Genomic DNA, 260,222 nt, shown 5'->3' on the forward strand with positions numbered 1-260,222 from the left:
TCCTGGGTGTCCGTGCATGTACGTAGTGAGCATTATCACAAAGTTATAACGATGGCACGAAAGGCGTTACATTGCACAAAGTAACCACAGAACGGATGTTTGCACCTGGAAGGATGGGGTGGCAGTAGTCTATCATAGACTTTCCAGCTCCCTTCAGCAGGGTGCATGTTACTATAGATTCCCGGGGATCTGCTGGATGCCGGGGATCCCAGGATGCTCGGAGTAAAAGCCGACCCTGGGGAAGAAGGTGGTGCGCTCCTAAGTGAGGGCGGTCTGCTCATAAGAGCTCCTCCCAGATGTGGGCGTGTTTCCACGCCCTTTCATTCTCTTTTCGCCCTGGCTGAATCTTCCCCGACGCCCCAACCCACACGTGTCTCCTTTGCCACAGAAGGTGACAGCCTGGGGGAGCAGCAGCGGAGTGGGCCAAGCAGACCCAAAAGGCGCCGAGGAGAGGCCCTGAGACTGCGGAAAAGGGGCTGGGTTTCCTGGTTCCGTCAGCCCAACCGGTGAGGGCACGACCCTGGATGGAGGGAGGGGTGCAACAGTGGGTGGGTATAGAGAGCTCAAGGTGGAAAATGGGGCCCAGAGGCGAGTGAGAACCTAACTTCTTCCTGCAGGCCAAGGGAAGTAACTTAATCCCACCACCCGCCTCTGGTTACCTGTTATGACCACTGTTCTACTAATTATCCTGCCATTTATGGAGCACTCATTGGCACTTGCTGTACCAGGCATTATTCTAAGGCCGTCATGATGGGATTCTAAGGCTGTGATGATGAAAATGTTTTGGGACTCCATAGGCTGGTTGCACAGCATTGTGAATGCACTAAATGCCACCAAATTGCACACATCGAAATGGTTAATTTTACGTTATATGACTATCACCTAATTTTAAAAAAAAACAACTTTTTCAGGTCACAACTATTTTAATCTTCATTTTAAAGAAAAGGAAACTAAGCACAGAGAGGTTGAGTAACTTCCTCAAAGTCACACAGCTAGTAAGGAACCCAAACCCAGGACTCTGGTTCTCCAAAGCCTTCCCTCAGGGCTGGAGCTGAAGTACCTAAGATCTGATTTCCCAGCCTGAGCTGAAAAGATAGCCAGGCATCCTGGGCCCTGGACTGAGGAGGTGCCAGAAGGATGGGGTGAGTGGAAGTCAGTCCCAGGGACAGGCCCTCCAAACTCTTCCTACTTTCTGTTTACTACTTGTCCTGTGGGAATGACCAAGCCAAAGCTGCCTCATAGTGAGTTGTGTTTTGAAAACTCCAGAAACACCCCATGTCTTTGAATACCTCCCCTGCAGGAAATTTAACCATTGGTGATGCATTTATTTGACTAAAACACTGGGCCCAATCCTAACACAGAAGCTCCTGGAAGGTGTCCTGAAGGGAAATGTTCTCAGTTGATATCAAGAGCAGGTGGCATGAAGAGGCGGGTGGAGTGAGAGGGTCCAGACCCCTGTGGGACACAAGTGGTCCTAGATCTGGTTCCTGTAATACGGACGGGCCCTGGGATAGTGCTGAAGCTAAAGAAAGTTGGGTATTTTTTATTGTGTTAAAATGCACATAACATAAAATTTACCATTTTTAAGTATACAATTAAGTGGCTTTTAATACAATCACAAGGTTGTGCAACCAGCACCACTATCTACTTCCAGAACATTTTCATCACCCCAAAAGGAAACTCGGTCCCTTTATGCAGTCACATCTTCCTTCCACCAGCCCCTGGGACACCCCCCTCCGCCCTGCCCCCCAATCTGCTTTCTGCATCAATCTCATTTGTCCCAGGCTGCCTCTGCGTTCCTTCGCCAGAACCGCCCCCCCCCCCCGACACACACACCCCTCCCCACCTCAGAGCAGAGCTCAGAGACCTCTTGGATTTGGGAACCTGGGGGGTCTTAAGAGTCAATGGCAGGACAGGCAGCTGTGTACAGGTGTGCAGGCTGTAGCTTGTACAACTCAATGCAGAGGTCCTCGTCATTAGGTGGCTTAGCTTGAGCAAGAGGCAGAGTCTGGGGGAGCCTGACCAAGGGAGCTGCACAGCCAGGCCCCACCCACTTTGACCCCCAACCCACCTCCAAGTCAAGTCACTTCCACAAATGCTGCTTCGCTGCTCTGGACTCCACCTGGAGCTGCATGTGCGGTCAGCGTCCAAAGGTGAGCAAAAGTCTCTCTAAGCCCCTAGGACAGTGGTTCTCAACCTTCTGGCCCTTGAAAAACAGTTCCTCATATTGTGACTCAGCCATAAAATTATTTTCGTTGCTACTTCATAACTGTAATGTTGCTACTGTTATGAATCGTAATGTAAATATCTGATATGCAGGATGGTCTTAGGCGACCCCTGTGAAAGGGTCGTTCGACCGCCAAAGGGGTCGCGACCCACAGGTTGAGAACCGCTGCCCTAGGCTCTCCCAATGAGGAGGGAGGGGGGCAGGAAGAAGAGTAAGGTGGTGCAGGGGAGTCCCGTGTGCTTGGGAAGGGGCTGGGTTGCAGAGTGGTGCGTGGTGGGTGCTGGAGTCAGGTGACCTGGGTGTGCATTCTGGCCCTGCCACGTCCAGTGTCTCTGCAGTGAAGGTGGCCATAGTGGCTTCTCCTTTAAAATTTGGGGAACATGGAAATTGTTCAGCCTTTAAAAGGAAGGACATCTGACAGATGCTACAACACAGATGAAGCGTGAAGACATGCTATGTGAAAGAAGCCAGGCACAAAAGGGCAATTATCATATGGCAATTTTGTCATTTACATGAGGCCCCTAGAGCTGTCGAATTCATAGAGACAGAAAGTAGAATGGTGGTTGCCAGGAGCAGGAAGAAGGGGGAGTGGGGAGTTAATATTTAACGGGTGTGGAGTTTCAGTTTTGCAAGATAAGAAAGTTGTGGAGATGGATGATGGTGATGGTTGCACAACAATGTGAAATACTAAATGCACTGAACTGTGCACTTGAAATGGTAAGTTTTATGTTATGTGTACTTTTCCACGATAATATAAAAAAAAAATAGGGGTAAATAGTTCCAGCTTGGAAGGGGGGACCATCTCCCATGGGACTTTGTTGAGGGGCTGGCATTTGAGATGGTGCAGTGTAGGAAAGTGATAACTCTGTTTTATTGAAACATAATTCTCACACCATACAATCCATTCATTTATGGGCTACAAGTCCATGGTTTCTATATAATCACAGGATGCTGCAATCATTCCCTGGCAATGGCCTCCTGCATCCTGAATTCGCATCACTTCGATCTCTGCCTCAGTCAGTGCTCAGTGATTGCACAGCCTTGTTCGCTTCTCCATGTGTCTGTGTATCTCAGATCTCGCTCTGCCCCCGCCCCCTCGTCATGCCAACAGCTGGTTTTTATTTTTAAGAAAATGTTATTAATTTAAAAAGAGTTCTAAGAAATTCAAGAAGATTCCCAGCAGCGATTATTCCTGAGAACTATGAGATTTGAAACATAATTATAAAAACCAAAAGGATTCATTTCTACTTTTTCCTTTAAAAAAAAAAAATCCAGATGATCTGTCACATCAAGAAAGCTCAGCACGTTACCTGGGCACAGCCTAGGAATCGCTGCCCCTGCTCATGGGCACGGAGCTGCACCCCAAGGACAGTCAGGCGTCTCTAACTGGCTTCTTTGGGTTTTCCTCCAGGTCTGTCTTGATTGGTCCAGACTCAGACAATTTCCACTCCAATTCATCTATTGTCAGGTTCATGTTGCCAAACACTAGAGGTCCCATAAACTGAGCCTTGATAGCACCTTCAACGTGACAAATACCGTGGACAGATTCCTGTCAGGATAATTGGTTTTGCAGGTTGTTGAAATGGCCTTGATAAACTTGACATCAGGGAACTTCCTGGCAAGTCTACTGAAGAGCCGGTGTCTCAGGGAAGAGAGGGGAGTCCCTTGCTTGTAAAGGTGCAGGATCACCCACAAGCCCTCTCCAGCTTTGGCAACTTCCTGAACATAATCCTTTCCTGGGGTCTCCAAAACTTCTCCACATTTATTCCTCAGTTGGGTGGCTCTCCCCTCAGCCAGTCTCTGCTGCCTCTACATGTCAATAGCTTGTCCATCTTCCTCGTTCAGTTCGTCATCATTATCCTCCAATTATTCCAGAGTCATATCTTCATACGTTTTCACAACTGATGGCTGAAGTACTCGCTGCTTCTCCTCTTCTGCCTCCTTTTCCAGTTCGTTCAAACCTTCCTTCGAGGGTAAGATGCCCTTTTCTCATGAGATGTCATTCCTCTCGGTGTCTGCATTGGGTCCTACATCTTGTCTCAGATATCTCAAGCCAGGCCGGGTCCCTCCGTTCTCTTCTGCTCTGTCTTTCTCTTATAAGGACACTTGTCATTAGATGCAGGGCCCATCCTAGATCCAGGACGATCTCATCTTGAGATCCTTAACTTAAGGATCCTTAAAGACCCTTTTTCCAAATAAGGGTACATTCCCAGCTTGCAGGGGGTTAGGACTTGCACTTACCTTTTGGGGGCCACCATCAGCCCACTGCAGGGCCCAGCTTGCCACTGAACCCTGGGTTGATTAGCCTCCTAACCTCTCACCGCCCCCCCTATTTATGCCCCCCTCTCCCCCAGCTCTTCCTCATGCCCTGATCCTGTGCCCTGGGGTTACTTCAAAAGCAAAGTCTTTGTACCCAAGCTCATTAGGGGGAACTGGGCCAGGGCAGCTGTAGACTCTGAGTCCCCATGGTTGGAAGGGGGATGTGTCACTGTTGCCTTTTAGCAGATTAGATGTGACAACAACCCGACATCCTGGGTCAAGCCCTCTGGAAGCTGCTTGGAGTGGGAACAGAGATGGGAACCAGCAGAGGAGGGGCAGGGCTGTGATGTAATAGTCAAAGGTCTGGGAGAGTGAAGGAGGTTGGACACGGTGCTGGAGCTGGGTTCTAACAGGAAGAGGTCAGCTCACATCATGACGCTGCCCATCCAGCTGGAGTCAGACCAAGGGTTAGGCAGGTGGAGGGGTGGCTGTTATGCCCAGAATTCAAGATCCCCAAGAAACCACGCCAGGGAGCCAGTCCGATGCAAAAGCAGAAGGTCCTTTATTGAGTTAGCTAACCCGACCCGGGCCTCCAGTCGACGCAGCGACCGGAAACCGAGTGCCATCCATGAGAAAATCAGGGCTTTAATAGTGAGGGGAGGGGAGCTGACTGTGGGCCCTGCCGATTGGCCAGGCGCAAGTCGGGTCTTGTTACACAGGATGTGGTCATCTCTATGGCGCGCACATCCCTTGCTTGTCATTGGTTAGTTCAAAGAAATCCCGGGCGTGGCCAGCAGGGGCCTGGGCTTCCGGGAAGAAGGCACTCTTCTGAGCACATGGCCTCTGCCCCAACATGGAGGATCCAGGGTAAGATGGAGGGCATAGCCCTCGCCCTTTCAGTGGCCACAGGCACCCAAAGCTATATTCAGCTCCATCAATAGAGCAGACCCCAAGGGACACCCCCAGTCAGTCCCTGAGGCCCCAGCTGTCCAACCAGCCCCCCAGGCTGACTCTACCTGGGGCAGAGGCCAGGGTCCTAGGATGTCCACTTCTTCATGCCTGGACCCAGGCCAACTCTCTGGATCCTCCCAGTGAAATAGCAACCAGTCACATGTGGCCATTTAAATTAATTAAATGAATATGAATGCATCATATATTTATATAAATAATAGCAAATACAACATAAACAGTAACATTAAAAATTTAGTTGCACCAGCCACACTTCAAGGGCTCAGTAGCCACAGGCAGCTAATGCCTCCCAGGTATGGGTGGAATATTCCGGTCACGGCAGGAAGTCCCAGGGGACAGGGCTGCTCAGGAGTCGCCCAGACCAGCAGGGGATGGGTGCTTCCTGGGGAACAGGATGGACTGGGCCGGGCGGGGGTGGAAGAGGGACCCCGGGCCAGGAAGAGGGGGTGTTTGTTCAGAGCTGGCTTGTGTTGACTCATCAGTCCTGGAGGTCTGGGCCCGGGCGAGGGATTAAGCCTTGAGCCGGTGACCTGCGAGTGGCCTGGGAAGGCAGCGCATGGAGGCTTGGCTCCCTGGGTCCTGGGCAGGAATGTTTCATCTCAGCAGATAGAGTGGACAAAGGGCCAGGCAGACCCAGACCGAGGCAGGCAGACGGGAGGGCAAAGTCATCGAGATATGGAGGCAGCTCTATTTTAATCACAGTTGGCAACAATACAACACCCAGTGGTGGCGACTTCCTTTTTTCACTTATATACCCAGGCTTCCTTCCTTGAGACGCCTATATACCTGTCACATTCCTGACCCCTGTCTACCCTTCCAGACTATGACAGGTGCATTATGTATCAGCCACTCCCCCATTGATGGACACGTAGGTTATGTCATTTCTGAAAAATGTGGTTGTCTGCTTGCATTTTTCTCCCTTTCCCTTCCCAGACTGGGCTGTATCTTGTTAGCGGCTGTATCCCCAGGGCTGGGCATACAGTAGGTGTTCCATAAATGGATAAGTAAATGTATAGAAGGCACTGTGAGGACAAGAGGTGGAGATCCTGCCCTAATTCCCATGGAAATGTCAGTGATGTGCAGGAGGGAGGATGGTGAGGGAAGTGGGGGTCCCTCCTTCCTAACCAGGGCTCCAAACGCCCTCAGCCTGTAGTCTGGGGGCTTTCCTCACAGGGTCCCGGGGACCCTGCTCCATGACTTTGTCTGCCTGGGGTGCTCTGTAACTGGGGACCTGGCGACAGGTGTCATCTTCCACCCACAAGTGGCCTCAAACTTATACTGTCTCCCCATCCCTCCCCCAGGCCTCGTCCCCTGCGTCCAGCTCTCCGAGGGCAGGAACCTGTGTCTGCTGTTCTTGACCTGTATCCTGAGTGCCTAGCACAGGACTTGTCACATAACAGGTGCTCAATAAATTTTTAATGAATGAACCCTTTCTCTTCTACCTTAGTTCTGACTCAGGATCTACTAACCCTTGGTTTGTTCTCCTCTGGGGACCTTCCCTGTAACCGCCCCTGTACACCGACCCTCTCGTTCATTTATTTAGCAATGACATTGAGTACCTACTCTGTGCCAAGCACCCTGCTGAATGGCGGTGAAGGTGGGGACAGGGTGCTGGCTCAGACTGTAGGGTTTAAATTCCGAGTCTCCTCGTGGCCACCTTGGGCAGGCAGGGAATGTCTTGGAGCGTCAGTTTCCATGTCTGAAAAATGGGAGAGGAAGAGGGCCAGTTCATCATCTCCGTGGTGGTGATGGCTTCACTGCTGGGTGTTTACGTCAAAACTCATCAGTTGGCACACTTTAAATACTGCACTTTGTTGTATGTCCTTCATACCTCAATACAGCTGGAAAACAATACCAACCCCCAAGACCAGCACTTAGCACAGGGCCTGGCACATAGTAAATGTTCAACAAAAGTGGTTGAAGTCACTGAATCCTTTTAAGATCCCACGGAGCAGGCTCCACTGCCCCCATCTTACAGATGGAGAAACCGAGGTTCAGGGAGGTAAAGACATTTCCCCAGGGGGACACAGCTAGGAAATAGAGGAGCTGGGGCTTGACCTCTAAGCTCCTTGTTTCTTCTTCATGTGACAGAAGGAGAAACTGAATTTTAGAGCAGTTAAGCCACCTGCCTAAGGTCACACAGTTGGATGCATGGCAGAGCCAGGATTCAAACCCAGGTTGGCTTAAAGGTAAAACCCGATTTTATTCTGTTTTGCCCCTTGGCACCTGGTCTGTCCATCACTCAGGCCCCCAGCCTCACAGAGGAATGGAATCCTAACCTCCTGACCTGGGATCCCCAGGGGCTGTCACGTCCAGGACACTGGCCCCAGAAATGCAGCCCTACCGGTCTGGCAGACGTGAGCCCTGGCAGGGCCCTGTGAGGCAAGCGGGTGGGAGGAAGTAGGCTTGGGAGGAAGTAGGCTTAGGCGTTGAGGGGAGGACGGGAGTTTTGGGGTTGGGCAGCCTGTCCTGCGGGGATCCCAGGCCTGGCAGAGCCAGTCTGGCCCCACCCAGCTCCATCCACTCTCTGCCCTGACTGCGTGACCTCTTTGCTGGGCGGCACTCCCAGCCTGGTCCGAGAGGCCCAGGGATGGGCTGGAAACGAGGTGTCCGGAGATGTGGGACAGATTGTGCCGGAAAGCGGCCCAGGGTGCACACTGAGGCCTAGACCTGCGAGATGGCCGGGTAGGGTAGTATGGCTGGGTCTGAGTGGGTGCTGCCCTGTGGGTGAGGCCGGGCTGGAGAGGCCCCCTGCTGAGATGAGAGCTAATCGGGGGGCTGGGTCCTGCGGGAAGGGCCAGGGTGGCCCGGAGCATCCGAGGCTCAAAGCAGTTGCTATTTAACCACCGGTGGGGAGCTGTTTCAATATTCTGATAACAGACGCAGCTGACAGGTGCACGTCTGCACCCAGGGAGGGCTGGCAGGAGGTCATTGAGCAGCGGCTCCCTGTGGGGGCAGCAGGGTGTGGCTGCCTGGCTGGGCCCCACGCCGAGGGGGGCCATTCTTGGGGAATGACTCAGGGGCAGGCAGAGGGTGACTCATCGTGGACCCTCTCCTGCCCCGGTTGCCAGGGCCCAGCCTCCCTCTGGCCCAGCCTGGGCTGTGGGGAGCTCAATAGGCCCTCAGGACCGAGTGTGACTCAGCCCATCTTGCTGACGGGCCAGCATGATTTTCCATCCCTTGCATTGTTCTGCTGGAAAAGTAAATATGTGTTACAAAACAGGAGTGAAGCTAGGCCAGCCCCCTTCTGTCCCTTTGGTAGGTGGGGGAAGAGAGAGGAAGAGAGGGGCCTCAGTGCCAGGCGCACTGGCTCTTCCCCATTTTAGAGATAGGGACACCACGGCTCAGAGAGGTTCAGCCACCTACCCGAGGCCACACAGTTTGATGAGTGGAAGCCAGGATTCAAACCCAGGTTGGCTTCAAGCTGTAGCCTGTGAGCTCTTCTCAGGGGGTGTGCACCAGGCCTGAGCTTGTGCTGCCTCTCTTCCTGTTCACAGCTGTGCCTCTCAGGGCGGCCCAGAAACCGCCTGCGTTAGTGTGGGGGTGGGCGTAGGTGCTTGTTAATATGCAGATCCCTGGGACCTACCTAAACCCACCATGATCTCAGAGGGGGCCCTAGAATCTGCATCTGTAAATGCTCCTCAGTTGGGGGGGGAATGGGGGGGGGGGCGGCCTGAACAGTTGGAGATGGGAGAATGACTACCCGCTGGAGGCTGGGCTGGGCCTCGCCCTGGGAGGAGAAGGCTCACAGGGTAAGGAACAGGCTGCTGGGTCCTACACACTCCCCTCTCTCTGGGGCTGGGGGAATGCTGCCCTTCTTGTTTCAAACTGGTTCATAGAAACACCCCAAGCCAGCAAGTGAACAAGCAGCTCTCCAGCTGCTGGGGAAACAGCGACAGCAAACAATGAGAGTGTTTCCTGACCTTTCAGGAAAGTGTGGCCTCCTGGGAGCCACAGCCTGGCCCAGCTACAGAGAGGGGACGGGGTTAAGGGGCCGAGGGTGGCCTGGTTACCAGGGAAACCAATGGCCCTGCAGGTGCCACCTCTGTGGGGTTAACCATCAAGCAAATGCCAGGAAAGCAAACACCCTCCCTGAACCCCCATCCCACATGGCAGAGGGATGAGTCACTTGGCATAAGAGGAGAACCAAACAAATCCCATCTGCCCAGAGGAGGATGCACAGGGCCAGAACGCAACTCCCACCCCATCCTCCTGCCCGAGACCAGTGGTGTGCACACGTGTATACACATGTGCATGCACATGTAGCCACACCAGCTCTCGGAGCCCAGCTTGTAGAGGATGAGGGAGGAGGGACCGTGAGGCACAACACAAATTCCTCCCTAAACCTGCTAACTCTCCTGAAGCTCCTGGGTGGGGACCCAGCTGAGTCAGCTGGGGCCTGGGAGGGTAGAGGGGGTGGGGGTCCAGGACTCCAGCAGGCTGACCTGGGAACCAGCCCATCGGGCACAGACCTCCTAGGACCTCAGTGCCTTTCCCTGGAACATAAGAGCTTCCTCCCAGCTGGCTGGTCTGCTTCACCACAGGGTATGGGGGTGGTCCTTGGGGACAATCACTCAGCTGAGGCATGTCAGGCACACACCCTATTGCTTGGCACAGAATCACCCTCAATCAATGAGAAATGGCATTAACATCGTCAAGGCCGTGGCTGTTACTCAGCAGCTGAGCTGCAAGCCTGCTCACCTGGAGGCTCCTAGCCTGGTTCCCTCGCCTAAGTGGACCTAGGGGGTGTGGGGAAGGAGATTTGGAAGTTGGGAGAAGCCCAGGGTTTGGAGACAGTTTAGAGTTCTTGCTTATACCCCTCAGTCCCATTAGCATTGAGCCTCCAGCTACAGATGTGCGCACGCCGCCCCCCTCCATTTGTTGAGCCCTCACTAACTGCCAGGGGGCAAGCGCTTAATACACGGGAGCTCACCCTCTGAGAGGGATGCTACAGTTGCGCCCATTTCCCAGATGAGGGAAACGGAGGCTCGAGAGGGAAAAGGATTTTCCCACGTTCACACAGCTGAAAGGGACTGAACGAGGACTCCAACCCAGGTCTCCCCAGGCTGCTCCCCTCCTCCCCATCTCCGGACCCTGGCGCAGCTCTTTTTTCCAGACTCATCACGGTGGGCTTTGTACTTGTTTGTATCTTTATGGCTGTTACACTCTCAGCAACTGAACGGTAGACTGGCTACCTTCGTCAGCATGGTTCTCTTCCCCCCAAATTTCACATCTTCAGTGATCCTTATCCGCCAGAATCCCCCAGTCCTCTTCCAACGAGGAAGGAGGTTAGAACCATAGAGTGTGGTGGGGCAAGAAGTTGGGGGTCAGGGAAGGGGGTAGAAGGAAGGTTCTGGAAGGGAATGACAGACTTTGGTCATTCTTACACGAGTTTTTAATAGTAGCTGGAAAAAGACATTGAAAAAGCAATTCAAGGACATACAAAAAAAATTTTTTTTAAGTCCAAATGCTAGATTTCTCCCTTGTCCCTCCTGAGGGGACTCATGGCTAAGTTTCTCGTGGATCCTTCCAGAAGTTTTCTGTGCACGTACACATGAATGTTCATTCTCTCCCTCACCCTTGCACTCGGCACCTGACCCTATGTGTGTCTCAGCAGCACTCCGCATCCCTTCCCATTCTTCTCGGGGCGAGGCCTTTCCCGGTGTGGATTAACCCTGGGTTATTTAAACACCCCTTCCAGTGGCCATCTGATGACTTCCTTCCCCACAACAGTGCCGCCCAGAACACCCCTGAGTCTGGCTCAGCCCCCACATAAGGGCCCCCTGCAGGGAAAGGTAATGGGGCGGGGGAGGGGGGTGAGTAAGGAAAGGATTTCCAGGAGGAGTTGTGAAGTGGGCAAAAGCAGGGGGACTAACAAGATCCCTCATGAGCCCCTGTCTATGGCCCACTTGGGGTGTGGGGAGGGGGTCTTAGGTGACAGCTCTGTGCTGAGCTGAGGCTTCTGCAGGTCCCATGTGGGCCCCCACCTATATTCTTTTTTTTATATATATATAATGTGTTCATTCTTTTCCTTTAAAAAATATATATACATTTTATTTCAGAGAGGAAGGGTGAGATAGAAACATCAATGATCAGAGAGAATCATTGATGGGCTGCCTTCTGCACGCTCCATACCGTGGACTGAGCCCACAACCCAGGCATGTGCCCAGACCAGGAATCAAACCGTGACCTCCTGGTTCATAGGTTGACGTTCAACCACTGAGCCATGCCAGCAGGTCCCACTTATGTTCTGTAGCTTTGACTCCTCCCTGACACCTGCTCCACACCATCACACCATCAGCTTGCTGGAGGCAAGTTCCTTGGTGCCCTCCAGGCCCTGTCCTATCCTCAGACCCTGGAAGGAATTCACTGCAGGACCAAGGGAATTGCTCAAGCCCTTAGCTGCCCAGTGAGGAACTCCTTGACTAAGGAGGGTTGGGGGGGCGGGGTTTGAGAGAGGAGCCAGGCAGAGCCAAGTTCACAGGGGCAATGACAGGGTTAGATTTGGCAAGATCTGTTAAAGGCTCCCCAACTGAGAAGATTGGGACGGGGGAGGAGCTTCAGGCAAGATCCCTGGCTCCTGGCTTCTCACAGAAGGACTTGCCAAAAGTTCAGATTCCTGGGCCCCTCCCCACACTCCCCTGTCAGGAGCTCAAAGCCCTGGAATCTGCATTTTTACAAACTGCCCTGAGGATCCTGATGCACACCTTCAGAGCCATTGCATCTTGCAGGGCCTTTATCCCTTTTAGGTTCTCAGACCTTTCTGAAAAGTTAACTTAAGGGTCGTCAATTAAAAAAAAAAAAATTATTAGTATGTATCTTCTCCCCGCCCCCAAGAGAAAGGCCCTTTGCTGTTTTTTGGTTTTTCCCTTTTCTCATCAATGCAGCAGAACCAGGCAGCCAAGGCTGGAGAGTGTTAGTCTGTTGAATGAGTGAATTAATGAACCTATTGAGAGTGATAGACTCTCCCCCAGGAAAATGCACATATGGACACACATTTTAAAATCAAGTGTAGGGGGACTCAGAGACCCCCTTAAGCCCACCCAGAGATGCCCCCTTAAGAATAAGGTTTTTGCCCCTGGCTGGGTAATTCAGTTGGTTAGAGTGTCATCTCCAACACCAAGGTTTCAGGTTTAATCCCAAGTCAGGGCACATACAACAATCAATCAATGAATGCGTAAATAAGTGGAACAATAAAAATTGATGTTTCTCTCCTCCGTCCTCTCTCTCTCTATATAAAAGCCTAAGTGACTGAATGACCAAATGACCAGTTGCTATGACATGCACTGACCACCAGGGGGGCAGACAACCGACATAGGAGCTGCCCCCTGGTGGTGAGTGCACTCCCACACCAGGAGCGCCGCTCAGGGAGCTTATGAGCAGCACAGGCTCCTCCCCAGCCGCCTGCTGCTTCTCTCACTACTACATCCCTCCTGTTGGACTGCCGGTTTCGTGGGGATCGGGCTGAAACCAGCAATTTGACATCCCCCAAAGGGTCCTGGATTATGAGAGGGCACAGGCCAGCCTGAGGGACCCCACATGCATCAGGCCTCTAGTCAAGAAATAACATAAAATAAAAAGAATAAGATTTCATAGGGTCTCTGTAACACTGAAAGCTCAGTTCTTTGGTGGCAGAAACAAGAGAAGGCCCAAAGGACACTAAGTTTTCAAAAGCTGCTGGGTCTGGGCCAGGGTAAGCCCTTGGAATCCACTTTCCCACCAACCTCCTTATCTATATATATAAAAGCCTAAGCAACCAATCAACAGATCGCTATGATGTGCACTGACCACCAGGGGGAAGACGCTCAATGCAGGAGCTGCCCCCTGACGGTCAGTGTGCTCCCACAGCCAACCTCCCACAGCCCCTCCCCCCACCCAACTGGCTGGCCCAATGACCTCAATAAGGATGGCCAACTTCCTGTGGCCCCTCCTCCTGCTGGCCAACCTCCTGTGGCCCCAATCGCCCTGATCACTGTCCAGGCCGAGGGCCCCCCACTGGTGCACAAATCTGTGCACTGGGCTTCTAGTTTTATCAATAAAAACACGTGGGGAGCCTGGCTGGTGCCTCAGTGCTTGAGCGTTGACCTATGATCCAGGAGGTCATGGTTCAATTCTGGTCTGGGCATATGCCTGGGTTGCGAGCTTGATCCCCAGTGTGGGGCATACAGTAGGCAGTCCATCAATGATTCTCTCTCATCATGGATGTTTCTGTGTGTCTCTCTCCCTTCCTCTCTGAAATATATATATATATATATATATATATATATATATATATATATATGAACAGGTGAGGAAGGGACTGGTCTGAGGACTCTGGATACCCAGTGTGGGTTCCTGCCTTTCTCCCCTGCAGACCTCTTTGCTCCATCTAAGCCCTAATGGCCCTTTGGCCAAAATTTATTTTGCTGCCTTTTGGAATCTCCCCTGGAGACTGTGCGCTCCTCCTTCCCAGCTGGGGTCAGAGCCCCCCAGTGCCCTCCAGAGAGGCCCTGAACCCTCCCAGCTGTCCGGCTCCTTCGGGTTCATGGCTGAAATGGGTTTACTATCTGTCCAGCTGCAGCCTGCAGTGCACAGTGTAACCGGGCACTTGCTGGCAGCATTGTGCAATGTGGCTATTCTGAACCAGAATCCAGCAGCTTTTATGACCAGCTATGAAGTAGTCTGTCCTGCCAGGGCCTGGAGTTATCAAGTTTCAAAGGATTTTTTGTCCGCCGGAGATGGCACGGTGATAATGATGGCAGCGCTTCCTGCCCGCTGGGGCCAGGCACTGTGCTAAGTGCTTTGTGTGAATTATCTACAAGAATCTCTTCAAAACCCGTTGGGAGGGGGTGGTTATCACTGTTCGACAAATGAGGAAACTGAGGCTGGGAGCGCTAAGAAGCCTCCCCGAGGAGTCAGCTGACCATCTGTGGCTGCAGGATCTGAACGCCGGCGGCGCACTTCAGAGCCCCCTTTTCTCAATTTCCACCGACACTGCTACCACCTGCGTGTAATTCACTAGCTATCGAGGGCACAGGGCCCAGACTGGTCTTCACCACACCTGCCTGGAGGACCCACCTAGGTGTTAGCCAACGAGAGGCAGCCGAGAGCCAGGTGAAGGCCCTCAGCCAGGGGCACTCCAGGCCCGGGAGTGAGGGTGGGGCTGAGAATGTTTAGGAAAGCGGTCCGAGCGCCCCCGCCCGCCTGCTTAGCGTGGGGGGGGGGGGCGGTGTCCGGAAAAGACCCCGTGTCCCCACCCCCAGCCCAGGCCGGGAGCCCCACTCCCTCCTGCCCGGCCCAGAGCGCGCGCCCGACGCGTCGGGAAGTCCCGCCCGTCCGATGGCCCCTCCTTCGGGAAGGTAAGCACCACCTTCCCGGGAGCGGCCGGGAGAGCCCTGGGTCTGCGGGCGCCCCGCCCCTCGCGAGTAGTGACCCGGCGCCCCAGCAGCGCCTCACTCGGGCTCCCGCGCAGTCGCCGGTTCACCTGCGCCCGCTGCCGCCCCTCGGTGCGCGCAGGGTCCCCCCGCCGCCCAGTACCCAGGCCCGCGCCGCCGCCCGCTGCCCGCCCGCCCGCGCACCCCAGCGCCACCATGCATTCGCTCTTCAAGAAGAGAAACAAAGGCAAATACAGCCCCAAGGTGCAGACCCGGAGGTGAGGAGGCGCCCGCACACCGCCCCCACACGCCCTCGCGGAGCCGCGCGCTGCGGGGCGCGGGGCTGAGGCTGCAGGGAGCCCAGGAAGCACGGTCCTGGGAGGCCGGAGGGCGGGGACTGAGCCCGGAGTGCGCGACTCTCTGGAACGTGCGGCCCGCGGGCCACCCTAGAGCTGTGAATTCCGGCGGCGGTGAGGGATGGGCTGCGCGTCCTGGGGAAAACACTGGATCTGGCACCGGAGAGTTCCAGGAGCCCAGAGAACACTGACTTAGCGCCTGGAGGGCGGGAGCTGAGCTGGAGGTGTAGGCGACCTCCGTCTCCCAGGGTCGCCCTGGCGCCGGAAGCACCGCCCGGGTGGGGAGTGGTGTGTCCAGAGACGCTACACCCCAGGCCGGGTGGAGGGGACCTAGGAAACGCTGTCTAGGGGCGCACGGGGGCGGGTAAACTGTGCTAGGGTGTGGGAGGGGGCGTTCCCCTCCCTTGGACAGAGCGCAGGTGCTCCTGGCGTGGGGAAGCCTAGAGGTGGGGGTGCCACCCTGTGCTCGGTGTGTGTGGGGTCTATGGGGGGTGGGCACAGGCTGAAACACCTCCTGTTCCCGCTCCCCGGCGGCAGCCGAGCTGGGGTCTGCGCTGCGGCTGGGCGGTGTCCGGACCTCCTTCTGGCCGCACCCTCCCCCCCACAGCCCCGAAACTGGCGGCGTCTCTGAGCCCCGGGTTCCCAGGGCGGGTTGGGAAGGGAATGACATGTCTTGATGTGTTTGCGTTGAGACGGCAGCCCACGTCCGTTTTGATAAGCCTAATGTATTCACTTAATAACCGGTTTAAGGGAGCCTCGTGGAGATGCTGAGATTGAGGGAGGGGGGGCGGGACTTCGGTCTGTCTAGTCCCCGCTGAAGGGAAAATGGGGGTGGGGTTCCCATTTAGGAGAAATTACTAAATTTCTCCCACAAGGGGCTCCAGGCAGGTGGGGCACTCAGGATTGCACAGCCCACCTGCCTGGGTATCCTCCCCAAGGTGCACTCACCGTGAGCCCGGCACCCCTCCTTGACCCTGAGCTGCTCCTAACTCCCTCCCAGGCCCCAGATGAAGGCGAGAAAACGCTGGCCAGGGCCCCCACCCTGCCCCTGTGGTCCAGCCCAGGCAGACCTGTTTGACAAGTGCTGTGGGGCCTGGGTGCTGGCGCAGGGCGTGTGGGCACAGCCCTTTCAGAAACTGCACTGCCCAGTGATCCCACCCACCCCCACCTCTCCGTTGGTCTGTTTCAAGCTCAGACGCATTTCTTTCCCTCCCCTCGGAGGCTCCCCCCAACCCGGCCCCCTTGGTCTTTCACAATCCCAGAGATGGGGCAGGGCCCTGCACACTGTTCCTCTGTGCCTGGGTCCAGCTGGCTCTCCAACTCAGCTGGGGTCCTGTCCAGTCCCTGAGCTGTTCTCTCGAACATTGCACAATTGCATGCTCTGTGCCAGCCACAGAGGACTGTGCTGTTCTCCCTCCATTAAGACTCAGGCCCCTCCAGCCCTTCACACCAGGAGATGGGCCAGGCCTCGCCCGGCATCCAGTCCCCCGAGGCCTGGGCTTGGACCTAACAAACGGTTATAATAAATCCAGACAAACTGAGAGGGACATGACCTTTCCGGCAGACATAGGAAGAAAGCATTCCCATCCTTTATAGCTGTGGGGACTCTGAGGGCCTGGGGTGGCAAGGACACTGGGTGCTGCCCCTCTCCAGACTCCTAGCCCAAGGCAGCCACCCTCTGCCCATGGCTGACTGACCTGACTGATCTGAGATCTCAGCTTAGAGGTGTCTTTCTCCAGAAAGCCTTCTTGGTTCTCTCCCCAGGAGGGAGTGAAAGACTTCCTTTGAGCTCCCATGGCCTTGCAGCACAGTCGCAGCCCTGAGGAGGTGCCAGGTGCTTCTCCAAGTGGTCTCACCAGCCCAGTGCGCCCCTCTGCCCTTTCCTCTCCATGGGGTCAAGTTCATGGGCTGGATTATGGGGTGGGGGACAGCCTCTTGTCCCATTCTCTCAACAAGAATCTTTTGAGCATTAACCAGTGCTTAAGCCTGTACTTGTAGCTCTAAGATGTGGTCATAAGTCATGGGGCACAGGTCCCCAAGTTATTCTTTCACCCTGAGTTTTTGGGGGTCTTCTCCATTGCCAGTGAGATTCAGCATGGCATGGTGGGTAGGAGCTTTGGCCCTGGGCAGGATGCCTCGCTTCTGATTATGGCTTTGCCACTTCTCCTGTGGGCAAGTGAGAGGACCTCTCTGAGCCTCAAATGTCTCGTCTGCAAAGCAGGAATGGTGCTAATATCTCCTACATGGGGTTCCTGTGAGGAGCAAACGTGACAACAAAGAGAATGCCGCTAGCACAGTGGTCGGCAAACTCATTAGTCAACAGAGCCAAATATCAACAGAACAACGATTGAAATTTCTTTTGAGAGCCAAATTTTTTAAACTTAAACTATATAAGTAGGTACATTGTTATTAACTTAATTGGGGTACTCTTAAGGCTTAGGAAGAGCCACACTCAAGGGGCCAAAGAGCCGCATGTGGCTTGCGAGCCGCAGTTTGCCGACCACGGCTCTAGCACATCAGAGATGCCCAGACAGTGGGTAGCATCACTGCCCCAGCTGAGGGGACCCAGGAGCCGGGAGTTGTGACCTTCACACCCAGGCAGTCACAGCTTTGAGCTGCACAAGTGCGAACTAGCGAACAGAGTGCCTCCACGGAGAAAACTGCACCTCCCTGTTTGTCAGCCTTTCAGCAGCTGAAACTGGGGAGGGCTGGGACAGGGTGTGAACAGCTCTGCTGCTCCTGTCACCCTGGTTCCTAATGACAGGTGTGGGACCTGATGTTCACATCTGAGCTAATGACAGGGTCAGAGCTGACGGTGCAGGTCACCAAGGATTAGGAGGGTCAGGAGGGGATCTGCTCTCATCTTCCTGCTCTGTGGCTGAGTTCAGCCCTAAGCAGCCCTTACTTCCTGGCTGTACAATCTGGGGCGAGCTGCTTGGCCTCTCTATGCCGCTGTGTTCTCACCTACAGAATGGGTACAAGCAGAGTGCCTTCCTGGTGATACGGCTAGCACGAGGATCAAATGAAATAGTTTAGGAAAGAGTTAAGAATTATAGGAGGCCTCGATCCATGGCGGCTATAATGAGCATAATTATTGAACAAATGCACTTACTGTGTGCCTGAACTGGTCAGGATACGCAATGCACAGCTCCAGGGATGCCGTTCCTGGGGTGGGGCGTGGGGGGATGTGAAGGAAACATTCACAATCTCCCTGCACTTGATTGATGGAGCTATGCTAATTACAAGTATGGTTACAGGACTGGGTTTCAGTGGGAGGGGAAGGGGCAAGCAAGGGCTTTTGTCCCCAGCAGGACATGGAACTGAGCAGATGTTTTAGCCTCGTGGCTGTAGTGCTCACTAACTGGTCTGAAGTGAGCACTGTTAGAGACCTCAGAGATCATGGAGGGCTTTCTGGGGAAGGTGTCTAACCTTTTGTGGGGGAAGAGTGGAGGGGTGAAGATCCAGCTCCAGAGTTAGACTGAATTCTGCCTGTTTGATTTTGGCAAAGACATTTGACCTTGCTGAGCCTCCATTTTCCCATCTGTAAAATGGGACTAATCTTGCTCTTCCACCAAGACCTGGGTCCCAGCAAGCACCCTGCAGCCTGGCCTGGTCTCCTGACATCACAGGTTGCTGCGAGAATGGCTCAGTCCTAATGGTGGGAAGGGGGGCGGGGGGGGGGGCGGGGTGGCACCTGTGTGGGAGGCAGGGCCCAACGCTTTGTAGGCTGGTGAAAAGGACATGTAACCTCCCAGAAGCCGGCTGGGGTATCCTGAGCCTCTTGGTGGTTAAGAGCAGATAATTTGATGGCCGGCTGTGAGTTCAAGCCCCTCCTGAGCTATGTGAGCTTGGGCAGGACATTTAACATCTCTGAGTCTCAGTTTTCTCATCTGTGAAATGGGAGTGATGATAGCAGCCCTTTAAGCTGGTGAAGTCAAATGTGCGTGATAGGCCCAGCCCCAGGCCTGGCTCAGTGAATGCTCAGTAAACCATAGCAGCCAATGTTAGTAATCACACACGGCTGTTAAGAGTAAGGATCGGGCCTAACCGGTTTGGCTCAGTGGATAGAGCGTCGGCCTGCGGACTGAACGGTCCCGGGTTCGATTCCGGTCAAGGGCATGTACCTTGGTTACGGGCACGTCCCCAGTGGGAAGTGTGCAGGAGGCAACCGATCGCTGTTTCTCTCTCATCGATGTTTCTGACTCTCTATTTATCTCCCTTCCTCTCTGTAAAAAATCAATAAAATAAAAACTAAAAAAAAGAGGGTTGGCCTTTGTGCCCAAATGAAACCTGCTAGTTTAAAAAAAAAAAAAAAAAAGGAGTAAGGATTGGGCTAAGCCCACAGTTGACCAGGCGGCTGGTATCCTTCCAACTGTGGAGGCTGCAGCCTGGGTGGGGCATGGGGTCAGCTGACTCTCATCCCTCCACCCAAACATTCACATGGACCCTCACACCCCCCTTAAGCAGACACATGGAGAGACACACATGCACACACTTATTAGGAACAGCTGGAAAGCCTGAACGATTTGACAGGGAGGCTTTCCCTGTCAGTAAAGCCTGCCTCCAGCCATTTGGGTGATTGGACTGCAGTGATCCGACCAGCCATCTCTTAAGCACCTACTGTGTGCCTGGCATGGCCGTGGATGTTATTGCATCCCATCCTAACACTGTGCCTGCCATTAGTGCTGGTGTCCCATTTCACAGAGGGTGACACTGAGGCCAAGAGTAAAGGCATTCACCTTGGGTTCACAGCTCACAATCGCTGATGCTGGGGACTCAGGGGCCCCTGAGTAAGGAAACTAGGTCTCCCCACCAGGACCTGGGGCTGGTGGCAGCTGACCAGGCAGTGCCCTGGGCCTGTCATTTGGCTTTTGTATTCGCTGACTCCTCCCAGCAATCTTTTCCTTCTCTGGTCTTTCTCTGGCTTTGCCCTCACTTGCCCAGTCCTTCTCTTGGCAGAGGGAATGAGACCTGATAAATTAGATTAAACCTATAAGGATGGCTGCTACTGATGGCATTTCAGGCATTGTCGGGGGCAATTATCTGGGGACTGGGAGTTTTGGGGGAGGGAGAGGCTTAGCTCAAGTCCTATCACTGAGGCCACTCCCTGAGGAGGGGGAGGGGCATCAGGAGGGCCCTGAGGGGTTTGGGGAGAAGCTGCCTTAGAGCATTTCCAAGGTTCCTTGTCAAGAGAGGAGGATCCAGGATTCCCATCTTGCCACTGGCACCTGCATCCTCCCAACCTGCCTGCCCCGGCCTGTCCCAGAGATGGAGCTGGAAGAGGGAAATCGCCTCTGGGCTTTGCTCTCTGCTTTTGGTTGGTCTTCTGTGTGACAGCCTCTGGGCCTGGGCAGGGAGGCCCCTGGAGCTGCTCTCTGTCTCTGTGCAGGCTGGAGCGGCCTGCAGCCTGAGCCCTGACCTTTCCCCCACTTCTCCCTGCCTCCAGAGGTAGCAGCCCAGGCTGGGCCACCAGCCCCTCTTGCCTGGGCACTGTAGTAGCCTTTTCATAATTCCTGCTTCCATCCCAGCACCCTGTCCCTTCTCCCCCTGGCACCCAGGGAGCTCTTTGTGAGACGCAAGTCTGTCCCCCTGTAGCTCTAACCCCTGCCCCAGGCTTCCCTTTGCTCTCAGGCCCTGGGAGCTGCCCTGCACAACATGAATGCGGACCATTTCACCCTCACCTTTCCACACTGTGTCCAGCCACTGGGCCTTTGCCTTCGCTGTTCCCCTGCCTGGAATGCTCCTCCCACCCATCTTCACTTCCTTGCTTGTCTTCCTCTTCCATGGTTCTTCGCTGTTCCTCGGGAAAGCCCTGCCTAACCTCTCTGCGGGAGCAGACTCGCCTTCTCTATTGCCTCACCATCTCCTGTGTGACTCTCATCTCAGCAGCCATTGGACTCTGTGGTAGCCAAATGGGGATGAATGTGTGTCTCCCCAGAGACTGGCTGGTGCAGTCCATGTGTTGAGTGAATGAATGAGGGTGAGCTAAGATTCTCTCCCGCCTAAAACATCTCACAGGAACAAACACACTGGTTCATGTACACACACACACACACACACACACACACACACACACACGAAGAAGATGGGGCTGGGTTTTATCTGTAGACAGAAATTTGAGGGCCAGAGCAGAGTGCCCACTGCCCCCTGCCCCCATCCAGTCACCTCTGTGAGTTTAGCAAACCGATGGCAGCAACAATACAGGGTGAGAAGTTAAGACAGGGGAGGCAAAGGGTCCCTGAGCCAGCCTGGTGAGCTTCTGGAGGAGGGGGCATCTTGGAAGAGAAAGCACTGAAGACGAGACTGCTGGGTGCATCCACCTGCCGTTTTAAACCTACAATGGCAGTGTGTTGCAAAACTAAAGCAAGGTGGTGGAGGGTGCAAAGAGTATGTTGTGTACATTTACTATATATATATATATATATATATATATATATATATATATATATATATAATTTCAGAGAGGAAGCGAGAGATAGAAACATCAATGATGAGAGAGAATCATTGATTGGCTGCCTCCTGCACGCCCCCCACTGGGGATCAAGCCCACAACCCAGGCATGTGTCCTTGACCAGAATTGTCCCAGGACCCTTAAGTCCACAGGCCGACGCTCTATCCACTTAGCCAAACCAGCCAGGGCTGTTGTGTACATTTTAAAAAACATACATGCAACACAATTCCATACAATGTTTCAAGATGCAGACATAGATATGTATTGAAAATGTGAAACAGGCTTAGGAAGAAAGCAGCAGCTCCAAAATTACCGCCACCCTCAAGGAGGGGCCTAAGGGAGCATGAACAATAACATATTCTTTCTTTTTAAACAAAATCTGAAGCACATCTGGAACATCAGCTACATTGTGGTAGGATTCTTTTCAGGACTTTCTGCATGTTCGAGTTAGGTCATGGGTTTTCAAGTTTTTTCAAGTAAGGGGTGGGACGGTCAGGGAGAGCTGGCAGAGGACACAGCGTGGGCGAGAGCCAGGAGGGGAGCCCAGCGTCCTGCATCTCAGTGTCCAGTCAATAGGAAGAGGAAGGATCTGGGGCAGGAGGAGGAAGTGGCCTCAGGATGGTAAGGTGCCCAGGCATGGGGAGGAAGAGTGGAGGTCTAGCAGGGAGGTTCTGGATGCGGCGTCCGGGGATGGGGGGGTGAATTTGGAAAGGTGTGAACATACAAGAGTCTCTGAGGTTGAGTCCTAGCTTGGGACAACTTTCCTAACTTATAATTGTTGTCTTTTCTAGACAATGCTACCCTCATCTCTTTTCCAGGCGAGGCTCAGCGTTCTAGTATTCTGCCCAAGGACTCTCAGCTGCGCTGACCTGGGCATTCTGAGCTGGCAGCAGGCAAGCCAGCTGGCAGGGGCCACAGCTGGCCGCTGGTCCTGCCTTTCCTGGACGGAGGGATTTTGTCAGGTCTTGTGAGATAAACGCACACAGTGCAGTGGCTGACCCTGGACGGCTGCAGAGCTGCAGGAAACAGTCGTGTGCAGAATTCTTTGTTGTCCCAGATGCCTGGGCTCAGATTTCAGACTCGTACCTTTTAAGGTTTTCTCCATCCAGGGTAGGGGGTCTTTGGTTCCAATTGAAGGTTGAGGAAGGATTCTGAGTCTGTGCCACCAAGAGCAGAGAGGACTCCAGTCCTGTTCCAGAAGAAGAGCTTGACTCTTCCCACCTATGAAATGGGCAACTAACTCCCCATGTTACTGAGGGGGAAGCTGAGGCTGATGGGCAGGGATGGGGGGCAAGGTGGGTAGAGTAGGAAAAACCTGGGTTTGGGAGCCAAGAACCCACCTTCCAGGTCCAGCTGTGTCACTTGTCAGCTGTGCCACGACCATATTCCCACCCCTCTCTGGGCTTTGTTTCTTTCTTTTTTTTTAAATCCTCATCTGAAGATATGTGTGTGTTTTTAAAAAAATATATATTTATTGATTTCAGAGAGGAAGAGACAGATACAAACATCAGTGATGAGAGAGAATCATTGATTGGCTGCCTTCTGCATGTGCCTACTGGGGATCGAGCCTGTAACCTGGGCATGTGCCCTTGACAGGGAATCGATACTGGGACCCTTCAGTCCAAAGGCCAACGCTCTATCCACTAAGCCAAACTGGCCAGGGCTGAAGATATGTTTTTATTGATTTTAGAGAGAGGAAAGGAGAGAGAGAAACATCAATAAGTTGCCTCCTATACACACCCCAACAGGGGCTCAAACCCATGGGCTAGGTATGTGCCCTGATTGGGAATCAAACCCGCAACCTTTTGGTGTACAGGATGATGCCCCAACCTGCTGAGCCACTGGCCAGGGATGGGTTTTGTTCTTCATCACTGGAGTACATGCTTCATGAAGGCAGGGACTTTGCATGCTGTGTGGTTGCTCTCAAGCTCCCAGAATAGTATGAAGCACATGGTAGGTGCTCAGTAAACAGTGGTGGGAGGTCTGTTTTCAATTGGGGAATTGGTGGTATGTGGGATTGTGGGGAGGACTGGAGATGATGTGTGTAAAGCATCAAACACATAGTAGCTGCTTAATAAATGGAGACCCGTACTCCTTGTCCAGTGGTCCTAAATCAGGAATGCTATCCTGACACATCCGGGGGTGCCGAGATCAGCTTGAGCTCTGTTTAAACCTTGCAAAAATCTTCAAGACATGCCCTGGTATTACAAAAAACAGCTTGAATTTCTGTGTGTGTCTGTAACAAGAGTCCAAAGCATATGCCTGTCACAGCCAGAGGTGGTGAGGCCTTCCCTACGCAGAAACAGACTAGGCCATGAAGCAGCCATAGTTACTACACCAACAACCCTCTCAACCTTACTTCCCCAGGACTAATAGCTGGGTGTGGAGAAATGACTGCCTAATTACCATAGAAGTTTCTGGTAAGGAGAGTATCAGTCAGTTGACCAATCAATCTGGTACAAGACTTTCTTCCTGTAGAGATCGAGGACTCTTCCTCAGTCTGCTCCCTCTAGTCCTGTAAGACATTGCTGTGGGTTGTTTTCTCATTCCCACCCTGGTTGCACATTAGAATCATCTGAGGAGCTTTAAAAAGCAATGGCCAGGCCCTGTTGAAGACCAATTGAGTCAGAATCTCTATGGTCACACCCAGACTTCAGTCTTTAAAAAAATAAATCGATTACAGGGAGGAAGGAAGAGGTAGAGGGAGGTAGAAGCATCAATAATGAGAGAAAATGACTGAGCTGCTGCCTCCTGCACACTCCACACTGGGATGGAGCCCCAAACCCAGGCATATGCCCTGGGAATTGAACTGTGACCTGTTGGTTCACAGGTCGATGCTCAGCCACTGAGCCACACCAGCCAGGCAAGATTTCAGTCTTTTGATGTGCAGCCAGAGGTGTGAACCACATATTTACATTCATTGCTTTGCTCCATCTTGTATTAGAGTTATGCACACTTTGCTTTCTCCTTTCAGTAGCAGTTTCCAAGTCTGTCTCACACTGTTCTTGTATTCTCAATCATCCCGTATCATTTTGTTTCAGGTATATGTCATAAAATGGCCTAGAGCTGGCTTTTGTTTTATTTCGATATTCTCACGTGAGAGTCTTTATCTTTTAACTGACAAGTTTAACTCATTTACGTTTATTGTAATGACTGATGTGTTTGGAACTACTCCTGCCATATTGATTTGTATTCCTTCTTACTGTTTTCTCTGTGTTTTTCCCCTGTATTTTAGTGGATTGAGTTATATTTTCACAATTAAAATTAGGATATAAGGCCTGAATGGACAGAACAAATGAAAATACCCGACCCAGGGGATCTGAATCTTTGTAATTATAGTTATTGAGGTGCTTTTCTTAATCCTACCTATGAGCTATAAACCTTTGGACAATAAGGACTTACTCATTTTTTAGGGAGCCCTTCTGTAGCCCTTAATTCCAGGCCTTGCCTATGCATGGGACTTGATAAAAAGGTGTTAAATTGAGCATTTTATAGCATGTCTTCAATAACTCCCGTCTGCAGGGGCTTGGTAATGCAGATTGGCCTGTCCCAGGGCCTGTAAGAAGGGCAGAGGTATGAGAGAGAGTTGGCGGGTGAGGGTGAAAATTTATTCAGCAAAAATTGAGTATTTAAAAATATTGTCTATGTAGAAAACCAGCTGGGGTGGCAGCAGTTACCAGCATAGAAACGAACTCTGTGGCCCCAGGCAAGCCGCCCCTCCTCCCTGAGCTCAGATTCTTCATCTGCAGTGAGAGCAATAATAGTACCGTTGGGTTGTTATGAGGATCAAAGTGTGAACCTGTGTCAGGCACCAGGTAGGGTGTGGCCCGGGGAGGTGTTCCTTTCGTGCTGTCTGCCCCCCTCCCCAGCCAAAAGGCCTGCTTGGAGGGACAGGCTGAGAGCCCCTCATGGTGTCTTCTTAGGAAAGTGACTCATCCCCTAAAGTCATCCAACTACTGGTGTTAATTGTACTGATGAAGATGTCAACAAGGTGGGAATCACCGTGTCTCCCCTGGGTGGTGAACACCTTGCTGCATCGCCCTATCGCCTGTCTCCCCGATGTCTCCCTCTTTGTTTGTGGATCTGTATTGATGTTTCTGTGTTCTGAGGAGGTGAATCTGGGGCTTGTAAAAATTCTGGCACCATTACTTCCCAGCTCTGTGACCTTGGGCAAGTTTCTTAACCCCTCCGAGCCTCAGTTATCTTCATCTGGGAAATGGGGAGACAGGAATTGTTGACTGCTATAAAATGTCTGCTCAATTCAACACCTATTTATTTATTATTTTTTAAAAAATATATTTTATTGATTTTTTACAGAGAGGAAGGGAGAGAGATAGAGAGTTAGAAACATCGATGAGAGAGAAACATCGATCAGCTGCCTCCTGCACATCTCCTACTGGGGATATGCCCGCAACCTAGGTACATGCCCTTGACCGGAATCAAACCTGGGACTTTTCAGTCCGCAGGCTGACGCTCTACCCACTGAGCCAAACCGGTTTCGGCCAACACCTATTTATTGAGCCCCAAGCCTATTCAGGCTTTGAATTAAGGGCTACAGAAGCCCCCCCAAAGATGAATAAGTCCTATTGTCCAGAAGTTATAGTCTAACTAGAGCCCAGGTGCACAAAATTTGTGCAGTGTGTGTGCGTGTGTGTGTGGGGGGGTCCCTTACACAGCCTGCACCCTCTCACAGTCCAGGACCCCTGGTGGGGGATGCCCACGTGCCAGCTTAGGCCCGCTTGGACATTCCCCTCCCTCCCAACCTCCAGGGGTCTGAGCCTCTCCCGCCACTGCTGCTGCACTTGCCAGCTGTGAGTCGGCTTCTGGCTGAGCTGTGCTCCCACTGTGGGAGTGCACTGACCACCAGGGGGCAGCTCCTGCATCGAGCGTCTGCCCCCTGGTGGTCAGTGCACATCATAGCGACTGGTCATTCCACTGTTCAGTTGATTTGCATATTACCCTTTTATTATATAGGATAGGCAGGATTAAGAGGATTAAGAAAGCGCCTCAGTGACTATGAGGATGCCTACCTCCTCGGGCTGTAATTTCAATGGGCAATGCATGAAAGGGCTGAGCAGGCGATAGGCACCTAGTAGGTGCTCTTATTGTTTAGTTATTCATACTCACCAGTCGTTTCCTGAGTGCCTGCTGTGTGGGCCTTTGTGTCAGGGACAGGACAATGTCCAGGAGTGACAAGCCTTCGCTCTCTCAGCCAGGTAGTGTTTAAAGAAGATGGAGACTGGGGCTACCCAGCACCCTAGGTGAGCTCCCACCAGTTCTGGAGGTTTCTAGGGAGGCACTCAGGCCTTGACTGGCCCTGGGGGCAAGCAGGACCCACCCAGAAGAGGGTGACAGCAGCAGGAGGCCAGGACCCTTCTATGGCTCTGGGAGGAGCAAGATTGGTTCCCGGGAGAGGTGTGCACCCCTTTACATTCCAGACATTCCATGGCGGGTGCCTCCTGCTCCTGCCTGCTCCTGCGCACACCCACTGAGGCACAATTAACCTGGACAGGGAGGAGCTGGAGACGTGTTCACGGGCTGGAACATGGGGACTGACTCAGGCCTGGAAGTCAAGGCGGCTTTGGCCAGGGAGGGAGAGCTGTCCCCCTGAGACATGCCCTTTCCCCTCCAGTGTCACCCCTACACACGGAAAGCTGAGTTGTGACCCGATGGGGTACAGAACATTCTGGGCAGGAAGGAACAGCTGGAGTGGTCACGGGGTGTGACCTGTTCCCTGGAGTGGCGGTTCAGGAAAGGGGCCTTTCTCCCAGCTGCAGGAGGGATGGCTGGGCAGCCAGCCAGGTGCCTCCGTTCTGCCCATGGCCTGTGGGTAAGGATATGACAGCTCTGGGGGCCTGGAAAAGGGTGTTGGGCTGCGTTCTGCATGCCCAGGCACACCACACCCAGGCACCATGCTCTGTTGGGCAAAGTGGGAGCCTTGCAGCTTGTTTTGAAGCCAGGCAGCCAGGGATACATGTCTGGCCCTGGGCAGGTGTCTGGCCAGCCTGTGTGGGTCTGGTGGGAGAGTGGCAGGGAGCAAAGGGAATGGCTATTTATTATGCATCTCTAGGTACCAGGCACCGAGCGAGGCAAATAGATGCTCTGAGCACCTATCAGCCTCTTTAGGGCAAGACAGACAGTCGCTATGGGCTTAGAGAAAAGTGGTCCAGAGGCCTCAGAATTACCGGAGCCGTGCCATCCTCTACAGTAACCACCAGCTGCGTGAGATGTGTTTAGAACACAGTAGATGGGCTGCACATGGGAACTACATGCCAGGCTTTAAGGACTTAGTGTGAAAAGAGGAGTCTAAACTCTCTCAATAATAGTGTCCTATTGGCTACCTGTCAATATAATATTTAGATATGTTAGGTTGAATGAAATATCTTTACAAAAGGTAAGTGTCCCTGTTTCTTTTGACTTTTTTCATGTGGCTACTGGAAAGCTATGCTACAAATGTGGCACATTCAGTTCCTTTGGACAGTGGTGGCCTTGAACTCAAAGTGACATAGTAACCCCCCCCCCCCAATATGTTTCCCACCTATTGAATGTGTCTTCCTGTTTGCTACTTGGCCAGCTGATGCCATAATCCCATTGTATGGATGAGGAAACGAAGGCCAATGAAACCATACACATTGTTACTCCAAACGCCGGCAGAAGTTCATTTGACTGTTGCTGGGACAAGCTCTGTACTGGACCCTGTGGACATGGCAGTGAACAAAATAGACAAAAGCCCCAGCAACTAGCCTTTGTGATGTAACAGCCATGTCCTCAGTGTTTTACAAGGACCATCTTATCTCAACCCCCTGCAGTGGGATCGATTCTTTTTTTAATTTTTTTTTTTAAAACATATCTTATTGATTTTAGAGAGGAAAGGAGTGAGGGAGAGAGAAACATCAGTGATGAGAGAGAATCGTTGATTGGCTGCCTCCTGCACGCCTCCCACTGGGGATCGAGCCCGCAACCCAGGCATGTGTCCTTGGTCGGAATCGAACCCGGGACCCCTCAGTCCACAGGCCGACACTCTATCCATTGAGCCAAATCAGCTAGGGCATGGGATCGATTCTTATTCCCAGTTCACAGATGAGAAAACTGAGGCACAGAGAGGCTAAGGAACCTGCTCAAGCCCACAACCCGGTTGGAGTGGCACCACAGTCTGCATTCTTCCCCCATGCCAGCTGACTCAGCCCTCCTCCCTGCAGGCAGGATAGAGAGAACGGGCCAGTTGGTTCAGCAAGAGCTGAAGGCAGCCAGCAAGGGGGGCTCTGCTGTGGATTGGAGGGTTGGCCATTCATGGTGTCCTTGGAGGGCCGGGGTCTCTCCTGGGGGCAGGCAACTGGAAAGCAGGTCCTTCTGGGAGCTGTAGGGTCCAGGGCGGAGGTGGAAAGACCAAGTGGGGCAGTTGGACTTGCGGTCAGGAGACTCTCGGCCGGGGTGGTCCTGGAGGTAACCCATGAACAGAGACCCACAGAGGGCATGGCAAGTGAGGCCAGGCACAGGGACGAGGGCCGGGGCAAGAGCGGCTGGTTCTGGGGCCTTGGGGGCCTGGGCAGGGGTGTAAGCTCTATTCTGAGAGCACTGGGGAGCACTGGCCAGTCTGAAGCTGGACAGGGGTGCGTGCCTGGTTGCATTGTTGAAAGATCTCTCTGGCAAATGTGCTGAAGTTGGCTCCGGGAGGCAAGAGTCGGGGTGCAGGGAGGTGGTTGGGGTGGCCGTTGGGTCCAGCTGAGAGGCGGCGACCTTGATCAGGCGGAAGCCATGGGGCAGAGGGAGGACAGAAGCACTGAGGGCTGTTACCAGGTGGAGCCAGCGGAGGAAGAAATGGGGATCAGGGCGGTTCTTGGGTTTCTGCCTGAACAACTGGGTAAACGGGCCTTCCCCACCCTCCCTTCTGTGGTTCCCTCCTGCAGACAGGGGAGTGTTCTCAGAGCAGCAGAAACCCCGTCATGGAAACACCCTGCACCCCTCTAGTCTCCGAACCTGTAGAGGTGATCCTTAGCCCAAACTCAAGACGGGTCAGCCAGGCCAGGCCTGGGATCTGCGTCCTCCCAGCAGCCTCATCACCCACATTCGTGCACCAGCCTCTCCCTGCGAGCTTGGAGGAGGAGACGTTTCCAAATGTTGAGGTTCCTTGTGAATTCTCCACGCCCGGGTGAGGTAGCATTGATGAGCCAGAACCAGAGCGTGTCTGGGCTTGCATGCACACCAGTGTGAATGGCGTGGGTAGCCTGGGGTCTTTCGCTCCTCGCTGCCAGTGGGTTCTGGCATTGGCCTCGACTGCTGGCTTTTATCAGCTCCTTAAAAGGAGCCCAAATCCCTGGTGGAAGCAGAGAGCCTGGGCTCCCTCCACGGTAGCACTTTATATCTATTCTCTCAATTAACCCCCACCCCAGCTCTGTGGTGTGCGCACTGCCATGAGCCCCATCGGCAAATAGGGAAACTGAGGTTCAGAGAGGCCAGGTAATTTACAGCTTAAAAGGACTGAGCCAGTATGTAAATCCAGGATATCTGCCTTCACCCCCAGGTTGTAACTATCTATAGCTGTACTGCAGGAAAGGGTGAGGGCATCGCACGGAACCAAGGCAAGGGGCGACTAGCGGGTCCCTCGAGACACCTCGGTTCTTTCTTTGCCCGTGTGAAGCATCCACAGCGACCTCGGGTGCCACCTCTTTCCCCGTATTCTTTTTTTAAAATATATTTTTATTGATTTCAGAGAGAAAGAGAGTGGGAGAGAGAGATAGAAACGTCAATGATGAGGGAGAATCATTGATTGGCTGCCTCCTGCACGCCCCCAACTGGGGATTGAGCCTGCAACCTGGGCATGTGCCCCTGACCGGAATCGAATCCGGGACTCTTCAGTCCGCAGGCCCGCACTCTATCCACTGAGCACACCAGCCAGGGCCCCGTGTACTCGATGGCTCAATGACTGGACCATGGGCCATCCTGGGCCACAGCGGGTGACACATGGCCCTGGGTTCTAATCCCAGCTCCCCACTTTGCAACTGACCTCTTCGGCTGTGAGTGGCCACCTGCAAAGCAGGTCGGACTGTGGTTATTGAATTTCTAACTCGCAGGAGCGGAGCCGGTGTACCTGATGCCTGTGAGGCTCCGGGCCCTCTCCCCACAGCCCCGGTACATCCTGGGACACAAAGAGGTGCCTGTTCTGGGCTGATGCCTGAGGGCTCAGGCCCAAAAACCTTGTTTGTGCCTGAGTGTGTCCTCAAACCCATCCCTGACCGGCCTGCACCCCGTTTCTCCCTTCTTGTGCCTGGAGTCTCATATGCAGACCAGGCCTAAGAAACAGGGCTGCTTGCCACACCTCGGACAAGACCTGGGCCTCGGCTCACACCAGACTCCGGCTTCCTCAGCCTGGGAGAGGAGAACCAGGGCTGACTCCCTGGAGAAACGGCCCCAGTCTGCCCTGTGAGGACCTCACCTGGCTTGTGAACCCACCTGCAGCCCTTGACCGCAGCCTGGGCCGGGCTGAGGGGGCCATTTCTGGCGACAACTGAGTTCTGGGTCCCATCAGATTTTATCAGGTGGCATCTCAGGCCACAGCACCCCACTTCTTCCTGCCTGTCCACAGGTGGGCATCCCAGGTGCCTCATCACCCAGAAGCATCTGCTCCTATGGGGTTTGCTGGGAAAGCCAGAAATCTAGAAGGAGCCTTTTTAAAAACACAGAAAACAACTAAAATATAAACTTTTTTCTAACCCCCCAGGCCCCCCCAGTGTCCATTTTCTGTCCCAGGATCCCATGTCCCATTTAGTTGTCATGTCTCTCTGGCTGCCTCCTGTCTGACAGTTCCCCAGTCTTGTCTTTTGTGACCTGGACATTTCAGAGATGTGTTTTGGAGATCTGTCCTCAGTTTGGGTTTGTCTGCTGGCTACTGGCAATGAGATGGAGGCTGTGCCTGACTGTGGCAACGAGATGGAGGCTGTGTGTGACTGTGGCAATGAGATGGAGGCTGTGTGTGACTGTGGCAACAAGATGGAGGCTGTGTGTGACTGTGGCAACGAGATGGAGGCTGTGTGTGACTGTGGCAACGAGATGGAGGCTGTGTGTGACTGTGGCAACGAGATGGAGGCTGTGTGTGACTGTGGCAACGAGATGGAGGCTGTGTGTGACTGTGGCAATGAGATGGAGGCTGTGTGTGACTGTGGCAATGAGATGGAGGCTGTGTGTGACTGGCAATGAGATGGAGGCTGTGTGTGACTGTGGCAATGAGATGGAGGCTGTGTGTGACTGTGGCAATGACATGGAGGCTGTGTGTGACTGTGCAATGAGATGGAGGCTGTGTGTGACTGTGGCAATGAGGTGGAGGCTGTGTGTGACTGTGCAATGAGATGGAGGCTGTGTGTGACTGTGCAATGAGGTGGAGGCTGTGTGTGACTGTGCAATGAGATGGAGGCTGTGTGTGACTGTGCAATGAGGTGGAGGCTGTGTGTGACTGTGCAATGAGATGGAGGCTGTGCCTGACTATGGCAATGAGATGGAGGCTGTGTGTGACTGTGCAATGAGATGGAGGCTGTGCCTGACTATGGCAATGAGATGGAGGCTGTGTGTGACTGTGCAATGAGATGGAGGCTGTGTGTGACTGTGCAATGAGGTGGAGGCTGTGTGTGACTGTGCAATGAGGTGGAGGCTGTGTGTGACTGTGGCAACGAGAGGAAGCTGTGTGTTATTGGGAAGGATTCCGTGGATGTGATCCTGTGTCCCCCTCAGTGCCTGGTGTCAGGAGTCCCACCCTGGTGATGCACCCTCTCCCTGGTGATCTTAACCTTGCTGTCTTCACTGTGAAGTTACTGTTTTCCAGAAACAAGCAAGTGGGGATCCCCAGGAGAGAAACAGGCTCCCTGGGGAAGAACTCCATGCAGTTCAGGGAGCAATGGAAGGGCTTCCGTCTGTTGCGGATGCAACCCTGAGGGGAACGGAAGTGCAACCAATGTGTTGCATGCACAAATGTCATTGTCACCATTGTGGAGCCCCTACAATGTGCCAGGCGATTTGCATGCCTTCATTTGGCACCTTCTGTGTACCGGCCACTGCTTAGGTGCTGATGAAACAGCAGTGACACCTCACTTGTGAGTCTGAATCCCAAATCTGCTTTGGGACCCCTAGAGGTTGCTCTGAACCTCCAGCTCGACCCTCGAACCCCAAAGTGATCTTTGAAACCCAATTCTCATGTTTCCAGAAGTGACCCTGACCCTCCCCACCCACCTCACTTAACTAGGTGGGACGTACCACCCCCATTTCACAGATGAAAATGAAACCGAAGCTCAGAAATATCAACAGCCCCTCCAAGGCCACACCCATGGTTGGTGCGGTCCGGATTTGCACCTGTCTGGTTCCAGATACCAACTGCCCTCTGTGTGACCTTGGGCAGGTGCCTTCGCTTGTGAGGGCCTCAGTTAGCTCATCTGTGTAATGAGCAGGTGGGGCTGGATGACTTCCGAGGCAGCTTCCAGTGCCCGGGGCACTGCCCACAGCTCTGGCGTCCATGTAAAACTTTTAAAGTGGAGGGAGGGCTAGGCATGCCGTCTCCCAGCATGTCACTCAGATCCGATTCCCTTCCCTTGCCAGGTGGGTGGAGGTGCCAGGTGAGTGTGTGGGTGGGACAGGACTGGGACAAGGATCACGGGAAGGGCTGTATCTTGGCCTCCATCAGCCCAGCTGATGGCCTCCAGGGTGCCACGTCTGGCTGCCCCTTGTGGCTTATTAAGGAGATGAAAAGCTGGACCTGCCCAGCCAGTTCCTAGCCCTCCTGGGATCTGCGCCGCATTCCTGCGCTCCTGGCACGGGGCTGGAGCTGTCATGGGGACACGCTGGCTCCTGTGGCCACTGGGTGGCAGGAGGAATGAGGACCCTTGGGTCAGGACCCTAACCCCAAAGGGTGAAGGAGTTGGAGCCATGCTCGGCTCTGCCCTGCTTTCTGGCCGTGGGACTGTGGCCAAGTGACCTGATCGCTCTTCTGCCTCAGTTTTCCTAAATGGGAGAACAGTGCTACTCCGGGGGGCGGGGCGGCGGGGATTAAATGAGCTCATCTGTATGTGACTTGCTTAGTGCCAGCCGGGGACGTGGTCAAGCCCCTGTTGAGTGTTCACTAGCATCCTCCAGGCAGCCGGGCGTAACCTGGGGCAGGCCCAGCCTCCATGCAGAGCAGGAGGAAGGACTGACTCGAGAGGCCGAGGGAAGAAGAAAATAAAACCCTACCACTTACAAGTGACAGCCTTACTGAAGTATAACTCATGTACCATACCGTTCGCGCATTTAAAATATGCAATTCCATGGTTTTTAGTGTATTCAGCAAATTATACAATCATCACCCTAATCAATTTTAGAACGTTTTCATCACCTCAGAAAGAAACCCTCCCCCTTAGCAGTCACTCCCCTCTCCTCAGCCCCTGCCAACCGCTCACCCATTTGTTTGCTTCTATGGATTTGCCTGGTCTGGATATTTCAGATAAATGGAATCATACAGTGTGTGACGCCCGGCAGGATGGTTTCAGGTTTCTCCGTGTTGTAGCGTGTATCTCCGTGTTGTAGCGTGTATCGGCACTTCACTCCTCTTCTGGCTGAATTGTGTTCCCTGTGTGGTTAGACCACACTTAGTCACTCATCGGTTGCTGACCACTTGGGTTGTTGCCACTTTTTTGGCTGTTGTGATAGTGCTCTGTGATCTCTGAACATTTGTGTACACGCTTTCCTCTGGACTATGTCTTCATTTGTCTTGGGCAGATGGAATTGCTGGGTCATACGGCAAATTTATATTTCACTTTTTGAGGAACTTCCATACTGTTTTCTAAAGTAGCTGCACCACTTTTATCCCCACCGGCAGCGTGTGAGGGTTCTGATTTCTGCGCATCCTTGTCAACAATTGTTAGTGTCTGTCTTTTTTATTGTTTCCATCCTCGTGAGTGAGTAGTGGTATCCCATTGTGGTCTGGGGCACTTGGCATTTTGTTGTTGTTAATCCTTACCCGAGAATTTTTTCCCCATTCATTTTTAGAGAGCGTGGAAAGGAGGGAGATGGGGGGAGAGAGGGAGAGAGAAACATTGATGTGAGAGAGACACATCGATGGGTTGCCTCCTGCACATGCCCCAACCAGGGCTGGGGATCGAACCTACAACCCAGATACATGCCCTTGACCAGGAATCAAACCCACAGTGCCTGGCCAAAGCTCTTGACCACTGAGCAACACCAGCCAGGGCTGGGGCACTTGGCATTTTAAGTTAGTATGTTAAGTGCCTATTGTGTGCGGGAGCCCTTACAAGATAGTCACATGGGTTTGCTAATGGCCTGCACAAGGGACTTGCCTGGGTTGGGATTCTAGCTCTGACATTTAATTATTGTGTGACTTTGGGAAAGTTACTGAACCTCTCTGGTCCTCAGTTTCCTCATCTGTAAAGTGGGGATGATAAATAGTGATTACCCACTGGCCCAACACCTACCTCACCGGGTTGTAATGAAGATTAAAGAAGGGGGTGGGAGCCTGGTGTGTAGAAAGTAAATATGAGCCCCTATCAGAATGGTGGTGTTGCTATATATGTTGGCTCATGTGATTTTTCCCATGAGTAGCTGTTGCCTAGTTTTGATCGCGTGGCCTCTAGAGCAGCGGTCGCCAACCTTTCGGACCTCACGGACCACCAGTGGTCCACCGGTTGGCCACTGCTGCTCTAGAGCAAGACTTCCCTAGGAGAGAATCCCGGCTCCACACTCACAAGCTGTGTGACCCTGGGCAAGTGCCTTGACATCTCTGAACCTTGGTTTCCTCATCTGTAAAGGGGCATACAAACCTCCCCAGGGAATTAGGGTGTGGGTGCTGTTGGGTGTAGGGGGTGGTGCCTTCTAACCTGTCTGATGTCTATAAGTGTCAAATTACCATGATGCCTGTGTGGTTACCCCCGTCCACGGATAGAGAAACGGGCATGTTAGGGTAAGATGGTCCAAACAATAAACAGCCCAACAGGACTTGGAGCCCACGCCTCTGTGGCCCAAAGCTCCTGCTGAACCCTCCTTTGTTCTCCAGTAGGAGCCCAGGTCCCTGGGCCCGGCTGTCTCCATCCCCCTCTCTGCCCCATGTCCTCTTCCGGTTGGGCCTTAACTAGAATAATGGGCAGCCAGGGTGGGTCCTTTAACTAGAATAATGGGCAGCCAGGGTGGGTCCTTTCCTCACACCTGCCCCAACCAGTGGAGGGGCTGGATTGGGAACTGGCCCCACACCCAGAGGTGCAGCTGGGCTGGGCCCGAGAGAGATGAAGGCCCCACCTAACCCACACTGCAGGTTCCTGATGGTGGCCAGCACCGTCATGGGTTAAATATTTGGGTTGAAACTCCCCACGGTCTCACAGGCCAGGCTAAGGACCAGCGGCTAAGGTGGGGCTGAGGGACCCGGAAGTGCTCACATTCCCCAGGTGGTCTGCCCATCAGGGGGTGGGAGCATTAGGGGTTGGCCCATGACCCAGCAGCCCCGCCCTTACCCCTCCTTACCCAGATCCTCCACCCACAGTCCCCTCTACTGAGCCTTCCTGGCCACTCCACTGAATACCAGCTTTCTCTCTTGCAGGACTTCTCAGAGCCTTTACTGAGCCATAAACTTATGGAGGGGTTGGTTTTTCCTAACTGCCTTGACTGGCAAAGACTTCATTCTGAGAGTGACTTAGAAGCCTGGGATTCCTGGGACCCCACTTTGGGAAAGGTTGCCTCCTTGGTTGACTTTGCAGAGGGTATGGCCTGGATCTTGTCATTCTCTCTGTCCCCCCTCCCACCCCACCCCAACCCCATCCCCCAGAGCAGGCCTTCAGGCAAGGTTTGGGATGTGGATAGATAGGCTTCTGTTTGTTGCACCCACATCTGCTTCCCGACTTCTCCCCATACCAGCAGTTCCTGCAGTGTTGGACCTCAAACTCAAGAGGGTATTAGGGTCCCCTGGGGAATCTGTAGAAACAACAGCAACAATAATACAGCTTTTTGGACCCAGCTCTGGAGATCCGGGTTCAGAAAGTCTGGGTTGTGCCTAAGAATCTGAGGGTTTCATGCCACTGCAGATGGGTCCCAGGCCTTGATGTGAGGAATTCCACTCTGAAAGGGGGCAGCCCCCTTGGCTTGAGGGTCAAGAGCTCTGCCCTGGTCCAACCAAGGAGACACTCCCAGGACCTGTCTCTTTCATGGCCTTTCCTCATGGGAGCCTTCTGCCCATGAACCCACGTCTTCCTCGTCCTTTAGAACCCAGCTACCACCACCTCCTCCAGGAAGCCCTCCCTGATCACCCCTCTCCACCCAGCCTGTTAGGAGGCTCCTCTGGGCATCCCCAGCTGCCATGCCTGCCTCATTCTCGTGACTCTTTCTGTAAATGCTGATTTTCTTCCTGTCTAAGGGGTGAATTCTCAGAGGGCGAGGCTGTGTCTGCGTGTGGTGCTGGGCCTGGCACACAGTAGGTGCTAATGAGTGCAGGTGGAATGAAACTGCTGGCTGCTTGGCTGCTCAGGCCCCACCGTGGCATTGGTACAGAGGGCTTTTTTTATGGAGATTGGGGTACGTGGAGTCAGTATAAAAGGGTTTTTTTATGGAGATTGGGAGACTGAGCACTAATCTTGACCATCTGGCTGGCTGGGCGACATTGGCCCAGTTGCTTTTCCTTTCTAGTCTGTTTCTTCCTTTGTTTAAAGAAAACAACAGCAAAAGTGGCACTGAACAACGATCAGTAAAGCTCTTTAACAACAATCACAAACCTTTGTGAGACTTGCTGGAGGTCCAGCTCTTTGCCTGTATAACTCACTCCCACTCCTAACACCCCACCGTGAAAGGCGCCGTTATTCCATCTGATGCGGAAGCAGAGGCACAGAGGGGTACAGCAGCTTGGTCAAGCCACACAGCCAGAGCCCACGTTCGATGCCAGGGCTGAGGGCTTCCCTACCACAGCAGTGTTTGCCAGAGGGGTATGTGATGAGCTTTCGGGGTTCCCTAACGGGAGAGAGCACCGAAGTGCGGCTTAGGAAAGCCGTTCTGATTTCAGAACAGCTCTGAGAACCCCCAAGAGAAAGTCTCCGCTCGGTGTAACACAGCTCTGGCTGGGCCGTGATACATGCCGACCTCTGCTGTGAAGCCAGACGGGGCAGGGCTGGGTCTTGAGCAGGCCACCACGCAGCCAGCCAGAACCTCATGCTGCCATTGTATCTCCATGGAATTCGTTCTGGCAGTTACTTCCATTATGGCAAGGGCTTCTGGTTTTCTGTGTACAGTGGGGAGCTCAAGTTCACCTTTTAAGTAAATTTATTTAAATATAAAGACTATGTAGATTAAAAGAAGAGTATCAGGTACTTACTAGTAACAATAAGGGTGCTTGCACGAAAACTAGCACCTGAATGGTTACAGTAGCAGGGTTTATAATGCCCAAATGCCCATCGACAGATGAATGGATAAACATGTGGGCTGTCCATGCAGTGGAATATTATTCAGCCATAAAAAGGATACGGGATTTCTTTTCTGGGTGATGAAAATGTTGTGGAATTAGATAGTGATGATGTTGTGTAGCCTTGTGAGTATATGAGAAAGCACTGAGTTATACTTTAAAAGGGTGAATTTTATAGTGTGTGAATTACATCTCAATAAAAAATATGGAAAAACGAATAAGAGTGTTCTGCCAACATGGCAAATAGAAGCCCCCAGCGTGGGGGCTGATTTCCCCGCCAGGTGCTGTCTTGTTTCCGTGGCTTTAGTGACTTCACCCTGGGGACGGCCCGGGTGGCAGGGCCCTGTGGGGACGTGGCCCCTGCCCCTTTCCCCTGCTCACCTCCTCCTCTCCTGCCCGCAGCATCTCCAACAAGGAGCTGTCAGAGCTGATCGATCAGCTGCAGAAGAATGCCGACCAGGTGGAGAAGAACATTGTGGACACGGAGGCCAAGATGCAGAGCGTGAGTGCCCGCACCTCCTCCCCGGTACCCCCTCAGCCTGTGCCCCCCTGAGCCTCAGCCCCACTCCGGACCAGGGTCTTGTCTTACGCAGAGGTTCCCACCTAGGGTCATTCTGCCCCCTGGGGGACATGTGGCCACATTGGAGACATTTTAAGCTGTCACAACCTAGGGGGTGCAGTGGATGGGTAGCTAGTCGGATGCTATTAAACACCCTTTAGGGCACAGGACCACCGCCCCCCAAGGATTCAGCATTAGATGTCAGCAGTACCGAAGTGGAAAAACCAAGGAGGAACCTTGTTATGGCTGTTAACACCAGTCCCCCACCCCGGGAACTAAGTTCCTGCCGCTTATGGGCCCCTGGAAGAGAACCACAGGTTCAGGAGGATCCCATGGTTAGGACCCTCTTTGCCGCTTACTGTGTGACCTTGGGTAAGTCACCTTACCTCTCTGTGCCTGTGATTCCCTCTGAAGGGGTAAGAGTGATGGTCCCTATTGCCCAGCTGCTGTAAAGAGTCGATGAGATTATTGAGTCAGTGAGATTATTATGCAGGTGCTCATACTAGTGTGTAAATTCCATCTCAATAAAAAATATGGAAAAACGAATAAGAGTGTTCTGCCAACATAGATCTATTAACTAGCAGGGCTCAATATTATCATCAATATCATCACTCTTACTTCTCACGCAACCACTGCCATTACTCAGACTCATATGATCCTCCTCCTTTTTGAGAGAAGAGAGAGACAGTAGCTGGGGAAATCACTTCCCCTCTCCGTGCCTCAGTTTCCTTCTCCTCTCTGTCCACGGGGATAACTACAGTCCTGAGCTGTAGTTTCTCCTAAGGATGCTGTACCACGCAGGACACTGGAGCTGCCCTTGGACTATGAACTGCTAAGATGAAAACTCCACTGGCCCAGTGCAGTTGAGTTTATACCCATTTTGTAGCTGGAGAAACTGAGGTTCAGAGAAGGCCAGGGTAATTAGTCAGTGACAGAGCTGGCCCCAGAATCATCCCAGAGGTGGGGGAGTCAGATGTAGCAAATAGATTACAGGACACCAGTTAAATTTGCATTTCAGAACACAAATAACAATGTTTTCTATTATAAGTATGTCCCTTGTGCTATTTGGGAAGTACTTACAGTACGAAAGTATCCATTGTTTATCTGAAATTATAACGTAACTGGATGATCTGTATTTCATCTGCCTTCCCACCCAGGGGGTGACTAAGAGGAGTGGGGGACTGCAGGGAGACAGGTCACGGGGAAGTAGGTCTGGCTGGTCCCAGTGCATCCCCAGGGCCAGCCGAGGGCCAGTCCCAGGCAGCCCAGAGACCTGAGCGACGAGGTGGGCTGGGGGTGGCACAGCTGTCAGTGAGAAATGGGGACAGGAAAGGCAAGTGGGGACTCAGTTCCCTGCCAGCTACCCTTCCCTGCACTCCTTCCTTGCCCTCACCTGCCAGGGCACCTCCCACCTCCTTGCCTCAGTGCCCACCCTCCAGCCCCCTTGCCTTCCGCCGCACGCTCCTACCCGGCTCCCCCTGTGACTCTTCACTCTGTCACACTCTGTCCTTTCTTAAGTGAAAACAGCTTTTGGGGTGTGGCCTTTCTTTCTCCTAATAAAAGTAATGTGTTCATCATGGCCATTTCAGGACTGGTAAACACGTATACGGAAGCAAGTTAAAATCATGCGTAATTCCACCCCCAGAGAGATCTTTCAGCTATTAACATTTTGATGTATCTGACCTTCCCTTGCGTGTTGTGTGTGTGAATAGGGTCTCTGTTTATTTGCTTAGAGTAATGACTCAAAACTAACAAGGATGTATTTGGAGATCATTTTGAACTTTTTTTATAATATATTTTTATTGATTTCAGAGAGGAAGGTAGGGGGAAGAGAGAGATAGAAACATCAATGATGAGAGAGAATCATCGATCGCCTGCCTCCTGCACGCCCCACACCGGGAATCGAGCCCGCAAGCTAGGCATGTGCCCTGACTGAGAATCGAACCGTGACCTCCTGGTTCGTAGGTCAATGCTCAACCACCGAGATACGCTGGCCAGGCTGAACTGTTCTTTAACTTTGAATGAGCGAACTCAAAAAAAGAGACCACACTTTGAAGATTGCATGAACACTAATCTTCTTTTTCTTTCTTTTCTCTTCCTGTTTTTTTTTTTTCCAGAAGAAAACATCATTATTGATTTAATTACCCCAAAGTTCTGTAGAATTTTCCTAATTTTAAAAAAGATTTTTTAAAAATTGCTTTTTAGAGAGAGAGGGGGGAGAGGGAGAGAGAGAGAAACATTGATGTGAGAGAAACATCAATTGGCTGCCTCCTGCACGTCCCCTAACAGGATCGAGCCCACAGTCTGGACAGGCGCCCTGACCGGGAATCGAACGGGGGACCTTTCAGTGGGTGGGATGGCACCCAACCAACTGAGCAACACTGGCCAGGGCAAAGTTCCCTATTTTTTTAAATTGAAGCAAGATTAGCATTACATAAAATAATCCCTTAAAGTGAATAACTCAGTGGTGTTTTGTACATTTGCAGTGTTGTGCAGCCACCACCTCTATCTAGTTCCAAGGCATTTTGTCACCCAAAGGGAAACCCCATATGCACTAGCAGTCACTCCTCCTCCCAGCCCCACCATCACTAATCTGCTGTACTCATTGTGGGTATTTCATCTAAACAGACTCATACAATATGTGAACTTTTGTGTTTGCCAAAATTTTAAACATGCAAAGTTGGAAGATGGCATAGGGTACAGCCAGATCCCTGCCGCCCAGATCCCCCCAGTGACGCCTGCTGGCTACTGTCCGTCACCATACGTGTGATGCATTAGATATGTCGCTCCTGTGATATTTTCAGTTTTAAAAACCCTTCTTATTGAGGTGTAACTTACATAGGAATGTAGAAAGCATCCAAATGTCAAGAGTTCAGCCGCATGAGTGTTTCCATCAGCAGGCGCCCGCGTCACCGCCGCTAAGTCCAGATAGAGAACGTTTCCCAGAAGCTCCCGTGACATTCCCAGTCCATCTCCCCCGGGGGACCCCCCGTGCTGACTCTCCCCGTGGTTGGGCCTGCCTGACTTGGGACTCGAACACCTCACCTCCAGGGCATTGAGCTAGATGTTGCTTTCCCGGCTTGGCTAGCACGCTTGGAAAGGCTTGCATGAATTAGGTAATGACTAATTTACTTCCTCCTTTTGCAGAATAAGTCTTTGACACTCTACCTGCCCAGGAGAGCTTCAGATCAGCTGATGATGAGGGAGATAAAATTCCACCCAAGCCAAGAACCATGATGTTTTGTTGTAGTTTTTTTTTTTTTAATATATTTTATTGATTTTTTACAGTGAGGAAGGGAGAGGGATAGAGAGTTAGAAACATCGATGAGAGAGGAACATCGATCAGCTGCCTCCTGCACACCCCCCACTGGGGATATGCCCGCAACCAAGGCACATGCCCTTGAGTCCACAGGCCGACGCTCTATCCACTGAGCCAAACCGGTTAGGGCTAACATGCCCTTGACTGGAATCGAACCCGGGACCCTTTGGTCCGCAGGCTGACGCTCTATCCACTGAGCCAAACAGGTCAGGGCTGTTGTAGTTTTTTCACTGGCCAGACTCACCCCGGGTAGAGAGGCCAGCCCCTTGGCCTTCTGACACCTCCAAGCCCCGCCTGCCCTGGCCCGCTGGGGGTGGCCGGGAGAGGAAGTGATGTCTTGACTCTACTTCCACTCACTCCTTTTTTTCTTTAGTCATTTCTTCCTTCCTTTCTTGGCCTTTCTTGATAGCTTTATCGAGGCTTATTTTAGACACCAGAAAAGCTCCCACTCGGTGTATGATGCAACGACTGTGAGTAACTTCACTGAGGGGCACAGCCGTTCCCATCAATTGGTCCCTGACCGTTCTCGTCCCCCAGTAAGGTCTCCTGTGCCCGTTTGTTTACCACTGATTCCCATTTTCATGCAGCCCTGCAGCCGCTCACCGTGTTTCTGTCGCCACGGGTTTCACGTACACGGACTCCTACGTGACGTGGCCTTTTGTGTCTGGCTGTTCTCACTCCCTTCGTTTCTGAGGCCCTTCCACGTGCGATAGTGGCTCCCTCTGTCCACTGCGGTGGGCACCTCCGTGCCCCTTCTGAAACAGCTGTTTCTTATTCCCATGGCAGAGGGAGACACCAAGACCCAGGCCGGGGAGGGCACTGGCCCCTCCAGGACCCCCTGTGACACCTGGTCTGTCCTCAGCCCAGTCACTGACTTATCACCACGTCCCCTGTAGGCCTGGTGTCCCCAGGGCCTGGCACAGTGCCCGGCCAGTCTTCACAAGTCTTAAGGGCTTAGAAACCTGCCACCCTGACCGTCTGTTCATTGTTCTTCCCTAAACAAGCAAGACCCCGGACTCAGTGACTTATTGCTGGTTCCCCCGAGATGTCCACCCACTGTGCTCATTCTCGCCACATCCCAGCTCAGGCCACCTCAGCGCTCACCTGGTCTGTCGCAGTGGCTGCCTGCCCTCTCAGCCTGTACCTCCTCCCTGCAGAGCCAGGAGGCATGGCTTTTAAAGATACGTGGGGCCATGTCACTTCCCTCCACAGAGCCACTCCGTGCTCTGGCCCCCGCCCCACCGCCCACAGGTCCCTTGTGCTCTGGCCTGGCCTGCCCTGCCCTCCTCTCAGCTTCAGCCATGGTGGCTTCATTCACAGCTTGCCTTTTCCTGCCTCAGGGCCTTTGCACAGGCAGTTCCCTCTGCCTTGACCCCTCTTCCCTTCCGGCCTTTATTCTTACCTGTGTCCCCCCCTCAGAGGGGCCCCACTGACCACCGGAGCTCACGCAGGTCCCCCTCACTCCACCTCTGTGCGCTTCCTGGGTTAACACTGCATGAGCACTGCATGAGCATGACCTGCATGAGCTTGCCGCCACCTTGGTGAGGTTTACCTGTTGACATGCCTTCCTGGTGGGCTGGGCTGGGCTGGGCTGCCTCCCAGAGCCCCACACAAGCCGGCATTTGGGCTCTGTTTGCTGAGGGGCTGGAGGAGAGGACAGGCCTGGCTGGGGAGCCCTCCCGTCCCTGCAGACTCACGACGTCCCTGTCTAATGTCCCCCTCTCTTGTGCCTCTCACAGGACCTGGCCCGGCTGCAGGAGGGCCGGCAGCCTGAGCACCGGGACGGGGCCCTGCAGAAGGTGTCGGACTCGGAGAAGCTGCTGTACATGCTGGAGGCGGATGCGGCCATCGCCAAGCACATGAAGCACCCCCAGGGCGACATGATCGCCGAGGAGTAGGTCCCTCCGCTTCGGCTCTGAGGGAGCCGCCTGGCCGGGCAGGAGGGCCGCAGCCCACCCGCACTCAGGAGCCGCGTCAGGGCCTCTCGAGGGCTAGCTAGATGCCAGGCACATGCCACTCACCCTGTTATTCTCATGGCAACCCACTTGCTGTCGGGGAGACGGCTCGGAGCACTGGTGTTCCCTGCTCTGCTCATAGTGTGACCCCAGCTTCCTGACCATGCAGTCCGACCTCCCGGCTTTTGAGCACGCTGTCCCACCCGGACGCCCACCCGGCCCCATGCTCATGGCTCTTGCCTTAGCTCCATGTGGCTAAATCGGCACCTACGACAGCAGGGGCCAGGGTCTCCCAGTGCCTCGCAACCCCCTGTGCTCGCCCCTGTCATGACCCATGCCCACTGTGGCCCTTGCTAGATGGTGGGCTCCAGCCTGTTTCTTCCAGAACCTTCTATGGCCCAGGGCACACAGTGGGTCCTGGGGAAGTATTAATGGAAGAAGGAAAGTAGATAGGAGGAGAGCACGAGTGTTTATCTGGAGCCCAAGGCCCTGGTACCCTGCCCTCCCAGGACGCTGGGCACGAAGTTGGGGGGCGGGGGGTTAAGGCAGTGCCCTGCCCACTAGCCCGCTAACCAGGGCGGCCGCTCTCCCACTCAGCATCCGTCAGCTGAAGGAGCGTGTGACCAACCTCCGTGGGAAACACAAGCAGATCTACAGCCTGGTGGTGAAGGAGGTGGACCCACAGGTCAACTGGGCGGCGCTGGTGGAAGAGAAGCTGGTACGGCCCTGGCTGCAGCTGGGGAGGGGCCGTGTGTCGGGGGAGAACCCCACCATTTAATGTCACCACAGTCATGCGGAGGTAGTCGTGTTGGTGATGTTTTCTGATGTTTGTGTCAATGAGGAGAGCGAGGCTCAGAGAGGTGCAGTGCCTGACCCAGAGTCACACAGCAGAGGTGATGAAGATTAAGATCCTCCTGGGATCACCCTCCAATCCTGGCTCGGTGGGGTCCTGGCAGGGTGGCAGATGTCTGGCCAGCCACTGCTCTTCCCATGCCCTGGCTAGCGCATCTCCACGGTGGAGGGGCGCGCCCACGGGAGCCCAGAACCCTCGTTTAGTGGTATGACGCTGGCTCAGCCGTCTGTGAAAACGGGCAGGGTAACCGTGCGAGATTCAATGAGATGACGTACAGATAAAGGTGACAGCCTCTCCCTGCGTCCCTCATGGGGCCACTTGGCTCTCTCCCTGCCTGGTCCTGTGAGGAGGAGTCCCCGGCCCCACCCCTGTGTGCATTGTCTCCATCCTCCCCTCCCAGGACAAGCTGAGCAGCCAGAACTTCGGAACAGACCTGCCGCTGGTGGACTACCAGGTGGAGCAGCACAACATCTTCCACAACGAGGTCAAGGCCATCGGGCCCCACCTGGCCAAGGACGGGGGCAAGGTGGGCGCCCGGGGTCGGCGGGACCCGGGAAAGGAGGGCTCACACCTGCACCCCGCCCTAACCCCTGTCCTCGGCTCTGTCCTCAGGAGCAGAACAGCGAACTCCAGGCCAAGTACCAGAAACTGCTGGTGAGAACGGAGGGCGGGCGTGGGGCGCTGGGGCAGGAAGGGTGTGCAGTTCAAACAGAAAGGAGGGAGGGAGGGGAAGCGGGAAAAGATGGTACCCAGGGCCCCTGCCTGAGAGGCGCCCCAGCTTGCCCTGAGCTCATGGAAAACCCCAGTAGATCCCATTTACTTATTGGGGTACAGCCTGTCCTACCGTTTAATTCTTGTTTCTTTTTAAGCACCTTCTGTGTGCCCAGTTGGATGCCACATACTTTACAAGCAAAAGTTTCCTATTTTCAAAACCTCTAAGGAATGAGTTCTTTTAGAAATGCACAGTGGTAAATGAATGCTTTCTCGTTGCGGACGTTTCGAACGCCCCGGCTGCGGGAATGCGCGGAGGTAGAGCACAGCTGTTAGCAGGCTCTGGGGCCAGACTGCCTCCACCCTCGGTGGGAGGGGAGACCTTGAATGCACTCCTTAGCCTGGGAGCCTCAGTTTCCTCATCTGTAAAGGGGAGTTACTGCGAGTCCCTGTCTCATTGGATTGCTTTGCAGATGGCATTAGTTAATGTTGGAGAAGATCTTAGCACAGTTTGGGCTCCTGGTGGCCCCATATATGTGTTAGCTGCTGTTCTTATTTGCAGAGCAAAATGTAGCCGCCTCTCCTTGCCCATCCTCCCCGCCTGCCCGGCCCTTTCTCAGATGTTAAGCCTTAGCAATTTCTACGGTTCTAGCCGTCTAAACAGTGACCTGACAGAGATAAAGCGGAAGCTGTAGCTGCTAATTTTTATTGAGCACCAACTCTATGCCGGACTTTGGGCCCTGCTTGGCTCTGTGACATGTCCCCTCTCTCAGTGCTGTCATCCTCATTGTGCAGATGAGTCCCTGGGGCTCCACACAATGTCAGTGCCATGAGGGTTCTGTCTGCTTTGCTCACTGCTGTATCCCAGGGCCTGGAGCAATGCCCAGCACTTAGCAGGTGCTCAGTAAATCTTTGCCGAAAGAATGAATGCGCTTCAGAGGGTCCACTGCAGGTGTGGAGGTAAGTCTCAGCCCTGTCCCCACCCTGCAGGCGGCGTCGCAGGCGCGGCAGCAGCACCTGAGCTCGCTGCAGGACTACATGCAGCGCTGCACCAACGAGCTGTACTGGCTGGACCAGCAGGCCAAGGGCCGCATGCAGTACGACTGGAGTGAACGCAACCTCGACTACCCCAGCCGCAGGCGTCAGTATGAGGTGGGTGCTGGGGCCTGGGGGTGGGGGGCAGGGGCCAGAAGGGACCACGAGGCTGCCAGGCTGCGCACTGAGCCCCTCTTCCCCCCAATGCAGAATTTCATCAACCGGAACCTGGAGGCCAAAGAGGAGAGAATCAATAAGCTGCACAGTGAGGGAGACCAACTGCTAGCTGCTGAGCACCCTGGGAGGAACTCCATTGAGGTATGTGCGCACTGAGAGGGGATGCCTCCTCCGGGGTGGCCTCAGGGCAGCCTCTGCTGTGGGCTTCCTGGACTGGGGCAGCCCCCAAGATGGGGGGGAGGTGTCCATCTGTCTGCCTGTCTCATTATTCTGCCCTCTCATCTTGCTCTGACCCTGCCTCCGCTCATTATTGTCACGTCCTGCTCTCACGCCTCCCCCCCCCCCCCCCCGACTTCTGAAGCCCATATGGCACCTGTGTCAGTGTCCTGGGGCTGCCCTAACAATGACCACAAACTGGGTGGCTTTAAACAACAGGATGTATTCTCTCATAATTCTGGGACAGAAGGGTAACATCAAGGTGTTGGCAGGCTTGTTCCCTCTGGGGGAGGGTTCTTCCTTGCCCCCCTCCCTGCTTCCGGCTGCGGCAATCCTTCCCTGGCTTGGGCCTGCATCACTTCCATCTACACTACTGTGCACAGGGCCTCTCCCTTGTATTTCCTCTTCTTACAGCAACACCAGTCATTAATTTAGGGCCCATCCTAAATCCAGGTGATTTCATCCTGAGATACTTTAACCAATTACATCTGCAAAGACCCCGATCCCAAATGAAGTCACGTTCTAAGTTTGGGGTGCGGAGATACCATTCAGTTTCATGGCATTTTTTAAAGGCACCACTTTGGGCAGACGCAACCCCTCCTGTGCCTTATGCACTCTGCAGCCCAGGCACCTGTGCAGGGCAGCCCGGCTAGGCTCCGTGACATGTCCCCTCTCTCTCCTCTTCTCACCCCTGGGGAGCAGCTGGCTGCCCCTGTGGGAGCCACACCCATGCAGATGCCGGATGCCCTCTCCCCCGCCCTCTCTGGTCTGGAATCCCACAGGCCTCTTCCAGTGCCCCAGGCACCCGCCCAGCAGTGACACCCCCCCTTCTCTGGCAGGCTCACATGGAGGCTGTGCATGCAGATTGGAAGGAGTATCTGAACCTGCTCATCTGTGAGGAGAGCCACCTGAAGTACATGGAAGACTACCACCAGGTACCCCGGCCTAGGCCCACTGGTGGGAGCACTCAGGGCCTACGTGGCCCACTTTTGGCCTCCATGCTGCTTCCTCGGGAGCCTTGCAGGGCTGCCTTCCTGGGCCTCCTGCTGCCACTGCTGGACACGGGTGTGCCTCCAGCTTGCCCGGCCCTGGCCAGTCTCTTCCCTGGGGGCCAAGGCCGGGGGGTGAATTCACCAGGTCAGTGTGAGGCCAGGAATGAATGTGTGGGTTTTCATTTTGGTAAAATATATATAATATGAAATTTGCTATTTTAGCCATGTTTAAGCATACAATCCAATGTGGTACAACCATCACCAGTCTTTCCAAACTTTTCGTCACCCCGAATGGGAGCTCTGAGCCCGCCAACAGTCACTCCCCATTCCTCCCTCCCCCAGCCGCGGGTAACCTCTGATCTGTTGTTCTTCGGGCTGCCTATTCTAGATATTGCATATAAGTGGAATCTCATGCTACATGGCCTTTGTGGCTTCTCTCACTGAGTATGTTTCCAAGGGTCATCCATGTTGTGGCATGAATCAGAATGCCATTCCCCTTTACGGCCATGTAGTATTCCCTTGCGTGGACAGACCACATTGTGTTTACCCATTCATCTGTTGATGGAGACCGGTTGTTTCATAGGAACGTGTTTTTTAGGAAGAGCGGCAGGTGACTAATGATTGTGCGGTCTGGGGACGCTTGAACTCAGATGACACTTCTGTAACTCCTGTTTCGGTGTCTGAGCCCTGCTGGGCTGTGAGATTCACAGGATCCCAAAGTGCCTTTCGTGGCTGCAGCCCAGGGGACAGCTGACAATGAGTGATTCCAGAGTTGATGAACTAAAGAATGGGCAAAAGAATTTTCTAGAACAAAGTGGGGCGGCTTGTCTTCCATGTATCAACAATGAAAGCATAGCATTATCAGGGTGTCCCTGGCACAAAGAGGAATGACATTTAAGAGCGCCGAAGGTCGTCGGTGTGCACTTGAAAGTTAACGGGTCGCAGAGGTGGTCACGTGGACTGGTGGGAAGGGACCTGGCTTCTTCCCATGAGGCCCTCTCGGGAGCCAGGCCTGGGCTGGCTGGGTGTCCACGAGCAGCAGAGCCTGTGGACTCCGGGTGAGTGGGAGGCCCAGCCCGACTGGGATTGGACTTGCAGCCATAGCCAGGATTAGCCAGGTGTCCTAGTTGCTTCATAGTCATAATTGGGCCACCTGGTCTCCTAGTTCCACAAAGACGTGAAGGACGCTCAGGAGCTGCTACGAAAGGTGGATTCAGACCTGAACCAAAAATACAGCCCTGACTTCAAGGACCGATACCAGATTGAGTTGCTGCTGCGGGAGCTGGATGTGAGTGATGGTCCCATGAGTGACTCCGGGTGACCCCTCCCTGCCCTCAGCCCCAAGCCGGCCCCCCACAGCTCTCCCCTGCTGCCTGGCCCCCGCCCCCCGGGGAGGCTGCACGATCTCATTGTGGCATTCCCCATGCTCAGGACCAGGAGAAGGCTCTGGACAAGTATGAGCACGTGGTGCAGGGCCTGCAGAAGCGAGGGCAGCAGGTGGTGCCCCTCAAGTACCGCCGGGAGACGCCGCTCAAGCCCATCCCCGTGGAGGCGCTCTGTGACTTTGAGGGTGACCAGGTGAGCTGTTGCCCAGGTGTCCCAGGCAGGCCAGGCCCAAATATGCCTCTTTTCATGTCACTGGAAGGTCTTAGGGGTGACATCGCTAAATGAGGGCCTCAAACGTTTTCAGGACCCCTGTCATTGGGGTCATTCTCTGCCAGGTCCCCCCCCCCCCCCAATAGCTAGCTGCCTTGGTCTTGTGTGCTATCAGCTTAGCAACCCCAGTATTCCAGCAGGAGTGCCAGGGAGGGTTCTCACTGGCCCAATTTGACTCATGTGAGCCTCAACCAGTCACTGGGGTGTGCGTCAGGGGATAATGCCATTCTCTCATTGGTGGGCCCGAGTCACATGTCCACCCTGAGTAGTAAAGGGCTGGGAATGGAGAAGGAGAGGCCACATGGACTGGGAATGGGGGGAGTTCTAGTCCTTCCCAACTAGGGCACGATGTCTTGGGAAGGATCTGAGAGATGGGCTGACTCCCCACGTGCCAGAGTTGGTGGGCAGGACCAAGGTGGCCTCTGGGCTCCCAGGCTACCAGCCAAGGCAGGTCTCTCTGTGCCTTCTCACTGTTTGGCCTGCCCATGCCAGGGCCTGATCTCAAGGGGCTACAGCTACACCCTGCAGAGGAACAACGGAGAGAGCTGGGACCTCACCGACAGCGCGGGAAACACGCTGACCGCCCCAGCCGTCTGCTTCATGATCCCCCCCACCGACCCCGAGGCCCTGGCTCTGGCCGACAGGTACAGGCTAAGGAGGTAGCCAGCATGGACTGGCCCCACCCCTTGGGTCCCTTCATTGCCCTGGTAACACCCCCACACCTGTACCCACTTGGAGGCTCAGTGGGACAGGGGCAGATCCTGTTGGCCCGACTGACTTGCTGTGTGTGAATGTCCAGCTGTGGGCACAGTTCAGTGAGCACTTTCTCTGGAAGTGTCTCTGGGCCTTTGCACATACTGTTCCCTTTACCTGGACACCTACTCATTGCCTGGTCAGCTCAAGCCTCTCGGCTTGACTCGGCGCCAGGGTCACCTCTTCTGTGAAGCCTTCCCTGACTGCCCCTTGCCTAACACCTTGCTCTACCTCCTCCCTCCCGAGCACACCCTGCTCCTGATCAGGGTGCTTTGTGTAAGTGTCAGTCTCCTGGCAGGGGCTCCTTGAAGTCTACTGTCTCCAGGGCCTTGTTCAGGACCTGGGGCAAAGTGAAGACCCAAGAACTTTGTTGAGTGAGTGACTCTGGGAATGCTTCATTTACTCATTCAGCAAGTATTTACTGAGCACCTGTGTGCTGCTCCCTCAGGGGTAACATCTTAGGGAAGGCAAAGGAACAAACAAGATGATTTTAGGAAGTAAGACTTGCTACGAAGAAGAGAGAAAGGGGTGAAGGAAGGAGGGGGTCCATCTGAACCCACAAGACAGGCCAGCGTTTCAGCAAACCTTTGTATGTGTTGTGATTTAACTTTTCAAAGCATTTTGATGGTGCCTGACTCCTCTGGGCTGTTGGCCCAGCCGAAGTCCAGGGTCTTGTGCCTGAGGGTGGAGGGGCAGTAGGCTGCCCTGGATCCAGTCCATTTTTGCTCTCACAGCCTGGGCAGCCAGTACCGGAGTGTGCGGCAGAAGGCATTCGGGACCAGGAATGCACTCCAGCAGCGGCATGAGGTGCTCAAGGCAGAGAACCCTGGAGGTGGGTGCCAGGGCCACTGCCCAGCCTGTGGGGGGACAGGGAGGAGGCAATGGACCCACGGTCTGTGCTGCTGAAGGGACAGCATGGGTCAGGCCTGGCAGGGGTAGGGGAGGCTGAGCCAGCCCTGGACGTCCCAACTGGCCTTCTCGGCCCCTTCCCTGCGACTCATGCCCCCAACTGACACCCAACTCCGATTTCCGTCCGGCAGACGCCTCTGACCTGCAGGGACGGCAGCTGCTGGCAGGCTTGGACAAGGTGGCCAGTGACTTAGACCGGCAGGAGAAGGCCATCACAGGGATCCTTCGGCCACCGCTGGAACAAGGCCGGGCTGTGCAGGACAGTGCCCAGCGGGCCAAAGACCTCAAGGTACCACCAGGCTGGGGCCCCTGCTCAAGCTCCCATCTCCACCTGCCATGTGTCACAAGAATTCCTGAGTCATGGGGGGTGGGGGTGGTGCTAGGCCGGGGATCAGGAGGTGCCTGAGCCTGGTGCCCTGCTTCAAACACGTCCAGGAGAGGCCTGGGGAGGTCCGTCTCTGCGTGTTTGATGCCTGAGCAGCTCGGTGCCAGGTGGGAACAGCATCCATGCTCCTCTCTCACAGACGGTCTCCCTAGTCATCTGGCGCCTTCTGTGGCAGGGGTGACCGTGCTTGGTTTCCAGAGGAACTGGGCTTGGAGAAGGGGCCTCACATCACGGCTGACAGAGGCTGTCAAGGCCGAGAGGATGCCCAGTAGAGGGTGGGAGCAGAGGCCAGGCCCCACCATGTCCCTTCCTAAGCTGCTTGGGTACCCAGCTGTGAACAGGGAGAGAAAACGTGCCTCCCTCATGGGGTTGCCCCCAACAATGAATGAAATCACTAAATATGGTGCTTGGAACAGTGAGTGCTGGGTAACTGCCTGTTCATTTCATTCCCTTGTGAGTCCCCTGCTTGGTGCAGAATGCCCGGGGTGCTCAGTACACATGCAGACTCAGGCTCCCAGGCAGGACCCAGGCTTTGCATCTCCATCAGAGCCCCCCCCCCCCCCCCCACAACAGCTTCCCCTGCTCCCTGAGGTTGGCAGGCCACTGGGGGAGGAGGATGCCCAGCTGTGGCCAACAGGAGGCCTTTGGTCTCCACAGAACATCACCAACGAGCTGCTGCAGATCGAGCCTGAGAAGGCTCACAGCACAGCCGAGTGCGAGGCCTTCGTGCAGGCCCTTCCGGGCAGTGGCAGCACACCCTTGCTGAGGACCCGGGTGGAGGACACCAACCGCAGATACGAGCGCCTGGTGCAGCTGCTGGACTTGGCCCAGGAGAAGTGGGTGTCAGGCGGGCAGCAGGGAGGTCAGCTGGGGTCGGGGGGCCAGGCAGGCACCCCCTCACTCTTGACCTGTGTCCTCAGGGTTGCCATTGCCAACCGCCTGGAGAAGAGCCTGCAGCAGGCCTGGGAGGTGCTGGCCACATATGAGAACCAGCTGACCCAGGACGACACAGTGCCCGAGAGTGGCCGCGCCCTGGACAGCAAGAGGCAGGAGCTGGCGGTGAGTGTGGGGGCCCTGGGCCGTGGGACCCTTTCTGTCCAGGCGCTGGCACCCATCAGCTCTGGACAGAAGAAAGGCCCAAGACCCTGATGCCCAGGGCAGGAAGTCTCTGCAGGTTTGTATGCCCACAATGCCAACTGGAAGTTGTAAATGGAGGCACATGGCACAAATCCCAGCTGCTCATGGCTTGTGGAAACGGGGCACTTGTATTTTTAAATCAGAGATGTGCATGCTCCCCTCCCCCCAAGATTTCCAGTATCTATGCAGCAGCTGCCAGCAAACCTCCAGCATTTACCTGCCTGACCGCTATGGACATCCAAGTCTGTGAGCCCAAGGGAGGCCATTATTCACACATCAATTCACAAAACCCTGGCTGTGTGCTATGACCCTCACCTCAGAGCTGAGGAAATGGGCCTGGAGGCTGGAGAGCAGCAGGCCATTCTAGTCCTGGGCGCAGCATCACAGGGCACATGCTGCCAACCATGGGGTTTTTAGTTTTTCCAGGTTTTGTTCATTTTAACAAAATGGAACTTTGTAGAAATGGCCACCAGATGTGAGGAGAAACTCAGAGGCAAGGCCCAGTCCCTTCCCACACCCAGGCATTAACCCCCCCCCCCCCAACACACACACACACACACACAGCAGGTGTCCCCAAGCACTGGGGCAGTGCTGCCTTGGCCCCTGCGAGCTCTGACCACAGCGCCCGCCCACTGGCTGCCTCTCCACCCCACAGGCCATGGCCTCTGAGCTGCAGGCCCAGAAGTCCCTCCTCAGTGAGGTGGAGCAGAACCTGCAGGCCGCCAAGCAGTGCTCCAGCTCCCTGGCCAGCCGCTTCCAGGAACACTGCCCTGACCTGGAGCGCCAGGAGGCCGAGGTGCACAAGCTGGGCCAGCGCTTCGACAACCTCCGCCAGCAGGCTGAGTTCAGGTGAGGGGCCCTGAGCTAGTCTGCCTTGAGGCAAGATGCTCAACCGACACCACCAAAGGCTGTTTTCTAAATAATTTCTGCTTTCTGAAAAAGTTATATATATACAAAGTAAAACACTCAGTAATTATGACCCTTTGTATGCCATAAGCGTCTATAGATGTAAGGATGGTTTCCGTTTTGGATGCGTGGCAGTTAACTGGTTAATGACCAGCCCCACTTTCCCAAGGTAAACACTGCTACCAGTTTCCTATGAACCCTCCCAAAAGGTGTTCTGTACAAGCTGGGGTAAGGGGTAAACACATGACAACGTATCATGTACACTGTAGCTTGCTGTTTTTCCTGTCATATATTTTATAAGCCTCATGAGTTAGTTAAGTATTCCCTTCTCCTCTTCTGTTTTCTGGAAGAGTTTGTATAGAACTGATATTACTTCCTTAAATGCTTGGTAGAATTCTCCAGTGAGGCTGTCTGGGCCTGCATTTTTTATGAGAAGGATTTTAACTACAAATTCAACCTCTTTAATATTTGGTAAGGAGAGGGAGAGAGAGAAAGAGAAACATCAATCAGCTGCCTCCTGCAGGCACCTTGAATGGGAATTGAACCTGAAACCTGGGTATGTGCCCTGACTGGGAAGCAAACCGGTGACCTTTCAGTACACAGGACGATGTTCAACCAACTGAGCCACACTGGCCAGGGCTCATCTCACTCTTGAGTAGTTTGTGTCTTTCAAGAAATTTATCCATTTCATCAAGTTGAACTTATTGGCATAAAATTGTTCATGATATTCTCTTATCACTGCCTGCAGGTTCTGAGGCTATATCCCCTCTCACTCCTGATGTTAAATCTTCTTTCATTGTATATGCACATTCTCTTTTATCAATTTATTGACCATTTTAAAGAACTAGCTATGGTTTCAATGATTTTTCCTGTTTCCAGTTGCATTGATATCTGCTTTTTATTATTTCCTTATTGCTGCTTAATTTAATTTGCTCTTTTTATTTCTTAAGGTGGAAGCTTAGATTGTTGATTTGAGAGCATTCTTTTCTAATACAAACATTTAATCCCATACTTTTCCCTCTCAGCAGTTTTTGCTGTGTCCCACACATTTTGGTATGTTTTTATTGAGGTCCTTTAGCACACAGTATCTCTGCATGTCAGTACATGTGGACCTACCTACCTGTTCTTCACAGAGGCCAGGGAGGACTCCAACTTAACATTCCATAATTTGCTTAACTATTCCCTTTCTAATGAACATTAAATTACATTTGTATTCCAGTTCAATTACATTCGTCCCCCACCCCTCTAAACACACATTTTAAAAAATGAAAACACACACAAAGAATACAGATTACTCCTTTAAAAGGGACAGGAGAAGCTTTTTTTTTTTTTAAAGAGGAAGGGAAAGTGAGGTAGAAACATCAATGAGAGAGAAACATTGATCAGCTGCCTCCTGTACACCCCTCACCAGGGGTCGAGCCCACAACCCCGGCTGTGCCCTGACCAGGAATCGAACCATAACCTCTTGGTGCATGGGCCACATAAGCTCAACCACTGAGCTACAGCGGCTGGGAAGGGACAGGGTAAGGTTTTAGTGAGACATCGTCTCGCTGTGCCAGAGGCCTGACCAGCTTTGCTCCTGCAGGGCCCAGAGCCTGCGGAGTGCCAAGGCTGCCTATGATGACTACCGCAGTTGCTGCGACCACATGCTCCAGTTCTTGTCCAACATCCCAAGCTATGAGCCCCAGGAGACAGACAGCCTCAACCAGATGGAGACCAAGCTGAAGAATCAGAAAGTAAGACAACTGCTTCTGCATTCACAGGCATAGTCACAAGGTGGGGTCAGAGGTCAGTCATTCCCCTTTGTGGAGAGCCAGGAGTGGCTGCTGTTTGCCCTGGCAGAGCTGTGATCTCACGGGACCTTGGCCCTGCCTGGCTCCCAGCACTTAACTCTGAGAACAAGGACAGTCTTGCTCACTTCCCCCTCCTCAGTTCCCAGCATGGGTCCTGGCTCAGAGTGGACACTGAGTGCAGGCCGGCTGAGTGAGTGAATGGCTACGAAAATACAAGAGGCCCCCGCATGGGGAAAAATCCCATTTTCAAAGTTCAGAGTCCTAGGTCCTCAGAAGGCAGCAATGACAATAGGGTGAGGGAGAAGGAACATGGGAACCCAAATGCCAGTTCACTGTTAGCTGTGCCCCTCAGGCAAGCCACTGAACCTCACTGTGCCTCGGTTTCCTCACTTATGAGCTGGGTAAGGATGGTACTTACCTCACAGGATTGTTGGAAGATTAAACGAGGTCATCTAAGTTACATATTAGAACAGTGCCTGACATTTTGAAGCACACAGTAAACATTCTTTTCCTGGCAAAGATAATCTTGGCCCTTCTTCACCGGGCCTTAGAATTGCCTTTATAACCAACACATGCATACAAGGAAGCCATTCATTATATTCTGTACAACAGAAGAATTTCAGATTTAAGGAATCTAGCTAATTTATCAAAGTTGTTCTTTTTTTGTTTTGTTTTGAAAGTCTCTGTTGTTTTACAGAACCTGCTGGATGAAATAGCAAGAAGGGAACAGGAAGTTCAGAAAGTCTGCGCTCATTCCCAGCAGTACCAGCAAGCTGTCAAGGTGAGAAGCGAAGTCCCGCCCAGAGTGTAAAACATCAGGGCCTCTGGGAAGAGGAGCACTGGGCCTGGCAGGGTCATCCTCAGGCCCCACTGGCAGCCATGCAAACTGGCACACCCTTTGGGAAAATAATATGATATTAGGCATCAAATACCAGAGAAGGGTTTTCTACTATATGAAGCAGTAAACTGGGGGGAATTTATCCTAACTGGAAAAATACAGAATAACACCAATATAGGATAAATAAAATCACTGTAACAGCATTATATATACTAGCAAAATAGACAAACTAGAAATAACCTAAATGTCCAATAGCAGAGGAATGGCTAGGTAAATTATCATCCATCCACTTGATGGACTATGAAGTCATCCAACTGATAAACCAGAGGATAGGAGGGGGCAACATGAGACAAATGGAGAAGCACAGCATCATCTCTAGCGTGAAGGGAAGGCCTGAAGGGAGCCCTTTGGGAGGGGAATTGTGGGCATACTTTTTCTTGTTTCACATGTTGTTGAGGGACATAGCTATGTATTGTTGATGTATTGAAGGTTCTCAAAAACTCCTGGCAGACGGTACAGAGTGCAGCTGAGCGGAAGACCTCTGCAGTCAGCTGGCAGGGCTGTAAGAATATTGCAGCCGCAACTGACCTTGTTTGCCCTCTGCCATGTCTCTCCCCTAGGACTATGAATTAGAAGCAGAGAAACTAAGGTCCCTTCTTGACTTGGAGAATGGAAGGAGCAGCCATGTGAGCAAGAGAGCCAGGCTCCAGTCCCCTGCTGCCAAAGTGAGGGAAGAGGTGAGCTCTGGGGTAGGCATACTGAGTTGCGCAGCCTTCCAGGGAGCATGGAATGCAGGCCTCACATGGAAACTGGGCTGAGAGCTTTCCTGGGTGCAAACAGGTTTTGTAAGAGAAGATAATGAACTTTTTCTGGGACAGTGACATTGATATACCTAGAAAGACAGCCTGCTGGAGGTATCTGTGTCAGAGCCATGGATTAGAGAGGTTCCCACTCTGCTCCCCCCGCCCAATACATATACAGGAGGCTGATGTTATTATTTCCTCTATACACAAGAATATTAACGCTCCAACAGAGATCTGCTCAAGGCCACTGGGAATTAGACTTCTGACTCTAAACCCAGTTTTCTCTCCACCAGATGACTGTAGTAGAACTCCCAAGTAGGAAGGGGCAAGAAGCTACCCTCTATCCCCAAATGCCAGACTTTTCAAAACCCGTCCTAGCTCTTTCCCCCTCAGTCTATTGACTCCTATTTGCTGAATGCTCCCCTATAGGAAGCGACCCTTACTGCCAAGTTCACCGAAGTTAACGCCATCAACAGACAGAGGCTGCAGAACCTGGAGTTTGCTCTAAATCTACTGAGACAGGTAATGAATCTTAGTGTAACACATTCTACTCAAAACTGTTCCAGCAGGTGAGAAACAAGACTCGTTCAGCCTCAAAGAAACAGCCTGTAAACTAGGGGGAGTGTCCCTTGCAAACATGGCTGGGCAGCACCAGTGCAAATACTGGCCCAAGCCAGCGCCTCTGTTGACATGTGTGTAACTTATATATTCCCTCCAGCAGACGTTTGCTGAGTACCTAGTATAGGTAACATGTTAAAAGTCCAGAATGTTTATGATAGCACTGTAATAACAAGAAACTGGAAGCAACTCAATACTCATCAGCAATGGGTAAATTATGGTCTATCCACATGTAGCTGTTAAATAGTGAAGTAGAGCTCTCTGTGCTGCTGTGAAATTTCCTCTATCTAGATTAAGTGCAAAAAGGGTGCAGATCAGGGGACTTACCATTTGTGCAGAAAAATAAACATCTGGCACACACTAAAAATATACAGTAGGTCCTCGGGTTATGTTGGAGATCCATTCCTAAGGCGCGAAGTAACGCGATTTTTTCGCCGTAAGTCGGAACCCACCTCCATAAGCACCTACGTCACTCACATGGAGCACATACACAGCAGTAATGAAGTGAAACAGTAAAAAAAAATTTAAAAGATAACAATTCCTGACCTTTACTTGTGGTAAATAAATAATAAAAAACACAGCCCTAACCAGTTTGGCTCAGTGGATAGAGTGTCAGCCTGCAGATTCAAGGGTCCCAGGTTCGATTCCGGTCAAGGGCATATACCTTGGTTGCAGGCACATCCCCAGTGGGGAGTGTGCAGGAGGCAGCTGATCGATGTTTCTCTCTCATCGATGTTTCTAGCTCTCTATCCCTCCCTCTCCCTTCCTCTCTTATTAATTAAAAAATTAATAAAATATATATAAAAAAATTAAAAAAAAAACCATAAAGCACATATGTACGTATGTTGAAATGATGGAACTTTTTTTTTATATAAATAAATGGGAGATGGCGACGTAACCACGAAACGACGTATGTCTAGTCCAACGTAACCGGAGGACTGCCTGTACTTGTCATAAGATGACAGATACCCTTCTAGCAATAGGACAGGACTAGAGGTGGAAGACTGATTTCCTTTCACACTCTTCTATGGTTTTAAAATATTTTACCAGATGAATTTTAAGAAAACCTAAACCAACTGTTTAAAAGTAACCCTAGAACTCCTGTGAACCCAGCACTTGGAGTTCCTTGGAGATGACAGAACCCCCAGTCTGACCTGTTTACATGACCATGCACTGTCTTCTCCCTCCCAGCAGCCAGAGGTAGGAGTGACCCACGAGAGTCAGCAAGGGAGCCAGCCGGGCTCCAGAGCAGAGGAGTCGTGGAAGATTCGGAAGGAGCTGGACGAGGAGACTGAGCGGAGGCAGCAGCTAGAGAAGGAAGTCAAGAGTGCCCAGGAGGAAATCCAGATTCTGCAGAATCAGAACCCCCAGGAAGCAGTGGTGAGGAAGGAGGTGCTGAAGAAGGTACCGGACCCTGCACTTGAGGAGAGCTTCCAGCAGATGCAGCGGACGCTGACGGAGGAGCAGCACAAGAACCAGCTGCTTCAGGAGGAGTTGGAGGCGCTGCAGCTGCGGCTACGCGCCCTGGAGCAGGAGACCAGGAACGGCGGGCAGGAGTACGTAGTCAAGGAGGTCCTGCGCATCGAGCCAGACAGAGCCCAGGCCGATGAGGTCCTGAGGCTGAGGGAGGAGCTGGAGGAGCTAAGGCGGCAGAAGGGCACCCGGGAAGCAGAGGCGGTCCTCCTGCAGCAGCGCATCGCGGCCCTGGCTGAGGAGAAGAGCCGGGCGAGGGAGAAGGTCACTGAGAAGGAGGTGGTCAAACTGCAGAATGACCCCCAGCTGGAGGCAGAGTACCGGCAGCTGCAGGAGGACCAGCAGCAGGAGGGCAAGCACAGGGAGAAGCAGGAGGAGGAGCTGAGCTTTCTGCAGGACAAGCTAAAGAGACTGGAGAAGGAGAGGGCCATGGCTGAGGGGAAGGTCACCGTCAAGGAGGTGCTCAAGGTGGAAAAGGACATGGCAGTTGAGAGGGAGGTTGGCGACCTGAAACGCCAGTATGAGGACGAGTCTGCCAAGGCTCGTGCCCACCAGAGGGAGAAGAGCGAGCTGCTCCGAAAGATTTGGGCCTTGGAAGAGGAAAATGCCAAGGTGGTGGTGCAGGAGAAAGTGCGGGAGATCGTCCGGCCAGACCCCAAGGCAGAGAGTGAAGTGGCCAACCTCCGCCTGGAGCTTGTGGAGCAGGAGCGCAAGTACCGGGGTGCCGAGGAACAGCTGAAGAGCTACCAGGGCGAGCTGGAGGCGCTGCGGAGGCGGGGCCCGCAGGTGGAAGTCAGAGAGGTGACGAAGGAAGTCATTAAATACAAGACTGACCCTGAGATGGAGAAAGAGCTCCAGAGGCTCCGGGAGGAGATCGTGGACAAGACCAGACTCATCGAAAGGTGTGATTTAGAGATCTACCAGCTGAAGCAAGAGATCCAGGCTCTGAAAGACACTAAACCCCAGGTACAGACCAAGGAGGTAGTCCAGGAGATCCTTCAGTTTCAGGAAGACCCCCAAACCAAAGAGGAAGTAGAGTCTTTGAGGGCCAGACTATCAGAGGAACAGAAAAAGCAAGTGGACTTGGAAAGGGAGAGGGCTTCCCAAGAGGAGAAAATCAAACAGAAGGAGGAGGAGCTTTCCCAGGTGAAGGAAAAGGTGGTCCAACAGGAGGTAGTCAGGTACGAGGAGGAGCCGGGCTTGCGAGCTGAAGTGGACGCCTTCACCCAGAGCATTGATGTGGAGCTCCGGCAGATCGACCACCTGCGCGGGGAGCTGCGGCGGCTACAGCGCAGGCGGGCCGAGCTGGAGCGGCAGCTGGAGGAGCTGGAGCGTGAACGGCAGGCGCGCAGGGAGGCCGAGCTGGAGGTGCAGCGCCTGAAGCAACGGCTGGCCGACCTGGAAAAGGAGGAGGGGGAAGCCCAAGAGAAGGTGACCCACAAGCAGAAAGTGGTGCTACAGCAGGACCCCCAGCAGGCCCGGGAGCACTCCCTGCTCAAGCTCCAGCTGGAGGAGGAAAGGCACCGGCGGCAGGTCCTGGAGAGTGAACTGGAGACCCTAAAGAAGAAGCTCATCAACCTGGAGAAGATGGAAGTCAAGGAAAAGGTGGTCTTCTCCGAAAGCATCCAGGTGGAGAAAGGTGACACTGAACAGGAAATTCAGAAGCTCAAGAGCAGCCTGGAGGAGGAGAGCCGGAGCAAGAGGGAACTGGACGCCGAGGTGGGCCGGCTGGAAGCCAAGCTGTCAGAACTGGAGTTCCACAACTCCAAGTCGTCCAAGGAGCTGGACTTTCTCAGGGAAGAAAACCACAAACTACAGCTGGAGCGGCAAAACCTGGAGCTGGAGACCCGGAGGCTCCAAACGGAAATTGAAATGGCGGCGACGGAAACACGGGACCTGAGAAACATGACCACAGTGGACTCTGGGACAAACCTCGACTCCAGACTATGGTCCCTGGAGAGAGAGCTGGATGACCTCAAAAGGCTCTCCAAAGACAAAGATCTTGAGATCGACGAGCTGCAGAAGCGCCTGGGCTCTGTGGCCGTCAAGAGGGAGCAGAGAGAAAACCATCTGCGGCGCTCCATTGTGGTCATCGACCCTGACACAGGCCGGGAGCTGTCCCCAGAGGAAGCCCATCGGGCTGGCCTCATCGACTGGAACATGTTTGTGAAACTCAGAAGTCAGGAGTGCGACTGGGAGGAAATATCAGTCAAGGGTCCCAACGGGGAGTCCTCCGTGATCCACGACAGGAAGTCTGGCAAGAAGTTCTCCATTGAAGAGGCCCTACAGAACGGGAGGCTGACCCCTGCTCAGTACGACCGATATGTCAACAAGGATATGTCCATCCAGGAGCTTGCCGTTCTGGTATCTGGGCAGAAGTAGGCACAGCCCTGCCCCTCAGTCCCGTGGAAGCTGACGCTGGCTCTCTCCTACCCCGTACCTTCTTCTCCCTGGCCCTGTGCAGGCTCCTAATCCGTGCGGAGCTGAGCATGCCACCCACGCCTTCTCGGCAAAGCTACTCAGAGTATAGCTCACGTACAAGCAGAATGGTCACTGGCTGCACCATCAGTTCACCCAGGTGAGAGACCTGCTTCATCCTCCAATGATTCAAAATCACAAAGCCCTTCTTTTCTCTCCCTTGTCCTACACACGTCCATCAACAGACTCCTTGTGGGAAACCTGGAAGCAATCTGAACACTAAAGCACAAGACCACTGAGGCAGACCAGCCACTCCATGCAGCAATGGCCTTCGCACACCAGATGGGGAAACTCTAGGGCAGAAAGGCCTCTCTTCTACACACCTTTCCATTCATCAAAGGACTGGGCCCCTTGGGGCTGCCGACCTGCATTCACACCCCTCCAGGAGTCTGGCTGAGAGCCAACTTTCCGTCAGACTTCTAATGGTGAGACAGATCTGGGATCTGTGCCAGAAAAGACGCAAAGAAACCAGCACAGGCCCCTCTGTCAGCCTGACTGTCCCAGGAGAACACACCACTCGAGACTTTTCTGGTTCTGAAATTAAAGTGTTTTCGTTGTGGACTGTGTTGCTATTAGCCTTAGCTTCAGGGCCTTACAAGTCTTGTTTATTCTCTAATTGGTACTTAGGTATACTACACAGTTGATTTTTCACCAAATTAATTTCAGGTTCTCTGTATCTCCTATATTACATAAGACAAGGGAAAGAAATAGACAACTCCACCTTATAGCGTAAAAAATAAACACCTGGTGGCTTGACTCTAATTTTATGCTAAGTGTGTTTTTTCCTCCTTTGTGTATGTGATTTATTGCCCCTACTCCCTCTTGGTTTTCAGCCAGGATATCCCATATGGATATCCATTTACCAGTCCCAATCACTTACCAGTTCCTATGGGAGACAGAATTATTAGCAAATATGGCAAAAAGAATGAGAAACAATGTATTGGAAACCTTGAAACAATTTATTAAGTTGCTTTATACAAGATTAACAATTTCCACACCACCCCCTAATACCAACCTAGTGGCTGCACCAAAGCCACAGCCCCTTTCACACTTAAGAAACGGCCGCACCAAGGAAAGCCCTGCAGCACCGCAGCCCCCAGGCCCGGAGCCCGCTCTGCCTGTAGATCTGCCTTGCCATGGCTGTTTAAGTCATTCACTCTTTCGTTACCACAAATAAAGCATAAACAAGAAAAAGAAATCTCCCCATCAAAGAAACGTTTCCCTGAGGCAAGAGGCATCACTAGATTCCTATAAATGAGGGTATTCTGCTCCAGCTGCACACTCAATGGTATGTGGGGAAGAGGGGGCACTGCAGGGGAACCGGATGTCTTGGGCAGAAAAGGAGCTCATAGGCAGTCTCTGCACGGCTCTGAGCTCAGCAATACAAATCTCTTCTTTGGCTCTTTTGCTACTTCCTAAGACTATTCTGTAAACAAACTGGAAATCCAAGTTGCAAAATATATATATAATAAAGGGATAAGAAATCCATGTAGCCCCATGTGAAACATGTGTTGGTTCCTATGTAAAAAGTCAGAGCAGAGGCCTTGCTCCTCCGACACTAGACAAACCTCAGCATAAAGCATGAGTTACTGAGCACTGGACCCTGGGTGCCAGGAACCAAAAGAGCTGCCTGTGTCTCCACATAGGTCTACATTCTGAGGAGGCTATTTACTCTCTAAATATTTGAAATCACTTAGCTGGAGCAGTCAGTTGAGACATGCCTATGGCAGAGACTTCACAGGACAGGCAAGTGCCCTAAAACTCATGAAGCAGCCAATGGTTAAATGGGAACAGCGTAATGACTTGGGAGCTCCGGGTTAATTGTCTTAAGTCTGTCTCTAATGCACTCTCCAAGCTCAGTGGTGCGTCACCCTTAAGTCAGGCATAGCCCCGCTGCCTGGAGAGCCCTAGGACTTCAAGGCCTGTCTATACAGCAGACACTTCACAAAGGCCCACACCTGCAGCTCTGCCTGAGAATGATTTCTAAATAAGCTGGAATGTCTATCTGTAACTTGGAACCTTTCATATCCTTGCCCTCAAAGGCCTTTGGGGCTCTGCAGTCCACCTGTATGAACTCTGGAAAAACAAAACAGAGGCCCTGGCTGAATGGGGACCTGGGATTTGAGGACCCAGATGACCTTTAAGTCAGGACGGCAGAGATTATGATGTGCAATGATAAAAAACCTCAAATAAACTGGCTATGTCTTAAGTACAGACATCTTTTAAAAAGGTCTTCATCTGAGAGCCACACAGAGGGCCTAATGGGTGTGTGTCTAATTCTGCTCCACCATAAAGGCACTGGGATTATGTCTTCCATATGACGTGTGAAAATATGACATGTGAAGAACAGTCCCACTCTATCCAACGCATTGATGGTAATGATGAAAACAGCCAAAAATAAGTGTCTTTAAAAATCCTATCACAATTGTTGAATCTACAAAGATCTTTCTTTAAAAGAGCTTCATTGTCATGTTTAGAGGATAAACTGGCCCCCGTGATGAGCACACACTAGCTGTTCTGAGTATTTTTCAACGAGACAAGGTAAGTCCCCCAGCTATGGCATTAGCCTGGGTTTCTGTCCATTGAGCACACAGCCTGAGGATGGGATAGACACCATGACCATCCAGGGACCCTAGGGTGGCCAAAAGGAGCCCCTGCCAATGGGGTGCCATGAGTTACTCTGACCAAATGCCAGGGGGTTGGGCAGACTTACAACACAGGTGTGCCAACGCTCAGTCCTGTCACCAGAGCTCCATACATGACCCAGTACACTTCCCAGCCTAGAGCTGCCCCTCCAACGATTGTCCACGACAAAGCCACGAGGCCCGGATCACCAGGCCAGTCAGTACCTCTGGAGAAGCACGAGGCTGCTCCCAAGTGAAGGCACGTCACAAGTGCCAAGAGACGGTCCACTTAGCACTCACGCCTTCTCCAGAAGAAAACCAATCGGCAGAAAGAGCGTGTTGATTATCCGATTTTTCAGAGACCTACTAGTTCAGCTTCCAGCATTTCCTCTGAAGAGGTCACAATTTCCGTGGAACACCAGCCCCTTTCCCATGAAGCTGAGAAGCATCTGGAAAAGAATAAGCAAAAACAATATAAATCTTTCAGGATCTCTGATTTTCTTAAGGCAGCAGTAACCAAACCTCAAGGAGGTCACTTCTGTATGTTGAGTATGCTGAGGCTCAAACGAGCCACAAACACTTGACAGAGCTGATTTCAGTGTGTTGTTACTTATAGCAGCCTGCAGCATGAAGGCAGCTGCTCACGGAGTGCTGTGTTCACAGCAACTCTATTATGCAATGTGGGCCACTTCTGTTCTTGGCTACAACTATGCAATGGCACAGGAGTTCCATGATGGGGTTTGATAGTCACATTGAAGTCAAGGAGCAGTCAACATTCTCACCATCAACAGATCCTCAGGTTCTATAAAGACAAGTTCAAAGGCACTAGCATTCTGAGTCCACATAGGAAAAAAAGCAAATCAGAAATAAGTTACACAATTAAAATGTCCAGACAGCTTCTCATTTACAACCACTCAATGGAATCCTATAACCTGAAGAAGGTCTAAAGGAGAGAAGAAAAGCCTACTCCGCCTGTTTTAGCACAGATGCTTTTCGGATAGCCTTTTAATACCCAGAGGAAAAACAGGGAAGAAATGGTACAAGAAAGCACTTTTCCCTTTTTTTGCTGAAAATACCACAGACCAACAGTCACATTCCAAAGGCTCTTCATTATTGTCTCTGTTTAAAAGGGTGACATTCCTAAAAGCAGCAGAAGCAGTGCAATCTCTCTTTGAAAAACCACAAGCTCTCACCCAGGTAGCTCTGCAACGCCTATATCATCATCTCAGCTACAGCGGCAGCCACCAGTTTGTGGAGCAAGTCCACACTACATTTTACTGCTTCTCCGGGGGAAAACGGAGTAACTGCTGATACAAGCTTAGCCCTAGGTTTTTATTTGAGAAGCAACAATTCCATCTTGGAGATTTACAATCCACTCCTGTACCCAGATGGCTGCTGGCATTCACTACAAATGCATCAGTTTAAGGACACAGGGGCCAGGGACCCACTGCAAAATCTGGGACAGACTTGAGCCATGTCGAGGCCAGTGCTCTCAGTACAGCAGGTGTCAGGCATGCCCAGCTGGATGAATTCCATCTCACTGCCACCGGGTATCAGTCTGCCAGGGCAGCTCCAGGCTCGGCTTCCTGAAGCATGGCTCTCCCTGACCAATGAGGCCCCTGGTCGTTTCCAGAGCGTAGTAAGGGTAGTAGGCCAAAACCAAGATCCCTGAGGCTCTACAACAGCATTCCATTAGCTGCAGCTAAGAATCAGGTCCTAGCACAGGGTAAGGCCAATTGCTGATGACAAAGGTGCCAGCTTCTCACAGCTATAAACCTAGAGCTTGTACAGTGCCCCTTTCTGAAAATCACTGCTCTCTGGAGAAGAAAATTGGGAGAAGGAAAGAGGGAACGCTGTCCCAAGTCCTGTTGTGCTCCCAACTCTCTGCCTTTACATCTGAACTGAATTGACAGCTGCTCCTCTCTTGAATACATGCTGACATCAGAGGTAAAGGTCCCTCCTGAGGCCCTGCCACTGTGACCTCTTGCTACTACTTGGACTTCCCCTTTCACTTAAACTAAATTTACAGAGCCTTTTGTTAGCTGGTACTACCTGGAAGGTATAGCAGCTTGAATTTAAAGGCCTGTAGTGCCCCAACTAGCCAAGGGTTGGGGATTCCTTTGCCTTGCACACAGGTCACCCTGACTTCCTCTGTGATCACATGGGGTAAGGCTGACCCAGTGGCAGGGGACCAGGGGAAATCACAAAGTGGAGGAAACCTGTCCCATTCCAAGTACCCACAGAACAAGAGCCTCAAAGGACAAACCAAGACAGCACAGTGATAATATGGTGAAGATACTGAAATCTTTGGCAGCAGACGGCATCTACTGACTGGAGAGGGGAATGACACACAGTGCACATGGCACTCTGACCACCTGGCAATTAATTACCTGGGAGACTCTGCGGGACGTGGGTAGACACGGCAGCGTGTGGGAGAGGTGCTGCGTGGGGCGGGCTGGAGTGCAAGCCAGCCAGGAGACCTGAGAGAAAACAGGAGGGAAGAAAAGAACAAGACACGCACATTGAAGACAAGAACAGAAAAGCATCCTTGGTGATTCAGAGCCCCAGACAACCTACTGGCCAGTCCTGGTGAAAGACCCTGGGGAAGGGTTCAGCACGATCCCTGAAAATGTTGCCCATAGCCACACACCAGACACACACGGGAACCCCGTACACGACAACAGAACTCACTGATCACAGAAGTAGTCCTGGGCACCTTTTGTGCCCCCAAATGAGGAGAGGGAAGGGAGAAGCACTTACTGTGGCTGAGGCCATGGTGAAACGTCCCAGGGGCAGGGCCCGTGACGATGGCATCCTTGGAGACCCCTGCTTTGGCAGAGGAGTCGGCGCTAAAGGAGAGCACACGGAGAGGAAACGGAGAGATGATCCCCAGGGAGTTTGAGTTCACAGCCCCGGGCAGCTTTGGGCCGCCTGTCTTGTAGGATGAGGATAGCAGATTTAAGGGCGATGAGCTGGTCAGTAGCACAGCCCCACTCGTTCCTTTCTGGAGATGAAACACACAAAAGGATCAGAGCTCCAACCTGTCCATGGCCTGCTCACAAACCAAACCTGTCAACACACAGGGTAGGGACATCGACTGTTCCTTATGAACCCTAGTCTGCAGCCCCAAAGAGCAAGAACAGTCTCTAAACTGGCCTAACATGCCTCCTAGGACACAGTGTTCACTTTAAAAAGCAGGATGTTAAATATGCCTCCTTTGTGCAAGAAAGAAAGGGAAGAATATTATATATAGGCATCCACAAATGTAGGTATGTACAAATATATGTATTTTTATATACATAAGCCACACACACAAATTTGTATGTAATAATCTTTTAGAAAGAAACAGGGGAAAATCCTGGAAACTAAGGGACATTGTTACCTTGTTGGGTGATAGAAATAGGTCAGAAGCCAGTGAGACCTCACTGACCATACCTTTCTGTAGTTTTTTCTTTGCAACCAAATAGTCGTTTTACATAGTGGGAAAAATAAAATACTCTCTCCCATTTCCCCAACCTGCACCTGACTTCTGTAATTCCTACAGGCAGGCCTCACCAGCCACTGCACTCTGTCAGATCACCTTTGACCTGCAGAGTCCTTCAAAACCCAACTGGGAGAATCACTTTTAGAAGTACTCATCTTCCTACTGTATGAACATCTCTACATAACTAACGATCTGATAGATAGTATTAATTTCACTAACTCGTTTGGAGAGATGGGACAGATAGGAAGCCATGAAAGGAAAGTTTTGTGACTCATTCCACACCTTCTATATTCATAGCCTCCCTGCAAACACAGTGCTGACCAGTCCTTTCTCTCCACTCATCCTCCTCAGAAGTTTCAGGCTTTCTTGGGATGCATGCCAACAGAAAAGATAAGACAGGAAAACAGGAAGCCAGTCCTTATGATTTCTGGGTTTACTGTTCCAACCCAACCTCCTGTTTCAGTTGTCTGACCAGGGCAAGGCAGGTGGCCTTGTCCACAAGACCCATAAGGGTGGCTGCTGTACCAGGATACTCACTGGCAAGGAGGTAGACGATGTCACGCTGCTAACTGCACTGGGCTTCAGGGAGGAGGTGAGTAACTTGGCTACTCCCTGGGTCCCACCACTAGAATCTCCACTTGGACCCCCGGGAGGGGCCACTAGGGTCAGCTTCTGGGAAACAGGCGGTTTTTTCACTGCAGAGCCTGGGACAGGTCGGCTGGCAGGCTGTCCTGTGGAGGCAGGCTGTGTACCGGGGAGCAGATTGCCAGAAGTGGAGCTCTGGACTGGTGTTCCTACAGAAGAGCTGCCAGAAGAAATCCCGTGTTTGGAGATAGAGCCGGCAAAGGGGCTATTCTTGTAAGATGGCCCTGAGGAGCTGGCTGAGTGCTGTTTTGCTGGATGGCTCAGGGCAGCGGAGGACAAGGCTGGGGTCTTATGAGAACTACTGCTGGAGGCTGGCGTGCCTCCTGAAGAGGCTGGTGTGGAGGAATGGAAGCTCTGGCCTTTGGCTGCCGTCTTCACAAGCTGGATGAGGGAACGATGACACTGTGGGGAAGAAGGCTTTGGGCCCTGGAGCTTACTGACAAATGGAGCTGGGGGGGTGAAACTCTTTTGTTGTTGAGTGCCTGCATGAAACACTTTTACTTGGGGGCCAGGCACGGGAGCTGCTGTCTGGGGTGCATGAGACGTCCGTGGCAAACCATGGTGTTTTGCTTTGGACTGGTGCCCTTCTGGCAGGCCCTTGCTCAGGGAAACCTGACAGGACAGCTCTTTATAGCCAGAACTCTCTGGTTTTTTCTCCTGAGAGGACTGCCCCAGTGCCAGAGCCTGTTCAGCCAGAAAATTGAGGGGTGACTGCAGAGAGCTGGAGGGTGGTGGGGCAGAAGGGCTAGCCTTCGTAAAGTTCCTTTTTTCTTCCGTACTTAAAACACCTGCAACTTTCTCTGCAGGCACTTTCGAGGGTGCAGGCAATGTGAACTCGGAGCTCCCACTTGCTCTGCTGTTCAGCGCAGCCAGTTCCTTGGACACAGCCTCCAATGAGGAAGCTGAATTATGGATCATGTCTCCATCCAATGAGTTCTCCAGGCTGACAGGAACAGGGTTTGTTTGGTTGCCCAATGCCTGGGACGAAAGCTCCCTGTTTGCAGCTCCAGAGTTCAGGCCTCCTCCCAGGTGTTCCGAAGGCAAAGCCAAAGGCCCGCCAATCTGGCCTGATGAGACGGAAACCTTTTTATCAGGCTTAATACATGATTCCTAAAGGAAAGTAGAAATGCTGATGTTAAGAAATACCCAAAGACGCCAACACTGGTCCTGTTGTAAGAATGCATGTGTGAGCCCTGACCAGTTTGGCTCAGTGGATAGAGTGTCGGTCTGCGAACTGAAGGGTCCCAGGTTCGATTCTGGTCGGGGGCATGTGCCTTGGTTGCGGGCACATCCCCAGTGGGGGGTGTGCAGGAGGCAGCTGATTGATGTTTCTCTCTCATCAATGTTTCTAACTCTCTATCTCTCTCCCTTCCTCTCTGTAAAAAATCAATAAAATATATTAAAAAAAAAAAAAAAGAATGCAGGTGTGAGAATACCACAAGGTCCCAAGAATCAGGCCTTCCTATGTAATCACAAATAAGGGAAATGAGCGCAGGTGACAAGCCTCTGTGGATTTGAACACGCCCATCTGGCTGGGCCTGGGCTTACCCAAGCATGTTCTGTTGCTAAGTACACATGAACCCACAGGGAAATGCTTCTTTTCTCTGATTTTGAAAAAATACAAGACTTGAGCAAAGACACTCTCCCTACTGGCTCACACACTATCTCAGAATGTTACTAACTGTAATCAGAAAAGGATGCATGGCATGAAAACTGCCTTAAATTAGTTTTCTTTTCCTCCTTGATTTTTCCAAGCACCTTTCCCCTCAGGGGGTTCAAAAGAAAAGTCCTTTCATGGGATAACAACGGGAGCTATCTCATCATTCCTGCATCCTAAGTGCTAAATGCAGTATGCCTGAGACATTGCAGGAGCTCAACAGATACTTAGATATAAACAACGTAAATAGCTTATTCTCCCACACTGTTCTGGTATGGTTAAGGGCACTATAAAGCGTCAGGAATTTATAAAATTTTAGTAAAATAGCAATTTCTATGACATTGAGAGGTTTCTGCAATATCTAAGCTCATTTTCAGTCTCTATTCTCTAATCACTGTACTTCCTTTCATTTCTGCTACTTAAACTCAACAAACCACCTTTCCTTTCCATTGTAGCTCTAGGCTAACCTACACTTGGCTAGGAGTGTGTTCTTCCATAAAAATATCTTTATCACAATATAATACTCTCACATATGCAGGGGCTTTTCATGCCTCAGACAGCTGTCAGGAAGACCTCATTTAATTCCACAACAACCTTGGGAACTGGCCAGGTGGGTACTGCTTCCTAGAACTGAGGATGGAGGGTACTAAGTGCCCCAGCTCAGGTCTCTGCCCTGCCAACAACCCAAGGCTCCTCTGGTGGACCCGGCCTGCCTCTTGGTGCAACCTCAAGAATACCATCCTGAAGAGTTGTCCCCCAGAGCAGCAAAGCTCAATGAGCTGCCATCGTCATTCAAAAGGTTTCATGAGCATGGCTGGAGAGAGAGAACAGGTGGTACATGACCTGAGCAGGCTGACTCACCTTCACCTTGATTTTGGAAGGAGCCATTACTTTCTTCTTGGCCCTGAACAAAAGAATGAACACAGAAAAGGTTTAGAGGAGATCCACCAGAGATAAAAATGGCAGTTGTCTTGAGAAATGAAAACACTGAGACACTCACAGGATTGATGTCAGGTGTCCATGGCCTCGTCTGCTCTCCTTAAACAGAGTCCTGAAATAAACAGATAACAGGGTGGAGTTTACATAAGCCCCCTGAAAACAGAGACCTTGTTTCTAGAGCTCCCTACCATCCTTAGTACTCAGTACCTATTATTAATTAAATGTCAGAGCACTAGTGACTTCATTGCTGGTGAGAAGATCAAAAGTAGATGTGCTGGCCACCTGAAAGGCAAGAGTCTAAGATTTACCAAAAAAAGCTATGGCTCATCCGGCCAATGTGGCTCAGTTTGATTCCTGGTCAGAGCACATGCCCGGGTTGCGAGTTCAGTCTCCAATTGAGTGGCTTGCAGGAGGCAGCCGATCAATGTTGATGTTTCTCTCTCATTGATGTATGTTTCTCTCTCCCTCTCTAAAATAATAAAATCATATTAATAAAAAAAAAGCTATGGTTCTACATCCAAACCTCTCTTAGTGATGCTTCCCCTAAAGGCAGGAGTGCTTTCCTTGATGACCGTTCTCATCTTCTAAGAGTAAAGTGGGGATTGACCCACAGTATGTCTCTTTCCAGAGAAACTCAACAAAATGATCTTTATGCCCTTCCCTTCACACCTTCAAAAGTCCAATCTGTAAGGAGAGAAGAGCAATTCCATTTACAGATGGGATACTGAAACAAGAAAAGGTTCCATGATTTGTCCAACCCACAAAAAATCAGGTCCAGTCAAGAACATGAACTCCAGGGGAGGATTCTGGGAAATTGGCAGAGTAGAAAGCATCAGAATTAATCCTCTCCCCACCTGGACAACAACTGCCCTGGCAGAATCTCTCTGAAATAACTATTTTGAACCTCTAGAGACTGATCAAAGCTAGCAGCTTCCAGGGGAAGACTTGGATGGGTAAATTGTGGGATTATTTCAGCTCTTAGCACAGTAGCAGCTACCCAATCCTTAACCCCATAGTAAGTAGCTATGCACCTCTTCCCGAAGTAGCTTGCAGGAACTAGGGTGGGCAAAAGGACCTTCTCCTACAACTATCAGGATCTGTGCTCTAATTATTTTTTTAAAATATATTTTATTGATTTTTTTACAGAGAGGAGGGGAGAGGGATAGAGAGTTAGAAACATCGATGAGAGAGAAATATCGATCAGCTGCCTCTTGCACGCCCCCTACTGGGGATGTGCCCGCAACCAAGGTACATGCCCTTGACCGGAATCGAACCTGGGACCCTTGAGTCAGCAGGCCGATGCTCTATCCGCTGAGCCAAACTGGTTAGGATTGTGCTCTAATTATTGATTGCTCCTTCTGTTTAGAGAGAGCAGCCATTGTTGTTTCTCTTCCCACCATTGTGAACCCCTGCACCTCTGGTTCAAGAGACTTCTAGGAGATTTAAAGGGCAGTGCCTTTTTTAAACACCATTTTTCAATTTTCCCCTTTTAGAAGCCAAACCTTAAAGACTAGGACATTCAAAACTGCATACATGGGTAAAATTAGAAAGTGACTATGCATACCCAAGGAAAAGCTCAGAAAAGATTTAAGAAAACATTAAATCTACACTCAGGCTTCTCGTTGGCACACAGACAATCTACAGTGATAAAAAAAAAAAGTAAATAATAATAATTTTAACAAGAGAGTTCAAGTTCAAGTGGTAGTCGAAAGTGGACCCCAGAGAGCTCTGAGCAGCCCCACTGCCACCACAGAGCTAGTTATCATCACACCCTGGGAGAACCATAGCTGCCGCAGCCAGCCCCAATCACCATCACCATCACCATGAGCAGGGAGGCCAAGACCCAGCAGTATCCCCACTGCCCCCCTCCAGCACTGCCAACACCAAGCCCAGCACCACAGGCAGCGGCTGACAGCCAGGGCAGCCTCACATCACTGGGGGACAAGAAGGTTATTGCAACAAAGGTTTTGGAATCAGTAAAATGGTTCAATGTAAGAAACAGATATGGTTTCATCAACAGGAATGACACCAAGGAAGATGTATCTGTACACAAGGTTGACATAAAGAAGAATAACCCCAGGAAGGACCTTTGCAGTGTAGGAGATGGAGAGACTGTGGAGTTTGATGTTGAAGGAGAAAAGGTTGTGGAGGCAGCAAATGTTACAGGCCATGGTGGAGTTCCAGTAAAGGCAGTAAATATGCAGCAGACCGTAACCATTATAGACACTATCCACGTTGCAAGGGTCCTCCATGCAATTACCAGAATAGTGAAAGTGGGGAAAAGAATGAGAGATAGGAGAGGGCTCCTGAAGGCCAGGCCCAACAGCGCCGGCCCTATCCCACGCAGCCCTATCCCAGGCGATGGTTACCACTGTACTACATGCGGAGACCCTTTGGGGATCGCCCACAGTATTCCAACCTTCCTGTGCAGGGAGAAGTAATGGAGGGTGCTGCAAACCAGGGTGCAGGTGAATAAGGTAGACCAGTGAGACAAAATATGTATCGGGGTGATAGACCATGATTTCACAGGGACCCTCCTCACTAAAGAAAGCCTAGAGAGGACGGCAATGAAGAAGATAAGGAAAATCAAGGAGATGAGACCCAAGGTCAGCAGCCACCTCAAAGTTGGTACTGCCACAACTTCAATTACTGAAGCAGACGGCCAGAAAATCCTAAGCCACAACATGGCAAAGAGACAAAAGCAGTCGATCCACCAACTGAGAATTTGTCTGCTCCCTAAGCTGAGCAGGGCAGGGCTGAGTAAATGCAGGCTTACCCTCTCTACCATCTGGTTTAGTCATCCAATAAGAAGAAATGCATGAAATGAAATTCCAGCAATAAGGAATGAACAAAAGATTAAAGTTGAAGACCTTAAGTGCTTGCTTTTTGTCTGCTGACCAGATAACTAGAACTATCCACATTTCTATGCAGCATGGGGTTTTAAAGATGTCTCTTTTTGGTAATGACAAACATATGGTTTTAAAAAAATTTTAAGTATTCAAATATTACCAGTTGCTTTCCTTTTTAAAAAAACATTTTTGTTTATTTCAGAGAGAAAGGGAGAGGGAAAGAGAGATAGAAACATGAATGATGAGAGAGAATCATTGATGAGCTGCCTCCTGTATGCCCCACACTAGGGATCGAGTACGCAATCCGGGCTTATGCCCCGACTGGGAATTGAACTGAAACCTTCTGGTTCATAAGTCAACGCTCAACCACTGAGCCATGCTGGCCGGTGACAAACGTGGTTTTTTAAGAAAGACTGCAAAAAAAGCAGCAGCTGGCATCAGCATGCCTTATACTTCTTGATAGTTGGCCCCAGGCCTAACACTAGCAGCAGCCTGCCTTGGTTCACAGCTTGGCGTCTTCTGGGAACCTCCAAGCCCATCACAAGTAGCAGCCATCTGCAGATTGCTCTGTAGCTCATATCAGAGAGCAAGGTAGTAACTGACTTTGCACCTCCCGGGAGGCCCCCAGAGCCACAGCACCCAGTGGTCAGCTTCAGACCACACCAGATTACAACCCTACCACATCCACAAGTGACACACTTAAGGGGTGGACTCAGTGAGCACCAAAGTCACACTGAAGTAAGTCCTGCTCCATAGGGGCATCTCCTGCACAGCAGCTCTTCCACTGGAGTCACAGATGGCCCTGACAGCCAATTGGATTGGAGGTCAATCCCTCCCAGTGACACCAATAGCAATCAAGGGTCAACTACAAGACTGTGCACACTGCCACAAGGTGCACCTACAGTGCCCAGCTCAGGTGGCCGGAGAGGCTGAGCTCCTGGGCCCTATAGAACACCTACTACACAGGGCCACTCTACCAATTCCAGGAGACAAAACAGCTCTAATACATAGTAAAAAACACAGAAAAGCAGCAAAAATGCAGAGACAAAGACACAAATGAAAGGACAGAAGAAATCTCCAGAAAAAGAATTAAATGAAATGGAAGCAAGCAAACTACCAGATAGAGTTTGAAACAATACTTCTAAGGATGGTCAAGAAACTAATGAGAACTTCAAGGAACTTAGAACATCAACAACATAAAAAAGGACCAGTAAGAAATGAAGGATAATTTACAGGGAATAACAGTAGAGTAAGAGGATACCGAGAATCAAATCAATGATTTGGAATATGATATGAGGAAGCAAAAAAAACACCCAATCAGAAGAGCAAAAAAGAAAAGAATCCAAAATTAATGAAGATAGTGTAAAGAGCCTCTGGAACAACTTCAAGGGTACCAACATTTACATCATAGGGTGCTGGAAGGAGAAGAGGGAGTAAGAAATTGAAAACCGCCCTGACTGGTTTGGCTCAGTGGTTAGAGTGTCAGCTCTTGGACCAAAGGGTTTCAGGTTCAATTCCAGGTCCAGAGCACATACCTTGATTGCAGGTCCCAGAGCATGTGCAGGAGGCAACCAATCAATGTTTCTCTCTCACACTGATGGTTCTTTCTTCTACTCTCCCTCTCTCTACCTTCCCCCTCCACTATCTTTAGAAATCAATGGAAAAAATATCCTTGGGTGAGGATTAAAAAAACAAAAAAGACAAGACATTAAAAACCTATTTGAGAAAATAATGACAGAGCCCTACGCCAGCATGGTTCAGTGATAAGACCCATTGGCCTGCACACCAAAGGGTTGCAGGTTCAATTCCCAGTCAAGGGCACATATCTGGGTTGCAGGTCTGATATCTGCCCTTGGTTGGGGCGCGTGTGGGAGGCAACCAACAGATGTATCTCTGTCACATAGATATTTCTCTCTCTCTTCCCTTTACCCCTCTCTTCCACTCTCTCTAAAAATCAATGGAGCCCAGCCAGCATGGCTCAGTGGTTGAGTGTCGACCTATGAACCAGAAGGTCAAAGTTCAATTCCCAGTTAGGCCATATGACCAGGTTATGGGCTCAAACCCCAGTGATAAGGCAACTTATCAATGATTCTATCTCATCACTGATGTCTCTTTCTCTCCTTTCCTCTCTGAAATCAATAAAAATATATTTTTAAAGATCAATGGAAAAAAATATCCTCATTCCTCGAGTGTTGGCAAAGGAGAAAAGGGAACCCTCATTTAGCAATTAGCGAACTGAATTCAAGGATTCTAAATTGGTGGTCACTAGAAAACAGTATGAAGGTTCCTCAAAAAATTAAAAATAGAACTACCATATAACCCACCATTTTCACTTCTGGGTATTTACCCAAAGACAGCCAAACACTAAATCAAAAAGATGTATGCTCCTCTATGTTCATCGCAGCATTATTTACAATAGCCAAGATGTGAAAGTAATCCAAATATCCATCAACAGACAAATGGATAAAGAAGATGTGGTACATACATAAAATGGAATATTACTCAGCCATAAAATTGAAAGAAATCTTGCCATTGTGACATGGATGGACCCAGATGGTATTGTGCTTAAGTGAAATAAATCAGAGAAAGACATATATCATTTCACTTAAATGTGGAATCTAAAGAAAGAAAAAATAAAGAAATGAATAAAATAGAAACTAACAAATACAGAGAACAAATTGTTGGTTACCAGGCAGGAGGGGGATTGGTGGGAAATACGTGAAAGAGATTAAGAAGAACAAATTGCCAGTTATAAAAATAGTTACATGGGTGTAAAGTACATCATAGAGAAATAGTCAACAATATTGTAATAATCATGTATGGTGTCCAGATGGTACCAGACTTACTATGGTGATCACTTTGTAAGGTATTTAAATGTCTAATGACTATGTTTAACACCTGAAACTAATAATAATGTATGTCAAATGTAATTGAAAAATAAATTTTAAATGAAGTTTGCTGGGCACCTCTGCCCTGCCAGGCACCAAGTCATCACAATGATAGCCTTCCTACTCCAGCAAGGACAAGTTGGAGCACTGAAGACTATGCTTCTACAAGACACTTGCTCCTACAGCTTATCTCTTTGTAGAATCCAGAGTGACGAGGATCTCTGCCACCGAATCTCAAGAAGCAAAGTCCACCAAAACTGCCGGCATGAGCAGCTGCACCTTCTGAGTTGTTATACAACATCACCTACAAGAATCTCCAGCATCATGACTACACCATGAACACCTTCTTAGACCTAAACCTGTACTTCTTGAAATTTTGGTTGCCTGAGCCCTCTTCCAGATGAGTGTCTCCTTGCTACTGAGAGCTCAGTTTAATGATTACCCTTACGTCATCTGCGGCATTCTTGCCTGCAAAATAAAGTCCACTCAAGTCATGAAAAAAGAGACTCAAGCCCTGGCAGGATAGAGCATCAACCTGCAGACTGAAGGGTGCCAGGTTCGATTCTGGTCAAGGGAACATGCCTAGGTTTCGGAATCGATCCCCAGTGGGGATCGTGTGGAGGCAGCCAATCAATGATTCTCTCTCATCACTGATGTTTCCATCTCTCTCTCCCTCTCCCCTTTTCTCTGAAATCAACAGAAATATATTAAAAAAAAAAAAAAAAGACTCAAATAATCAAAATCAGAAAGTGGGGACATTAAAAAAGAAATGAATAGCCCTGGCTGGTGTGATCAATGGTTAGAACATCGGCCCACTCACTGAAGGGTAAAAACCTGGGTTGCAGGTTTCACCCCTGGCCCAGTGGGGATGCATGCGAGAGGCAACCAATTGATGTGTCTCTCACATCAATGTTTCTGTTTCTCTCTCTCTCTCTGTCTCTCTCTCCCTCCTTCCCCCTTCCTCCCTTCCACTCTCTCTTAGAAAATCAATGGGAAAAATGTCCTCGGATGAGGATTAACAAAATAAATAAGAATATATATTTTTTAAAGTCAATACATATAAATCAGTTGTATTTCTACACATGAATAATTCTATTCACAATTGAAAGGGTTAACTGGAGAAAGCAAGGCTTGAGCCTTACAAAAGCTAACAAATGTCAAAGGGAAAGCTTGTTCTGTTAGCCTAAGCCTTGCACAAACATGCTCCCCTTGAGTGGTTATTTTACAGAAATTCCTGAAGACCATCACCCCTGCACAGCCCTTCACTCTCCCCCTCCGACCCCCCCGCAGCTCTCCATGAGCAAATAAAAAGCCTGCTCCTTCCCCAATTCACCGCTGGCTCTTTCTTGAGTCAGACCATCTGCACCCAGGTGCCTCGAATAAACATCATTTTGATTACACTGAGCCTTGAAACCTTGGCCCTACCCCAAACCTTTCAACAATATTTTTTTAAAACTTAGAAATTAACTTCACCAAGGACATGAAAAACTTACAGAATGAAAACAAAACATGGCTGAAATAAATTAAAGTCAACATAAATAAATGGAAATACATGCCACATTCACAGATTGGAAGACTTAATATTATTACAATGTCAATATTACCCAAAGTATTCTACAGATTAAATGCAATCCCTTTCAAAATGTCAAAGACAATTTTTTACAGAAATAGAAAACCCATTCTAAAATTTACATGGAATCTTAGGAAACTGGAAGACTCACAACTCCTGGTTTCAAAACTACTGCAAAGCTACAGTAATCAAAATAGTGTGGTCTTGACATAAAGACAGACATGTAACCCAATGGAGTAACAGAGAGTCCAGAAATAAACCCTCACATATATGGTCAAATAATTTTGATAAGCATGCCAAAACCATTTAGAAGGGGAAAGAACATTTCTTTTAACAAATGGTGCTGGGAAAAGTGGATATCCACATGCAAAAGAAAGAAGTTGGCCCCTCACCTATATACAAAATATACAAAAATTAACTCAAAATGGATCAAGGAAATTAATGAAAGACCCAAAACAATAAAACTCTTTGAAGAAAACAGGATAAAAGCTTCATGACATTGGATGTGGCTATCATTTCTTAGATATAACAACACAGGCACAGACAAGAGAAAATACAAATTGAACTTCATGAATACTTAAAAACTTGTGCATCAAAAGACACTATACACAGAGTAAAAAGGCAACCCACAGAATGAAAGAAAATATTTCTAAATTATATATCTGATAAGGGATTAATAGCCAGAATATATAGATAACTCCTAAAATACAACAAAAAACAAGTAAATTTTAAAATGGGCAAAAGACTTAAATAGACATTTCTCCAAAGACATACAAATGGCCAATAAGTATTTAACAAGATACTCAACATCCTTAATCATAAGGGAAATGCAAATCAGAATTGCAATGAGATACCACTTCATACCTATTAGGATTAGGATGGCTACAATAAAATAAACCATAAACAAGTATTGGTGAGGATGTGGGGGAACTGGAATGCTGTGCACTGCTGGTGAAAACGTAAAATAGCCACTGTGGAAATTCCTCAAGAAAGTAAACATAGAATTACCATATCATCCAGCAATTCCCCTTCTGGGTACATATAAACACCAAAGAATTGAAAGTAGGGTCTCTTGCCGAAACCGGTTTGGCTCAGTGGATAGAGCGTCGGCCTGCGGACTGAAAGGTCCCAGGTTCGATTCCGGTCAAGGGCATGTACCTGGGTTGCGGGCATATCCCCGGTGGGAGATGTGCAGGAGGCAGCTGATCGATGTTTCTCTCTCATCGATGTTTCTAACTCTCTATCTCTCTCCCTTCCTCTCTGTAAAAAATCAATAAAATATATTTTAAAAAAAAAAGAAAAAAAAGAAAGTAGGGTCTCAATATATTTGTACATCCATGTTCATAGGAGCATTATTCACAACAGCTAAAATATGGAAGCAACGTAACTATCCATTGACAAATGGATAAGCAAAATGCGATACATACATACAATGGAATGTCAGTCAGCCTTAAAAAACGAAGGAAATTCTGTGCTATGCTACAATGGGGATAAACCCTGAGGACATTTTGCTAAGTGAAGTAAGCCAGTCACAAAAAGATAAATACTGAATGACTCCACTTATATGAGGTACTTAAGAGTAGTCAAATTTAGAGAGACAGAAAGTAGGATGCAAGTGTCTATGGGGAGAGGGAAACATGAAATTATCATTTAATGGGTACAGTTTCAGTTTTATAAGATGAAAAGATTTATGAAGATAGATGGTGGTGATGGCTACAACAATGTCAATGTATGTAATACCACTGAACTGTGCACTTAAAAATGGTTATGATGGGCCCTGGATGGTTTCGCGCTCAGTGGTTAGAGCGTTGGCATGCAGAATGAAGGGTCATGGGTTCAATTCCCAGGCCCGTACCTCAGTTGCAGGTTCCCCAGCCCCAGTAGCGGTGTGTGCAGGAGGCAGCCAATTGATGTCTCTCTCTTACATGGATGTTCTCTCTCCCTCCCTTCCCCTCTCCCTGCCTTCCTCTTTCCCTCCCTTCCTTCTTTCTCCCTCCCTTCCACTTTCTCTAGAAATCAATGGAAAAAATATCCTCAGATGAGGATTTAAAAAAAGGTTAAGATCATAAATTTTATGTTAAGTATCTTTTACCACAATAAAACATTTTTTTAAAAGAACCCTAGCTCCAGCCAACTTCGGGTATTGCAGATGTAGCCTATTCATGGGAAGCTACATAATACAAAGCAGCCTATGAGAAAAGTCTAGCACTTAACTCCAATAATCAGTCAGCTCTGCTACTTGCAAATGAGACTTCTGTCCGGAACATTAAGATGTTTCCATCTCTCAGCTTCCAGTAGGAGCCATCATCTCAACACATGGAAGGGCAGACTGAGGTTGGAAGGGCATGGAGCCCCAATTCCTCATGCCCCCCAATTCCTCATGCGAAATTACAGTTGAGTCAACCAGACAGTGGGTCCCTGAGAGAAGGAACCCTATTGACCTGGCACAATAGAAGCACTCAAATATTTCTTTACTGCAAGAATATTCACCTCGTCACATTGACCACATGGCTGTTCATGGGCACTCACCTGGCCTGCATCCAGCCTTTAGGCCAGAGAGGTCTGACCTCAGCATCCAGAAACACCTTCACATAATCCTCCCAGGAATGGACTTTGTTGTTCTTCTCCAGATCATAGCTCTCCAGTTTTATCCTCACCACATGGCAGAGCAGCTCCCTAAGGAGTAGGCAAAAGTCAGAAACTTCAAACCACCCCAAATGCTTCGTCAAGGTTTTAATCATGTGCTTTCACCAGCCCTGATTAAAGTAAATGATTCTAACCTTCATTAGAAATACGGGAACATGCTCAGACACTGGCCCCACAAACCCTCCAATGAGGCAAGGACCCAGTTTGGGCACACCTGATTTCATCATTCCACTGAAATTTCTTCCGGGGTCCCATTATCCTCCTGCCCCCCTTTTCTTCATCTTCTTCCTCATCAGAACAAATCCGTTCTCTCTGCTCCTTGTCTTTCTCTTCTTCCAGCATCCTACCGGGTGAACAGAATTAAACAGGACCCTAAAGTCACCACAGGAAAACTACTTTCTCCTGTGTCCACTGCCTCCCTTTTGTCCCCCATCCCCTGGGACCTCTAAGATAAGGAGGTGGGAATGCTGATGAGAATGATGGCACATACTTACTTAGCAACCTTGGCTTGTGTGTGGGCCTGGCATTCATCCTGGTACTTGGCCATCTGCTCTGGCATTGCCCTGCCAATGGCTTCCTTAAGCTTCTGGAGAGGCTCCTTCAGACGCCCCCCCTGCAGAGAGCAGGACATATCATAAATCTGTTTTATGTACCTCTTCTTATACTGAGGACCCACTACAGAAATAATCGCACAGAGGCAGTGCAACAGCACCTGTGACATCTGTGAAGACTCAGTCACCCCTCCTCTGGGCCCCAAAGCCAACATGTTCCACTGCAGAGTCACCCACCTGTTCAGAGAGGTGAAGTTTTCGAGCACGCTTGACGAGGGTGTCCTTGCTGCAGGGCAGGAATGAAGCAAGATAGGCATATACCCCAGAACGAACCTGGCTACTCAGCTCCCGAGTTTGCACCTCTATGCTGAAGAACAGAATAGTTATCAGTGGGCCACAGCCCAGGCATATTCTTTCATCATTACATCATCCTACCATAGACAGGGAAGCTAGGAGCCAAGAGCAGGTAAAATCTTATCTCATCATACAACGCAACCAAGTGGCCGGTGCAACAGATCTCCAACAGTCACCAAACAAAAATTCCCAAACCTGATGAACCTGGCTGAGTAAAGTGGGCTAAGGCTCTCAGGTCCAAGACAAGACCAAGTCAAACGTTATCAGAGCCCAAGAGAACAAGCTCTGCAGTATTAAATTTCATAAATGAAAAAGACAGAAAAGCTTACTGGAAGGTAACTGAGTTACTTGGGGTCAATATTTTCTAAAAGCACTTCCTTACTATTCTAGTTCCCAGTTCTATCCCTGATCAGGAAGTCAGGGAAATTCTCATCCCTCCAGTGTCCCCATCTAGGTAAGCAAAACACTATTTCAAATAGTCTTGGATCCCTTGAGCTCTCCCTATTTGGCATAAGCTAACAGGCACTGTGGACATAAAGCTCCTACCTCTGCTGATCCTCAGGTGCTCTCCATAGCCCAGGCTTCCTGACCTGGCCAGGCAAAGTACTTTGCTAGAATATCCCTAAGTCCTGACAACCTTTCTTACATGTGAAAAATCCTCTGCTGTTGAGCAGCAAGCTTCCTCTGCTACACAGTGCAAAATGTAACCAGGAGAGAAGCCGCAAAGCTAGAGAGCCACATACAAAGAATCTGGTTTGGATTTATGTGTGTAGGGTTGTTTTGTTGTTGCTTTGCTTTTTTAACCCAATTCATACAGTGTAGCATCTCAGAGGTTCAGGCATTTGGGAGAAGTATTACAGGATGGTGCACACTGGCCCTGGGAGGAGAAGTGACAGCAAGGAAAGAATGACCAGGTACACTGAGGAGCACCCAGGAGAGCAGGCCCCTGGCTGTACCAAATCATCTCTTACTTTTCCCAGAGAGAGGCAGGCAACACCTTCTTTTTCATCTCATGTTTGCCACAAAATCCACTTCCAATGGGCCATGACAGTGTCTAATAATGTCTGCTACCTAAGATTAGTAAGGTCTATTATTTCCTAGAGACAAATATTTTGTGTGCCCTCCCTTTTTAAAAAGAACAATAAAACAAAAATAATTTTTTAAAAATCTCATCAGTGGTCAACTTTAAGTAGTTCAATCACACTCCCAAACCCCTGGCCTGCTCAAACCCAGGCATGCTAACAGTAAAGAAACAAAAGATACTCACTCTAAGAGGATGCCATTAATATCCTGGGTGAAGAACTTCTGTCTGCTCTCTCCCTCAGCAGCTCTGGCAGCCTGGTTCATAGCAGACAGTAACATCCATTAGTGCACTTTCCCCACAGGGCCCTCACATTCACCCACAGGCACAAGAGCAGTCAGTCCCTACCGATCACCTATCGATAAAGTCCTCACCATGCCCACCTGTGATCACTATATGCTCTAGAAATGGTATATCCAGCTCTTTTCAAAAGCTGCTGAAACATCTATGGACTGTCTATTCTGCCCGGGACTTGAAATAAAGTCACATAAAAGAAAATCAGAGTCAAAGCAATCATTGTGCATTTGATTTTGCCAGCTAGCTAACTTTTGTTCCCAGCACTCTATCATCTAAATTACAAGTTGGAATTTGCCATACATCTGCAGTACAAAAACAATCAAGAACTGTTTTTAAACCTGCAATATTTGAAGACCTATATCTACCAAAATAATAATAATGTGCTGCATTAGCATTTAAGAACATTATAATTCTCTGAAAATTCATAATTTACTTACAGTATATCACAAACTCCACTACCCAGACCATTGGAATTACTAACATGCCTTACTACCCATTAACACAAGATATAACAGGTTACTATACAATGTTTTGCTCCCTATGAGAACACAGTTAACATCTGGATGGCAAGCTTGGAAATCCCTGAAGCAACCATAGCAAGCAGCCACAACCCTGAAAGCACAAGTGAGGAAAGCTAACTGCCAAAGTCTTAACCAGTGGTTCTCATAGTTGGCTTCACACTGAAATCACCTGGCAGCTTTACCCACCCTGGACCAATCACATCAGAATCTCTAGGAACGAGGCTCATGAATTTGTATTCTTTAAAAAAAGACTAAGTATCAGTACTCTTTAAAAGTAACTCTTGCCGAGGCCAGTTTGGCTCAGTGGATGGAGCGTCGGCCTGCGGACTGAAGGGTCCCAGGTTCGATTCCGGTCAAGGGCATGTGCCTGGGTTGCGGGCACATCCCCAGTAGGAGATGTGCTGGAGGCAGCTGATCGATGTTTCTCTCTCATCGATGTTTCTGACTCTCTCTCTCTCTCCCTTCCTCTCTGTGAAAAATCAATAAAATATATTTTTAAAAGTAACTCTTGTGACTCTAAAGTACAGAGAGGATTGAGAGTCACTGATCTAAACCCGAGTGGCTGGTCCAAAGGCTTTAGGCAAAGTAAAACTGCAGGCATGGTATACAATATAATAATGATGGCAAACAAAGGCAATAAGGTGACTACCTAAAATGAAATGATCAATCCTGATCAAGCCCTCTGAAACAGCAGGCACCAATAACTATCCTCCACTTTCATCTCATCCCACTTGCCTTCCTCACTAGGTCCTTGTCCTACCTCTGACTACTCCACCTGTCTCTTCCACTAGTTCGTTCATTACAGATGGACCCCTCAAAGTTCTACTTAGAACTCACTTCTCCCAGTAACACCTTCCCCGTCACAGCTTCAAAAACACCACAAATGCACGTAGGTCTCTGTAATCTAAATCTCTAGCAGTGGTTCTCAACCTTCTGGCCCTTTAAATACAGTTCCTCATGTTGTGACCCAACCATAAAATTATTTTTGTTGCTACTTCATAACTTTAATGTTGCTACTGTTATGAATCGTAATGTAAATATCTGATATGCCGGATGGTCTTAGGCGACCCTTGTGAAAGGGTCGCTCGACCGCCAAAGGGGTCGCGACCCACAGGTTGAGAACCACTGCTCTACAGTAAACCTTTTATTCTAAGCCCTAATCAGAATTTCCAACTACTTCTAAGAAATTTCCTATTATATCTATAAATGGATGACCCTCTGGTATACAAACCCAACTTATGCTCATAGAGAACAAGAACTGAATGTTATTCATCAATATATTTCCCATATCTATCTATCATATAATAGATGCATAGTAAATGCCAGCTGAGTGGATGGATGAACAAATGAACAGATAGCATTGAAAGAATGCAAATTAGAGGAAGGAAAACTCAATATCAAACAACCAAACATAACTTGCAGCTTCTGCAAGATCCCTTGGCTATAGGATGGCACAGAAGTCTAAGATGAAAGGAGTCAAATGGATGGATGGAATGGTAGAAAGAAGTGATGTGACTTTTAACCCATTCACCTGCCAATTTCTTATACTTTCAGAAGGATTTGGAATTCTAACTTGGCACTTTTAATGTACTGCAATTATGATTTTAGTTTAAGAGAAAATAAAACCAAGCCATTCTTTTGCTTAAGCTTATACACTACTAGTTGTAAGATCCAGAAGCATCTTCATAGTATTCAACCTAATTACTTCAACATGTACTTCAAATGCCCCACTGTTTATCAGACCCGTCATTAAATATTTTTTTTTCCTGATGCCTTTTGGATTGTGTAGACAATATCTCTGAGGGTCTGTTTTTATATTGAAGATAATTAGTCAAGTCCTACATTTTTATTTTTTAAATATTTTTTATTTTATTTTACTGATTTTTAGAGAGAGTGGGAGGGAGAGGGAAAGAGAGAAATATCAATGTGAGAGCATAACATCGATCAGCTGCCTCCTGGGATCAAGCCTGCAACTCTAGCATGTGCCCTGACTGGGAATTGAACCAAATGGCAACCTTTTGATACATGGGACAATGCCCAACCAACTGAGTGAGCCACGCTGGCCAGGGAAAGTGCTGCATTTTAAAATACAACCTTAAGGGACATCTTTGCCCAAGGATTTGAACGAACTGATCAATCCAAGATTAAACAGAAAGTAAGACTGGCCAGCATGGCTCAGTGGTTGAGTGTTGACCTATGAACCAGGAGGTCATGGTTCGATTCCCGGTCAGGGCACATGCCTAGGTTGTGGGCTTGATCCCCAGTGTGAGGCATGCAGGAGGCAGCCGGTCAGATTCTCTCTCATCACTGATGTTTCTATCTTTTTCTCCCTCTCCCTTCCTCTCTGAAATCAATAAAAAAAAAAATACATTTTTAAAAAAAATTGGAAGTAAAGTTAAGCCAGCCAGATCATGCTGAACTACAGTAGTTCCAATAGCCTTTTAATAAGCTGTTTTATTTATTGTAAGAAAAGCCACTTATAACCTTTCGGCACCTAGTTCAGAACCTTATATACCATACCTGTTTTTGCTGAACAGAATGAAATCTGTCATAATTTTTTTTAAAGAAGATCAAACAGGTTAGTTTTTTCCAACCTTATCCTTCTTGGATCCATGTCTCCCTGGATTTGCAATGCAGGGGTTCTAACTCAGTAGGACAGTAAGCAGGTAAGAGCAGCAGGGTGGGTGACATGGGGTCTCTGTTTCTTTTCTAGTCTTAGTATTGTTCCCGTATTATGCTTGACTAAAGAGGACCAAAACAGACCTGGGTCATCTGTATGAACCAAGTTGAGAGGCTGCCAAACTAAAGGTAATAATCTAAGGGGGCAACACACCTGAGCTTTCCAACAACCAAAACAAAAGACACATTGAATCAAATCACTGGATTCTCTGGGGCCCATAAAAATGTACAGTTCAAGGGAGAAAGAAATTAAAAATGGGTATGAGAAGAAAAGAGTAAATAATATATGGGCAGCATTCACCAAGGTCACCCTCTTGGAGGGCCTCTTTAGCATACTTAAACTTTCAAATATATTTTTCAAAGTTTTAAGTATCACTTCTAGCTAGAAAATAAACCTAATTTGTTTCCCACAGAAAAAAATTTTCCATAAGGGATGACATCAGATTAGAATCTGCTTATGTTCTGTGGTAGAGCTCAAACAGGACCACATTTTCCTCCCCTCCCAGAACATGCATTCCTGCCGTGGGAAGAGGAGGTCTCTAGTTCCCCAACCCTCCAATCCGGTGTGCACTTGTGACTCACTTTACCAATACAGTGTGGCAAAAGTGATGTGGTACATACAACTTCTAAGGCTAGATCTTAAGGGCCTTATGACTTCTACAATGACCCTCTTGAAATATTGCCCTGAAACTGCGATGCACTGAAAAAAGACTAGGAAGACCGGAGGAGAGAGAGGCCCCACCGTCCCAGCACCCAGCCATCTTGCCAGCTGAGTGCAGGTACAAGAGAGCACCCAGATAGGACAAAGAAGAACCACCCAGCCAACCCACAGAATCAGGAGAAATGAATTGCTGTTTGAAGTCACTGTTTGGGGATAGTTTTTTAGTTAACAGTAGAAACTGATACATGTATCATCTAAGGCCAAGATTTAAAATCTAAACAAATTATTATTAAAATAAAAGCAATAAGAAAAAAAGAAAAATGAAGGGAGTGAAAAAGCGAGAAATATATAACATTGCTAATGTTATCGTTATATACATCAAGTTTAGTTTAAGCTTTTAAAATGCAATATCCAGTTCAAGATCTAGGTTAGGGCTCCTTATTAAGGATCCAAATACCCATGTACGGCTTTTGAAATTCTATGCAATTTCTGTATACATAGGCATTTTTCCCTAGGGAGACTATCTTTCCCAGCATATTCTCAGGAGGGCCTGAGTCTAGAGCACTCATGCACATGGTCTGGAGGCTCCAAGTGTCCCAAGTGCAGGACCCTGTAGGAACAAAGCACCTGGGGATCCTTAGAAGTGGCATTAAGTAACTTTCTAAAATAAGCCTTCTTTTTCATGCAACCATTAAAAGTGATGAGGGCTTTATAATATTTATTAAGTGAAGAAAGCAGGAAACAATTATTCACAACTATAATTACAACTACATAAAAACATATACACAGAGGCTAGAAAAGAATATGTAAATTAAAAATAGTTTTCAGATTGTCAGGATGATGGGTAATTCCCACTTTCCACCTCATTTCCCAAAGTCTTTTTTTAATGCTGTTATAGAAGCGTCAGAAAATGACTAACGTATCAATTTCACATTTGAACATTATATTTTTCAAGCCAGTACATCAAACTCTCCTGGTCACCACTGCCCCACCAGAACCCAAGCCTACCTTACCTATGGAATCCTGAACTCTCTCTCCATTGTGCCCAAGAGATAACTGAGACTTGGCAGTCACTGAGGAAGGACAGCTTGCTCACAGTGTCCATCCAGAGCACTCCAGAAAGTGAGGCTTTCTTGAATCACAGCCCAATGCTGTTTCATGTTATGTCACTTTGTTTCCACTAAATTTGTCCATCTTTCCCAAGAAAGGGAAATAATGAGTATAAGTCATTAGACTAGAATACAACCTGTGGTGGGAGTCAGGACACATCCAAGAATTGCTTTGACTTTTCTCTAAAAAACGACTAGCTACTGCCACACATACCTTATTCAACTTACTTAACATGACTTTCAGATGCTACAAAACAATTTGATTACAAACCGAAGGATTGAAAAGAACAAGGAGTAATGGTTGACATAAATTCTGAGAGTAAATATAGGACAGTATGCTCAAACATGCCAAGTTCAGATTCAACTACTTCCAACTTAATGTCCTATTAAGATATACTCTGAGTGCGGTACAATTCATTTAAATCATTACATTCAAATAGAACACCTCACACAAACTAATGAAAATAAATAGTTTAGTTTACTTCGTATATTGTATTCAAATATTTTTTGGAAGTGAGAAAATCATTGGTAGCACTAGTTAACATTTACCCTGCCCTAAAACACAAGGGATATTATACCTATAGTGATTCTGGAACATTATGAGAATCACTGGTTTAAAACTTACAGCTATATAAAATAAAAATAAAACCTTACAGCTATGGAGTGTAAATGCCACAGGAGCTGGGTGACAAGCCATGATGCCCAAGGTGAAAGGTTACTGTAACTGAAGGATCAATGTCATCATGACTAACAACCCATGCTTGGTTTATAGGTTACTGAATTGACAGTTCTTAGTACTCTAGGGATCAATTCTCAGTTACCAGGGAAAAACAGCAATGGCTGCTCATTCTGATAGTTGTTGCTGTTTTTAATAGAGCATGAACAGCATTTCAGGTTCTGCTCCTTTTCATTTATCACCATTTAGGCATTCTGTAATCAGTACCTAACATTGATGACATGCAAGTCTAGGGAGCAACTGAAACCCAGTGACAATTAAGTATATACTCTATATGTAACATGTCTGCAAACTTTTGTGAATTTCCAAAACCTTCAACAGATTACTAATAAAAAGGTGGATCTCTGCCTTAGCTGCTTGCTACCAACATTAGTGTCAGTCCATCACACAAAAGGAAAAATACTCTGTGGGAAAGGAACCTACAGGCAGAAAATAGAGAGAAAAATCTCCCCAGAAGAAAGTATATTTTCTAAGAGTTAAAGAACCACAAAAGGTCTAAAAATGATATCTGACAAGCAGAGCTTACACTGTTTCCTCACTTGGGATGAGAAGAGAGCCTGGAAAAGATTACAGTAAAATTGCCAATTCACTAAGAGTTGCTCTGGGCAGCAAGCTTCATGCGGTGCAGAACCAGTGTCAATCTGCCCAAACCGCTTCCAGGAAAGCCTGGCCACTCTGTGTCACCATACCTGAGCCAGCTCCTTAACGCGCTTCTCCAGGGGTGCAGGCAGGCCTTCAGGGAGGGAAGAGGGCTGCCTGAATTCCTGGTCCAGTCCCACCCCAAGGGAATCGCTTTCATCATCCATATCGCGGAAGGGGCTTCCTTCTGGAGACTCACTGAGCAGATGCTCCAAGTCCAAATCAGTCAGTGAGTCCATGGCAGTGGCTGCCTGAAGCAAGTCATTGTCAGAAGTGGAGCCGAAGAGCGACAGCAAGGGGTCAGAGGTGCCCTCCAATTCCCGTAGGCCCTGAGCTTCTGTTGACGAGACTGCTACAGACTTATGCTCTTCGTCCCTCTTTCTCTGAGACTCTTTCTCCTTTTGAAATTTCTTTAGCATCTCTTTAACACTCAAAGCCCCAGAATATTTCTTTTTTTTCTTCTCTTTACTGGCATTGAGGGCTGTAAAGCTGCAAGTAAGGGGGAAACTGGTTACTAAGGCTGCAGTACACCTCAAAAGGGAAATTCACAGAGGGGCTTCACCCCTGTTCCCAGCACAATGGTCTCCAGGAACCTCAGTCACAAGTCCACCCTCCTCCCTCCTCTTGGCACATGGAGCTCCTTCTTACTAGGACCAAAGCTTGAGATTTAATACAGGTTAGCAAAACTGTGTCACAAAGTGCTATATACCCAGTGGCTTTTAAAAACACTGCCAGGCTGAAATAAAAGGATGCAAAAAGGGGATGAGCAAGGAATGTATTGAAAGGGAGAAAACAGGAGCAGCAGCAACTTGAAGGGCAGCTGGGGTGAGACTCAGTGAGGCAAAGAAAGCAGAACCAGAGAAGACAAAGGGAAACAGCAGAGACTGAAGGGAAACTGGGGCAGAGGACATGTGCCCAAGAGAACAAGAGACAGCAGCAATCATACAGTGACAGAAACCGCCAATACTGACAGTGAGACAGAGAGAACTCTGGATGTCTGACACAAAGAGATGTGAGAGCACTGACTATGCCCACATGGCACTGTGCGAGGCGTGAGAGGGAATGGAAGGCCAGGCCCAGCTGTCTCATCTGAAGCTGAGAGGAGGAGCACAAGTCAGCTCCAAGGTGTCCTGCCCTAACAGTTCAGATTTCATCCTAGCAAAGAAGCTGCTGCCTCTCACCCGGCTTTGGAAAACTTGGACTTTTTCGATTTCTTCTCCTTGTCATAAGTGTCATCTTTTTTCTTCTTCTTTATCTTCTCACCACCTTCCTTCAACTTCCGCTTCTGAGAATTAAAGACAAGGCACAGTTACACGGCTCCCTCACTCAGGAAGCAAGTACACGACGCAACACTGGCCTTGCTCTGTCCAGGGCATATCCTGATTACTGTCCTACTTTGTTCTTTCATGAACAAAAGCTTTCAGATCAGTTCCTGGACCACAGACCAGTGGCAGGTCAATACAGCCATTTCCACCAACAGTGTCTCCTAGAAGCATCTGGGGCTAAGACAACAGTGGCCATTGGAGAGCCAGAAACCTTTCTAGTTTGAAATGAGCTGTATGTGGGCGCTGCCTCTCATGTTAAACACACAGGCAGTGATAGATTTCAAAATAAACTTATCTTAAGGCTAACTTGTTTTCACTGGGTGACACCCCTAGGAACTGAAGACCTCTACATGTCCACGGAAGAGACAGGGCAATACTGATGCAAACTCCCCTCACTTCACACCCTTCACTGCCCTCATCCCCACCCTGAGATGACCTCAAGAAAGAAATCCCTGCCAAGCCTGCTGGGACTCACAGCACCTCGCTACAGCACAGGTTGGAAAGATGAGCTGTCAACCTTGGCACAGCTCATGCCTTTCTGCCAATCTCCTAAGCCAGTGGTCAGCAAACTCATTAGTCAACAGAGCCAAATATCAACAGTATGACGATTGAAATTTCTTTTGAGAGCCTAATTTTTTAAACTTAAACTATATAGGTAGGTACACTGTTATTAACTTAATTAGGGTACTCCTAAGGCTCAGGAAGAGCCACACTCAAGGGGCCAAAGAGCCACATGTGGCTCACAAGCCACAGTTTGCCGACCACTGTCCTAAGCTATCCTAAAACGGCACATATTCTAGCAAGTCACCCACTGACCTCACAAGGTTTGTTTTTTTTAAAAAGCACTTCTGAAATTCAAAAGCGAGCAATGTTCTAACCTTTGGAGATTTTTTCTTCTTTTCTTTAATAAAGTCATCCTCAGATTCTGATGCTTGTCGAAACTGCAGGGTTCCTGAGTTAATGTAAAATCCTCCATACTTTGTAGTCAAAGAAGCAGGAACAAGCTCATCATACTGAAAGGGGAAAAACAAATAGCTGCAATTGCTGCTACTACAGTCCAAAGATGCAGAGCAGATGTTTCCCTATCACATTTCAGACCAAATGCCTACACGTGCTTCTGGTCCATCATGACCATCTGAGGTAGAAGGTGTTTTGGGCAGATCTCGTATCCTTTTCAGTGAAGAAGCCAAGACCCAGATCAAGGGTATCTCTTCCTCCCTCGTCAGTGCAGCTCCTTCCTCATGCTAAAGGCAGGCCCACTTTGACCCATCCCCTAGCTTCTGGGCCATTACCAGGAGGAGCAAGGATGTGGTCATTCCTATGTGGCATTTTCATTAAGTACGTACCGCCTCAGAGTTATCGATGAAGGAATCGGATTCATCATAACCATACCCCATATCAATCAAGTCCTGTATTCGGTCTTTTCTACGTTTTTTTCCACCCTAAAATTTAAAATAGATTACATGCTTTTTTTTTTTTTTTGTAATTGTAATAAGAACACATAACGAGATCTACCTTCTTAACAAATTTTTAAGTCTAAAGTCACATGCTTTTTTTTAATCCACAGAATTGTTGCCTTATTCCATCAGCTAGTGACTAAAGGGTATAAAGCACTCAACAGTCACACTCCCCCTTCCCAAATCTCCTTCCATAAAGACCTTTTAAAATAAGACAGATTGCATAAAATGGCCTAAGACAGAAGAGACCAAATGGCTTCATATGCCTTTTACCAAAATATTTATTTTAAGGATCAATTCTCAGGGCAAAATTTATTCTAGGGATAAATTCTAGGGGTTCATTCGTCCATTTAGCTGCTAGTCCTACCACATGCATTTTCTGTATCTTCATGCATTTGTTTATAATTGCATTCTGTTCTCTCCAAGCTCTACACTTGTTTCCACATCAGTGTTGATTAGATGATACTCCACTAAAAGAATGTGGAAATGTCTAGAAACCTCTCACAAAGAGAAATCTTACATATTTTTCTTCAAATTTCCGGGCAAGGGCCTCCACTTTATGCCTTTCCTTTTCTTCATCGTTAAAAGGATCTGAGAGATCTTTCTTCTGTAAAGAGACCATTTCACAAAATAAAAATTACCAAAAATTCCCACCATGTATTCATAATATATTCACTGACTACTCAACACCTATAAAATGCATAATAGTAACAACTGTTTTTCAGAAAAGACAAAGTAGAATACATGCTACTTCCCATCAGTGTTTACCTTAGCAGTTTAAGAAAGAAAAACTTCCATTCATGTAATTCATCAAAACTAAATGCCTACAATTACCCATCACATCACGAGGTCCTAGAGAGTTCCAAATATGGCAAAGGGCCTTTAGTCAGGGATGCTCAACCTATACAGACATGTGTTTCAATGTAGTTGGTTTTTGTCAACCTAAAAATTATTTTATGTACTTAAAAACATTACTGTAAGGAGGGATTCACTTCCAAAGCAGTCAGTGGCTCATAAAGGTTAAGAACTCACTGAATATAGCACAAGTTCTTAAGAGTTATTCTGCCTTTTGGTCAGAAGAATGGTATAAATTTGCTCTTCTCTCAGTTCTACTGAAAATCAAACCTAGGTTCATGGCAGTCCCTTTCTTTGGACACCTATCTTGAAGAATCAGTAATCTCTTTCCTCCCAATGTCAATACTCACTCCAAATATTCTAAGGATAAATTTTAAGGGTTCATTTGTCCATTTAGCACATATACTAGTCCTGTCGCATGCATTTTCTATATCTTCATGCATTTGTTTATAACTGCATTCTGTTCTCTCCAAGCTCTACATTTGCTTCCACGTCAGTGATTAGATGACACTCCACTACAAGAATGTGGAAATGTCCAAAAACCTCTCCTCCTGCCTTCCCAAAATACTACCCCATCTTCAAGGGTAACGACTGCCTTGATTTCCAACAGCTTAGATTAGTTTTGCCTGTTTCTGTATTTTATAAAGATGGAATTATACAGTATGAGCAGGAGCAGGGTAAAGAGCAACTGTAAGCATCTACTGTATACCTGTGCATTACGCAAGGTACTGAGGGTAGGTTGGTTGGGTCCCACACTGTAGCATTTCTCTAGTGTAGCTCTTAGTCAGATGGAAATTAGGCTAGTACCTGGCTCACAGTGTGTCTGAGATCATGTTGGGTTTCTGGTGTCCTAGAAAATGTTTTATTTTGTGATTGAGGCACAGGTTACATGGATGTGTTAAGTTTGTGGAAATCCATTAAGCTGTGCATTTATCAGGTACACTTTTCTTTTTTAAAAACAATGTTTTTATTGATTTTGAGAGAGAGAGAAAGGAAGAGGGAGGAGGGGGAGAGCTAGAAACATCAATGAGAGAAAAACATCAATCGACTGACTCCTGCATGCCTCCCTCTTGGTGCTACCACACTGGCCTGGCATATGTGCATTTTTCTTAAGTGCATAAACTATATATATAAAAAAGCCTAACATGCAAATTGTCCCCACGGGAGTTTGACTGGGAGACCAATTGCTTGCTATGATGTGCGCTGACCACCAGGGGGTGGTGCGGAACAAAGGAAGGCCTCGGCTGGCAGCCAGCAGCAGGGAAAGGAGGCCCCAGCCAGCAACTGGAAGGCCCCGATAAGCCCTGATCGCTGGCCAGGCCTAGGACCCTACCCGTGCATGAATTTCGTGCATCAGGCCTCTAGTTCAATTAATAAATTTATAAAAAATTTTTACAATGTTAATGAGTTATCAAAACATCAATAATAGTTGAAACTGGGTGATGGGTACATGGACTTATTATATTATTCTCTCTAGTTTATGCATGTTTGAGAAGTTCCACCCTAAAAAGTAAAAACAAATCCGCCAAGAAAACAAATACAGTGAAACCTCGATATAACAGACTAATTCAGGCGAGGGAGTGCCTGTTAAAGCCGAAAAGTCCATTATATAACAAATTGGGTTTTCTCAATGCATGTTAAAAAACTGAGAAATTAGTTAATTTACCTGTTTTACTTTTATAGACACGTTTGTGTAATTAAAATTATGTATGAAAAGTTTAATTTCACAGAAAGGTTTTCTATATATATCACAGTAATTTTACATTTATACCAAATAGGTCTAGTAAATGAGTGCATTCCCCAGTCACCAAGAGAAAACAAATGCACACGGCAAGGGCGTGGCTTATCCCACGTGGGAACATCAGCTGCCATGTGTCAAAACTGCTGCAGAAAGTCATGCCATGAGACAACACAGCCAATTACCAAAAGAGATGCGGTGTGATTATTTGCTAATCACTCACTGAGCACTGTTTAAGAGCAGTGACTCTTGGATTTAAATATGTAGACTACAGTTGTAGATATGTAATATTTATGTCAGCAAAATTACTAGTGTTTTTTTCAACAGACGACCTATTCACTAAAATTTGTTAAAAATAACAGTGAATTGCCCGGCCAGCGTGGCTCAGTGATTGAGCATCAACCTATGAACCTGGAGGTCATGGTTCGATTCCTGGTCAGGGCACATGCCCAGGTTGTGGGCTCAGTCTCCAGTGTGGGTCATGCAGGAGGCAACCAATCAACGATTCTCTCTCATCATTGATGTTTCTATTTCTCTCTCCCTCTCCTTTCCTCTCAAAAGCAATAAAAATATATTTTTTTAAAAAATAAAGTAACAGTGAATTAATAAAAAAACTAAACTGATAATTTAATTATAAGCAAATCTTGGTTAAAGCATTTTAAAATTAACAGGGTGTTAATTTTCATATATGACATAAGGAACAGAAACTTTTTCCATTAAATCCTAAATCCATTAAATCCAGGTTTGCAAAATTGAGGGTTTACTATAGATCGTTTAAAAAACACTTGAAAATTCAAACTGATTCTCAAAAGCTCCTCCAGCAAATAAATAAAACAAGAAAGAAAATAAACACAGAAAAATAGGTTTCTATCCTTCTAAGTAACTATCCAGAATATTACTGTGTTGAGAAGAGATGAGCAGTGCATATCTTTTCTTGTCTACCTTCACACGAGGCAGAGTGAGAATCCCTTGGAATAGAAAAATGTCCAGCATGAAATCCAGCAATGGAACAGCCAGAGACTGGTCACGTTTACATATATGTAATATTTAGAGCCTTGGCATGAAAAAATTTGTTGTTTCTTTTATTTATATTATTTAGCCATAATTAAAATTAGCTTTGGATGTGCCTTACATTTTCTCTAGCATAAATCAGGAGAATGGTTCTAGAAAGAATTCTATCCCTTCAGGCCTAGGGACAAAACCGGCAAACCTGGTGCTTGCTTTGGGATGGGTGCCATGATCTCGGGGCAGCCAAAGCCTCCCTAGTCTTGCTTTCACCTCTGGAAGTACTATTTACACATGCTGCTCTGAGCATTAGATCTGCAGTGAGCCTGGGGCCACTGGGGTATACCTTGTCTCCAGTTTGAAGGCCTTTCACTTTTCCTCGTATATTCTTCACAAGCTCTGGGTAGAAGAATTCCGGGCAGCGCTTGTGATCTGGCTCAAAGAGGGTGAGTGTAATCCGAACAGCTGCTGCAGCCGGCTCAGAGTCCTGATGCTGCTCTGCTCCCACAATCTCCTCCTTCCGGGACTTCTTCAAAAACACAGGATTCAGAGAACCTGGGAGAGAGGTGAACTGGACCCTGTGGGGCTCCGACATGGCTACCAAAAAGTCTTAGCGGATGTCACTGCATGGCTTCTGTTAACATTGAAAAGAAAGGCCAGGTCAAACCAAGATTTTTCCTGTTCAGTTATACAGATTTAAGTTTAAAAGAATTTCATTGTCAAGAAGAATCCATTGTTCAACTTATCTTAATTACCATTTATTGTTTTTTTTTCTGTTTAAATACTATTCATCAAATATAAAAAATTTTCATACATATATCCTCATTATTTCTTTAGCATACTTTCTTCCAGTCTTTTTTTCTATGTATATTCACTAAATCCTTGACATCAGAGAGCCTTAAAGAATCCTCACAATTGCACAGAACCCTAGAGATATTGTTTTTTTATTTACCCAACATTTTTTGTTGTTGTTGTTAATCCTCACCCCAGGATATTTTTCCATTGATATTTTTAGAGAGAGTGGAAGGGAGGGGGAAAGACAGAAACATATCTCTCATACATTTCCTTCATTGTTATTTAATTTTGCTTAGAGTGAAGTATGATGAAGGAAATTTAAACTTTTTATGCAGTTAAAACTAGGCTCTTTTCCCTATGGCTTTCCCCATTTCTTTTGTCCCTAGAATGTCCTTCTTCAACCAGGCATTCTTTATTTATTTTTTTTAAAATATATTTTATTGATTTTTCAGAGAGGAAAGGAGAAGGATAGAGAGTTAGAAACATCGATGAGAGAGAAACATCGATCAGCTGCCTCCTGCACACCTACTGGGGATGTGCCCGCAACCAAGGTACATGCCCCTGGCCGGAATCGAACCTGGGACCCTTCAGTCCACAGGCCGATGCTCCATACACTGAGCCAAACCGGTTGGGCAACCAGGCATTCTTATATTAGACTTTACTTATCCAGTCTTTCACAGATACAATGTTCACAATGAACTCTAACCCAAGTTGAATTTACTATGCTATAAGGTGAAAGGTGAGGCTCTAACTAACCTTGGTTTCTTCCCAGCATCAATCACTAAATAATCCTCTTTTCCCTGCTGATCTGGTGTGTGTGTGTGTGTGTGTGTGTGTGTGTGTGTGTGTGTGTGTGTGTCTTATACAACAATTTGGATATCTTAAGGTATATTTCTGAAATTCATCCTGTATTTCTATCTATTATCTAGAACCACTCTATTTTGTGAAATTTTATGGTATATTTTTACATCTTGAATTTTAAATTCATCTTTATTATTATTCTTTTAAAAGTAATACTTGGCTGCTCTAAGTGGATAGCTCAGTTGGTTAGAGCATCATTCTGATGCACCAAGGTTGTGAGTTTGATCCCTGGTCAGGGCACATAAAAGTCAACCAATAGATGCATAAATGGGTAGAACAATTCAATGTCTCTCTCTCTCTCTCTCCCCCCAACACCCTTTTCCTCTGTCCTTCCCTTCCTCTCTCTAAAATCAATAATTAAAAATTATTTAAGAATATATAAAATTTAAATTAATACTTGGCTATTCCAGCCTGTTCATTACTTCAGATCAATTTTAGAATCATTTTGATACGTTTCCCCCAAAAAAAGCTCGCTGCATTTTGACTGTAAATGAATTATAAATATGAATTAATTCAGAAAGGTTTATATACAGTATATATATACATGTATCTATATCCATATATGTGTATGGATATTTATATAGTAAATGCAATATTCATTCTTTCTGTTATGACCATAAAATTGTGATCTATAAAAACCAGACAAGAAAGTAAAATATCTAAAAGAGTTCATATAATTCTAACTAGACAACAAAGTGATGAGCAGCAAAACAGGTTGGTGGTGCAAAAAGACCATCATGCACTAAGATTTTGAAATTCCTCTAAAAGAAACCAAGGCCCCCAGGACACTGTGATGCACTGGGTTGTGAAAATAAATTTCAGCTGAAGTTTGAAGGCTTAAAAGTCTCCTACTGACAAGAAAGTCCCCTACTGACAAGAGCAGGCAAGGCCTCACCATAGGAGAAACTGCATGGTAACTGATGGGATGCAGGAAGGTCATCCTAGAAGTGGCAACCAGGTCCTGTCCTACTGAGGCACTAATTTAAAAATGTAACCTTATCCTGGCCCAAATTTTAAACACTGTAACTTCAGTCCACCTAGGTGGTAAAACTGCTTCTCTTAAATTGTTTAAGTGACTTTGCAGGCCTGAGAAGTTATAGATATAATACAAGGGAATAAAGTAAATCAAACCTACAGCATATTAACTCTTAGATTTTGCATTTTTATAATCATCATAACTGATACTACTTGTTACTAAGTCATGTGAAACATTTAAGAGAATCAGTCATTAGTGAATAACGTCAGACTTACAATTTCAATTTCAAATAAGTTTCAAAGTGTACATTTAAAAGAAACCTGACTTCATTTACATACTTACTTGACTTACAAGACTTAAGTTCTTAAAAAGATTTTACTATTAGGTTTATAAGTTCACTGTTCTAGAAGTTTGAAGTATTGAAGAGACTAAGTATATAAAACTTAAATGTGATTTAAAACATTTAAGGAAATTTATCTTTGTAAAAAGAGCTCATTGTTTAGGAGAATTTAATTTGTTAAACTGGTGCCTTAATTGAAGCTTCGAAGATGAAGAATGTTATATAAACATTCTTATATTTGTAAATAAAACCAGATTTATCAGTAAAACGTATAGTCTTAAGAAAGGCTAAGTATTTAAATACATGTATACCTCGGAGGTATTGCAGGTTCAGTTCCAGACTACCACAGTAAAGCGAGCTGTAATCTTTTTGCTGGTGGAGGGTCTTGCCTTCAATTTGTAAAAAACGCAACATCTGTGAAGGGCAATAAAGTGAAGTGCAATAAAACAAGGTATGTCTGTACTCACCTTAAATAGCTAAATCTTATTCTAACTAAAAGCACAGTATTCTACAAAAACAAAACAAAACAAAACAAAAAATCCCTCTTAAAAACCCTCAACTAATGTTATCCAAGAAATGTTAGCCTCCCTTTGTTATTTCAGGTTATTCCCAGGAATGATGTATTTTTTGCAGTACATTCTCTTAATCACTATATTTTCAAATTGGTCATTGGTGAAACACAGAAAAACTGAATTCTGTGTGCTGATTTTGTAATTAGTCTCTTTACTAAATTCTTATTTTAATGGTTTCCCTCTTCATTTAAAAATAGGCTATCCTGTCATCCACAGAAATGAGAATGTTGTCTTCTTCTTTCTGAAAAAATTACGTTTTTGTTTCATGTCTTATTGCATTGGCTAAAACTTCCAAGATAGTACTAGACAATACATCCTTTGCCCTGTTCCTGGCTCTAACAGAAATGCCTCTAATCCCAAAGTAATGTTAACTTAAAATTCATATTGTTATCAAGTCATTAAAATATCCCTCCATTCCTCAAGAGTTTTAAAACCAGAAACTTGTGTTGAATCCTAGGGAATTATTTCCTGGAATCATAAATACAAATGATCAGGTTTGTCTTTAAAACAAAACAGTAAACGGCAGTTCCTATAACTGACAGTGCTTTAGGGAAACAGCTCCGCTGAAAAGCCAGGCTGTGCACAAGCCAATTCGCTAACCCCCGCACCTCTGACACCCAAGTCTCCACACAAAAATCGCCGCCGGGAGCCCAGGGCCCGCCACCTTTTCAGCAGGCGGCCACCCAAGAATCGTCTAGGACCTAGACTCTAGATTCTAGGTGACGTCAACCCTTGACTTTAGAATCTTCGGAGTCTGCAACTGGAAGTGGGACCTTTCGAAAATTTATTCTTTTCTATCTGCAATTTGACGTTTGGGCTGTCGCTGTGCTGAACTGTTTCTAGTTCCCACTCAACAGCTTAAGTTTCCCCGTATTGACACTACGGCTGGCATCTGTCTTCCGGTTGTCACAACCACCGGCTCCCAACTTCTCCAAAAGTGTCAAACTACAGCTCGGCTTGTGTGAGAGCCCGGTCCCGACAAAGACACGCACCTTTGTCCCCGGCGCGACGCAGGCTACGGACCCACGGGCCGCGTTCGTCCCCCCGCGACCGTCCTCATGCCGGCCCGGGAGCCCCGACGGCGGCGCTGCTAGCGGCCGGCCCCCGAGCCATGCCTCCCGGCGGGCGACCGGCCTGCGCCGCGGCCCATGGCCGGGTCCCGGAGCGCCCGGGGGAGCCTCGCCGGCCGTGCCGCCTGCCGGCGCAGGAGGAAGTGGAGAGACGCCGACTACAAGTCCAACAACTCGGGACCTCGGGGCGGGCTGCACTGATGCCCCGGGAGAACTTGCGGCGCGGACGAGGGCTCGGGATGGGGGCCGCTCCCCGAACGCAGCCGTTAGAAAGCGCGCTCCGAAGAACCGGGTCGTCCCCCAGGCGCGGCCACGTAGAGCTCCTTGGGCGCGGGGCCCCGGGAGCGGGCGGAGGCTGGCTTCCAGGCCGCGCCGAGGTCCGTCAGGGAAGCGATCGGCGCGGCGATGCGGCCGGCCCCGGGGCCCGCGGGAGACTAACGGCCGTAACAGAAACGCCCAGGAGGAAGGGGCCGGAGGCCAGGGTCCGGGGGCGGGGCGGGTCGCGGGGCCGACTTCCTCGCGCGCGCTCGGTCAGCAGCTCAGTCCTCGCCGCCGCCTCAGACCGCGGGTGCTTCGTTGTCACGAGCCCGAGGGAGGGGGAAGGAGCCGGGAGTCTTGGGGCTCCGGCGCGCGGAGACAGCGGCGCCCTGGTCACGTGCCCCTCGCCCGGCCAATAAGCCCCGGCGGGCGCGGTGACGTCAGAGAAGCGGCTAGGCCGATGACAGCCGTCCCCAGTCACGTGGCAGGGCGCACTCCAATGGGCGGTGCCAGGGCTACCTAAGGTTCCCGGCGACCCGTGCGTCGGTGGTGGTTGGGTGGTAAGATGGCGGCTGTGAGTCTGCGGCTCGGCGACTTGGTATGGTGAGTCCGGGCGGCCGGGGCCAAGCGAGGTGCGCCGGGGAGCTGCTCCCCTGGGCGCGCAGTTGGCGGCCAGCCCGGGAGCTGCTTTTCTGTGCGCTCCACGTCGCGGAGAGGCCGAGATGAGGTGCCGGCACTGCGAATGACGCCGGGCGGAAGGGGCAGCCTGGCCCCCGGGGACCGAGTCCGAGGGTGGCCGTGATGGGCCCCTCTCTGAGCCGTGAGGGCGCCGGGTAGAGAGCTACGATCCAGACTGGACGCCGGCGGTTACTGTGAAGGGCGTCGGCCGCGATCGCCGGTTCCCTCTGGGTCTTGCTGGGGTTCGCGGGGAGCCCGCGGGGCCATACCGTCCGGGCGAGCCCGTTAAAACCCATGATGCGATGGAACCGACCTGTGCGGGCGGCTCACCCGGGGGGTGTCGAAACCGGACTGATGGCGCTGCCCCGTGAAGACATGGAGGGGACACTTCTCCTTTAGGCTTGGCAGTGACCAGTACCTTCTTGTGTGCCTCTCGCAGTCCGCTTCTGTGCCCCAGACAACCGCCCGAACCAGGACTGACCGTCGCCGCCTCTCTAGCTGCGTAGCTTGTTTCTTGACCCCAGAGGAAAGCTTCCATTAGCATTTGGCAGGACGGACTGGGCTCGCGGTGAACTGAACCAGACTGCGAGGGGAAGTCTGTGTTTACAGAGCAAACTGTCCGCCACCCCCACCAAGGGGGGGGGCTCTAGACAAGTGACTCTCGGTGGTTTTGTTATACCCCTTGTTGCCAGAGGAATGCACACACCTTCTGCGCATATGTGTACAATTTTGCACTCCAGTTCTGAGGGGTTTGGACTTGTGGGGCCATCCATGGAAGCCAGGAGTTAAGAACTCCTGTTTGCCAGCTTTTGTTCTGGCGCTGGAGGATGCAAGTGGAGATTTAGGGCAGTAAATGGCATGTTGAGTGGGTTGCAGGAAGCGGACACGCTTTTCCAGGGCAAATGCTGACTCTCTGTGTTTTCTCTAGGGGGAAACTCGGCCGGTACCCTCCATGGCCGGGAAAGGTGAGTGTCTTGCCACTAAACTAAAGGAAGGCGTCTGAAGTTGGGTTTGAAGAGGTGACGAATGGCAGATGCATTCCCCTCGGTTTCTAACCTTGAATGAAACTGTGCCTATTTAAATGCCAATCAGAATTATTTTTTCTCTAATATCAGTTCATTTAGAAAAGCCAATATGTAAATCAGGTCATTTAATCTGCAGTGATTGCTTATTTCTTGAATCAGAGATGGTTTTGATGGAGTCTTTTAACTCTGGAAATCAATTCTAGTTTGAATTTAGCTTTATACTTAAATCTAACAAAAGGAGAAGAAAATAAATTCTCCAGGAAGAGAGAAATCTAAATGTAGGTTAGTGAAAAAAGTCAAAGTATTTTTGTCCCAACTCAGTTTAAATCTTCTTTCCATGTTACCATATGTGGTGCTCCAGTGCATCTTTGCAGAAGTTGGCATTTCAAATGTTGCATGAGGCGATCCATCATAGCTTTCCAAATGTTCTGTTTATATATTCTTGCTAGGAGCCCAAGAAATGTCTTTAGACTGTCTCTTTGCAGCATGGCATTTTCATTGCCTCAGTTGACTTTCATTGTCACTATTACCTGTCTCAACTCTTCCTACCTTGAAATATTTTCAAAAGTGTCCTTTACATTTCTTCAGTGATTATAGGGTCACTTTGAGGGGGGTGGGGGCTGTTGGTCTTCATTTTAATTGCTTTTAAAACAGGACCATTTCAAAAAGGAAATTGTATCTACTGAACACTGTGCTTGTTACATGTTTGATACAGGGAACTTCTGTAGAAAAGTGCCAAGTCTAAACATTCTAGGCCCTGGGTTTTTATTTTAAGACATTCCTTTTTTTTTTTTTTTTTTTTTTTTTTACCAACTTTGAGCTGTGGAAAAAATCTTTTTTTCCCCCCTTTTATTCCCTAGATTGTTAATCCACCCAAGGATTTGAAGAAACCTCGTGGGAAGAAATGCTTCTTTGTAAAGTTTTTTGGAACAGAGGATCAGTGAGTAGCACTCACCAAGAGTTTCCCTTTGCCTTTTTTTAGCTTTTGCCCTGGGTCTGAGCTGCTTTGAGAATATTCTAGGAACCCTAGTTCAGCCTTACTATAGTCTGTAAGGATGCGTATCATTCTGGCCTCATACCTAGATAAAAGACGGTATTCTTATCTTGCAGAAACTGTCCTGGGCTAATAATAATGTCAGTCAGGTGAGAACTAGGGCTCATCACCTTCTAAATATAATAATCACATTGAGATAGTTTCTCACATCTCTTTACCCGTCCCAAAGGCAGTTCCTTTTATAAAGCCCACATTTGGTTCTCTGTTAATGGCTGTTTATCATTTGGCTCATGCATGAGGTATACGGTGAAAATTAAAATATCTTAATAAAAGTAATTGTTTAATCTGCTTTCTTTAGTAAGACTGAATAGCTCACTCTAACGTTGTAAAAGTAATGCTTTTTAACCAGACCTGAGTTGAAATCAGAACCATTAATTTGAGATTCTTTGATAGGAAAGCACAATGAGGGGAAGAAGATGTATTTGCTGGAGTGATTTGTTTAACTTTCTTATCACTACATCAAGTTGATTACCCAGGTCTAACTAGTTGGTTTGATTTCTTTAAGTTATATTTCTGTCTATGATTCTTACAGGAAAATGTAATTTGGGGTTAGGAAAATGTGACTTTTCTGATAATTTAATACCAATGATTAAAATACACATTCCTAGAAAGCAAGATAAAATATTCCATAGGAAAATCTCTTATAAACAGTGTTCTTCATTTGCTCAGGAGTTTATGTGTCAGAGTGCTTACTCATTTTGATTTAGCATTTGCCTGGCATCATACAGATATACTGATATACCCAGCCCCAGTTCTCTGTTACAAACCAACTTAGCAGCCTTTTGATGGCAATATTTCAAAGGGGTCACTATCCTGGAGCTGTGAGAGCCAGAGACACTCTGGAAGAGAGAATGTTCTGGTATGCCATGGATTTCACAAGAAAGATTATCCTGATGCATAAAACAAGTGCTGATTGTACAACCACACTCCGAATTGCTTGACACCGAAGGGAACTTGGAAAGCGAATGTTGTGGTGCCCGCCTTCCAGGAACTCAGGTGACAAAGACATAAACATTTAAGATGGGGTTAAGTGCAGAATGAGTGATTCAGATAATTATTAAAGGGCTCTAGAATATATATAGAGATCAGTGGAGAACGACCAGGTCAAAGGCTGATGTAAGAGATGGAATTTGAATCAAACTCGGGATGGATAGAATTGGTATAGGTAAGAACAGTAAGGGTATTCTAGGCATTGGATTATATAAATAAGTGGTCTTTTAGTTGGATATGTGGTCAGAGAGAGGCTCCCCATCTAAGGTAAAGAACTTGTGCTTGGGACCTAGCTGGTTTGCCTCAGTGATTGGAGGGTTGGCCCATGGACTGAAGGGTCTTGGGTTCAATTCCGGTCAAGAGCATATGCCTCATTGCAGGCTCAATCCCCGGCCATGGTTGGGGCGCCTGTAGGAGGCAACCAAATGATGTGTCTCTTTCACCTCAGTGTTTCTCCCTCTCTATATTTCCCCCTCCCTTCCACTCTTTCTAAAAATCAGTGGAAAGAATATCCTTAACAAAGAAAAGAACTTGTGCTTGGGAATGACAGAGGCAATAAGGTTGGCCTAACTTGTGTGCTTCTTCGTTTAGCTAACCAAGTATGAAAGAAAAATGAGAACTTATAGAAAGTGGGGACTTAATCAGATTACAGCAAGCCTGAATGTCATTGTGTTTTTATGATAATGTTTTTTAAAGTTCTGGGAGTTTAGAAAAATAAACTGTAGTCCTTATGTATAAGAAATAGTACAGATAAAACACAGAAAATTGGAGTTGAGTGAATTGCCATGCTCAACAGGCAACCAAGTGAAGCCAGTGAAAAGGATGCACTTACTGAATGCAAAAATAACCTAATGGTGTCGGTAGTGGTGATGATGTGATTTCTAATTGGCTGAAGTTTTTTGAGGGGATTCATAAGCAAGTGGATACAGGGAAACTGCTAGGTTTAATATCTTTAAGCTTTTTAAACTTCCTTGATAGAGTTCCATATAAAAAGCTATTTAAAAATTAAGACATTGTAGGACTAACATGTTATCTTTATGTGGCTAGGCAGTTGACTCCGTAAAAGGAAACAAGGGTAAGGATCGACAGCACTTCTCAGAAGGGAGGAGGGTTCTTAGTGATCAGTTAAGGCAGATTTTATTTAGTATCTTGATATTATCTGAGGGTGAACTCTCCAGATTGTTGGGGAGCAGCGAATTACTTTGGGGAAAGAGCTCTAGATTTGTTACCAGCCTAACATGCATTCATATACCAGTTTCACCTACTCTGATTTGGGCAAGTTCATCTTTCTAGGACTGTGCATTCTTATCTACATGTAAGAAAAATACTCCCGACCTGTACAAAGAAGTAGCGTCATTTACCATAGTGTGGTTTTGGTATATACAGCAAGTGTTCAGCAAACATCAGGTTAGGGTGTAGATCTCTTGTTACAAAAGAAAAAGCTGGTAAGAAGCAGGTGGCTTTCAGTAGGGAAAATGTGAGAGAGACAGACAGACTGCCCAGAAGAGAGAGAATCTGTGTTTGAAAAGAAAGTCACCTGAAAGTTGGAGATTCCTAAGGACATCAGCAGGTCTGCTCTTCTGACCAAAAAGGCTTTGAACACAAAGCAATACATTGTTCCACCTTTTTTCTTTATTTTTTCTTATTTTCACATCCTCCCATCTTTATGTAAAAACTATACTGTGCATCTCCAGGAGTACAGTCCAGTCCATGCTCCCAAAGGGATTTGGAGGAGGAACTTGTCAAGATCTGGAAAGGGGACCAAATCAGACAAAAGAGTAGGACTCTAATGTGAAAAAGCAAAGACTGAAAAAAGCACGATCCAAATTGATGAAATAATAAGTGACCGGAAGGAGGTAAACACTGACTTGTTCATAAACCTCCCAAATGTTTCAACAAGGGGCATCATGAGTATAATAAACATATGACTGTTTAGGACATGTATAAGGAGTACGATATGAAACAAACATTTAAGAGGTGGTTTAGAAAAGAAATGCAAGTGAACTTTTTAGGGATGAGAACTGCTTTGTGAAGGGCAAAGTCATAAGGGCTACAGAAGAAGCTGGTCTCTACCTCACCTTTAATACTTGATGTCAGGCACATTTTAGAATGGAGGCTCCTCTGGTGATTAGGCACTGACCACGGTGGACAGGGCCTGACCCAGTGGGGCTATTCCTGTACTCCTGAGGAATATAGGATTCAGTTACAGGTATTCAGTTTCAAAACTGACATACTACTTATGGAGAAAATATATAGAGATGGGATTTTTTATATTAGCAAGGACCTTTATTAAAGAGTAAAAAGAGCCCAGCCGGTGTGGCTCATGAACCCCAAGAGGTCACTGGTTTGATTCCTGGTTGGGGCAAATGCCCAGTTTTCAGGCCTGATCCCCAGTAGGAGGTGTGCAGGAGGCAGACAATGTTTCTATCTTTCTATCCTTCTCCCTCTCTCTCTAAAGTCAATAAAAACACATTTTTTCTAAAAAAAGTAACTCCTTTAGATAAACAATGATTTCAATCTTTTAGAAAGTTGATTTTTCTTTCTCCCTTCCTCTGCCAAAACTTCTAACCTATTTTGTTGACATCCCACTGTTAGGAAGAGAGAGCCAGATTTTCCTAACCAGCCTCCCCTGTGAAGTGAAGGACTTAGTAAGATTGCTGGATGACCACAACGGGAATTGCCCACAGTTGTCTTCTGTTTCATGGAAATACAGAGGGGAAAAATAACTTTAACATAACTTTGTCAACTCTATCAGGTGGCCATAACCAAAGATTAAATCTCAGGCACATGAGGGCCCACCTTGGACAGGTGGCTGCCCATCAGAGGAGAAACTGAGCTCAGAGTCTACAAGTTTGGTCAGTGACTGTGGATGACAGAGTGAAGGGAGTTTATTTAGTTTGTAGGTGCTCAAAATCAACAGAAACAAAAATTACATTTTCAGAAACTTCCATCTATACTGGTAGATGTGGAAACTGAGAGGCAGGAGATTTGTGGATTTTAAGTCATAGATGTCAGCCTGAGGTACTTTTACATCAAGCCAGAAGGTGGGACAGGCTGGGACAGGCTGGGTGTGAAGTGTCTGAGTACTCAAATAATTCTTCTAGAAAAATCTGTGGCTCAGAGCATAACAGATTGGAACCATCTAAGCATCCCTTTTTCTTTTCACCTGGCAACTGATTGACCCACTTTTACTACATGTAACACTGTGTAATAGTTGAAGAATTGAGCCAAGTAGAGAGTGAGGGCTACTGCTCTTAATATTTTGACTGAGCCAGCAGTGTCCTTCTGCCAGGGCTAGACAGTAGTGATCCTAGAGCACTAAGTAGATTCCCACCTAGCATCAGCACAGCTCCCATCCTGTAGGTGACTCCTTTGGTGGCTGAGGCAGGAGCATGTGTCATGCACTGGAATTATAGAAAATGGCACCAAAAAATGCAGCTGGCAGCGTTGATATAGACAGCGCAGCTTGAAAATCTCACCCAGCTTTTGGGAATGTTTTCAAGTTTTGGGAACAAAATCTTTATCTTATCTGCAAGACTTTGTTGATGTCTCTGTGATAATCATTGCTTGAAATGAACTGAGAAATTTTTAATTATCTTTTTGTGTGTAGTTCTTGGTGGTTTTGTTTTTTGTTTTGTTTTTGTTTTTTTAAATATATTTTATTGATTTTTCACAGAGAGGAAGGGAGAGGGACAGAGAGTTAGAAACATCGATGAGAGAGAAACATCGATCAGCTGCCTCCTGCACATTCCCTAATGGGTATGTGCCCGCAACCAAGGTACATGCCCTTGACTGGAATCGAACCTGGGACCACCTGGGACCCTTGAGTCTGCAGGCCGATGCTCTATCCACCGAGCCAAACCAGTCAGGGCATGTTTTTTGAGTTGTTTATGGTTTTGGGGGGTATCTTGATTTCTGAATGGCTTGGATTTGAAGCTCTAATACCTCAGGATACTTAGACTTTTTCAATGGTTTGCAGTGGAGGGAGATTAGGAATTATTTCCAATGTGCTACTCACCAATTCCAGATGGAGAAGTGAACCCACATCTTCTGACCCTCTTCTTATCCTCACCTTTGGACTATGCTTGCATGTGTTCTCTCTCCTTCCCCCACACCCACCCAGGTCATTTCATTGTGTCTGTGCAAAGTCTGAGACACATAGTGAGGGTGTTTGAGATTGTTCATGGACTGGCGCCTTGAATATGGTAGCTTCATGGTATGATTTTAATTTAAGAGGAAAGCAGGTCAGAATTATGGAAGTTTTTGAAAATGTAATTTGTTGTTTTTAATCCTCACCCAAGGATATTCTTTATTGATTTGAGAGAGAGAAACATCAGTTGGTTTCCTCCCGTACACTCCCTGACCCAGGATCAAACCCACAACCTGGGTATGTGTCCTGATGAGGAATTGAACCTGTGGCCCACACCAAGCAGGGCAAAAATGTGATGTTTTGTGTTTTTTAAAAAATATATATTTTATTGAAGTTTTACAGAGAGAAAGGGAGAGGGAGAGTTAGAAACATCGATGAGAGAGAAACATTGATCAGCTGTCTTCTGCACACCCCCACTGGGGATGTGCCCGCAACCAAGGCACATGCCCCTGACCAGAATCGAACCTGGGACCTCTCAGTCCGCAGGCCGACGTTTTATCCACTGAGCCAAACCGGTCAAGGCAAAAAAATGTGAAGTTTTAAATTCATTTTGAGTGGAGTGTGTAATCTGATGGTGGCTAAGTGGAAGGTTTATATTCACAAACGAAAACGACTTTGTAGGAGGTATATCAGAATACCAGGGTAAGTTAGCTGCTCTTGACCGTACTACAGTTCATCTAACAGGCATCCAGGCAGTTACTATCCACCTGAGGAAACCTTACAAACAAGGAAATAATGGGGAAAACCCTCTGGGCAGTCAGAATAGCCCTTGTTCTACAGCAGAGGCCTTTATTGATTTGATGTTTTTTAAAGATAGTACGCCTTTATAGTTACCAAAAAAACTCAAGCTATAAACGATGAAAGGGTTCCATTCATCTCTTTCCCCCAGCCACCCAGTTCCCTGCCTATAGTCATCAGTGTTTTTTATGGCATAGCCCTCTAGAGATAGTGTTTGTATAATCAAGAAGCTACATATTCCTTTTTCCTCTTTTTTGTTTTTTTTGTTTGTTTGTTTCTGTTTGGTTAATCCCCACATTGCTTTTCAGAGAGAAAGAAAGGGGGAGAGAAGGGGAGAGAGAGACAAACATCGATGTAAGAGAGACACATCAACTGGTTGCCTCCTGCACACGCCTCGACCAGGGATGGGGAGCAAACCTGCAACCCGGGTATGTGTCCTTGACCAGGAATTGAACCTGAAACCCTTCAGTGCGCAGGCCGATGCTCTGACCACTTTACAACACTGGCCTGGGCCTTTTTCCTCTTTTTTGCACAAGTGGTAGAATACTACACACTGCTCTACATCTTGCTTTTTCCACTTAGTCAAATATCTTAAAGGACCTTCCATTTTGTACTTTGTAATGACCTTCCTGATTCCTAGCTACTTTGTTTTTAGGTGTTTACTTCTACAAACAATATGTAACTTTCTTTTACATAAAAGGGAAGGCACATGCTTTAGATGCAATTTGACTAAGCTTGATTTTTATGACTTCCCAACCCACAACAACTTGGACAGAAAAGGTCCAGCTCCATCTAGGCATTGGGAGAATGACATAAGGAAAATCACAAGTTACAGCTTATATCAAGGAAACAAACAGCAGTCACTAAAAGAAAAAAAAAAATACGCAACAACCACAAAAGGCCACTAATGCCTTACAGCATTTAACCCAGAGTCACCCTGAATGTGCCTGGAAGGCATCATTTACCCTGTGATTATTTATTGAGCACCAGTTGCATGCCAGCCCCGCTTGATGAGCCTCAGTGGATAAGAGAGTGGTGCATTATTGAAGCTCCTGCTGAAAAGCAAACCCTCTTTATGGATACAGAGAGGGTTTTGCAGTACTACAGCCTTTAGAGAAAATACTCTATTCAGACAGCCAAAAGGATTTCAGTTTGATTTGCTTTCATGAAGTAATCTTCCTGGGGCTCTGGCGGGCTGGCTTTTTATTTACTGTTTACTAATGTGGCAGGATGCTTATCCAACAACTGATTGATTAAGTAGATTAACTTTTTGCATTTATCTTTTTTAAAGTCATATTTATGCTGTCAGTTCATTTAGCAAACCATTTTCACTTTTCAAAGATGATCATAGAGGAAAATTTCACTTTACTATCTCAAATGCCAGTCTTCAGGTTGAAAGGGATTTTTACTGTATTGTTCTCCTGGCAGAAATCAGTAAAATGCTTCAATAAAAACATAGGCATGGATTTATTGGTGCTTCCTCCAGATAGCCTTACCCTTCCACTTACTCTGAATCAAAGGTTAATATGGGGAGGGAGGTTAGGAATTAGGATTATTGGAGTATGTTGTCCCATCTCAAGGGCTCCATCAAAACCACCCTATTGGTTTTTTTCTGGAACTTGTGCAGTTCTCAGCTTCTGACTGAAGCTCAGAAAAAGGAAGAGGCCTGTCTTGAGGTCTGTGGCTCTTTTAAGCTTCATTACTGATACTTGTATCATGTTTGAGCCACCAGTTGGTATGACAGCTTAACTGGCTTTTCAGGGAGTGTCTGGCTTTGTATCTGATTGCTCTGATGGTCTGTCCTTCGAAACACTATACATGCGAGGAGAGGCAAGAAGGTCAGTTCAGTGGTATACTTGCCAGACACTATGGGTTTGAAATTTAATTCCATTTGTCTTCCTATAGATCGGACCCACTTAGCTCCATTGTGTCAGATTTCAAATTTTAAAATGAATTGGTCACGAGAAAGTTACCTGCTTACTCATCCAATGGAAGCTCTATGCAGTGAGATCAGTGTCTGAGTCCCCTTTCTTTTTCTTTTTTTTTTTAATAAACTTGTATTGATTTCAGAAAGGGGGGGGGGGGGGACATCAATGATGACAGAGTCATTGATTGGCTGCCTCCTGCACGCCCCCTACTGGAGATCAAGCCCGCAACCTGGGCATATGCCCTTGACCAGAATCGAACCAGGGCCCTTCAGTCCGCAGACCTAGGCTCTATCCACTGAGCCAGACCAGCTAGGGCTGAGTCCCGTTTCATCATTCATTATGTTTAGTTTTGTTTACCTATAGGTAACATGCCTAGTCCTGGTTTGCTGCCCCACTTGCCAGTTGATGGTCCCAGGGCTGTTGTGTTTGTACAGACCCACTGTCACAATCATTATCACAACACCCAAAGCTGTTGGTGGGTTGGTAGCACTATTTTTATGTACACAGGTTAGCACTTTTACTATCCTCCTATATAATAAAAAGCTAATATGCTAATTAGACCAAATAGCAGAAGGACCATTCGGGCAACCATTTGGACAGCCTTCCGGACAAAGCCAGGGCTGAGAGGGCCATCCGAGGCTGCGAGGGGCTGCGAGGGGCTGCGAGGGCTGAGCCCCTTGCATGATTTCGTGCGTCGGGCCTCTAGTTATTAATGAGAATTCTATAGCTTTCTCCAAGGGAAGGAACCTAAGTTAGTGTGGTAGCCCAGTTTCTAAGTCCTTACCCAGATCCACTTTTTCTGAAGGGGATACTATGAAACCTTTGAGTGTTACAAGGTACAACATATAAATTAACTATTACCTTGCCAAACCTATAAAATTCTCTCCTTTATACTGTGAAACTGAATATCATTTAGGGAAACCACAGAAAGTCAGCTGAGGCTGAATTGTTCAGATGGTAAGTGTGGTTGGTCAGATATTCCAGAATTGACAATTGAGGGCTTTTTCTACTTTCATATGTTATGCACGGATGGTAGTAATTAAAAATTAAATATTAGAAGAGTATGTTTTTCTACCTTTAATCGCAAATAGAATCTTGTTTTTGAAGGCCTCCCTTTGTGCTGCTGCCCTCATTCCAAGCCATGTGTCGCATGTTTTGTGTGGTATAGTAGCCATGGATACAGTCATTTATGAACACATATGGGCTCCACAGCTACAAATATCTGTAAGAGCAGATGATTTTAGATGTTGCATTTCCTAAGCCCTCATATCCCTGATTCTGAGTTGATTGACAGGTCATCAATCTGGTTTAGGTTGTTGCCAGTGGTGATGCTTCTAGGTGCCCTGATTTCCTGGGATCCATATGTGGCCATCTATACTGTGTGGTAAAAATGGGAGAGCAGCTCCAGGTTTCCTCTGTCCTGAGAGCAAGTGGCATGCATGGTGTGTGTGGTTCAGTGTAGAAGGAAGGTGAATAGGGGCGGAAATAACATATCACACAGTGATTTCATTTGGAGGATATTCTGATTTTTCTTGTTCTGCTTGGCTTGTTCCAAGAAAACATACTTTAAGGCTCAAGAGCTTGAAATGGTCAATAATATGTTTTGAAAAAATGGCAGGCCTGTTCAAAGCCCAATGAAAGCAAATGGATCATTGCATTCTGCTGGGGTGAGGTCTTTGATACTTTCTGGCATAGGCTGTGTGGATCATACCCTTTCTCTGTGTATTTTCTGCTAGTGCCTGGATCAAAGTGGAACAGCTAAAGCCATACCATGCGCATAAGGAGGAAATGATAAAGATTAACAAGGGAAAACGATTCCAGCAAGCTGTGGATGCTGTGGAAGAGTTCCTCAGGAGAGCCAAAGGGAAAGACCAGGTGAGAGACTTCATGATTCTTAATTTATGCTAATGCCTGACCGGTTATTTTTGCATACTAACTAACGGATTAAATGGCACCCTAAATCGAAACTCTATTCTTATGAAATGCCAGTAGAAAAAGAGCTACTTCAATTCTGAGGTATCAGCATTTTGGTAATCAGCTTGAAGCTCCATGCATGCAGCTGACCTTTCTGGAATAGATTGTTGCTCTTAGGAAAGTCACTTGGACTCAGGAGAAGTATCTGAGTGCAGCAGAGGTCTTTTCTCCTTTTATAGCTCAGCGATTAGGAGCACTGCCTCTGGGATATATCCACTGCCTGGGTGTAAATTCTACTTCTTAGCTTTGGGACTGTGGGCAAGTGACTTGATTTTTTTTTTTTTTTTAAACTGCTCAAGTGTAAGTGGGGATGACAGCAGACCTGTTTCATAGGGTTGTTGTGCAGATAATGCATGTAAAGTGCTCATCATAGGGCATGGCTCGTGTAAATGGTGGTGGTGATGGCAGCGGCTATTGTGGTGGTTATCATTATTATTATTAAACTTTCAGACATCATCCCACAATTCTGCTGATGACAAGAATCGGCGTAATTCCAGTGAGGAAAGAAGTAGGCCAAACTCAGGTGATGAGAAGCGCAAGCTTAGCCTGTCTGAAGGGAAGGTGAAGAAGAACATGGGAGAAGGAAAGAAGAGGGTGTCATCAGGCTCTTCAGAGAGAGGCTCCAAGTCCCCTCTGAAAAGAGCCCAAGAGCAGAGTCCCCGGAAACGGGGTCGGCCCCCAAAGGATGAGAAGGTTTGTTTTATCTCTGCAGCTTCTGGGATTAGTAACTTTCTTTTGTATGCGGCAGAGTTGAGCTTTACAATATGGTTCAGTTCATTGAGTTAACGTAGAGTCCTGTACTAAGAGTTGTCCTAAAGAATCCTGCAGATCAGGGGAGATATGCCGCCTGGATGCACAGGTGTGAAATAGGAACACAAGGCAGCAAAGAACCATGCATTCAACTAAATGCTCAAGTCAGAAGAATGGTCCACCTGAGCAGTGTGCAAGGGCTGGCACTGGAAAGGGCGTAGCAAGAAAGAAGAAAAGGTATTCCAGAGGTGGAGGGCATAGTTCACGTGGGGCTTAATGTCAGTGTGGTTATTCTCAGTACAGGGAGAGAACAGGAAGGAGAGCAGAGAGATAAAAGTAGGTTGTCACTGGATTGTGGAGAGCATTATGGTTTACTTGAGTGGTGGTGTATTGTCATGAAGTCAGTAGAGGGCCATAAAGTTGTTTGAGCTGGGTATTGAGGTGGCAGTGTGCTCCAAGCTCTGCATTAGTAATCATGGAGGGCAGAGAAGAAAGGCTCAAAGTCAATTAGAAGGCTAATCCAGGTGTGTGTTCACATAAGGAGCTATTCCAAGGGCGTGATAGCAGACATTGAAAGTAACTATGTGAGGCACTTCAGAGAAAGAGTTTATAAGATTGGCAACTGGTTATAAAGGGGATGAATGAGAAAAGGGAAAGAGAGATGATTTCAAGTTTGTGCCTGGGGAAATGGTGAGGCCTTTCTTAAGAGCAGAGGGGTTGAGAGGAGCTAGCTGATGCCTAGACCACCAGGACAGCTTGGAGTCGCAGGACAGAAATGTAGACGTGGGAAGCAAATGTGTAGAAAGAATGTTGGATCCGTGAGACGAGATGGGGCTTATGTTTGGGAAAGTAAAGGAGGGAGAAGAGTCAAGGGCAGGAGTTAGCTTTGTAGTAAGAGTGCCTGTAGTTCAGGGTGGGAAGAAGTTAGCAAAATGAAATAATGGAGAAATAACATATCTCTCTCCTTCTTGTAATGATTTTTGTCGAGTCTTAGATGCCAAGGGAGGAGAATTTAACACATTGCAGACGAACCGTGAGAATCCTCGTGTTCTCTGTTCTAAGGCTTGTGACCAATCACGAGAATTCTCAGCTTTTCATTGTTGTCATTTATTTTTTTATACATATTTTTAAGGAAGAGGGAGAGAGGTAGAAACATCCATGATGAGAGAGAATCATTGATCAGTTGCCTCCTGCAAGTCCCCCACTGGGGATCAAGCCCTCAACCCTGGGCATGTACCCTTGACCCAAATCAAACCTGGGATCTTTCAGTTAGCAGACCAACGCTCTATCCACTGAGCCAAACTGGCTAGGGCCATTGTTGTCATTTAGAGAGACACATTTGCTGAAGATAAAAATTACAAAAGGAATTGAAAGTGATTAGTCTCTTGTCGTTAGTAATAAAAATAACTTTTTATATCAATTTGATATTTTTAAAGTGCTCAGTAACAATGGATAGTGACGAAGAACATGATAAAATTCTGGATATATTTGCTGACAATTTATCAGATATTCCAAGTGAAAGTGATAAAAGCTTTCACAGTGGCAGTGATATAGTTATTCTTTCAAAAAGGCGAAAAATAGTAATTTCAAGTGATTCCGAACCTGAAAATTGGAACAATTCCACACAGGATTTTGAGTGAAATTTGCGTCTTGGTTGCTGAGATAACGATTGGTCAAAAGAGAACTTTCAACCTAATTTGGAAAAATTTGAAGGTAATCTGAGGTTACAGTTATACCATCTGATTCTAAGAACATCGTTGAAGTCACCAACTTGATTTTTGACGACGATCTGTTTGAACTATTTTGTCATCAATCGAACAGCCTATCTAATAATAGACAAACATGGTAATTAACCGTACCTTCACTACCATCACCATATGCAAATTAACTGCCAACAAAGATGGCGGCTAATTTGCATACTGCAGGCAGGGCAGGACACCGGGAGCTGCCATCCAGGCCCCTGTGTGCGACCCCAGAAGCTGCCAGAAAGCCAAGCCGCAGGCAAGGTGGCCCCCCGGGACCCAGGAGCCGCCTTGCCTGCCGCCTGTGATCGTGATCGGAAAGGCGGCCCCCTGGGACCCAGGAGCCCATCAGCGAGGTACACAGGCAAAGCAGCGATCAAGCTATGAGGGGGAGGGTGGGGGGCGGAAGGAGCTATAGGAGCAGCTCTGGCCGGAGACTGAAGACTCCGGCCGGAGCAAGGAGCAAAGACTGAAGGCTCCAGCCACAGCAAAGACTGTGTCCAGAGCGAAGATGGAAGGCGGTGGCCAGAGTGAAGGTCTGGGTCCCAGGTGCCAGAGGAAAACTGGTGCTGGCAGCCAGGGGAAAGAAGGCCTATTTCACGAATCTTCGTGCAATGGGCCTCTAGTATATTATAACCAAAATTTGGGAAAGCACAAAATTTCAAAAGCAATAAAGTGGTCTCCTGTTACTCCAAAAGATATAAAACCTTTTTTAGGACTTATCATGTTAATGGGGTGTACTCAAAAGGATACCTGGAAAGAATATTGGTCTACAGATCCAGTTCTAGCTGTTCCAATATTTCCTCAGACAATGAGTTGAAATCGTTTTGAACACATATGGACTTATTGGCATTTCAGTGACAATGCAAACATGACTAAATCTTCATCCAGGCTATTTAAAATTCAATCTGTACTCAACCACTTTATTAGTAAATTTCAAACAATATATAAACCTATGCAAGAATTATCATTAGATGAAGGCATGATTCCCCAGAGGGGACGTCTTCTATTTCGAATTAAAACCCAGCTAAAATTATTAAATATGGTTTACTTGTAAGAATGGTATATGAAAGCAAGACTGAGTATATTTGCAATGGAAATTTACACAAGTGAAGGAAAAAAATTAAATGACTCTATTCTGTCACTAGTTCGGCCGTATCTGGAATTGGGGCATCACATATACCAAGATAACTATTACAACAGCATTTCAATTGGAGAAACTTTATTACTACATAAAACAAGAGTTTGTGGAACAATTCGAACAAATAGAGGCTTGCCAAATGTTTGAAAGATGAAGCATCTACACTTCATATTACACAGTGTTTTACAAAGTATCATACTTTAAAAAAGATATTAGCTTGTAAAAACATGTAATAAATAACTTCAAAATGCAATGGGTATTTAATTTTAAAGCGTGCCTTTTAACATTCGTGTAAAACGTTTTTTGTACTTGTTCAATAGAAACTTACCTGGCCACTGGGTAAAGCTAGCAATAAAACTGGTCTGCAGTGTGTTAAGATAAAATAGGTAGTCTAACACAGGTAATTGTGAGAGCAGGATCAAAGGGGTAGAAGCCAGATGGCTGGCGGAAACAGTTGGGTGATGAGGCTGTGATGAAATGCTAGCCATCAGATCAAGACTTGCAAATTCAGACATCAGCAAGACCAGACAGGTAATTGAAGTGAGTGGAGCCCAATGATGCAAGAAGAAATGGCTCAAGCAGGAGGTTCCACGGCCCTGCCCTGCATGGAGCATTAGGGGTGGCAGTGGCTGGTGGTCTGGGGAGGTTATGCTCTGCCCATTGAGTTCCAGCCAACTTTTGCCAGATTGTCTGGTTTTTCTCAAAGGAAGCTGGAAATACAAGTTTTTATGTAAAATGTTCCAATTTTAAATGTTAGTAGCTAACTCACAATTTTAAAATACTTATTCCAAAGGAACATCTCTGGGCCAGATTCAGCCAGTGGGCTGCCATTGTGAACTCTGTGTTAGAGAAGGTCCTTCATGCTGTCAAATGACCTAAGACTGAGAGTAGATGAGAGTGACTGTAGTGGTGGGGACAGTCCCAGGTAACCATGAGCATAGGGAAATGCCAGCCAAAGTCAGAGAAGGTTTCAAAAATGCTGGCTTTTTTGCAGTATGTGAAAAACTTCTTAGGGGGTTTGATCTAATTTGATCTAGTTGAGTTTATTTCCAGGGACCCAGAGGAATCTGGGCCATCAGGTTTTATACTATTCTCCACGTTCACACTATCTGGTGTCTTTAAGCTGTGGATCTCGCCAACTCCTCTGCTGGCTCTGGAAAGAAATTACTTCTTTTTGGATAAAAGGAAAGTATAAAGAAGAAGTTAGGAGGAGGGCCTTGAGTTTGAATCATGACTCCATGACTTGCTATACCTATGTGACCTTGACCAGCACCCTTTGCCTTGGTTTCCTCGTGTGATCATTGGGAATATTAAAGATACCTGCCCCTTACATTTGTTGTGAGAATTAAATGAATAACACAAGCAAAGCACCCAAGACAGTGCCTGCAACACATTATGCATGTGATAAATTCACTTTTATATATATACTAGAGGCCCGGTGCACGAGATTCATGCACTGGGGGGGGAGGAGATCCCTCAGCCTGGCCTGTGCCCTCTCTCAGTCCGGGACCCCTCGCTCCTTACCACCCGCCTGCAGCGGAGGCAGGAGAGGCTCCCGCCACCACTGCTGCACTCGCCAGCTGTGAGCAGGGCTTCTGGCTGAGCATTGTTCCCCCTGTGGGAGTGCACTGACCACCAGGGGGAAGCTCCTCGTTGATCGTCTGTCCCCTGATGGTCAGTGCATGTCATAGTGACCAGTCGTTCCTCCATTTGGTCAATTTGCATATTATACTTTTATTATATAGGATTTTTTTTTCTATTGATTTCAGAGACGAAGGAAGAGGGAGAGAGAGATAGAAACATCAATGATGAGAGTGAATCATTGATTGGCTGCCTCCTGCACACCCCACACTGGGGATCAAGCCCACAACCGGAGCATGTGCCCTCATCAGGAATTGAACCATGACCTCATGGTTCATAGGTCAACGCTCAACCACTTAGCCATGTCGGCTGGGCATAAATGTCATACCTTTGATATTTTTCAGCAGTAGCCTGTTGTGCAGTGAGGGCACTGGTTTATTGCAACCCCAAGACCGCTGCCAGACTTGCTGGGAGGAATTTCTCACAAGCTCCCAGTAAAAAGCAGTTTACCCTTTAGTCTGAATTATTAATTGAGGGGGAAGGAGGAGTAACATTTCTACCACTGTTCTCAGAGCCAGGTCTCCATCCAGGAGTTCTACCTGCTATTGATCTTTAGTTTTGTTTTTTTTCTATAAGATCTCCATGCTAGGCCTGGACTCTAATGAAAGATTTGTCAGGAAAGGAAAGAGTATGGGTAGTGGTGCTGGGAACACATGGCGATTTCAGTTCTCACCATTGATTTTAAGTGTCTTCAGAGATATAGGAAATCTGCTTGGGTTTGGAATTTCAGTGTATCTTATGATCTGATACTAGTGGCCCGGTACACGAAATATGTGCATGGGGCGGGGGGGGGGGTGTCCCTCAGCCTGTCCTGCCCCCTCTCCAATCTGGGACCTCCCTCTCACAATTCGGGACCGCTGGCTCCTAACCGCTCACCTGCCTGCCTACTGGATCGCCCCTAACTACTCTGCCTGCCGGCCTGCTTGCCCACAACTTTCCCCCCACTGGCCTTCTCGCCCCCCCCCCCCCACCAGCCTGATCCCCCCAACTGCCCCCCCCCCGCGCCAGCCTGATCGCCCCCAACTGCCTCCCCCTGCCAGCCTGATCATTCCCAACTGCCCCTTCCCCCCACCAGCCTGCTCGCCCCCAACTGCCCTTCCCTGCCAGCCTGATCACCTCCAACTGCCCTCCCCTGCCTGCCTGATTGCCCCTAACCACCTCTGCCTCTGCCCCGCCACCATGGCTTTGTCCAAAACGTCTGGAAGGTCTCCCGGTCTAATTAACATATTACCCTTATATTAGTATAGATACCTTGTGGTCTAAAAAGAGTATTGTGTTGCTATAGTAATTGTCATTTGGATGGCTAGCTCCTCTGTGAAGCAGAGAGCAGTAGTGTAGGCAGATAACTTGGCAAAGCCCCAGATGATTGCCATTCTGGGCTATAATCTCCTATCCTGTAACGATTAACAGAAAAGGCTGATCTTGATAGTGGAGGTGTCAATTACATGCAGGCAAGCAGTGGCTGGGTTTGTGTCTAGAAATCCGTCCAAGTCTTTAGCTGAGAACTACAACTCTGGGCACAAAGAACCCTGACAGAATAAAACTGTCAGTCCTGTGGCTCTCCTAAAATCCCAGACTAGCCCTAACCGGTTTGGCTCAGTGGGTAGAGCATCAGCCTGCGGACTGAAAGGTCCCAGGTTTGATTCCGGCCAAGGGCATGTACCTTGGTTGCAGGCACATCCCCAGTAGGGGGTGTGCAGGAGGCAGCTGATCGATGTTCCTCTCTCATTAATGTTTCTAACTATCCCTCTCCCTTCCACTCTGTGAAAAATCAATAAAATATATTTAAAAATAAAATAAAATCCCAGACTAGTGCAGAGAGCACTGATTTAGGAGTCAAGGCCTTTGGTTAGTGCTAGGTGGAGAGCTGTGTTCTCTGCCTTACTCTCATCTGTCGTTTTGGTCTTAGGCAGCGGTTCTCAACCTGTGGGTCGTGACCCCTTTGGCGGTCGAACGACCCTTTCACAGGGGTCGCCTAAGACAATCCTGCATATCATATTTACATTACGATTCATAACAGTGGCAACATTACAGTTATGAAGTAGCAACGAAAATAATTTTATGGTTGGGTCACAACATGAGGAACTGTATTTAACCCTTTTCAGTCCAACCTCGAGGCTGACTCGACAGACCAGGCGCTAGGAGCAGGTCCAACATCGAGCAATAAGAACATTAAAAAGTTCAACATTCAATCCCGTCAGTTAATTTGGACCAGACTGTTTGAATTCCACAAATAACATTGGACCACAAAGGGTTAAAGGGCCAGAAGGTTGAGAACCACTGGTCTTAGGCAAGTCATTAAAGCTGTACTGCCCCTAGTCACAGGTGACCGTTTACATTTAAATTAAATACAATTTAAAATTCAGTTTCTCAGTCACACTAGCCATGTATCAGGTACTCCATGGTGGACTTGTGACTATTGGCTATAGTATTAGTACAGGTATAGGGCATGTTCATCATGGCAGAAAATTATTTTTGGCAGTACTGCACTAGGCCTCGTTTACTCAAACCTCTATATTCAACAAGTGTCTAGAGATAAAGCAGCATGAAAGACAAGGCCCCTATCGTGTTCATTTCTTCAATACTAGTAAATATTGAACACCAACTATGCGCCAGGAATGGTTCCCAGCATGGGATATATAAAGTAAACAAAATTGGTGACATTCTTACTTTCATAGAACTTACTTATAATAACATAGGTCCTGAAGCCAAATTCCCTGAGTTTAAATTTCATCTACCATACTCATTATTAGCTCTGTGACCTTAGGCAAGCATACTTCAGCTCTCTGTCTCAGTTTTCTCTTCTGTAAAATGGAGATGATAATAGTTCTATTTCATGAGGTTGTGACAAGTATGTGAGAATATACATATAAATAGCACTCTAACGTCTGGCATATGGTAAGCCCTGTAAAAGCATTTGTTGTCATTATAGTAATCAGCATCACGTTCCAATGGAGGGAAATACAGAGAGATGAGGGAAAGCATTCTGATAAGGTGACATTTCAATGGAGACCTAAAGTGAGCATATGAACCAAGTTGGAAGAGCATACCCAGCAGTGCAAAGGCACTAGAGCAGGGGTCCTCAAACTTTTTAAACGGGGCCAGTTCACTGTCCCTCAGACCGTTGGAGGGCCGGACTATAGTTTTAAAAAAAAACTATGAACAAATTCCTATGCACACTGCACATATCTTATTTTGAAGTAAAAAAACAAAATGGGAACAAGTACAACATTTGTATTTGCATGTGGCCCGCGGGCCGTAGTTTGAGGGCCCCTGCACTAGAGTATTTGCATGTGTGGTGTTTTGGGGAATGGAGATGGAGGGCCATGGGGGCACTGGTGGGCGGGAGAGAAAGTAATAGGACATTAGGTTGGAGATTAGCATGGAGTGGGGTTGCAGCACATCTAGGGCACCATAGGCCACAATAAAAGCCTCTAGCTTGACCATGTGAGACAGGATGTCAGATTTAGGCAGAGAAGTGTCATGCTTCACTCTGGCTGCGGTGTATAGACTAGACCAGGGGTGGGCAAACTTTTTCACTCGAGGGCCACAATGGGTTCTTAAACTGGACCGGAGGGCCGGAACAAAAGCATGGATGGAGTGTTTGTGTGAACTAATATAAATTCAAAGTAAACATCATTACATAAAAGGGTACGGTCTTTTTTTTTTTTAGTTTTATTCATTTCAAACGGGCCGGATCCGGCCTGCGGGCCATAGTTTGCCCACAGCTGGACTAGACTGTACGGGTCCAGAGCAGAAGCAGAGAGATTCCTTTTGCTACAGTCCAAGTGATAGGCAATGGTAGCCTGATCCTTGGATGTTAGTAGTAGGGGTACTCAAAAGAAGGGGTTGCACATTCCCATTTATAAAGCCATAATCATTGTTGATGGATTAGAGGAGAGAGGAGGGTAGAATCAAGAAGGACTCCAAGGACCCTGGCCTGGTAGTAAATGGAGTTGCTGTTTCAGAGATTGAGAAAACTGTAGAAGAAGCCGTTTGGGCCGGGAAATCAAGAATTCAGTTGAGCATGTCAAGATTCCCATTTGATATCCAAGTAGAAATGTCGGGAGGGCCACTGTGGCTGGAAGATAGCAGATGGAGAAAGGGAGGAGGCGGTAAAGTCAGTGGTAGAGGGAAAGAGAACAGACCAGTTGTAAAGCTGGAACAAACAGTGCCTCTTTGCCTAGAATGGGTGTGGGCCAGGCCCTTAATAAAGAGGAGCGGCAGCCTCACTCCGCTGGGTCGTTTCCTTGCATCATTCTGGGGAGAGTGGGGATCTTGGCTCCAGACCACCCTGAGTTCCAGTTCTGGCTTTGTCATTTAGTCCTGAAAAATGTTGGGCAGATTTCCTCATGAGCACCATGTGGCTTTTTTAGGTGGTGGTTTTGTTTTCTTTTGTTTTTTGAGATTAGTGGATTCCTTCTGAAGCCTGTACTATTTTCTTAATAATGTTTATTATTCGCCGTAAGGAATTTTCTCTAACAACACTGCAGACCATAGTTGGGCTTTTCTCCATCACACACCAGAATATGTTTTGTTATTTCAAGAACAGAGAAGAAAAGCTCACTCTGTGTTGATGAGAACTTTCCCTGGTTCTCCCAATGAACTGTCATCAGAACCTGGCTGGGGACATGGGCTTGAACTGATGCTGAGACCATGGAGCTGGCTAGGGGTTTTTTGTTATTTATTTATTTTTAAATGTATTTTTTATTTCAGGGAGGAAGGGAGAAGGAGAGATAGAAACATCAATGATGAGAGAGAATCATTGAGAGGCTGCCTCCTGCATGCCCCACACTAGAGATTGAGCCCGCAGCCCATGCAATGTGTCCTGATTGGGATTCGAACCATGACCTCCTGGTTCATAGGTTGATGCTCAACCAGTGAGCCATGCTGGCTGGGCTGGTTGTTTTTTTGTTTTGTTTTGTTTTTTTAATCCTTACCCAAGGATACTCTTTCCATTGATTTTTATTTTTTAGAAAGTGGAAGGGAGGGGGAAGTAGGGAGAGAGAGAGGAGAGAAACATCGATGTGAGAGAGACACATAGATGGGCTGCTCTCCACACACGCCCCAACCAAGGCAGGGATCAAACCTGCAACCCAGGTACATGCCCCTGACCAGGATTCGAACCCACAACCCTTGGGTGCACAGGCTGACGCTCTAACCCCTGAGCAACACCTGCCAGGATGGGCTAGGTGTTTAGTGTGGATGGAATGTGACTGAAGGAAGCAGACCAATGAAAAGTTGCTTCCCAGTTTGGGGCAAGAACACATCTATCAAGGTCCCGCAGTGTCTTGACAATTTGCCTTTCTCTCTGTAGGACCTCACCATTCCTGAGTCTAGTACCATTAAGGGGATGATGGCCGGACCCATGGCTGCATTTAAATGGCAGCCAACTGTGAATGAGGTAAGGATCTCTCCTGCGAGCCAGTTCAAAATTGGCCTCAGAGCTGATTTCCTGGCCTGGCTGCTATACACTTTTTTTCCTTTTCCTCCTTTTTGTGTATGTGAAGCTGCTTTTTTTTTTTTTTTTTTTTTTTTTAATTATCAAACAGTACGGAGGAGTATGTGGTAAAGAATGCAAGTTTCCACTCTCAGGTGCTCACTGTTAAGTTTGATACAACTTATTTCAGCCCCTTTGATACACCCATTAGCTATCATTTATTAATTACATACCAATATATAGTTTGTGTTGTTGGGACTAGGGTTATTTTTCACAAAAGTGGGATCATCTGCAGATTTTTTTTTCACTTGATATTTTATAAACACCTGTCTGTATATAAAACTTTGATGGTTAGTAGCCATACGTTATTCTATCCTTGGTATAGTAGTACCCTTTCCCTGTTACTGAGCCTAATTATGAAAGGCCTGCAGTTGTTGTCCTTTTATTTCTATTAATATCGGCCCTCAGTGAGATGAAAACAATCAGAGGTCTAGTACCAGACACAAGTAGGCCAAAACCCTAAAATTGGAAAAGAGCCCTCAAAATTGATTTGCCTTTGTCAGCTGTGTTATCCAACATGACTAGAGAGAATGCTGGACTTTAAAAATATTAGTATGCCTTTTAAATATTTTCCCATGCTGTTATTGGAATAATTTGTATACCAACCAGGCAGAAATATCTACTGAAGCCAGTTTTCCTTTAGCAGGAACAGACGTCGTTTACAAAAGGCTTAGATCAACAATGGGAAAAGTGTTTCCAGCCAGTTATAAAATTAGGGCCAGCTCCCTGGGGTGTTTAGCCAGAGGAAAGCAGTTACCAGGCAGAAGGAAGGGGTCTTTGTTGAAAGATAATTTGTTTTATTTAATAATTTTCTGTTTTCAGCCTGTTAAAGATGCAGACCCTCATTTCCATCACTTCCTGCTTAGCCAAACCGAGAAGGTGAGTTGTTCTTTGAAGTTCTTTTTTTTTAATATATATATATATTTTTTATTGATTTTTTTACAGAGAGGAAGGGAGAGGGATAGAAAGTCAGAAACATCGATGAGAGAGAAACATCTGTCAGCTGCCTCCTGCACACCCCCCACTGGGGATGTGCCGGCAACCAAGGCACATGCCCTTGACCGAAATCGAACCTGGGACCCTTCAGTCCGCAGGCCGACGCTCTATCCACTGAGCCAAATGGGTCAGGGCTGTTCTTTGAAGTTCTTGATCCTTGGTCAGGAGCTGGCCTAAAGGAGAGTGTTGTTCCATTGGAGCCTCACCTTACTAGTCTGAAAAGTTAGGCTCTGCCTGTACCACTGCCCAAAGCAGTAAAAGTCACATAGTGGTTCACTCATGAATTGGATGTTGTTAATATTAAAAACTAGAGGCCCAATGCACGAAATTCATGCAAGAGTAGGCCTTCCTTCCACCCGCTGCCAGCACTGGCTTCCCTCTGGCACCCGGGACCCGGGCTTCCCTCCAGCTGCCTGCAGGGACCCAGGACCCAGACTTCCTTCGCAGCCCCAGCTTTGTCCGGAAAGACCTCCAGTCTAATTAGCATATTATGCTTTTATTTTTATAGGCCCTCCCCCCCCCCCCCCCCCCCCGGAAAACAAAAAGCTTTTAAAACTTGTTAGCTGTGTGATTGAGACATTTGTGATTGCCTTCAGAGTCTAGGGCAGAAACCAAAACTCGTGAGCTGTCAGCCACTTGTAAGGTAGCCCGTGCTGCTGGGTAGTAGCCTCCATAAGCCTCCAGGTGTGGAGGGAAAGTTTTCTGAAGTGACTGCAAGGTATGGGGTTAGGCCAGTGGTCGGCAAACTCATTAGTCAATAGAGCCAAATATCAACAGTACAACGATTGAAATTTCTTTTGAGAGCCAAATTTTTTAAACTTAAACTACATAGGTAGGTACATTGTTATTAACTTAATTAGGGTACTCCTAAGGCTTAGGAAGAGCCACACTCAAGGGGCCAAAGAGCCGAATGTGGCTCACGAGCCGCAGTTTGTTAACCGCACTGGGTTAGGCCAAGCCTTGGTAGGATCTGCTGATAGGATGTAGCTTTGAAGTTGGACAGAGCTGGGTTCCAAACACAGTTACACGGACCAACACTGTAATTCTGGGCACGTGACTAAACGCCCCTGATTCTTTTCTTTTCTTTTTTTTTAATATTTTATTGATTTTTTACAGAGAGGAAGGGAGAGGGATAGAGAGTTAGAAACATCGATGAGAGAGAAACATTGATCAGCCTCCTGCACACCTCCTACTGGGGATGTGCCCACAACCAAGGTACATGCCCTTGACTGGAATCGAACCTGGGACCTTTCAGTCCACAGGCCGACGCTCTAGCCACTGAGCCAAACTGGTTAGGGCCGCCTCTACTCTAATTCTTAATGTCATTGTTAACAAAAGGATCTTGCAAAGTTGCGTGGAGAATTGAATGAGGTAATTTGTGTTAACTTTCTGTGTCATCTGGAATGTTCAATAAACTTGAACACCAAATAAGATTTTGATGTTAGCATCCCACATTAGGCCTAACTTTTTAGGTAAATTATAATGAAGAATGGTTAAGCGTTCAGTTTAATAAATGGTGTTTTCCTCCCTCTTTATTAGCCAGCTGTCTGTTACCAGGCCATCACAAAGAAGTTGAAAATATGTGAAGAGGTACGTAGATTCCACGCCTCCTCGTTTTTACCTTCCACTGGGGCATTGCCATGGGCAGCCTGACCTGATTCTTTGTGCTTCCTTTCCCTAGGAGACGGGGTCTACCTCCATCCAGGCAGCAGACAGTACGGCCGTGAATGGCAGCATCACACCCACAGACAAAAAGTAGGGCCTTTGGTGAAAAGATTTCTTTGGTTCTGCTGAGGGGTGAGGGATGACCCCAAGGGGACTCTTTAAAGGTTATGCTCCAGTCATTGCTAGAACTGAATGTAAAGAAAGGAAGAAAGTTGTAATCCTTACTGATGATGATTTGTTTAGGAGTAAATTGCCTTGCAGAAGACGGAAGTTGTCTTTAGATGTATGCCCTTAAATGTGAGTTTGTGAGCAGGGAATGCTCAGCTCTATGCTTCTCAGACTTTCCTATGCTTCAGAATCACCTGGAAGGCTGTTAGTAAAGCCCTGATTGTTGGACTGACCCCTGGGTTTTCTGAGTGGGTCTGGGGTGGACCCTTAAAATTTGTATTTTGGACAAGTTCCCAGGTATTGCTACTGCGGCTAGTCAGGAGACCACATTTGTGAATCCCCTAGCTTAGTAGAACTGTGATGAAAATCCTGAATTTGACTGTGGGGGATGAGAGATGAAGATATTTAGAATATCCTGCCCTCCGTGGTTCTCCCTGCAGTCACCTTCCAGTCCTTCTCATATACCTGCCTGCTGCTCTCTGTCCTGCTCAGGCAGGTTGGAGAGCCTTGACTATGGTCCCCAAACCTTAGCTTGCACACATGCTCGCCTTTGCCCTTACTCTGGCCAATTGTGTTTTTAGAGTCGTGATGATGAAAAGGGTTTTTTGCTAAGAACAAACATTCTCCTGAGCAAGATAACCAAGTCTGGATTTCCTGTCTGTGTCTTCCAAAAGGTTCTTTTGCAGCCTAAAAACAGTGCATCTTTTACTTCAGTCCTAATTTTTTGTTGTATTGAGATCACTGATTCTACCAGTTTTTTGGGGTGATTTCTCTTTGTAGAGTGGAGGAGATAGAGGCATATTATATACTAACTAGAGGTCCGGTGCACGGATTCGTGCACCAGTGGGGTCCTTCAGCCTGGCCTGCGCCCTCTCAAAATTGAGGACCCTCAGGGGATGTAGTAGTGCACGAAGCAGCAAGTAGCTGTGGCACAGCTCCCACTCATCCTGGCCCCGCTGCGCCTGCCATTGCCGCTGCAGAGGCAGGAGAGGCTTGCGCCACCATGGCGGCCCTCACCAGCTGTGCGTCTAGTGCCCATCGGTCAGCTGAGCAGCGCTCCCACTGTGGGAGTGCACTGACCACCAGGGGGCAGTTCCTGCATTGAGCATCTGCCCCCTGGTGGTCAGTGTGTGTCACAGCTACCAGCCAGTCGATTGGTCGACCAGTCGCTTAGGCTTTTATATATATACTAGAGGCCCGGTGCACAAAAATTTGTGCACTCAGGGGGTCCCTCAGCCCGGCCTGTGCCCTCTCGCAGTCTGGGACTCCTCAGGGGATGACCACCTGCTGGCTTAGGCCCGCTCCCCAGGGTATTGGGCCTAAGATGGTAATCAGACATCCCTCTGGCAGCCCTCGGGGGATGTCCACGTGCCAGCGAGGAGCAGGCCTAAACTGCAGTCGGACATCCTTAGCGCAGTTGAGGAAGCAGGAGAGGCTCCCACCACCACCACTGTACTGGCAGCCATCAGCCTGGCTTGTGGCTGAGCAGAGCTTCTCCCATGTGAGAGCGCCCTGACCACCAGAGGGCAGCTCCTGCATTGAGCGTCTGCCCCTTGGTGGTCAGTGTGTGTCATAGTGATCAGTCATTCCCAGTCCTTCTGCTGTTAGGGTCAGCTTCCATATTACCCGTTTACTATATAGGATAGAGGCCTGGTGAACAGGTGGCGGTCAGCTGGTTTGCCCTGAAGAGTGTCCCAGATCAGGGTGGGGGTCCTTCTTGGGTGCCTGGCCAGCCTGGATGATGGGATGATGGCTGTTTTCAGCTGGTCACACACCCTTCACGGTGGGGGTCCCCACTGGGGTGCCTGGCCAGCCTGGATGATGGGATGATGGCTGTTTGCAGCTGGTCACACACCCTTCAGGGTGGGGGTCCCCACTGGGGTGCCTGGCCAGTCTGGGTGAGGGGCTGAGGGCTGTTTTCAGGCTGGTGGTGACTGAAGCTCCCAACCGCTCCTTTTTTTCTTTTTTCTTTTTTTATTCTGGGCCAGCTTTAGCTCTGAGGCTCCAGCTCTTAGGCCTCCGCTGCTGAAAGCAGGTTTCTGGCCTTTTTTTACCTTCTGTATTTGAAACAATGTTGTGATCCTGCTGGCTGAAGCCCGGCGACTAAAGCAGGTTTCTGGGGTTTTGTTTAGTTTCTATATTTGTAACATAGTTGCTTAGAGTTGCAGCTCAGAGGCCGGCAGCGGCAGGCGGGGAACGTTGGAGTCCTCCGTCACTGAAGCAAGCAAGCCTCATGTTCGCTTCCAGCTGCCTGGCTGCCGGCCACCATCTTGGCTGGCAGTTAATTTGCATATCGCCCTGATTAGCCAATGGGAAGGGTAGCGGTTGTACACTAATTACCATGTTTCTCTTTTATTAGATAGGATAGACTAGAGGCCCGGTGCATAAAATTTGTGCACGGGTGGGGCCCCTAGGTCTGGCCAGCGATCAGGGCCTATCGGGGCCATCTCTCCCAGTCCTAATCGGGGCCAGGGCGGCTGCCGGATGCAACCTGCCAGATGGGGGGAGGGACCGCAGAAGGTTTGCCGGCTGTGGGGAGGGACGAGGAGGTTGGCTGGTCATGGGAGGTTGGCTGTGGGAGCATACTGACCACCTGGGGCAGCTCCTGCATTGGGCGTCTGCCCCCTGGTGGTCAGTGCGTGTCATAGCAACTGGTTGACCAGTCGTAACGGTCGCTTGGGCTTTTATGTATATAGATATCTTCTACTAGAGTGTGTGTGTGTGTGTGTGTGTGTGTGTGTGTGTGTATGGCTAATATACAAAATGTCCCCTTGAGAGTTTGACCTGGAGACTGAGAGTTCAATCGCTCACTATGATGTGCGCTGACCACCAGGGGGCGGCGCAGAATGAAGGAAGGCCCCTACCAGCAGCCGGGGAAGGAAGGCCCCTGCCAGCAGCCAGGGAAGGAAAACTCCGGCCAGCAGCCAGAAGGCCCCGATCAGCCCTGATTGCCAGCCAGGCCTAGGGACCCTACCTGTGCATGAATTTCGTGCACCGAGCCTCTAATATATAGATAAAAAGGGAGATGGGTGTCACCCATTCATTTGATGAGGATTGTGTTGTTTTTAATTTTTAAAAACTAGGACAGGTTGAGTATAGTCCCAATGCTTTCACCCAAGGCCTGTATTGCCCATATAGTAAAATACTTTTTTAACCTGAGTATGAAACCAACTAAAGCTAACCAGCTGTATTGTTCTTAATCCACTTAGTCTACATTTTCCATCTTATCTCAAGGGCACCATGAAGGACTGTTAGTTGCCATGTTAAAAATCCAGAAGCTTCATCCCCAGGTCTGCTGGGTATCCTAGAACAAACACCAAGAAATGGGAAAAGAATTAGTCCTCATGATTTTGAATCATAGGGAAAACTTACGCTACCCATATCACTGTGAATGACAAAAGATCTTGTTTTTATGCTTTGGCTTAAAACTTAGTGGACAGGGCACTATTTGGTAAGGAAGGTGATAGGTTCCCATTTTCTTTTCTTAAAATTTAAATATTTTATTGTTGAACTATTGCAGATGTCCCTCATTTCACCCCCTTTGCCCACCTCCACCCAGCCCCTGTAGCCCCCCTCCCCCACCCCAGCCCTCACCAAAATATTATCCATGTCCATGGGCTATGCATATATGTTCTTTAGCTAATCCCTTCACCTTCATTTATCCAGTCACCCCACTCCCCTCCCCACTGACATTTATCAGTCTGTTCCATGTATCCATGCCTCTGGTTCTATTTTGTTCATCAGTTTATTTTGTGCATTAGATTCCACATATTAGTGAGATCATATAGTCTTTGTCTTTCTCCGACTGGCTTATTTCACTTAGCATAGTAATCTCCAGGTCCATCCATGTTGTTGCAAAAAGTAAGAATTCCTTCTTTTTTATAGCCGCATAGTAAGTATTCCATTGTGTAAATGTACCACAACTTTTTTATCTACTCATGGGCACTTGGCCTGTTTCCAGATTTTGGCTATTGTAGATAAGGCTGCTATACTAAGGATTCTTAGGATATATATATACCCAGAAGTGGGATTGCTGGGTCAAAAGGCAGTTCCATTTTTAATTTTTTGAGGAAACTGATACTGTTTTCCACAGTGGTTCCACCAGTCTACATTCCCACCAACAGTGCACTGGGGTTCCCTTCTCCGCATCCTAGCCAGCACTTGTTGTTTGTTGATTTATTGATGATAGCCATTCTGACAAGTGTGAGGTGATACCTTGTTGGAGTTTTAATTTGCATCTTCCTGACAATTAGTGACCTTGAGCATTTTTTCATATGTCTGTTGGACATATGTCTCTCCTCTTTAGAGAAGTGTCTCTATTCAGATCCTGTTCCATTTTTTACATTTGATTCTGATAACTGCTGTCTGGGACAGAGAGTGTGAGAACTGCATATTCCAGCAAGGATTAGGGGAAACTGAGTAGAAAAGCCAATTTGCAGAAGTGGCTGCAGATGTCTCACCAGAGATCAAAAATACTGAAAGGATAACACAGGTCAAAGTGGAGAAGCTGCAGAGTGTGTCCAGAGCTGAGAGAAAGCCCAAGGTGAAAACTACAACATAATGTAATAAGAAATGAAGAGGCATAGTTGAGCCAAGTCACATGCCAGGAGAGATAATAAAGAAATACAGGAACCAAGAAAAGACATTTGAGCAGGGTAAAATCATCTGTAAAAGCAGGCGTCCCCAAGTTCTTGGGGTTGCAGAAAGAAGCAGACTTTAGGAAGCGAAGGTACACAGAGCATGATAAAGGATCATAATGGGCCTACAGTTAGAAGGGTGTGGTAGAGAGCAGAGAGGGGTGGGCCAGCAGACAGTGGTAATGGGGAAAGGCGCAAGAGAAGGCAGATTTGGGAAGAATTCGTGCACTGGGAAAGTTTGGCTCCAAAGCTCAGGCAAAGCTTTGAAGAAGAGAGACATGGCTTGTCTCTGCTAATAGAAAGAATACAAAGGTAGCATAGGTTTGGAGCCTGGAGAGGAGAGGGAAGACTGGGTCCCAGATTTCTGCAGTTGAGGAAGGTGGCTGGCTCTGACACTTCAATTACTTGTCATGGATCCTGTTGTGCTTTCAAGAGGCATCTGAAGACCTAGAGCTCAAAACTCCTGCAAAGCCGAAGACAAATGCCTGCTTTCTCACTGTTACGGAACTGTAAGCTCAGACTCTCTATCAAAGCATCAAGGAAATGATTTGGAACACCTAAGCCAAAAATGTCATCATTCTTTCTGTGGCAGTCAGGGGTTTAGAAATGCCCTTTTAAATCTAGGGACACTTAAGCGATGGCATAATAAGAAAAGGCACAATCTGCATGCGCCACATCTGGCTCAGTGCTCGTGGTGTCAGGACACCGCTGAGCGATGTTTCTGGTGGTCTGAGATCCCGCTCAGGTTTATGAGGAAGCAGAGTCTGTGCTGCATTCAGGATACCTTACCCTGTCCCTTCCACTCCTCCCCAAACTGATCAGTCTCTCTCTTTTTCAGGATAGGATTTTTGGGCCTCGGCCTGATGGGAAGTGGCATCGTCTCCAACTTATTAAAAATGGGTCACACAGTGACTGTCTGGAACCGGACCGCAGAAAAAGTAAGCATTAATGAGTGGTGCTTGTCAGCAGGGAGGGAACAAGCCTTGACCCATGGAGTTGGGGTAACTAAAGATGGGAATGTCTTCCTGATGTCTTCACTCAGCATTCTGCATGTGGTAGAGTAGGAGGAGCCACACTATTATTCAAGCAGGTAGATATGTAGACAAATAAGCTTAGAGTATTAGTATAGAAACTAAATATTTAAAAGTACCCAGAGGTGCCATGGCCTGTGTTGCTCAGTTGGTTGAGCATCATCCCATGCACTGAAAGGTTGCTGGTTTGATTTCCACTCGGCACACACCCAGGTTCGGATTTGATCCCCAATCAGGGTGCTTGTGGGATACAACTAGTCAATGTTTCTCTCTCTCAGCAATGTTACTCTCCCTCTCCCTTCCTCTCTCTCTAAAGTGAGTAAAAAATGTGTGTGTGTGTGTGTGTGTGTTTATTTATTTAAAAAAATTAGAGGCACGAAATTTGTGCAAGAGTAGGCCTTCCTTCCCCTGGCTGCCGGCTGCTGGCACCGGCTTCCCTCGCAACCCCAGCTTCATCTGGAAGGTCGTCTGGAAGGATGTCCGATCTAATTAGCATACTATGCTTTTATTATTATAGAAGATAGATACCCAGGAATATAAAACAAAGTGAAAATTTGCACTGGCAGGTGTTGCCCAGTGGTTGGAGCATTGCCTTCCACACCAAAGTGTTGTAGGTTCGATTCCTCTCTCCCTCTCTCTCTCTCTCTCTTTCTCTTTCTCTCTCTCTCTCTGTTTCTCTCTCCCTCTTTCCCTCCCTCCCTCTAAAAAGCAATGGAAAAAATATCGTTGGGTGAGGATTAACAAAAATAAAAAAGGAAAATTCCTCCCTCTCTGCTATTACCTGAGCTAGCCCATGTTAGGTGTTTGCATCCTTTTTTCCATGTTCACAAAATACGAGTGTGTATTATGAAGTCATTGGTAAGGAATGTGTATAGATAGATCTACAGCATCCTTTTCAGTGACTGTACTGTATTCAGTTGGATTGTGTTAGCTGTGCATACAGCATTCTGCTGTGATGATGTTCTGTATCTGCACTATCTAGTTTGGTAGTCACTAACCACATGGGGCTCTTTTTGTGGGGAGGAGGGGCTTTGCATTTTTTTATTAACATTTTCCTCTCACGTGGTTTACATCAATTTATAATAATCTACATAAGTTGAAACAGAACATAGGCAAAAAAATATATCCTTACCCACTTATTAAAGTCAAATATTAATGAAGGCTCCCATCCCACCTCTATCATAAAAACCGGCAGCCCATAGTAATTGTCAGCAAGGACAGGCCTTCTAGGATTCCTGTGGCCTGTGTGCTGAGCCTGTGGGCACAGCCTGCCCTGCTAAGCACAGTGGCTTACATGTGGCTCTTGAATACTTGAATCAAGGCTAGTACAACTAAATAATTGAATTTTTAATTTTATTTCACTTAAATTAAAAGAGTCCCCTTTGGCCCTAACTGGTTTGGCTCAGTGGATAGCGCGTCGGCCTGCAGACTGAAGGGTCCCGGGTTCGATTCCAGTCAAGAGCATGTGCCTTGGTTGGAGGTATATCCCCAGTAGGGAGTGTGCAGGAGGCAGCTGATCGGTGTTTCTCTCTCATCGATGTTTCTAACTCTCTATCCCTCTCCCTTCCTCTCTATAAAAAAATCAATAAAATATATATTTTTTAAAAAATAGTCCCCTTTGGCCCTAGCCAGTTTTTCTCACTGGTTAAGTCGTGGGCCTGTGGACTAAAGGGTCCCAGGTTTGATTCAGATCAAAGGCATGTACTTAGGTTGCTGGCTCAATCCCTGGCCCCAATCGGGACACATGCAGGAGGCAGCCAATTGATGTGTCTCTCACATCAGTGTGTTTCTCTGTCTCTCCCCCTCCCTTCCACTCTCTCTAAAAATCAACGGAAAAAGTGTCATTGGTAGTGAGGATTAACAAAAATAAGTACTCCTATTTGGCTAGTGGCTACCATATTGGACAGAACACATTTAGAAGTTCTTAACCTAAGGTGGCAGTCCACAACTTCCACGGGTCTGTGTGGCCCTGCCTTGGAATTCCAAAGCTCTTAATGTGTACCTTTTGTAATGGAGGCTCTGGCTCCCATCAAGTTGTCATTTAAGAAAAGATGAAGAACTGTCATCTGAGTACCAGGAAATTAAACACTGTACTTGCCAGGAACAAAAGAAAGACTGAGAAAGGACCAGCTTCTTGAGGAACAAGGTGTGGCTGAGCATGTATTTGTGAAATGACTGGGTGCATGTCTCTTTATGTGCACAGGTTCGAGAGCTGAAATAAGGTGTGATTGCTGAAGGAGTTGGCAGAGCTGATGTATTTGGGTTAACAAAAATGTTCTAGCAAAGTGAGAAATTCACTTTGCTGAAACAAAGTCCTTTTCAAGAATAACAAAAATGGGTTGAAGAGTTGAAGAGGGCACTGAAGGCCGTGCTAAGGGATTGCTTCAGGTGCTGGGCACTGTGGGGACCTAAGTCAGGAGTGGATCTCAGAGGCTTCATCGACAGGGTAGTTTGTGATTCAAGGCTAGAGTAGTCAGGAAATCTAGAGGTACACAGTGGCAGAACATCAGGAGAACCAGGGGGTTTGCTTATAAGTACATTCCCCTTTGATAGAAGTGCCTCTGGTCTTCTGTTTTCATGATTAAAATGCAGAAATGTTACAAACAAGGCCATTCCTTCCTGATTCATTTACAGGAAGGCAGGAGAGCAAAGCAGGTAGAACTTGGGTTTGGAGTACGGCCGACCTAGTCCAAGTCACACTCTGCTGCTTGCCCTAGGGCTTCAGTGAAATAGTTTACCTCCCTAGATCTGTAAAATGATGGACAGCAAAAGCCCCAGCGTCATGGGGGTGTGAAGGTTAAATGAGATGATGTAAAGTACTCAGCACAGTGCCTGGCACAAGTTATGTAGTAAATGTCATCTTTGAAAAGCCATTTAATCCTTAGGACAGTCCCCATGGAATTTTTATAAAAGGATCTTAATAAAAATGATTCTGCCCTAGCTGGTTTGGCTCAGTGGATAGAGCGTCGGCCTGTGGACTGAAGGGTCCCAGGTTCAATTCCAGCCAAGGGCACACGCCCTGGTTGCGGGCTCAATCCCCAGCTGGGTGCGTGCAGGAGGCAGCTGATCAATGATTCTCTCATCGATGTTTTTCTCTCTCCCTTTCCCTTCCTCTCTGAAATCAATAAAAATATTTTTTTTAATAAATAAATAAATAATCCTGTGGTCCTTCTGGGAAAAAGATGGAACATTTTAAAATTTTCAGTAATGAGGAGGTCTTCTCCCAAGCAAATGTAAAAACATAATAATGTAAATCACCAAGATAATGTGTGCTATAGTAAAGACACAGACCTATCAGGTAGCCCAGAAAGCCTAGGACTTCCTCTGATAGAGCCATCGCACTGTGAATCAGTGATGTTGAAGAAGGGTTGGTCAGTATGTTCAGAAAACTGGTTAGAAATTGGAGGAAATACTAATCTCACTTCTTACCACACAATAAAATATATTCCAGATAGATTACTACTTTTTTTTTTCAAAGGAAAAACCAGAAGGAAATAAAACTAAATATCCCTGGCCAATGTGGCTCGATTGGAGCATCATCCCATACACTGAAAGTTTGAGCGTTTGATTCCTGATCAGAGCACATACCTGGTTGCAGGCTCCATCCCCATTAGGGAGTGTGCAGAAGGCATCTGATTGATGTTTCTCTTTCTTGTCCATTCTCTCTCTCTCTCTCTGTCTCTCTCTCTCTCTCGTCCATGTTTCTCTCCCCCTCTCTCTCTCCCCGTCCCTCCCTCCCTCTAAAATCAATAAAAAAATATTTTTTTAAAAAGGAAAGACAACTAAATATTAACATAGATCTTTCTAAGCCTAAGACACAATCAGAATCACTAAAGAAAAAGATATGTAGTTTTTTTTTTCTTTTTCTCAATTATAATTTACATTCAGTATTATTTTTGTATTAGTTTCAGATATACAACATAGTCTTTAGACAATCATATACTTTACAATGTTCCCCCCAATAACATTCCCTGTACCCACCTGGCACCATACAAAAGATGGACAGTTTTTAATAATACTCCCCACAACAAAAAATAAAAGTGAAAGGTACACCAATTAAAAATGCTTTATAGCAAAGATGATAGAAAAGGGTAATATGTTGATTTTATGAAACACATAGTTTGATAACTCTTAAGATAAAAAGTAGCTCACATTCAGCAATATATAAAAGAAGTAGCTCACAGACCTTGTATGCATATATGCATAACCCATGGACACAGACAGTAGGGTGCTGAAGGCCTGGGAGGGTGAGGGGGTCTGGAGGAGGTCAAGGGAGGAAAAAAGGGGACATATGTAATACTTTCAATAATAAAGAATTATTAAATAAAGAAGTAGCTTACAGAAGAGTAAACAATTTAAAAACAAAAGTATTTAAAAGGTTTAGTTATCAGGAGTACTCAAAATAGGTCAGATAAAAAGTTGCTATTTTTAGCTGGTTAAATCAAGTAGGATAAAATTTTAATGTATTTGTGTATGCTTGATTGATTGTTGTTTTCAAATGATGTACTCTGTGCTGGTGATTTGAGACCTTGTTGGTGATCGTTATATATTCTCAGCCCTATTGAAAAACCATTTGTCTACATTTATTAAGAGCATGAAAACCATTTGAGCCTGTTTTATTCTTAGAAGTCTAAATTGAAAACATAAGGATATTTGTTGGAGTCATTTATAATTAAAAGCAGTCCAAATATCAAACTGCAGCAGAGCCATTAGGTAAATCTAGATATGTCTCTTGATGGAATATTTTACAGCCATTCATTGTAAGTGATAATAATGAGAGACAATATGGATAAATGTAAGCCTTACAAAATACTTTTTAAAATATATTTTATTGATTTTTTACAGAGAGGAAGGGGAAGGGATAGAGAGTTAGAAACATCGATGAGAGCCCTAACCGGTTTGGCTCAGTGGATAGAGCATTGGCCTGCGGACTGAAAGGTCCCAGGTTCAATTCCCGCCAAGGGCATGTACCTTAGTTGCGGGCGCATCCCCAGTAGGTGGTGTGTAGGAGGCAGCTGATCAATGTTTCTAACTCTATCCCTCTCCCTTCCTCTCTCTGAAAAATCAATAAAATATATTTTAAGAAAAAGAAGAAGAAGAAAGGAACATCGATGAGAGAGAGACATCGATTGCTGCCTCCTGCACACTCCCTACTGGGTATGTGCCCGCAACCAAGGTACATGCCCTTGACCGAACCTGGGACCCTTGAGTCCGCAGGGCGACGCTCTGTCCACTGAGCCAAACCGGTTAGGGCCTTACAAAATATTAAACGTTGGATACAAAATAGAAGGTTCAAGTTATTCTAATTACTTTTTAAATGCCTTTGAAAACGGGTATTGCACTAAATTAGTGTTTTCAGACCCCCAGAAACATCATAGTAAGGGATGGCAGCTTCCCGGCCCCAGCCCTGCTTCCCTAGCACAGTGCTGATAACGCAGGGCACTGCATGGTTTTGCCGTAGCCAAGATAGCCACGAAGGGCTGCAAACAGGCACTGTTTACATCCTGTCTTCAAACAGGAATCCTTCGGCAGACACTTGTTTTGTGCTTACTGTGAAGTAAAACATCATCTAGGCACCAAGTATGTGAAAACACAAGATAGTCCTGAAGAAGCCCCATCCACTTCCCCCAAGAAGTCAGACCACCAACTCTGGTGTCTGGGGCTCCCATCCTCAGCCTGTCTCCTGCCTTGGGAGGCCAGCCAGGAGGACTGGGCACCGTATCTCTGGCCTGGCTGTCGTGTTTGTTGTGCAATGCCTGCAGCTCACGTTAGGATCTGTGACTTTTGCAGTGTGATTTGTTCATCCAGGAGGGGGCCCGCCTAGGAAGAACCCCCGCTGAAGTTGTTTCAACTTGTGACATCACCTTTGCCTGTGTGTCGGATCCAAAGGCGGCCAAGGATGTAAGGATCCCCTCCCTCCCCTCAGCGTCTCAGATTGTGGCCAGGAAAGCTGGCTGGCCTCCTCCCCTTCTCCCCTGCATACGGAGTGAGTGTCTGCATGTGGGGGGTTGAATTTCCCATCTGGGGGCCATCTCCTATTATGAAGGGTGTTTGCATAAATTGAATACAGACTTCCTTTAATTCAGAACAAAGAATGAAAATGGCTAGGATCCCTGAGGTCTTCTAAAATGGTCTGTGGTATATTCTTATTGAGCTGGAAGCTTTGGGGCTATGTGTGCTTTTGGTCTATGTGCCAAGTTCCTATGTTTGGCTATCACTGTATTTGTATGTTTTAAAAGTTCAAGTGCAGTAGTCATCTTGTTAAACTGGTGACTAGTCTAATCCAAGTAGATCCAAAGAAGCCCCAAAACTGAAACAGTGAGATTCCATCTTTTAAATGGGAAGTTTTTAATAGAAATTTACTATTTTTAAAGATAAATGGGAACATACCAGAAATACTTTTCTTTCCCTTGCTTATTTACTTGCTTTTCCCTTTTCAGCCTTAATATTTATTAGCTCCTTATCAGGAAATGAACCAAAAAAGCAAATGAATTCTGACTTTGGGTCTAAGGGGTTCCTGGGTATCTGGCTGGGGGCCTGGGCTATTGCTTCTCCCTTGTGTCCCCACAGCTGGTGCTGGGCCCCAGTGGTGTACTGCAAGGGATCCGTCCCGGAAAGTGCTACGTGGACATGTCAACAGTGGATGCTGACACAGTCACCGAGCTGGCCCAGGTAGCAGCCTTGTTCAGGCTGGCCCTCCAGCATCCTTTTGGTTGGATCCCAAGACCTAAGCTGACCATGCCCAAGTGTGGACAACTTGGTTACTCTAGAGCAGCGGTTCTCAACCTGAGGGTCGCGACCCCTTTGGCAGTCGAATGACCCTTTCACAGGGGTCGCCTAAGACCATCCTGCATATCAGATATTTACATTACGATTCATAACAGTAGCAACATTACAGTTATGAAGTAGCAACAAAAATAATTTTATGGTTGGGTCACAACATGAGGAACTGTATTTAAAGGGCCAGAAGTTTGAGAACCACTGCTCTAGAGCCAAAGCCAGAGAGGAGAGAAGAAGTGAGGGCAATAGCCTTGGGACTAGCCTGTCTTCATTCTCTACCTTCAAAGTCACAGTTAATCTAAGTGGCCATGAGAGGAGAGATGCTGCCTAGCTGAGATGGGCATCAGATCCCATAGTTGCCAGCCTCACAGTGAGAAGCAGTCCAAGCTGTCAGCACAGCATTTTTGCTTTAAGCATCTATCTGCAGAGTATTCCTCCTGCCTGAGCTGCTGGGCCCAAGTGAGGGAGTGGTGACTTCTGGCTCATGTGTGTTCAAAGAGTGAAGTCCGGGAAGGGCGGTGTTCATAGGAGGTTAGACAACCAAGCAGTTGGCACAGCCATGTTTGGTCATAATCTCTGGTCTTTATAAGAAATTCAGAGTAAATGGGAACTTATAAGGAGCCTAGTCTCTCTTTACTACATGTGAGTTAGGCATCTGTTGGAGGATATCTGCTGACCCTCCCACAGCATTAGTCCAGCACCTTTGTACAGAAGTTGGCTTTGGGGCTTCCATGTGGAGGGCCAAGTACTTCACCCAGGGACCTTCTTTGCTCCCTGCCCGAGACCCATGAGAGAGGCAAGGACTCCAGAAGCTGTGACTTTCCTTTCCAGGTGATTGTGTCCAGGGGGGGCCGCTTTCTGGAAGCCCCAGTCTCAGGGAACCAGCAGCTGTCTAATGATGGGATGTTGGTGATCTTAGCAGCCGGAGACAGGGGCTTATATGAGGACTGCAGCAGCTGCTTCCAGGCAATGGGGAAGACCTCCTTCTTTCTAGGTAACATACCTGCCTACCTGTTGGGCCACATTCCCCCTAGACTGCACTGATGACAACGTCAATTCCACATGGCCTTTCAGCCTGGGGCCCCTGTGGGAAGGTTTTCTTTGATTTGCACAGTCAGTGCCTGGAAGGAGGAAGAACCAGAGGGTCAGAGCCAGTTCTGTCAGGGGCAGGTGAATGGGGTCTTCCCTGGTTGTAGAGGTGGGTCTGAGCAAGGATGAGGGGGATAGAAAGTCCCTGCCTGTCGGATTCTTGGGAAATGACCATGATTCTTTGCCCTGGGCAGGTGAGGTTGGCAATGCAGCCAAAATGATGCTGATTGTGAACATGGTCCAGGGGAGCTTCATGGCAACTATCGCTGAGGGGTTGACCCTGGCCCAAGTGACAGGCCAGTCCCAGCAGACATTCTTGGACATTCTCAATCAAGGACAATTGGCCAGCATCTTTCTGGACCAGAAGTGCCAAAGTAAGTTGTCATAGGCCTCTCTTCTTGCTTCTTTTTTTTTATTATTAGAGCTGAGAAACTGGGTAAGGCCACTGTCACAACAGTCTCTTCAGGGGCTCATTAGGTATGAAAGATGCACCCTCTCCATAGCCCCAGGTAGTGAGGGTCCAGAGACATGGCAGATAGGATTTGGGGGTACAGGCTGGAAACTTGTATCTTGGGTGTCTGAGGGGAGGAGAAATGCTATGTGTTGAACCCTGGTGGTACTTGCAGGTAGTTTCTTATTTAGGGTCTTACTAATTGTTCTGATAAGTGGCTTTCTCTCCTCAGATATTCTGCAAGGAAACTTTAAACCTGATTTCTACCTGAAATACATTCAGAAGGATCTTCGCTTAGCCATTGCGCTGGGCGATGCCGTCAACCATCCAACTCCTATGGCAGCTGCAGCCAATGAGGTAACTAACTGCAAGAGCCAGTGGCACAAGTCCCAACACCCTTCCCTTTGTTTTTCTTGTTATTCCTCCCTTCTACTTACTTTTGCTTTTCTTTGCTATCTGGTCTAATCTCTCAGGGTGAAATGTTAGGTCATTGATTTTAGACCTGACTTTTATAAAAGGTCCATTAAAAACTAAACACTTCCTTCTGAGCCGCGCTTGCTTCTCTTTTGATTCCTTCTTTGACCTGTGGATTACTTTACATTTTATCAAATATTTAGGGTTTTCCTAATTGTCTAGTGGTTATTGATTTGTAATGGATCTCCTTTGCGGCCAAAGACTGCCCTATATGATTTTTAGCCCATTAAATTTATTCAGACTTGTTTTGTTTTGTAGCCCAATAGTTGTTGCTGGGTGTGCCATGTGCACTTAATAAAACTGTTCTGCAGTTGCTGGGTACTGTGTTCCACAGATATCAGTTTGGTCAAGATGGTTGTTAGTGTTTTTCTGATCATCTTTACTGATGTTTCTTCTGCTTCTTTCAGTCACTGAGAGAGAGATAGTAAAATCTCCCCACTATAATCATGGTATTATCTGTTTCTTTAATTCTGTCCATTTTGCTTAATGCCTTTGAAACTCTTATTTATTATGTTTTCCTGATGAATTTGCCCTTTCATTATTATTATGAAACTAGAGGCCTGATGCACAAAATTCGTGCACTCAGGGGGTGTTCCTCAGCCTGGCCTGCACCCTCTTCCAGTCTGGGAGCCCTTGGGGGATGTCCAACTGATGGCTTAGTCCCGCTCCCCATTGGGGAGTTGTCAGACATCCTTAGTGCTGCCATGGAGGTAGGAGATGCTCCCGCCACTGCCGCTGCACTCGCCAGCCATGAGCCTGGCTTCTGGCTGAGTGGCACTCCCACTCCCTCCTGCATTGAGCGTCTGCCCCCTGGTGGTCAGTGTGCATCATAGTGACCTGTCGTTCTGCATTTCGGTCTATTATTTGCACATTAGCCTTTTATTATATAGGATGTCTCTCAGTCTTTGTCTTGAAATCTATTGTCTGATTTTAATATCACTACTACAGCCTTCTCATTCTTACTGTTTTCATGATATATCTTTTTCCATCCATTTACTTTCAGTCTGTGCCTTTAAATTGTATCTTTTTTAGACAGTCTATAATTGGGGCTTACATTTTTATCCATTCTGACAATATCTGCCTATTAATTAGAGTATTTAATCATTAACATTTTTTGAATGACATTTATTAAGCACCTACACATGCACTTATTGAAAACAGTTGTTTAGAAGTTCAGCTTTCTTATCTCAACCTGATAGAAACATAATCTTAAAAAACAGCTGGCCCTAGCCGGTTTGGCTCAGTGGATAGAGCATTGGCCTGTGGACTGAAGAGTCCCGGGTTCAGTTCTGGTCAAGGGCACATGCCTGATTGCTGGCTCGATCCCCAGTAGGGGGCATGCAGAAGGCAGGCAATCAATGATTACTTCTCATCATTGATGTTTCTATCTCTCTCTCCCTCTCCCCTCCTATCTGAAATCAATAAAAATATATTTTTTAAAAAACAGCTGAAAGGTGGTGGGTTCCATTTCCAGTCATTTATTATAGCAGCTGTAGCTTCAGATGTTATAAGCTGATACACATTTTCATTTGAGTTAAATACTTACAGGTCTCAAGTGGCTTATTCCAGTAAAAAAATAGCATACTGCTCTTTTCAGACCTGCCTTTTCATAGTTTATAGTCTTCTGTCCCTAAATTCTATATCTTCTGTTCTTACTTGCCTGAATTTCTCAAAGTACTTATTTCACTCTTTTTTGTTTGTTTTGTTAATCCTCACCTGAGGATATTTTTCCATGGATTTTTAATGAGAGTGGAAGGGAGAGGGAGAGACAGAGACATCAATGTGAGAGAGACACATCAGTTAGTTGCCTCCTCATGTGCCTGACAGGCCGGGGATGCAACCAAGATACATATCCTTGACCAGAATTGAACTCACGACCCTTCAGTCTTCAGGCCAGCACTCTATCCACTGAGCCAAACTGGCTAGGGCTATTTCACTCTTTTAAGTTGCAGTACAATTTCATGTTTCTCCTGTTTGTTTCACCTGTGGGTTCTCTCTTGGCAGTAGATTCCGCATGTATTTTATCAATTTTTTATTGATAAGCTTATCTTTAACAAAGGGTTTTGTGTGTGGTTTGTGTTGGCAACACTTCTCTATGAGGTGATTTCTGACTTGCCTTCACCCTCCTTCATTAGCTTGGAAATAAACATATTAGTTAATTTCTCAATGGAGCATGGCACTTTCTGATCATTTGTTTGGATAGTGTGACTTTAAGCTCCATACTGATTGGATCTTAAAGTTAAATAGTCCTTTAAGGAGAAACTAAGATGGCGGCATAGGTAAACACCGGGAAATTGTCGCCTCCCACAACAATTGAAAATTACCGCAAAGGACTGAGCAAACATCATCCAGAACAACAGAAAGGCTGGCTGAGTGTAAATTCTACAACTAGAAGGAAAGAGAAGCACGCTGAGAGCCAGAGGCGCTGCGGAGGTGAAGTGCAGAGGTACGGCGGCTCGTGCGCGCGAGGAAAGGGGGTGGCGCCTGAGGACGCGGCTGTCTTTTTGAATCACAAACTCCCGACTGCTCTGAACTCCGGTTCCGGGAAGTCTCTGGGGACCCAGGTCTCATACGGGGAGAAGCTGGTCTGTCCGGCAGCGGGCGAACTTGAAGGCGGCTTTCCCTCAGAGGTGCTTGCAGCCGTTACCGGGACACTGAGACGCGCGACTCCGGGCGGAGAATCGGCCATAGCTCCCTGATCCGCCCTTTGATTCCCTGAGACCCCGCCCCACCCAGGCTGCGGCAGAGGCTTTTGCATGTGAATGTACCTAACTGCAGCCCAGCCAGGCAGACCCGGAACTTCCAAGAGAAGGCCCAAGGCCCCGCAGCGGCTTGCATTGCTTCACAGCTGAGCCTCTTCGTGGCTCCTGCTGTGTGGCCTCAGGCAGAGGCTGAATTAGCACCTCCTTAGATCCAGGAGCCACTGTACCCAGTGGTCAGAGGGGGACCATCCAGATTGCAACTCCTCAGATCCATAAGGGACACACTCAGGGAGCAGACTCAGTGAGCACCAAAGCCCCACTGAAGCAAGTCTTGCCCCAGAAGGGTGTCTTCAGCACAGAAGTTCTCCCACTTTAGACACAGCTGATTCTCACAGCCAATTGGCCTGGAGGTCAATTCCTCCCAGTGATTCTACAACAACCAAGGCACCAAGAGTGTCCACCCCAGGTAACTGGGGAGGCTGAGCTACTGGGCCCTACAGGACACCTGGCGCGCAGGGCCACTCTATCAACACAGGGAAGCTGCCAAAATGCGGAGACAAAGAAACAGGTCACAAATGGCAGAAATGGAGGAAAGCAAACGATTGGATATAGAGTTCAAGGCCACGTTTATAAGGTTTTTCAAGAATTTTATGGAAACCGCCGATAAATTTAATGAATCCCTCAATAAGTATAGTGAGACCATGGAGGACATGAAAAAGGACCAACTAGAAATTAAGCATACACTGACTGAAATAAAGAATAATTTACAGAGATCCAGCAGCAGACAAGAGGATCCCAAGAATCAAGTCAAAGATTTGAAATTCAAAGAAACAAAAAATACCCAACCGAAAAAGAAAAAAGAAAAGAGATTCCAAAAATATGAAGATAGTGTAAGGAACCTCTGGGACAACTTCAAGCGTACCAACATCAGAATTATAGGGGTACCAGAAGGAGAGAGAGGGCAAGATATTGAAAACCTTTTTGAAGAAATAATGACAGAAAACTTCCCATACCTGGTGAAAGAAATGAACTTACAAGTCCAGGAAGCGCAGAGAACCCCAAACAAAAGGAATCCAAAGAGGACCACACCAAGACACATCATAATTAAAATGCCAAGAGCAAAAGATAAAGAGAGAATCTTAAAAGCAGCAAGAGAAAGACAGTCAGTTACCTACAAGGGCGTACCCATACGACTGTCAGCTGATTTCTCAACAGAAACCATGCAGGCCAGAAGAGAGTGGCAAGAAATATTCAAAGTGATGAATAGCAAGAACCTGCAACCAAGATTACTTTATCCAGCAAAGCTATCATTCAGAATAGAAGGTCAGATAAAGAGCTTCACAGATAAGAAAAAGCTAAAGGAGTTCATCACCACCAAACCAGCATTATATGAAATGCTGAAAGATATTCTTTAAGAAGAGGAAGAAGAAAAAGGAACTCTGACCATTTGCCACAGCATGGATGGAACTGGAGAGCAGATAAATACCACATGATCTCACTCATTTGTGGAATATAATGAACAACATAAGCTGATGACTGTCGGGACTTGGAGGGAAGGTAGGGGAGGGTGGGGGTAAGGGGGAAAGATCAACCAAAGGACTTATATGCAAGCATATAGGCCTAATCAATGGACATGGACAACGGGGGGGTGAGGGCATGAGCGGGGGGGGGGGGGGTAGAGGGTAACGTGGGGACAAGGACACATATGTAATATCTTAATCAATAAAAAATATATTTAAAAAAATAATAAAAATAAATAAATAAAAATAAATAAATAAATAAATAGTCCTTTAACATTTAATCTGTCTTGAAGTCTGTTGTGTGGTTAAATTCAAAGCTACCAAACATTTGATTGCTGTTTCTCCCTTCTGGCTTTTGTTTGTTCCTCCTTTCTTTCCTTTTTTTGGGGAGGGGGGAAGAGAAAGAGAGAAAATCATCAATGTGATAGAGACACATCAATTGGTTCCCTCCCGCATGCACCTCGACCAGGGCTGGGCATCAAACCTATAACCCAGGTATATACTCTAACCACAAGCCACCCTGGCCAGGCCTGCCTTGCCTTCTTTTATGTTATTTGAATACATTTTTAGAATTTCATATTAGATATCGATTGGCTTTTTAATGAGGCATAATCTTTCTTCTATCTTTGCTCTAGGACTTGCAATATGCACTTACCTTCACAGCCTACTTAGAGTTAATATTTACCAAAAACAGATTGATTTACCACTCTGTCCCTCACCCTTTAAGGCAGGATTTCTCAATGTAGGTACTATTGATATTTTGTTGTAGGAACTGTCCTGTGCATTATAGGATGTTAACAGCATCTCTGTCCTCTACTCACTAGATACTAGCAGCACCCCCATCCATAGAAAATATATCCAGGCATTACCAGAATCCCCAGGCTGAGAACACCTGCTTTAAGTTACAGATGTCCTATGTGTTATATCTGTCTTTCTTTTAATTGTGGTTTTTTTTTTCTGTATTTATTTATTTATTTATTTATTTAAATCTTTATTGTTGAGAGTATTACAGATGTACCCCTTTTTTGTTCCCTCCACCTGGTTCCTGCCTCTCCTAGGCCTTCACTACTCTATTGCCTGTGTCCATAGGAAATGCATATATGCATATAAGTTCTTTGGTTAATCTCTTTCTGCACTCCCCACCCCTCTTCCCTCTGAGATTTTTCAGTCTGTTCCATGTTCCCATGCCTCTGTTTCTATTTTATTCATCAGTTTATTTTGTTAGATTCCTTGTTCGTTTATTTTGTTTTTTAGATTAAATTGTTGATAGATAATGTATTTATTGGCATTTTATTGTTAACATTTTTTATCCTTTTTTTTCTTCCTAAAGAAAACCCTTCAACATTTCATGTAATGCTGGTTTGGTGGTGATAAACTCCTTTTGCTTTTTCTTGTCTGTGAAGCTCTTTATTTGACTTTCAATTCTAAATGAGAGCTTTGTTGGGTAGAGTAATCTTAGTTGTAGGTCCTTGCTATTCATTACTTTGTCTATTTCTTGCCACTCCCTTCTGGCCTGCAAAATTTCTGTTGAGAAATCAACTGACAGTCATATGGGCATTCCCTTGTATGTAACTAACTGCTTTTCTCTTGCTGCTTTTAAGATTCTCTCTTTGTCTTTAATGTTTGGCATTTTAATTATGATGTGTCTTGGTGTGGGTCTCTTTGGGTTCCTCTTATTTAGGACTCTGTGCATCCTAGACTTATAAGTCTATTTCTTTCACCAGATAGGGGAAGTTTTCTGTCATTATTTCTTCAAATAGGTTTTCAGTATCTTGCTCTCTCTCTCTCTCTCTCTCTTCTCCTTCTGGCACCTCCACAATGCGAATGTGGGTACGCTTGAAGTTGTCCCTGAGGCTCCTTACACTATCTTCACATTTTTGGATTCTTTTTTCTTTTTGCTCTTCTGATTGGGTGTTTTTTGCCTCCTCATATTCCAAATCATTGATTTGATTCTTGGAATACTCTACTCTACTATTGAATCCCTATAAATTATTCCTTATTTCAGTTAGTGTATGCTTAATTCCTTACTGGTCCTTTTTCATGTCTTTGAAATTCTCTCTAAGACCCTTGAAAGTCTCACTAAAGTCCCTTGAAGCTCTCAGTAGATCCTTGAGCATCCTTATAATCATTGTTTTGAACTCTATATCTAGTAGTTAGTTTGCTTCCATTTCATTTAGTTCTTTTTCTGGAGATTTCTTCTGTACTTTCATTTGTGACATACTTCTTTGTGTCCACATTTTGGCTGCTTTCCTGTGTTTGTTTCTATATATTAGATAGAGCTGCTTTGTCTCCTGGAATTTGTAGTGGCCTTATGTAGTAGGTGTCCTGTAAGGTCCAGTGGCTCACCTCCCCAGTCACCTGAGCTGGGCACTCAAGGTGCACCCAGTGTAGGCTGTGTGCAAAGTCTTGTTGTGATTGAGCCTTGATTGTTGTTGGTGTCACTGGGAGAAATTGACCTTCAGGTCAATTGGCTGTAAGGACTAGCTGCAGCTACAATGGAAGAGCTGCTGTGCAAGAGACACCCCTATGGAGCAGGACTTGCTTCAGTGGGGCTTTGGCGCTCACTGAATCTGCTACTTGAGTATGTCACTTGTAGATGTGTAGAGTTGTCATCTGGTATAGTCTGAAGCTGACCACTGGGTACACTGGCTCTGAGGTCTCCTGAAAGGTGCAAAGTCAGCCACTGCCTGAGATGACCTGGGAGGAGATACAGAGCAATCTGGAGATGGTGGCTACTTGTGCTGGACTTGGAAGTGCCTAGGCCACACCAAGCTGTGAAGCAAGGCAGGCTACTGCTAGTACCTAGTTTGGGGCCTCTTATTGATAGGTATAGAGCATTTTGATGCCAGCTGATGCTTATTTGAGAGATTTTACAAAAACCTGAAGCCTGAACCAGGACAGGCCAGTCATACAGAAAAACTGCTACAAACAGCTTGGGTGGGGCTGCAAATTGGATGGGGCAGGGTCTCAGGGAATCAGCACTGTGGAGCGAACAGTGTAAGCCTGGCTGATGGAATCTCCTATTTGGCTGCCAGTCAGCTCTGTGATAGAGGAGGTCTCAGCATAGGAAGAATGACCCCTGCGAGCACCCTGTCTGGGAGAAAGCCACCCCTGAGTACTTGCTCCAATGCCAGACAATCCAGTTCCTCCCCATATGTCCCTGGATTCCTGCATGCCGCTGCCCCAGTGCTGGAGCTCAGAGGAAGAAGGTCCTATGTGTTCTATCTGCCTTTGTTTTAAACCCATAAGATAATGTTTAATTAGTCATATGTATTTTAAAGAAATTAAGAGAAAAATAATTTTATAATATTTCTAATTATGATTTCCAGTGCTCTCCATTCTTTTCTGAAGAATTGCATTTCTCTCTGGTGTTATTTCCTTTTAGCTGGGAAAACTTGCTTTAGCATTTCCTGTAATGCAGGTCTGCTGGCAGCAAGTGGTTTTCTTTTATCTGAAAAGTCTTTAGCCTTCATTCTGAGTTGACAACTTCACCTGAGCTGTAATGGACAATTATGGTGGCTCCAAATGGATTTTGTTTGTTTGTTTGTTTGTTTAAATATATTTTTATTGATTTCTGGGAGGAAGAGATAGAAACATCAATAATAGAATCATTGATGTTTCTATCTCTCCCTCTCTTCTCTGAAATCAATAAAAATATTTTTTAAAAATAATAAAACAAGTAAAAAAATAAATTAAAAAAATCCACCCAGCCATGTAAGGGAGGAAGTTTGTGTCCAACTGCATTTCCTCAGCATGACTGTATGCAATACCACTGTTGTTGAACAATGGCTTTTTAATTATTTTCATACTTCTTTATATTCATCTAGTATCACCAAGGCAATTGTTAATTGCCAAGCACCATACTAGGCTCTGGGAACAGGTTGGTGTACATTTTAATAGAAGGAGGAACAAAATAAGTACATACATATTTAAACAAATGAGAATTTCAGGTGGTCAGAAATATGAATAAAATAGATCAGAGTAAGGGGATAGAAGTGACCAGGGTAAAGTGGTGCAGCCACTGCTTTAGATGAGGTGGTTAGGGAAGGCCTTTGGGAAGGAGCCAGCCTTGCTGAGGGAAGGGCATCCTATGCAGAGGAAAGGGCAAGAATAGTAGCCCAGAGAATAACATGGGAAGTCCTTGGAGGGTCATCAGCAGGAAGAGACATGGTTATAATTGCTAACAACACTGAGCCCTCCCTCTGTGCCCGCACTCTGAACATTATACATCCCTTACTCCATTTAATCCTCCCCGTAACCTTATTACCTCCATGATATCAGAAAGCGGTGGCTGTGGCACTTTATCCAAGATCAGGCCAGTCATAAAAGGAGCCAGGATCACACCCAGACAGCCTGGACTCCAGAACATACCTACATAACCACATCTAGAACCACCTCCAGGAAGCAGAGACTGAGCTCATCTCATTTTTTTCCAGGTGTACAAAAGAGCCAAGGCACTGGACCAGTCTGACAACGACATGTCTGCCGTGTACCGGGCCTACATACACTAAGCCCCTACTCCCTCCCTCCCTCTGACCCCCTCTTCCTCACATGGGGTTGGGGTCCTGGGACTTCACTCTGGACCAGTCCACCTGTCTCCATCTCCTTTTATACAGACTTTGAGACTTGCCATCAGCACAGCACTACTCCTCCCCTGAAAGTCCTGGGAACCGGGGAGGTGTCAGCAGGATTGGCCTGTAGCAAAGCTCTTGAGCTGGGCACTGGCCCCTGAACCAGGTGGCTGTGTGTTCACACATACACACACACACACACACATACACACATATACACCCACACTGGCTCTTACTCCAGGATAGAAGCTGCCCGGAAACTGCTGCCTGGCTTTTTTCCCCTTCTTCCACGCTTGTCTTATCTCATACCCCTTCCAGTCGAGGAACTAGAATCAGCAATGAGAATTGGAAGCCTTCCTGCTTCCCTCAGAGCGAAGAGGCTGTGGTCACATTCACATTCCCAACTGGATCCCTTGCAGAGAGAGGCTCTGGGCCAAGATGAACTAGTACAGACTAAACGGAGGATCCTGTGGACCCTCCCAACCTCAGGTGACCAGCTGATGGGGATTGTCGTGTTTAAGCTGCCATCGTGCAACCAACTCTCCAGAAATGCCTTTGTGAACTGAAAAGAGATTGGCAAAGTCAAGTGAAGACAAGGCTCTGGCTTTCCAGGGAGAGCAGCAGTCAGCCTGTAGGTTGAGTCTCATGGAAGCCTATCTCCTCACTGCTCTTCAGCACCCATCCTAGAAGTCGCCATCACTACGGAGTCCTGGGCTAGGATCAGACTTCTTGCTTTGGTGTAGGGGGCTCTCACTCCTCAACATGCTGTTTTAGTATTTAGATTTGCATTCCAGCCCTTGGGAAGGGGATCCTGAGGGCCACCAGTGAAGAGTGAGGTGGGGTGGGCTTTCCGTTTCCCCTATGCCACAGACTTCATATGGTCCTGAAGAGCCAGTCTGACCCAGGTGCCCTCACAGCGGTCCCACTTTCTCCAGCCTGCCCCTGTGCAAGTCCTCTGCATGCCCACCTCTCTCCATTCTCCTCCCTCTCCCCTTTTCCTCCCATGGAAACAGAATTTCTTCCTCTCTCTGTCCCTTTGGCCCCGACCCAGCCTGACAAACGATGACCATTTCTTAGGTTCAGCTCTTGAACAGAAAGTGTCTTCACTTCAGCCAGCAACTTGGTGGTCTTCGGTACTTCCAGGGTCCTGAGGTCTGTCGGGAGGGAAAAGGAGAACTGGGCTTGATTGAACCTGAACTAGCTGACCCTCAGAGGTGGATCCAAGACATCCTTGAGGACTTAGTATATCTCCTTGGATAGGGGACCAGAGGGTGTTGGAATGTGGCAAAAGAACAAGGAGAAGTCATCTGAAGGTTGTCAATGTCTCCCTCTGCATGGGTTTGATTTTTCAAAGTCACACTTTGCAGAAGGTCAGCATTTATAGTGAATATATAATTATATATAAAAAATGAGGTGGCCACACTGGTGTGGGTCCCTTCCCCTCACAACCTTGGCTCTTTTCCACTGATCAGAACCCAAGTTATGGGATCTCAGAAGACAGGAGAGGGCAGGGAAGATGCCTGTGGGTTTTGACACAGTTGATTTCACTGGGATTTTGAATTATTTTCTCTCTGAACACAAAGCCTGTTATAGTCCTAGCTGGACACTGGGGGGTGGGGGGGCGGTTTGGGAGTAGGGGAAGATGCTGTAATGAAACTGTTAGTCAATGTTGTCTTAATATTGTTGACAATTCTGTAAAGTTCCTTTTTATGAATATTTCTGTTTAAGCTATTTCACCTTTGTTTTGAAATCCTTCCCTTTTAAGGAAAAAATGTGACACTTGTGGAAAAGCTTGTAAGAAAGCCCCTCCTCCGTCCCCCTCCTTTTTTTCTTTAAATGACAAATCTGGTAATTAAGGTTGTGAATTTTTATTTTTGCTTTGTTTTTCATGAACATGTTTTTCAGAATAGGATTGTGTGATAATGTTTAAATGGCAAAAACAAATGATTTTGTGCAATTAACAAAAGGCTACTGCAAGCAGAATAAAACGTTTCTTGGTAACCCAACTGGGACTGATTACCTCGCCTGCGCCTAACACTGTACCGCCCAGCCGTAGAGGGAGGAGGGCGGAGGCTAAGCCCTGGGCTTTTTCCTTAACCTGGACCCATGAACTAGGGTGGAAGGCCAGGCAGCTGGAGCCGACTGCCCCATCGGCCAATCGCCAGGCGCGGCGATAGCCAGCCATTCCGCTGGCCAATAGAGCGCAAGTGGGTAAGGGCATCCTATCAGAGCCCGGGAGAGGCGGGACGAGAGCGCTCCAGCCGAAGAGCTGGCTTGGATGCGGCGCCCGCGGCTTGCGCCGGCGGCGTCTCGGGCGAGCCGGAGCGGGCGGGTTCTTACTGCCGCCAGCCTAGTTCCATTCCGCCCTGTCGCGAGCCGGGGGCGGGGCGGGCGTCCTCTCGGCCAATCGGCGGAATGGGGCGGTGGTTCGGGGGCGGACTGGTTCCCACTTAGCCAATCGGCGGCGGGGGCTGGGCCCGGCCGCTGAGTACTGACCGAGCGGCGGCGGGCGCAGACCGCTGACCGGAGACAGTAGCTTCACAGAGAGCAGTGGCGATGGCGACCGCGATGGCACCGACGGCGGTGGAGCGGGCGGTGCTGGTGAGGCGCACGGGCGGTTGGGCGGGGCGGGGTGGGGGCGGCGGGCCCGGGCGGCTGACCGCGGCCTGTCCCGCCAGGAGGAGGAATTCCGCTGGCTGCTGCACGACGAAGTGCACGCCGTGCTGAGGCAGCTACAGGACATCCTAAAGGTAATGTCTCGCGGGCGGCCGTGGGCCTTTGCGTGCGTCCATCCTCCGCTGGCCGGCCGCGCCTGCCTCCCTAGCGCCTACGGGGTACGCGGAGCGCAGTGTTCTGACGGGGCTTTGTCGTCGGTGGACTTGGGAGCCCAGTCGGGGGCGCCAGCAGATAATCACCCCGTTCCACCAGCAGCTGTGTGAGTGCTGTGGGTCTGGGAGAGCCTCGGGGTCCGGACGGGGTAGGCCTTCTTTGAAGCGGTGACATTTAATCTGAGATCAAGGACCCCAACATTGTGACACTAGCTAAATACTCAATCTCCCTGGGCCTCCCTGTCGTCATTTGCAAAAAGGAAGTAACAGTACCTGCCTCAAGGTTGACCTGAAGATAAGCGGTCAACTCACAAATGTTCAGGCATTGCCTGGTATGGTCAGAATTGCGGGTTGCCATGACTACCGGGGTTCCCCGACCCTCTACCTCACACCCGAGCACCTTAACCAAGCTGGGAGAGTATTCCTGTTTTATATCCCCATGTTGGGCACAGGCGCCCAGGGAACGTGGAAGGAGCGGGTATTGGCTTGGGTAGGACCTGAAACTCGGGCCCTGGGGGAGGAGCCAGAGCCGTGGGAAGGTGCCCTGGGGGCTTGGGTAGGACGTCCCGTTCTGTGAGGCCAACCCATCTTGTTCCTCCCCTCGCCCACCTGGGAGTGGGACTTCTGGGCTGGACTGGGTCAACTTTGCCCCACTCCCCTTTGCCCCCCAGGAGGCCTCTCTCCGCTTCACTCTGCCAGGCTCAGGCATGGAGGGGCCTGCCAAGCAAGAGAACTTCATTCTGGGCAGCAGTGGGTAAGCCCTGGCTTGGTGGAAACCCCTGGGATGGGCTCCTTAGGGGGGTGAGAACACCTGGGTTGGAACATCCTATGACAGAGCCACAAGGGCCCAATGGGAAGGCTGGGTAGTGGGAGGGATCGGCTGCAGGTTCTGCTCTGACCCCCATGTGTTGCAGCACAGACCAGGTGAAGGGCGTGCTGACTCTGCAAGGGGACGCGCTGAGCCAGGCGGTGAGTCCCTGGTCCCTCTCCCTTTCTGTGGAGAAGCCAGTGGGGAAGAGCATGGGGGCCTCCTGCTCATCTCAGTTCTGCCACTGGCTGGCTGTGTGACGCAAGGCAGAATCCTTGACCATCCTGGGCCTCAGTTTCTTCATCTGTAAATGACAACAACCCCCAATGTCCTCAAGAGATTAGTGAGAGGTTTCATTGAGCACAGGAGAGGGATGCTCTGCACATGGCCCAGCCCAGAGTCTGGGCCTGGTGAAACGTGGGCATTGGCAGGATTAGGCTGGCCCCAGATCAAAGTGGAATCACCAGCATCTGAGCTCCATCTGCACCCGGCCCTGTGCCAGGTGCCAAGGTATGGGAGAAGGTCCTCGTCCTTCATGAGTGGGTATTCAGTCCATGAGCCTGTGCAGATGTTCCCCGTCTGCCCTCCATCACATGCCTCCTCCCAGCTGAGGCCACCTTCCCCTTTCTTGGCTTCTTTTCCCTTTCATATCTTTGTGGTTCCTCTTGGGCCTGAGTTCCTGTTTCCTGACCGCATGTTCACCCCCCAAATGGCCATGGTATTGGGAGTCCTCCCCCCTCCCCTGCTTAGGACAGGCTGAGGCCTGAACCACCACTGTTTCCACCCTTGGCTCAAAGGCTCAGAATGGCCAAAAGCAGAAGGGCATCCCTCTGCCCAGCTTACCCCACTCTCACCCATCAGGATGTGAACCTGAAGATGCCCCGGAACAACCAGCTGCTGCATTTTGCCTTCCGGGAGGACAAGCAGTGGAAGCTGCAGCAGGTAACCAGGCCTTTCCTCAGCCAGGGCTCAGGCCACAGGACAGGCAGGGGCAGGCCTGCACAGTGGTGCTAAGGCCTCCAGGGACAGGACACTGGGGATTTTCTGCCACAGCAAGCCTGATAGGGTGTTTCCTAGCAGGGAAGCTGGGGTGGGAGGAGCCTGGGCTCCAGAATCTAGCCTTGTGGGAGGTGGAAAACCTGTCTGTATGTCCCCAGGCCTCAGCCAGAGCCACAGGGCTCCCCCTTGAACAAGTCATTCCCTGCCCAAAGTTTCCAGGGGATTCCCATGGCTCTCTTCTTTTTTAAAAAATTTTTGATTGATTTCTGAGAGGAAGAGAGATGGGGAGAGAGATAGAAACATCAATGATGAGAGAGAATCATTGATAGGCTGCCTCCTGCACGCCCCCTACTGGGGATCAAGCCCACAACCCCGGCTTGTGCCCCAACCAGAAATCGAACCGTGACCTCCTGGTTCATAGGTAGAAGCTCAACCATTGAGCCACCTGAGTCGGGCTCTCTTTTTTCTTTTTTTCCTCTATTATGAATGTCCCCCCCCCCTCGCCTAGGGCTTCACCACATTATTGTCTGTGTCCATGGACTATGCATATATATTCTTTGGTTGCTCCATAGCTCCATGGACAACGTCCATGTTCCCTTTCCACTCCTATGTGACTGGGCCTCAACTTCTGCTCCCCCACACAACTGGCCACCAGCAGTCTCCATCTTTGGGCCTTTGCTCTTGCTTGTCCCTCTGCCTGGAGTCTCTCCACAAGCTTTTCTCATCACAAGAGTGATGAATGTCAGCTCAAGAATCACCTCCCTGCGGCCTCCTCAGATCCCCATCTAAAGAGGCTCCCCTAACTCCTTCCATCACCCTGTTTATTTCCTTGTGTGAGTCACGCAGTTTGCTTCTTGTGCCTTTACTCTGTTACCATCTGTCCTCCTTTAGAAAGTGAGCTACGTGAGGCCAGGAACCAAGCCTGCCTCAGTCTGTGCCATGTGCATGCACCCAGCCAGGGCAGGAAGCCAACAGCTGTGGGGGAGGAGTCAGGCAAGCAGCACCCACCCACCCCTCCAAGGATGACAGCCCCTCGGAGTGGGGGCTCATTGGCTGGGGCCAGCCCACTAACCACTCCGTGGGCACTGTTTTCAGATCCAGGATGCCAGGAACCACGTGAGCCAAGCCATTTACCTCCTCAACAACCGGGATGAGAGCTACCAGTTCAGGACAGGAGCAGAGGTCCTTAAGGTGAGCTGCCTGCAGGCACAGGGGAGCCAGGTTTCCCACATCCACCCTGACCCCTGACCAGTTTCCTAGAGAACTCTGCCCCCATGTCCTCAAGTATAGCTGACAGCTAACCCTTCACCTCTCCATGTACACATGTCCATCCAGTCGTAGTCAAATAGCTCTAAGCCCAAGCTTCAGAATCAGACCTGGGTTCTGCTCCTAGGGCCTCCACTATTATCTGTACAACTTCAAGTCACTTAATTAGCCACTCTGTGCCTCCATATCCTCCCCTGCAAAAGGGGGATAAGATATAGTGACTACCAGTTGTTATAATGCAGGTAAAGTGGCCCCTAGTAAGTGCTCAGTAAATAGTAGCTGCTAGTAGTAGTACCAGCAATAAGAAAAAAAACCTGGCAATGAACAAAGTCAATTCACAAAGCATGGAGGGGAGAACTGAGTCTGGATGCCCTGGACCAGTCCCCAGGTGGTTCACATACCCTCTCTGGACCTCTGATTCTTCATATGAAACTTGGAATTAGATGGACTAAGGTCTCTCCCAGAACTGTGACTGCCCCGAGGAGGGGGGGATATAAGCTGCAGCCCCATGCCTCCTCCCAGTAGTTTTGCCTTTCCTGGGAGCCAGGTCAGCCTAGCATCTACAGCAACAGCTGGAAACAGTGGAAGCTGGGGCTCTGAGGAGTCCAAGTAAGGGCACTGCTCTGTAGTAAAGGAAAGGAATTAGTTCTAGATGGTTCCACAGTTCACAAGCAATGTGACTTTATCTCTTCAGAGCCTCTGTTTCTTCACCTGTGAAATGGGGTTGATGTCTGACTTAAGGCATCAACTCAACTGCCCCATTGTTTCTTCCAGGAAGCCCTCCCTTGCCTCTTACACCCTAGCCAGATTTGGGCCCCTTGTAAGCTCCTTCATTGCCTGTACCCCCATCCACCAAGCCCTCATGCCCCTGAGACTAACTCCTGGCATCTCATTCCCCATTGGACCAGTCCACAGGATCCCATTCAGTAGAACCTCCTGGATGGGTGGTACATAGTACAGACATGACCAGGCCCCAATTACCTGCATTTTTAACAAGCCCCCACTTTAGGGGGGTTCGGGCCCTGAGACCAGGACCACCAGGGCAGGAGCTGGAGCCACCATAACTTTGTCGTTCCCTGATGCTGGGGTGCGGGGGATGGGATTAGCCCTTACAGCAGCTGTAACTAACCCCTTGCCTCCAGCTGATGGATGCCGTGATGCTGCAACTGACCAGAGCTCGCAACCGGCTGACCACCCCGGCCACCCTCACTCTGCCTGAGATTGCCGCCAGTGGCCTCACGGTCAGTGCCTCGGGCCAGGACAGCGGGTTCCTGGAAAGGGACACAGGGGTGCCAAGGGGTCAGAAGTTCCAAACTGTCATCAGCAGGAGTTCTATGTCTATGTCTCTGCAGTTTTCTGAGACAGGGTCCTCAGCTTCCCTCCTGTGTCCCCCCCAGATACATCACCCTGTCGAATCAGTGGTTCCCAAACCAGCAGAGCAGGAAGTTACCCAAGGCACCTGGGAAGAGACTAGATGCCCCAGTCCATATGATGAGGGCTGAGATTCCCCCAGGTGGTTTTTGGGGGGCTTCTCCCTGCCCTGCCTTTATCTCACTTGCCTGCCTTCCCCCTACCCCCACCCCATCCTCCAGCGTATGTTCACCCCTGCCCTGCCCTCCGACTTGCTGGTCAACGTCTACATCAACCTCAACAAGCTCTGTCTCACTGTGTACCAGCTGCACACCCTGCAGCCAAATTCCACCAAGGTAAGCAGAACCCTACCAACCCCCAACCCCTGACCTCTGCCCCCACTGACCCATGCCCTGCAACCGCAAAGGCCTGAGACTGGGTCTGATGCTCTTCTGCCTAGAACTTCCGACCAGCTGGAGGCTCCGTGCTCCACAGCCCTGGAGCCATGTTGTAAGTACACTGTTGGGAGGGGTGCCCTGGAGGGCCCTCTCCACCTCAGGGGCTGCGGGACTCAGGGACCCGACCCTCTGCCCACAGTGAGTGGGGCGCCCAGCGTCTGGAGGTGAGCCATGTGCACAAAGTGGAGTCGGTGATCCCGTGGCTAAATGATGCCCTGGTCTTCTTTACCGTCTCCCTGCAGCTCTGCCAGCAGCTCAAGGATAAGGTGGGAGCACAGGGGTGGTGGGGTCTGGGCTGAGCCACAGTCTCAAACAGATGAGGCCAGCCAGGCAATAGCCCCTTCATTTTGGGGGTATTCCACGGGCTCTTGTCTCAGGGCCAAAGCACCCCCAAATCTTAAGGTCTTTTGTACCCACTGCACATACCAGGCTGATGGGCCATTGTGCTGCTGGGCAACAGTACCCTCTCCCTGACACATTGCCCTTGGATAACCTTGAAATCTCACCTGAGTCACAGGGTGCAACAGGGGCCAGGCCCCCCAGCACCACCGCTCACCATGCCCCCCCACCTTCCTCCCTCCCTAGATCTCGGTGTTCTCCAGCTACTGGAGCTACAGGCCTTTCTAAGCAGAGCACCCAAGAGCCTGTCCCCCTGAGGAGTGGCCCCTAACCAGGGTGTCCCTGCCCCGACCACACCCTGGAGTGTGGCCCAAGCCAAGCACTACAGGAGATTTACTGCCCTCCTTGCCTGTCCTGCCCGTCACATTTGCACAGATGGGAGTTGAACACTGGAACTTCTGGAATGAAGGGAAGCTGACTTGCTTTTTGTTTGGGGTGGGGATGGGTCAAGAAGGTGGGGTCAGGAGTTGGCCCACATTCCAAGCCCTGCCCTTTGGACTCAAGGTGGAGCCCAGCCCAGGGCTCTCCTTCCCCCCTGCTGAGCTGCCCCCAGGTGAGGGGCAGCTGCACTCCTCCCGCTGGAAGGTGAGGAGTGGGTGGTGACCCTAAGCTGTGAGTTGGGAGAGAAGGAAAAGAAAAGGGCAGACAGAAGCCACATACCATGAGCTGGGGTCCCTTGACTGTTTACTCAGCAATCCTACCAGGGCCTCCAAGAAATAAAGATCATCCAACTTTGCCTGGACCCCTCTGTCTGGATGTCCGTCCGTCTGTCTGTCTGAGTAGGGACCAAGCTGGGGGTCCCTGGCTATAGGAGCCAAGTGGAGCACCCAGTGACTGAGCCCCTAGCCTACTCATGCCTCCTTTGAGAGGGCCCTCTGGCTGCTGAGGGGCTGAGTGGAATGGTGACAAGGGGTCTGCCTGGGGGTTTGGGCCCCGAGTTTGAGCCCAGCTCCCCCTCCCACAGATAGTTGCTGGATGACCCCCAGCAAGTTACTTAAGGTTTCCTGATGTCAGTCATGCTGCTGAAGTCTGAGGGACCAAGTGAGCACCTAGAGGGAGCAGTGAGTACTTGCATTGCCCACCCTTGGTGGGAGGTTGGAACACACTTCAGACTCAGGCTCTGGACAGACAAGGCCTTGTTACTGTTGCCCAGCATGGCATGTGAGCAGAGGGGCTGGGGGACTCGCCTCATTTTGGTTCCAGAGCCAAGTTACTCAGTCTCATGGAGTTCTCCTGTCAGAAAGGAGCAGAGGGAGCCCAGTGGGGTTCAGGCCTCAGTTCCCTGCTAACCCCCCATCTTGAGGAGCCCCAGCAGCCTCTCCTCCATCCCAGTGCAATTCCTGGCCTTCCAGGGCCAGTGGGACTCACCTGCTTGGCACTCATTGTCTGGGATCTGGAGGGGTGGTGGGGGCAGCAGCGGAGGCAGCAGGGGCAGCAGCGGAGGCAGCGGAGGCAGCAGGGGCAGCAGCGGAGGGAGCAGTGGCAGCAGCAGCGGAAGCAGCGGCAGCAGCAGCAGCAGGGGCTGCAGCAGCAGTTGAGGCAAATAAGCAGCATCAGGAGCAATATAGTGCCTGGGGGTGGGACAGGTGTCCAGACATGGCCCTCCACCTGGGGCCTGGCCTGAGAGGCTGATGGGCCAGAGGCAGAGACCATACCCAGGGCAATGAGGAAGATAATGAAGTAAGCGGTGTCTGACTTGGACTCAAACAGTTGGTTGCTCTTCAGTCTCCCCAGCACTTCCTTTGCTGTGGTCTCCAGATCCTTCAGGTTGGCCATCCCAGCTAGAGGGTCCTGGATGCCACCTGCCCCAACCCCCCAGAGGGAAACCTTTAGAGCTCTGGGTTCCTCTGGGGCCAGGCCACATACAGGCTCCCACCGTCCAGCCCCTGCCCCTTTCACACTGTCCCTCCAGGTCCCAGTTCCTGCCCCAACTTCACTTCCACTCCTCTCCTTGCCCTTACCTTGGTCCTGAACCTGACCTGACCAGCCCCTTCTCTTCCCACTTCCCCCAGCAGCCCCACATCAAGACCTGACCTGCCTCCAAGCTCTCAAAGCCTTAACTCCTGGGAGCATAGACTTCCTGCTTCCGGATCCACACCACCTGAGGCCTTAGCAACCAGCCCCTCTCTCCCCATGGCCAGCCCGGGGCTGCCAGAACTCAGAAGGCGGGACCTGTGTCTCAGCAGTGTGCTTCCTGCTTCCCAACAGCAGCTGGTACTGCTGGTCCCAGGAGGAGGTCACAGGCCTGTCAGTATCCTCACCCCAGGGCTTTTTCACTTTTTCTCAGTAGACCATACAAGCAGCCTGGGACAATGGGCACTCAGCTGCTGCTGACCATGAATAAAGGAAAGACAAAGAAAAAGAAGAGAGGGAGGGAGGGAGGAAGGAAGATTGAAAAGGGGAAAGGAGCCCTGGCTGGGTGGATCAGTTGGTTGAAGCATCGTCCCATATCCCAAAAGGTGATAGATTTGCCCTGGTTGGTTTGCTCAGTGGTTGGAGCATCAGCCCTTGCACCAAAGCATTGCGGGTTCACTCCTGGTCGGAACGTATAGAAGTGAACTGATGTTTCTCTCTCCCTTCCTCTCTCTCTTAAAAAAAAAAAATCAGCAAGAACATATCCTCAGGTCAAGATTAAATTTTAAAAAATTTTAAGGAGAAAGGAGGGAAAGGGAAAGAGGAAGAAGTATCTTTTCCACCACCCTTGTTGGTCTGCTGGGATGTGCCTGGCACCATATTAGAAGTCTTAGATCCTTATTTTCTCTGTTCTATTCCTCACAATAGCCCTATGGTTATCTCTCAAAAGAGCTCTTTGCCCAGAAGTTGGGGCTTGGGGCCCCTAACCCTGCAATCCCTGACCATGTCAGTGAGGCAGCTCTCACTCCTGCCTTCTTGCAGAGCACAGACATTTCCAGGCCCACTAGGCGCCAGACACTACTCAGCACGTGAGGTTGGCTATGAAACAGGTAGACACAGTGTTTTGTTCTTACAGTGCTTATGATCTAGTAGGGAAGAACATATCAGCTAATGTTAGGCTATATGTACATTACCTAATGTATCCCTCATGGCAATCGTACCGTGGGTATTACTGCTAATCCCCACTGTATTATTACAATCGTACAGTGGGTATTATTACAGATATGAAAACAGGCCTTGAGAAGCTCAGCAACCAGCTCTCGAGTCACACATCTCAGGGATTCATTTCCTGTTGTTGTAACATACTACCACAAGCATAGTGGTTTAAAACAACACAAATTCATTACCTCCCAGCTCTGGAGGTTGGTGTCTAAATGGGTTGGCAGGGCTGTATTCCTTCTGGGGGCTGTAAGGGAGAAACCATTCCTTGCCTTTCCAGTTTCTATAGGTCATATTCTTTGGTTCATGCCCCAGAACATCACTTTAATTTCTGCTTCCATCTTCACATCCACATCTCTGCCTGCCTTCTTGCTTTTCTCTTATAAGGAACCCTGTGATGACATTGGCCCCCAGGGTAATCTCCCCAGCAAAATTCTTAATCACATCTGCAAAGAACCCTTTTGCCACTTAAGGTGACATATTCGCAGGTTCCAGGGATTAGGATGGAAATATCTTTAGGGGCTATGATTCTAAGCCAACCACAACCAGTGAGCAGAGAAGCCAGAATTGGGACTCAGGCATTCAGATCCCAGAGTCCTTAACCATCATGTTATGGGGTTTCCTTTGCTGGGATCCCCGTCTTACACCCTCCATCCCAGTCTGAAATCTCAGACTGGTATTTTTAAACCAACTAGAATATTCTCTTGTAAAAATGGGGAGAGAGTGGGGTGCAGCCACTTTGGAAAACAGTCTGGCAATTTCTCAAAAAGTTACATACGGTGTTATCATATGACCTAACAATTCCACTCCTAGGTATACACATAAGAGAATTGGAAGCAAGTGCTCAAAGGCTTGTACACAACTGTTCACAGCAGCACTAACCACAATAGTCAAACGGTGGAAACAGCCCAGTGTCCATCAAGTGATGAATAGATAAAACATGGTCTATCCATACAATGGAATATTATTCATAAAAGGGAATGAAGCACCGACTTGCTACAACATGAGTGAACCTCAAAAACATGATGCCAAGTAAAAGAGGCTAGTCACAAAAGGCCACATATTGTATGATCCCATTTATATGAAATGTCCAGAACAGGCAAATCCATAGAGACAGAAAGTAGTGGCTGCCAGGAAAGGGGGATGGGCAACTGAGTGCTTAGTGGTTATAGGGTTTCCTTTTGGGGTGAGGAACATGTCTTGGAACTAGGTAGAGAGTGGTTTTGCAACCTTGTGAATGTACTACTAGTGAATGCTACTGATCTATTCACTTTAAAATGGCTGATGATTAATTTTATGTTATGTGAACTTTATCTCCGTTGGAAGAAAGTGGGGAGAGAGGCCAATAACTCAGCCCCTGCCCCCCTTGGCCTGGCTGGGTGATAAAAAGGCCCACGGTCCTCTTCCCTCCCCACTGGCCCTCAGTCTTACAGTCCAGACCCCTGGGTGCCTCGTTTCTTGTTTGTGATTATGAAAGTAAAACCACCTCATTAAAATCTGGGAAACTCCAAGGTGTTAAAAGACAAAACCAACCAAAGAGGCCCCAGACCCAAACAGCAATGATGGGCAGAGGAGGGTTCAGGCAAGTCAGACCCCAGATTCGGGTCCTGGTCCCAGCTTTTAACACCCACCAATGTGTGTGTGACCTGAAACACGGCCCCTGACCCCTCTCTGCCTCAGTTTCCTCATCTGTGTGTGAGAACAGTGTCCCCTCTCTTCAGGTTGTTGTGAGGATTGACGGACACACTCGGCACAGAAGTGTCTCCAGCACAGTGACGTACACTAGAAACAGGCACTAAGTGGCCATGTGTGGCTCTCACTCATTTTGTGGCTGGGGTTCCCTCTAGTTCTTAGTTCTTGGTGTACATTTGGATTCACCTGCCGTCCTCACTCTGCTCAGACCGCTTTAGCCTCCCCTCCACTCTCCCAGTCACCACAGCCAAGAGTGTCTTGCAAATGACTGCCACTTTCTGACCCTCCAGTTCACAATCGCTGAGACTTTCTTCCCAACATTTTTCAGAATCCCATGTCACTCACATGTGATGGTTTTCCTGGAGAAAGTGATGGTCTTCCTGCAGAGAGGCTATTTCCGTAGGGGACATTCCCAGAAGCAGAATGTGCCCCGGCTCAAGGTCATACCACGGGTCACTGGCACTCCTTGGTCATCTGCACCTAAAGTTCTCATTTGCTTTGATGAGGCCAGCCTTGCTGAATCCCTCAAGAACCGTGGAGTTGTAACTTGAAAGATTTTTCTGCTGGGAATGGAACCATGTTCAGAGCAGACTCTTGTCCCTGTCCTGCCCTGGGCCCTGCCCAGCCCCACTTCCAGCCTCCAAGCCTTGACAATGAAGGTTAAGCCTCTTGTCAGATGTGTAGACAGTGGGGGAGTAGAAGAGTGTGGGCAGAGAGGGACAGAAGGCTGGTTGGAGCACGGGACAGGTAGTAGGTGTATTGGGCAGAGTTGAGTGGATGGACAGAACAACCCTAATCGTTTACTGGCACACAGTCACGCCCTCCCCTTCACTTTCTGCTTTCACAGCTGAAGAGTAGCTGCAAGAGAGATCTTATGATCCGCAAAACCTGAAATATGTGTACTGTCTGAAAACTATTTATCAACGTCTGAGACCGAGGATTGCTTAGGGCTTGCAAACTCAGGTGCCAGAAAATAGGTGAGAAAAAAGTGAGATGGATTTGGTGTAAGAAACATCAGGGAGCCCGGCTGGTGTGGCTCAGTAGTTGAACGTCGACCTATGAACCAGGAGGTCAAGGTTCGATTTCTGGTCAGGGTACATGCCCAGGTTGCAAGCTCAATTCCCAGTAGGGGACATGCAAGAGACAGCCAATCAAGGATTCTCTCTCATCATAGATGTTTCTATCCCTCTCCCTTCCTCTCTGAAATCAATAAATTTTTTTTAAAAGAAACATTAGGGAAGGCTGAGAACTGTAGCAAATTGAAGAGCATATGGCCCAGCTAGAGAGCAGCTTGAATCAGCGATGGGCTGGGCCCAGAGTTGCCAGGGCTTACAATCTCTAAAATAACATTGGAAATCTAGATCTTTGTGTGAATAAGAAAAGAGACCAGAGAAGATGAGCCCGTAGCCTCAGATTTCATCTCTGCCATTTCCTCATTGTGTGACCTTGAACAATCCTTGAACAATGCCCTTGACTCATGTGTAAACAGGGTTATCTATAAACAGTATAGTAACAGCACATGTTTCATGGGCTATGATGATTATTAAATAAGTTCTCCTTCTATGGCCCCTAGAACAATGCCAGGTGATTAAGTATTTGCTAAATTGATGCTTTGATTTTTCAATGCTGCCAATTTAAAACACTATGATACCAGCAATGGATAGACCAAAGAAAGCACATGGATGTTCTGCTTTAGGTCATAAGTTTGCATCCCCTGGCAGAGTGGCTAAGGGAGATGAACTTGGAAGCCAGAGAGACTGGCTGAATGAAGCCCAGATCTGCCACACATACCATCTAGGTGACCTTGGGCAAGGGACCTGCCCTGGGCACCTGGGTTCCTGTCTATAGTCCTAGGCCAGCGGTTCTCAACCTGTGGGTCGCGACCCCTTTGGCGGTCGAACGACCCTTTCACAGGGGTCGCCTAAGACCATCCTGCATATCAGATATTGACATTACGATTCATAACAGTAGCAACATTACAGTTATGAAGTAGCAACGAAAATAATTTTATGGTTGGGTCACAACATGAGGAACTGTATTTAAAGGGCCAGAAGGTTGAGAACCACTGTCCTAGGCCAAGGTCGTTGTGAGGATTGCAGGGTAGTGTCTCGAACGGCCTGGAGGAGCAGCTTACCTGTCCCTGCCCTCGGCTCCCTGCTGCAGAGGAGCCCCCAGGTGGTGACACAGGGAGCAGTGGGGCTTTGATTCTTCAGTTAACTGTCACCCTCTCCCCTCCCCCTCACCACAAACACCAGGATCTTCCAGGACAGGGCAGCCCCTAAAACTCCCACAGGAGCCCAGGGCCTCAGGTGCCACACGAGGCTGCTTCTCTCTCTGTCTCTGACAGATCGGCCGCTGGGCTTTGCTGGGGTAGGGTCTGAGCAGAGAATCTGCCTGGGCATGGCTGGGTCTGGAGTGGGAGCTGGGGTACAGGAGGAACAAACCCCTGGGAAGGTGCATATCGGATGGGAGTTCAGTCTCCCTCCAGAGGCAGCTCCCCTGGGCACCGCTCACCAAACCTTTTGGGCCATGGGCGCCTGGAGGATAGACGGACCAGGGGCATAATGTGTGGGAGTATCTGGAAGCAGAACTAAGGAGTCAGGGTTCAAAATGAGAACTCAGATGTTCCTCCTGGGAGCCCCAGCAACCTCTTCTCCCCACCTCACCCAGATACCAGGCATCGTTGGGCCCTTGGCCCCATGGACCCCCTAAGGCGATCCCTCTCCCCCTGCTCATCAAGGCCCACCTCCTGCGAGATGCTTGGTTATGTGGGCATCGAGGCCGTGCTGGACCAACTGAAGATCAAGGCCATGAAGATGGGTTTTGAGTTCAACATCATGGTGGTAGGTGAGTGAGAGGCGGGGCTCACAGGAGGACCAATGGGCCAGGGCATGTCTCCTCACCTCTTGGGGCCTTGTAGTTGAAAATCTGGGAAACACTGAGTTGAAAGACAAAAATCACCCATAAAGCCGCAACCAAACCCAAACAGAGCAGTAAAATCTAGGCCGAGGCAGGAAGTGCTGAACCCCCCACTCAGATCCTGGTGCCAGCCCTAAGCCCACCAACCAGCAGGGAGGGATCTTGTGCACAGCCTCTGACCTCTCTCTCTCCACCTCAGTTTCCTCATCTGGCTTAACAGTGCCTGGCGTTTAGTAAGTTTTCCCCGGGTCAGTTTATGTGGAATTACTTCTTTTTTTTAAATTTATCTTTATTGTTGAAAGTATTACAGATGGCTCCTCTCCCCCTGCCCCCCTCCATTGACTCCCTCTACCCAGCACCTGCCCTGGAATTGCTTTCTTATATATTCACAATTGATTTTGTAGGTCAATACTATACTTTTTAATTTTTTTTTAATTTATTGATTAATTTTAGAGAGACAGGAAGATAGGGAGAGAAAGAACATTGATTAGTTGTTCCACTTATCTATGCATTCATGGGTTGATTCTTATATGTACCCGAACCAGGAATAGAACCCAAAACCTTGGTGTATCAGGATAACACTCTAACCAACTGACTACCCGGCCAGGAAACTACTATACTTTTAACAAAACAAACTAGATACAACAGGACACAAAATATTGGAGTGTGTATCTCCAATTAAGGACACTATTCTAAGGCAGCACTGTATAATAGAAATGTAACATGAGCCATATGTGTAATTTTTTTTCACATATGTAATTTTTAAATTTCCTAGTAGCCACTTTTTAAAAAGTAAAACAAAGTAAAATTTTGTTGTTGTTAATCTTCACCTGAGGATATTTTTCCACTGATTCTTCAAGAAAGTGGGAGGGGAGAGGGAGGGGCAGAGAGAGAGAAACATCGATGAGAGAGAGACATATTGATTGGTTGCCGCCCTCACGCGCCCAGACCAGGAGGGGATTGAGCTTGCAACCGAAGTACGTGTCCTTGATCAGAATCGAACCCAGGACCCTTCAGTCCGAGGGCCGATGCTCTATCCAATGAGCCAAATTGGCTAGGGCCGAAGAAATTAATTTTATTCATTTATATATATATATATATTATTGATTTTTTACAGAGAGGAAGGAAGAGGGATAGAGAGTTAGAAACATCCATGAGAGAGAAACATCCATCAGCTGCCTCCTGCACACCCCCTACTGGGGATGTGCCCGCAACCAAGGTACATGCCCTTGACCAGAATCGAACCTGGGACCCTTGAATCTACAGGCTGACGCTCTAGCCACTGAGCCAAACTGGTCAGGGCAATCATCTATTTTATTTAACCCAATATGTGCCAAAATGCTATTATCTCAACATGTAATCCATCTAAAAATTCATGATATCTTTTACATTCTTCTTGTCTTATCAAATCTATAAAACCTGGTTTGTATTTTCCATTGAGGGTACATCTCAATTCAGATTTGCCATATTTCCATGTGGAATAGCCAAGTGTGGCTTCTGTGTTGGACAGAACAACCCTAAGGACAATTTGGTTACATACACAAAGGTGTGTCCTGGGTTTACAGTAGGATGTTTCCTAGTGGGAGATGTTGTCCACAGAGTTGGAGAGGCACCTCACAACCCACAGGCAGGATGCGAGAACCTCTCCAAGTAGCTAAAGAAGCCAGACACAGAAGAGCAGCTGCTGAGTGATCCCCTAGGTCAGTGGTCAGCAAACTGTGGCTCACTAGCCACATGCGGCTCTTTGGCCCCTTGAGTGTGGCTCTTCCACAAAATACCACATGCGGGCACGCACGTACAGTGCAATTGAAACTTCATGGCCCATGGGCAGAAGTCGGTATTTTGTGGAAGAGCCACACTCAAGGGGCCAAAGAGCCACATGTGGCTCGCCAGTCGCAGTTTGCTGACCACTGCCCTTGGTCAAGGGAGGAAAGAGCTGCTTCTGCTGTTATAAGCTAGGAGAGTGGCAGTCCCTGGGGGACGGGGTTAATAGTTGCTGAGATTGGGCATGAGTGAGCTTGGGGAGAGCTGTGTGTTTTGTGATCTGGTGTTTCGTACACAGGTTGTTTCATTTGTGAAAACTTGAACTGCCCATCTTATATAATAAAAGGCTAATATGCAAATAGACCAAATGGCAGAACAACCAAACAACCAGTCGCTATGACATGCGCTGAACACCAGGGGGGAACATGGTGGGCGTTGGCTGAGGTGGGATGGGGAAGCATGTGAGAGGGGGCACTAGACCAAGGTGGGCGCTGGTCACGGTCATGGGGGCGAGCCTCTGGAGGTTACTGAAAATTCTTTGCTCCCACGTACCGTGGTCCCGCCAGGCCCTCGCACCTGCTGCCAGCGCTGGCCCTGCTCACACCCGCTGCCGGCACAAGAGCCGCCGTTTGCACCCACTGCTGGTGCCTGGTGCCAGTCTCGATCACTCAGCACCATCAGCGGCGCCTGTCGGTCCTGATCACCCCTGAGGACCTTCCACCTCCACCCTGCTCCTGAGGGGTGATCGGGGCAGCAGCCGACACTCACACCTGCTGCTGGCACCAGTCCCAATTGCTCCACACCATCAGCAGGTGCGAGTGGGGCCGGTGCCAACAGCACGTGGGAGCAGCAGGTTGGGAGCAGCAGCAGCGGAGCGGGGCTGCCAGCAGACGGGACTGGGGCCATGGTGGGAGGGGCCAGACGGGGGCACGGAGGATGGGCCGAGACCCGCCTCTGTGCCTACTGCAGCCTCGTGGCCCACAGTTCCTTTCAAGGTGCACGGATTCATGCACTGGGCCCTTAGTCAACACATAAATGGATAAACGCAATGTGGTCTGTCCATCCTGTGGAATATTACTCAGCTATGAAAAAGAATGAAACAGTGCCCTGGCCAGGTGGCTCATTTGGTTGGAGCATCGTCCCGTACACAAAAAGGTAGTGGATTCTATTCCCTGTCAGAGAACATACCTAAGTTTCTGGTTCAATCCCTGTTTGGGGCACGTGGGGGAGGCAACCAATTGATGTTTCTCTCTCGCAAAGATATTTCTCTTTCTCCCTTTCTCTCTCTCTAAAATCAATAAAAACATATCCTTGGGTGAGGATTTTTTTTTACAAGAATGAAGTGGTAACATATACTACAACATGGATGGACTTTGCAAACATTAAACTGAGTGGGAGAAGCCAAATTCAAAAAGACAAATATTCATGAATCTATTTACATGAAATATCCAGAGTGGTAAATCCATAGAGACGGAAAGTAGATTGGTGGTTACTGGAGGCTGGCAGAGGGAAGTGGCTGCTTTAGTGAACAGAGTTTCTTTTGGGGAGGTGATAGAGGTGGTGCTCGATAGAGGTGGTGGTTGCACAACACTTCTAATGCACTAAATGCTACTGAATTGTTCACTTTAAATGGTTACTGGTTGCCAGCTGATATGGCTCAGTGGTTGCCCATCAACCTATAAACCAAAAGGTCATGGTTTGATTCTTGATCAGGGCACATGCTCAGGTTGTGGGCTCGATCCCCAGTGTGGGGCCTGCGTGAGGCAGCCAATCAATGATTCTCTCTCACCATTGATGTTTCTATTTTTCTCTCCCTTGATCTCTGAAATCAATAAAAATATTTTTAAAGAACAATAAAATAAAATAAATAAATGGTTACTGGTTAATTCTTTTATTATATGAATTTTGCCTCCATAAGAAATGGGGTAAGCATTGAGGTGAACACTTAGGATAGTATGCACTTTTTTATATTTATGTTATACTTAGAAAACTGTTTACTTTCTAAAAAGATTTATGAGTTTGAGAAACACTGCCTAAAATATCCACCATTATTGCTGTCATCTGGTTACTCCCAGGGCAGAGTGGGCTGGGCAAGTCCACGATGGTGAACACACTGTTCAAGTCCAAAATATGGAAGTCCACCCCATCGGGCCTGGCGCTGGGGCCCACGCCCCAGACGCTGCAGCTGCACTCGATGACCCATGGTGAGTGAGGCCCCACCCTCACCCCTACCCCACCTTGTCCCACCCAGTCCAATCCCTTCCTCCCTCCACTCTCCTCCACAGTCATCGAGGAGAAAGGCGTGAAGCTCAAGCTGACCGTGACCGACACGCCTGGCTTTGGGGACCAAATCAACAATGACAAGTGGTGGGTCCTCTGGAGTGGGCGGAGCCCTGGTTGCCCCGCCCCTGCCCCTGCCCCTGGAACATTCCATCCCTGGAACAGCCTGACTGTGGTATCTTGGAGCCTCAGTTTATTCGTTTGTATAATGAGTGCATACAACTCTCCCCCCAAGATTGAAGGGAGTCAGCGGGTAAAGGTTTTAGCTGCTGCCTGGCACACAGTAAGCACTCAGGAAGGTATAAGCAGGGGGTAGAAGCCCACACTCGGGACCCCTGGGTGAGACCACTTTCCAGCTGCACAACCTGGAACTAGTCACAGAAGCTCTCTGAGTCCCGGTTTCCTTTGTGACTTGGGAATGATGACACCCACCTTGCAGAGCTGTTCAAGGCTCTAAATGAGACAGACACACAAAATCAGGACCGGCTGCATAATCTTTGGGACCCAGTGCGATGAAAATGTGGGCTCCCTTGTTCAAAAATGATCAAGAATTGTAAGAACAACCGCAGAACAGTCCACCAAGCCTTCTCAGTACAGATCCCTGGGCTCCATGCACTCCACTGAAGCTGGCCCAGCACCACATGCTTTGTTGAGCATTTGCTACGTGCAAGCTCTGTTCTAGAGCAATAAACAAAACAGGTGAACATCCTTGCTTACATGGAATTTACCTTGTCACAGGGGTAAGGGACAGACAATGAATAAAATAATCAGTTAATCCGAGAGAGAGCCTGAACTCGATCATCCAAAGAGGACATTTCTTTTTTTTTTTTTTTTTTTTTTTTATTTTATTTTTATTTATTTTTTTTATTTATTTTTTTTTTATTGCTTAAAGTATTACAAAGGGTATTACATATGTGTCCATTTTATCCCCCCGCCCTAGACAGTCCCCTAGCCTCCCCTATCCCCCAATGTCTTATGTCCACTGGTTATGCTTCTATGCATGCATACAAGTCCTTTAGTTGATCTCTTACCCCCCTACCTCCTGCCCCGCAACCCTCCCCGGCCTTCCTGCTGCAGTTTGACAATCTGTTTGAGGCAGCTCTGCCTCTGTATCTATTATTGTTCAAAAGTTTATAATGGTCTCTATTATCCATGAATGAGTGAGATCATGTGGTATTTTTCCTTCATTGACTGGCTTATTTCACTTAGCATAATGCTCTCCAGTTCCATCCATGACGTTGCAAATGGTAAGAGTTCCTTCCTTTTTAGAGCAGCATAGTATTCCATCGTGTAGATGTACCACAGTTTTCTAATCCATTCATCTACTGATGGGCACTTAGGCTGTTTCCAGATCTTAGCTATGGTGAATTGTGCTGCTATGAACATAGGGGTGCATATATCCTTTCTGATTGGTGTTTCTGGTTTCTTGGGATATATTCCTAGAAGTGGGATCACAGGGTCAAATGGGAGTTCCATTTGTAGTTTTTTGAGGAAACTCCATACTGTCTTCCATAGTGGCTGCACCAGTCTGCATTCCCACCAGCAGTGCACAAGTGTTCCTTTTTCTCCACATCCTCTCCAGCACTTGTCGTTTGTTGATTTGTTGATGATAGCCAGTCTGAGAGGTGTGAGATGGTACCTCATTGTTGTTTTGATTTGCATCTCTCGGATGATTAGTGACTTTGAGCATGTTTTCATATGTCTCTTGGCTTTCTGAATGTCCTCTTTTGAAAGGTGTCTATTTAGGTCCTTTGCCCATTTTTTGATTGGATTGTTTATCTTCCTTTTGTTAAGTTGTATGAGTTCCCTATAAATTTTGGAGATTAGGCCCTTATCGGATATGACATTGGCAAATATGTTTTCCCACACAGTGGGTTTTCTCGTTGTTTTGTTGATGGTTTCTTTTGCTGTGCAGAAGCTTTTTATTTTGATGTAGTCCCATTTGTTCATTTTCTCTTTAGTTTCAAGTGCCCTAGGAGCTGTATCAGTGAAGAAATTGCTTCGGCATATGTCTGAGATTTTGTTGCCTTTGGATTCTTCTAGAATTTTTATAGTTTCCTGTCGTACATTTAAGTCCTTTATCCATTTTGAGTTTATTTTTGTGTATGGTGTAAGTTGGTGGTCTAGTTTCATTTTCTTGCATATATCTGTCCAATTTTCCCAGCACCATTTATTGAAGAGACTATCTTGGCTCCATTGTATGTTCTTGCCTCCTTTGTCAAATATTAATTGAGCATATTGGTTTGGGCCGATTTCTGGGCTCTCTATTCTATTCCATTGATCTATATGCCTATTCTTGTGCCAGTACCAGGCAGTTTTGAGAACAGTGGCTTTGTAATACATCTTGATATCTGGTATTGAGATCCCACCTACTTTGGTCTTTTTCAGGATTGCTGCAGCTATTCGAGGTCTTTTTTTATTCCAGATGAATTTTTGGAGAGTTCGTTCTAGATCTCTGAAGTATGCCATTGGTATTTTAATGGGAAGTGCGTTGAATTTATAGATTGCTTTGGGTAGTATGGACATTTTAATGATGTTGATTCTACCAATCCATGAACACGGTATGTTCTTCCATCTGTTTATGTCTTCCTCTATATCTTTTTTCAACGTCCTGTAGTTTTCTGAGTAGAGGTCTTTTACCTCTTTAGTTAAGTTTATTCCTAGGTAGCTTAATTTTTTTGGTGCGATGGTAAACGGGATTGTTTTTATAATCTCTCTTTCTGAAAGTTCACTATTGGTGTATAGAAATGCCTCGGATTTCTTGGGGTTAATTTTGTATCCTGCTACATTGCCAAATTCATGTATTAAGTCCAGTAGCTTTTTGATGGAGTCTCTAGGGTTTTGTATGTATAATATCATGTTGTCTGCAAATAAGGACAGTTTTACTTCCTCTTTTCCAATTTGGATGCCTTTTATTTCTTCTTCTTGCCGAATTGCAATGGCTAACACTTCCAGTACTATGTTGAACAGGAGTGGTGAGAGGGGGCATCCCTGTCTTGTTCCTGTTCTTAGGGGAAATGGTGTTAGTTTTTGTCCATTGAGTATGATGTTGGCTGTGGGCCTGTCATATATGGCTTTTATTATGTTGAGGTATGATCCTTCTACTCCCACCTTGCTGAGAGCTTTTATCAAAAATGGGTGTTGAATTTTGTCAAATGCTTTTTCTGCATCAATTGATATGACCATGTGGTTTTTTTCTTTCAATTTGTTTATGTGATGTATCACGTTTATTGATTTGCGGATATTGTACCATCCAAAGAGGACATTTCTGAGAGCGAAACAGGTACAGAGCTGTAGGGGGTTGCAATTTTAAGCAGAGTGCTCAAGAAAGACCTCTCAGAAAGGTGACATTTGGACACAGATTCCAGGAGATGAGAGCCATGTGGACATGGGGGAAGGAGTGTCTGAGGCTGAGGGTGGCATGTGCAAAGGCCCTGATGTAGGCAGGCTGGTGTGGCTGGCAGGGCAGGAGGAATAGGGAGAGGAGGAGGAGACGACAGGCAGGAAGCAGTGGTGAGATAGTATAGGGCAGTGGTCGGCAAACTCATTAGTCAACAGAGCCAAATATCAACAGTACAACGATTGAAATTTATTTTGAAAGCCAAATTTTTTAAACTTAAACTATACAGGTAGGTACATTCTTATTAAGTAGGGTACTCCTACGGCTTAGGAAGAGCCACACTCAAGGGGCCAAAGAGCCGCATGTGGCACACGAGCCACAGTTTGCCGACCACTATACTATAGGGCCCTGTAGGGCAATGTAAGGACTGGCTTTTGTTCAGTCCCTAGAGGCTGAGCAGGAGAGGAACACGATCTAACTCCTGCTTTTGGAAGGATCTTCTTGGCTGCCATTGACAACAGCCCACAGAGAGAAGGGGCCCAGGGAGAGGAGTCAGGCAAGCCCTCTGCAGTCAGGCAAAAGTCCACCATGGTTTGAACCAGGCCAGCGGCAATTTCTCTTGTTTAACGCTCACTCTCCCCACCCCAAAGTAGGTATTCATATTGTCCCCATTTTATAGACAGGAAAGATGAGGCCTCAGCTCAAGAATGGCAGAGGGACTCTCTGATGATGCAGGGAGTAAAGATGAGGAGTATACTCAGGTGCCCAAGCACCTCAAGCTGTGCAAGACCAAAGGTCCTGTGTCCTCGGCAAATGAGTTAATTGGTCATCTGCAGGGGCGACTACCCAAAGGACCCAGGGAGACAGGTGGGACTCCTGGGCACAGCCCTGAGGTCGGGTCCATCCCCCACCCCAGCTGGGACCCCATCCTGGGCTACATCAATGGACAGTATGAGCAGTACCTGCAGGAGGAGATCCTCATCACCCGCCAGCGCCACATCCCCGACACCCGGGTGCACTGCTGTGTGTACTTCGTGCCGCCCACTGGGCACAGGTGAGGTGGCTGGGCCGACCACGGCAGAGAGGAGGAGGGGGGGGGGGGAGAAGGAGGGGTTCCCGGCATGGGCTGTGGGCTGGCATCCCCTCACTCACACACTTGCTCCTGCCACTACCACCACCATCACTGTCCTGCCTGAGCAGCCTGCGGCCCCTGGACATTGAGTTTCTGCAGCGGCTGTGCCGGACTGTGAACGTGGTGCCCGTGATCGCTCGGGCAGACAGCCTGACCCTGGAGGAGCGAGAGAACTTCAGGCGCACGGTGATCTGGGTGCCTGAGGCGAGGATGGGGCTGGTGGGGGTGGGGAGGAGCAAAGTGCAAGGTTGACCGAGGTTCCGGGGCCCCCAGATCCAGCACAACCTGAGGACTCACAGCATCGATGTGTACCCACAGCAGTGCTTCGATGAGGACGTCAATGACAAGATCCTCAACTGCAAGATCCGGGTAGGAGGCCGTGGGGGCAGGGAGGCTGGCGGGACAAAGGCAGAGTGATTTTCTTCCCTCTCATTCTTTCCATCTGAAGATTATACTGGGAGAAATGTCATCTGTTTCTAGCAGATGTGACTCTCTAAGGTGAGCGAGAAGTAAGTCATAGCAACAACCCACAGAATAAGAGGAAATGTTTACAAATGCCATATCTGATAAGGGACTTATATCCTGATTGTAAAAAGATCTCTTACAAATCAACAATAAAAGACAACCCAGTTTAAGAATGGGCAACGGCTCTTGAGTAGACATTTCCCCAAATACTTTATAGGAATGGCCAATGAGCATATGAAAAGATGGTCGACATCATCAGCCATAAGGGAAATGCACATCACTTCACACCCCTAGGATGGCTATTATCAAAATGAGAGATAATAACAAGTGTTGTGAGGACGTGGAGAAATGGAAACTTTCACACCTTGCCGGTAGGAAGATCAAATGGGTACTGTAGCTTTGGGAAACAGTTGGACAATTCTTCAAAAGGCTAAACGCTGCCCTGGCTGGTGTGGCTCAATTGGTAGAGCACTACACCATGTACCGAGAGGTTGCTGGCTCCATACCCGGTCAGGGCACATGCATGGGTTCTGGGCTTGATTCCCAGTAGTGGGCATGCAGGAGGCAGCTGACTGATGTTTCTATTTCCCTCTCTCTAAAATCTCTCTCTAAAATCAATAAGAAGACTAAGAAAAAAGAAAAAAGGTTATACACTGCTCAGCCAACTTGGCTAAGCGGTTGAGCGTTGACCTATGAACCAGGAGGTCACTGTTCGATTCCTGTTCAGAGCACATGCCCAGGTTGTGGGCTCGATCCCCAGTGGGAGTTGTGCAGGAAGCAGCTGATCAATGATTCTCTCTCATCATTGATGTTTCAATCTCACTCTCCTTCCTCTCTGAAATAAATAAAAATATTTTTTAAAAATAGAATATCTCAAAAGGTTAAACACTAAGTACCCTGTGACCCAGTAATTTCTCTCCCAAAAGAAATTAAAACCTGTGTCCATGTAAAAAACGTATACACAAGTGTTTATAGTAGATTTATTCACAATAGCCAAAAAGTGGAAACAATCCAAATGTCCATTACCTTGTGAAAGGATAACCAAATGTGGTCCATCCATACAATGGAATCTTACGGCCGTAAAAAAGAATGAGGTTCTGAGAGGTGCTACAACCTGGATAACCCTTGAAAACATGATGCTCCGTGAAAGAAGCCAGGCACAAAAGGCCACACGCTGCGTGATTCCATTATCGGAAATGTCCAGAACAGGCAAATCTATAGAGACAGGAAGTAGATTAGTGTTTGCCAGGGGCTAGCAGGTTTCTTTTGGGGACCATGGAAATTCTCTGAAATTAGATTGTGCTGATAGTTGCACAATCTTGTAAACATACTACAAACAACGGGGCTGCCCCTTCAAAAGGGTGCATTTTGTGGTATGTGATTTATATCTCAATAAAGCTGTTACAAAAAAGAAAGAGGAAATAGCGCACATCTTCATTTTCTCTGAATTAACTGAATTCCAACTCCAAGCCCCATCCCGCCATCCTAATGTTGTAATGTACCCCGCGAATAACTCACAGGACGCAAAATCAAATCAATGAGTCATTTAATCAATAAAGCCGGCAACTTCGAGGGAGATGCGGCTGCAAATCTCGCAGTGCCTGAGTGAGGGCAGGAGCCATCTTATAAAGGCAAAAACCACATCCTGCTAGACGTTGGAATGTGGAATTATCTTGCGAAAGCAGTTTTACAGAAGCAGAACTGAGCAAAGTTAATAATCTTTAAAGGTTATCTATAGTTTCAGTTCCTGGAGCCAATGAGTCACCGGAAAGTATTCCCAGAGCCACTGAGTTAAGGAAAGCGATTTTGTGGTTCTGGTCCTCAGACACAGGAGAATAGCCTTTGTGATGTGGGCTGGCAACATAATGGGGTGATTTATGTGAGTTTCCAGGTCTCAGTCTGGAAACTGAGGTAACCACCTTATTGTTTAAGCAAGCAGGTGTAGAGAAGCCAGAGCAGCAGGGTTAAAATTCAAACAGCAGTTCTTACCCGAGATGAACGTTGCTGTGCTTCATTGCTTCACTTAGGGTGCAGTCAGTGTTAGTCCCCTGGAACCTGGGAAGCACCTGCCTCATCCATGGACAGCAGACCTCAACTCCCGCCCTGGGGGCCCTGCCAGCGCTTTCGCTTGGACTAGAAAAAGGCAACAGCTGCCTTCCCAGTTGCGGGCCGACCCTGATTTCAACCCTACACGGTCATGACCAGTTGCCTTTGTGCCCTGCACAAACTGCGCATCCATACATGGAGGCCCTGCTTCCCACCTGGCACCCAATTTCTCTGCACATCCCCTCTCCCTCCCCACCGGAGCAAGGAACAGGATCCCCGTGAAAGATTCAAAGCGCCCGACCTTCACCAGCTCTGCATTCTGTCCTGAGGCAGGCAAAGACGACAGCCTGGCCACAGCCTGAACAGAGATGGACGGAGCACAGGGAGCACCTTCTCAAATTAATGTCTCAGTAAATCATCCAACAGAACATTGATCCAGGGTTTAGTTGCTACCGGCAGGCGCATAAGAAGTGTACAACAAATGGTTACTATTATTAGCATCAAATTACAAATTAATTCTAGCGATAAAGACAAACCCATATACAGCACTTTGGAGTTTACAAGGTTGAATCTCCACTTCCAGTCAGGAGCAAGTAAACAACTAGAACTGAGTACAGGGTTTAGCACACATTTTTGTGACAGGCCAGATGATGGTGAGTACGGATCTTATGCTGTGTGGGCCAAGCTGGCTCTCGCAATGACTCAACTCCGCTGTGGTAGCGTGAAAGCCACATAGACAACAGTAACTGAATGGACAGGGCTATGTGAAACTTCACAGACGGAAACAGGAGGTGGGCCAGGTTGCCTGTGAGCCAGATGTGGCCAACCCTGGTTTACCAAGTTATCATGTTGAATGTGATCACTGTTCCTATTTCATAGGTAAGAGACTGGCATCAGCAAGATTTTAGTAACATGGCTATTAGTAACCACAGTTTCCAAGGGTTACTCTGCTAGCCCTTAATAATGCTAAGCACTTCCCAAACATTCACAAAGCTCTAAGTCAGTGCTATTAAGACTCTCACTCTACAGATATGGAAACTGAGGCACTGATTCAACTTTGCATATTCTAACTCATTAATATCTTGTGCTCCTTCTACCACTTTCCCCACAAAAGACAGCCCCACCCCCACCTCAGGATCTTTACTCTCCACATGCCTGGCAAGGCCAACCTTCTGGTCTTGTCCCCTCCCCAAAGGACCGGATCCCCTTTGCTGTGGTCGGGGCTGACCGAGAGCACATGGTGAACGGGAGGTGTGTGTTGGGCCGGAAGACAAAATGGGGCATCATTGAAGGTCAGTGCAGGTGCTTGGGGAGGACACCGGTGAGAATGGGTTGGAAACCAGGACACACCCTCTTGCCTTTGGGACCCTTAGCGCCTCTCACAGGGCCCTAGTGATTAAACCAGGGGTGGGCAAACTTTTTGACTCGAGGGCCACAATGGGTTCTTAAACTGGACCGGAGGGCCGGAACAAAAGCATGGATGGAGTGTTTGTGTGAACTAATATAAATTCAAAGTAAACATCATTACATAAAAGGGTACGGTCTTTTCTTTTTTTAGTTTTATTCATTTCAAACGGGCCGGATCCGGCCCGCGGGCTGTAGTTTGCCCACAGCTGGATTAAACCCACAACCAGGGAAGAGACAGACCTGGGATCAAGCCCCTTCACAGCTGGGAGGCCTCAGGCAAATTACTGACACTCTGGACTTCAGTTTTCTTTTTTAAAAAATCCTTATTTATTTTTCCATTGATATTTAGAGAGAGTAAAAGGGAGGGAAGAGAGAGAGAGAGGAACATGGATGTTAGAGCGACACATGGATTGGTTGCCTCCACACGCACCTCGAACAAGGCCAGGGATTGAGCCTACAACCAAGGTACATGCCCTTGACCAGAATCGAACCCGCGACCCTTCAGTCCGGAGGTCAACACTCTGTTCACTGAGCCGAACCAGCTAGGGCTGGACCTCAGTGTCTTCACAGAAAAATGAGCGTGATAGTAACATAAATTTCATGTGGTAGTTGGAGGGGGCAGAGCCACCGCTTTGGACAGTGTTCGGCACCCAGAATTTATTGAAGGCCTACTATGTGCCAGGCATACTATGTGCTATTCCTAAGGGGGAGACAGGGAAAATAGGACCAACAGGGTTCCTGTCCCCATAGAGCTGGCAAGATGACGACAGGTGGGAGAAGCATGATGAAGGAAATACGTGGGGTGGGAGAGGTGGGCTACCTCAGGGAGCAGAGAAGGATAAAGATAAGACTGTCGGGTAAAGGAGCAGCAGTCAGAGCCTGAGTCTTGATGTAGCAATATAATTTTTAAAAGTAAAATATAATATGTATTATTCTTATGTATATACTATATTATCATATATATTATACTATATATAAAATAATGTACATACATTATATTAAATGTATATTTATATACATTATATACAATATGTTAAATATGTACTATATGTATACATTATATTATACCATATATATATACACCATAGTATACATTATATTGTATATACAATATAATATATAAGATAAATGATCAGTGGATTGACTGATCTAACAACTATTTGTAGGAGCCACCTGTACCAGCCACTGGGGTCACAGCAATGAGTGAATGAATGAATGAATGAATCAATCAATCAATCAATCAAGAATGGGAGGTGGGCCCTGGCTGGTGTAGCTAAGTGGTTAGAGCACTGGCCCACAAACTGAAGGGTCTCAGGTTCGATTTCCAGTCAAGGGCACATACCTGGATTGCTGGTTCGATCCCTGCCCTGGTCAGGGTGAGCACAGGAGGCAACCAATCGATGTGTGTCTCTCACATCGATGTTTCCTTCTGTCTCCCTCCCTTCCTTCCACTCTCTAAAAATCAATGGAAAAAAATATCCTCAGGTGAGGATTAACAACAAAAAAGGAATGGGAGGTGGGATAAGACAGTAAGAAATGTGGGGGAAAGATGGTGGTGGGTACAGGTGGCATACAGTAGGCGCTTACTTGGTGCTAAGTATCCTATCTTGCAGTGGAGAACATGGAGCACTGTGAGTTTCCCCTCCTGAGAGACCTGCTCATCCGGTGAGGGTGCAGGGAGCCCAGGGCAGTGGTGGGCAGGAGGTGGCAGTGGCCAGCTCAGGCTGACCTGCCGTCCCTCTCCCAGTTCCCACCTCCAAGACCTGAAGGACATCACCCACAATGTCTACTACGAGAACTACCGTGTCTGCAGACTCAACGAAAGCCACATGCTGCCCCAGGGGCCCGGCTGGGTGAACCTGGACCCGACCCCTGCCAGTCCCCCGGCCATCCCTGGGCCCTCAAAGGGGTGCCGATGGGCCCAGGACAATCCCTCCGAGGAGTACTGAACACAGCACACCCAAGTGCTCAGCAGCCCCCACACACACCTGTGTATTAGGACATGTATTAAAGGTGGACATTGCTTTTTATGACAAGCTGTGCGTTGAAAACAAAAGGAGTTTTGTAAATGACTTCTTTGAGCTACCCTCAAAAAAAAGATGGGTTCTTTTTTAAGTAACAGCATGACACCCAGGCCCCGGGGCGTCATGAAGCCCTGGTGGGGTGTGCCTTGACGATGGGCTCCCTTCTGCCCCAGAACTAGAGTCGAGTTCCAAATCAGACTCTGCCCTCCATCCTGACCCTCCCTCCAGCCCAGGGCCGGGCCCAGGGTGTCATAACACTCCCATCTTTGACCATCTTCCCCCAACACTGTGCCCCTGCCCCTGCCTTCCTACCCTGCGACCAGCACAGCGAGACACAGCTCCAACTCTGGAGTCTGGCAAAGCTGATGGGCATCCCGGTGCCACGTGATCTTCAGCAAGTCACTTGCTCTTCCTGGGCCTCCGTTTAATCTATAAAACGGAATGGTAGCATCGCTCTCATAGTGTTGTGCGAACAAAATTGAGTAATTTGTGTAATGTGCCTGCCAAGGCCTGCAGAAGGCTCTCGGACAGAGGTGAGGGGAACAGGAGAGAGCTTGGTTAGGGTGGAGGATGTGCCTGCAGAATGTGTGAGCACTTCCCAGGACTTTCCAGAAACCTGGAAAATAAAGGGACTTCAGCCGGCTGGGCTGGGCTCAGTGGTTGAGCATTGACCTAGGAACCAGGAGGTCACAGTTCGATTCCCGGTCAGGGCCCATGCCCGGGTTTCCGGCTCGATCCCCAGTGTGGAGCATGCAGGAGGCAGCTGATCAATGATTCTCTCTCATCATTGATGTTTCTCTCTCTCTCTTCCTCTCTGAAATCAATAAAAATGTATTTAATAAAATAAAATAAAGAGAAAATAAAAGGACTCCATAGAAGCCTACCTGGTTGGGGCCTGAAGCTCGGTTTGGTTAACCAAAGGATAAGTGACTCCTATAATCCAAAACCCAAGCGCCTGGAGGGAGAGAGCATGTGGTGAGCTTCCAGTGAGTGACAATGGGTATATTGGGTCCTTCAGAAAACAGATCCAATAGGACATGTACTAGTATATGGAGATATACATTATGGGAATTGGCTTACACAGTTACGGAGGTAAGAAGTCTTAACGATCTGCCATCTGAAGCAGGAGACCCAGAAAACCAGTGGTGTCATTCTGTTGGAGTGGGAAAGCCTAAGAATCAGGCACCAATGGTGTAGGTGCCCACCGGAATCCAAACACCCGAGACCCTCGCTTTCTGATGTCCAAGGGCAGAAGATGGATGTCTCAGCTCTAGCAGAGAGAGCAAATTCCCTCTTCCTTTGCCTTTCTGTTCTATTCAAGCTCTCCATGGACTGACTGGATGATGCCCACCCGCATTGGGAGGGTGATCACCTAGACACAGTCAACTGAATCAAATGCTAATCTCTTCCAGAAACACCCTCACAGACACACTCAGAAATAATGTTTACCAGCCATCCGGGCGTCCTTTAGCCCAGGCAAGTTAACACAAAATTAACCATCACACCAGCTAAAAGTGTTTTTAAAACTGAATTTATTGGGGTGACATTGGTTAATAAAATTATATAGGCTTCAAGTGACACCAGCTAAAAGTTACCTTCTCCATGAATCCCTCCTTGACTTTCCAGGTCAACGTACCGGCTGCCCGCTCCCTGCATACATCACAGGGTTTGTTTTCTGGTCAAACTCCCCGTTAGACTGGGAGCTCGGTGAGGGCAGGGATATGTCAGCTTCATTCTGCACCTGACAGGTGCTCAAGACCCAGCTGTTACATAAATGAACCCTTCAGTACCTGCCCCCATAACCATTTACCCATCAGATTCACAATGCAGTTGACTCCAGGTTTGAGGGGACCCACACCATCCACGCCAACATCTCAGAGTTGGTGTGTTGCTACATAGGGACTGCACACAGTTCCAAAGTTAGTATTAGCCCTAGGCAACTTGGCAACATCTACATTTTTTAAAAAAATATATATTTTATTGATTTTTTACAGAGAGGAAGGGAGAGACATAGAGAGCCAGAAACATCGATGAGAGAGAAACATCGATCAGCTGCCTCCTGCACATCTCCCACTGGGAATGTGCCCGCAACCAAGGTACATGCCCTTGACCGGAATCGAACCTGGGACCCTTCAGTCCGCAGGCCGACGCTCTATCCACTGAGCCAAACCGGTTTCGGCAATGACGTCTACATTTTTAAAGCAAATGCCCTTTGGCTCAGCAAATGTAATTCTAGGAACGGATCTTATAGACAGACCAGGGTTTCTCAATCTCACTATTGACATTTGGAGATGGATCATTCTTTGCTATCAGGGCTGTTCTATGTATTGTAGGATGTTTAGACTAGAGCATTTCTGGACCTCCATGCAGGAGATGCCCGTAGCACCACCCACCCAATTGTGACGATCAAAAATGTCTCTAGACATTACCTGATGTCCCCTGAGGGATAAAATCTCCTCGGCTGAGAACCGCAGAGAGTGGTACCTAGGATAGTAAAGACGTGAAGTAGTCTACCCGTCCACCAGGAGTGGACTTGAAAGTAAGTCATAGGACATCCGTACCCTGTGTATTATTTCCCTATAGATGCTGTAACAAATTAGCACAAACAGGGAGGCTGAAATGACAGTTAATGCTGTCATAGTTCTGGAGATCAGAAATCTGAAATTAGTATCACCGGGTCCAGATCAAGGTGTCAGCAGGGTGGTGCTGCCTCTGGAGGCTGTAGGGGAGAATCCATTGACCAGTGTTTGCCTTTACAAGCTTCCAGAAGCAGCCTGCATTCCTTGGCTCATGGCCCCTTCCTCCACCTTGCTTCAGTTGTCACATTGCCTTCTGCAGCCAGATGTCCCTCTGCCTTCCTCTTATAAGGACCATTGTGATTACATTGGACATGCTGGGATTATCCAAGATAATCGAAATCCTCAATCACATCTGCAAAGTCTCTTGTCATATAAGATAACATATTTATAGGTTCTGAAGCAGGAATTGGATGCTGTGGGGGGCTATTCTTCAGCCCACCACACCATGGGATATAACATGGTCCTTAAAAAGAATGAAGTAAGGCAAACACGACATGACCTCACTTATATGCGGAATCAAAGAGTTGAGCTCATAGAAACAAGGTAGGGTGGTGGTTGCCAGGGGCTGGGGGGGGGGGAGGGGGGTGGAAATGGGGAGACATAGGTCAAAGGGTACAAACTTTCAGTTTTTAGATTAATAAGTTCTGGAGCTCTAATATACAGCACGGTGATTATAGTTAACAATACTGTATTATATAACTGAAAGTTGCTAAGAGAGTAGGTCTTAAATATTCTCACCACACATACACAAAGATAACTATGTGTTAACTAACTTTATTGTGGTAATCATTTCACAATATATTCATATATCATCTTAAGCTTACACAATCTTACTTGTCAATTACATTTCAACAAACCTGGAGGAGAAAAATATTGAGGCAGCTCTACAATCATCCATGCGTTCTTTCTACGAACAGATCTCCAGGCCTACTATACGCTGCTACAGAGGCTGGGTTAAGCGAGGAACAAAACCAAGTCACTGCACTCCGAAGCGTGCACTTGAGTGGGGCAAGATGACAATAAACAAGACAAGTAAAATGCTGAGCACGTTGTACTGTGATGGGCACTCTGGCACCAAGTAAGGCATTTCCTGTCTAGGATTGAAGGGGTTTGTAATTGTAAGAAGAGCGTCAGGGAGGGCCAAACTGAGAAGGGAGCTTAGAGTAAAGATGTGAAGGAGTAAAGGAATAAACCTTGGGAATATGTGGGGGCAGAGCATTCCAGACAGAAGGAAAAGAGGGCACTGCAAGTGCAAGGGCCCTGGGGCAGGAGTGTACTAGATGTGTTCAAGGAAGAGCAAAAAGGCCTGTGTGCCTGGAGCAACATGAACCCGGGGAGGGAGTGGGGAGACACGAGGACAGAGAGGTAGGTGAAGGGCAGGCCCACAGGCTGTCAAATTAGAGTTCCTTCTATCATAACTCTATTTGTAGAGATATTGGGTACAAACTTTCAGTTATAAGATGAATAACTGATGGACCACCTATGGATATTGATGAAAGGAAAACAAGGAACAACTGAGTGCATAGCAGATGGCACATGGAGCCTAAATATCTCTGGAAAAACACTCAAGACACTGGGGCAAATAGTTGCTTCTGGGTGGAATAGGAATCAAGAGTGGGAAGTAGACTTAATTTTCACTCTACAGTATCTCCTTTTGCACTGTGTGAATGGCTTGTTAACCAGGCACATATATTATCTATTCAGAAAACTTTAGTGCATGTAAAATATTAGCCCTGTGCCCGATCGGCATGGCTCAGTGATTGAGGGTCAACCTATGAACCAGGAGGTCACAGTTTGATTCCAGTGAGGGCACATGCTTGGGTTGCAGGCTCAATCCCCAGTGTGGGGTGTGCATGAGGCAGCTGATCAATGATTCTCATTATTGATGTTTCTATCTCTCTCCCTTTCCCTTCCTCTTTGAAATCAACAAAAATAAATTTTAAAATAAATAAATAAAATACTAGCCCGTGGCCCCACTCTGGAAGTTAGGATCTCCTCTAATCAGAGTGACCGTAGGGTCTGATAGCCCAACTCCTCCACCCCACTTACTGGTCACCATGTGGTAGCCCTCCCCCAAATGGCATGTATTCCAGGCTCCAATATCCTCTCATTGCATTCTCACCTTGCTGCACTTGTGTTCACTGGGCTAATCTTTGGGGAGAGGGATGTATTCTGGGGAGTGTTGGTCCTGCTCTCTACTGATGACTTTACCTCCAGTTCTGGCAGCCCTTGCCACACCCGTGGCAACCCTGCAGCTCATGCTTGGCATAGATGCACAGTTGTGTACTGAATAGGGCCGGGCACAGATTTCTTCTTCAATTCCTGCTCTACATGAGGACAAAGGCCTGGTCTGATACATTTTGGGATTCCCCAAGCCCAAGCCCAGCAAGTGTGGGTTCCAAGTCCAGCTCTGCCCCCCGCCCTGCCTTTTTTTTAAATCCTCACCTGAGGACATGTTGGGAGAGAGAGAAACATCGATCATACATGCCCCAGCCAAGGATCGAACCCGAAACCCAGGCATGTACCTGACCAGGAATCAACCGGCAACCTTTCCCTGCACAGGACGACATTCAACCAACTGAGCCACTTGGGTGGGGCAAGCTCGGCCCCTTTTTAACTCCAAGACTTTAGAAGTCACCCTACACTCTGGAATCCATTTCCTCATGTGTGAAAGGGGATAGCAACATCAACCTCCTACCTCGGGGTTGTGTAATGAAAAGCCTGCTCACAGATGCCAAGATCCCATAAGGAACTGTTTTTCTGACTGTGTTGTTTTGTAGGTGTGGGGTGTTTTGTGTGGTGTGGTACACTAAGCAGGCTCATGTCATAACGATACAGTCTTCATATTAAATAACAATAAGGAGCATTTTTTTAAAGTAGAAAATCACAAAATGAAGTCCCACGTGCCTGATATAATAAAACATCCACCAGATGGCATAGGTAGGAATGTCCATAGCAGCTTTATGCATGATAGCCCCAAACTGGAGACAGCACATATTCAGAGAGAGGAGAGTGCCTGACCCTAAAGCAAGCATGCCAAACTCCGGCCCTCGGGCCGCATGCGGCCCACAGTGAATATTTTTGTGGCCCAGCCAATATAACGGTATGTAAGAAACGTTTTAATAAAAATGTCTCAACTTAATTTTTACAATATCCTGTTATACATAATTATTAATAACGAACTACAACGTGCGCTAATGACTGATTACTATAATCGTGTTGCATTCATTTCCCTTACGCGCCTTACGTGCAGGCACACCATTTCTCTCCACTAATACTAGCAGCGCATATTTTAGCAGCTGATTGCCACGTCATTAGTCTTGTACTGACTCGTTTGGTGTGCGCAATAGGAAATATTTCACTTTTGGAGAACAAGAAAAATAGGTTTATTTGTGTTATGCTTATTAATTTGTGCAGTTATTCAGTGTCTGGTAAGTTAATGTTCAAGAAAAAATATTAATTTTTATTAAAATGTTCTATTATTTTATGTTAACGATTACTCATTTATTTCAGTCCTTTGTATTCATGTCTCTATTGAAATAAACCTACGTTTCTATGAAAATTGAAGCTTTTGTTTTTTTGTGGCCCACAGAAACTTAAACCTTGTTTATTTGGCTTGTGTTAGCCTTTGAGTTTGACATGCTTGGCATAAAGGCTTTAGGCATACAATGAAATGCTCCTTGGCAATAAAAATGAACCAACTACTGATACAAGCGACAGCATGGATGAATCTCAGACACAATGAGTGAAAGATGCAAGACAGCAAAGGGAACATACTGTGTGGATGCTATTTATAGAGTTCAAAAACAGGAAAAATCAACCTAAGGTAATAGATATCAGATCAATGGTTTCAGCGAGGGGTGGGAAGCGGTGGTGGAGGCCAAGGGAGCCTTCTAAAGTATTGAAAATAACCTATATCTTGATCTGAGTGGAGGTTACACAGGTGTATCAACTCATAAAATTCTTTGAGACATACACTTAAGATTTGTACACTTTACTATAGATATACCTCTAGTAAAAAAATTTTATAGATAAATGTTTAAAAATTAGAATAGAAACAGCAGGCATCCAATGGGTCGGCTCAAAAATGAGCACTTCATTTATTTAAAATTATTTACGAAAACATTTGCTAGGTTCCAATACTTTAGAATGCAAATTCTTGCCCAGGCAGCATAGCTCAGTGGTTGAGCATCAATCTATGAACTAAGAGGTCACGATTCAATTCCCAGTCAGGGCACATGCCCAGGTTGCGGGCTCAATCTCCAGTGTGGGATGTGCAGGAGGCAGCCTATCAGTGATTCTCTCTCATCATTGACGTTTCTATCTCTCTCTCCCTCTTCCTTCCTCTCTGAAATCAATAAAAATGTATATTTTTTAAAAAGAATGCAAATTCTCAAGAATGGCTATCTTGTTGTTGTTTAAAAAGTGCATTAAAACTTGCAGTTTTAGCTTCCTGAACCCTCCCCCCATCACAGCTTTCTCCAACTCCTGCCCCACCTTCGTGAGAAATTATCATCCTGAATTGGGTATTTATCCAAGCCCCAAGTATTTCTTTTTTCTTTTCTTTTTTATATATTTTATTGATATTTTACAGAGAGGAAGGGAGAGGGATAGAGAGCCAGAAGCATCGATGAGAGAGAAACATCGATCAGCTGCCTCCTGCACACCTCCCACTGGGGATGTGCCCGCAACCAAGGTACATACCCTTGGCCAGAATCGAACCTGGGACCTTTCAGTCCGCAGGCCGACGCTCTATCCACTGAGCCAAACCGGTTAGGGCCCCAAGTATTTCTTTACATTTTTACTATGTATGTATATATTCCCTAACTCATATGTAATACTGTTTTGCATATTTTTATAATTTATGGAAATTATATACTGCCACTTGCTTTTTTGCTCAACATCATCCCTATGACATTTATCCATCAATTCTATTCTGTTGATTGACACCTAGGTCGTTTTTAGGTTTTTCCATTATAAACACCGCTCTGAACACAGAGGTAGTCTTTATTATTCACTAAATTAGCGTATATTGCCTCTATTATGCGTCAGGCCCTTGGTTTTGCCTCTTTTAATAACAATGACCTATCCCAGGTGTAATTATCCCCATTTTACTAATGAGTTATTCTTGCCTGCTCTACTCCTTCACCCCCACCCAGTCAACCACAGGGCACAGTTGATTCTGCTTCAGGAATCTGGCTCAGCGCCTTCCCTCACGACTGCCACCATCACTAACTAGTAGCATTATCTCAACTTGGGAGCTTCCAGTTGGTCTCACTGCTTCCCTTCGGTCTCTGAGATATGTATTCCACAAAGCCTCCTAGCCTCTTGGGACACTATCCTATTTAAAACCCCACACTCCACTGGTTTCCCACTGCTCTTAGGATAGAATCATCATTCCCACCAGAGCCTCCAAGGCCCTCCTACATGGTCCCACCTCTCTGATCGTCTCTCAATCTCACCCCTGCACCTGGGCTGCACTGATTGCTTTCTGTCCCTCAAACCATCCCGATCTCTCAGTCCTCAGGACTCTCACGCCTTCGGTTCCTTGTGTGGAACCCTCTCCCCCAGTTATTCCCCAGGTTAACTCTATGCTGCCTCCATCACTTCCCTCGAGGAGGAAAAATCCCCTCTTCATAACCTCTTGTGGCATTTACCAAAAAAGTAACCAAGCCCTGGCTGGTTTGGCTCAGTGGATAGAGCATCCACCTGCGGTCTCAAGGGTCCTGGGTTCGATTCCGGTCAAGGGCATGTACCTTGGTTGCTGGCACACCCCCAGCGGGGGGGGAGGGGGGTGCAGGAGGCAGCTGATCGATGTTTCTCTCTCATGGATGTTTCTAACTCTCTATCCCTCTCCCTTCCTCTCTGTAAAAAATCAATAAAATGTTTTTTTTTTAAAAAAGAAGTAACCAAATTATTTGTGCAGTTATCGTGTCCACTGTATGTCTCTCTTGGTAGAATGCAAATTCCATGAAAGCAAGCACCTGCTCACCACTGCGGTCACCCCACAGCCTAGCAGAGCCGGCATATGCGGCTTGTTTTGAACGAGTTAATGTCCCCGGTTCACAGGTGTGGAAACTGAAGCTCAGAGATGCCGCCGTCCTCAGGCTGAGGCCCATTCCAACCAGTCCCTGCGGAGCCACCTCCCGGGAGCCCCTCAGGGCAGTGCTGAACCCGACCGCCCCCACCCCCGGAGGCAGCGCGGGGCACTCTGGGATATGTAGTCCGGCCACTCCCAGCTCCAACAGCCCGGGCTCGGCTTCCGGCAGAGCCTTTGGGCAAGACGCGGGAGGGCGGTGGTTATTGGCGAGGGCGTATCCGGGGTGCGTCTCCATGGCCCTAGTCCCCAAGGCTGACCTTTATTGTGCGCCTACTTTTTGTTTTTAATCCTCACCCGAGGCTATGTTTTTCATTGATTGGGGGTGGGGGGGAGGAGAAGGAAGAGAGAGAGAGAGAGAGAGAGAGAGAAAGAAAGAGAAAGGGAGATCAATGGGTTCCCTCACTTATGCACCCCTGACCGGGAATCCCAGGAATCGAACCCACGAACCTTCGTGCGCCAGTGGTTCTCAACCTGTGGTTTGCGACCCCTTTGGTGGTCCAACGACCCTTTCACAGGGGTCGCCTAAGACCATCCTGCATATCAGATATTTACATTACGATTCATAACAGTAGCAACATTACAGTTATGAAGTAGCAACAAAAATAATTTTATGGTTGGGTCACAACATGAGGAACTGTATTTAAAGGGCCAGAAGGTTGAGAACCACTGCCTAACCACTTGGCAACATGGGCAGGGCGGGTGCCGGCTTCCCGGTGGGGCTCTCCCCAGCTCGGGAGATTGAAGCTCCGGGAGGGAAGGTGACATCCAGGCAATGACTTTCCTGCAGTTGCAGCCACCAGAGCAGAGGTGGAACTCCAACCTGGGCTGCCACCCGTCCTGGCTTCTGTTGGCAGGGGGTGTTGGGCGTGCCCAGGCAGGGAAACTGGGCAGAGAGAGTTCGCCAGCAGACGGACGACAAGGGGAGAGACTCCCGTGTCGCTAACTGAGTCAGGCCGCAGGTCCCTGGCTGTTATCACCAGCTGAGGAGCATGCTGAGGAGCTGGGGTCCTGGAGCCAAAGGGTGGGTTCCAGTCTCATTTCTGTCACTTCCTAACCACGTGGCCCTGCCTGGGTTCAACACTTAAACTCTGGAGCAGGGTTGGTTTCTTGTTTGTTTGACCTGTAGAGAGAATCACAGTACCTACGGGGTGCCCAAAATGTATACACATTTTAACAGCTGGTAACTCAATTTTGAAACTTTTTTTTTTAAATATATTTTATTGATTTTTTTACAGAGAGGAAGGGAGAGAGATAGAGAGTTAGAAACATCGATGAGAGAGAAACATCGATCAGCTGCCTCCTGCACATCTCCTACTGGAGATATGCCCGCAACCCAGGTACATGCCCTTGACCGGAATCGAACCTGGGACCTTTCCGTCCGCAGGCCGATGCTCTATCCACTGAGCCAAACCGGTTTCGGCATGGTAACTCAATTTTGAAAATGAAATGTATTCTAGTAAACACTGCCTATTTAATTATTCAAAGTGTGTGTGTATATATTTTTGGGGACACCCTATATACTATTACTAAATTTGGAACAAACAGAATGCAAGTATGTACAGTATTGCCTGGTGCTAAGGGATTGGTGGCCATTATTATTGTTCAAAAAGAAATAGGGGTTGGAAGTTGTTGGGAGCTTGGGTAGGGAGGGCTACACCTTGAACCCGGAGGCTTTATCTCCCAGGCAGAAGGTGGGCAAAGGCACTTGGCCTCTCTTTAGAAGTCTTATCTTGAACAACTTCTGCTTTAGAAATGAGAACCCCAAAGGGCACTCCCAGCTTCTCCAGAGCAGTCTTCCTTCCTGTAAGGAATAGGGCGTCTTTTTACCCTGAAAGTGGTGGCAAAGATGATCTTGACTAAACTCTACTCAAACTCCCTTCTCCACTAGGCTCTGACTTCTGGGCTTACCTGTGTTCATCTTTGCATTTCCCAGTCTTAGCAAGAATCCTGCTAAGTCAGTGTAGCCAGAATGCCCTACCTTGGTATCTGATGGGGGTCCTCAACCTTCAGCATCCCTCAGTGCCGGGGTCCAACCCCAGCAGGTCCACGGGTCCCCAAAGGTGTGGATGGAGTCGGCGAAGAAGGAAGGACACGGAGACAGTGTTCAGTTGATCAGCAGCCTAGCCAGGATCTCCAGTCAGGATCTCCAGTCAAGTTCTAGTCTGGATCTCCAGAGAGGTTCTGCTTAGGATCTCCAGCCAGGTTCTGTGTCCATGTTCTCTTGCTAGGTTCTCCAGGTTCTCCAGCCAGGTTCTGTAGCCATGTTCCCTCGCTAGGTTCTCCAGCCAGGTTCTGTGCAGGTTCTCCAGCCAGGTTCAGTCACCAGGTTCTAGTCAGGTTCTCTTGCCAATTTCTGTAGTCAGGTTCAGTCCAGGATCTTTTGCCATGTTCTCTCCAGCAAAGTTTTTCTGTCTCTAGGTTCTGTGTAGGTTCTGTCTTCTAAGTTCTGTCTTCTAAGTTCTGTGTTCTTGTAAGTTCTTCTCTTTCTGTCTTGTTACATCTGTATTTATACCAGTTGATTCAATCCTATCAATCTCTATTACAAAGGTTAGGGCGTTTCTTATCTCCATTCCAGGGAGTAAAGATTATGTAGCTTAAGCATGATTGTTCGTAGTTAAAGTGATTAATTACCCGCCTGGCACTTAGTTGAGGGGTTTTATTCCCTCCCTAACTTCAGGGGAAAATCCCTACCTGGGGAAGCAACCTTTCTCAGAGAGGAGAACTTGGTTAAAACACATAGTGCCAAGAAGGTGAGCAAACATATTAAGAACAGTATGCCATATATGCCAGGTCCCTTGAAACAGCAAGGATGGACCGGCTCCCGGCACCTCAGTTATGTCTAATCACCTTGGCCTGCCTTCAGTAAGAATCTTCTCTTACCACTGATGCTTATTAAAAAAAAAAAATGTATTTTTTTATGGATTGATTTTCAGAGAGAAAGGGAGAGGGAGGGGATAGAGAGATAGAAACATCAATGATGAGACTCATTGATCGGCTGCCTCCTGCACGCCCCCTACTGGGGATCGAGCCCGCAATCTGGGCATGAATCCTTGACCGGAATCAAACCCAGGACCCTTCAATTCGCTGGCTGACTCTCCATCCACTGAGCCAAACCAGCTAGGGAACCACTGATGCTTTTAATTCCACCCCTCCCCACTCTCTCTGTGTGTCTGTCTGCCTCAGTCTCACAGGCTGGCTCTCCTCTGCATGGTTGGCTTCAGCCTACAGATTTTTGGGGGGTAAGCCAGACATTTTACCTCTGACTATCTTCCCTTAGCTCTGACCTCCTGTCATGTCTAAACAAGCCTTTGAAGAAAGTATTGAAGCCAAGGAGATGCTGGCTTCCCTCCTTGAGTAGACCCCAGGTGAGTGAATAGTCCTTTTGTTGCAATATTCTCTACCTGAAAGAGCAACCGCACCACTCTCTCCCTTGGGTGCACTGCTTTTCTTCAGAGCATTGTCTCCACCTGCATCCTGCCTGCATCATCTTATAGGTCTGTGTGCGCCAGACACAGCCCAGACATGTGTTGTTGTGTTTTGTTTATTTGAAACAGGATTTAAAACCATTTCAAGTCTACATTTAAAATTGGGAGTTTTCACCTAAACATGGAGATATCTGGCTTCTGGGGAACAATCTGATTGGCTGGCAGCATGGGGTCTACATCCCCCACTACTGCCTGTGTCCCTGACACAGAGGCCTGTGTCAGCAGCCATCTGTCATCATGCTGGCACTGCTGTGGGGTGTGTTTTTATTGTTGCTTGTTTGCTTGTTTTATTTTTAAGTATGTTTTTATTGATTGAAGAGAGAGGGAGAGAAACATTGATGTGACTTGTTCAAATTATCCCTTTCCACACCCTCCTAGAGACGACAGAATGGCAGGCCTCCTGGTTGGACTTGGGCACCAGTTCTCTACACAGCTGCATGCCTTGGTAGTCCCAGCAACACACCCATAACCAGGGGTAGTTCATTCTAAGATCCCGACTTTCCTGAGAAGCGGCCTGGTGCTGTAAGGAGAAACTGAGGCACATATGGGCCTGCTTTCTCCAGGTCCCACAAGGCTGTGGGGGCCGAGAGCAGTCCAGAAACCTGTCATCTGACCTTAAAGATGCCTCCCACTCAGGGAGGTGGTGGTCTACAGAAATCAGTCATGGGCAACCCAGTGTCTGGTTCTGCCTGGTGCCCTCACAATAAAAACTGGGTATCGGATGTAGGGGGACAGGGGACAAAACATGAGAATGGAGAGTCTCTAAAATTAAGGGGGCTGACGCCCTGGCCGATGTGTCTCCGTGGTTAGAGCGTCCTCCCACCCACCGAAGGTTCAATGGTTCGATTATTGGTCAGGAAACATACCCAGGTTGTGGGTTCCATCTCTGGTTAGGGTGCCTATGGAAGGCAACCGATTGATGTTTCTCTCTCCCTCTCCCTTCTTTTCTCTCTCTCTCTCTCTCTCTCTCATCAATGAAAACAACATCATATCCTTGAATGAGGATTTAAAAAAATCAAATTAAGGGGTTGAACTAGGATAGATGTCTGGCTTCCAACCTCACTGAACTTCTCTGTGCCTCCGATTTCTCATCTATGAAATAGGGGTAACCCTACCTACCTCCTAGGGTTGTTTCAAAAAGGAATCGGGTTAATAATAGGAAAGCCCTAGAACAGAGCCTGGTACGTACAAAGTACTATATAAGTAAAAAAGTCACTTCTCAAGCTCCCCTCCACAGCGGGAGGGTAGGTATGGAAGGGAGACGGGGAAATGGCCCAGGTGCGGAGCCTCGGAGCACCAGAATGTACTCACTGAAGGTGCGGGGTAGGGGGGCACTAATTACCCACACTGCTTACCGCGGGCTCACCTGTGCCTCGTCCCCACACTCACAGCGGTTCAGCCAGGGGTTCCAGAACTACATTATCCAAAATGCATCTCGCGCGCCCGCCTACGTGGCCTGCCAACGCCTGACAGTCTCTCCGCAAATGGTGCGAGGATGACGTAACCCACAACACCTCCCAAAGACCCGCCCATCCAAACTAATTACTGTTCTTGACAGCCAGCTCGGCCAATCGCGCGAGGAGTACGTTACGCCCCGCCCAAAGCTTCCCGTGGACCTGCCCACGCTGCCTCGTCCCCCAGCTGGACAGCTCTTTCAGCCAATGCCCGCGCCGCTCTGCTGCGTCCTGCAGTTGGGATCCTCTACCTGCCCACACGCGGCCCCAGCCAGCCAGCCCGTGGAGCCCCCAGCGCCCGCGCTCCCGCTCCCGTCCCGCGCACCGAACATTCCAGGGTCCACAGCGCAGCGGGTGAGTCCGAGGGCGCGGGGTCCCGACTCTAACTGCCATCTCGCGGCCCGACCCAGCACCCTGGTTTGTGCTCCGGCCTCGGCCACCGCTCACTCTCCGAGATCTGGGCAGTCGGCCCGGAGTCCCACCCTCGCAGGGCCCTGGGGCCGGAGGGACCCCGGTGGTCAGTGTCCACTCGGGGTACCGGCGGGGCTCGTGGAGGGACTCACCGCGGCCGGACCCCGAGTCAGGTTGAGACTGAATCAGGTTGAGAGTCCTCCTGGGCAGCGGGGACTCTGGTTTCCATCCTATTTCCAAAGGGACCCCATCCCGAAAGGGTCAGCTGTAATGTAATGAAAACTCAGCGTTCCTCCACCTCTGACCGGTCCCAGGCCCCGCGCTGAACTTCCCGAACATCCCGTGTAGTTCCCTCAGCAACCTGTGTGTAAATGATGTCACCATCTTTTCTTTTCCGAGGAGGAAACTCAGGCCCAGGGAGGTTAAGCAGTTTGCCCCGGAACTAGCAGGGAGTTAGCAGAGATAAGTTGATCGATTTCAACCCTTTCTTTTTGCCAAAGAGGGTGAGTTAGTTGTTGTAAATGTTCTCCCCCCCCCCCCCCCACCCACGTCCCGCGTGGTTCAGGGTTCAGGATCTGGAAGAGGAGCCGCACACAAATGAAAGAGAAGAGACAAGAGATAAATTGGAAATATTGGGGGGCCAGGCGGGTAAGTCCAACTCAAGGGGAAGGACTTCCACTGGTGCTCAGGCCGCACCAACCTTCATTGGTTTGGGATCCACCCATAGCCCCTAGGCAGGCAAGTTCCAGTAACACACACTGACTATCTTATCAATAAGGATTTACCTGACTATCTGGTGGGGAAGTTGCTTCAGCTACCATTATCTGGACTAACAGAGGTGGTGCACAGCTCTGACCTTTGCTAGGGCTTCAAAGTCTACACTTCTCTGCTAGTGAAGACAATAGGCGGTTTCCCACAGTTGGTACTGGACCCAAGGCAGGGGCTTATGGGTGCAGACGCTTATCCAGCCCCAGTGCACCCCAGATGACGTTATCTTCTGTCCACAGAGTCCTGAAGAAACACCTGCCCAGTGGCTGGCCAGGGGTTCAGGGAGAGACAGATTTGATCCCTGAGGCCTGAGAAGGAGCAAGGCCCACTGGGAACATGGCGACTGCCCCCGGCCTCCAGCCCGCAGCACCCCTGGAGGAGGATGAGATCCTGATTGTGAAGGTGGAGGAGGACTTCCACTGGGAAGAGGAGCCCTCCCTGAAGATGGAAGACCCCAGCCCTGAGACCTTCCGCCAGCTCTTCCGGCTCTTCTGCTACCAGGAGGTGGCCGGCCCTCGGGAGGCCCTGAGCCGCCTCTGGGAGCTCTGCTGCCGCTGGCTGCGGCCGGAGCTGCGCACCAAGGAGCAGATCCTGGAGCTGCTGGTGCTGGAGCAGTTCCTGATGGTGCTGCCCGGGGAGATCCAGGCCTGGGTGCGGGAGCGGCAGCCGGAGAGCGGTGAGGAGGCCGTGGTCCTCGTGGAAGGGCTTCAGCGGGAGCCCAGGAAACAGAGGGTGAGGTGGGGGGCCTTCTGGCCCTGAGGTGAGGAAAGGGGCTCTGTGTCCTCAGGGCCCTGCTGCTGAGGTCTGCACTTGGAGATTCCTTGGGTTCTGGAGCTGTGGCCAGCTGGGGTCATGGGGAGAACCAGACGTTTTGAATGGAAGAAGGCAGCTATAAAGTTTCTCATCCTTAGCCAAGGTGTATCTACCCGTTGATATAGCTCCCCTAGCCCTGTGGTCGGCAAACTGCGGCTCTTTGGCCCCTTGAGTGTGGCTCTTCCTAAGCCTTAGGAGTACCCTAATTAAGTTAATAACAATGTTTCTACCTATATAGTTTAAGTTTAAAAAATTTGGCTCTCCAAAGAAATTTCAATCATTGTACTGTTGATATTTGGCTTTGTTGACTAATGAGTTTGCCAACCACTGCCCCAGCCCTTTCTAAGCTAGTGTGGATTGGTTTGTTAATACTGGGCCAGGCACAGATTCCACACCTTCCAAGGCATGACCTTGGGAGTTGAAGAGATCCCAACAGAGGGAGGTGCTCATGGCTGGTGGGTACCTGGATCAGCACCCCCAGATGTTCCCCAATCTCTAGAGCTACGTTGTCCAACAGCCCCATGTGACTTTTAAAATTAAATAAAATTAAAAATGTAATTCCTAAGTCACACCAGCCACATTTCAAGTGCCCAGTCGTCCCACGTGGGTAGTGACTGCTGTACTGGACAGCGTGGCTATGGGACACTTCCATCATCGTGGGAAGTTCTATAGACAGCGAAACTCTAGAGCACATGCCAGCTCCTCCTAACCAGATTTGGGGAGTGGGAAGTCTCTTACAAATTTCTCCTGCTTTTAGTCACTAAACTCCTTAAATGAAAAAAAAATTAAAAAGCCACCTTACCTTTTTAAATTCTTTTTTCAGTGCCATGCCCAGATTAGATGGTTGGCAAATGCTGACAGGTCACTCTTCCTGTGGCAGTGCCATTGCCCACACACTGCTGTTCAGCAGGACAGACACATTCCCCCCAAACCTGACCACAGTGTGCGTTGAGTGCAGTCAGCAAATCCTGCTGTCATGGTGACTAATAAGAACTCGGGATACCCTCCCCACCCCTCCAGCCTGGTTTTGGGGGTTCCTGCATGGCTGCCCTCTGTCACTGTGTACCCTGGAATCTCTAGGACCGTCTCCTGTCAGAGGTGTGGAATGTTGGATGAGAGGGAGCCTGAGATGGGCTCCCCAGCTGTCTTAGCAGTTCCCCAGGGAATGTTTCTTATCTCAAGTGCTATTGCAGAGCTCAGTAAACTGCGACTCAAGTTTGTTCAATTAACCTTCTCTGGAATAAGGAATTAGATGATCCCAAAGCACCTGTAAATGATTTCAAAAAAGGTAGCAAATGCAGTAATGCCAACTTCCAAAATGAGATTTGATATAGGGCCCTTCTGGCCCAGGGTTTGTTGAGAGCACCAAGAAACAAGGGTAGGAGTGTGACAGTGACCCCGATGCAGTGTGACAGAGAGAGACTGGAGTCTCATTCAGGAGCAGACCAGGACTCCTTGTGTCCAAGCTAGGAGCCTGCCCTCTTCCCAGCTCACATTCTCCCTGGGTGTTGCTGGAGGTAGGGCTGTGTGGAGGGCCAAGGGCACAATGACGAGGCCACCTTGGTGGTGAGGGTGGCCAGGGGTGCCCGATGAGGGGTTGGAGACCTTGTGGGTCTCCCCCTGACCTGGGAGCTGGTTGCACTTTCCATCTGTGTGCAGGGCCCGGAGGTACTCTCTGACCATGCAGTGCCCCACCAGATGGGGGAACAGCCTTTGAAACGTCAGGCAGAGGCCCAGCCAAAGCAGTTGTCCCTGGAGGAAGGAGCTCGGGACTCCAGCCAGCAGCCCCCAGCCCAGCTAAGCCACAGACAAAAAAGAAACCCTGACCTCTGGCCAAAGAAGGGTGAGTAGCCGCCCTCAAGGAACGCAGCCCTTCAGAAGAGGGAGGCAAAGGGAAGAGAGCGTTGGGGGAGGTTGAGGCCTGTGTGCATGTGGCTCCTGGTGGGGAGCTGAGCACAAGTGGGGAGCTGCTGGACCGTCCTGGCCTTCATTGCTGTGCCCACAGGTGGGCTATTGTGGACTTCACTGGCCACTGCTCTTTCCCCAGGCCCAGTCACCTCCCCGCACCAGGAGATGGCAGCACCAGCCACATCCCTCCTTGCAGCCTGGTCCCAGGTGAGTGGTGGTCATTCCTGGTCTGCAGCATCAGGAATGATGAAGCATGCTAACACTTCTCTCCCATGGCCAGGACTGTGGGTTTCTGAGGCACTTCCCCCTGAAATGACCTTTGCCTACTGGGAGGTATCTTGCTCTTTCTCAGATGCCACCTGAGTATTAGGTGTGTTTGTAGGAGTCTGGGGTCCAATAGTGAGCTTGGGCAATCGCTCAAACCCAACTGGGTGTTAGAATCTCTTGGGACTCTAGGTAAAAATAAAGATTCCTCGCCCTAGCTGGTTTGGCTCAGTGGATAGAGCGTCAGCCTGTGGACTGAAGGGTCCCAGGTTCGATTCTGGTCAAGGGCATGTACCTTGGTTGCTGGTTGTGGGCACATCCCCAGTAGGGAGTGTGCAGGAGGCAGCTGATCGATGTTTCTAACTCTCTATCCCTCTCTCTTCCTCTCTGTAAAAAAATCAATAAAATATTTTTTAAAAAAAGATTCCTCTCCCAGCCACGGCCTGGAATAGTTTTTTATACTTGTTTAAATAAAAGTTTATTGAAATACAATTCATATACTTACATTTCATCTATTTAAAGTATACAGTGTTTCGTACGTTTACAGAGTTATGCAATCACCACAATCAATTTTAGAACATTTTCACCACCTGCCCAAAATTCCCCACACCCCTTAGTGGTCACTCCCCATTGCCCCTCCCCGAGCAACCACTGATCCTCTTTCTGTTTCTGGATTTGTCTCTTCTGGACCTTGTAAGCTTGGGTTTTATTTATGTTATTTACTTTTGCTTGAGTTTTAATCATGTTCCCTAGGTCAGTCTGGTGCTAGATTTGGGAACCACTAGCTTAGAGCCGTCCTGAAGTCCTCAAGTCGCCCCATTTGGGTCCGGGGCTGGCTTGAGTTGAGGTAGGGCATGCTAACCCATGTCTCCAAGGAGTATGGGCCCCAGTGGCTGAGCACACAGTGGATCCGGCTGCTACGCACAGCGAATCTGTCCACACTGTGCTGCCCTGCAGCAACAGGACAGAGCATGATGGCAATAGTGTCGTCCCAAAGAGCAGGATGCTGCCGTGTCTGTGAGCTGAGTTTGGGAGGAGAGGTGTGTGACAGCTTGTGGGGAGGGAAAAAGCGGTGGGAGGCAAGCAGGACCCACCATTGTGACGTGAGTGAAGGGAAAGGTCAGCTCACCAGGTTGGCCCAGCACATAGGGCTGAGTGGGCTGTGTCCTTGCAGGTACCAGTGGCCTTGGAGGACGTGGCCGAGTACCTGTCCCAGAAGGAGTGGGGGCGTCTGGACCCAGCTCAGCAGGACCGAAGCCGGGACACGCTTCCCAAGCATGAAGGTAACGTGGGGAGACCCTGGCTGCTGACCATTAGGCCAGTCCTAGGGGGACGAGGCTCTTTGCCTCATGTTGGATGTAGCTGGCCTGGCATTTCCCCCAGGTGTATCTTTCCTTCAGGACCCAAGACCCAGGCCACCTCCCCGCTCACACCTTCCCTGGCTCCCTCCTGCCTACAGGAGTCAGTCTAGAAGTTCTCAAACTGGAGTGGCCTGAGGAATCATGGGAAGCATGTTAGAAATAGGAATTCACCGGCCCCATGCCCAGGGGTTGGTTTAGTAGGCCAGGTGTGCTCTCTGGCAATTTTGCTTGGTATCCAGCTGCATACAGCCTGCAGAGCCAGGTTTGCTGGTGTCTTGTCAGTGGCCCAGCTGCAGGGGGGGGCAGTGTGGTGGCTCACCCACATCCCAGGCAGATGCCCAGAGCTGTCCTGAGTTCCTTCTTTCATTCCTGCACCCATTCAATTGGTCCAGTTTCCCTTCAGCCTCTGTGCTGCCCTCAGCCCCCATGGGTAGAGCTGTTCCTGGCAAGGCCTTGGCCATCAATGGCCTCTCCTTACCAGTGCCCCGGCTTCCCACTCAACACTGTCTCTTCTCTTTCCACTTGTCTTGTCTTGCCAATTCTGTCACCCACTTATTCCCTAAAAATGTTTTCTAAAGGAGTTGAGATGCTGCTTTGTATCAGTTGGAGTTCTCCAGAGAAACAGAGCTAATAGGATGTGTATGTCTAAAGAGATATATTTTAAGGAATTGGCTCACATGATTGTGGAGGCTGGCAAGTCCAAAATCTGTATGGCAAGCCATCAGGCTGGAAATTCAGGCAAGATTTCTATGCTGCAGTCTTGAGGCAGAATTCCTTCTCTGGAAAACCTCAGGATTTGCTCTTATGGCCTTCACCTGATTAGACGAGGCCCACCTCCAGTTAGGAGGGTGATCTGCTTTACTTACAATCAGTTGATTTGTAAATGTTAATCACATCTACATAATACCTCCAACAGCGGCATCTACATTGGCATTTAAACCAAACAACAACATAGCCGTAATCATTACATACTTTCCTTTATATCCTCATTTTTTTCAAACTAAGAATCAGTGGACTGAATGAAAATGAACCTTTCCACGGCCTCATAGAAGGAGAACACTAATTTTCTGTGCACACTATTGCTGGACCATTGCCCCCTGCTCTCTGTTCCGTTTCTCTCCCACTCAGTTGTAATTCTTGGCCACTTCGTCTCTATTGTGATGAAACTCCAGACTCCTCCAGGGTGTCGGGGTTTCCCTCCCAGAGCCAGTGAAAGCCTTGAGCCCTGTTTCCTCACTTCCTCTCCCTCAGAGGAAACAGTCTGCACAGAAGCAAAACCTCTGTCTTTCAGAGCATCTCACTTTTCTATAGATTCTTCTGATGCCCGTTTGCCCTCACAAGGAAAGGATTTGCAGTCCCCTGGTTCTAATACAGCCCACACTCACATCCTCCCTTCTCTTGTCCTGAAAGCAGGACTCCCCAGGTCCCATCTGACTGCCCGACAGGGCCGAGGAGAAGGCCTGTGGGACCCAGCTCTTGCTGCCTTGCGACCTAGGGATGTCTCTAGTGGTGCCAGCTCAGGTGGCGAGGGGGCGGGGTCAGCAAGAAGGAAACAGAATTCCCAGGTTAGCTTCTGTCTTCTCCTGGGGTTTAAACCATGGTGATTGTGTTTGTGTAGTTCAAACCAAAGGACTAGAGGAGGAGTCAGCAGACCTTTTTTTTTTTTTTTTTAATATATACTTTCATTGATTTCAGAGAGGAAGGGAGAGGGAGAGAGAGATGGAAACATTAATGATGAGAGAGAATCATTGACTGGCTGCCTCCTGCACGCCCCCCCACTGGGGATTGAGCCCACAACCCAGGCATGTGCCCTTGACCGGAATTGAACCCAGGACCCTTCAGTCCACAGACCAATGCCCTATCCACTGAGCCAAACCGGCCAGGGCAGCAGACCTTTTCTGAAAAGGGACAAATAATAAATTGTTCAGGTTTGTGGGCCATACAGTCTCTGCCATCTTGGCGTGAATGCAGCCACAAGAGAACAGAAAACTTTATTTTCAGAGATAGGCACTGCCTTTGGGTCCAGGTGTGCTGACCCCTGCCCCAGGGAAAAGCAAGGGGAGATAGTGGCCTTGAGAAAGGTTTGGGCTCCAGCAGAAATCCTCAGTGGAGAAGGAGAGTTATACCGGATCAGCCTGGGACTCTACACTGCCCGCGGAGCAAAAGTGAAACTAGTTCCCAAGGGAGAAATGAGGCCAAGGAGCCAGGCCCAGCATGAGCCGGACCAGAGAGCCCCGAGTGTCACCCTGTCAGCACTTACTGTCCTGAACCTACACCTGGGGGTGGAATTGCTGGGCCATGTGACTGTAACCTTTTGAAGAATCGCCAGACTCAATTCCTTTTTAAAAATTCTCACAACAGCTTTAACCAGTTTGGCTCAGTGGATAGAGCATCAGCCTGCGGACCAAAGGGTCCCAGGTTCGATTCCGGTCGAGGTCACATACCTCAGTTGCAGACTCATCCCTGGCCTGGGCCCTGGTCAGGGCTCATGCAGGAGGCAACCAATCGATGTGTTCTCTGCCTTACCCTCTCTCTTCCACTCTCCCTAAAAATCAATGGGAAAAATATCCTCAGGTGAGGATTAACAAAACAAAGAAACAAAATAATCCCACAACAGACCTGTGAGGTGGTTACATCTTAATTGTACACACGTGAGAATTGAGGCTCAGTAAATGTGAGCTGAAGCCCATGTTTGGCTTCTGGGTCTTAGAGCGGACACATCTCAGGGTGACAGAAGGTTCTGTCCCTCCTTGTCGGGTCAGTGTGTGCCCACTGTGAACTTTTCAGGGGGTTCTGCTTGAAGCCATCTGCTCCCCAGCCCCCAACCCCCTCGCCCCGGTGCCCCAGCATGCCTCATGCTCAGGTGGGGTTTGCCTTATGTCTCAGACAAGGAAGCAGAATAAAGCACTTCCCCAAAGTCACACAACCTGGAGGGATAGAGCCAGGATCCATTCCAGGGTCCTATATTCTGGGCTTGTGTCACCACGGTGGTCACTCTTGTACTTGGGTCTGCAGAGGGTTCAAGGGCTGCCCCCAAGTACACAAGCGGGAGGCTGAGGATCTGGGTCACCAGGCCTTTTGGTCCTGCTCCAAACAGAACAACCTAGAGCAGGGTCTCTCTCCCTGCACACTATTGACATGAGGGCTGGGTTGTTTTCTGTTGTGGGGCCATCAGTGTACCAGAGACTATACATCAGCATCCTTGGCCTCCACTCAGTAGATGCCAGTTGCAACACTCCAGGCCCTAAACATAACCACTAAGACGTCTCCAGACATTGTCAAGTGTTGCCTGAGGTGCACCACTGCCCCTGGCCTAGAGGTTACGAGCCCAGACTCCAGAGACAGACTATGGGCCCTCTTAACTTACCAGCTAAGTGACTCTGGAAGTTCCCTAACTTCCCTGTGCCTCAGTTTCTTTTTTTTCTTTTTTCTTTTTAATATATTTTATTGATTTTGTACCAGAGAGTGAGGGAGAGGAAGAGGGGAGAGAGTTAGAAACATCCATGAGAGAGAAATATCAATCAGCTGCCTCCTGCACACCCCCTACTGGGGATGTGCCCCAACCAAGGTACATGCCCTTGACCGGAATCAAACCTGGGACCTTTCAGTCTGCAGGCCGACGCTCTATCCACTGAGCCAAACCGGGTGGGGCATGCCTCAGTTTCTTTGTCCATAAAATGGGACAGTAACAGCACCCACCTCATGGGCATTCCAAGGATTAAACAAGTTGCCATATGTTTATAACAGCCTCTGGCCGTGGCGTTAGCACCTCACATCAGGGTCTGACTGACATGCTCTGTGTTTTGAGGGGGATTTGAAGAGCATTGCTCTCCATTTTCCTCAGAAGGGCTGCCCACTCAGCCTTTGCCTTCTTATCAGACGCTCCCCTCCTCCTCAGGAACTCTGCTTTCTCTGTCTCAGGCCTTGGAATGCAGTTTAAGGATGGAGAGGACACACAGATGAGAACAGAATGGGACCAAGTGCTGTCGGCTCGGTGCAGGGGTCCCAGCTCCCCATTCCTAGGTCACAGACCAGCCCCCGTCAGGGGTTTGACCAAATCTGAACAACTTCTGGAAAGAGGGGGGCCCTCCAGGGTGGCAAAGCCATACACGTGCCCCGAATGCGGCAAAGGCTTTAGCAAGACGTCACACTTGACCAAGCACCAGCGCATACACACCGGCGAGCGGCCGTACCAGTGTCCAGTGTGCGGGAAGGGCTTCAGCGACCGCTCCAACTTCAGCACCCACCAGCGGGTCCACACGGGCGAGAAGCCCTACCAGTGTGCCGAGTGTGGGAAGCGCTTCAGCCAGAGCTCCAGCCTGGTCATCCACCGCCGGACACATACCGGGGAGCGGCCCTACGTGTGTGCCGAGTGTGGGAAACGCTTCAGCAACAGCTCACACTTCAGCGCCCACCGCAGGACCCACACAGGCGAGAAGCCCTACACATGCCCAGCCTGTGGCCAGGGCTTCTGCCGGGGCACCGACCTCCACAAACACCAGCGGACCCACAATGGGGAGAAGCATCCACATAGCGATACCAAGCGGGTGTAGCCACTACCCAGACCCTCCAGGAGTTCCCAGGACCAAAGCCTGACTACCATGCTCAGTTCATGAAGCTGCCAGAGCCGGAAATGCAGACCTTAAGGCACCTTCACATGGACTCTGCTCCCCTGGGCCTGGTGTGAGACACAGCAGGGGACATTTCAGGTGGAATGCTGGGCACAGGGCCCGGTGTATTCGGTTCTAGGGCTGCTGCATAAATGACCACACACTGGCCGGCTTACAACAACCGGAATTAATCTGTCCGTCCTGGTGTCTACAGCACTGGTGTCCTCTGGAGGCTCTGGCAGAGAATCCTGTGCCTCTTCCACTTCCCCTGTGGCCCACAGACCCTGATGTTCCTGGGCCTGTGGCAGCATCACTCCGTGGCTGCGTCTGTCGTCACACGGCCTTCTCCCTGTGTCCTCTCCTCTTCTAAGGATATAGTCATTGTATTTACTGGCCTCCCTGAATGACCTCATCTTAACTAATTACATCTACAATGTCCCTATTTCCATATAAGGTCACATTCTGAGGTTCTGGTTGGACTAGAATTTGAGGGACACTTTCAAACCACTGCAGGGGAAGCTGCAATGGCTGCAGTGGCTTATGGCATTACATACCCCAGCCTTCCCCTCCAGCCTTGCTACACTTTCTAAATGAAGGTGGTGTGGGTTTTTCCTACATTCCAGTGGTGTCGAGGAAATGGGGTGCCTGACTGGTGTGGCTCAGTGGTTGAGCATTGACCTATGAACCAGGAGGCCTCGGTTCGATTCCTGGTCAGGGCACATGCCCAGGTGTGGGCTCAGTCCCCCGGTAGGGGTCATGCAGGAGGCAGCCGATCGATGGTTCTCATCATTTATGTTTCTCTCTCTCCCCCTCTCCCTTTCTGAAATCAATAAAAATAAATTTTTAAAAAGGGAGATGGGGTGATTTGGGTGTTACCTTTGAAGATCCACAGTTTCGTAGGATGGATGCCTGACTCCATCTCCAGACCTCCCCAACCCATGAGGAAGCCTGGGGATTTGACTGGCCTTGCCATCCTCCCAGGGTAAGGGGCCAGGTCTGCCTCTGTGCCAGCCCCAAGTGGCCGTGTTCCAGGATACAGGCTAGTCGTGGTTGCCCCCGTGGTTGCTAGTCGGAGGCAGACATGCCTCTTTATATCCACGGTCTCCTGAGTGGCTGAGGGAAGAGGTATAAAGTCCTTGTCCAGTTTAGTCATCTCTGGAGTCATGGGGCAGCTGCTGAAGTCACTGGTTCTAGAATATTTTATCCAGAAGTGTGACTGTTCCTTATTGCTGGGTGGCGTTGGCTCTCATGCCAGTTCTTGATGCTCCACTGTTTTGTCACTTAATTGCTGTATATATTTTCACCTTTCTACACAACCCAGGTTCCAGGGCGTGTGACAGTTCTCCCTTAATAAATTGTCAGTCCTCCTCCCAGCCCCATTGTGCTCTGTCCTGCATATTCGCTGGAGAATGGGGTCGCCTAGTTTAAAGATGGTTTTTACCTTCTAGGCCAGCTTCCAGAGCTCTCGTAGGACACGTATACCCAGCCAGATCCAGCTGGTCCAAGACTGCCGACAACCCGCCCCCCGCATACACACAGCCAAGAGCCCCAGCTCACTTCTCTCAGGTCCCGCCTGGTGCTGGAGAAGGCTGTCCTCTTCCTGGTCTGATAGATGGGCCCATCATGTGCCTGTTCCATAACATGGAACAGGCAGTGCTATGATGTAGGACCTTTCATTAGTCTTTTATGGACGGGGAAACTGAAGCCACGAGACCTCTAAGAACCTTATCCAAGTGGCGGAACAGGCTTTCAATCCAGGTGTAAACTCCCACCGCCTCATCCTCCCAACTTGCTTTGACAGAATAATTCAAAGTTGAACTTGGAACAAAGTTTCTTTTCTATTACTGTGAAACATCCTAAATGAACTTACTGGCATTAAAAGGGGTAGAGATGGGGGAAATGGGGTTAAAGGGAAAAAATGGCCTTTGCTCTTGACAGCTAGGCTGGCAGCACAGGTGGAGGTGTGCAGCACCGAGGCTGCCCTGTCCTGTGTGTGCCCCAGAACTGAGGGTGTGGGGCCTCCACAGGTGGGACAGGGCTTGGGGACCCCAGGCGACAGCAGCCTGCCACCTTCTCTGCAGGAACGTCTCCTTGGGGGCTCCTATGGCCTTGTGGAAGCCCCTGTTGCATTTGGCTTCTAATGAAAATGCCCTTCATTGTTGTGAGTGGGGGCTGGTTGTGGGAACCCTATGGCCAGATGAGTAGTGTCTGTGGCCCTGATCGTGACTTCCTGTGGCTGGCTGAGGCCCTGCAGGGCTTGTCTTGCCTGGTGCAGAGCTAAATGGGAAGAGACCCTTGCCCACCCTCAGCAGATGGCAGCCAACTGTGACCCTAGCTGAGTGCTGGAACATGCACCCAAATGCCAAGGACCCTGCTGGACCACCCCAGTCCACAGCATGGGAAGACTCCAGATGGCTTTCCTGCTCTACCCATAGGGCAGGCAAGGAGTGGGGTGGGAGACTGACAAGCAAAATCTTGGAAACAAGTTGGGAAGGGAACGGAGGTGCCATGTATCAGGGCTTCAGCCTGTTATGAAGGGACTATGAAAATGAGGGTAGGGGGTGGGGGATAAAGATGCAAAGAAACAGGGTGAGAGACGTGGGAGTTCCTCCTGTGGGCCCTCAGCTCTTGCTGGCTCTCCACAAGGATACCTTAGGAAATGAGGACAGTTTGGGGTATTAGAGCATTCAATATTCTCTCTGTATTTAAAGGCCAACTTCACCTTTAGTTTGGAATAACCGTAGAACCTCTATGTGCCTTTGTGTCTTAAAGAAAAAAATCTCAAAAGTTCATTTAGTGTGTGTGTGGTGTGGTAAGTACACAAACTAGCGAGTATCCAGGGACCCAGAAAATCAGGCTAAATTCTCTTTCAAGACCCTTTCCACCCTGAAAGTTTTAAAAAGACCTTGTACGATGAAAATAACAGATGTACATTAATGGAAAAAATACAGAAATGGACAAAGATGTATAGGCTCGCAGTTCAACCATCAGAACAAAACCATTGTCTTCATGGGCTTTCCTTCCACGTTCTCTCAGAGGAGTAGGGTCACCTGAGTTGTCTTCATGCTATAAGTTTGTGCTGGGATCTCTGCTGTAAATGCATTAAAATGTTCTGACCAAATTCTAACAGACAGCTAGGTGACGGGTCCAGTCTGAGAGGCCCTGTACTGCAAAAGCACCTGCTAACAGAAACGGGAGAGTGAAGGGACCATCAGACCTGGGTGTGTTGACTGAGTCAACCCATCCCAATAACCTCCCAAGATCCAGTCCCAGAGGCATTTACAGTTGGCCCAGAGGAGATACCAGGGCCTCTGACTATCCCTGGCCCAAGAGGGTCCCCGAGGGCCCCAGGACTTCCTCCTGAGTGTCTGGCCAGGGCATTCTGCCTTACTCAGAGTGTTACATGTTGCTTCCTTCCAGCCCCAGATCCAGCTGTATTTTCAGGAACCTTCTTGCTCCTAGGAACCTTGTTGGCAGGCCACTGGGGCAGGGCCATCCCCTTCCGAAAGGCCCTGAGCTGCTGGAGAAGCTGGCTTTTCCCAGTACAGTCCCTGTAACACAGAGAACCCTCAGTCAATGCCAAGTGGAGGCCAAACCTCCCAATGCTTCGCCACTGAAACGGCACACACAGAGCCAGTGCTTCCAGGAGCATTTCCCTAGTTCTCAAGATGTAAATAAACGATTGCAGCTTCCCGCCCTTGAGAGTCACAATTCATGTCATCGTGTTAGACATGTCTGGGATGAAGCCCATGTGACCTTTCTCAACCCAAATTTTCTTCCCTCTTTTTTCCTATAATGCTTGATCATGGACCAGAGTATGGGAAAAGTTGCATTAGACTGACATTCTCAAAGGATAGGATCAGCAAGCTTTCCAATTCCAAAAATGGACACTGCTACAGCATGATTGTAACTCGCCAGTGACAACAATGTCCCTCCCGCCCCACAAGGAGACTTGCCCCACAACCCCCACTCCCCCGCCCGAAGGAGACTTGCGCCTTCTCTAAATTTGACATTTCACATCTTAATTCACCCAGGCCTTTTATCACTTTACTCTGTACTTTCTCTTCACTTCCACTGCCATCACCAACTGGGGGCGAAATCAATTTGGGGAGCTGTCTTTCAGAGCAGGCTAAGGCATCCTTGGTGATGACTGGGAACAACAGCCAGGCTGAGATGGTACTGGGTCCCAGGTAGGCTCCCAAGACTACCCTCTCCACCTCCCCAGACTCCCCCACACCCTCATGTGCTGGCTTGGGTGCAACATATAGAGCTGAAAGCACAAACATTAAATGTGCCAGGCCAAGGGCTTGTGCGGAAGCAACAGGGAGCAGCCCCAGGCAGCAGGAGCCCGTAGTGGTTACCATAGCCCCCCTGGGCCTTGCCAGTCTCTCCGAGCAGCTGTCTCCTCTTCCCCTGCCTCCTCGCTGTCAGAAGAGCTGGAGCTGGAGCCGGAGCTGAAGCTGGGGCAGAGGAAACGAGGGTTTGCTAGATGTGCCCCAATCCACCCTGACCAGGCCAGGCTCCTACCAGGACTTGGAGTGCCCAGGCCTCCCTGGTAACCCAAGGCAGGAGGATGGGCAGGCCAGCCAAAGCCCAACCAACCCAAACCAAAGGGCCACTGGGCTTCCTGCCGGGTTGTAGAGGGAAGCACCCCAGAGCGATGCACCCTGCCTAGACTGTTTGCTTAGACCTAGAAAGATTGCTGTCTGCCTCTGCTTCCTCCCTCTCTGCTGGGAGAACCTCCTAAGGACCATGTGGGACTGTTGGCTCCTGGCTAAGAGCACTTCTCAACTGAGCGGTGCTACCAGGACTTGCCCATGCCCACGTCTTCCCATCCCTCGAAGTCTCTGTTCCCATCTAGGCCAATGTGTCATCCACAAAGCAGTGGGTTTGCTGCAGGGCTGTCATTGCTCTCTGTACCTTTCCAATGGCCCCTGGTCTGATGGCTCTGTGGGCCTCAGGTCGATGAAGATGGTGGGAGGCTCCGCTGGGTTCCTTAGCCGACGCTGACTCAGCTCTATCAAAGCACATCTGAGATGAGAAGAGCAGGGGTGCTGAGTCACTTCTCAGTGATTACAGGGGACCTGTTGCTGGGCTACTGGCTGCCACTGACTGAGCGCCCACTGTGTGTGGGGCACTGAGGAGGGCCTATCAATGAATTATTTTACTCTTCAGAACAACCCTTAAGATTTAGGCCAGTGCCATCCAATAGATCTTTTTTTTTTTTTTTAATATATTTTATTGATTTTTTACAGAGAGGAAGGGAGAGAGATAGAGAGCCAGAAACATCGATGAGAGAGAAACATCAATCAGCTGCCTCCTGCACATCCCCCACTGGGGATGTGCCCGTAACCCAGGCACATGCCCTTGACCGGAATCGAACCCCGGACCCTTCAGTCCACAGGCCGATGCTCTATCCACTGAGCCAAACCGGTTTTGGCCAATAGATCTTTTTGTAATGATTGAAATATATCTGTGCTTTCCATCGAGGTAGCCACTTGTTGCAATTTACATTTAGGCTAACTAAAATTAAATTAATACAATAAAATTAAAAATTCAGTTTCCCAGTTGCCCAGGCCATATTTCAAGAGTTCAGTAACCACATGTGGCCAGTGGCTACAATTGAACAGTGCATGTCTAGACATTTCTGTTGACACTTCGGATTGCCAGGGACAGAAACCACTCCAACTAACTCAAGGGAAAAGTGAATCATTGGCTCTCAGATTCTTAAAACGAGTGGAACCACCCAAGTGTGGGAAGGGCAGGGATACAACTGGGCCCTGTCCCCATCTCTGCTCCGCCCCACCCCCAGCTTCAGTGTTTTTCACCACAACTGGCCTTTCTCCTCCCTCTCACCTCTACCCAGATACCAGGGTAAAAATTCCCAAGGAAAGGCTCTAATTGGCCTGGTTGGGGTCAGCTATTCAGGGCTGGCTCAATTAACAGCGGCCAGAAGACCAGGACCCTATGCCCCTGGAAGACCATGTGGATGGTGAAGGGAGGGTTCCCATGGGGTGGGGGAAAGAGAGGTGCTTTGGGGCCTGAGTCCCAGCTTTGCTACATATGACCTGGGTAAGTCAATATCTCTAAGCCTCAGTTTCCCCACCTATGAAATGGAGATCATAGTAGCACCTACTTGATCAGATTTTTTTAGATGAAATGAGAAATATACATCAAGTGCCCCATCCACAATAGGCTGCCAGGCTGGGGCCAGTTGTAAAGAGGACAGGGCCATGACTGGCAAGAAGTCCCACCTGCTTCTGACCTTCAGCTGCTCATTGACCGGGCGCATGTCTGCAGGCACCTTCCAGGCAGAGGAAGAGGCTCTGAATTGCTTGGCACATAGGAGGGTGAGCTGTTCCATGAGCCTGTCCTGGGCACTGGGCTTGGCATGATCTGAACAGAGAGTAAGGGAGGCTGACTAACGGGGACTTGGTCACTGACTTACAGAGGCCTGACCCCTCATGTGGACGAACCTCCAGCTTGTACATGGAGAAGTGAGGGGGCCTGGGAGGCCCTGCCCCACCCCTTTGGTATCCCACATCCGCTCAGGAAGGCTGGGGGAGTGGTATCTTCAGGAGCAGAGAGACAACTCATTGGGGTGACTTCTTAACACTTTATCCCACTCCCTAGTTCCACTTGTGTTCACTTTAAAAAAATAGCAATTGGATTATCCTCTGTAGATTTTTTCACTGAATATATTACATCTTTCCAAGTTAGTGTATACAGACTAACACTGCAGATTGTTCTGTGGTTTAACAGATTTAGCTAGACTCCTATTGAATATGATTAAATATGGGTTGCTTTCAATTTTCACAATTGTAAACAAACTGCAACAGAGATGAACATCCTTGAATACATCTTTACCCACCTATGTGAGTATGTGTTAGGATAGACTTTAGAAGTGGAATAGCTTGATCAAAGGCTTATATGCCTTTTAAATAGAAAATATTCTGCCACATTGTCCTCAAAAAAGGGGTACTAATTACAGCCCCCACTCTCACCCCACCTTATAGGGTTTCTCCACAGCCTGCTAAAGGGCTAAATTACAAACAAAACCTTGTTAAAAACAGCACAGGGTTATTAGCCCCAGAGGAGCATTCACTCTGAACTGGAGGCCTAACTGAATGTCCTGGTTTCTTTGCCTCAGACCTTCCTCCACTCACCTTTACGGGCCAGGCCTGGAGGGGATGGGGAGCTTTTGTTTTATTTACAGAACTAGAGGCCCAGTGCACAAAAATTTGTGCACTCGGGGGTCCCTCAGCCCGGCCTGCACCCTCTCGCAGTCTGGGACCCCTCAAAGGATGTCCACCTGACAGCTTAGGCCCACTGCCCTGCAGCTGCCTCTGTGGAAGGGAGGGCACCTGGACCGCCATGGCTGGCCTGGCAGCGCAGGCTTGCTGACCTCCTCCCACCACTGGTCCTTCCACCATCTGGTCTAATTAGCATATTAGCTCTTAGAATTGCCCACAGCAAGGCCACAAGTGCACTGCCAGTAATCAACATCCCTGGCTTTCTTTTGTAAACAGGGAGGCAGTAGAAGCAGGATTGTGTTTAGAAGCTGGCTGAAGAAGTGCCAAAGGCAGGATTACTTTCCACCCAGAAGGAAAGAGAGGGAGGCTTCAGGTGGTGGGTAGAAGGAAAAGGTGAGGGTCAAGGGCAGGAACTACTTCTGAAGGGCTCTCTCTCGTATCCCCAGGGCCTGGTCTATGCCTGGCACATAGCAGGCAGTCACATATAGTGAATGAATGAGTGAATGAGTGAGTGAATAAATGAAGTCTTTCAAGGACTGGCATGTGAATGTTCAAGACAGTGAGGGTTGAGCAGCAGAGAGGACATGGTGGGCTTCAAGGCTGACTGTACCCAGCCCATGAACCTATTTTATTGAGAGGCCCTGGAAGGAGCTGCTGTGGAGATGCCCTTGGGCCCTGGTGTTTAAGGTCAAACCTGAGCCCTGGAGGTGATCAGCTGCCCACCACACTCCTCTAGGTGCTCCATCTTCCCGGTCGTCTTCTTGTCCAGCCAGACTCTGAAGGATGTGATCCAAATCCCACTCTTCAAGTGGCTGGAATGATTTAAAGTGGAGATTACGAGGCTGCCGCAGGGTGCTGGGAGCAACAGAGGCTGGCGTGGGACGTCCCGGAGTAGGAATCAGGACTTGGAGGCTGCCCACATTTGCAGCTGGGGCTTACTCATCCGCCCTGTGTGGGCTGCAGAGTGAACCGCCAGGGATCTGCACCTCTTTCCTGTGACTTTCGGTTAATACTTCTGTGTCTGGCACAAAGGTATACTTTGACCTGGAGAGAACCTGGTGTCTTTTTAACACTTTGTAGGTTCGTACAGGTTTAAAACATTGGAAGGTTAAAAGGTTTTGCTCTTAAGAAACAGACTGTGCCCAGCCAGCGTTGCTCAGTGAACCAGGAGGTCACGGTTCAATTCCCGGTCCGGGCACACGCCTGTGTTGCGGGCTCAGTCCCCAGTGTGGAGTGTGCAAAAGGCAGCCAATCAATGATTCTCTCTCATCATTGATGTTCCTATCTCTCTCTCTCGTTCCCTTCCTTTCTGAAATCAATAGAAGATATATTAAAGAAAAAGAAAAGAAACAGATAATCTCAGGCAGGTGCTGAAAACTGGATGCTGTGGGGGCAGAGTTGGTGTGATCAGAGGAGGGAAATTAATCAGGAATGCATGTTTCTTATGTATGACCTTGCAGCCCCTTGCAGCCCTGTAGGTGAATGAAAATAAAAGTGTTTAGGAGCGAACTGAAAGAATGGAATTGATAAGAATGGAATTTGTGAAAATGACCTCCATGAACACCTTGATGACATGGTTCCCTAAGTTGTTAAGAAAATTGTTCAAATTTGTAAATAAAGCAAAATAGAGAATTGCATGACCTTTCAATGTCATGCTGGAGCTTTTATAAGAAGCTCACCTTCCTAGGGGAGGTTGGTTTGCACAACTGATCAGGGCCCACCCGTTTTACCACTTTGTAAAACTGAGAAAGTGCAATGGTACAGTAGAGAAGATAGCCCCAAAGGTATCAGTTCGGTTGCCGGGTAGGATGTTGACTGATTTTACACTTAATGTAGCAATTTTATCTCAGCATTCAATTCTTTTCTTCCAATGTCTTACAAAATCCTAGTCTCTCATAATCTCTTTAAACTGCTTTTGTCATCCTGCTAGTTCCCTCATTCATGAGCAAAATCCAGTGTTAACAGGTATTCACTATTTGTATGAGAATGGGAGCTTTAATGTTTGAGAATTATGCTTTGACAGAATCTGTTCTCTATTTTTTAAATTATTTTATTATTTATCTGTTTGTTTTTCTTTCTTTTTTTTAAAAAAATATATTTTTATTGATTTCAGAGAGGAAGGGAGAGGGAAAGAGAGATAAAAACATCAATGATGAGAGAGAATCACTGATTGGTTGCCTCCTACACACCTCCCACTGGGGATCGAGCCTGCAACCCGGGCTTGTGCCCTCGACCGGAATCGAACCTGGGACCCTTCATTCTACAAGCCGATGCTCTATCCACTGAGCCAAACCAGCTAGGGCTCTGTTTGTTTTTCAACATCATTTTTTAAAATCCTCACCTGAGGGTATTTTTCCATTGATTTTTAGAGAGAGTGGAAGAGAAAGGGAAATATCAATGTGAGAGAAACATCGATTGGTTGCCTCTTGCACGTGCCCTGCAGCCTGCATCTGAGGTACATGCCCTTGACTGGAATCGAACCCGGGACTCTTCAGTCCACAGGCCGATGCTGCGCTCTATCCACTGAGCAAAACTGGCTGGGGCTCTGTTCTCTATGTTATATGCAGTTGTGTGTCTTTATAAACATGCTTGGGATTAGCACTTTTTTTTTTTTTTTAAGAAGGCTGGAGTCTCCTTACTCTTCCTTGTTTTTGTTAACTCTACCTGAGGATGGTTTGTCTGCCAGCACTGCACAACACCTGAGACAGGTATGACAGCCTGTCTGCCAGTGGTCAGGGGACCATGGGCCTAAGGTTGCTGCTGTAGAATGAATATTGGTGCCCCTCCCAAATTGATATGTTAAAATCCTAACCCCCAAAGTGGGGGTTTGGAGGTGATGCCTTTGGGAGGTGACTAGGTCATGAGGGGGGAGCCTCATGAGTGGATCTAGTGTCCTCATAAAAGAGCCGCAAATCCCTTCCATCAAGTGAGGACAAAGTGAGAAGAGGGCAGGCCCTCACCAGACACAGAATGTGCCAGTGCCTGGATCTTGGATTTTGTTATAGCAGCTCCCGCAGATTAAGACAGGTGTAATGGGCCAACCCTCAAGTTGGCCTATGACCACTACAGGTCTAGAGACCACTACGGGTCACACCCTGAGGATGCACAGGGCAAGGGAGCTGCCTACCTCGAGGGAGAGCACTGGCAGGCCTTCCCGGGGCCCCTGTGATGACGTTCCTGGTCTCGGACCTGTGGATGCAGATTCACAGGGTGTCTCCTTCACTTGGCTGTGGTCACTGCAGGTAGGGCCCCTGGCACCCCAGGTGACTTTATGAAGTAAGTCTCTCTCGATCATCTTCCTTCTCTCTTTTCGGAGGGCTCTCCGGTTTGCAGAGTCTGAGCCCTTCTGAACACAGGGGACATTTGGGTCCATCCTCAGGTCTTCTTCTGAGAGACAGAGGGTGGCTTCTCCCTGCGGCCCCCAAGGAGGACTCGGGGATCCTTTGGTGTTGAAAGACATGTCTCCAAGGTCACCTTCCTGCCATGTGGGGGTCTCCTCAGGCATCCTAAGAGAGCTGCTCTCACCACCACTCTCCAAGGGCTGGCCAGGGTCCTTTCCTTCCTTCATCCTTACATTCCATTCACCCCAGGGCTCTGCTGAGAACTCCACAGGTACCACCAGTGGCTATTGAGAAAACAGGTCCTCAGTTAGCAGCCTCAAAAGCATACTTTAGGGAAGTTTTTTTTTAAATTGTGGCATGTGTATAACAAACTTTGTCATGTTAAATATTTTTAAATGTAAAGTTCAGTGGCATTAAATACATTAAATACATTCATAATGTAGTGCAATCATCACCTTTGTCCATTTTCTAAGCTCTTTCATTCTGTACCCCTCCCCCCAAAAAAACCCAGAAACTTTATACCTCCACTTGTGTAGCCCTGGTAAACTCTAATCTATGTTCTGTCTCTATGAACTTGTCTATTCTAGATATGTCAATATATACTGTCTGTTCTTCTGTGCCCTTTCACTTAGCTCAGTTTCCAAGGTTCATCATGCTGTAGCATGTGTCAGGACTTTATTCCTTTTAGTGGACTGAGTAATATTCCACTGCATGGCTAGACCACATTTTATCCTTTTGTTTGTTGACGGACACATGGGTTGCTCCCACCTTTGGCCACTATAAATAGACTACATAGCTATTAAGGGGTGGATAAGATAAAACCCAGGCCCTTTGATTCTAGAGCAAGCCCAGGACTTGACCCCCATAAATTGGTACAGACTTTTCCATCTTGAATTTTTAAAAAAATCATCCAGAAGAATTACTGAGGTAATCACAGAAATGAAGAAAAACCCTGGTCTTAAGTGTGCTGGGCTCCTGGAATGTACTATGTACAAGGCTGGTAGATGTTTGGTGTCTGAACTCCTTGGGTTGTACCTGGAGAAAGGCTTGGGTGTGCAGAGATGCTGGACCAGGGGTTCTGACCTCTTTGACCCACACCGCTGTTAGAATCCGCTGAGAGCCAGGGACACTCACTCCCACACCCTGTTCTGCCAGCAGGTTCCCTGGAGCCTGCATTCCACTGACCTCAGGAGGAGACCTGTTGGCTGGAGCGACCCAGGCCCCATCAGGGTCTTCAGCCAGCTCCTCTGACAAGTCTGGAATCAGGGTGGTTTGATTTCGCTGGTAGATGAACAGCTCCTCTTCTCCGCAGTCTGACTGTGGACAAGAGAGCTCAGGGATTACCTGGCAGGCGGTAGAGCCAGGAGGGCCTTGCCCCATTTACCCCATTCTGCCCTGCCTCCCCGGACAGTAGGGGCATCAGTTCTCTCCCAAAGGGCCTTGCCCAGTGCTGGTTTCTGTTGCTGATTTAGAAAAGTAAGCTCACCAGCACCACCTCGTGGAAGTGAGATCCTGAGTTCTCAGTTCTGCACATACCTGCCATCCTTGACATTGCACGGCAGGTGCTTAGTTAATGCCTGGTGCGAATGAATTGGGTACCAAAGTGGTGGCTAAAAGAGCAGAGTCCAGCTTTTCCCCTTCCCCATGACTTGAACCATCCTTTAATGACATGGAGCCTTCATTTGTCGCCTCTAAGGTAGGGTGGGGAAGGCACTTATAGTCACCTGCCCACCTCACAGGAGTATTCTGAAGAGAGCAAATGAGATTGAAGATGTGAAAAGGCACTGGGGTTGCATTATCTACTCCCTATTAGCCTCGCTGTGCACTGGAAGATCTCGGCTGGAAGCTGTGTCATTTTCATCTTTGCAGGTGCCACAGGTAAGATCCAAATCTGGCTTGTTATTTCTAAAACCTTTCTCTACATGCCAAGCTCCAACCTGTGTATTTGGCATCCACTGCTGAGCTCCTACCTGGTGCATCGCCCACTTTGCTCTGTTTGTGGGGTCGCTGCCACATTTACATGTGTGCACATGCCTAATTTCCACTACATGGAGAAGATGGTACAACTCACTTAAACTTAAATTCAGAGTCATTTTTGCCACCCAACATTCTCTTAGTAGGTAGAAACTAGAAGCACAGTGACCATCATGGTGAAGCAAGGCCCACCACAGTGTATAACGTTACAAAGGCCTCCTGGTCCTTGAAGAGGCTGAGTAGGCTCTTTAAATGTTTGTTGAATGGCCCTGGCTGGCTTGGCTTAGTGGATAGAGCATTGGCCTGCAGACTGAGGGGTCCCAGGTTCGATTCTGGCCAAGGGCACATGCCTGGGTTGTGGGCTCCATCCCCAGTCTGGGGTGTGCAGGAGGCAGCCAATCAATGATTCTCTCTCATCATTGATGTTTCTATCTCTCTCCTTCTCCCTTCCTCTCTGAAATCAATAAAGAAATATATTTAAAAAAATGTTTGTTGAATGAATGCATGTGATCAATAAGAAAAGTACTATGGCCTGTACAGCGTGGCTCAGTGGTTGAGTGTCGACCCATGAACCAGGAGGTCACAATTTAATTCCTGGTCAGAGCACATGCCCAGTAGTGGGCTCAATCCCCAGTGGGAAGCATGCAGGAGGCAACCGATCGATGATTCTCTCTCATCATTGATGTTTCTATCTCTCTCTCCCTCTCCCATCCTCTCTCTGAAATCAATAAAAATGTATTTTTTAAAAAGAAAATTACTATGTATTATACATTCACCATGTCCCAAGCACTGTGCTCAAAATTTAATTATTTAATCCTTACAACAACTTACAATGTGGAGCCTTGGTCCTTAACTCTTACATGATGTACCTCTCTGTTTATCACCATCTTCCATAAAGCAAATGAGGGTGTTTGCCAGGATGAGAAAAACACTAGGATGAAGCCCTGGCTGGGGGCTCAGTTGGTGAAGCATCGTACTGTGCACCAAAAGGTTGCAGGTTCAATCCCTGGTCTGGGCGCATCCGGGAGGCAGCCAATTGATGTTTCCGTCTCCTATCAATGTTTTTCTCTCATATCGATGTTTCTCTCTCCCCCTTCCTTTCTCTCTCAAAATCAGTAAATATGCCCTTGGGTGAGGATTTAAAAAATACCCTAGGATATGGGTGACTTCGTTAACTCTATTAGTTGAGCACCCATTCTGGGCCAGGCACTTTACATACAGAATCCAAAATTTGTACCAGTGATAACTGCCCACAGGTTACATGGTAAGTTAGCTACTGAGTGGAAATGGGGACCCAGGTCTGCTTGATGCTGATGTTCCCGCTATCCTCCTTTGCTGAGGTGCTTTCTCAACTCTCTGTTGAGCCAGAACTTGGCTGGAACCACCACTGAGGGTGGCTACCATTTCAGTGCATTGTGATAAGCCCTCAGAGGAATTCTCCAGTTGTCCTTTGGGGTCACTAGTAAGACCCAGGAGGATGCTGAGCACTAATAAATATATTCGGAGAAAAAAAACAGTGATGATGGATGCAGAGCTAATAAGCTCCATAGCCTTCCATGCATCAGCGTCATATTTGTCATGGGAAAGGAAGAGCAATCAGGGCCTAAGATGACATAGGAAGAAGGTACTTACTTACCAAAGAGGAATCCGAGTCCAGAGACGGAAGGTGCTCCCTGACAGCCTCAAGAATGGCCTCCCAGGGCCCCATTTGGGAGGCCCACGGAGAGGGCAGTGAGGGCCCCACATCTTTGTCTTGGGATGCCATGGGGGCCTGGGCTCAGAGGAAGTTTCTCAGTGTGTCATCATCCAAGGAACCCTATAGAGGATGCCGGGTGAGGTGACAGGATCCAGGGACCAGGGGTCAAGAGCTGGAGGGCGGTGGGCGGGAGGGGGGGGGGGACAGGAGGTGCCTTTTCAAAGAATCTACCACTTTGTGGGGGATGAAAACTGACTCACAGACCTCCTACCCCATTTCCCTTCTGGTTCTGCAGGTTCCTGTTACTGAGTGCGAGTCACCGTGCCCTGCACTGTGTGTGTGTGCGTGCGCGCAGTGCAGTATGGAGACCGAAGATATATGTATATGAAGTATATAGTGATATATGATAATATATAGATATTGATATATAATTATGTACATAAGTATATGATATATACAATGATACATGTATATACATGATGTATAATGTAAACTATATATATCGCATATAACATAGATACTATTATCTGTATTTCATAGGTTCAGATAAGTTATATTGTTTGTAAATGGGAAAGAGAATTTGCATCAAAATTAGAGGGGATTTTAGGCCCCACTAACTTTTATTGCTCCCTTACAAAGGAATAGACTAGAGACATTTTGGAGTCCCTAGGATATATATTTTTTTTGAGTCATCACTCAATTTAACCCTCATACCAAGGCACTGAAGCAGCCCCTCCTTTTGTATCCCAGTCTAAAAGGAAAAGGTCCAGCCCCTCATGGGTCAAAGGGGCTTTAGGAATGTAGAGTGATGTACTTCAGAGCCAGTGCCTGGAAAATCCTTGCAGCCTGAGGCAGCAGTGCCTATAAAATGGGAAGAGAACACTCCTGCTCCAGTCCTAGCTGGCTGCCACTCTGCATCAAGGCTCCCATCAGTGTAGCAGCAGTGGGCTTCTTGCTTTTTCTGTGCTTATAGGAGTGGGGACAGGAGTTTGGTGCACCCACAAATGGAAACTGCGGAGTGTGGACGCATGTAGTACATACACCATGGGATGTTCTCTGGCTTCAGGGCAGATCAGAGGCCAACAGAACCACGAAGGTGAAGGGGACTACCAGAGACTGGTAAGTTCTTTAGGTGGACAAGGCAATGAAGGGAAAGGGGAAGGCATTGGGCTGCAGGAGAACATGTCGTGTCTCAGAGGAGTGAAAATTGCCCAAAAAGTTTGGGGTGGGAAGGTGTCAACTGCTGGACTTTGTGGTAAAAACGGACCAGATCGTGGAGGGTCCTGAACGCCAAGCTGAGGAGCTTGGCTCATCCAGCAGATGAGGGTTAAACCAAATGCTACACAAACTGGCATCCCAAGTTTCCTCGGAATCCTGACTCTGAATCCACGTCCGTTTCTTGGCTGCAGCCCGTTAGCCCCGCCCAAAGTCCCACCCCTGCCATCCCTACCACTGGCGGGTGGTTGTCATGACAACTAGACGCCAACGGCCTCCCCGGTCAGGCTTTTAAATGCTAAAGCTCGGAAACCCGAAAACCCAGCGTCTGTCCTGCCACACACTCCCAACCCCTGTCTCCTCCGCGTCCCGTCCAGCTCCCGACATTTATCTCTGCAGCTGCGGCAGGCCCGAGGCCCCTCACCTCAGGCCTCCGCCTCGGCTGCCCCCCCAACGCCGTCCTGACAGGGCTATAAACAGCCTCCTGCGCGTTCTTCCGGTCGCTTTCGCCCCCTTGGGCCGCGGCGCAACTACTGAACCTTTCACCGCCTTCGGGCTACCCCCTCAGGGGAGTCTTACTTTACCGACTGCCAACCGCCCCTCTCGCCCCCGCTCCCCAACCCCCTGCCTCTTTCGGGGCTTGGCGCGTCTTGCCCCTTTTGCAATAGGATTGGTTGCTATGGTCAGAGAGGGGCGGGGCAGGCGCACTCTCCCAGCTCATTGGTTGCAGCGGGCGTCCTACAGAGAGCGGACGAGCTGACGGGAAGGTCCGGGTGTGGAACCGCCGAATTCCACTGCGCCCAGAGCTGTTCTGTGATTCCGCGAACGTCCCGGCGTGCTCCGCGCCTCCTCAACCACTTCCGGGGCGGGAGCAGGGCCGTGGGTCCAGCCGCTGAGGCAGCCGGCGTGGAGGGCTCCCGGGCGCGCGCGGCGCAGCGTGGGTCCAGCCGGAGGAGCGCAGCAGCCAGCGGGCGTGCAGTCGGCGGCGGCAGATAGCCGAAGGCGACCCAGGACCTGAGGTCCGCGCAGGTAGGGTCCACCGCGGCCCGGCCCCGCCTGGTGCCGCACCTGCTGCCCACCTGCGCCGCCCGCCGCGGGGCGTCCCAGCCTGCGACTCGCTCGCTCAGTGAGTTTCTGACTCGGAGCTTTCGCCTCTGCAGCTGTGGGGCGGGGAGCTGAAGCCACGTTCCGTGTAGGGTTCCTGGGAGGAGACGGCAGGGACGTCTGTGCTGTCGGTGCTCCGGCTCTTCCCTAGGGACCCTCCCCAGAGCCGGAGAAGGAGATTGGGATGCCCCGGCCCCGCCGGAGGCCAGCGAGCTAGCACCGCAGGGCGTGCCCTGGGGCTCATATGGATCTCTTCCCTGTGGGCGTGACGGTCGACCACCGGCACCTTTTTTAAGTTAACATTTTGCTTATTTTTAAAATAATGGTACTTACTATTTTACAAAATGCACAGAACCAAAAGGTAGAGTGAAAAAAGTTCGCATCCCTAGCACTACTTCCTGGAGATAAGTTCTGGAAGCGATATGCAAAAGAACTTTTCTAAAAGTATTAAATATAATCATGCTGCGTTTGGCAGTGACAGGGTGAAAAGGAAGTAATATTAGCTTTATGGTCCCTTCGCATCCAAGTTCTCCGTAAGCTTCTTGAGTAGGGGCCTGGTTCTGATTAGCCCTCAGCACTCCGTCGGGCATGTGAGCATCCAATCAGAGGAGAGTGAACATGGGCCCCACCCAAGAGGAGGCGTTTGGGGTAGGAGAGACACACCCACAGAGGGCTTGAGGGGTGTTTGAAAGGAGCTCTGCCCTGACACTCAGCTTTTTTGACTTTTAATCCAGGCTCTGTGGGTCAGGACTGCTCCGGTTGAAGGTTCACACCTGCAAAGTGAGAGCTGCTTGGACTCAGCCCTGCCAGCTGTGCAAGGTGGGGGTTCCAGGAGGCAGGGTTTTGCTCTGCATTTTGTTGCCTGTGGGCCCCATCACATGTACACATACTCTTGCAAAAGGCCTACAAATCTTTTGTCTCCCAAACTGGCAGCTTGTTTGTTGTCTTGGCCATCTTGGCTGTCTCCTGGGGCTTGGAAGCATTCTTTGGTAGAGAGTGAGGTCCGAGTGGCATCGGTGGTACCGTTAGGCCTTCTGAATTGGACTTTGCCCTTCTTTGTTTTCTCTATTTCACCCAGAGAAGAATAGGAGACAAATGTCACTCCTGGACCTGAGGGTTTTACTAAGAAGCTAATGACTTGGCCTTGATTTGGGTAGGATTCCCAGAATAAAAGGCTCTCGTAATCACAGAGTCTTCCTGGTATTGTCCTCTCTCTCCCACTTTCAAGAGATGAAGAGGAAGATTCGTAGTTACTTGACATTTGCTGAACACCAATCAGATTCTAGTTCCTGTGATAGGGGCTCTCAATTTTTCCGAATTTTATTTGTTTAAAACGATTTACATACAGTAAAATTCATTCACTTGGTGTCCAGGTCTATGAGTTTTGATAAATACATAGAGTTACACATCCACCAATTAAGACGCAGAACAGGTCCATCACCCTCAGATTCCCTCTTGCTATATCTTTGTGCACCTCACACCCCCAACCCTTGGTACTACTAGTCTGTTCTCCAGCTATTTAGTTTTATTTCTTCTAGGAAGTCATATAAATGGAATCATACAGTAGGTAGCCTTTGAGTCTGGCTTTTAGCCCAATATGTTTGAGATTGGTTCCTGGGTTGTGTGGTATGTTGTGTGTATCAACTGTTGTTCTTTCTGTTTAATGCTGCGTAGCATTCCATCTTATGAATGTGCCACTGTTTGCTTACTCTGTCTTCCGTGTGTCTTTAATAGCAGCCCTTTGAGTTATTATGTATCCATTAGACAGTGAAGAACTGGGGATGGGAGATGCCAAATAGCAGAGCTAACTTTTTTTAATCCTCACCAGAGGATATGTTCCTATTGTTTTTGTTTGCTTGTTTGTTTGTTTTAGGGAGAGGAAGAGAGACACAGAGAGAGAAAAACATCGATGTGAGCGAGAACCATCCGTTGGTTGCCTCCTGTTTGTGCCCTCACCAGGGATCGAACCCGCAACCTAGGTATGTGCCCTGACTGGAATCAAACCTACAACCTTTTAGTATAAGGGATGCTGCTCCAAACAGCTGAGCCACCTGGCCAGGGCAGCAGAGCTAAATCTTGTTCTAAGTGCAGGGTTCTTTTCCCCACACCCAAGAGCTGATTTGGTCCACTGACCCAATTAGCATTTCTTTATTTACCATCCAGGAGGTTTTCAGGCTTCTTGAATTCCTGGGAAATACCCTTTCTAGAATGTGGGGCCTGAGGATAATGAAGGAAAATATACCCTGCAGTGTTTGACTCACCATGTGTGCTCTTCTTTTTCTGCCTGGTGACAAGCTCACAAAATCATACACTTTAAAAAAAAAGATGTTTTTATTGATTTCAGAGAGAGGGAGAGAGAGAGAAGCATGGATGAGAGAGAAACATCAATCTGCTGCCTCCTGCACGCCCCCTCCTCGGGATCGGGCTTGCAACCTGGGCATGTGCCCTGACAGGGAATCGAACCAGTGACCTCCCAGTTTATGGGTTGAGGCTTAACTACTGAGCCACGCTGGCTGGACAAAATCATACAATATTTAATGGAAGAAAGTTGTCTAAATCAGTCCCAGGTTGTGACATAACCACCTACTGCAGGTATGAGTGTGACCATCTTGTTTTCATTCCCTGGAACCACCAGGAAAGAAAGGACATAACCCCTGGACCTCCCTCCACAGCGATGTCGGAGCTCAGTGACGAAGCCAGTGAGCCAGAACTCCTGACCCGCAGCTTGTCGATGTGGCATGGGCCAGGTGCCCAGGTCAGCTGGGAGCAGCTGGCCATCCCCTTGGATCTCCATACAGCTGCTTCCATCGGCCAGTATGAAGTGGTGAAGGAATGTGTGCAGCGGTAAGACATCTTGGGAAATATTCCTCCTCTTTAGATTTTGAGGCCCATCTCAGTGGCCTTAACTACCACATAGAGATATGAGTAAGCTAACCAGGATTCATAGACATTTAGTACATATGGCCTAGATTAACCCTGCTTCTCTCAGGCAGTTGTGAATAATGGTTTGTGCTGGACTCTAATAAGGAAGGCAGTTTTTATTCCTAGGAAGAAAAAGCTAAACTTTTTTTCATAGGTATAGTTAGAAACATTTCCAGCTTACTTTAACCAAAGTAATTTTATGGTTTCTACTAACTGCAGAAATGCTCAAATAAAAATAGAAAGCAATGCCCTATGGCCTTCTTTTCCTAGGGGATCATTTTAATCCCTGGTGCCCTCTTCCCTCCAGCATCTGCCAAAGAGGAGGAGGAGGAGGCAGCAAGGTTCATCTGCCCCTCTGGAGGACTGCCACCCAAACTAACTGCCCACATACCCTTTTTACTAATGTTATAATAAGTCCCCATATAACAGCGGTGGACCTTGGCTATGTCTGGTTTGTAGTACAATGTGATGTGTACTGTAATTTTTGGAAAATAATCTGTTTCCTCGCCTTCACACCCTTTATATCCACCACACTTTGTGCTTATATTTCCATTTGTCATCGATAACACCGAGAAACGATCTATGTCCATACCTACATGTGCCTTTTCCCGTTCCTGGGGCATCAAAGTCAAATCTTGTTGAAGCCCCAGATTTCCAGTGCCCAAGTCGTAGCCATCACTTAAAAAAACCTGGCCAGTCAAGTGCAAGTGCACTGTGGTGAGGGACATCCCATTGTACTCCTCTCCCCCCAGCACTGGCTACCAGACTGTGGTCAGTCGGTGGAAGGTAGTCAAGGCTCCAGGTCAGGATTTCTCGATCTTGGCCCTACTGACAATCTGGACCAGGTCTTCTTTGTGGTGGGGGCCGTCCTGTGCACTATAGGACGTTCAGCTTCATTCCTGGCCTTGACTCCAGCTCTGGTACACCCCACCTGTGAGATGGCTGGGCATGGCTAGCATATCTTGCGTTTGTTTAGGAGAGAGTTAGATTTGAATAAGAAGAATGGTGGTGGCTGGACCCCGCTGATGTATGCCTCCTACATTGGACACGATACCATCGTGCACCTGCTGCTCGAGGCGGGGGTGAGTGTGAATGTGCCGACCCCGGAAGGGCAGACTCCACTGATGCTTGCTTCCAGCTGTGGCAACGAGAGCATCGCCTACTTTCTCCTCCAGGTGAGCTACGAGGGGACTCGGGCCCAGAAACCTGAGGGGCTCCTGGCTGCTCTGGCAGAGAGTGAACCACTGTAGGCCATAGTGTGCGTGTAATCACTTTGATTCTTTCAGCATGATGACCTGGAGGGCCCCCCCCACGTAGAGGAGACGAGGCCGTAACAAGCATTCTGTGTTCTCTTGAAGCAAGGCGCTGAGCTAGAAATGAAGGACATTCAAGGCTGGACTGCCCTCTTCCACTGCACCAGCGCAGGACATCAGCAGATGGTCAAGTTCCTTTTGGACAGTGGAGCAAATGCCAACGTGAGGTGATTACCAGGTCTTAAGTGGCCATAGGAGTGGGTGTAGTCACATCTTACTCTAAGGAGGGCAGCTATACAGGCAACTACAGGCCAGAATCATGGCAGCCCCTCCTCCATAAGAGGGGTTCAGACAAAGTGGCAGAAGAGACAGTCCCATTCAGGTGCAGGATCCTAGGGATAATTCTGGCCTTTTTACACATCTGTCAGGGAACATTGGGTGCAGCACTTTAAGCCCTCTGAGCCTCAGTACTGCCCCCCCCTCCCCCATGTGGGAGTCTGTGCTGTGAGATTCTTTTCCTTTCCCCACGTGGGAGTCTGTACTTGTTCTTCAATAAATTTCCACCTTTGCTATAAACAAACAAACAAAACTCTCTGAGCCTCATTTTCTTTATGTGAAAACTGAGAATAGTAATACCTATGTCATAGAATTGTTCGAAGAATTACATATTATTTTATATATGTCAAGGGCCTAACATAGTGGATGGCAATGCTAATTCCTTTCTCCTTTGTCCTTTTGGCCTTCTCAGGTGAGGTGATGCTTTGAAAACAGTCATGAGATTCATAAGCTGGAAGGGATATTGTCTAAAGCAGTGGTTCTCAACCTTGGCTGCACATTAGAATCACCTGGGAATCTTTTTAAAATCCTGATTCCTGGGCCTCATCCTCTGGAAATTCTGTTTCGTTGTTACTAATGTTGTGGCCCCAACCCATAACAAAGAAACAGAATTTCCGGAGGATGAGGCCCAGAAATCAGGATTTTAAAAAGATTCTCTTGCCGAAACCGGTTTGGCTCAGTGGATAGAGTGTCGGCCTGCGGACTGGAGGGTCCCGGGTTCGATTCCGGTCAAGGGCATGTGCCTTGGTTGCGGGCACATCCCCAGTGGGAGATGTGCGGGAGGCGGCTGATCGATGTTTCTCTCTCATTAATGTTTCTAACTCTCTATCTCTCTCCCTTCCTCTCTGTAAAAATAAATCAATAAAATATATTTTAAAAAAAAGATTCTCAGGTGATTCTAATGTGCAGCCAAGGTTGAGAACCACTGGTCTGAAGCCTGTCATGATGATAATCCCCTTTCTTTTCTTTCTTTATTTTTATTGAATTTATTGGAGTGATATTGATTAATAAAATTATACAGGTTCCGGGTATACAGCACTACAATACGTCATCTATATGTTGTATTGTGTGTTCACCACCCCAAGTCAAGTCTCCTTCCATCACCATTTATCCCCCTTTACCTTCTCCGTTATCACCCTCCCCGCCCTCTACGCCCTCCAACTGGCACTTCCACAGCCCTCAGTTGATGTCATCTATTATAAGACACACCATAGTTTTACATGCCACCAAGAAAGAAAAAAATACTAATTAAACTGCAACTCACCTATGGATTTTGAGACACATTCTGACTGCAGAGATGTTAAAATGTGTTTTAGAATGGCTGAAATCCAGTATTTAGCTTGGTTTCTGTCTTCTAGACCAGCATGAAAGAAGTGAGGATTAAGGGGCACCCTGAAGACAGTGCTGAGTTAACCATAACCAAGCACAGAAAATAAGCATTGGGTACCAGGCATAGTAAGAGCAAGTAGATTATTAGTCTTGGGGCTTTTGGGAGGGTTCCTGGAGGAAGCTGAACTGAAAAGAGGGTCTGAATAGGTGGACGGGAGACATTAGCTTTCTGTGAGCAATGAAGGGCAATAGCTGCCTTTTGCAGGTGATTCGAGTGGAGACTTAAGAGATAGCAGGTGCAGACAGCTTAGAAGGAGTGAAGTAGGGAGACAGAATGTCTTTAGGACAAAATACTAGAGTGGGATGGCAACCAGAAGAGTTTACGAAGCTGGTGTGTTGATAAGAACTTTTCTCATCTTTGTCCGGTAATTCTTTTCGAGGGAGACTGCTGCAGTTAGGGCTGGGTGACTTTGCATCAGCTTGGTTTGTTTTTTTAATCCTCAACAGGTTATTTTTTCCGTTGATTTTTAGAGAGAGTGGAAGCAAGGGAGGGTGGGGGAGGGAGAAAGAGGGAGAGAGAGAAACATTAATGTGAGAGAGACACATCGATTGGTTGCCTCCTGTATGTGCCCCGATCGGGGGCCAAGGATTGAACCTTCAACCCAGGTATGTGCCCTTAACCCTTTGGTATAGGGCTGATGCTCTAACCACTTAGGAACACCACCCAGGGACATCAGCATGGTTTTGTCCGCATAAGGAAAGAACTCTCTGCTAATCATTGGACTGTGGCCTCTATCTTGCAGGGAGCCAATATATGGATTCACCCCTTTGATGGAAGCAGCTGCTGCTGGCCATGAAATAATTGTGCAGTATTTTCTGAATCATGTAAGTGACCCTCTTTGTTAGCTTATAATTTACTTACAGCAAGTGACGAATCATCACTGAAGTATTTATATATATATATATAAAAGCCTAAGCAACCTTTACGACCAAACGACCAGTCAACCAGTCGCTGTGATGCGCACTAACCACCAGATGCTCAACACAGGACCTGCCCCCTGGTGGTCAGTGCGCTCCCACAGTCAACCTCCTGCAGCCCCTCCTCCAGCCGGCCAGCACCTGCATCGGCCCCAATTGGGGGGCTGGCTGGCCAACCTCCCCAACCTCCCAATCGGGAGGAGGGGGGACAGTAGGCCGACCTCCTGGGATCCTTTCCCCTGGCTGGCCGGCCCCCCCGATAGTCCTCGATCACTGGCTAGGCCAGCCATGGGCAAACTACGGCCCGCGGGCCGGATCCGGCCCGTTTGAAATGAATAAAACTAAAAAAAAAAAGACCGTACCCTTTTATGTAATGATGTTTACTTTGAATTTATATTAGTTCACACAAACACTCCATCCATGCTTTTGTTCCGGCCCTCCGGTCCAGTTTAAGAACCCATTGTGGCCCTCGAGTCAAAAAGTTTGCCCACCACTGGGCTAGGCTGAGGGACCCCACCCGTTCATGAATTCGTGCACCAGGCCTCTAGTAAACTATTACAGAATTTTCTGCTACATAGAAAGAATTGCTCTTTATTATTCAATACATTTTCATTGAGAATCTATTGATGTCAAGTGTTGTGGCACTTAGGCATTAAGGGTACAGTGATGAGTAAAAATAGACACCTCTTCCTGTAAGAATTTAAAAAATACTATTATTTGAAAAGTATGGAAAATACATTTTTTTAAATCCCAATACTTAAAGAAAAGTATATAGAGTAAGAAGGCAAGGATCTTCTTCCCTTTTCAACCACTCCCTGCTCCTCTCCACGATGCCCAGTTGGTTTGATAAAGGGACACCCCAGGACTGTTCTTGTGCTTAGAAAGGCATGTCTGAAGACACCTGCAAAAAAGGTGCTTTTTATTTTGGACAAAGTGGGATCCTTCTGTATATTTGGTCTGTAGCTTTTAAAAAGATGACTTAAAAGAGAAAAACAAAAGATCACTTAATATGCCATAGACATCTTTTTTTTTTTTTAAATATATTTTATTGATTGTTTACAGAGAGGAAGGGAGAGGGATAGAGAGTCAGAAACATCGATGAGAGAGAAACATCGATGAGAGAGAAACATCGATCAGCTGCCTCCTGCACACCTCCTACTGGGGATGTGCCCACAACCAAGGTACATGCCCTTGACCGGAATCGAACCTGGGACCCTTCAGTCCACAGGCCGACGCTCTATCCACTGAGCCAAACCGGTCAGGGCTGCCATAGACATCTTATCCTGTATGGTATTACATGTATAATCTGTGCCGTAATTAATTTAATTAGTTCTTAGGTTTCCACCATCTTGCAATTGTAAACAGTGCTCCAGGGAATATTTTTATGTATATACTAGAGGCCCGATGCATGAAATTTGTGCAAGAGTAGGCCTTCCTTCCCCCAGCTGCCGGCACCGATTTCCCTTTGGCACCTGGGACCCGGGCTTCCTGGGCTTCCCTCGCAGCTCCGGCTTCGTCTGGAAGGTCATCCGGAAGGACATCCGGTCTAATTAGCATATTACGTTTTTATTATTATAAATAGCTTTAGCCTGCGTGTAGTTATTTATGTATACTGTATTTCTACAAGAGGGATTGCTGGTGCTCACTTTTTAAATTTAATAGGTCCTAATAAAAAGATAATTGACAGATATGTAAAGGATCCAAGTAGACATTTCACACACACACAAAAAAAAAAAAAAAAAAAAAAAGAATACACAGGTGGCCAATAGGCACATGAAAAAAATACTTGACATCATTAGTCATCAGGGAAATGTAAATCAAAACTCCTAGGATGTCTATAATAAAAAAGAGATGGACTTTAACAAGAGTTAGTGAGGATGTGGAGAAATTGAAACCCTCATACATTGCTTATGGGAATATAAATGATGCAGCCTCTTTGGAAAACAGTCTGGCTATTCCTCAGTCAAACATAGTAGTTACTGTGTGACCCAGCAGTTGCATTCCTAGGTATGTAGACAAGAGAGTTGAAAATATGTCCATACAAAAACTTAAAACACAAATGTCCATAGCAGTGTTATTTATAATAACCAAAGGGTGGAAACAACCTAAATGTCCATTAGCTGACAAATGGATAAATAAAATGTGTTATATCCATACAATATTAATCAGGCATAAAAAGATGAACCTTGAAAATAATGCTCAGTGAAAGCCAGGCACAACCACATATTGTATGATTCCTTTTATATGAAACTAGAAGCCCAGTGCACGAATTCATGCACAGGTGGGGTCTGGCTGGCCTGGCCCCTATAGGGGCAGATTGGGGCCGGGCCTATCAGGAGGAGGAGATGGCAGGAGGTTGGCTGGCTGGCCCACCCCAATGGGGGCCTGATCAGGGCAAGGCCAGCTGGGGGGAGGGACTGTGGGCGATTGTCCGGTTGGCTCCACCCCCAAATGGGGTGGGGGCCAATCGGGGATCAGCAGCCACGGGAGGGGCCTTGGGAGGTTGGCTGGCAGGCCCCACCCCTGATTGGTGTGTGTTGGGGGGGCCGATCGGGGGTGGGGCGGGCTGTGGGCGGTGGGCTGGCTGGGGGGCCAATCAGGGGCCAGCAGCCTGGGGGAGGGGCCATGAGTGGTTGGCCTGCCTGTCCTGCCCCTGATGGGAGTGGGGGGATGATCTGGGGTGGGGCTGGGTGGAGGAGGGGCTGCAGGAGGTTGGCCGGCCAGCCCAGCACCCTATTGGGTGGTCAGGGGCAGTCGGCCCCACCCCCTGATCAGGCCAGTTCGCTGTCCGCAGTGGGCGTCGTAGCAACCGGTGGTTCTGGCATCCTGGTCTCTGGCTTTTTATATATATAGATAGATATCCAGGATAAGCAAAGCTATAGAGACAGTGGTGGTTGCCTAGGGCTAGAGGGGCTGGGAAGATTGGGGAGAGGGTGGTGGTTAAGGGATGCAAGATTTCTATTTAGGGTGATGAAGAAGTCCTGAAATTGGGGCGATGGTGGCACACCATTGAATTGTACACTGTAAGTGGGTGAATTGCATAGTATGTGAATTGTATTTTAATAAAGTTGTTTTAAAAATCCAGTAGGAGAAATATTTAGTTTATATATAAAGCACTAAATTCCCACTGAAAAGTTGTTTCTATAGTCCTTTCCACCAATAATATACAAAGGTGCTCATTTTCTCACCAGCCCTTAAGATGGGAGGTTACCCACCTTAAATTTTTTTCCAATCTGGTGGGAGAAGAGTGGCATCTAGTTTTGGTTTGTACTTGCTAATGAGGTTGAACATTTTAAAGTATATTGGCCATTTGTAATTCTTTGATGAATTGTCTCTTTATATTTTGGGCCCAATTTTCTATTGTATAGTTTGTGGGGGGTTTTTCTTACTTATTGGTGGGAATTTTAGAATAATAAAATGTTAACATCTTTTTATTTACTTACTTATTTTTAATCCTCACCAGAGGATATTTAACAATTGATTTTTAGAGAGAGTGGGAGAGACAGAAATATTGATGTGAGAGAAACACATCGATTGGTTGCCTCCTGCATGTGCCCCGACCAGTGCCTGCAACCGAGATATGTGCCCTTGACCAGAATCGAACCCAGGACCCTTTGGTCTGCAGGCTGACACTCTATCCGATTTGGGGATAGTACATTTACATGGTAAAAATGCAGATGAGACAGAAGATAGACAGTGAGCCTGCCTCTGGCCTTTGCCTCAGTTTCTTGGTCACTCTTCCTGTGGCTAATCCCCAACTTGCCTTTTTTTTTTTTTTAACTTAATTGTCTATCCTGGATATTGTTTTGTATCAGCATATAAAGCTTTTTTCTTGTGTGTGTGGCATCGTACTCCCTTGTAGGGATGAATCAATTTCTTTAAAGTGGTCTAGATAGAATTGGATTGTTGCCAACCATTTGCTATTATGCACATTGCTTTGAGAATATCTGTGCACATATATCTCTGCACATGTGTGCAACCACCTCTGTACAGTTCAGTACTAAAAGTGCAAGATTGAAGAGTAAGTACAGTCTTAAATTAACATGGATGTTGCCAAATTGCCATCCGAAGAGCAAGTTGTACCAACTGACACTCTTTCCACAGCAGCAAGAATTATGAATCTTAAATTGTGAAGTACTTTAAACATGTAAAAAAGCACAGAAGATAATGCAACTAACCCACATGATCCAGAGATCACCACTATCCAGATGCTGGTCTGTACCTTTCCTGTCTCTGATTTTGATCCTTTCATCACATACTGTGTGTCCTTAGCAATGCACGGACTTGTTTTTATATATTTTAAAGATTCATATAAATAACATACCAGATTGTATGTGTCATTCAACAGTGTCGGTAAATTAGACATCATTCACTCATTTTAACAGCTCTGTACTTATTGACTGTATAAATATGTTTATCATTTCCTTTTTTAGTGGACATTTAAGTGGTGTTAGCTATTCCTAACAGTGCTGCAGTTTACATTTCTTGCCTGTCTTCTCAAGCATGTGTGAATAGATTTCTCTAGGAGATCAGGATGTAATCTTCAACGTAGAACTTCGGTGTGTACGGTGGGTGCATCTGCACTAGAGAGTGTTAACTTGCTTTCTCCCATAGTTGTTCTAGTTTACACTTTTCCATAGTATTTTATAGCTCTTGCCTCTCACACCCTCAGTGACACCTGCTACGTGGTATCAGACAAGCTGTCTCCTGTTGATTTTTATGTTCCAGATTTCTGGTGAGGTGGGGCATCTTTTCATATGTTAGCCATTTGGGCTTCCTTTTCTACAAATAATTATTCTTTGAAGATAAGCCTCATCACACAGACTAGGATCCTTAAGACATAGCCTAGGATCAAGAATAGATGGGCACAAAGAAAAATAGATGAGCCAAGAACTGTAAGAAGCATAACCTCTGCTTCTGAGTTAGTTTAGACTCTGATTTTAAATAATGTAGAACTGAAAATTGTAAGAGACAGTTACTCATGTAGGTTTTAAACAGAAAACGTATTGGTAAATCAGAGACCTTATATCATTTATCTATCGTGCAGATTATTTACTCCCCAGCTGGGTCTGAGACTGTGTATGGGCAACTCGTACTCAGGGAAAACAAATTGTATTGGATTTCTTTTGGAAAATTTAAAAAATTTTAAACTTTGAATTAATTTCAGACTTAAACATCACAAAATAGTACTCAGAATTTATGTACCTTTGCTAGATTCCCCAGTGTTAACATTTCATATCTCTCAATATATATACATATAATATTTTTTAAAATATCTTTTCATGGATTTCAGAGAGGAAGGGAGAAGAAGAGAGAGACAGAAACATCAATGATGAAAGAGAATCATTTATCAGCTGCCTCCTGCACTCCCCACACTGGGGATTGAGCCCCCAGCCCGGGCATGTGCCCTGACTGGGAATTGAACCATGGCCTCTTGATTCATAGGTTAATACTCAACCACTGAGCCGTACCAGTCAGACTACATACGTATAATCTTTTAAAAATTATTTGAAAATAAGTTGCTAACATAATGCCCCTAACTACTTTCATATGTATTTCCTAAAAACAAGATTTTTTTCTTTCATAATTGCATACATTATCAAACTCAGGAAATCAATGGAGTTCTTCCTTGAGCTCACTAATCAGCAAAGTTGTTGGCCAATTTCAAGCAATTGCCTCTGGCTGTGGTGGCCGGTGGGCACGGCTCAGAGCATGTGACTATTGGACCAGTTTGCTCCACTGCTGGGGAGGCTGCCTGGCTAGCCCTGTATGACCACTCCGTGTTCCTTGCAGATCTCCTGCTGCGTCATGGTTAGCCAGACGGGTGGGCCCACCAGGTCCCACCAGAGCCAGGCTTCTTTCTCGGAGATGGAGAAGTGGATGAGGCCAGGCACCTCAGACTCCTCGCCAGGGGAGGAAAGGACTGTGGCTGCTTCCCTTGCACCCCTTGTCCCTTCCCAGTGGGGGCTGACTCCAGCAGCTCAGTCTGGGCAGGATGATGGGGTGCGTTTGGGCCTCTCAGGGAGCTGAGAGTTGATCCAGTGGCCCTCCAGCTGATGAGTGCACACACGTTACGACTGGTCCGTGGCCTCTAAACTTTGATCCCGCTTTCCTGTCAGTTACAATGAATGTTGATCATGTAATTTTCCTATAATTTATGTATATTATAAAATAGGAAGAAAGTTGGGAAAACATTTAAAGGGTAAATAGATAGAAATTCTAATATTCTCTTTCCTCACCTCAGGGGCCTTCTTGTTCTTGTGTCTCCTTTTTTCCTCATTTCTTGTTAAGGAATAGTATTGCTTTGGTGTAGCCTGAGGTTGAAGTCTTCCAGGCTTAATAACAGGTACTAGGTAAAACCCTACCGTGAAGATAGTATTGTTGGTTCTGGTTGAAACCTTTGGGCTTCTTTTATCAAACTGAAACTAGAAATCAGCCCTAACCGGTTTGGCTCAGTGGAAATCATATTTTTCCCCCACCAGTTTTTTTGAGATAATTGATATATATCACTGTATAAGTTGATTTGACTTATGTATATGTGAAGTGATTACCACAGTAAGTTCAGTTAACATCTATCATCTCGTATAGATTATGAAAATAAGTTGCTAACATAATGGGTAGGACAGTGATGGCGAACCTATGACACGCGTGTCAGAGGTGACACGCGAACTCATTTTTTTGGTTGATTTTTCTTTGTTAAATGGCATTTAAATATATAAAATAAATATCAAAAATACAAGTCTTTGTTTTACTATGGTTGCAAATATCAAAAAATTTCTATATGTGACACGGCACCAGAGTTAAGTTAGGGTTTTTCAAAATGCTGACACGCCGAGCTCAAAAGGTTCGCCATCACTGGGGTAGGACAAAAGTAAGTTTACAGTTGTTCATATGGAAAATAATAAAATAATTAATGAATAGTGATACAAGAATAAACTCTGTTTTATGTACTCACAACTGTCAACCCACTTTTGCCCTGCCCTGTGTATTTTGTGGGGGGTGTTAATCCTCACCTGAGGATATTTTTTTCCATTGCTTTTCAGCAAGAGAGGAAGGGAGGGAGGAGCAGGAGGGGATGGAGGAGAAAGAGAGAAAGAGAAAGCAACATTGATGTGAGAGAGACACATCAACTGGTTGCCTCCTGCACACGCCCAGATAGGGTGGGGAGTAAACCTGAAACCCAGGTACGAGCTCTTGACGGAGAACTAAACCCGAGACCCTGTGGTGTGCAGGCTGAGCACACAGGCCGGGGCTCTGTGTTTTAACTTGTGATGAGAGCTCTTAGGATTTACTCTCTTAACAACTTCCCTGTGCATCATACAGTAGTGTTCACTATAGTCACCATGTTGTACACTACATGCCTAGTATTTTTTTTATTTTATAATTGAAAGTTTGTGCCTTTTGACCACCTTCACCCAGTTCTCCCTTCCCCTCTAGAAATTGTCTTTTTTCAGTCATCACTTGAGGATGTTTATTGATTTTTAGAAAGAGAGGAGGGAGAGAGAAACGTCGATGTGATAAAGAAACATTGATCGGTTGCCTCCCTTACATGCCCTGACCAGGGATGGAACCCGCAACCTGGGCATGTGCCCTGACCGGGAATCGTACTGGCAACCTTTTGGTGCATGGGATGATGCCCAGCCAACTGAGCCACCAGCCAGGGAAGGGTATGTGCACTTTTAATGTTTTAACTTTCTCTTGCTGATATGCCCTCCAGAGCACTGAGCTCCAATACCTTGTAGTCTCATCTGCAGATACGAGACCGCACGGTTGGAGCTTTGAAAATGGAAGGTTTATTGGGCTTTTCTAGTTTCAAAAGTAAACATGCTCATAGAAATAAGTTTAGAAAGTATAAAAGAAAGATGTGAGAAGTCCCCATTATCTCACTACTTAAAAATAATATTAACAGTTTGGGTATATTTCCTTCCAGTAGTGCTTTCTGTATACTTATTTGTTTTGCTGCGATTGGAATGTGTATACAGTTTTGTCTCCTGGTTCTTTTAAAAATTTGGTTCTACCAATTATTTTTATGACGGTAACATAGTGAACTCTCCATCTCTGAGCATTAAAGTTGTCTCTGGGTTTTCGTTATCGCAAATATGTTGTGCTAAACATCTTTGTGCGTAAAAGCTTTCTCTGTATTTGGGGCTATTTCCTTAGTTTAGAGTCACAGAAGTGTAATTACAGTGCTGTATAGAATAAGTACTTTTAGGGCTTAGGATAAAATTACCAAATTCTGTTTCAGAAGAGTGGGGCTCTTATTCTGATTATGCTTTTAAAGGCTGCTTCTTACCAAAATGTTGTCTCCAATTTTCTGTGTGAAGAGAATGAAGCGAGGTGGACACATGCCCGGTGTGAAGGGTGAAGGCGGGCTCTCGCTCACAGCAGCCTGAGAGCATCCTCGCCCGGAGCACCTGATCGCCTCTCTTATTTAACTGTCTGCCTGCCCCCCGGCGGCTGAAAGCCAACAGGCGATGAGCCTGGAGAGCTGCCTCAGCTGTGAGATGGCTGGGTTAATGTCTTATTTGACAAGCCAGCAAGCCCCTCACTGTACCCCGACTTTCAGCATTGAGAATGAGACCACACAGGCCCTTGCCTTTTCTCCCCACATTATGAGGTTGTAGAGGACCCTGGTGCAGACCTTTCCAAGATGGTGAGAAGACGCCATTGCACCTCTCATCCTGGGTCCACAGCCCTGGAAGTGAGGGTGCTGTGCAGGGGAGGTTCCTAACTCTTGTTCTTTTACCATTTTCATAGGGAGTCAAAGTGGACACGAGAGACCACAGTGGAGCCACAGCCCGAATGCTGGCCAAGCAGTATGGACACATGAAGATAGTGGGGTTGATCGATGCTCACTCGCTTTCTCTGCCCAAGAGCCTCTATCGGAGCCCAGGTACCTGTATCTGTGGCCTCACTCTTTCCTGAAGTCCCTCCCCCTGCTCTCACCTACTAAGAGATTTGGCTCCTGCAGCCTTGCCAGAGCTCTGCCTCCCCTGACGACTCCATTTTGCAGTCAGAGTTGAGGGCTGCTTGTCTGAGGACTAGTTAGTTAGGGTGTAGAGGTATACCCACCAGGCTGAATTCGGGTACCCAGGATGTGGACTTGTGATGCCCACCCAGATGGAGGAGGGCAGCCTCACAAGGGGACTGGCTTCTGGTTCTTGTTTCTTGACTTTCTTATGGTGTTTGTTGCTGTGCAAAATGTTTTAATTTTACGTAGTCGAATACATCAATCTTCTTTCCTCTGGATTTTGAGTTATAAAAATCTTTCTCTGCCCTGGACAGTGGGCTCAGTGGTTAGAGTGTTGGCCCAAGCAACAAAGAGTCTCAGATTCAAATTCTGGTCAAGGGCATGTACCTTGGTTGTATATTCCATCCTGGCCCCCCTGGTTAGGGCATGTTCAGGAGGCAACCATTTGATGTATCTTTCACACTGATGTTTCTCTCTCTCTCTACCCCTTCTCCCTTCCTTTCACTCTCTCTCTAAAGATCAGTGGAGCCCAGCCAGCATGGTTCAGTGGTTGAGCATCGGCCTGTGAACTAGGAAGTCATGTTTGATTCCCGGTCAGGGCATATGCCTGAGTTGTGGGTTCGATTCCTGGTATGGGGCGTGCAGGAGGCAGCTCATCATTGATTTATATCTCTCTCTCCCTCTCCCTTCCTCTCTGAAATCAATAAAAAATATATATTTTTAAGAAGATCGATGGTAAAAATATCCTCGGATGAGGATTTAAAAAAAAAATCTTTCCCTGTGCCCTAGTTGTACAAGAATTCATCCATGTTTTCTTCTAGTACTGACATGGTTTCATTTTGTGTGTGTGTGTGAACTTGAGTATCAGCTTGCCTAGCTCCTTAAAAACAGCATGTTGACATTAAGATTTTGGCAGACTTATAAATTAACTATCCCTTTATGTTGAGGCATCCCATCTAACAAAAGGAGTGTGCTTTTTGTTCAAGTATACTTTTGTGTCTTGCAGAGGGTGCGAAATTTTTCCTCGTTATGTTTTGCATATAATTTAAGTATATTCCTAAGTGTGTGGTTTACTTTGTTGCTATTGTAAATGGGGATCCACTACCATCATATCCTCTAACTGCTTATTGTCTGTGAATATGAAGGCTGTTGATGTCTGTATACAATTTTTATATTCTTCTGCCTTACTCAGTTATTTCATTGTTTGAGTTAGTTTTATTTATTGATTCTGTAGGGTTTTCCAGGTATATTCCCATATAATCTGCAAATAGTGATAGACTTACTACTTCTTTCTGATTTTTATACCTCTGATTTTGTTTGTTTAGTTTCATTGGCTAATACTTCTAGTACAACGTGGAGACAGTGGACAGTTACTGAGTCCTGACCTTAGCAAAAATGCCACATTAAGTAAGATGCTGACTTAAGAGTAAGGTGTGTGTGTGTGTGTGTGTGTGTATGCTTGTGTGTTTGATTTTTAGAGAGAGAGGAAGGGAGAGGGAGAGAGAAAGAGAGAAATATCGATATGAGAGAGAAACATTAATTGGCTGCCTCTACACACCCCCTGCTTGGGATCGAGCTAGCAACCCAGGCATGTGCCCTTACTGGGAATGGAACTGATGACCTCTTGGTACATGGAACAGCACTCAACCAACTGAGCCACATTGGCCAGGGCTCTGTGTGTGTGTGTGTATTTTTTTAAATTTATTTATTGTTGGCAGTATTACGGATGTCCCCCATTTCCTCTCCTTTAGATGTGCATATTTTTTTAATATTAAAGTATCTGTCATTTCCTTGAGTGTTTTCTACAGAAATAAGTGTTGAATTTTGTCAAAGGCTTTTTCAACATCTATGGAGATGTTTGGGAGTTTTCTCCTTAGGTCTATTAACATGTATTCTATTAATGAATTTCCTAATAATGAACCAAGTTTATATTCTTGGCATAAATCCTAGTTGGCGTATTATTTTCCTAACGTGGTGTTGGATTCTGTTTGCTGTTATTTTATTTAGTGTTTTGTATGGCTACTCATTCATAAATAATATTGCCTTTTTGCTCTCAGTTTCGAATTTTGGATTTTGGATTCAGGGTGCTTTTTCCTGTCCTCAGGTGCTGTGGAAGGATGTATAGTTCAGAGTGTCATGTCACAGTTTTTCTGCCTACTCCTCGGCTGAGTTTTGGAGAGAGGGAAGGAATGTTTTTACTTGCTGTGTGTTTGAGTCCTGTGTTTATGTGCTCCCTGTGGTATTGGTGTGTCGGCGAAGATCGCTGGTGCGTCTGCATTTCACGGACAGAGCTTAGTGGCCTGGCTAGTGTGTGAGTCCTGGCCCAGGAGCCGCCTTCTCCCAGTGCCAAGGCCAGTCTTCTTACTGGTGGCCTCTTTTGGAGTGGGATGTGGTTGGACCCAGCATTATGTGTCCTTGGATATTATTTTGTTTTGCCAGATCCTGAACTTCCCCTGGTTGCTTTTCTCTTCACTACCCAGTTTCCAGAGGCCTCCCTCCCCAAAAGGCCTGCTGCTCCTCTGACTGTTCCTCAGGCCCCATGTGCATTCTTAGGTCACTTCCCCGGCTCATGCTCCACTCCACCAGGATTCTTTTTCAGCATTTTTGCCCACGGAGTGGACTTTGTCTTCCCCGTCATCTCTCCTCTGTGTGGTTTTTCCTAGATCTGCCGCGTTGCCCACAGAGAATAGAGGTGAGTAAGTCGGTTCTTTTTTGCTGGAAAGGGTCACTTGCCTGCTCCTTGCAGCAGCAGGAACTTTGAAGTTTGCAGTGCTCTCTGCCATCTAGGTCACGTTGAAGGTGTGGGATTTGTGAGATTCTCTCTGTGGTTCCCGCTGACGTGTGCAGGTCTGAGAGTGCGTGTTGGGAGGTTTAGATTCACGGAGCTGCCTTTTCCTTGGTTCCCCTCCCATGTACACTTATTTTTGTGATTCCATGTTCTGCTTGGGCATGACCATGGTCTCCCAGTGAGTTGAAAAGGGAACGGTGGGAGTGGTTCACTTGAGTCACTGGCCCAAGTTTGGAACCAGGGTCAGTAACTCCCTGACTTGCCAGGCTGTCTCTGAGAGTTGAGCTCTCAGTTCACATCTGAGGGAACCTGCCCCCTTTCCAGGGTCTGGCTCTGCCCAGCTCTCTTCCTGGCCTCAGGATTGTTTTGTAACAAACACCAGCTCACAGTGGTAATCAGCGACTTCTCCACATCTCCACCCCAGCTTATCAACTCTGAATAGATCGTATCAGGTGGGAGCCTGATACCAGTAGATCCATGAATTGTGCCTTTAGGTGTGATGAAATACAAAAAACTATGAGCAGCAGTAAAGCAGTAATGTCTGTGGGGTACGCTCAACATTTAAGCTCAGATGAGTGGCAATTTGAAATGCTTCCTAAAACAGCACACACAGCTGGTTTCCTAAGAAGTTATCGAGATTGACAATATAAAATTGCTAAGAAGTCACGATGCTCAGAATGTTTATGAACAGATATTAATCTCTTCAACTTAGAACAAAATTTATTTCAGATTGTAAACATAATACATGCTTGTTACAAAAAATTCTTCAAACCCAGACAGTGAGAGGTATAAGAAATAAGAACGAGACTCCCCCTCATGACAGATGCTTTCAGTTCAGCTCATACTCAGCAAGCTTGCTGCTCCCCCAAATGTCCCCCTAGCCCATCTGAGCAGTGGACTGGCCCATTATGGCATTTAAAAAAATTATCTTTTTTAAAAATTAAAAAAAATGTTCAATTATAGTTGACATTCAGTATTCTCCACCATCTTGACCGTAAATCCCGTTATGGCATTTCTTACACATGAAGTCCTGGGAAACTTTTCTGCTTCTTGATTTAAGAAAACCAGTTATGGTGATTGTCTTTCAGTTTACTATGAAAATTAGTAAATTAGTCCCTCGCTGGAAAAAATTTTTTAAAATATATTTTTATTGGTTTTAGCGAGAGAGGAAGAGAGAGGGAGAGAAACATTTATGTGAGAGAGAAACATCGATCAGCTGCCTCCTGCATGCACCCTGACAGGGTAGCGAACCACACCTGGGTGTGTGCCCTGACTGGGAATTGAATTGGCGACCTTTTGGTGCATGGGATGATGCTCAACCAACTGAGCCTCACTGGACAGACTGGACAATTGTCTTAACTTTTGTGTTTGACCCACAGAAAAATATGAAGATCTCAGCTCTTCAGATGAATCCTGCCCTGCTCCTCAGAGACAGAGGCCCTGTCGGAAGAAGGGCCTCAGCATCCATGAGGGGCCTCGGGCCTTGGCGAGGATCACAGCCATTGGACTTGGAGGCAAGATCCAGCCGTCTTGCTATGGTGAGCATTCCGTGTTTCCTGATGGCTTTTTGATACTTCGTTCACGCATTCTGTCTGGATGAAAAGGCACAACTCTCAGGTTTCCAAAATGTGGGCCACTGGGTTGGAGCAGCAGCTCAAAGATTCCAAATTGACGACAGTGATAGAAATATATTAGTCAATGGCTAGCTCTTGGTTTGTGTTCATCCTTTGAGTTTTCTTTTCATGGGTTAAAATTACAAATACCAGCAGCAGAAATGTCACTATGCTCAGATTTGATTCATCACATAGTGAGTCAGCTAGTGCAGGAACAGGGTGCCACTTGAGTCCCACTTCCCGTCTCTGGCTACAGCACCTGGTGTGATACTTAACACATTTGTGGCTGGAGATGGATGTGCCTCTGGGCCAGGCCAAGGACTCTCTCTTGCTCTTTTCTCAGGTGATGGGTCTGATGCTCAGACCCTTCTGAGAATTGTTATGTGATGCACTTAGTGGGCTGGAATCCTAGACCCCAAGTTTCCAGACCTCCCGAGTTTATTCTCCAATTGTCAGTTCCTAAATGTTGAGTGCAGTGCCCTTGGGGAGTGCGGGAGGTGCCAATAGTTCTTGGAGCAAGTTGGGTTTTATGCTCACTGGCCTGACCAAGTGATCATACTTATGTACAAGTTACATCTTCCATTGATGTCTATCACCCATCAGTGGCCAGGCCAAGTGCTGGTCTTGTGGGCTGGGTAGGTGGGTCCTCCTCATGAACAGACTCCCCCCTTGAGCTTGGAAGAAACCAACTTTCCCAGTCAGAGGAGAGCATATTTCAGTCAGGAGTATGTTAGTAACTTGATTTCCTTATAAGACGCTTGGAAGGAGTCCTAGGTTGGGAACTGGAGGCCTGCCTTCTCCTGTTGTCCTTGGGGGGTGGGCTGACTGGCCACAGGGAAAGGCCCTCCCCTAGCTGCTGGCAAGCTCCTTGTGCAGGATGAGGGCAGTTCATACCCTTCCTGTCTGGTGTGCTTATAAGCACATGGCACTGGGACAGTTGGCCCACTTGTTTTAGTTTGAGTGGCAGAGTCTGTTCCTTTTTGAGGAGTCCCTGCCACCTGTTCCACCCTGAGATGTGGTAGGGGCATGGGAAGCGCGCGCCTTCCCTGGAGGTGGGGTGTAATTAATCTGTGTAGCTATACGACAGGTGCTTTTATTAAATGGAATTCTTTCAGGTTATCAAAATAATCCATGGCTGAAGTCCATTTGTACACTATTCTTTTTATGCACCCACAGAGAAGGCTGGAAGAATGTTCATCAAAATAATGATGGTAGTTGACTTGATTGTGGCATTTCAGGCGAGTTTTCTTCTTACAACTTGTGATATTTACATTTTTTATCGGTACATGTAGGCTTTGCCAACAATTAAAGAACATTTTAAAATAATGTGCAGATTTTAAAAAGCGTTGATAATTACAAAAAGGTATAAAGGCTTTGTTAGCCGGTCTGTTTTATGCAAATAAATGTACTTTCTGTGGGCAAGGGGCAGGCAAAATGGGAATGGACCTCTGTGGTTTGTGTTCTGCCTTTTCTCCTTGTTTTCCTGCAGGCAGATCCGTCCAGAGGTTGTATAATTTGGTGTTACTATAGTTAATTTTTAGCCTGGGGCCTCCAACCTTCCTGCTTAGCCAGATCTATTTTTGACTGGGGTTGACTGACCCAAAGAGGGAAAAAACTCTTAGATGCCTGTGCCCCTTAGATGCCAGGGACCATAAAGGCTGGCATGTGAGATTAGATGCTTCCAGCTAAAAGGTACACTTTTTCCTTGGCTCAGGAATCTGTAAACACAGCTTACCATTTCCTACTCTCTCTTTTTTTTTGCATCCAAAATCTTCTTAATTACAAGATAGGATCTGCGGTTATTTTTTTTGTAGCTGCAGCTAACCTGTCAGCCTCTTGCACATTTGAACTTCCAGCCCTTGAATCGCATGTCGGGTTTGGTGTGGCTGTGAGGGATTCCTGGGGCCTTGTTGAAATGCCTGTACTCTCCGAGGCACTTGCATGCATAAGAAAGCAAGACAGGGCCACAGCCCTTGGGGGAATCCAGGGCCAGCTGGTCGAAGGTGAGGACCTTGCCCCTGGCCTTAAGGATGCGGCTGCAGGAGCGCTGCTCACACTGAGTGCACACACCTCCAGTCTGGGCACCTTCCAGGCTGGAAGCTTCATCTTCCGGACCGTCCGGGAAAGGGGCAGAGGAGGCCTGTTGGTGCGACTCGAACAACCGCTTCAGCACCACAGGCTGAAGGTGGAGTTGGTTTGTCTGGCCAAAAACCTGTATAGCTTGGCCAACAGCCTTAGGAAGATGTCCTGGATCTTGGGCTCCTTGTGCCGAACCTTTCAGTCTTTGTTGATGTTGTGGCAGATGTCGACTCCCATGATGACCCATTTCCTTCTTTTTCATTTGGAAAAGAAATAGCATAGTGTGGGAGAGGGCACCAGGCTCGACCAGGGCTTTGACTCCACCGTGCACTTGCTGTGGGACACAGGATTGTCTCTCAGCTCCTCGGAGCCTGCCTCCTCGCCTGCAAACTGCACATGGCATTATGTCCAGGTTACTGTGGCGAGTGGTGAGGTCATGACCAGGAAGATACGATTTTCCTTCCTGCCTGCCTAGATCCTGCTCTTCCCTTATGCTGAGGTCCCTCTGGGCAGGTGGTCACGTTGGGAAGAAGGTACTTGTTTTCCCTTTTGTGCGTGTGGGTTCATGCGCCCCATTCTGTTCACAGAGCAGGTGCCTCCACGGGGCTATGTCACCTTCAACAGTAGTGATGAGAACCCCCTGGAGGGAAGGGGCTTCTGCTACCGGGATGTGACTTCCCCCATCAACGACCGGGACGTGGAGAGCAGCAGCAGCAGCAGCCGGGGTATGTGTGCCACCCCTCCCCACCCTGCTGGGGCTCGCATGCTGTGATGAGTCTGTCTGGTAGAGAAGGAGAGTGTGAAAGACAGAAAGACTTTCCTCCCTGGCTCTGGGCATGGCCCAGAGAGAAGCAGCTTCCAGCCAGCGTCTCTGTGCCTGTGTGCAGGGTCTGGGGGAGTTGTTCTCGACAGGTTTAGCTTCTTGATTGGTGATCGCAAAGGGTATGTCTTTGCTATAATACATGTATCGTCCATTCAGCAGCTGTTTACTGAGTGCCCTGTGTGCCAGTCATTGTTCTAAATGCTTGGGTTTACCAGTGAACAGAACAGACAAAAACGCTGTCCGTGTGTGTAGAGGGGAGGGGTCGGCCAGGCAGTCAGCATGAAACACAGTAAACTAAGGAGTTGATGAGGGCTGTGGGTGAAACAGCTCAGGCTCTGGGGAGTCACTGTGTGCGCGACCTATAGTCAGGCGTCCTTGTCTTCACTGTTGGCAGAAGAGCAGGCCTTCTGTGCCCACCTTGGGGCTGTGCGGAGCAGCAGCAGCAGCGAGGGCCTGGCGAGAGCCCCGGGAGTCAGCAGCGAGGCCTCTTTGGAGAGCAATGAGGTGAGGCCTCTCCTTATTCCTTACCTCTCATCTCCTTCCCCTGTTTTGGTGTCATGGGGGAGGCGAACAGTTCATTTGAGACGGGCAAGTCTCATAACAAGGACTTAATGCATGTCTGTGCTGTGTTAGGACATACAAGGTTCAGGGCCACTCTCTAGAACCGCCTGGGATTGGGTGACCTCAGGAAGCCTCTGTGTAGCAGGTGGGGGAGTTTCAAATCTTACCTCCATTGTGAGGGAAGTGGCCCAGATTGAGAGTAGAAGCTGGAATCATGGGGCAGAGAGCAGTTTGGATGCAGCCACGTCAGCTGCAAGACTTTCAGTGTTACTTTATTTTTTGAGCAATTCTGTTGTGGTTCTATTTTTCTGTAAGGGATTTGTCCAAGGTTCCACAACTACTTAGTAACAGAGCTGGGATATGAACCCAGCTCTAGATGACCCCAAGGCTCATGCACTCTTCCTCCACCCATTTTTTCTTTTAATCCTCACCCAAGGATATATTTTTTCCATTGATTTTTATAGAGTGTGGGAGGGAGAGATGGGGGAGAGAAACATTGATGTGAGAGAGACACATCAATTGGTTGCCTCTCACACGCACTCCAACTTGGGCCAGGGACCAAACCTGTAACCCAGGTATGTGCCCTTGACCAGAAATCGAACTTTCTGCCTTTCGGTGTTCTGGCCAACACTCCTAACCACTGAGCCGCACCAGACCAGGGCCTTTATTTTTATTCCCATTTCCCCACCCCTCTCCCCTTTGGTAACCATTAGCTTGTTCTCTAAATCTGTAGTTCTGTTTTGTTTGTTTTTGGAGTTATGTATTAAGTGAAATCATATGATATGTCTTTCTCTGACTTACTTTACTTAGCATAATATCCTCTAGGTCAGTGGTTCTCAACCTTCTGGCCCTTTATTTTTTTTTTAAATATTTTATTGATTTTTTTTTTTTACAGAGAGGAAGGGAGAGGGATAGAAAGTTAGAAACATCGATGAGAGAAACATCGATCAGCTGCCTCCTGCACACTCCCTACTGGGGATGTGCCTGCAACCAAGGTACATGCCCTTGACCAGAATCGAACCTGGGACCCTTGAGTCCACAGGCCGATGCTCTATCCACTGAGCCAAACCGGTTAGGGCAACCTTCTGGCCCTTTAAATACAGTTCCTCATGTGTGACCCAACCATAAAATTATTTTTGTTGCTACTTCATAACTGTAATGTTGCTACTGTTATGAATTGTAATGTAAATATCTGATATGCAGGATGGTCTTAGGCGACCCCCGTGAAAGGGTCGTTCGACCACCAAAGGGGTCGCTACCCACAGGTTGAGAACCGCTGCTCTAGGTCCATCCATATTGTTACCAATAGCAAGATTTCATTCTTTTTTTATTTTTTAAAATATGTTTTTTCTTTTTAGAGAGAGAGGAAAGGAGAGGGAGAGATAGAAACATCAATGAAAGAGGAACATTGATTGGCTGCTTCCCACATGGCCCCTACTGGGAATCAAGCCCACAACCAGGGCATGCGCCCTGACCGGGAATCGAACTGGTGACCTCTTGGTACATGGGATGATGCTCAACCAACTGAGCCATACCGGCCAGGTAGATTTTATTCTTTTTTATTGCTGAGTAACATTCCATTGTATATATGTACCACATCTTTTTAAACTATTCATCTGTTGAATACCTAGGTTGCTTCCATATCTCAGCTATTTATTAGTAATTCTGCAGTGAATATAGGAGTGCATATATATTTTCGAATTAGGGTTTTTTTTCTTCAGATAAATACTTAGAACAGGGAATTGCTACATCATATGGCAGCTCTATTTTTAATTTTTATAGAAATTTCCGTATTGGCTGCACCAATTTACAATCCCACCAATAGTGTCTGAGGGTTCCTTTTTCTCCACTTACTCACCAACATTCTTTATTGGCTTATTGATGATAGCCTTTCTGACCGGTGTGAGGTGATAGCTCATTGTGGTTTTAACTTGTGTTTCCCTGATGATCAGTCTTTCAGTGTTAAGCACACATACCTCTTGCCACAGGACTCAGATAATGCACGCAAAAGCTCAGCTCGCAAGCAAACTAAAAGTTATATGAAGACCAAGAATCGCTACAGCAACAGTGACAACCAATGGCCTCCCAGCACTGGGACTTCCGGGGCGGCCTGTTCCCCAGGATCTACCCCCCAGACTGAGAGGTTCCCCTATTCAGGACCCCAGGTAAAACCTTTGTGAAACTGGTGGTTACACTCTTTGTGATTTGTGAGGTATTTATTGTGTGCTTACAGTGGGCCAACCACTGTTAAGAGAGTGTGGTGGCTCTTCCCCAAATGACCTGTAAACCTTCTTGGGCTAAGAGGATTCCTAAGGTCAGAAGTGCTGGTGGGAGCGTTTATACCTGTCCCTTCCCTTAGGAGAGATCTGTCTCTCCCTTTGGTTACCATGCTCATTTCCATACTTGACTCAGCCCCCCTGAGCTTTCAGGAGTTGCAGAGACAAAGTGGCACGTAGTATGTACGTAATGAAAATTGCTGTTTCTGCCTTCCTCATTATGGGTCCCTCTGGCTAAGCGGTATCTTGGGGTTTACAGGTGTGACATAGCAGCTCAACTGTCTAATGTGTGTTTATCTAGTTCTCTTGCCCTCAGTGGGCATAGGTGATACAAGATGAAATACAGGTGAGTACTTGCCATTTATTCAAGTCACAGCTCTTCTGTTCACTAGAAGCCTATGATTTTGCTGGCTTCTCCTTGCCCCACCCCATCCCCTGGGAGCTATCTCCAGGGCCTGTATTCCCAGCTTCTGCAAGCAGCTGCACCACTCAAGTCCTTAAATGCATCTTGATTGGAGAGTTGTTGGAATCTTAAAAGCTGTTTCAGAAAGTAGGTTGAAGAAAATGATGGAGTAACAACTTTTGAAAATTTGCTCCTCTATAAAGGCAACATTGAAACTGGCAAAAGTGGCCAGAATCAGTTTTCCCCCAGAAACTTGTGATTCAAACTAAAGGCTTGCAGCAGCCTGGAGAGTGTTTATTCAAGAGAAATGACCGACTCTCAGTGAGAACTGTGAGCTGTTAGCATTTTAACTTGCCCTAGTTCAATTCTTCCACTCTCCAATGCCACAGTAGCTGTGACAGCCACTGGAGCGGGTAGAGCAGAGCTGGAGTGCTTTCGGAGTTTCATTCCAAAGAATTGGCATTACTAGACTATCTGATGGTTCCCTTGAAGACATGCTTATTACAAGACTGTATTATACTAGTAAGACTCAGGCTTATCTACTCAACACCAAAAGTCCTCTCGTTGGAGGACGTGTATTGAGAATCATACGGGGAAATGTTTTGATTTTGCAGCTGTCTGAGGTATTGGATAACAGCTTGGGTGAAAGATTAACCACAAAGCTTAAAAGGAAAATCTGGGGAAGGAGATGTCCATAGGAGCTTTGAAAAGCTCTGACTTATCCTGGGAATCTAAGCAGCCACATATGTGCTCAGGGCTGTGTATGGTCAAGAGTACCTGAGAGTACCCCCGATGATCTTGGGTTTTGAGCAAGCAGGAAGCAGAGGCTGGGCCAGCATTGTCATCTGCCTGGCTGATGCTGAACATGTGCCCCAACAAGCACACAGAGCTGTTGGGCAAAGACTGGGAGATTTATTGGTTTTGGTGTTTAGGAGATCTCTGTCCAGCCCTCAGCTGATCACTAAGCTAACTGAGTAGAGACTTCAGTAGCCACAGACCAGAAAGAATACAGACAACAAACCCCAGAGGGAGGAGAATTAGATCTCCAGAGCTGCCTCATGAAAATGTCCAGTTTTCAACAGAAAAAATGTATGCAGAGAACAAGGAAGAATAACTAATAAATAGTGAGAAAAGGCAATAGGAGAAGCTGTCCCTGAGGAAGTCCAGACATTGGACTTGTTAGTTAGACAAAGACTTTAAATAAGTTTTTAAAAATATGTTCCAAGGGCTTAAGGAAACCACATCTAAATAGAAAATATCAAGAAAGTGATATAAATAAAAATGCACTAAATAGAAATTCTGGAATTGAAAAGAATAATAACTGAAATGAAAATTTCACTAGAGGGGCTCAAGAGCAGATTTGAGCACACAGAAGAATCAGAAAACTTGACATAGACCAACTGAAATTATCCAGTTTGAGAAGTAGAAAGAAGAATGAAGAAACATGAGCAGAAACCTGTGAGCCACCATCAAATATACCAACATGCATATATGGTGTTCCAGGAGAAGAGGGAGAGGAAAGCAGAAAAAATGTTTTAAAAATAGCCAAATCTCCCCAAATTTAATAGAAACATGAATCTGCACATCCAAGAAGTTAAATAAACTCTAAGTAAGTTAACTCAGGTCCACACCTAGACCAACATAATCCAACTGTCAAAAAAACACACAAGAGAATCTTGAAGGAAGAAAAATGACTCATTACCCCGAAAGGATTTGCAATAAGATTAACAGCTAATTTCCCCATCAGAAACCATAGAAACCAGAAAGACATCTGACGACATCGTCAAAGTACTGAAAGAAAAATAACCAAGAATGCTATATTCAGCAAAAACTGACCTTCAAAAGTGAAGGAGAAATTAAGGCATCCCCAGGTAAACAAAGTCTAAGAAAATTTGTTGTTAGCAGACCTGTCCTTCAAGGAAACACTAAAGGTGTCCTTCAAGCTGAAATGAAAAGACACTAGATCCAAAGACACAAATAAGTGTCCCTGGACTCCCTACTCTCTCTCTGAGGGCACAGGGAGGAGGGGCAGAATGGGCTTCTGCCTGCACTCAAGTCACTGTCCCACTGCTGAACTTGGGGGATCAGTAGGGCTCAGATCTCCTCCTTAAAAGAGATCTCACGGCCCAACTGGTGTGGCTCAATGGTTGAGCATTGACCTATGAGCGAAGAGGCCACAGGCACAGGCCCAGGTTGCGGACTCTATCCCCAGTGGAGGGCATGCAGGAGACAGCTAATAAGTGCTTCTCTCTCTCCCTCTCCCTTCCTCTCTGAAATTAGTAAAAATATATATTTTTTAAAAGCGACCTCACAAATGCACACTCAGCAGGAGAAAAGTGGCTCCACCTTGCATCATGTGCCTTTTTTTGTCCCCATGTCTTTGTGACCTGCCTGTTTGCCAACCTGTCCTGGCCTCTCTGTCCACTAGGACCTTGCCACACTGTTGGAGCAGATAGGGTGTCTGAAGTACCTGCAGCTGTTTGAGGAACAGGACGTGGACCTTCGAATCTTCCTGACCCTCACTGAGAGCGACCTGAAAGAAATCGGCATCACGTGAGTCCAGGGCCATCTGGCTGCATGCCCCTTGTCTCTGGGACCGTCTGATGTTGCAGCTTTCCAACATTTGGAGAGAGAGTTGCCCTCTCTAGAGGTCAGCTGTCTTCTCCATTCTTAGACGTACATGGCCTGAGTCTTGTGGCTTCTCAAGCTGGCCTGGCTCAGTGCTGTATTCAGGGAACCCAGACACTTTCTGCCTGTTCACTTTTGAGAACTTTCCAAGTTGGCAAACATAGCCTGGAGCCAGCTGGCTAGTTTCCTCCTTAGTGACAGCAGCAGCCCGGCTGGGAAGGGGACCAGGTGCAGGGGGGCTCCAGTGAGATCACTTCTCACAACCCTTTGTTTCTGTCCTCTGGCTACTCTCCCTCTTCAGGGATCTTTCCTAGGGAAACCATGGTCTGTGGAGCTTTCAGGCACATGCAAAGGCTGATCCAGGTTCTTTTCTCATCCCCGACAGGTTGTTTGGACCCAAGAGGAAGATGACTTCTGCCATTGCCCGCTGGCACAGCAGTGCCCGCCCCCCCAGTGACGCCCTGGAGCTGGCCTACGCCGATAGGCTGGAGGCTGAGATGCAGGAGCTCGCCATCCAGCTGCACAAAGTAGGTGGGAGGCAGGGGGCGGGAGGGGACATGCAGAAATGGCAAGAGAGGTGTCTGGAGACACACACCTGCAGAGAAGGACACCGATAGGACAGTGAGGGCAGAAAGCATGACAGCTCCTACTGTGACGGGGAGATAAGCAGGCAGGCCCGCAGGAAGAAGGCCCAGAAAGGTATGGGCCATTCGGTGGAGGTCAGGCGGACATCCACAGGAGAGAAGAGAGAGGGTGAGGCCAGAGAACAAGAGGCTGGCGTGGACCCCAGTGGGCTCACAGGAAGGGACCCAGAGCAGGGGAGGCTCCAAGGTAGAAACAGGCCTCCCATTCCAGGAGAGAGACAGGTGCAGAGAGAGGATGGGGGTGGTTCCCGGCCATGGCCTGGGACCTGTGTCTCCTGCATCCTTGGCCCACCTGCCTGCCCCATCTGTCGGCCCGCCAGCCCCACCTCCACCTCTCCCTCTCCAGCGCTGTGAGGAGGTGGAGGCCATGCGGGGCCAGGTGTCCCAGGAGCAGGAGCTACGGGCTGTGGTGGAGAGCTGCCTCCTGGAGCAGGACAGCACCCGCAAGGACATCCTTGCCCAGCTGCAGGAGACCTGGGCCCTGGCCCAGGATGCTGCTCTCATCCTGGACCAGCTACAGTGAGTAGGCACCTGAGCTAATCGAGTTCCCTCCAGATTCTTCAATCAAGGATTTGCTTTCAGGGCCTCCTGAGTCACTCCTTGCCTGCCCCCCCATTCCCCACCCCCCACCCCATTTCATTCTAGCTGTTCCTCCCTACAATGTAGACCAGGCAGAAGTAGGGCCATGAAAATCTGCATACCTCACACAAGCTCTCTGCCTTCACTCGGGCGAGAGCTTGTCAGTGTGGGTGGGTGTGGGGGTGCTTGCCAAGCCCAGGAAGGTGGGCTGTGGGGACACTCGAAAGTGGGGATGTCTGCCGTCCCCTGCCCTCTGGGACCATGGAAGGCAGTTGCCAGGCTTTCCCCTTACCAGCACTTGGTCTTGTGTTCTGCAGAGCCTGTCAGGCTGAGCTCTCAGTCCGAGTGAAGCAAGACGAGTCCCCTCTGGGGGCCACCCTAGGCCCAGCCCTCCCTACAGCTGGTAAGGAGAGCAGTGTCCTGGGCCAGAACTGGGCAGAGATGCCGCCTCAGGCTGGGTTTTACCACGTCTCAATGGTTATCACATTTACACTCCCCGGTCCCCTTGCAAACACAATCCCAGACTCTAGGGTGAGGGCACCCTGCCCTCCTCAGCCCATTTCCTTAATGTCCCTCCTGGTGGTTGGAAGCAAAGCCCTTGGGCCATTGTGACTGTGCTATCCCAGACCTCAAGTGACCTCTGCAGCCTCCAGTTGAAGCCCAGGCTGGGTGCACCCCAGGGCATAGCCTCATGGGAGGCCAGTGACACCCCCCCCCCACACACACACACACACACACGCTTTCATTCCTGGGGCCAGGCCCTGACCAGCAGTTACTGCTTTGGGTAAGCAAGCAGAACCTGTTTTGATGTAACAAGGGGGTCACACAGGCACTGACAATTGGGTGGGACTCCTGGTCACAACAGTTCAGGACAGAAGCAGGGCCTGTGAGCACAGACCCCAGGCTCACCCAGCCTTCTGCCCCATAGACTCCAAAGGCTGGCAGGCCTCCCTGCAGGCCCTGAGCCTCCCCCAGCTGTCGGGAGCATTGGAGGACCGAGTCCATGAGATGGGTGAGTCTCTGGGAGGGCAGCCAGTGACCCTCGCCCCCGCCCAGGGACCAGACAGGAGTAACAGGAAGAGCCCTTAAGTTTAGACCCCTAGGGCAGCCCCACTACAACCTACTGACCTTCCAGGTCATCCATTCCTAGTGCCCCCGAGGCACCCCTTCTTCCCATTGCTGCCCACACTTGCAAAGCAGACTCTATTCCCATCTTCAGGGCGAGTGCTGTGCTCGGTGACCCAGGGCCTGGAGAAGCTGCAAACGCTGAATGGGAAAGAGAACTGGCGGGAGCCTTAGTCTGAGGGATGGTGAGTATCAGCCCAGGACCCAATCTGGGACAGCAGGGTCCACTGGGAACGCCCACTTCAGCCCTCCCTTTTCCTTCTCAGAATCTGACGTTGGGTGACTGATCCACCCTGAAGCTGTGTGCCCGGAAGACAGGAGGGCGGTGAGTGGGCAGTTGCAGCAGCCCAGGCCCCAGCTGGGGCCAGAGGATCGGCCCTCGGGAGCAGCTGGCAGAGAGACAGGACCAGGCTGTGGCTGGTTCCAGGCAGCAAGGCCCCCACAGAAGCAGGACAAGGGCCTTGCCCTGAACCTGGTGGTAAGGCCCAGAGCAGACAGGACCTTGGGGAGAGAGGGTGTCCCCATATACCACAGGTGCCACTCAGATTTGCCCTGATGGGTGAGGACGGGCGTCTGGGCAGCATGTCATTTGCTGGAAAATAAAATGTAAGATCAGCTGGTGAGGGGCTCAGTTCTGGTCACACATGTAGTACTGGCTAACATAGCAGCAAGGGGAAAGCCATGCCAGGACCCCCAGCTCCAGTGACTGGCTGGGGCCCAGGCTTCCTCGCCAGGACAGAGAATACTGTACTTATGGGGGTGCTGACTTGGTGATCCCTCCTGCCCTATGGTCCCCAGCAGTTAGGGCTTTTGCTCAGAGCCCCCGTGATTCAATAGAAGCTACCTGGAGAGCCAAGCACACCCCATGCCCCAGGAAATGAGAGCGGAGCAAAGTACAGGTATTTTATTTACAGAGTGGAGTGCCTTCGCCCAGTGTGGCTGCTTCATCAAGGCTCTAAGGTGGAACAGGTGCCCAGGCTGGGCAGGGAGCACCGCTTTTCTTAGGCTGGGTAGGCACTGTGGAGACTTTCCAGTAGCTTCACTGAGTTTAGCCAGACTTGGGGCCATAGGAGACTGCCAGTGGTGACCTTCCTGCCTGTGGTGGCTCTGCTGTTGTCATTCTGCACACTTGACGGGTATTTCCAGACCATCTCTGGGAGCTGCCTGTAGACCATACTGGGAATGGAGAAAGGGAGGCTTTCAAAGCACAGGAAAGAGCAGCAGGCTCAGCCTAGCGGTACAGCCACCGGGATCACAAAAGGGGCCTCTCTGGACGGTCTCAGCACAGAAGCCCAGACCAAGCCGACAGCCCAGAGAGGTCCGTGGCTGGTAGTGCCACAGGTGAACAGGGAGGTGGACAGCACCCCGCCTCAGACGAGGTCTGTGACAGCATAACTCTGAGTGGGGCCAGTGCCTAGACTTGGCCCTGACCTTAAGTCTTAGGTAGTGAGAGAAGGAAGGGGACAACCTCCTGTGCCCTGCCTTGAGCCTGCAGTCAGGACCAAAGAACAGAGCAGCAGAGGAACCACTTTCCTGTCCCTTCAACAACTCCACCTATTAGCTGGGCCCATGACCCTGACTGCCCTTGGAGACCAAGCACCAGTGAGGTCAAGTGAAGCCTCACCTGTAGTTCATACAACACAGAAAAGGAAATCTAAGCCAGTAAAGCTAACAGCTAAAATTAACAGCACAACATCCTACCCAAACTGGCTCTCCTCTAGGCCCTGAAGCTGGCACAGAGGGCAGGATGCAGGAATGAGTCAACTGAGCCAAAGGCACCCCCCTTGAGAACCAAGTTCTCATTGGTCTAAGTGTCTGTGCAACCACCCACTTGGAAAATCAGGCAGTGCCTGTGCCTCCACCAGCCCATGAGACTCTCAGGTGGGTTTGAGCCTCAAGGTGGTTAAGAATGTCCTGAGCCTGGACAGCCAGGCCCACCACCCCCAGGCCACCCACTGACCAACCTGAGAAGGTCCCACCTGGCCCTGTGACTGCTTGAGGCAGCAGAGATGATAAGATGCCCACTGGCCCCATGCAGTCAGAAAGGGTTACACACACAGAAACACGCTAGAAGACACTCCCACAGGACTTCAGGGCCCTCAGCCCTGAACACAAGCCAGGGGAGGGCAAAGACGCAGTACAGGAGCAACCTCAGGAAGAAGATGGGAGCAGCTTCTCCAGGGCCTTCTTCTGCTTCTCAGTGGCTGCAGCCACAGCTTCAGCCAGCTTTTCCTCGGGCATCATGTTGAGCACCTTGAGGGCGAAGAGGAGCTGGTACTTAGCCGTGCTGATGAAGGCATTGCTCAGGAAGTTGGGAAAGCCACCAACTCGGTCCTTCTGGGTGTACAGCGGGACCCGCACCAGTCCCAGCACCTGCACAAAAGGGGACCAGAGTTGGGGCTGGGCCCCCACACCAGAAGCACAACCCTGTTAGGAGGGGCCTGTAAGCTGCTAGGCCAGGGGAAGGGAAAGCAGGTTGCCAAGGACAATGGGAGACCGCGGCAGGGTCTGGTGAGGCAGAAGCCAGCCAGCTCCTTTGGAGCAGTGCAGCCCTCTCCTCCCCAAGCAAATTTCAGGGCCACCTCATGCACTCCCCACCCTTTGCATCCTCATGTTCCAGCCTCCACCCGCTGGCAGGAAGCCCCCCAGTCCGCATCCCATGCTCCCTCTTGCAGCAGGTGAATCCCCAACACAGCAACTGTCACTCCCAGCCCTTCCAGACCCTAACACCCCCAAATCACAAGAGCCCTCAACCCCTGCACCACGCGAACCCAATCTTCATTCCCAGTTCCCCTTTCTGCTCTTCAACTTCCCACCTCCTCGAGCAGGTCCCGCCCCATCCCATCACCCCAACCAATCCCACTCCCCACCCCCAGGATTGGCAATGGCAGGCAAGGCGGATGGAACACAGCCCCGAGGGAGCCCCAGCCTCCCACCGGCACCTCAGGTCCCTCTCGCTACCCCGAGGCTGCAGTCACCCCCCACCCAGCCCTGCCAGGGGACCCTCAGGAGGACGTGTTACCCATCGGTGCCTTCCGCAGGGCCAGAGCCAAACCCCGGGGTGGGGGGCGGGGCCCGGGCGGCGGCCCCACCTCCAGGCCGTGGTCGCGCGAATGAACCGCGCTGATCTCCACGGCGTGCAGCTGCTCCAGCGTCAGCTGCCGCGCGTACAGGTGCGCCACGACACGGTGCGGGCCCTCGGTCAGGTGCGAGCTCAGGTAGTCGGCCTCGGTGAGGCGCAGGCAGCCCAGGCCCAGGCCCAGCACCCGGTTCAGTCCGTCCTCCAATGACCAGAAGCGCCGGTCCACGAAGCCTCCGGGGAAGCCCAGCAGCCCGTCGAAGCGCATCTGCATCTACAAGGGAGCGCCGGGTCACGGGCGCGGGTCCGAGCGACGTCCCGCCCACGTCCGCCCGCCCGCGTCCTCACCAGCACCGAGAAGCGCATGGGGATGCGGCCGAAAAGCTGCCCGGGGTTGGCGGCGTACAGCATGGCGTGGCACGAGTGGCTCCAGCCCGGCCCCAAGCGCATCGCCTCCACCCGGCTGATCTGCTTCAGCTCTGGCACCGCAGCCGACATCTTGTTACTACCCCCCGCGCCGCGGCGCCTCCCCTTAAGTGCGTGCGCTGGCCCGCCCCCGCCACACTGGCCAATCCGCGGGCAGCGGCGCCCCCTCCACCAATCGCTGACGCGCATCGGGACAGAGCCCACCGCGACGCGTCGTTGAGAGGCGCAGGGGCGTGTGCAAAAGGAGGGACGGCGCGCACCGCGGCCGCACCCAATAGCCTCCGAAACCGGATGCCGGCCCAGCTGCGGGCACTCGAAACCACAACGCCCGGCAGGCAACGCGCGAGCCGAGCTCCACCTCCGCCTGCTGCGTGCGGAGCCTGCGGGGATGGGGCAGTGAGCAGGGCAGCGGGGTCCTCCGAGACCACGGCGCCCATGGCGAGGCCTTCCCCCAGCGCCTCCTGGGGCACGTGGGCGCCTCCTGCCTCTCCCTCCAACCCTTCCCTGCAGGCACGCCTCACAGCCCTGGGCGCCTACACCTGCAAAGCACATCGGTCTGCCTGACTCCGTATCAGCACGAAGGGCCTGGGGAGCTCCAACTGCCCCACAGGGCGAGTCCACGCGCAGACCTGGGCTGGGGGCAGAGGACGAGAAGCCACAGACTCCCCACACCCAGTTGGCTAGGGCCAAAGTGACTTAAGTCCCGGGCTGGGAGCTTCCGGGCCCAATGCCCCGTGTCCTCCAAGTCAGGCCCCAGATGCCAGGTACTGTTGGAGGAAATAGGGTCTCCCCAATTTCCGAGGAGGAGGAGGACCTTGGGCTCATAGGGGCAGGCCTTGCCGAAGGGCACTCGACAGTTGGCGATGGAGCCAGGATCCTACCCTAGAGCTCCACCCTGTCTCTTGCCCAGTGTCCACGACAGAAAACCCGCCTTCTGCCTCAGGTACTTACCCCACGTTTGTGCAGAAGGAAGCCGCGGGGGTTCTGAGTCCTGGTGCCACTCACTCCACCTACTGGCCCAAGCTCCACGTGCCTCCCCATGGTGAGCATGGATTTGCTGAGTGAAGCAGCTCAGGATGGGTACCACGGGCACAGCCTTGGAGTCTGTGGCACGGGGAAGGCTGCCCTGAGCAGGGCTGAGGAGGAGAGGAGAGGAGGCCGAGGGCAGGCAAGGGTTGGTAGGATCTACCAGAAACTGGTATGTTTGGCCCGTGGTGTATTCTATCAGAAGATGTGGGAAATAAGGACCCAAAGAGGGCGGCCCTCTCCCCAGCTGTGGCCTCTGCCAGTCAGCGCTCAGAGGAGCAGCTGCAGCTGACAGGCCAGGTCCCAGGCCAGTATCTGAAGGGGAGAGGTCCCTGAGGGGAAGGGCCCAATCAGACGACCCTATCTCCAGGCGGCAGGGCATGACCCAGGGCCAGAGTGCAGCAGGGGGCACAGAGGAAAGGCACCCTGTGCCCAATCCCTCCCTGACACCAGACGTGAATGAACAAGGTGGGTCCATTTGGGGAAGTAAGGAGGGAGATCCAGTGTAGCCCATGCAGGAACACATCTGACACTGAGCATCTTCCTACCCTCACTGGCACAACCAAGGTGGCAGTCCGTCCTCAGGGCAGGGATTGGCCAGCCAAGTGCACTGTTTCCATTCTCTAGAGCAGTGATGGCGAACCTTTTGAGCTCAGCGTGTCAGCATTTTGAAAAACCCTAACTTAACTCTGGTGCCGTGTCACATATAGAAATTTTTTGATATTTGCAACCATAGTAAAACTAAGACTTATATATTTGATATTTACTTTATATATTTAAATGCCATTTAACAAAGAAAAATCAACCAAAAAAATGAGTTCGCGCGTCACCTCTGACAGCGTGTCATAGGTTCACCATCACTGCTCTAGTGCCTGAGCTGAAGAAGGGCCCAGTGGCCCTGGCCAGTGTGGCTCAGTTGGAGTGTTGCCCAGTAAACCAAAAGGTCATGACATACCTGGGTTGTGGGTTTGATCCCTGGTCTGGGTGCATGTGGAAGGCAGCCAGTTAATGTTTTTCTCTCACATGGTTGTCTCCCTCCCTTCCTGTCTGTCTAAAATCAATAAACATATCCTTGAGTGAGAATTAAAAAAAAGAAGGGGCCTGGCGGCGTGGCTCAGAAATTGAGCTTTAACCTATGAACCAGGAGGTCATGGTTCGATTCCCAGTCAGGGCACATACCTGGGGGGCGGGCTGGATCCCCATGTGGGGTGTGCAGGAGGCAGCCAGTCAATGATTCTCTCTCATCATTGATGTTTCTATCTCTCCTTCTCCCTTCCTCTCTAAAATCAATCTAATCTAATGAAAGAGAAACATGCAAATTGACCACACCTCTGCTACACCCGAGCCACGCCCACCATCCAGAGTGACTATATGCAAATTAATCCAATCAAGATGGCGGCTGGCAGCCACAGAGCTGGAGCAAGCAGAAGGCTTGGTTGCCCTGGTGATGGAGAAAGCCAAGCTTCCCACCTGCTCTGGCCGGCTGTGGCCTCCGCTCAAGGCAACAAAGTTTCAGTTATAGCAGATAAATAAATCCCAGATACCTGCTTCCAGCCAGCCTCCACTGGGAGCTTGGGTGGCTGGGGGCCGTGGCCAGCCTGCAAACAGCCATCAGCCCCTCACCCAGGCTGGCCAGGCACCCCAGCAGGATCCCCCTCCCTGAAGGGGGTGTGGCCAGCCTGAAAATGGCCCTCAGCCCCTCACCCAGGCTGGCCAGGCACTCTAGCACGGACCCCCACCCTGAAGGGGGTATGGCCAGTATGAAAATGGCCCTCAACCCCTCACCTAGGCTGGCCAGGCACCCCAGTGGGAACCCCACCCTGATCTGGGACACCCTTCAGGGCAAACCAGCCGGCCCCCACCCATGCACCAGGCCTCTATCCTATATAATAAAAGGGTAATATGGAAATTGTCGCAGAACGACTGGGAATGACTGGTCACTATGACACACACTGACCACTAGGGGGCAGATGCTCAATGCAGGAGCTGCCCCTGGTGGTCAGTGCGCTCCCACAGGGGAGCTCTGCTCAGTCACAAGCCAGGCTGACGGCTGCCAGTACAGCGGTGGTGGTGGGAGCCTCTCCCGCCTCCTCAGCAGTGCTAAGGATGTTTGACTGCAGCTTAGGCCTGCTCCCTGTTGGCAAGTGGACATCCCCCGAGGGGTCCCAGGCTGCCAGAAGGATGTCTGCCAGCTTAGGCCCAATCCCCCGGGGAGCAGGCCTAAGCTAGCAGATGGTCATCCCCCGAGGGGTCCCAGAGGGCACAGGCTGGGCTGAGGGACCCAAGTGCACAAATTTTTGTGCATCGGGCCTCTAGTTCTATATAATAAAGAGCTAATATGCAAGTGGTCATCACACCCTCACACCGTCATGCCGTAATGGCTCAGACACTCAACACTAGGGAGAGAGGAATAGGGACCAGCCAGGCTGCGGCCCAGGAGAGGGACAAGCCGCCCGCCCCACAGTCCCGGGTGCCTGCAGCTGCGGCCCAGGCAAAGCCACCCGCCTACGGTCCCCTGCGGCCACAGCCGGCCCAGGCGAAGCCGGCCTGGGTCCCGGGTGCCTGCAACTAGCTGGAGTAGGGAATCCTGGGTCCCGGGTGTGGGGCGAAGCAGAGGAGGTTAGGGGCAATCAGGCTGATAGGGAAGCAGTTGGGGGTGATCAGGCAGGCAGGCAAAGGTGGTTAGGGACAATCAGGAAGGCAGGCAGGTGAGTGGTTAGGGGCCAATGGTCCTGGATTGTGAGAGGCAGTTGGACATACCCCAAGGGGTCCTGGATTGGAGAGGGCATAGGCTGGGCTGAGGGGAACCCTCCCCCAAATTTCGTGCCCTGGGGGGGGTGTCCCCTCAGCCCAGCCTGCGCCCTCTCACAGTCTGGGAGCCCTCGGGAGATGTCCGATTGCCATGGAGGTGGGAGAGGCTCCTGCCACCGCCACTGCACTCGCTAGCCGTGAGCCCGGCTGCTGGCTGAGTGGTGCTCCCCCTGTGGGAGTGCACTGACCACCAGGGGCAGCTCCTGCATTGAGTGTCTGCCCCCTGGTGGTCAGTGCACATCATAGCGACTGGTCATTCTGCTGTTAGTCGATTTGCATATTAGCCTTTTATTATATAGGATACACACACAGGCACAGAGGCCTGTGGAGGTAATTTGGAGTTGTGTTTACAAAGCTAGGGGTCGGGGTGCAAACAGTGCGGCCTGGCATTCTGGGGCACCATCTCTTCCCTACTGGGAAACCATTCACTGGGCAGGGAATTCACTGCAGAGGGCTCCCAGCTGGGCTCCAGCATCATGGCAGCCAAACCTGCCCCTCTAATCCATTCTCCACATGACATCAGGAGTCACTCTCTTGCTTAAAAACCTCTGTTCTTAGAATAAACCTCTGATTGCCCCTACAAAGTCTTGCAGTATTTGCAACCAAATCCCAGTTCCGACGCTTTGGCCACGTGTGCTTCTTTCCACTTGGTGGACATCCTGGGCTCACTCCATCTCTGGGCCTTTGTACTTTCTGTGCCAGCTGCCTGGGTTGCTCTGCCAGACTACGGGTTAAATTAAGTCCCCCATGTGACCCCATCTTGGCACCTGCTGACTCTTCCTAATGGTAACCAAATCGGGGAAGATGTAGATTTATTTGTG

General features: G+C 48.5%; 10 protein-coding genes and 3 pseudogenes across 50 annotated transcripts; 7 read left to right on the forward strand and 6 right to left on the reverse strand.

The window, feature by feature from the left end:
- Positions 1–3,599: 3,599 nt before the first annotated feature.
- Positions 3,600–15,026, reverse strand: LOC118656562 (annotated as a pseudogene).
- PPL (periplakin) lies at positions 14,876–62,351 on the forward strand. Of its 3 annotated transcripts, none has more exons than XM_036309386.1 (22): positions 14,876–15,086; positions 38,426–38,525; positions 43,641–43,795; positions 44,454–44,574; positions 45,110–45,235; positions 45,322–45,363; positions 46,411–46,572; positions 46,666–46,773; positions 47,688–47,783; positions 49,006–49,128; positions 49,272–49,418; positions 49,989–50,140; positions 50,984–51,081; positions 51,290–51,447; positions 52,117–52,379; positions 52,464–52,602; positions 53,336–53,529; positions 55,172–55,322; positions 56,077–56,160; positions 56,838–56,954; positions 57,450–57,542; positions 58,833–62,351. In XM_036309386.1, exons 1-22 carry the CDS (start codon positions 15,025–15,027, stop codon positions 61,491–61,493), a joined length of 5,352 nt encoding a protein of 1,783 aa, XP_036165279.1. In that variant the 5' UTR covers positions 14,876–15,024; the 3' UTR covers positions 61,494–62,351. The 3 variants fall into 3 exon arrangements, with proteins under 3 accessions (XP_036165279.1, XP_036165278.1, XP_036165280.1); XM_036309385.1 differs by having other exon boundaries at positions 14,877–15,086; positions 58,830–62,351; XM_036309387.1 differs by having other exon boundaries at positions 14,878–15,086; positions 52,201–52,379; positions 58,830–62,351.
- Positions 62,352–62,529: 178 nt separating this feature from the next.
- On the reverse strand, positions 62,530–99,244 carry UBN1 (ubinuclein 1). 8 transcript variants are annotated; one of them, XM_036309390.1, is made up of 19 exons: positions 99,183–99,244; positions 96,246–96,533; positions 92,822–92,908; positions 92,191–92,286; positions 91,723–91,857; positions 90,701–90,804; positions 89,570–90,008; positions 83,064–83,134; positions 81,680–81,728; positions 81,386–81,504; positions 81,106–81,234; positions 80,775–80,921; positions 71,000–71,050; positions 70,861–70,903; positions 68,235–69,452; positions 66,974–67,217; positions 66,604–66,693; positions 64,996–65,015; positions 62,530–64,662 (listed from the first exon to the last, which is right to left on the reverse strand). In XM_036309390.1, the coding sequence occupies exons 2-19, from the start codon at positions 96,492–96,494 to the stop codon at positions 64,585–64,587; spliced, it is 3,369 nt and encodes a 1,122-aa protein (XP_036165283.1). In that variant the 5' UTR covers positions 96,495–96,533; positions 99,183–99,244; the 3' UTR covers positions 62,530–64,584. The 8 variants fall into 8 exon arrangements, 7 of the variants coding, with proteins under 7 accessions (XP_036165283.1, XP_036165281.1, XP_036165284.1 ...); XM_036309388.1 differs by having other exon boundaries at positions 81,680–81,809; XM_036309391.1 differs by lacking the exon at positions 92,822–92,908 and having other exon boundaries at positions 81,680–81,809.
- On the forward strand, positions 72,172–73,991 carry LOC118656286 (annotated as a pseudogene).
- A 2,006-nt stretch (positions 99,245–101,250) lies between the features above and the next one.
- Positions 101,251–152,172, forward strand: GLYR1 (glyoxylate reductase 1 homolog). Of its 8 annotated transcripts, none has more exons than XM_036309397.1 (16): positions 101,253–101,374; positions 102,378–102,414; positions 103,335–103,414; positions 113,071–113,209; positions 113,759–114,001; positions 123,900–123,986; positions 124,905–124,961; positions 126,618–126,668; positions 126,760–126,833; positions 132,387–132,486; positions 138,370–138,480; positions 139,153–139,251; positions 140,191–140,353; positions 140,643–140,822; positions 141,132–141,256; positions 150,032–152,172. In XM_036309397.1, exons 1-16 carry the CDS (start codon positions 101,337–101,339, stop codon positions 150,104–150,106), a joined length of 1,659 nt encoding a protein of 552 aa, XP_036165290.1. In that variant the 5' UTR covers positions 101,253–101,336; the 3' UTR covers positions 150,107–152,172. The 8 variants fall into 8 exon arrangements, with proteins under 8 accessions (XP_036165295.1, XP_036165296.1, XP_036165290.1 ...); XM_036309399.1 differs by having other exon boundaries at positions 138,388–138,480; XM_036309396.1 differs by having other exon boundaries at positions 101,254–101,374; positions 139,150–139,251.
- A 401-nt stretch (positions 152,173–152,573) lies between these two features.
- Positions 152,574–159,016, forward strand: ROGDI (rogdi atypical leucine zipper). 3 transcript variants are annotated; one of them, XM_036309405.1, is made up of 11 exons: positions 152,578–152,767; positions 152,845–152,916; positions 153,666–153,748; positions 153,909–153,963; positions 154,664–154,744; positions 155,897–155,992; positions 157,210–157,308; positions 157,660–157,773; positions 157,878–157,927; positions 158,015–158,141; positions 158,461–159,016. In XM_036309405.1, exons 1-11 carry the CDS (start codon positions 152,723–152,725, stop codon positions 158,500–158,502), a joined length of 864 nt encoding a protein of 287 aa, XP_036165298.1. In that variant the 5' UTR covers positions 152,578–152,722; the 3' UTR covers positions 158,503–159,016. The 3 variants fall into 3 exon arrangements, with proteins under 3 accessions (XP_036165299.1, XP_036165298.1, XP_036165300.1); XM_036309407.1 differs by having other exon boundaries at positions 152,672–152,767; positions 152,845–153,101; XM_036309406.1 differs by lacking the exon at positions 158,015–158,141 and having other exon boundaries at positions 152,574–152,767.
- A 543-nt stretch (positions 159,017–159,559) lies between these two features.
- Positions 159,560–160,050, reverse strand: SMIM22 (small integral membrane protein 22). Its single transcript, XM_036310008.1, is given in 2 exon segments — positions 159,560–159,927; positions 159,930–160,050. Coding segments are annotated over 2 exon segments (489 nt in total).
- Positions 159,799–180,447, forward strand: SEPTIN12 (septin 12). Its single transcript, XM_036309408.1, has 9 exons — positions 159,799–165,885; positions 169,797–169,925; positions 170,007–170,088; positions 174,258–174,395; positions 174,542–174,659; positions 174,747–174,842; positions 178,180–178,276; positions 180,005–180,056; positions 180,139–180,447. The coding sequence occupies exons 1-9, from the start codon at positions 165,738–165,740 to the stop codon at positions 180,338–180,340; spliced, it is 1,062 nt and encodes a 353-aa protein (XP_036165301.1). The 5' UTR covers positions 159,799–165,737; the 3' UTR covers positions 180,341–180,447.
- Positions 180,448–194,237: 13,790 nt separating this feature from the next.
- On the forward strand, positions 194,238–205,554 carry ZNF500 (zinc finger protein 500). 2 transcript variants are annotated; one of them, XM_036310236.1, is made up of 7 exons: positions 194,238–194,387; positions 195,010–195,092; positions 195,452–195,944; positions 197,685–197,868; positions 198,073–198,140; positions 199,372–199,480; positions 203,480–205,554. In XM_036310236.1, the coding sequence occupies exons 3-7, from the start codon at positions 195,549–195,551 to the stop codon at positions 204,109–204,111; spliced, it is 1,389 nt and encodes a 462-aa protein (XP_036166129.1). In that variant the 5' UTR covers positions 194,238–194,387; positions 195,010–195,092; positions 195,452–195,548; the 3' UTR covers positions 204,112–205,554. The 2 variants fall into 2 exon arrangements, with proteins under 2 accessions (XP_036166129.1, XP_036166128.1); XM_036310235.1 differs by lacking the exon at positions 195,010–195,092.
- Positions 205,555–206,983: 1,429 nt separating this feature from the next.
- On the reverse strand, positions 206,984–218,501 carry CUNH16orf71 (chromosome unknown C16orf71 homolog). The gene is made up of 9 exons (XM_036311068.1): positions 218,373–218,501; positions 215,948–216,079; positions 214,549–215,046; positions 212,116–212,233; positions 210,423–210,564; positions 209,089–209,199; positions 208,530–208,628; positions 207,560–207,719; positions 206,984–207,347 (listed from the first exon to the last, which is right to left on the reverse strand). The coding sequence occupies exons 1-8, from the start codon at positions 218,499–218,501 to the stop codon at positions 207,560–207,562; spliced, it is 1,389 nt and encodes a 462-aa protein (XP_036166961.1). The 3' UTR covers positions 206,984–207,347.
- A 1,949-nt stretch (positions 218,502–220,450) lies between these two features.
- On the forward strand, positions 220,451–252,682 carry ANKS3 (ankyrin repeat and sterile alpha motif domain containing 3). Of its 17 annotated transcripts, none has more exons than XM_036308643.1 (18): positions 220,451–220,773; positions 221,486–221,570; positions 223,387–223,595; positions 224,650–224,755; positions 225,032–225,153; positions 227,395–227,476; positions 236,327–236,462; positions 240,708–240,866; positions 243,608–243,745; positions 244,238–244,347; positions 246,393–246,569; positions 249,512–249,636; positions 250,097–250,238; positions 250,702–250,874; positions 251,252–251,337; positions 251,863–251,946; positions 252,154–252,244; positions 252,326–252,682. In XM_036308643.1, the coding sequence occupies exons 3-17, from the start codon at positions 223,426–223,428 to the stop codon at positions 252,231–252,233; spliced, it is 1,890 nt and encodes a 629-aa protein (XP_036164536.1). In that variant the 5' UTR covers positions 220,451–220,773; positions 221,486–221,570; positions 223,387–223,425; the 3' UTR covers positions 252,234–252,244; positions 252,326–252,682. The 17 variants fall into 17 exon arrangements, 16 of the variants coding, with proteins under 16 accessions (XP_036164536.1, XP_036164531.1, XP_036164534.1 ...); XM_036308638.1 differs by having other exon boundaries at positions 220,453–220,773; positions 223,424–223,595; positions 224,650–224,848; XM_036308641.1 differs by having other exon boundaries at positions 220,453–220,676; positions 223,424–223,595; positions 224,650–224,848.
- LOC118655999 lies at positions 240,863–243,613 on the reverse strand (annotated as a pseudogene).
- A 266-nt stretch (positions 252,683–252,948) lies between the features above and the next one.
- On the reverse strand, positions 252,949–257,246 carry NUDT16L1 (nudix hydrolase 16 like 1). 6 transcript variants are annotated; one of them, XR_004967465.1, is made up of 4 exons: positions 255,487–255,810; positions 255,082–255,412; positions 254,210–254,432; positions 252,949–253,235 (listed from the first exon to the last, which is right to left on the reverse strand). XR_004967465.1 is itself a non-coding variant. In XM_036308653.1 (4 exons), the coding sequence occupies exons 1-3, from the start codon at positions 255,751–255,753 to the stop codon at positions 254,211–254,213; spliced, it is 750 nt and encodes a 249-aa protein (XP_036164546.1). In that variant the 5' UTR covers positions 255,754–255,797; the 3' UTR covers positions 252,949–253,235; position 254,210. The 6 variants fall into 6 exon arrangements, 4 of the variants coding, with proteins under 4 accessions (XP_036164546.1, XP_036164547.1, XP_036164545.1 ...); XR_004967464.1 differs by having other exon boundaries at positions 254,116–254,432; positions 255,152–255,412; positions 255,487–255,799; XM_036308653.1 differs by having other exon boundaries at positions 255,152–255,412; positions 255,487–255,797.
- Positions 257,247–260,222: the final 2,976 nt, after the last annotated feature.

This window comes from Myotis myotis, unplaced genomic scaffold, assembly GCF_014108235.1.
Source record: "Myotis myotis isolate mMyoMyo1 unplaced genomic scaffold, mMyoMyo1.p scaffold_m19_p_5, whole genome shotgun sequence".
NCBI classification, from domain to species: Eukaryota; Metazoa; Chordata; class Mammalia; order Chiroptera; family Vespertilionidae; genus Myotis; species Myotis myotis.

What these genes read in the sequence shown, in the direction of transcription:
- PPL (XM_036309385.1), top strand. Translation starts at nt 15,025, where the DNA reads ATGCATTCGCTCTTCAAGAAGAGAAACAAAGGCAAATACAGCCCCAAG. An exon ending in CTGGGAGGAACTCCATTGAG is followed by an intron (nt 46,774 to 47,687) that starts GTATGTGCGCAC and finishes CTTCTCTGGCAG; the next exon opens with GCTCACATGGAGGCTGTGCA. An exon ending in TGCTGCTGCGGGAGCTGGAT is followed by an intron (nt 49,129 to 49,271) that starts GTGAGTGATGGT and finishes CCCCATGCTCAG; the next exon opens with GACCAGGAGAAGGCTCTGGA.
- UBN1 (XM_036309388.1), bottom strand. Translation starts at nt 96,494, where the DNA reads ATGTCGGAGCCCCACAGGGTCCAGTTCACCTCTCTCCCAGGTTCTCTG. An exon ending in ATTAATGGCATCCTCTTAGA is followed by an intron (nt 81,810 to 83,063) that starts GTGAGTATCTTT and finishes TCTGTTCTTCAG; the next exon opens with CATAGAGGTGCAAACTCGGG. An exon ending in AAAGGCTGGATGCAGGCCAG is followed by an intron (nt 71,051 to 80,774) that starts GTGAGTGCCCAT and finishes TGTTTATTTCAG; the next exon opens with GACTCTGTTTAAGGAGAGCA.
- GLYR1 (XM_036309396.1), top strand. Translation starts at nt 101,337, where the DNA reads ATGGCGGCTGTGAGTCTGCGGCTCGGCGACTTGGTATG. An exon ending in GGAACCGGACCGCAGAAAAA is followed by an intron (nt 132,487 to 138,369) that starts GTAAGCATTAAT and finishes TGACTTTTGCAG; the next exon opens with TGTGATTTGTTCATCCAGGA. An exon ending in TCTGGACCAGAAGTGCCAAA is followed by an intron (nt 140,823 to 141,131) that starts GTAAGTTGTCAT and finishes TTCTCTCCTCAG; the next exon opens with ATATTCTGCAAGGAAACTTT.
- ROGDI (XM_036309405.1), top strand. Translation starts at nt 152,723, where the DNA reads ATGGCGACCGCGATGGCACCGACGGCGGTGGAGCGGGCGGTGCTG. An exon ending in AGCTACAGGACATCCTAAAG is followed by an intron (nt 152,917 to 153,665) that starts GTAATGTCTCGC and finishes TTTGCCCCCCAG; the next exon opens with GAGGCCTCTCTCCGCTTCAC. An exon ending in TGCAGCCAAATTCCACCAAG is followed by an intron (nt 157,774 to 157,877) that starts GTAAGCAGAACC and finishes TCTTCTGCCTAG; the next exon opens with AACTTCCGACCAGCTGGAGG.
- SEPTIN12 (XM_036309408.1), top strand. Translation starts at nt 165,738, where the DNA reads ATGGACCCCCTAAGGCGATCCCTCTCCCCCTGCTCATCAAGGCCCACC. An exon ending in TCCTCAACTGCAAGATCCGG is followed by an intron (nt 174,843 to 178,179) that starts GTAGGAGGCCGT and finishes CCCTCCCCAAAG; the next exon opens with GACCGGATCCCCTTTGCTGT. An exon ending in AAAATGGGGCATCATTGAAG is followed by an intron (nt 178,277 to 180,004) that starts GTCAGTGCAGGT and finishes CCTATCTTGCAG; the next exon opens with TGGAGAACATGGAGCACTGT.
- ZNF500 (XM_036310236.1), top strand. Translation starts at nt 195,549, where the DNA reads ATGGCGACTGCCCCCGGCCTCCAGCCCGCAGCACCCCTGGAGGAGGAT. An exon ending in TGACCTCTGGCCAAAGAAGG is followed by an intron (nt 197,869 to 198,072) that starts GTGAGTAGCCGC and finishes CTCTTTCCCCAG; the next exon opens with GCCCAGTCACCTCCCCGCAC. An exon ending in CACGCTTCCCAAGCATGAAG is followed by an intron (nt 199,481 to 203,479) that starts GTAACGTGGGGA and finishes TCTCTGTCTCAG; the next exon opens with GCCTTGGAATGCAGTTTAAG.
- CUNH16orf71 (XM_036311068.1), bottom strand. Translation starts at nt 218,501, where the DNA reads ATGGCATCCCAAGACAAAGATGTGGGGCCCTCACTGCCCTCTCCGTGG. An exon ending in GACCAGGGGCCATTGGAAAG is followed by an intron (nt 208,629 to 209,088) that starts GTACAGAGAGCA and finishes CCTCTGCCCCAG; the next exon opens with CTTCAGCTCCGGCTCCAGCT. An exon ending in CAAGGCCCAGGGGGGCTATG is followed by an intron (nt 207,720 to 208,529) that starts GTAACCACTACG and finishes TCTGTGTTACAG; the next exon opens with GGACTGTACTGGGAAAAGCC.
- ANKS3 (XM_036308638.1), top strand. Translation starts at nt 223,426, where the DNA reads ATGTCGGAGCTCAGTGACGAAGCCAGTGAGCCAGAACTCCTGACCCGC. An exon ending in GATCCAGCCGTCTTGCTATG is followed by an intron (nt 240,867 to 243,607) that starts GTGAGCATTCCG and finishes TTCTGTTCACAG; the next exon opens with AGCAGGTGCCTCCACGGGGC. An exon ending in CAGCAGCAGCAGCAGCCGGG is followed by an intron (nt 243,746 to 244,237) that starts GTATGTGTGCCA and finishes CACTGTTGGCAG; the next exon opens with AAGAGCAGGCCTTCTGTGCC.
- NUDT16L1 (XM_036308655.1), bottom strand. Translation starts at nt 256,116, where the DNA reads ATGTGCTTTGCAGGTGTAGGCGCCCAGGGCTGTGAGGCGTGCCTGCAG. An exon ending in CCATGCGCTTCTCGGTGCTG is followed by an intron (nt 254,433 to 255,486) that starts GTGAGGACGCGG and finishes CCTTTTGTGCAG; the next exon opens with GTGCTGGGACTGGTGCGGGT.